We start from the raw sequence: 280421 nt of genomic DNA on the forward strand, positions 1-280421 counted from the left end.
AGTGAGAATTTAAAATCAAGGCATTGGTTGGCCGTGAGACAGTGTAGGTCATTGGGCACAGGGGTGGTGGGTGAATGGGACTTGATGTGAGTTGGGATATGGGCAGCAAATTTTGCAAGGCTTAAGTTTACAGAGAGGAATGTGTTGGGATAGATAGAACAGATTCAAGGAAGTACATCTTATTCTCTTTCCAGAAGTCACACCAAGCTATGATAATGCAAGTAGCCATCCTGTAACAACAAGTGCAAGATGTGCAGGTTAGGTGGATTGGCCATGATACAATTGGTCCTTAGTGTCCAAGGATGTGCAGGCTAGGTGGTGCTACGGGGTTATGGGGATTGGGCGAGGGAGTGGGTCTAGTTGGGGTGCTCTTTCATAGGGTTGGTGGAGGGCAGCACGGTGGCACAGTGGTTAGCACTGCTGCCTGAGCCCAGGAACCCGGGTTTGATTCCAGCCTTGGGTAACTGTGTGGAGTTTGCATGTCCTCCCCGTCTGTGTGGGTTTCCTCCAGTTTCCTCTCACAGTCCAAACATGTGTGGGTTAGGTGGGCTGGTCATGCTAAATTACCCCTTGGTGTCCAAAGATGTTTATGGGGTTATGGGGAGAGCGGGCCTAGGTAGAGTGCTCTTTCAGAGGACCCGTGCAGGCTTGGGCCAAATGACCTCCTTCTGCACTGTGGGGATTCTATGAAGGCCCTGGATCCATTACTGTTATAAAGGCTAGTAGAAATAAACTGGGCTGGTTTAGCACAGTGGGCTAAACAGCTGGCTTGTAATGCAGAACAAGGCCAGTAGCGTGGGTTCAATTCCCGTACCGGCCTCCCCGAACAGGCGTCGGAATGTGGCGACGAGAGGCTTTTCACAATAACTTCATTTAAAGCCTGCTTGTGACAATAAGTGATTATTATTATCAATGGTTTATTGACCTAGAAATTAATACAGAATAAATGAAAGTCGCAAAAAATGGTTGGCTGCATCAATCGACACAGTCTAATCTTGTTTTTTAAAATGATCCATATTGACCCACCCCAGTCTTATTAATAAAATCAGCTCCTGATTTTTAAATGTGTGCAACCAGCCTCGTTCTTAATGTCTTATCAGCTCTGCAAAGACATAGCATTTCAGACCTACATATATATATATGTATAGAGAGTGTAGCCACCTAAATTGGCCAACTCCCGATTTAAAATGGCGAATGGCAAAGGCTGATGGGAAGTCAGCCAACACAGGCAGAAACCAGCAGGTGCAGGTTTGCTGCGTATTTAACTCTGCAAAAGCCCAGACAGCATCGATACCAGCGACCATCAGCATAACAATGTAGCAGCCATCTACATACTGATGAGCAATCCCCGGGAACAATGGCAACATTTGGGACACTCAAAACTAAGCCAGACTCCCCAGCACCAGCAGGAGCCAACACAAAAGTGGTTAACGAACACCTCAAGACCGCCCGCCGATCAGGGAACCGCTCCAGTATTGGAGAAATCGAACCAAGCGATTAGAACAAAGTCCAATCACCTAGAACCAGGTACAGGGTCCACCCCGAAAGGCGGGAAGCCCCTGGGGACTATAAAAGTTAAGCCCCAAGTTCAACTCGCTCTCTTTGTCCTGCCCGGGTCATAGATTTCATAGAATTTACAGTGCAGAAGGAGGCCATTCGGCCCATCGAGTCTGCACCGGCTCTTGGAAAGAGCACCCTACCCAATCCCACACCACCCTATCCCCATAACCCAGTAACCCCACTCAACCAACGCTAAGGGCAATTTTGGACACTAAGGGCAATTTAGCATGGCCAATCCACCTAACCTGCACATCTTTGGACTGTGGGAGGAAACCGGAGCATCCGGAGGAAACCCACGCACACACGGGGAGAACGTGCAGACTCCGCACAGACAGTGACCCAGCCGGGAATCGAACCTGGGACCCTGGAGCTGTGAAGCAATTGCGCTAACCGCTATGCTACCGTGCTGGGTCACCCAGCAACGCGAACCAACCTTGACCGTGACCGGTGCAGTGACCACCGAAAGAAGTAAGTCTTAATTGAACGCTCGCTACGAGATAGGCGCTCCTAGCTACCAATCCGTACCAACTTCGAATCCCGCAGACTCAGAACGCGAACGAAAGGCCATTTGTTCCCCTGACCTGGTGGGCCAGTCCGAACTTAAGTACAGGCCTGTTAGTTGTAGAAGTAGCTTAGACGTAGAATTTGTGCATGAGTAGCGATTACTGTGTGTAATAAATGTACTTTGATTTGAATCTTACTAATCGGTGTATTGAGTTATTGATCATTATTTGGACTTGAACCTCGTGGCTGTCGAGAGCAAAGGTAATGAAACAGAGCAATTGAACCAACCGGAAAGTTAGCAACAAGAGAGACAGAGAAATATGGTTTTTTTTGTATGTTTAATTTACTGTGGGGGGGGGGGGGGGGGGGGGGAAGATCAAGGTCTGAGCCCTCCATCCCCAAGCAGAGTAGCTGCAGTTGATTGACAGCAAGCGCGCTCGCCCTGCCCACACGCTCGCGGCTCTGACGCTATACTCTCCGCCCTCCCCCCCCCCCCAAAAGTACACTACGTCATCCACAGGCGAACGCGTCCATTCCGGAGCAGGGGTGGGGGAGCGACATTTTCAAATGTCCCAATTTTCCTGCCGATTTCCTCAGCTCCGCAGACACTGCGACGTCTAAACAATAGTTGACTAGTACTTGATCATAACGGGGGTTGATTTTTGACATCCTTTTAAAAATGAATTGACGCCATTCTCTCTAACCCCCCCCTCCCCTGTCCTTCTGTCAGTGCAGTTGCAGTGGGCCGTTCCCGTCCCGGGGCTCCGATCGCTAACAATGGCGGAGAGCGGCGGAGGCAGGGCTGCATCGGGCTCCCCTGCCCGCGGGCCGGCTGCGAGAAGCCAGGCAGCCCCTGGGACCGCCGGCGCTGGGGAATATTGCAGGAAGGTGCAGGAGTGGCTGTGGCAGTATTACAGCTACGCGCAGTGGCAGAGCTGGATGATGATGATGGCGCCGCTCCCCCCCTATTGCCCCTTCCCCGGGGGAGGGAGCGGCGGGGGGCCGCGGCAGGACGAGGCCGCCGCCGCCGCCCCCCTGCCCGGCGCCTACAGCCCCTTCCCGCTTTACCCTCCCTACTTCGGGGTGGCGCAGACCCCGGGTGGCGGGCACCCTCCGCGGCAGGAGCTGACCACGGCTTCGGGGGGCGGTGTCCGGCTGACGGCCTCCAATGCCCAGCAGCAGCAGGCGGCGGGGAACGTGCACCCCAGAGGTAAGACACGGCTGTTAATGCGGCGGGAGGGGCAGGGTCTGCAAGCTCCTGGGATCCGCAGTCCCCGGGCCGGCTTCAGAAAGACTGGCTCCGGCCAAACCAGCTGGCGGAAAGGCCACACGCACTTTATATTCCATCAAAACACTTCTGCAGTCGGCGTCGTGCCCGTCCCCTCGCCGGCGGGAGGTGGATTAGAGCGTAATGGGAGCAGGAGTCGGCCCTTCGGCCCCTCAAATCTGCTGCACTATTGGGTTTGAGGTCGGCTTGTGACCCCCTCTCTTGCCTGCACATCCGCCACAACCCGTGACTCCCCTGTAAATCTGTCAAACTCAGCCTTGAGTATATTAAATAGCCCAGCCTCCACTTCCCTCAGGGGTGGCACAGTAAGAAGTCTTAACACCAGGTTAAAGTCCAACATTTCTTTGGAATCACGAGCTTTCGGAGCATAGCTCCTTCCCAGGGTGAGAGCTTTGTATTCCGAGGAAAGCTTGGATCTCTACTCCATGGAGTTCAGGAGAATGAGAGGTGATCTTATTGAAACAATCATGATTAAGATGCCGTGACTGTGTTAGGGTAGATCATAAGAATCCCTGCAGTGCAGAAGGGGCTTCAAAATAAGGGGGGCGCGATTCTCCACTCCCACGCCGGTTGGGAGAACCGCCTGGGCAGCCAACATTTCCGGGGACGCCCTCCCGCGATTCTCCCAAGCGGTGGGAACGGCCCGGTCGAGTTTCGCAGGCCGGAGAATCGCCGGAGTCACCCAAAATGCCGATTCTCCGGCACCCCCGCTATTCTGAGGCCCGGATGGGCCGAGCGACCAGGCCAAAACGGTGGGTTCCCCCCGGCGCCGTCCACACCTGGTCGCTGCAGTCGTGGGGGTAGCATGTTTCAATACGAACATCTCTCGAATGAGTATATGTTCAACATTTCTTTGTATGGCAACCCTTTATCCCAGGAAACAACCTGGTGAACCTTCTCTGAACGGTCTCCTCTGAAAGTATATCCCTCCTTAAGCAAGAGCAAAGCTACGCAGAGTTGTTGTAAGACTTTCCTGTTGTCATACTCGCCCCCCTCTTGCAATAAGACCAATGTTCTGTTTGTCTGCTGTACCTGCATTCTAACTTTTGTGATTCACAAGGATACCTAAATTTCTCTGTACCACAGCATTGTGCTGTCTCCCCATTTAAATAGTACTCTGCTTTGCTGTTCTTCCTACCAAATTGGACAACCTCACCTTTCCCTCATTATACTCTTATCTTCCAGTCCACTCGGTTAATTTATGTATATTCATTTACACACTCCTCGTTAAAGTTACCATTTTGATTTTTCATGTCTAGTTGCGCAATTCTGGTTGACCATGCTGCAGCCCATCTGGCACAGCTGTGCACTTGAATCTATTGCAGTTGAATACAATTAGCTCAACTGTTACATTGATAAAACAGCAGGAAATCAGAACTGAATAGGATCGGGAACCTGCCAAGGAAAAACTAGCCAATTCAACCGGGATCGGTTAAAACAATGGAACGAAACTTATTCACTTCCCAGCTTGTTTCTCCTGATCTTTATCTGAACTTCACAGTTGGCAATGTACAGTGGTCAGTGCAATAGCAATAAGCCACTTATTGCCTCAGGATATACCTATTTCCTGTGGTTAAACTTTGGAGCCCTCAGGGGCAAGCTGGCTTAAACTCTGCTCCGCTTTAAGCACAGATGGCTTTCCTCAGGCTGTCAGAGGACTTTAAACTAACAGGGATGGGGGCGGTGGGGGGGAAGGTTCAGTTGTAGTGAGATTTCGAAACATTGTGACACCTAGAACAGTGCAGCAATATGGGTAAAGGCAGACATAATGGGAGAGGAAGGGACAGAGTTTAACAGTAATAGAGCCTTAGCGAGTAAGGTTTATGCAGATAATAGTAAAAAAATGAAATTGAGGCTCTTCATTTCAATGTGCATAGTGTCTGCAGTAAGCTAGATGAGCTAGTGGCACAAGTTGAGAATGCTTTAGATCTAACAATTATTACGGAGACATGGTTAGTTATATGGTGATCAGGGTTGGAAATAAATATTTCAGGGTACAGCATTTCAAAAAGACAGATCGAATGGAAGAGGAGGCGGCGGATCCCTGATAGTAAAAGATGACGCAATGATATTAGTGAGAAAACGTCTTGGCTCCGAAGATCAGAATGTAGGATCAGTTCAGGTGGAAGAATAGCATGGGTCAGAAAATGCAGGTGGGCAGCACGGTAGCATTGTGGATAGCACAATTGCTTCACAGCTCCAGGGTCCCAGGTTCGATTCCGGCTTGGGTCACTGTCTGTGCGGAGTCTACACATCCTCCCCGTGTGTGCGTGGGTTTCCTCCGGGTGCTCCGGTTTCCTCCCACAGTCCAAAGATGTGCAGGTTAGGTGGATTGGCTATGATAAATTGCCCTTAGTGTCCAAAATTGCCCTTAGTGTTGGGTGGGGTTACTGGGTTATGGGGGATAGGGTGGAGGTGTTGACCTTGGGTAGGATGCTCTTTCCAAGAGCCGGTGCAGACTCGATGGGCCGAATGGCCTCCTTCTGCACTGTAAATTCTATGATAATCTATGAATATCTTACACGGCCCCTAACAATAGCTGTTCCATTGAACTGAGCATTAAACAAGAAATCAAGGCAGAAAATAAGAATTCGAGCTTGTAAGAAAAATATAATGAATTATGGGTTAAACTGGACAAGTCAAATTGGCAAAGGTGGTCTGAAAGTTGGGTTGGTAGAATGTGGCATGGTGGCATAGTGGTTAGCACTGCTGCCTCGCAGCTCCAGGGACACGGGTTCAATTTCAGCCTCGAGTACCTGTCTGTGGAGTTTGCACGTTCTCCCAATGTCTGTGTGGGTTTCCTCCAGGTGCTCCGGTTTCCTCCCACAGTCCAAAGATGTGCAGGTTAGGTGGATTGGCTGTGCTAAATTGCCCCTTGGTGTCCAAAAAAGATTAGGTGGGGTTACTGGGTTATGGAGATAGGGTGAGGCGTGGGCTTAAGTAGAGTGCTCATTCCAAGTGCCGGTACAAACTTGATGGGCTGAATGGTCTCCACCTGCACTGTAAATTCTATGAATACTTTTGTGATGATTTCCTGGAGCAGCATGTGTAACCAACTAGGGATAAAGCTATTTTGGATCTTGCCGATTTAAGGAAAACTTGATAAAGATTGAAGCATTCAAGTTTAAGGCAGCCACCCTGAAGTTGGATAATGTTTTGGTAAAGCCACAACTTAAAAACTGTGTTCACTTTGAGTTACTGGAACAAGAGAGAAACACTGGAGGTGGAAACTGCAGAGATGTGCAACTCCACAAACCTTTGGGGCAATGGTCGCTCAGACCACTAAGCCGGAAAAGACAGGTACGAGAAACAGATAACTGCTCAGCCTGCCACCACACCGATGCAGCAAATCCCCAACAAGCCAGTAATGTTTTTCACTCACTCACACTTCAAATTCTTGCATCACCTACTTAAAAGGTTTGGTTGTCAGACACCGCCAGTTTTCGGATAGCTGGAGTTGAGGTGCTGTATCTGTAGTTAGCCTGACATCAGTCATTGGGAAGGTGCTAGTATCTATTATTAAGGAAGTTTTTGTCTCCATATGTAAGGGAGGATATACTTACCTTTTCAATGATACAGTAAAGGTCCCTAAATTGAACCCTGAGATGAGAGGGTTGTCCTACGATGAGAGGGTGTGTAATTGGGTCCAATATTCTCTGAAGTTTAGAAGAATGAGAGGTGATCTTATTGAAATGTACAAGATTCTGAAGAGACCTGACAGTGTAGACATGGAGAGGTTATTTCCACAAGCTGGGCACTGTCTAAGGATGTCAGGCAATCATTTTGGACTGAGATAAAGAAACATTTCACTCAGGGTTGTGATTCTTTGGAATTCTCTATCCCAGTGGGTTGTGGGTGCTCCATTATTGAATATGTTTAAAACTGAGCTAGACAAATTGTTGCTGTCTCAGGGAATCAATGGATATAGGGAGTGGGTGGGAAAGTGGAGTTGAAACCAGAGATCAGCCATTACCATTTTGAATGGCGGAGCAGGCTCGATGGACCTTATTCTCTGCGACTGCTCATATCTCTTTATTTACATCTATCAGAAAAAGTTTATTGAGACATAAACACTGCTGTGATTGCATAATAATATGTCATGAATTACTTGGTCTAAGGTACAGCATAACTTCTTATTTACCATAAGGAATCCCCACAGGGGATCAGCTAGTTTATCAGAGAGATCACATGAATATGCTGCAACCTTTTGTATGAGTGTCTACTTAAGCATGGCCCCACTGTGTCGCTCCTTTATCAGTGAGTTCTTGGGTGTGAATGGTACTCCTTACTGATTTTATAGAATAGTTATCTATATTTCTGAAAGACCAATAGTGACTGTTGCTATGGAATTGTACAGTGGCAGATAAATGGTGTGTTATCTGCAGCACTGAAGTGATTCACGTCTATAACTTGCTGGCCGATCTCTAACCTAAAGAGTTGCAACACATCATTGCTTAATAACTTCCTCTGTCCACTAGTGTCGTATGGATGCAAAACAAAACCACGTCACAACAGATACATTTGGGTAATTACTGAACAAGTGATCATTGTCGATTTTTAAAAGTTCATCAAAGAGTGGGAATATATAAAAGCTCAAGTTTACTTTACTTTTGACATTCAACCTGAATCTATTCTATAGGCAATGATGGGCATGAGAGACTTTGTGACATATCTGTTGTTGCATTGTGGGATTCTGCAAAACGTGTATTTGGTCTTTGTCCAAATATGTGGTCCCCAAAGTAGGCCAAAGTAAATATTTTATTTGGAACAGCCAACGGGTGGATGGGATGACTGTCACCTGCAAGTTCTCCAACTTTGACATATTGTCGGTCCTTCATCTTGGAAATCCCTGCCAAACAGCACTGTGAAAGCATCTTCATCATGGACTGCAGCGGTTCCAGAAAAATACTTACTACTACTTTCTTGAGGGCCACTAGACATGGGTAACAATTCTGGCCTTACCAGCAACACCCAAATACTGAGAATTAATTCAAAACATGTTTTTGTGCTCAAATGAGCAATAATTGTTTGGAATAATTGACCACAGTTCGATGCTCTGAGGAGACCTGTTTGAATCTATAATTTGCATACATCTGTACTCTTATAAAATAGTGGACTTAACAAGCTAGCTCATGATTTGCAATTTCAACAAAACACACAAAATATTTTTGATTGCAACAATGCCGTAAATGTTGTTGGTCCTGAACGCAGATTCCTTTATCTGTGGCAGGAAAAAGTGAACTGACGCAACTATACCTAAACATTTAGCAACAACCCTTGATGTCCATTTGGAAGATGCTGCAGAAAATGTCATGTACTCCATTACCTTCAGATTGCATTCGGGCAATATTGTCTCTCTCAACTGTTTCTCATTGTAATCGCGCTAGAGTGGGAAACAAATCGTCACTCGCTGAATCAGGGTTGCTGGAACATTTAAAACGCTATGTGGAACCTGGTGCTCAGCTCTATTCCTCTGTGTCTCCAGAGGCCATCAGAGTGTACATGCGCGTACACCTGTTTATATTCAGTAGACCACAAGAAAATTAAAAGGTGGAGACCGTTCGGCTTAATTTCCCAATTCCAGTACTTGGTTGCAATTAATTAATCCAAACATTTATCACTCCTTTGAGTAAGGAAGTTTCAGTGTTTTTGAATTTTGAATTTACCTTCATCATCTCCTAATTTCACAGCTTGTTTTGAAGTAATAAACTGGGGATACCTTAGAAAATATTTTTTAATGAGGCCTTCCTTTTATCCACTTTGAGAATATCAAATTCTAATATAGTCTTCTGGATTTACACTTGGACATCAGTTTTTTCCCACTATTTAAAAGTGCTGCTGTTTATTTCGTCTTCATGGCGCTTGTCATGAAAAGTAGTATCATCTTGTCATTAGCATGTACTCCTCACACTCTGTCAAGTTTTGCGTGTTGTACTTCGTTACAAGTCCAAAAATAGGAAAAAATGTGTACATTTTGTGCTTGGGTATTCTGATTTGGAGCCAGAAATTTTTTATTTAAAAAAAAAAAAAAAAAAAAAAATTTTTTATTGGGGTTTTCACAAAATATCAACAATAGAATGAAAAAGGAACCTAATAGAATTAAATACAGAACAAAGTAAAATAACCCCCGTGCCCCCCTCCCCCTATACATAAATAATTAATTAACACCTCGAATTAACACACAGCAACCATAGCAAATATATCCACCCCCTCAGATCCCCCAGGGTAAATAAACAAAAATAAAATAGAGCCCCCCCCCCCATCCCCAGGTTGCTGCTGCTGCTGACCATTGTCTACCGTTCTGCCAGGAAGTCCAAGAACGGTTGCCACCCGCCTAAAGAACCCTTGTACCGATCCCCTTAAGGCGAATTTCACCCTCTCCAATTTAATAAACCCTGCCATATCGTTGATCCAGGATTCCTCGTTTGGGGGCATCGCATCCCTACACTGAAGAAGAATCCTTCGCCGGGCTACCAGGGACTCAAAGGCCAAAATACTGGCCTCTTTCGCCTCCTGCACTCCCTGCTCCCCTGCAACCCTAAATATTGTGAGCCCCCAGCCTGGCTTGACCCTGAATCCTACCACCCCCGATACCGTCCTCGCTACGCCCTTCCAAAATTCCTCCAGCGTGGGCATGCCCAGAACATATGGGTGTGATTTGCTGGGCTCCCTGAGCACCTAACACACCTGTCCTCTTCCCCCAAAGAACCTGCTCATCCTTGTCCCGGTCTTGTGAGCCCTGTGCACCTGTGCAGCACCTTAAACTGTATGAGGCTGAGCCTCACGCACGAAGAGGAAGAGTTCACCCTCCCTAGGGCATTTGCCCACGTCCCCTCTTCGATCCCCTCGCCCAACTCCTCCCACTTACCTTTCAACTCCACCACCGAGGCCTCCTCCTCCTCCTGCATCACCTGGTAAGTTTCCGAGATCTTCCCCACTCCAATCCCCCCCCCCCCCTCCCCCGAGAGCACCCTGTCCTGTACTGTGATTGGCAGCAGCCGCGGAAATTCCACCACTTGCCACCTGGCAAATGCCCTTACCTGTAAATATCTAAAGGTGTTCCCCGGGGGAGCCCATACTTCTCCAGTTCACCCAGGCTCGCGAACTTCCCGTCTACAAACAGATCCCCCAACCACCTTATCCCTGCCCTGTGCCACCCCGAAAACCCTCCGTCTATTTTCCCTGGGACAAACTGGTGGTTCCCCCGTATTGGGGTCCACAACGAGGCCCCAACTCCCCCCCCCCCCCCCCCCCCCCCCCCTGTGCCGCCTCCACTGCCCCCAGATTTTGAGGGTAGCCGCCACTACCGGGCTCGTGGTATACCTCATTGGAGGGAGCGGCAGCGGCGCCGTTGCCAGCGCCTCCAGACTCGTACCCTCACAAGACGCCGCCTCCAGCCTCTTCCATGCAGCCCCCTCCCCCTCCATCACCCACTTGCGCATCATCACCGCATTGGCGGCCCAGTAATACCCACAGAGGTTGGGCAGTGCCAGCTCTCCTCCCCCCCCCCCCCATCCCTACTCTGCTCCAGGAACACCCTTCTCACCCTCTGAGTCCCTCGCGCCCACACAAACCCCGTTGTGCTCCTGTTGACCCGTCTAAAGAAGGCCTTCGGGATAAATATGGGGAGGCACTGGAACAGGAACAAAAACCTTGGGAGCACCGTCATCTTAACTGACTGCACCCTACCCGCCAGGGTCAGCGGAACTCCTCCTCCATTTGCTTCCACCGGCCTCGTGAAATTAAGTCTATGCTGGGCCCCCCAGCTCCTGACCACCTGGACCCCCAAATACCTGAAGCTACTCTCTGCCCTTTTTAGTGGGAGCTCGCCAATCCCCCTCTCCTGGTCCCCTGGGCGAACCACGAACAACTCGCTCTTCCCCATGTTGAGCTTGTACCCTGAGAAATCCCCGAACTCCCTGAGGATCCTCATTACCTCCGGCATTCCCCCCCACCGGGTCCGCCACATATAGCAGCAAATCGTCCGCATAGAGCGACACCCTATGCTCCTCCCCACCCCGCACCAACCCCCTCCAGTTCCTCGACTCCCTCAGTGCCATAGCCAGGGGTTCAATCGCTAGTGCGAAGAGCAGGGGGGACAGGGGACACCCCTGCCTCGTCCCTCGATGCAACCAAAAGTACTCAGACCTCCTCTTGTTCGTGGCCACACTCGCCATTGGGACCTCGTACAACAGCCTAACCCACCTGACAAACGCCTCCCCAAACCCGAACCTCTTCAGCACCTCCCACAAGTACCCCCACTCTACCCTATCAAAGGCCTTCTCGGCGTCCATCACCACCACTATCTCCGCCTCTCCCTCCCTCGCCAGCATCATAACGTTCAGGAGCCTCCGCACATTCGTGTTCAACTGCCTCCTCTTCACAAACCCCGTCTGGTCTTCGTGGATCACCTGCGGCACACAATCTCAATTCTCGTGGCTAAGGCCTTCGCCAGCACCTTGGCATCTACATTTAACAACAAAATTGGCCTGTAAGACCCACACTGCAGGGGATCCTTGTCCTGCTTCAGGATCAAGGAGATCAGTGCCCGGGACATCGTCGGGGGCCAAGCCCCCCCCCCCCCCCCCCACCTTGCCTCATTGAAGGTCCTAACTAGCAACGGGCCCAACAGGTCCACATATTTCTTGTAGAATTCGACCGGGAAACTGTCCGGCCCCGGTCCCTTCCCCCACCTGCATGTCCCCTATCCCTTTGCCCAGCTCCTCCAGCCCAATCGCCGCCCCCAATCCCGCCACCAGTCCCTCCTCCACCTTCGGAAACCTCAATTGGTCCAGAAAGCGGCCCATCCCTCCTCCCTCCAGTGGCGGCTCGGACCAATACAATTCCTCATAAAAGTCCCTGAAGACCCCATTGATGCCAACCCCACTCCGCACCACACTCCCTCCCCTATCCTTAACTCCCCCGATCTCCCTAGCTGCGTCCCGCTTCTGAAGCTGATGCGCCAGCATCCGACTTGCCTTTTCCCCATACTCATAAATCGCCCCCTGGGCCTTCCTCCACTGCACCTCTGTCTTCCTGGTGGTCATATTCGGCCTGGAGGCTACGCCTCTTCCTCAACAGTCCCTCCTCGGGCACCTCCGCATACCTCCTGTCTTACCTCACCATCTCCCCCACCAGCCTCTCCCTCTCCTCGACTCTCTCCTCTCCTTGTGGGCCCTAATGGAGATCAGCTCTCCCTAACTACCGCCTTCAGCGCCTCCCATACCATCCCCACTCGGACCTCCCCGTTATCGTTGGCCTCCAGGTATCTCTCTATGCTTCCTCGGACCCGCTCGCTCACCTCCTCGTCCGCCAACAACCCCGCCTCCAAGCGCCACAACGGGCGCTGGTCCCTCTTCTCCCTCAGCTCTAGGGTCTACCCAATGCGGGACGTGATCCGAAATGGCTATCGCTGAGTACTCGGTATCCTCTACTCTCGCTATCAGCGCCCTAATCCGACCCAACATGCGCTGCATAAAACCCGCATCGTCCCAGTTTGGGGCATACACATTGACCAGCACCACCCTCTTGCAGGTTACCACTTACCATTACGTACCTGCCGCCGTTGTCTGTCACAATGCTCGACGCCTCGAACGACACCACTCTTTCCCACCAAGATCGCCATCCCCCGATTTTTGGCACCCAGCCCCGAATGAAACACCTGACCTACCCACCCTTTCCTCAATCCTACCTGGTCTACCAGCTTCAGGTGTGTCTCCTGGAGCATGACCACATTTGCCTTCAGCCCCTTCAGGTGCGCGAACACCCGAGCCCGCTTGACCGGCCCGTTCAGTCCCCTTACATTCCAGGTTATCAGCCGGATCAGGAGGCTACCTGCCCCCCTCCCCCACCGACTTGCCATAACTCCTCCTTGGCCAGCCACGCGCCCGCACCCCAAGCCTGGCCCGTTCCCCACGGCGGCAGACACCCCCGTCCCAATCCCCTCTACTCGCTCCAGCTCCCCCTTGACCATAGCAGCAGCAAACCCCCCCCAGCTAGGACCCCGCCTAGCTGCTTTACTCCCCCCATTGCACTCCCGCAAGTCTGCTGACCCCGGCTACTCCCGCCTCTCCTTAGACTCCTCCCATTGTGGGACATACCCTCCTCCTCCATTACCCATCCACTGGCTCTCCGCCTCCCCCCTTCCATCCCAAGCACGGGAAACAACCCTCGCTTCCCCGGCCCCGCCCCCTCCAGCCTTCAGCGTGGGAAAAAGCCCGTGCTTTCCACCTGCCCGGCCCCACCACCTCTGTCACCGCTCCTTTTACAGGCCCAGTCCCCTTACCCCCGACTCGGGCCTTCCCCGCGGGGCCCCATCACGACCTACCGGCCATCCACCCCTACTCCATTTACTTACCCCCCTCCAAGAGCCCACCCGACAAGACCCAACCAAAACAGTGCCCAACCCACCCTAACCACCCTCACCGAACGAAAAAGAAATAAGAGCAAAGAACCCCCCCTCAAAATGTAACACCCCAACAGCAATTCCCGGACACTCATCCTGACCCTCAGTTTGTGTCCAGCTTCTTGGCCAGGACAAAGGCACACGCCTCCTCGGGAGACTCAAAATAATGGTGCCGGTCCTTGTAGGTGACCCACAGTCACGCCGGCTGCAGCATGCCAAACTTCACCCCCTTTCTGTGCAGCACCGCCTTCGCCCGATTGTACCCAACTTCTTTGGGTTCTCCACCACTTTTTTTTAGTCGCCCCGCTCCTGGTCCAAGCCATACACTGTCGGGGAACTATTGCAATCTCCTTCCCACACCGGGAAACGTCGAGAAAATGTTGTTGGGGGCCCTGAAAAGAGCCCAAAGCTCCCTTTTTAGCGGGAGTTGCCGAATGTGCGACTTAGCTCTGCATAGCCGCAACCGGAAGTTGAGCCAGAAATTTAAAGCAGCAACAGTTGACCTATGGCATTGGCAGGGAGTTGGAATGACCCAGATTGTTGAGATTGAGCACTTACACGTGGAAAGTACACAAACAGGGACTTCAAAGGGAAAGTCAATGTTAAACACAACTCCACATTATCTAAATATCGACACTAGTCCACAAATCGACAGGAGAAGCATATTCAATTTCAGGGTGATGTTTCCTCTTTATAAAATTAACAGTATATCTACGCTGTCAATAATCAGCATTATTTTTGTGTCTAAAGGGCGTGAATATACTATTCCATCCCTGATGCATCGGTTCCTCGCAGAGATGGTGGATTTTCTAATCCTGTTCCTGCTAAAAGCTGTCGTGGTGCTGACTGTGATGCACATCTGTGGGATCAAGTAAGTAATGGAACTCTCACTTAAATGAAGATTTGTTTAACTGCGTCGCTTTTGGACATAAATAATTTGTTATAACACAGTAAATCATAATGGGGGTGATATCTATCGATTGAGTTGCCATGAATAAAAAGTAAACTGACAGTCAGGCAACATAAAATTGTCAGTTGCCAATGATGTACTCTATATTGGGGTCGCTGCAAATTTCTGGTGTAGTGACCGCCATAAAGTGATGTTTTGGTGTCAAAAGTTCTGATTTCAAGACAGGGTGATCTCGGGTGCATGGGTCAGGGAGGGCAAGGTGTCGGCAATACACCAGGAGATGAAAGAAGAGGGGAAAGCGCTGGTAGAAGAGTTGAAGGGTAAATGGGAGGAGGAGCTGGGGGAGGAGATCGAGGAAGGTCTGTGGGCGGATGCCCTAGGTAGGGTTAATTCCTCCTCGTGTGCCAGGCTCAGCCTGATACAATTTAAGGTGGTTCACAGAGCTCACTTCATGGGGGCGGACAGATGTGGAAGGTGCTCAGGGAGCCCGGCGAACCATGTCCATATGTTTTGGTCATGCCCGGCACTGGAGGGGTTCTGGAGAGGAGTGGCGGGAGCAATATCTCAGGTGGTGAAAGTCCGGGTCAAGCCAAGCTGGGGGCTAGCAATATTTGGAGTAGTGGATGAACCGGGAGTGCAGGAGGCGAAAGAGGCCGGTATTCTGGCCTTTGCGTCCCTGGTAGCCCGGTGAAGGATCTTGCTAATGTGGAAGGAGGCGAAGCCCCCAGCGTGGAGGCCTGGATAAACGATATGGCTGGGTTCATAACGTTGGAGAGGATAAGTTCGCCTTGAGAGGGTCTGCACAGGGGTTCTACAGGCGGTGGCAACCGTTCCTAGACTATCTCGTGGAGCGTTAGAGGAAGGTCGGTCAGCAGCAGCAGCAACCTGGGGGGGACGGGGACGGGGGACGGGGACGGGGGGGGGGGGGGGGGGGGGGGGGGGGAGCTGCCTGGGGGGGTGGATGAGCAAGAGATAACATGAAGAGTCGGGGAAACTGGCACGTACGGGAGAGAGCCAGTGTACAAAGCTGTGTAAATATACTATTTTGCCATGTATATATCTTGCTCCGCGCGATTTCTCGTTTCTTGTTTTTTGTTACGGGGGTGGGGGGCGTTATTGTTTGTAAGGGAGAAAAACTGTGTTAAAAACTTTAATAAATATATATATTTTTTTTTAAAAGTTCTGATTCAACACAAGGAAACAAATTGCTGTTGTGCGTATTCACTATTAATCTGTCCGTGTTTTTAAAAATAAATGCTTTATTAAAGTTTTTCCAATCAGCGTTTTTACATAACAAAAATAGAAATACAGATAGTAATTAAAAAATAACTAAGCATAGCCCAAAGCTTACAATAAAACTAATTACAAAACAGATTTTTTTTTTAAAAACAGAACAAGGTGGGTTTTGTCTCCATGCCCAACTCCCATTATATCAACAGTACACTCCCCCCACCCCCCCCCCCCCCCCCCCCCCCCCCGGGGCCCAGGATGCTGCTGCTGCTGACACTTACACTTACTGCTCCCCTAGAAAGTCAAGGAAAAGGTTGCCACCGGCGGGAGAACCCCATCAAGGACCCTCTCAAGGCGAACTTTATTTGTTCCAGGCTAAGGAACCCCACCGTATCGCTAACCCAGGTCTCCACACTCGGGGTTTTTGAGTCCCTCCACATTCACAAAATTCGTCTCCGGGCTACTAGGGAGGCAAAGGCCAGTACCTCGGCCTCTTTCGCTTCCTGCACTCCCGGATCCTCCGCCACCCCAAATATCGCTACTGTTGGACTCGCCTTCATCCGAGCGTCCAAAACCCTAGACACACCCTTGCAAAAACCCTTGCCAGAATCCTTGAAGCGTCGGGCATGCCCAAAACATATGGGCGTGATTCGCCGGACTCCCTGCACACCTCAGGCACCTGTCCTCCACCCCAAAAAACCTACTCATTCTTGCCGCCATTGAATGCGCCCGATGCACCAGCTTAAACTGGATTAATCCGAGCCTAGCACATGATGAGGGGGAGTTCACCCTGCCCAGGGCATCGGCCCACAGGCCCTCATCCAGCTCCTCGCCCAGCTCCTCCTCCCACTTATCCTTCAACTCCCCCACTGAGGCTTCCTCTACCTCCTGCAGCTCCTGATATATGTCCGACACCTTCCCCTCCCCTACCCAGACGCCAGGCACCACCCTATCCTGGATCCTATGTGGGGGCAGCCGCGGGAATGTCCCCACCTGTTTTCTAAGGAAGTCCCGAACCTGAATGTACCTGAACGCATTCCCCGGGGACAGGCCGAACCTCTCCTCCAGCGCATGCATGCTGGGGAAAACCCCGTCTATAAACAGGTCCCCCATCCTCCTAATACCTGCCCTATACCAGCCTTAGTACCCCCATCCACCCTACCCGGAGAAAATCTGTGGTTATTCCGTATCGGGGTCCACACCGAGGCCCCCTCCTCTCCCCTGTGTCTCCTCCACTGCCCCCAGATCCTCAGTGCCGCCGTCACCACCGGACCTGTGGTGTCTGTCCAAGTGTTGAGAAGTGCATTGCTAGCAATTTTGGCAATCTTGTTCATACATTCATTGGGTGTAAAACATGCCCAAAGAATGCAGTGTGGGGAGGCATTGTAGGCATTTTACACTTTTTCTGTTCAATAAAACTCAGTCTACCTGTAAATGTGTTTTGTTTTGTGAATCGTCTAATTTATTTTTGGGGCTCAGCAGGATTGCAGATTTGGAGTGTGTTAGAGAACCACAGCCTTATTGAGGAAGTCATTAATTCACGAAAGATGGAAATGAAATTAGAATGGGTTACACCACCAGTGTCAAATCAGTATCTTTCAAGAATACAATTTTTAAAAATCCCTTTCTACGAGTAGTGAAACTGATCACAACTGATGCCAGTGGTGCCTCGTTTGAAGGAGACCCTGACCCTTTTTTTAATACCCACCTTCAAAAAAAGAGATTAATATAGTCCACCAATGCAAGTTCGGGACAATGTGCCACCATTGATGTTTATGGGGAAAAGATTATTACAGTGCAGGAGGAGGCCTTCCGGCTCATTGTGCCTACACGGGCTCTCCAAATGAACAATTCACTCAGTGCCATTCTTCCACCTTCTCATAACCCTACAGATATTTCCTTTTCGCTTGTTTAATTCCCTTTTGAATACTTCAAGTGAACATGCCTCCGCTGCACATCCAGGCAGTGCAATCCAGTCCTGAAACCACTCACTGCATGAAAAGCATTTTCCTCAACACCTTTGCTTCCTTTACCGCTTTAAATTTGTTTTTTCTCTTTCTTAATCCTTTTAAGAGTGGAAATAATTTCTCCATATCTTCTCTGTCCAGATCCCTCATGATTTTTAGTACCGCAATCAGATCTCCTCCATCACTTTTCTAAATCCAACAGTAATAGCCCCTCCAGTCCATCATCATAACTGAAGTCCTGGGGATAGTTCCACGTCTCTGGAACCATTCTAGTGAATCTTTTCTGGACTCTCTCCAATGCCTTCACACCCTTCCTAAAATGTGGGGCCCAACTGAGGTTGAACTTGTAAAAGTCAACATAACCTTTTTTAATTCATTTAGGCCAGCCTTTATTGCCATCCCTAATTGTCATGCCATTGAGAAGATACCTTCTTGAACCGCTGCAGTCCCTTTGGTGTAGGTACATTCCGTGCTGTTAGAAAGTTTGAAGAAACAGCAAAGTATGTCCGGATGGTTGTGTGGCTTGGAGGGGATCCTCCAGGTGATGATGTTCCCATGGTGCCTGCTGCCCTTGTCCTTCTAATTGGTAGCAGTCATGGGTTTGGAAGGTGCTGTCGGAGGATCCTTGGTAAGTTCCCGCAGTGCATCTTGTAGATGGTACACACTGCTGTCACTGTACATCTGCGGTGAAGGAGTGATTGTTTGTGGATGGGGTGGCAATCGAACGGACTGCTTTGACCTATATGATGATGAGCTTCTTGAGTGTTGTTGGAGCTGCACTTATCTAGGCAAGTGGACATTATTCCATCAAACTCCTGACTTGTGCCTTGTAGATGGTGGGTTGACTTTGGGGAGTCAGGAGGTGTGTTCTCTACAGGATTCCTAGCCTCTGACCTCTTTTAACCACAGTATTTATATGACTGGTCCAGTTCAGTTTCTGCTCAATGGTAACCCCAGGATATAGATAGAGGGGGTTCAGCGATGTAATGCCATTGAATGTCAAGGTTGATGGTTAGATTCTCTCTTGTTGGAGATGGCCATTGCTTAGTTGAATGTTATTGACCCTTGTCAGTCCAAGCCTGGATATTGTCCAGGACATGGACTGCTTCAGAATCTGAGTCGCTGCAATCATTCAAAACTATAGCAAGTCTAGAGTTAATTGGGGTTCTTGCTCAAAAACAGAATTAAGCGTTATGAAGGGAACCATTTTCTACTCCGATATTTAAATTAGCTGAATTTCAGTTAAGAAATTTGGTTTTAAGAGGGACCGATGCTATTGGGCACAACAGGAACGAGGTGTAAAATAAATATCAAGGTCGTCCTACGGTTAAGTAGCACTTGGGAATGACGGGATTGCGGGTGCTGGTGAGGGCTCCACTCCTCTCCCGGGAAAGTTTTCGGGAACCCAGTGGTGGCTCGACTAAAAATATGGAGGCAATTACAGCAGCACTTTAAAGTGGGGAGAGCATCAAGGATGATACCGGTCAAGGACAACTATATGTTTGAGCCAGCTAGGGTGGATGTCAGGTTTAGGGGATGGGGAGGATAAGGGAGTGGTAGTAATGTATAATTTGTTCCTGGAGGGGCAGTTTGCGAGTTTGGGGGAGGTAGTGGAGAAGTACGGGCTCGCACAGTCGGCGTGGGTCAGGTACTTGCAAGTCTGGAATTTTGCGAGGAAGGTTTATTCGAATTTTCTGGTTGCACCACCTGCATCATTGGTGGAGAGGTGACAGTCGTTGGCCTATTTGGAGGAGGATAAAACTTTAGTTATCTATGGGGAGGCTGCTGGCAGAGGATGGGCCTTGCTGGAGGGGATTAAGGCAAAATGGGAGGAGGAGCGAGGAGTGTGGTGTGACACTTTGCGAAAGGTGAATGCCACGTTGCCATGTGCGAGGCCTGGGCTTATGTAGGTGGTGCATCGGACACACTTAATGTGGGCAAGAATGAGTCGGGTGTTTGAAGGGGTAGAAGATAAGTCCAAACGGTGGGAGGGGCCCAGTGGATCATGTGTGTATATATATATATATTCTGGGGACGTCCTAAGCTAGTGAACATTTGGGACTCTTTCTTTAGCACCATGTTGGTGATCCTGGGCAGGGAGCTGGAGCCGGGCCCCCGAGATGCCATATTGGGGTATGAGATTGCAGTATCCCACTAGTAACAGCAATAATGACCAATTTGTTTCTGCTGTTTTCTGCCTGTTAACCAATCCTTAATCCATACCGTACATTACCTCCTATCCTTGTGCTTGAACTTTGCTCTCCATTCTTCTGTCGGGGACTTTATTGAAAACGTTCTGAAAATCCAAGCGCACTATGTCCACCGATTTTCCCTTCCATCAATTCTATTAATAACTTCCTTTAAAATAACAGGTTGGCCAAACATGATTTCCTTTGAAACAGATTCCAGCATTTTCTCTACTGATGTAAGGCTAACAGGCCTGTAGATTCTTAGTTTATCTCTCCCTCCCTTCTTAAATAGTGGGGTGACGTTTGCTACCTTCCAATTTGCAGGAACTGTTCCAGAATTTTGGAAGATGATTTCCAGTGCGTCCACTATCTTCATATCTTCTCTGTTGTTTCTCTATTCCCCATGATAAATTCACCTGACCTACATTTGTCTTGGCTAAATGTTTCCTTTTTGCATACCTATAGAAACTTATGTTTTTTGCTTGTTTACATTCCTAGTCAGTGGGGACGGAAACAAAAGGCAGGAAGGGAGAGTGTGTAAAGCATGACCAGAGAAAGCAGGGCAGAGAGCAAGGAAAGTCTACATTAAACTGCATTTATTTCAATGCAAGGGGCCTGATGGGCAAAGCGGATGAACTCAGGGCATGGATGGGCACATGGGACTGGGATATTATAGCTGTGACTGAAACATGGCTAAGGGAGGGGCAGGACTGGCAGCTCAATGTTCCGGGGTACAGATGCTATAGAAAGGATAGAACAGGAGGTAAGAGAGGAGGGGGAGTGGCGTTTTTGATTAGGGAGAACATTACGGCAGTACTTAGAGGGGATATATACAAGGGTTTGCCCACTGAGTCTATATGGGTGGAACTGAAAAATAAGAAGGGAGAGATCACCTTGATAGGACTGTACTACAGGCCCCCAAATAGTCAGCGGGAAATTGAGGAGCAAATATGTAAGGAGATTACAGATAGCTGCAAGAAAAATAGGGTGGTAATAGTAGGGGACTTTAACTTTCCCAACATTGACTGGGACAGCCATAGCATTAGGGGCTTGGATGGAGGGAAATTTGTTGAGTGTATTCAGGAGGAATTTCTCATTCAGTATGTGGATGGACCGACTATGGAGGGGGCAAAACTTGACCTCGTCTTGGGAAATAAGGAAGGGCATAGACAGAAGTGTTAGTGAGGGATCACTTTGGGACAAGTGACCATAACTCCATTAGTTTTAAGATAGCTATGGAGAATGATAGGTCTGGCCCAAGAGTTAAAATTCTTAATTGGGGCAAGGCCAATTTTGATGGTATCAGACCGGAACTTTCAGAGGTAGATTGGGGGAGACTGTTGGCGGGCAAAGGGACGGCTGGTAAATGGGAGGCTTTTAAAAATATGTTAACCAGGGTGCAGGGTAAGCACATTCCCTTTAGAGTGAAGGGCAAGGTTGGTAGAAGTAGGGAACCCTGGATGACTCGAGATATTGAGACTCTGGTCAAAAAGAAGAAGGAGGCATATGACGTACATAAACAACTGGGATCAAGTGGATCCCTTGAAGAGTATAGAGATTGTCGAATTAGAGTTAAGAGGGAAATCAGGAGGGCACAAAGGGGGCATGAAATTGCTTTGGCAAATAATGCAAAGGAGAATCCAAAGAGATTCTACAGATACATAAAGGGGAAAAGAGTAACTAGGGACAGAGTAGGGCCTCTTAAGGATCAACAAGGACATCTATGTGCAGAGCCACAAGAGTTGGGTGAGATCCTGAATGAATATTTCTCATCGGTATTCACGGTGGAGAAAGGCATGGATGTTAGGAAACTAAGGGAAATAAATAGTGATGTCTTGAGAAGTGTACATATTACAGAGGAGGAGGTGCTGGAAGTCTTAAAGCGCATCAAGGTAGATAAATCCCCGGGACCTGATGAAATGTATCCCAGGATGTTGTGGGAGGCTAGGGAGGAAATTGCGGGTCCCCTAACAGAGATATTTGAATCATCGGCAGCCACAGGTGAGGGGCCTGAAGATTGGAGAGTGGCGAATGTTGTGCCCTTGTTTAAGAAGGGCAGCAGGGAAAAGCCTGGGAACTACAGACCGGTGAGCCTAACGTCTGTAGTAGGTAAGTTGCTAGAAGGTATTCTGAGAGACAGGATCTACAAGCATTTAGAGAGGCAAGGACTGATTCGGGGCAGTCAGCATGGCTTTGTGCGTGGAAAATCATGTCTCACAAATTTGATTGAGTTTTTTGAGGGGGTGACCAAGAAGGTAGATGAGGGCAGTGCAGTAGACGTTGTCTACATGGACTTTAGCAAAGCCTTTGACAAGGTACCGCATGGTAGGTTGTTGCAGAAGGTTAAAGCTCACGGGATCCAGGGTGAGGTTGCCAATTGGATTCAAAATTGGCTGGACGACAGAAGACAGAGGGTGGTTGTAGAGGGTTGTTTTTCAAACTGGAGGCCTGTGACCAGTGGTGTGCCTCAGGGATCGGTGCTGGGTCCACTGTTGTTTGTGATTTATATTAATGATTTGGATGAGAATTTAGGAGGCATGGTTAGTAAGTTTGCAGATGACACCAAGATTGGTGGCACAGTGGATAGTGAAGAAGGTTATCTAGGATTGCAACAGGATCTTGATCAATTAGGCCAGTGGGCCGACGAATGGCAGATGGAGTTTAATTTAGATAAATGTGAGGTGATGCATTTTGGCAGATCGAATCAGGCCAGGACCTACTCAGTTAATGGTATGGCGTTGGGGAGAGTTATAGAACAAAGAGATCTAGGAGTACAGGTTCATAGCTCCTTGAAGGTGGAGTCGCAGGTGGACAGGGTGGTGAAGAAGGCATTCGGCATGCTTGGTTTCATTGGTCAGAACATTGAATACAGGAGTTGGGACGTCGTGTTGAAGTTGTACAAGACATTGGTACGGCCACACTTGGAATACTGTGTGCAGTTCTGGTCACCCTATTATAGAAAGGATATTATTAAACTAGAAAGAGTGCAGAAAAGATTTACTAGGATGTTGCCGAGACTTGATGGTTTGAGTTATAAGGAGAGGCTGGATAGACTGGGACTTTTTTTCCCTGGAGCGTAGGAGGCTTAGGGGTGATCTTATAGAGGTCTATAAAATAATGAGGGGCATAGATAAGGTAGATAGTCAACATCTTTTCCCAAAGGTAGGGGAGTCTAAAACTAGAGGGCATAGGTTTAAGGTGAGAGGGGAGAGATTCAGAAGGGCCCAGAGGGGCAATTTCTTCACTCAGAGGGTAGTGAGTGTCTGGAATGGGCTGCCAGAGGTAGTTGTAGAGGCGGGTACAATTGTGTCTTTTAAAAAGCATTTAGATAGTTACATGGGTAAGATGGGTATAGAGGGTTATGGGCCAAGTGCGGGCAACTGGGACTAGCTTAATGGTAAAAACTGGGCGGCATGGACTGGTTGGGCCGAAGGGCCTGTTTCCATGCTGTAAACTTCTATGATTCTATTCCTTTCTTTATCAGTTTCTTGGTCCTCCTTTGTTGTATTCTAAAATGCTCCTAATTCTCATGTTTACTATTTTTGGCAACTTAATGGGCCTTTTCTTTTAATCTTGTATGATCCTGAACTTTCCTTATTAGCTGTCTTTGCATGTTTTGGGATTTTGTGCCTGAAGGAAGAATAATTGCTGTAAACTATGTACAGTGGACGGCATGGTGGCACAGTGGTTAGCGCTGTTGCTTGAGAGCGCCAGGGTCCCAGGTTCGATTCCCCGCTTGGGTCACTGTCTGCATGTTTTCCCTCGGTCTGCATGGGTTTCCTCCGGATACTCCGGTTTTCTCCCACAAGTCCCGAAAGATGTGCTATTAGGTAATTTGGACATTCTGAATTCTCCCTCCGTGTACCCGAACCGGTACCGGAATGTGGCGACTAGGTGCTTTTCATAGTAACTTCATTACAGTGTTAATGTAAGCCTACTTGTGACAATAATGATTACACAAAAAAGTTTTTAAAGACAATCCATTCTCTGTGTACCATCATACTTATAAATGTATTTTCCAAATCCACTTCAACAATTTGCCCCTTATACTTCATATTTTACTTTGTTCAAATTTAACTCCATGGGTTCAGAATGAACTACCTCAATTTCAAACATAATGTAAAATTCTATCAGATTATGGCCACTCATCCCTAACGGTTCTTTTATAACCAGATTATTAATTAGCCCTTTCCCTTTACATAATACTAGATCTAAAATAGCCTGTTCACTAAACAGTTCCTCAACATAGTCCAAAGTTGTGCAGGTGAATTGGCCATGCTAAATTGTCCCTTGGTGTTCAAAAAGGTTAGGTGGGGTTACTGGGTCACGGGGATAGGGTGGAGGCTTGGGCTTAAGTAGGGTGCTCTTTCCAAGGGCCAGTGCAGACTCGATGGGCTGAATGGCCTCTTTCTGCACTGTAAATTCTATGAACATACTGCTCTAGAAACCATCCCCAACACACTCCAGAAACCTATCCTCCATAACATTAGTGCTCAATAGATTTATCCAGTCCCGAGTCACCCTTGATTACTGTATTACCCATGCTCCTCTAATTTCCTGATCAATACCATGCCCTACACTACCGCTATTTGGTGGCCTATTAACAACCTGTACCAATGTTTGCTGTCCCTTGTTTCATGTCACCATTCAAACAGATTCCACATTTTGTTCTAATCTGAGATCCTCCCTTACTAATATACAGATTTGATTCCTTATCAGTGCAACACCACCTCCTTTTTATTTTTGCCTGTCCTTCCTGAATATTAAATAACCTTGTATATTCAGTTCCCATCCTGGGTTTCCATAATGCCAATCAGGTAATTTCCATTTAGCTCTATTTGTACCTTTAAATCATCTACCTTGTTGCAAGCATTCAGGTAAATTGCCCTAAACTTTGTCTTTTTGATGTTCACCTTTGCCTGCCTTCCAATTTTGCTTGCTACTTTTCTACTTCCCGGTACCAGCTTCACTACTTCCAATTTGTTACCTCTCTGATTCCCATCCACCTGATGAGCTAGATTAATCCCTCCCAGCAGCTCTTAACAAATCTCCCTGTAGGGACCTTTGTTCCAGCCTTGTTTTGGTGGTAGCCATCCAACTTGTGCAGATCCCACCTGCTCCAGAACTGGTCTCAATGCCTCCGGAATCTGATGCCCTCCCTCCACACCTATTCTTCAGCCGCATGTTCATGCGCACAATCCTCCTATTCCAATGCGCATTAGCATGTGACAATAGGAGTAATCATGACATGACTGATTTTGAGGTCTTGCTTTCTCCCTAACTCACTAAAATATGCTTACAGGACCTCATTCCGCTTCCTACCGATATCATTGGTATCATTGTGGACCATGGCTTCTGGCTGTTCACCCTCCCCCAGACTGATGTCCTGTAGCTGCTCCGTGACATCCTTTTGGGCAGAAGCTGTTAATACCTTTAATAATATAAAACAGAAAATGCTGAGAATGCTTAGCAGGTTTGCCAGCACCTGTGGAGAGAGAAACAAATTTAATGTTTCAGGTTGTGCCTTTTAAGAAATTTTCTCACATATTGGAAATGGAAGTTCTAGTAGGATTAATGTTATTTTTCCAGTGATTGGGAAGGCAAATGACAACTCTTCTCCAGCATTTCTGTTTTCACATGGTGATCAATAGAACTTGTTATACATGTGTGTGCTATCTGTGTTGTGATATGCAGGGATCTTTCCAAATTTGCCCTGAATTATATTATTGAAGAAATTGATGAAGACACCTCTCTAGAAGACCTCCAGAAAATGATGGCTGTAGCACTGATGTACAGGCTCTTGGTCTGTTTCTATGAGGTAAGAGGTTCATGAGAAATAACGTGAAATTGGGACTCGAGAGCAATGAGCTGGTATTAATGTGCTATTGGAAGTAACAGTGGGTTTGGATTGTCTGGTGACCACAATAGTCAAAAAGACTGGCAAAAGGAAAAAGCAGGTGGCGTAACTCTGCTTAAAGATGACATAAAGACAGCAGTAAGAAAGGACCTTGGCTCAAAAGATCCAGGAAGTAGAATCAATGTAGATTCTAGCATTTGCCCCAAACAGGCAATGGCCATTCTAACAAGAGATAATCTAACTATCTCCCCTTGATGTTCAATGCCATTACCATGGTTGAATCCCCCAGTTTCAACATCAAGGGGTACCATTGACCAGGAAATTAACTGAATCGGCCATATAATTATTTTGACCGCAAGAGCAGATCAAAGGATGGGAATTCTGTGGTGACTAATTCCTTGATTTGCCCAAAGCCTGTCCACCATTGACAAGTCAGGAGTGTGAACCTCCAACAACACGAGAAGCTCAACACCATCCAATACAGTCCGTTTGATTGGCAGCCCATCCACCACCACAGTGGCAGCAGTATGTACCAAATACAAGATGCAGCAATTCTGCCAGCCTCCTTCAGCAGCACCTTCCAGACCCACAGCCTCTCACCTAGAAGGACAAGGGCAGCAGATGCATGGGATCACCATCACTGGAAGTTTCTTTCCAAGCCACACACCATCCTGACTTGGAGGTACATCACTGCTCCTGGGTCAACATTCTGCAGCGTTCATCTGAACGTCGCTGTGGGTGCACCCATGCCACATGAACTACAGCAGTTCAAGAAAGCAGCTAATCACTTTCTCTCGGGCAATTGTGGGTGGATAACAAAAGCCAGTGGCACAAACATCCTGTGAAATAATTTTTTTTAAAGAAATTCGATGGGCATTTGAGAGAAATAAGTTTGCAGGATACAGGGGCAAAGTAGGTGAATGTGACTTACTAGATTGCTGTACAAAGAGCTGATATGGACAGGACAGACCAAATGGCCTCCTATGCTGTAATAACTCCGATTTCAATTCTATCTCCAGATTGTCTGCCTTTGGGGAGTTGGAGGGGCCACACCTGGCAAGTTTCTGCTTGGGTTACGAGTTGTCTCTTGCGACAGCTCAGTGCTTGTTGCTCCTAACCGGGTATTGGTGATACCAGCGCAGAATGTCAGCATCTCATCGTAAGTGACACTAGTTCCGAAGAAACATTCTGCAATTATTTTCGCTAACAGCAGCTGTGCTCTACTGCAAGGGTATGGAGTCACCACAATTCCGCTCCAGTCTCCCAGCTGCACCCTATTTGGTACAATATCACGTAACACTGAAATTTGGGGCAATTAGAAACGGAATGATTATCCTCTTGTAGCCAGCAGTCCCTCTAAGTTTGCATCCCCTTTAAATTATTTTTGCAGGATATGAGCATGTGAGATATTGTAAAAGGGCTGACTTGTGTGTGTGTGTGGCCTTTGGGAGACTTTCAGGTTTTGCAAGTACTGTAAAGAGACATCATCATGCACCAAAATAAATTTGAGAAAAGGTTCCTTATAGGAGTGGATGAATATTATATCCTCCCCCTACCACTGGATGAAGCCATTGTGTAGCTTAAATGTTAAGGAACAGAGTGCATTTCCCTGGTTGAGTTCTGAGAATCAGTTAGCTAGAAGAAGAACATAAAGGAGAAAGAAATTGATAGGTATGTTGATATGACATATTGAAGTAATATAGGAGGCTCATGTGGGAATAGGTGTGTTGCACAGAATGTCCTGTTTCCGTGCTATTTAATTTTAGCCAAGTCTGACAAAAAATACTAAACTAGGCCTTATTCCGTTATCCTGCTGTGCCTGAAGTTTTATATTTTATCCATTCCACTTGTTACAATAACCGATTAACTTGAAGAGGTGACTAGCTTTTTTTAAAACAAAAAATGAGTTAGTTTCTGAGGGGGGCACAACTTTAGGTTTTGATCCATGTGGGCTGCATATATTTACAGGGTACAATTTTTGCTATTTTATTTTTTAAACTGATTGGGTCTGAATTTTGAGCTGTGTGATGGTTGCATACAAGCACTAAAGCTCAGGTAACACAGTCCTATTAGTACATACTTTATTTGTTTGAATTTCATGAACCTGGAAGAAAAAACTGCTCTTGTGCTATCACCTCATTAGTGAATAAATCTTAAATCAAAATACCAAGATTTGTTTGCATTAGTTTTTAAAAATAAATTTAGAGTACCTGATTCTTTTTTTTCCAATTAAGGGGCAATTTAGCATGGCCAATCCACCTACCCTGCACACCTTTTTGAGTTGTGGGGGTGAGACCCATGCAGACACGGGGAGAATGTGCAAACTCCACAAGGACAGTGACCCAGGGCCAGGATCAAGCCCAGGTCCTCGGTGCCGTGTGGCAGCAGTGTTAACCATTGTGTCACTGTGCTGCCTATTTGTTTTCATTAGTGTCAGGACATATATAAATTAATTGCAACAGGGATTTAAATTATTAGCTCTGTAATATTCAACTATCTAGCCTAGAAAGAGAAGCAGCTTTTTTTTATTAATGCATTGGAATTTAAATTAAACTTGTTGAATTGGATTAACTCAGTCCATATATTTATTCATTGAATTGTGAAGTTTATAAATTCATGCTCTGAATTTCATATGATGGGGCTGCATGCACATTAGGAATCTGACAGTGGAGATGAGCGTGACTCAAAGGAGCTATCTCCATTAAAACTAATGAGGGAAAATCTCACCAGGCACACTGATGTCAGCAGCCAAATTCCTAATATGTGCTCTGAGAAAGAGCAGGAATATGTTCCCTATTGCTCATTATGTGTAAAATACGTCATTCTTTTGGATCTAAAATTGGATCATATGGTACAAGATAGTTACTAATAAATTCAAAAATGGGATCCACAAGAGAAATCTTTATCCAGAAAGTGGTTTGAATGTGAAACTTATTACCTAACGTAGGGACAAGACAAATAGCAAAGATGCATTTAAGGTGATGCTAGATAAGCACATGAGGGTGAATGGACTAGAGGGTTATGCTGATGTGGTGAGATGAAGTAGGTTGGAAGCAGGGTGATATGGAGCAAAGAAACACTGGCATAGACCAGATGGGCCGACTAACATGTTGCTGTGTTGTAAATTCTACGTAATGTATAATGAATTGGTGCGCTGATCTTGAAGAAATTCAAAAATAATTGAAATGATAAACTAATTTAAAACTGTAAAAGAAAAGAATTGTGCGGGAAGGGGGAAATCTGCTTTCAAAGGGTAATCCATATTTATTGTCTGTTTTTTGTCGTTTCCGACAGGTCATCAATACGTGCACTGATCAAGAATTTTTCAATTGCCTTCTTTTTCCCTGCCTTTGTTACATTGCTTTTCTTTCAACACAATCGCACAGCCTACGATATTGTAGCTGGGACTATTGTGATAAAGAGAAATGGAGCGCGATGAGGACACTTGCAAAAGACTTTAATATAATTTTTTCACCCTGCTCCTCAATTTGCTCATTTTCTGCATCATAAGGAAAAGAAGAGGGAAACACCTGTTGCTGTCTGGATTCCACAGTAATGGATTATCTGAAGAACTGAATTGAGAATGAACACACTTCAGTAAAGTACCTGTCAGTCTAATGCAGTACAGGAATTGACTTTGGTCTTGGAAATTAATCTGCTCCAATGCTTGGCACTATAACATTAAAATGTGGATCATGATCGACTCACCAGTTCCGCAAAACTTCAAAATTAACGTCTCAAAACCTTCAAAGGAAAGCATGGCTTCATTGTATTAATATCAACTGAAAATTGATAAAAGTGCAGAATTGACTTTGCCATTGACAGTCGCTGATCTATTTTAGTCCCTTCATCGTGATGCTTCTATTTTTTTGTGGTGTGTGTGGCTGCTTTGGAAAGTTTTGCCAAGGAAAAGAAAACAGTTTGCAGCAAGTCGATTGTTAAAACTATAACCAGCGTGTTGATAACTTCCCTCTGGAAACATAGCTGGATGGATTTGGTCCTTCAGCTAAATGTCTGGAGGGAAAACAAATTTGGAAAAAAAAATAGACTTTTATCTGATATTTTGTTTCTTTATATTTAAGGTGTCAATTGTTTTTAAAGCTAATGCCATTTCTGCACAAGTAAATCCATAAACTCAGTATTAGAGTTAATTCAGTTTGGCTCCCTAGGATTATCAAGATTTTTTTGAAAAATCACTTTCTGTTCTATATATATATACACATTATATGACTTCCATATATTATATGACTTCCATGCAAATTATTTTTTTAAAATTGATATTCTTGTATACTTGAATGATTTTTTTTTTAACTGATTGTATTTCCTTCACATAATCAGTTGCTTTTGTGACTCGATGGTCTGATCCTTGAACGTAACCACCTCAATGTAACGTAACTTGCTCAGACAACTGTGTTTACTCCACTTGCCGTTTTATACAGGGGTCGGGCTGCTGTTTTGATTTTGCTCTGGGAACTATCAATTTCAAATTTATGCTGAGCATTCTCTCACACCCAGGATACTGGGACTGGCCACCTGTAACACGAGTAGATTTCTAATCGATGTGAAGTAGCAGTCAGCAATCAGAAACTTCTTTGGAGGTCGATTAATGTTCATTAAGTGCGCCCTCCAAGTTGCCACTCCTGTTTGCCAGTTTCCAATTAATTATCTTGGGTCCTAAATGTTGTGCTTTGGGGCGTCATGGCTGGAATTTTCTGGCTGTTCTCGCTGGCGAGATATTCTGGTCCCACCAGTGGCGAACCCCTGCCGTGGTTTCCTGGCAGCAGGGGGAGGGGCATAGACCGGGAAACCTTGTTGACAGTGGCACTGGCGCCAGCCAATGGCTGGCTGCCTCCGCCGCCTCATTGCGGGGAGGAGGGGTGGGGGGGTCGCCTCATGTACTTTCCCAGCAATTATAACACTCACTTATCTACTCATGTAAAAGGCTAGTTGGAGCGTGATGTTCATGGATATACATTTAAAGAGCCTTGTAGTACATTTTATTGAAGCATTTTGATGATTTTTGAACTTTTTGTCTTGTGTTTTCCTTAATTCTACTTGGTTGAGATGCTTTGTTTCAATTCATTCAATGCAACCTTTTTTCTAAGAATGCACCATATTTGATCGATGAGAATCCTACTTATGCTTTTTGGCAGAAGAAAACGAGCAATAGAGCATTTCACTTTGCCACAGCAACAGTGTGTGGCTGGCTACCTGTTCATATCCACATACCTCTGACTATAGATGGAGGTGTCACCATGTGGTAGTAGAGTGGTGCTGCCTGTAGCTACAGTTAAAACTGTGTCATCCACTTCATGTACGCCTGCAGCCCGTGTGAACTGTAAAGCTGGCCTTGCCAATGGTATTAATGGTCAGCTGTGTCCTCCAGTTGTCATGTTAAACTATCCATGTGAAGGCAGCATTGGCATGCTAAGCAGAACCATGCATGCTCTCCAGCACTTCATTTAGCACCGCCTCCTCTTTGTCAGCGAAAGAGCAGCAGGTGTAATTGCTGCTCTGCTCCATAGGGTTGACTGCAATCATTTTACCACTTTTTTTAACCTAAAATAGTTCTGGCAAAGGTTGAAATATTTTTCAAAATTATGAAATTGATTTTTAACAGCTAACAGCCATTTTCTCCTCCTATTCGGCCATTTGGCATTAATCAGCCATATCCCTTTAAATTTGCATTATCTTGCCTCACTGCTGACTGCATGCCAGGCCTACGTTGTGTTGATGAAGCTAACTGTAGCATCGTGTGTGATCAGCACCAACGAGGCCCACTGATTGCTGCAGAGTCAGAAGTCCGATCTACCCCACTTTCTCCACCCTGTCGAAATTGAAGAGGCTGACAGATTGGGAATGTTCTTAAATTCTGACGGTGGCATAGACTTGGATCTGGGTGTTCCAACTGTTCTCCAGGAAGGCATGGTGATAAACCTTTGCAAAAATAATTTGTATACATAACAATATTAAACTCGATGGTTAATGGGCAACCTCTTACCTCCCTGGATTTTATATAATTTTTCATTTTAACTGCCCCTTGTATGAATTATTTCGTGACATTCTAGCAAGCTGTTTCAGTGACATCTATTAAAATTGTTTTGGCAAGGGAATCAAATCATAAGGAGGAATTGAATTTGGGCTTTAGGTTCTTGGTTTGCTGCAATAATGTAGTTATTTTTAAACTACCATTTCAGTCAAATGTTAAACCTAGTATTATACTACTGAAGTGACTTTATACTATGCAGTTTTATAAGATGCAAGTAGTGAAATGCTGTGCCAAGAATGTTGGAACATTTCTGCTGGAACTGTTCTAGTGCAAGCCAGCATAGAATCATTCCAAGAATACTTATTTAAAGGGTATCTTTTGAGTTGTAGTAGTATTGAAACTTCCCTTCTCACCCACTTCTGCAGGGAACAATGTGCAGGTTGCACCCACCAACAGATTGCAGACCACTTTTGTTTTGCAGCTTTGGAGTAACAAAAATCAACCTGTCCAGTGTAGTGTTTCAAACATTGCTAGTTGCCCAGTAGGATCTGTAAGCAATGTTCTGATTACTTGGGGCAAAATTAATTTCAATTTTGAAAGTGGATTTATTTTTTCCAGATGCTCTTCTCCGCAAAGCTGGAAAATTGATCATAGAAAAGGCACAGATTTGGACTCTGAAGGAGGTTAATTTTCCATCTATTAATAGTGGGTTTACTACAATGTTGTATTGCAGGATAATTGGGATGACTTTTTAAAAAAATTATCAGAACACAGATTCGCAGCTTCAATCTCTAATTTGAGTCCATGTGATTCAGATCGTTAAGAATGAAAGAAATGTACTCTGGCCTTGAGTTAGAAGTTTCAGTATATTCAGCCATCCCCTGTTTTTTAATTGGTTGAAGTGAAATAAATGGCAACTGTTCATCATGTGGGTTATATATTTGGATTATCATAGAATTTACAGTGCAGAAGGAGGCTATTCAGCCCATCGAGTATGCATCAGCCCTTGGAAAGAGCACCCTACTTAAGCCCCAGGCCGCCACCCTATCCCCCTTTATCTCAGTAACCTCACCTAACCTTTTTGGACACTAAAGGCAATTTAGAATGGCCAATCCACCTAACCTGCACATTGTTGGACTGTGGGAGGAAACCGGAGCACCTGGAGGAAACCCACGCATACATGGGGAGAACGAGCAGACCACTCAGACAGTGACCCAAGCTGGGAATCAAACCTGGGAGCCTGGAGCTGTGAAGCAACTGCTAACCACTATGCTACCTTGCTGCCCCAATTACTGGGTAACTTAGTTCTAGTGGCTGGCAACCATGGTTTTGCTCTGCTGAACTAAAATTATACGGCCTTGTGTGGTGACTTGCAGGCAGTCTATAAAGACTAGATATTGAAATCCAGATAAAGCAAAAGACAAAAGGATTTGGAAAGGATAGTAAATCCATCTTGCACCTGCTTTAGGTGACCAGATTAAAGGCTACCAGGTTAACTGAATTATTAATTTAGGAACCATGTCCTGTGACTGCTGACCAGGTGGTTTATAAAGGCCTAGAATTAATGTGGATAGTGGTGGGTCCCTGTGCTGTTTGATTCAATATGAGCACATTACACTAAGAAACGATGAGTGATTTATTTGACCTTTATTCCAATGGAGCATCTGACTGGAAAGTGAACAAGTTAATCCCGCTATTAAAATAGTGGAAGGCAAGGCAGCAAGGTGGCGCAGTGGTTAGCACTGCTGCCTCGCGGCACTGAGGAACCAGGTTTGATCCCAGCCCTGCGTCACATTCTGTAGAGTTTGCACATTCTCATTCCCACAACCCAAAGATGTGCAGGGTAGGTGGATTGGCCACGCTAAATTGCCCCTTGATTGGAAAAAATTAATTGGGTGCTCTAAATTTATAAAACTAAATAGTGGAAGGCTGTATTTTACGCTTTTTTTTAAGAAAGGTTGATGTTGCAATTTGAAAACTGGAACAACCTATATATACATATATTATATATATATATATATATATATTCACTCCCAAAATGTTTTAAGTGGTTAGATGGATCAAACACTACAGTAGTAATTTGATTTCTGCATTAGTGAGCATTACGCTTGGCCCATCAAATCTTGTTTTATCAGATCCATTTCTATTTTGTATTCTTCCACATTATTCTGATCAAAGTGAATAAAAGAAAACCCATTACTGCAATTTAAATTTGATGGTAATGATGGTCTTGCATGCGGGTAATTTTAACGGTAAGATCAAGAATATTGTCAAATGTTTAATTATTTTGTGGGAATTGAGAAGTTATTCTATGGAAAGACTATTGGCCTTGGAGATTTATCTTGGGAATGTTCAGAAAGTAGAGTTGTAATCCCTGGAATTTAGAAGTTTAAGGGATTATTTGATTGAAGTTTAAGACATCAAGGGGAAGATAGAATTGACAGAATCGTACAGGCTATTTCCACTCGTTGGGAAGTCTAGGACTAACTAGAGAGTTGGACCTTTCCAGAGTGAAATTAGGAAACTCTTCTATCTACAAAGTATGATAGAAATTTGCATTCCATGCACAATCATTCGTTAATTTTAAATGTGAGATTGATATACTTAACCAAAAGTTATTTAGAAGTTGAGGAAAAAATAGATATGTACAATGAGGTATCCATAATCTTATTGAATGGCAGAAGAGACTTGAGGGGTCAAATGGCCTTATCGTTTTCTTATGTCACTCTTTGATTTGTAATTTTAATTAAAGTTTTTATGGAACTTATTATAGAGAACGAGTGTGAATAATGATACTAAGGATTGCCAAAGATGTCCCAAACCATAATTCAGATCTGAAATCACACTTGAGCATTGAGAGTAGTTTTGGGAGAGTGGACAGGAAGAAGCTGTCTCAGGAGTGTTGATGACGATTGGACGCAGATTTATTCTTCAAGTTCTCGTACCTCAGCTGGAACAAGAATCTAACCTTGTGCTATTGGAACCAATCTGGTCCACAAGCCATCCAGTCAACGGAGATAACCAGCCTCTCCCAAGAAGCCCAAGTTGCAGTGGCAACATGCCATTGAGTGTGGAGCTTATGGATAGTGATGGTAGAGGCTTCAACATCACGGCTAAGTAGGAATTTCTCCTTGGAAGAGGGACCCTCCCTCAATATTGGGAGTCTGTTTGGACCTTCATACCAGATGTAACCTCAATTTTAGTGGCTATATGAAACATTTCTGGTTTTAGATTGACACTAAATTAGTTTATAAATGTAAGTTTAAATTAATGGAAAAACAAATTTTGGTATCATAGCTGGTTTTTAAGCACAAACTAATGTCAGGCTATGAACAAAAGGTAAGATTTCACAGGGCACTTAACAGGTTTGATTCTGCATGTCTATTCCATACTATTTTAATGTTACATGTCCCTCCATTTTGTAACTATAATAAAACCCTTCAGATGTTGCTAAAACTTGCATTCAACATTTTAAAATGATTGCAGTTTTTCTATCACGTCCCCAGATTTACTTCAATTCCACCTCCCCACACCCCTGGTGTCACAGCAATGGTAACTTGTGCTGTGGTTTGCAGTGTTGAGAGTCTTTTAAAAGCAGAATCTGCAGATTTTGATAACTTTCAAAACTGGATTTTGGAAAATTCCAATTCGAGCAGTTCACTCAAGGTCAGAGTTTGATATGGATTCATATCTATTGGACAGGAGGTCTTAGCATCACGGGAAAGAATTGTGGAGTAACAAACTTAACTGTTATAACTTTAAGTTGTAGTGTTAATGGAGTCAGTTTCATGTTTGTTTTGAGTCAAAATTTAATATTGTTTATACTAAACATGCATTAATGATTGTCTGCATCTAAGGATAATTTATATAATTGATCTACCAACTTCCAATATTCATCACTTCTAGAATATTAAATTTGGTTTCATTTTATTTGAATGTTGTCCAGTGAGTTTACTTTGATAGCAAACAAGCTGATATTTCTTTTATTTAAAATTTAGAATACCCAATTACTTTTTCCAATTGAGGGCAAATTTAGGGTGGCCAATCCACCTAACATGCACATTTTTGGGTTGTGGGGGAGAAACTCACGCAAACTCCACACAGTGACTCGGAGCCAGGATTGAACCCAGGTCTTCAGCGCAGTAGGCAGCAGTGCTAACCCAGCCAATATTTTTGCCAGTCGATTGGACCACAGCTTGTTGCACATTTATATATTCCTGTCGTCTTTGTGCTATCACTATGAAACTGGTTGCTTGGAGACAAAGGTAGATGTATGTATACATGACTCCCCTCCACCACCTGACCACGCAAGGACAATGTCTATGAGTGCTATGTAACTGGGAGGAAAGTGAGGACATTGAACTTGTGCACATGTTTGTCTAAACATTTTCCCCCTTTTAAGTGTTTCCTTTGTTTTGATGGCGGGCTTGTTGGAGGGCAGCTGTTCATGGAGCATCAAGGGTGAGTGCACCTTTTGGGGGTTTGGATGAGGTGGTGGGTAGGGAGGGAGGTTGGAGACTTTGGGCGGGGTCCACCATGCTAGCTCAGTGGGTTAGTTACTGGGAGTAAAGTGGGGTGGTTGTTTGGAGGTAGGCTTTTTGGGGGGGGGGGGGGGGGGGTTGCTGACAAGGGCGTGCTTCATGTGGCACAGTTGGAAAAGTATCGATGACGATGGGACATCCAAGGGTGGACCTGGACAGCATGACATGGGCCAGTGGTCTTTTGAGGAGATAAGATAGGTGTGGGCGGTGCGAGGGGAGGCCCTTGAATCAAACCCACATGTTTTGGGCATGTCTGAAACTGCAGGGGTTTGCGGACATAATGTCCAAGGTGCTGGGGGGGAAAACGGTGGCCCCAAGGCCAGAGGTAGTGATATTCAGGGTGTCAGAAGACAGGAGAGTCCAGGGGACGAGCGAGGCTGATATCTTGGCCTTTGTCTCCCTGATGACCCTTTTTCAGATAGAGCTGCTGAAAGCGGGGGTGTGGGTGAGTGACCTGGCAGAATTCCTGAGGCTAGAGAAGGTCAAGTTTGTCCTGGGGAGGTGTGGAGTCAGTTGATGGTTTCACTCGGAGGTGAAAGCCGTTTATTGATTTATGAGGATTGAAGAGGTCAGTAAAGGGGGAGGTGGGGTAAGGGGGTTAAAATGGGGAAGGTAGGATGTGAGAAGGGTGGGTTAATTATAATGTATGATTTTTCTTCTGCTTTTGTTTATATGAAAATTCCTTGAATAAAGTATTTTTAAAAAACTACTGCCAGGTTCTTGCTTGTAATATTCCAAGTTTCACCCTTCTCAGAGTTTGCCTTGAGGGCCTCCTGATACCCTGCAGGAACATTGTTGCCCTTTACTTTTCAAAATTATACATTTGCGCCTCCAACTTCAATGGAAATCATAGGATTGGCTATGCTAAATTGTTCCTTCATGTCCAACAATGTGCAGCTTAGGGAGAGGGTTACAGGGATAGGGCGGGTGAGTGGGCCTACATCGGCTCAGTGCAGGCTCAATGGGCATAATAGCTTCTTTCTGCACTGTATAAATAGGTGGCAACATAAGTGGACAAGGTAGTCAAGAAAGCATATGGAATGCTTGCCTTCATTGGATGGGGGCATAGAGTGTCAAAACTGGCAAATTATGCTACAGTTGGTAAGGCTGCACTTTGGAATGTTGCGCACAATTCTGATCACACTACCAGAAGGATGTGGAGGCTTTGGACAGGGTGCAGATGAGGTTTATAGGATGTTGCCTGGTCTGGAGGGCATTAGCTATGTGGAGAGGCTGAATAGACAAGGACTGTTTTCATTGGAAAGACAGAGGTTGAGGGGTGACCTGATAGAGGGGCATGGAGAAGAGTGGCTGGGCAGGCACTCTTTCCCAGGGTGGAGGGTTCAATCACCAGAGGGGCATAGGTTTAGAGGAGATGTGCAAGGCAGATTTTTTTATGTAGAGGGTGGTGAGTGCCTGGAACACAGTCATGGGATGTTGTGGAAGCAGATACATTAATGCATGGATAGGATAGGATGGGTATAGAAGGATACAGTGCAAGGAAGTGCTGAGGGTTTTGGCAAAGGTTGGTATGACCAGTACAGGCTTGGAGGGCCAAAGGGCCTGTTCCTGTGCTGTATTGTTCTTTGTTCTATGGTTCAAAGTACTAACAAAGCTCAAACTGAAATGGCAATCTGGCTCACAATGTGCCCTCAGCACTCTATGGCGTTCACAAAAGAGAAGGAAACGGATTTATCTTTCAACAACCCCAACCTACCCTGCCCCACCCACAAGGCAGTTAAAGGAGACCACTGGATCTGGTGTTAATATTTAAAGAGACAATTAATACATTTGCCTCTGGTTATGCAAATCTGTAATGCCAAAGTGTGAAATTTTGAATGACCTATCATTTTCCTGGATGAGACACCAAAACCATCTGTCCTCGAGTGGGTATAAAATATGCCATTTGCAGTACTTGAAGAACAAGGGACTTCTCCCAGTGTATCCCTTCAACTGACATTGATTAAACAATTTTCTATTTTTATTTTGTTACCATTTGTGGTATCTACATTAAAATAGTGATCACATTTTCAAACGTTTCTTAAGCCGTGAAACACCTCGGGTATGTCCTACCACAACTTACACTAGAAGGTGCAAAAAGGGACGATGTCGGACAGGGGTTATAACCATCAGGAAAGGACTTTTTCTAGCAAAGAGAAGGCAGAGATAACCTGATAGAGGCCTTTAAATTTAGAAAAGGATTTGAATAGAGTCCACGTAGTGATGTTTCCACTTGAGGAGAGTTCAAAGCTGCAAATCTTTTATACGACAGCCACGAAGATAAAACATAGGAGAATGTCTTTACACAGAAACTAGTTACAACATGGATTGGTTGAGGTGAATGGCAAAGCGCATGTGGGAGAAAAGGAATACAATGGGGTTAGATGAAGGAAGAGTGGGAGGAGGTTCAATATGGAGTATAAATACCACATTAGCTGGGTAAAATAACCAGTTTCTACACTGTAAATGCTATGCCTTTCAGAAATGTTCTTCTGAATGGGTCCACCAAAGTTTAAATCTGCAAAGTATATTGAGACTTGCAAGAATTAAAAGACTGATACAAAGTAAAGGATTTGCGCTCTGAACAAAACCAAATGATTTTACTATTTCTTCATTTTTATTGATGGCGTTTATCCCATGGTTTTGTTAATCATACAGTAATAAACATGGCTTTAATATTAAATTGTTCTCCTTATTATCCAAAGTCACCATAGTCCATTTAAACAAATATAAAAATATATAGTTAATACTTTGTACAACACTGTTTTGGTCCAAACAAAAGTGGATCACAAAAGCCAATACGCAACTTTAAAGAGTTCCCAATTTTATTTAATCAGAAAGGATGTTAAATGGATTAGGCAACTTTGAATAATGAGATTTACATAATAAAATCTTCTAATAGACAATACTGAACGAAAAACATACCGCTATAACAAAAAATAATTCAAGTTCACAGATTTGTGTTTTTGTCCAAGAATGGTAGATTGACCGAAAATCATAAGATATGTACATAATAGTTTGTAATAAAACGAAATAAGTCAAAAAAGCATAAACAGAATTTAAAAAGCACATGTTCTATGAAATGAAGACAATTCATCTGAAGTCCTCCAAGTATGATTCTTCAATCATTCTGCAGTCAAAAAACATCAGTGCACAACAGGCCATCCATTTAACATCTACACATTCACATACTTCACACATACTGTGATGAAACCTTTGCAGAATTATCAGCCCCTATTCTCACTGATGCTCTACAGTCTGTACAAACGTTTCAGTACAATTGGGTGGGTTATGAACAATATCTAGTGGTGCAGATGAAGAGGTATCAATATACAAAGCCATTCACTTTGCAGGTTGTTTGTAGGCAGACCATGCCGAGTCTTTAACTAATGACACAGCTGGGATCTCACAAAAAATATCTACAGTCCACCCATCACCAGGCAACTAAAAGCAGCGACCAATTATATGCAGGTTCAAATGGTCCTAGGTAGGTCTGATAAAGCCCAGAAGGAGGTACAATTCAATTAATGCAGGGCACCAGCTCTTTATAGAAAATACATTTTCAATAATTAGCTGTTTAAAAAAAAAAAACCAAACAGTTGTGGCAACTACTTCTTGCGTCTAACAGCAGTCTTTATCTTCCGACCAGTAACAGCTGAACGGCCACTAGATGTCGTAGAAAAAGGATTGGTGCTGCCCACCCTGTTCAAATGAAAAAAAAAAATGTTACTTATTAAATTACATAAACAATTAAATATGAGCTCAGCTTATAGAAAGAAAATCTATAATCTGTATTTCAGCATTTATTCAAGTCATACATTTGCTGCTGCTTGCTGTTGATATCCCAAAAATCTATCCATTAGTGCACTTGAAAGGTTGACTCGATAAAATAATCCAACAACTGCTTAAAACAGTCAGGGCGATAGCAGCAAATAACTACATATTTGCACCTCTTGGTTGATTCAAATGGCAAGTATTTCAAGATAAAAAAATTCACATTTAGATTTGCACTTGATTAAATCAGTTAGATAGGTTCAACAGCACAATCTCATCTCCTTTTGCTGGAGACAGCCACACAGAAAATACAGTGCCGAAGCCCTTCGGCCCAGTGAGTCTGCACCGACACACCTAATCCTATTTACCAGCACTTGGCATCATCCAGCTACTTTTTAAAGGATATGAGGCAACTTGCCTCTACCACCCTCCCAGGCAGTGCATGCCAGACCGTCACCACCCTCTGGGTAAAAATGGTTTTCCTCAAATCCCCCCTAAACCTCCTGCCCCTCACCATGAACCCGTAATCCTCTCGTGACTGACCCTTCAACTAAGGGGAACAACTGCTCCCAATCCACGCCCCTCAATCTTGTACACTTTGATCAGGTCACCCCTCAGTCTTCTCTGCTTCATCGAAAACAACCCAAGCCTATACAACCTCTCTTCATAACTTAAATGTTCCAGCCCAGGCAACATCCTGGTGAATCTCTTCTGCACCTCCTCCAGTGCAATCACATCTTTACCATAATATGGCAACCAGAATTGCACACAGTACCAAGTGTCCCATATGCCTTTTTCACCACCCTATTAACCTGTTGTCTCACCTTCAGAGATCTATGGACAAACACACCAAGGTCCCTTTGTTCCTTGGAACTTCCCAGTGTCATGCTGTTCATTGAATACTTCCTAGTCGAATTACTCCTTCCAAAGTGTACCACCTCTCATTTTTCAGGATTAAATTCTATCTGCCCATTTGACCATCCCGTCTAGATCTTCCTGTAACCCAAGGGACACAACCTCACAATTAACCACCTTGTCAATCTTTGTGTCATCCGCAAACTTACTGATGAATAATAGGGGGCCCAGTACAGATCCCTTTGGTATGGCACTGGACACTGGTGCCGGAACCCCAGTATAAATACAATTCATCAAATGTAAAATGTTGTCTAATTATTCCTAGACATCTGCTAATGCCCCATATCACTGCTTTTAAAAAAAAAAAATTTTTTTATTAAAGGTTTTCATAAAATATCAATAACAAAATGAGAAAGAAAAAAGAACCCCCCCCCCCCCCCCCCCCGAGAGCACCCTGTCGTGTACTGTGTGTGGCAGTAGCCGTGGGAATTCCACCACCTGCCGTCTGGCAAACGCCCTTACCCATATGTACCTGAAGGTGTTCCCCATGGGGAGCCCGTACTTCTCCTCCAGCTCACCCAAGCTCACGAACTTCCCGTCCACAAACAGGTCCCCGAACATTCGTATCCCTGCCCTGTGCCACCCCGAAAACCCTCCACCTGTTCTTCCTGGGGCGAACCGGTGGTTCCCCCGTAATGGGGTCCACGCCGAGGCCCCAACTTCCCCCCTATGCCACCTCCACTGCCCCCAAATTTTGAGGGCCGCCACCACCACCACCGGGCTCATGGTATACCTCCTTGGCCCCATATCACTGCTTAATGTGTGAGCAGTGACTACGACATTCCCTCTGACTGCTCAACACCCCTTACAGCAGTTCCATGGAATCACTCAAAAACAGGATATATATATTTTTAAAATAATCTTTATTGTCACAAGTAGACTTTAAATTATTATTTAATTTAGAGTACCCAATTATTATTATTTTCTTTGTCCTATTAAGGGGCAACTTAGTGTTGCCAATCCACCTAATCTGCACATCTTTGGGTTGTGGGGGTGAAACCCACGCAGACACGGGGAGAATGTGTAAACTCCACACGGACAGTGACCCACAGCCGGGATTTGAACCTGGGTCCTCAGTGCCGCAGTCCCAGTGCTAACCACTGCACCACATGCCGCCCTCAAACAGGATATATTTGATCATTCTCTTAATTAAGGGGCAACTTAGCATGGCCAATCCACTTACCCTGCACATCTTTGGGTTGTCGGAGTGAGACCCAGGCAGACATGGGAGAATGTGCAAACTCCACACAGACAGCGACGGGGGCCGGGATCAAATCCAGGTCCATGGCGCTGTGAGGCAGCAGTGTTAACCACTGAGCCACCATGCCGCCCGATTATCCACTTATGTTCATTGCACTAACTTCTATTTTAAACTATACACAATTCGTGCTCAACAAATGCCGTGGAATATTTTCTGTTAAAAGTAAATTCAAGCCAAATTTTGGTTTATTTATAGGAGTGCATTCTAGAACTTCCAATTAAGCTGGGATGAAATGTAACTTTTTCCTGATGGACGTTCTACAATGCTAGAGGTTTTCTTTTTGACAAAATCTAATCTTACCAAAACAAATATTCCAGTGAGAAAACTTGGTATTACATATAAATATTCTTACCCAACAGAGAATCCAGGTGCTGGGTTGAACTGGAAGCCACCGGGTGTGGGGCCAGGTTGCTGGGGTGCTCCCGTTGAAGGAGATCCAAATTTAAATACCTCATTTGATGAATTGGTGGCGTTGAAGATAAAACCATGACCACTGTTTCCAAATTGAAAACTGTTACCTGCAAATTACATGTCAATTTAGAAATAATCTCGGGATAGATGACATATTGACAAGATGTTTCTGGATTAATGGTGATTTCCTTGGGAGCAATTCTGCCCGTTTTTAAGAAAGGCTTTGTGGGAACAATTCAGTGTTAAACTCTGGTCACATGCCAAACTTCAAAGTAGCAGTTTTTTGGGGGGAAGTCATTTTTATCAACAATAAAAATTGACCACTTTTATGCCTCATCCTTAGCTTCGTAACAGATACTAAGTTTAATGTGTCAATTTACAAATCTTGGTCTCTATCCCTATATCTGATATCTTCTCTTGGGAGAATCCCACTTTGTTGTATCCGTCTTGCAAGTCCCTTGAAACATCTTCCAAATAAACACGTGCACATATTGGCAGCATGATCCAGAGGATGACCATCTCATGTGGCCTCTCCTGGCTCAAAGACGAGGTCAACCCCTTGCATTGCTCACCACCCAACTGTTCCCCTGTCTGGCCTGCCATCATTCACTCAGCAAACTTCACTGCATCCAGAACAACTCGACATTTAAAAATTAATTGCAATCTGCTAACATCGCTAGCATCAGAGGAGCTTGCTTTTGCTGCAACACCCTGTTATGACAATCAACTTCTGCACAGTACAGATCAAATCTCCTGAAACCTATTTCTTTGGATCCAGACAAAGAAACGTACAACCATAGAAGATATTTTAAGTGAGACTTTAAAAGCCACTTGCATACCGTCACATTACTTAATATATTTCCCAAAATTTGGGGGGGGGAAACTTTACTTACCCAGTCTGGCCTAAGGGGCTGGTTTAGCACAGTGGGCTAAACAGCTGGCTTGTAATGCAGAACAAGACAAGCAGCGCGGGTTCAATTCCCGTACCGGCCTCCCCGAACAGGCGCCGGAATGTGGCGACTCGAGGCTTTTCACAGTAACTTCATTGAAGCCTATATGTGACATTAAGCAATTATTATTATTATTAGGTGTCTCCAGACCCAAGCACTATGGTAGACTCAACTACCCTCTGAAATGCTTAGAGCAAGAGTTCAAGGGCAATTAGCTATGGGCAACAAATGCTGGCCTTGCCGGTGATGACATATTCCATGGAAGAATACATTTTTACAACTGGATATGGTCAAATTTAGAGCAGTTCACATTACTGAAATCTGGATTTACTTACTCGAGGTAGATGAAGTTGGACCAAAAGTGGGTGGCGGATTGGGTAACTGTCCTCCAAATAGAGATGGTTGACTATTGGTAGACTGTGAACCAAAGGTAGGCTGCTGACAACCAGTCGAGAATGCAAAGGTAGGAGCACCAGAGGAACCAAAAGCAGCAGGTGGCTGACTGCTGCTTTGTCCAAACAGAGGGACAGGGGTCTGCGTGCTACCAAAAGGTGGAGGATTTGTTGCAGCTGTAGAACTTGATCCAAATGCAAAGATTGGGTTTGACGATCCACCTGAAAGCAGACCAAATGAGAAGTAATGTCATTAAAAAATCTTGTAGTTACTGACTTAATTGCGAAACTTTATTTCCCCAACTATTCTCCTGCACAAATCGAAAATACACTTGGGAGATAAATTTACTTAGTCACAAGAAACAGGCGCAGTACACCATACGGCCTGGCAAGCCAGCTCTGCCCTTACATATGATCATGGTTGATCTTGGGCTTCAATTCCATCGCTCCCTGTATCCCTCAATTCCCCAAGGCCACAAATCTGTCTATCCCAGTCTTAAACGTATTCAACAATGGAGCATGCACAACCCACAGAGGTGGCAAATCCCAAAGATTCACAACCCTTTTGAGTGAAGTAATTTCTCATCTCAGTCCTAAATAAATCGGTCTCTTTTGCTTCCATGCTTCCAATTGCCCGACCAGTAGAATCAATCTCAACATCTACCCTACCACGTCCCTTCATTATTCTGTAGGTTTCAATGAGGTTGCCTCTCATTCATCTAAACTCCAGAGAATACAAGCCATACTTGCTCACCCGATCAGAGGACAACCCCCTCATCCCAGATACCAATGTGGTGAACCGTTACTGTACCAACTCCAAACCAAAGTATATCCTTCCTTAAATGTGGAGACCAAAACTGCATGCAGTATTCCAGATGTGGTCTCACCAAAACAAAAGACTTCTTTAAAAAAAACTCCAATCCCATTTGCCTTCCTATCTGCTTTCTTCAACAGCATGCAAACTTTGCAGTCGTTCTACAAGCACAAATCTCTTTAAACATCATAAACTTGCAAGTTTCACACCTTTAAAAAAAAAAAAAAATGTTTTTCTGTTCATATGACAAAAGTGAATGATTTCACACTTCCCTACGTTATTCTCCATCTTTTTGCACACTCACTTAACCAGTCTAGATCTCTTTGCAGCCTGTGTCCTCCCAAAGTTTACCTTCCCACCTAGCTTGGTGTTATCAGCAAACTTTGATACCTTACACTCTCTCCTTTCTTGAAAAACAGTCACTCTCTCCTTTCTTGAAAAACGGTATAACATTTGCCAACTTGCACTCGAGTGGGACCGTTTCTGAATACAATGAATTCTGGAAAAATCACAGCCACCATCTCTGTAGCCATCTCTTTTAGAACCTCAAGGTGTAGGCCATCATGTCTCAGGGATTTGTGAGATCTTAAGTCACTTAAGTTTCTCCAATATATTTTCTCTACCAATATTAATTTCCTTAATTTTCTCACTCTCTTTAGCCCCTAGGTTACCATCTATTTCTGGCATGGAACTGGTGTTTTCTACTGTTAAGACAGGAAGAAGTCTTACAACACCAGGTTAAAGTCCAACAGGTTTGTTTCGAATCACTAGCTTTCGGAGCACTGCTCTTTCCTCAGGTGAATGAAGAGGTGGGTTCCAGAAACTTATATATAGACAAAGTCAAAGATGCAAGACGCTACTTTGAATGAGAGTTTTTGCAGGTAATTAAGTCTTTACAGGTCCAGACGGAGCACCTGGAGAGGGGGATAATCACAGGTTAAAGGTGTGAATTGTCTCCATCCAGGACAGTTGGTAGGATTTCTCAAGTCCAGGCCAGATGGTGGGGGGTGAATGTAATGCGACATGAATCCAAGGTCCCAGTTGAGGCCGTACTCATGTGTGCGGAACTTGGCTATAAGTTTCTGCTCGGCGATTCTGCGTTGCCGCGCATCCTGAAGGCAGCCTTGGAGAACGCTTACTCGAAGATCAGAGGCTGAATGCTCTTCACTGCTGAAGTGTTCCCCGACTGGAGGGAACATTCCTGTCTGGCGATTGTTGCGCGATGTCTCTCCATCCGTTGGCGCAGCGTCTGCATGGTCTCACCAATGTACCACCCTTCGGGACATTCCTTCCTGCAGCGTATGAGGTAGACGATGTTGGCTGAGTCGCACGAGTACACATACCTGGTGGGTGGTGTCTCACGTGTAATGGTGGTACCCATATCGATGATCTGGCACATCTTGCAGAGATTGCCATGGCAGGGTTGTGTAGTGTTGTGGTTGCTGTTCTGAAGGCTGGATAGTTTGCTGCAAACAATGGTCTGTTTGAGGTTGCGAGGCTGTTTGAAGGCAAGTAGTGGGGGTGTGGGGATGACCTTGGCAAGATGTTCGTCTTCATTGATGACGTGTTGAACGCTGCGAAGATGTCGTCGTAGTTGATTCATTCCGGGGAAGTACTGGACAACGAAGGGTACTCTGTCGGTTGTGTCCTGTGTTTGTCTTCTGAGGAGGTCAGTGCGGGTTTTTTTGCTGTGGCGCGTTGGAACTGTCGATCGATGAGTCGAGCGCCATATCCCGTTCGTACGAGGGCATCTTTCAGCGTCTGTAGATGTCTATTACGCTCCTCCTCATCTGAGCAGATCCTGTGTATCCGGAGGGCTTGTCCATAGGGGATGGCTTCTTTAATGTGTTTAGGGTGGAAGTTGGAGAAGTGGAGCATCATGAGGTTATCTGTGAGCTTGCGGTAAAGTGAAGTGCTGAGGTGACCGTCCTTAATGGAGACGAGTGTGTCCAAGAATGCAAGATTCTGGAGAGTAGTCCATGGTGAGATGGAACTTATTGATGTCATCATGTGGTCGTTTCAGTGATTCTTCGTCGTGGGTCCAAAGGAAAAAAATGTCAGCGATGTATTTGGTGTATAACGTCGGTTGAAGGTCCTGTGCGATGAGGAGGTCTTGTTCAAACTTGTGCATAAAGATGTTGGCATATTGAGGTGCGAACTTGGTCCCCATGGCTGTTCAGTGTGTCTGGATGAAGAACTTGTTGTCAAAGGTGAAGACATTGTGATCCAGAATGAAGCGGATGAGTTGCAGAATTGAGTCTGGAGATTGGCAGTTCTCGGTGTTAAGTGCTGAGGCTGTTGCAGCAATGCCGTTGTCATGGGGGATGCTGGTATAGAGTGCCGAGACGTCCACTGTGACGAGGAATGTTCCTGGTTCAATTGGTCCATTAGTGCTGATTTTCTGTAAGATGTTAGTCGTATTCGGACAGAAGTTGGGCGTTCCTTGTACGATGTAGCCAGAGAGGTTCTCACACAGGGTCCCTGGACATTGCCTGATACGATAGGAAAGCCTGGTGCGTTGTCCTCGTGTATTTTTGGGAGGCAGTAGAGATCTCCAACATGGGGAGTACATGGGATGAGAGCACGCAGGGTGTTCTGAAGGACTGGATCCAAGGTCTTGATCAGTCTGTCGAGTTGGCGGGTGTGCTCCTTGGTCAGATCTGCGGGTAACTGTGGTGTTCCTGGTTGTCGGTAGACGTCTTTGCAGTTGTCCATTCTGTTCAGTATGAATGTGGCCCCTCCCTTGTCTGCTGGTTTGATGACAATGTTGCGGTTGGTCTTGAGAGCGAGGATGGTGTTGCGTTGTGCTTGGGTGACGTTCTGAGCTGTCTTGTGAATCCGACTGATGAATCACGCGAGACCATGCAGACGCTGCGACAATGGATGAACGGATATCGCTCGACAGTCACCAGGCAGGAATGTTCCCTTCCAGCCGGGGAACACTTCAGCAGTCAAAGGCATTCAGCCTCTGATCTTCGGGTAAGCGTTCTTCAAGGTGGCCTTCAGGACGAGCGACAACGCAGAATCGCTGAGCAGAAACATTTGCCAAGTTCCGCACACGAGTACGGCCTCAACCGGGACCTTGGGTTCATTTTTTTTTCTTTTTAGAAAATATTTTATTGAAGCATTTGTAATTTCCACAATTTAACATATTGACACTTCTAAAACCGCAGTCGACGCACAAAATACCCCCTAAAACAGCAAACAATAAACCACATACCCCACTTCTCCTGCCCTATCCACAATTACCCCTATACTAAATTGCCTGTCCTTATTTAACATTACCATGCCTCTAATGTTCCTCCCTCCCCCCCCACATTTTTCCCTTTCCCCCCTTACTGCTGACGTTCACTTTTTGTTAAAGAAATCGATGAACGGCTGCCAACTCCGGGCAAATCCCTGTATTGATCCTCTCAGAGCGAACTTGATTTTCTCCAGACTGAGAAACTCGATCATATCACTGACCCACACTCCTGATTTCAGGGGTTCGGACTCCCTCCATCTCAGCAAGATCTGTCTCTGGGCCACCAGGAAGTAGAAGGCCAAGATATCGGCCTCCCTTCCGCCCCCCCTTTGACCCCGGATGTTCCGACACTCCAAATATTGCTAATTCTGGACTTGGAGTTACCCTACCTTCCAGGACTTCCGACATAACCTCTGCAAATCCATGCCAGAATTCTCGCAGTTTCAGACATGCCCAAAACATATGAACATGGTTGGCCAGGCTACCCCCACACCGCCCACATATGTCGTCCACCTCCTCGAAGAACCTACTAATCCGAGCTACCGTCATGTGGGCCCTGTGGACTACCTTGAACTGAATCAAGCTAAGTCTAGCACAGGACGAGGATGCATTTACCCTTTTCAAGGCATTTTCCCCTCAGTTCAGTTTCCAGCTCCCCTCCTAGCTCCTCTTCACCTCTCTGATAGGGGCCCCTTCCCACTCTAACAATTCCCTGTACATGTCCGAAACCTTCCCACCTCCAACCCCTGTTTTTGACAACACTTTATCCTGTAGTCCCCTCAGGGGGAGGCGAGGAAAGCTTGGGACCTGTCTCCGTACAAAGTCCCGCACTTGAAGATACCGAAACCCATTCCCACCCGGCAAATCAAACTCCTCCTCTAATGTCTCCAAGGTCAGAAAGCCCTCCTGGATGAATAGATCCCCAAACCTCTCAATCCCTGCCCGCTGCCATACCTTAAAGCCCCCACCCAGCCCCCCTGGGATAAACCGGTGAGTGTCACAGATCGGTGCCCACACTGACGCCCCCTCCAGTCTCATATGCTGCCTCCATTGCCCCACACCCTCAGGGCTGCCACCACCACAGGACTTGTGGAGTACTGAGCCGGCGAGAACGGCAGGGGTGCCGTCAGTAAAGCCTCCAGACTCGTACCTTTGCAGGATGCTGCCTCCATCTGCTCCCAGACCGACCCCTCCCCACTTCCTGACCAGCGATATGTTGGCAGCCCAGTAATAGTTAATAAAGCTCGGGAGAGTCAAGTCCCCTTCCCCGCGGGCCCGTTGCAGGAGTGTCCACTTTACTCTCAGGGTTTTACCCGCCCATATAAACCTCAATATCGCCACATTCATACTTCTGAAAAAAGCCTTTGGGACAAATATTGGGAAACACTGAAAAAAGAAAAGCAGCCTCGGAAGGACCGTCATCTTCACCGTCTGAACCCTCCCCGCCAGCGTCAGTGGGAGCATGTCCCATCTACAAAAATATCTCCACATTTGATCCACTGCTTTGCCCAAATTTAACTTGGAAAGCTGCCCCCAATCCTTGGCCATTTGAATCCCCAGATACCTAAAACTCGTCCCAATCACTTTAAAAGGTAGCTCCTTCAGCCTCCTTTCCTGCCCCCATGCCTGAATGACGAACATCTAGCTTTTTCCCATATTTAACTTATAGCCTGAAAATTGCCCAAATTCTCCCAATACCGCCATGATTTTGCAACCCCCCCCCCGCCGGTCCGTGATATAAAGCAGCAAATCGTCCGCATAGAGAGAGACCTTGTGTTCCAACCCCCCCCCCCTCACTATACCCCTCCAGGTGTTCGCTGCTCTCAGAGCCATTGCGAAGGGTTCTATAGCCATGGCAAACAGTAATGGGGAGAGCGGGCATCCCTGCCTTGTTCCCCCGACAAAGACTAAAGACAAAGACTGAACTTGGTTAGTTCTTACATTTGCCACTGGGGCCTGGTACAATAGCCGGACCCACTCCACAAATCCCTGCCCAAACCCAAACCTCCCTAAGATATCCCATAGATACTTCTACTCCACTCGGTCGAAAGCCTTCTCCGCGTCCATGGCAACTACCACCTCAGCCTCGCATCCCTCCGCTGGCATCATAGTTACATTAAGAAGCCGTCTAATGTTGGATGTCAGGTGCCTGCCCTTTACAAATCCCGCCTGATCTTCTCCAATTATCTCCGGGCACAATCCTCTATTAGAGTGGCCAGGATCTTTGCCAATAATTTGGCATAGTCTTTCAAGAGGGACACTGGTCTGTACGATCCACAGCTCTCCGGATCCTTGTCACGCTTCAGGATGAGAGAAATGGATGCCGGTGATAACGTTGGGGGAAGTACTCCCAGCTCCCTGGACTCGTTGAAAGCCTTAACCAGGAGTGACCCAGTAACCCAGAGAACATTTTATAAAATTCCACTGGGAATCCATCAGGTCCCAGGGCTTTACCCGATTGCATCGCCCCCAGTCCATCTATCACCTCCCCAAGCCCAACCGGGCCCCCCAGGGCCTCCAACAGCTCCTCATTTACCTTCAGGAACTCTAGCCTCCCCAGGAATTGATTCATGCCCTCCTCCCCAACCGGGGGTTCAGACTCGTATAGCTGACTATAAAATTCCCGGAACACTTCATTCACCGCTCCCGGGTCCGTCACCGTCTTCCCCCTCATAACCATTATTTTGGGACCTTGGATTCATGTCGCACTACATTCACCCCCCACCACCTGGCCTGAGCTTGCAAAATCCTACCAACTGTCCTGGCTTGAGACAATTCACACCTCTTTAACCTGTGATTATCCCGCTCTCCAGTTGCTCCGTCTGGACCTGGAAAGACTTAATTACCCGCAAAGACTCACATTCAAAGTATTGTCTTGCATCTTTGTCTTTGCCTATATACATGTTTCTGGAACCCACCTCTTCATTCACCTGAGGAAGGAGCTGTGCTCTGAAAGCTAGTGATTCAAAACAAACCTTGACTTTAACCTGGCATTGCAAGACTTCTTACTGTGCTCACCCCAGTCCAACGCCAGCATCCCTACCATCACTGTTAAGACAGACATTAAATATCTGTTCAATATCTTTGCCAGTTACACATGATAATTTTGTCATCTCTGCTTCTATGGGACCAACGTTTATTTTAGGTACTTTCTTCCTTTCTATATACACTTATTTCTGGCTAGTCTACTCATTCTATATATTGCTGGCTAGTTTACTCTCGTTCTATATTTTGCCTTTTGGTCCTAGTGTTTAGTGATATCAAAACATTCCCAATCTGTAGAATCGCTACTGTTTGCAATATTGCAAGCCTCATATTTTAACCTAATATTATTCGTAACTTCCTGAATGAGCCACAGATGGGTCTTTCTTGCTGAGTTTTTATTTTTCAATGGAATGAACCTGTCGACCATTTAGAACTATTTCCTCAAATGTTTCCACTGTTAGTTTACCTTCATACCTTTTAGTCTATTTTATGGAATTTACAGTGCAGAAGGAGGCCATTCGGCCCATCGAGTCTGCACCGGCTCTTGGAAAGAGCACCCTACCCAAGGTCAACACCTCCACCCTATCCCCATAACCCAGTAACCCCACCCAACATTAAGGGCAATTTTGGTCACTAAGGGCAATTTATCATGGCCAATCCACCTAACCTGCACATCTTTGGAGTGTGGGAGGAAACTGGAGCACCCGGAGGAAACCCACGCACACACGGGGAGGATGTGCAAACTCCGCACAGACCCAAGCCGGAATCGAACCTGGGACCCTGGAGCTGTGAAGCAATTGTGCTATCCACAATGCTACCGTGCTGCCCATTAAAGATTTATTTACCCAAATAAATCTTAGATGGACCCCTCCCCCCATGTAACTGGCTTTGTTTATGTTTTTAATTATTGTTTATGATTGGACTATGTCACTTTCAAACTTAACACGGAATTCAATGGTAGTCTAATTTTACGATTTCCCAGTGGGTCTTTTACTACAACGTAATTAACCCTGCTTCAGTGCAGAATACAAGATCTAAGATAGCTTTGTCTCTAATAAATCTCCAGTTGGTTTTCAAAAACTATCACAAAAAGATTCTACAAACTCATCTTCTAGACCACTATCAACCCTCATATAGACTGGGACAATGTTCCACACAATTATTACATTTCCTTTGTTAAAAGTTCCATTAATGTCTTGTTTAATGCTTTGCTCAATGGTAGAACTACTGCTAGAGGGTCTATAAACTACTACCACCAGTGTTTTCTGACTCTTTCTATTCTTAATTTCCACCCACACTGATTCTACTTCATGATCTTCCGAGGCCAGATCCTTTCTCACTAATGTCCTTATGTCATCCTTCATTATCAGGGTAACTCTCTTCCTTTGGCATTCTATCTTTCAGAAATATAGTGTACACTGGAATATTTATTTCACAAACCAGATCACCGTATAACTATGCCTCTGCAATAGTGATTAGATCTGAATCATTCACCACCATCTGTGCCACTAGAACAAAGAACAGTATAACACAGGAAAAGGCCCTTTCGGCCCTCCAAGCCTGCGCCGATCATGATGATTGTCTAAATTAAAATGTTCTGCTCTTCCTGGGTCCGTATTCCTCTCTGCCCATCCTATCCATGTATTCGTCACAATGCCTCTTAAAAGTCGCTATCTTATCTGCTTCCACCACCACCCCGTCAGTATGTTACAGGTGCTCATCACCCTGTTTAAAAACGTGTCTCACACATCTCCTCTAAATTTCCCCTTAGCACCTTAAATCAATGTCCCTAAGTATTTGACTTTGCCACCCTGGGAAAAGTGTCTTGCAATCCACTGTCCATGCCACTCAATTTTGTAAACCTCTATCAGGTCACCCCTCAAACTCCGTTGTTCCAGTGAAAATAATTAATCTGAGTTTATCCAACCTTTCCTCACAGCGAATACCCTCCAGACCAGGCAACATCCTGGTAAACCTCTTCTATACCCTTTCCAAAGCCTCCACATCCATCTGGTAGTGTGACAACCAGAATTTTATGCAATATTCCAAAAGTGGCCAAACACAGCTCAGTACAGCTGCAGCAGGACTTGCCCATTTTTATTCTCGACCGATGAAGGCAAACATGCCATATGCCTCGACTACCTTACCCACCTGCGTTGCCACTTTGTGATCTGTGGACCCGTATGCCCAGATCTCTCTGCCTGTCAATACACCCAAGGGTTCTGCCATCTGTATAATTCCCACCTGTATTACTTTCCAAAATGCATTACCTCACATTTATCCTGATTAAACTCCATCTGCCATTTCTTGGCCCAAGTCTCCAATCGATCTATATCCTGCTGTATCCTCTGACAACTCTCTTTGCTATCTGCAACTCCAACAACAATCTCTGTAATTGTCCCAAACTTACTAATCAGATCAGTTACATTCTCCTCCAAATCATTTATTATATACTGCGAACAACAAAGATCCCAGCACCAGTCACTGTAGAACACCACTATTCACAGCTTTCCATTCGGAAAAGCACCCTTCCACCGCTCCGTCTTCTGTGACCGAGCCAGTTCTGTATGCATCTTGCCAGCTCACCTCTGATCCCATGTGACTTCAGTTTAGGCTTTACCGAAGTCCATGTAGTCAACATCCACTGCCCTTCCTTCACCATCGTCATTTCTTCAAAAGACTCAATCAAGTTAGTGAAACACGACCTCCCCTTCACAAAATCATGCTGCCTATCGCTAATAAGTCCATCTGTTTCCAGGTGTGAGTAAATCCTGTCCCTGTTCCCCAATAATGTCTCCACCACTGACGCAAGGCTCACCGGCCTACAATTTCCTGGATTATCACTACTACCCTTCTTAAACAAAGGAACAACATTGTCTATTCTCCAGTCCTCTGGGACCTCACCTTATAACTAGTAGCCAAGGAGGATACAAAGATTTCTGCCAAGGCTCCACCAATTTCTACCCTTGCCTCCTCAGTATTCTGAGTAGATCCCATCAGGCCCTGGGGGTTTATCTACCGTAATGCTTTTTAAGGCGCTCACACCTCCTTTTTGATATCTAGATCATCTATCTTATTGCAAATGTTTTTTACACTCAGATAAAGAAATCTTAATTTATATATTTTACTTCTATTTCCTGTAATGACTTTATTCATCAATGTAGAAGTTTTGTTAAACTTTATGTCCCAGTTTGATTGTCTTTACCTGCATTTCTATACTGCTGCCTTGATCCTTCTCTTTGGATTTCCAAATCTCCCTTCATCCGAATCCTCCCCAGATCTTTTTGTTAAGAGCCCTGTCCACCGTCCTAGTTATACAATTAACCAGGACACTGGTCCCTGCCTGGTTCAAGTGAAGCTCATCCCAACAGACTAGCTCATTCCCAAGTATGGAGGTCAGTATCCCGTGAATTGCAACCTCGTCTTCCCACACCATGCTTTCTGCCGTATTAAATTACTAACAAATGGATTTTAACTTTCCAAAAATTGGGTATAAACAAGATGTTTTCCATCTAACCGGTGGGCACTCCAACTTCTGCCAGCCATGCAAACTGGCATGAAGCACCTACTTCAACCATTAGAATTGTTTCAGGTGGTGCCCAGGGCAGAAGGCAACACTAAGAGGGATACCAAGCCACCAATAAAGAAAAGGGGGGACCACATGTAAAAAGCTATGTAAAAAAGAAACAACTTTGTAAATATCAGAAACACTTAAGTTGTTACTCTACAAAAACTGGAAATTACCAATAAAAAATATATATTTTTAAGATTGTTCCAGGTGCAAATAAATTTGATATGGTAGGTGGACAAAAGATCGCAAAATGCTGTCTTACCTATTGTAGTTATAAACTTAATAAATCTTAGAAGGAACAAGTGAATTACAGTTGGAGTTTGATTTCCTTTCTTAGTAGTTTTCAATAAATCTGGAATTGAAACTAGTCCTAGTAATGATGACCATGAACCATAACTGACTTGTAAAAATCCATCTGGTTCACTAATGTCCTTTAGGGAAGGAAGTCTGCCATCCTTTTCTGGTCTGGCCTACAGACTCACAGCAATGTGGTTGACTTCTAACTGCCCTCTGAAATGGCCGATCAAAAGGCCAACAAATGCTGGCCTTGCAGTGATGCCCACAGTCCATCAAAGAATAACATGTCCTTCAGCCCTTTAAACTTACTCATCGTTCTACCTTAAAAATTGAGTGGAGGAAGAATATGATATAAATCAGCGAGAGACTATCGTCTGTTTTTAAAAAACAAAATAAAAGGTCAGCCAAATGCTGGCCTTTGTACGCATGTGAAATATTTTTGTGTAAACCTTAAAAAAAAAGCAAACCTAGCATAGCACCTTTCAATTTTTTTCTAATTGGATTGGCTTTATTCAGCTGCTTTTATATAAAACAAAAATAACCACCATATTGCCCATTACATTTCTGCATTCTTACGGGTCTCTTAACAGATGGTGATGGGAAGACTTACCTGTTGAACTGGATGTTGTAGTTTGAGCTCCAAATGTAAACACAGATGATGTAGCAGTGTTATTGCTGGGTGCTGAGCCAAATGAGAATGGCACAACAGAGGCCCCTGCACTTGACGTACTGGCAGTTGACTTAATATCCTGGGAGCCAAATAAAAATGGCTTGGTTGCAGCAACAGTTGATTCAGAATTGCTTCCAAGATTTGCACTGCTCATAGTGGTGCTCGCCTGTCCAAATAAAAACGGTGGGTTTGTTGCAGGTGCAGAATTACCAAATATGGTGGAGGGCGTGGAACCCCCAACATTTGCTGCAGCAGATGTGGACGAACTGTTGCCAAATAAGCTGAAAGCTGGTTTTGTAACTCCTTGCTCTACCATGGAGGGGAAAGAAATAAAATTGCGATTAATTAATTGCAACTATTTCTACACAATTGTTGCCAAGCTGGTTTATGTTATTAGAACGCATCAAAAATGCACACAATGCAGTTAGAGGTTAACAGAACAAAAACACCCTCTAAAATGTATATAGAAAGAACATTTTGTAAATGCACCCAAACATACAGAATGTTTAAGCAGAAACACATGGTCACTGTAGTTATAAAAAGGTGGAGTTGCAAATACAAATCAGTTACACTTACAAACCTTTTATGTTAATGCCAGATAAATGAGGATGTTTTTAAAAAATTAAACCGGTGTTAAATCCAGTTAAGAATTTAAGTAAAAAACTGTTGAAGAATTGACACCGTTTAATGTGACCCAGTAATACTCTGCCACCAGTCAGCAAAACAAACCCTTCATGCTACAGACCACTGGGGAAATCTACAACAGTACAGACACAGTACTTACTCTTATACAAAAGATTTGATTTTAAGAAAACCCTCAAAAAGGAACAAAGTTCATAACCATTGCTTAGTGCCTGATGTACTAAGAAGGTAAAATGTTGAGAAAGAGTAAGAAAAATAACAAGGTGCCACAAAAGGACAACAGATTAAACAAGTGAAGAGAGCACTTAGTAGATTATACAGTTAACTAACGTTATTATAATTACTCAGCTCTTCCGGGAGGCTTTTCCCTGCCTGTTTGATACTCTGTAACTACAAAGCTGAAAAAGAGAAATCTTTTTTATTAACAGCTTCCATCTCACCAAGAGAACTACAGTCAGTCCATATCCAACCTGCTCTGAAAACTCTGCTCATGACAGCTGTGACAAATTCCACAACAGCAGCTGAGACGATCCATAACATATTAAAATAAGCAACATTCTAAATAAGACATCTCTCAACATTACAGAAAGATGTCAATTTGCCCCATGCACCGATGTTAATGGATCCTTCAAAAAGAAAAAAAATATCCGAGATACAAACCATTCATTATTTTTTAAAGAAATATTGTTTACAAAGGTTCCAGGGTATGGTTCAACAAGAACCAGTTAGATTTTGGCAAAGGTGCACCTTTGCCAAAATCTAACTGGTTCTTGTTGAACCATACCCTGGAACCTTTGTAAACAATATTTCTTTAAAAAATAATGAATGGATTTCAGAGAGTAAAACAGGTCTGAAGGCATTAACTCTTCCCACCTTCAGTGGCAGAGGTAATAAAAAGGAAGAAAATGTCACAGTGTTTAGAGATCAAGTAGCTACAGGGTAGTTTGGAGGAGGGACATGCAGAAGGCCATTAGACGTGGGAGCAGGGGGCCATTCGGCCCATTGAGTCTGCTTCCATTCAATGAGATCATGACTGATCAGATGTGATAATCCTCAACTCCACTTTACAGCTTTATCCCCATAATCCTGGAATTGTTTTACTGATTTAAAATCTGCCTTTCTCAGCCTTGAACATACTTAATGAGTCAGTCTCTACAGTAAATAATTCCACAGATGCATTACCCTCAGAAGAAATTTCTCCTCATGTTTAAATGGGCAATCCCTTACTCTGAAATTATGCAGTTTTCTCCATTCAATATTCAGCTGCTTTATTTTTCCTATTTCACATTTCCCTACATTATATTCCATCTATCAAATTTTTGCTCATTCACTTAACCTATCAATATCCCTCTGTAGACCGTCATCCTCACCACTTGCCTTTCCACCTATTTGTGGGTCATCCGCAAACTCGGCAATAATACATCAACTTCTCTCACCCGTCATTATTATATATTGTAATAATCGTGGCCCAGCATGGATTCATGTGACACTCCACTAGTTAGAAGTAGCCATCCTGAAAGTGCCCCTCTTACCCCATCTCCGGCTTCTTTCATTTAATCAATCCTTTATCCATGCTAACATTACCCCCAATATCATGGGCTCTTATCTTTTTAGTAGCCATTTGTGCAGTACTTTATCGAACACTTTTTGGAAATCCAAGTACATTACAACTATTGGTTCCCCTTTATCTATCCTACTCATTACCATCTCAAAGAATCCTAATAAATTTGTCAGGCATGATTAGCAGCTCAATGTCCCTTTAGCCAGACTAATCTATGGTAAAAAGAAATAATTCTAGTTTTTCACCTGATGAATTACGATCACATATCATTGAAGACTGGTAATCGTAGTATCAACTACAATGTATAAACAGAGCCCAAAAGTATGGGTTAACAAAGTGCAATGGGGGTGTATAAAATATTCACACCATCTCCACACATAGGGAAAAACCTTGTCCGGACAACTGTAGATTTGGTCTTCAGCAATACAAAAGCAGTGTGCAACCATTCAAGCCACATGGTTTTATAGGTAAAATTGTAGATTGATTAGATCGATATGAAATGAACATTAATATGTAGAAATGAGGTGATAATTGAAAGATATCATGGTATCTTGAAAGGTAAATTATGCTGAGATTCATTGGAACATTGCAGTGGGCCGAGGACAGAGGCCAGTTTGAGAGCAAATTGGAGAATCAAAATGCAAAATACTGCAGATGTTGGAAATATGAAACAGAAAATGCCGAAAATCTTGAATCTGTGATCCTTCAGTTCAGTTGAACAAGTATTATTAGCCTAAAACATCACGGTGTTCTCTTCACAGATGCCGCCTCAACTGCTCAGTATTTTCCCTTATTACTGGAACGGTAGCTTGCGGTTATGTTGCAGATGGAATGGCGTGTCGATCTACACTTGGTCTCCCCAGTGTAGAGCAGACCTCATTCAGACTGGACAGCAGACTGCTGCCTCACAGTGTCAGGGACCCAGGTTCGGTTCTGACCTCAGTTGACTGCTTATGTGTAGTTTGTATGTTCTCCCTGTGTCCACATTGGTTTTCTCCGGGTGCTCCGGTTTCCTCCCACAGTCCAAAGATGTGCAGGTTAGGTGGATTGGCCATGATAAATTGCCCATAGTGTCTAAAAAGGTTAGGTCGGGTTACTGGGATGGGGTGGGGGCGTGGACCTAGGTAAGGTACTCTTTCAGAGGGTCAATGCAGACTTGATGGGCCGAATGGCCTCCTGCTGCACTGTAGGGATTTGATGATTCTAAACATCGAATGCAGTACACTAAACAAAGCAGTGCAGTATAAGATTTTGATAATTCTACTAATTCTTAGGGCTTGTTATTGGCTTGTAACATCTATGGATTTTATTCTTTGATCACGTTTTTATTTCTGTTCATGAGACAATGGACAGTCAAAGCAGTTGGGGAAACTTTACAGGAAGGCTGCTGTTTGGGAGAAACCACACTTCATTGTTTTATGACGAAGTTGCTTGAAGGAATGCGGAATTCAGACTCCATGCTGTAATTAGGAGCTTTTTTAAAATTAGCTTTGAAGGAATGGTTAAAAGGTAGTTTGAACTTTGGATGATTAAAACCTATGCTCTGATTCAATTGATTTAACTACATTTGTAGAGAAGAATATTTGTATCAGAGGAGATTTTTCTTTCTGTTTTGACATTATGGCAAACATTTGCTCTTAATGGCTTTGGTTCTGTGGGACTTGGGTTATATTGCTTTGTTACTGTTCTGCATCTGAAGCAGGCTTGTCCAACCTTTTTTGCCGGGGGGGGGGATCTCAATTTTCTCCGACCCTCAAAATCCGATCAGCAGCAAATACGGGAAAGAAGTGGCCTGTGATTGGAGGAGCAGCCCCATGTAAAATGCTTCCATTCAAACTTTCCTCTTTGACTAGCACTTTGAAAACTGGCTCCAGGGGCCACATGGAGGGGTTCAGAAGGTTGCACGTTGGACAAGCCTGATCTAAAGGAAGTGTTATATTTATTTACACTGGAGTGTAAGAGTTCCAGATGGACATTTGGCATTACTGTCTGTAGGCAGAAAACTGGAATCTTGTTGGCAGTGTTACCATGGTTTCTGGGGTATGAATCTTCTAGATGCAGTTCAACATCACTTCAAAGGCTGAGAAGAGAAAGATATTGTCTGCGCTGGCGAAGCTCAAGGGCTCCTAGGAACCTGAGGATCTTCCATAATGTCTTCACTGTTGTGTGTTAAGTACATGTAAAATCTTACTTATTCCACTGGATTCATAAGTCTTAGTTATTCATACCTTGTTAGGTCAAGCACAACTGAGGACCTAATGTTAGAAATTATGAATTAGGACATTGAGTTTTTTTATTAGCAGGGTTTTTTAATATCTTGAAACCGTAAAATCTTACAACAATAAATCACCATTTAACCGAGTGTTAGAAGCCTCAGACAGTGAAGAGAGAGAGAGAGAGAGAAGGTAAAAGGGCAGCTATTATGGCTCCTGCACTCCTCGCATCATGAGAAGTGGAAGAGTTTTGGAGGTGATTGAGGTGTGTACCAGGGAGTCACAGAGGGAATCTTTTTTTCAGAATGCTAAAAGAAAAGGGAGGCAAAGATGTGTTGGGTGGCAGTGTCACTCTGGCAGTGCAGAAATGGTTCAGGTTGATCTTGTTGAATACAGGGACTGGTGGGGTAAAAGGCGAGAACAAGGGAAACCCTATTGCAGTTCTTGGAGGGAGAGGAAGGGAAAAAATGAAATGAAAATCGCTTGTCACAAGTAGGCTTCAAATGAAGTTACTGTGAAAAGCTCATAGTCGCCACATTCCGGCACCTGTTCGGGGAGGTTGGTACAGGAATTGAACAGTGCTGCTGGCCTGCCTTGGTCTGGTTTCAAAGCCAGCGATTTAGCCCTGTGCTAAACCAGCCCCATGAGTCTGTGAGGGTGCAACAAACTGAGTAATCAAGCAAAGAGGGCTTTGCTGACTTAGGAATTGGCACAGGATGGGAGAAGTCCCACGCCAGTGAAGCCCTCTTCGCTTGATTAGTACTGTAATGAACTACATGTGTGCCTTAAAAATGACAGCTTCACTGGTGAATTTATCTTTCCATCCGGTGTTGAAGATGTGTTGTAGCACAGGAGATGGAAATTATTGAGCCTTTTTTCTTGGTAAGTTGCCCAGGCTTCGCTGACAGTGCTGAGGATACAGGCCTTTTACACAAGTATCTTGGCCCTGTTTGGTATTTTCCATGTCTCCTTTGTTACTTGGACAAAGCTGATGGCTATCTTTCCAACACGTGTGGAGCTTCTTGTGCAGACAGGGTGCCTGTCACTGTAGACACATGCGGAGGTGTGAGATGCCCAGGCAGTTGTCAGGATCCCTTTGATCATCTTTGTTCTTGTATAAAATGATGTTCACATCCCGCATATCCTTTAGGAGAGCCTTCTCTTCAGCAGAGGTTGTGAAAGTATGACAGCGGGTACAGTTTTCCAAACCAAATAAAGCAGCTGTGAATCCATGTGAAGAAATTGAACTGCTAGAGACAATAGTAAACATCACGTGATACATGAAGGTATCAGAAGGGCACTCTACCCCATCACTAAAGTGTTGCTCCTTTGAAATCAACAGATGGGAAAGTACTTTCTGACAGGAACCAGCAAATGACATGGGGCTTTTCACAGTAACTTCATTTGAAGCCTACTCGTGACAATAAGCGATTTTCATTTCATTTTTTTCCCTTCCTCTCCCTCCAAGAACTGCAAAACGGTTTCCCTTGTTCTCGCCTTCTAGCTAGATTTAGGGTCAGGAGACAGCTGCATCCTTTCCATTTGCATTCCTTGTTGCTAGGGAGTTGATGGCCTTTTCAAGCTCAAGTAATGAGGGTTTTGCATCAAGCTCATACATGACAATTAACTGAAGATCAAACATAGGCAGAGATATAGGACCAAAGGAAAGAGTACGCCATTTGGCCCCTTGAGCCTGCTCCACCATTCAACTAGATTCATGGCTGATCTCCGACCTTAACAACATTTTCCCGCACTATCACCCTATGTCTTGATGTTTTAATATCTAGAACCCTGTCCTTTCTCTGTCTTGAACACATTCAGTGATTGAGCCACAAGTGCCCTCTGGGGTAGAAAATTCCACGGTTTCACTGCCCTCAGTGAAGGAATTCATCCTCATCTCAGTCCTCCTCCTTATTCTGAGATTGTGGCTCATGGGCATAGACCACTCATCTCACCCCTGAAGCCAGGAGCAACATCCTCACATGAGAATAGATTGAGTAATAATAATCTTTATTAGTGTCGCAAGTAGCCTTACATTAACAGTGCAATGAAGTTACTGTGAAAATCCCCTAGTCGGCACACTCAGGCGCCTGTCCGGGTACACAGAGGGAGAATTCAGCATGTCCAATTCACTTAACAAGCACATCTTTCGGTGTTTGTGGGAGGGCCCGGAGGAAAACCACGCAGACATGGGGAGAACGTGCAGACTCCACACAGTGACCCACAGACAGTGGCACTCCACCCAGCAGTTATTTGCTGGTTCCTGGCAGAAAGTAATTTCCCATCTGTTGATTTTAAAGGAGCAACACTTTAGTGATGGGGTAGAGTGCCCTTCTAATACCTTCATGTATCAAGTGATGTTTACTATTGTCCCTAACAGTTCGATTTCTTCACATGGATTAATTCAATGCTTGCTGGCACAGTTCCTTGCTGTCTTCTGTACAACTGCCATAGCTAGATTTAGGGTCAGGAGACAGGGTGCTAGCCAGGTGAGCTGCGTTTTTTGCTCGGATACCTTTGCAGATGGTTAACCACAGAGATTTACTTTTTCTATACATTTAGAGTACCCAATTCTTTTCTTTCCAATTAAGGAGCAATTTAGCGTGGCCAATTTACCTACCCGGCACATCTTTTTGGGTTGTGGGGGTGAGACCCACGCAGACACGGGGAGAATGTGTAAATTCCATACGGACAGTGTCCCAGGGCCGGGATTGAACCCGGGTCCTCGGCGCCATGAGGCAGCAGAGCTAACCACTGGGCCACCGTGCCACCCCACAGAGAATTCCATGCTTCAGCAGCATATGACTATTTTCCACCTGACAGAAGCTCCAAAATATCTAGTGCCGTTGAAGTGCCCTTAGTTTGGTATTACCATACAAGGTTGATGCACAAGTACAGATGAGGGTGACAAAAGCTCCATGATGACAGATTAAGAGATACAAGGTGTTCAGAAGTCATCTCAATTGTGTCAATCTGTTGCTGACAGCAGAACTCACTCCATGTTCATGGTGGTCATCTTCACTTTTGCTATGCCATAATATAATTGGCCTCGTGTATTGATCCAGTGTCAGCCAATCTAGTCTCTTGGAGAGCAACAATGTCTATGTTGAATTTGTGTAGCTCACGGTCCATCAATGTCATCTTACGTACATCATCTTTTGACTGCAAGCTGTGATTCATGCCAGGACAGACAGTCCTGACATTCCAGCTTCATCTTTTATTTCTTGCGTATCCCATTTACTTGTCAGGAAAATATTCTGATTCCCCAATGACTCAGAGGATGGCTGACATTGGTAGGTCAGTAACTTATTTGCTGAGGTCTGCCTAGCTTGGGAAGATATTCTTTAAAAAAAATTTTTTTTTTTTTTTTTTTTTTAAAGAGTACCCAATTCATTTTTTCCAATTAAGGGGCAATTTAGCGTGGCCAATCCACCTAGCCTGCACATCGGACCTGGGACCTCGGCGCCATGAGGCAGCAGGACTAACCCACTGCGCCACCGTGCTGCCCGCTTGGGAAAATGTTCTAACCAATAGAATGGATTCTTCCCACCAGAAACAACCCTTACCTTGCACCAATCAAGCTGGTATACCTCCCATTTTGGTCTCCTCATTGGTAACAGCAAGGATGCAGTGTTATTTCCATTTGACTTTTGGCTTCCTAGCCTGGTCAGGATTTAGGGACACGTATGCCCAGTATCTGTATCTCCCTCTTGACCTTTAGACAGAGTCCAGAGGATGGATGGGTGCTCCTATGTCTGGAGCCCATTCGGTTGCTGAAAGATGCGTGTTGTGAAGGGTACTAGGTGCTTATAGGACCTTTGCCTTTGACTCTCCCAAGCCAGATCCACTCTAGGTCTAGGTACGATTTGTGGTCAGTGGTTTTGCCACAGGGTGATGTTCCATAGAGTACAGTTGCATGATCGACTGCCACTACCTAGCCTGCTGAAAAGAGAAGCTGAGCACGCAAGCCTCTCCTGGCACTACACAATCTGTGCACCACCATGTGATACACCCCTGTAATCCTTCTGTGTGACGACACATGGCAAGTAGGCACCTGAAGGTCCTAGGTCAAACTGCAGAGGATATGGAGGAATACTTTGGTCGGCACTGATGCAATATAAAGGCCCACTGGTGCATGGACATTCTATCAGCTAGGTCACAACTGCGGGTCAAATGGTACCCCCACTGCCTTCTATGTATTCTTACCAAGTGATCGCACAGTGATAAGTCTAGTGACAAGATTGATTAAGACCCTGAAAAAGGGTGACAATGACGATTGACATCTCTATTAAAAGTGCAAGAGACAGCACTCCTGCATAAAGTCAAAATTAAGTGGGTTCAAGATCTACTTCAGAGACCTGAGTAAATACTGTATGCTACCGAAGGAGTGCAGCATTGTCTTTTCAAAGAGACAGTTAACAGAGGCTCAATGTATCCTCTCAGGTGAAAATAAAAGGCCCTATAGAGAGGTCTATGCAACATCCTGGCCAATATTTATCCCTCAGCTAATTCCTTGAGACAGGTTAGGTTGCCACTGTCACTTTTGATAGGGATTTGTCGAGAACAGGCTGTCTCCAATGTTTCCAGATTTGTAATAGCGACATTTCAAATGCAATTAATAAAGCACTTTGGGATGTCCTGGAAGGTGGTGTACAAAGCCAAATATTTTTTTTCAATTTGACATTTCTTACCTGAAGTGTTTACTGCAGCCCCAAACACACATCCTGGTTGTACAGTTTCTGTTGCTTCTGGTTTCTCAGCAGATTTAACCAAGTTGAAAGTAAATCCAGATTTGGCTTCTGGTTTTGAAGAGTCTGACAAAGATGCTGATTCTTTGGTTTGCTCTGGCTTAAAAGAAAGTTCAGACTGCGGTTGTGGATCAATGTCTTTCCTTTTACCAAATACAACTGGTGCAGAGCTTAGAGAGTCCTGTTTTTCATCTGGTTTTCCAAACATAAAAGCTGAAGTTGCCACAGGTTCCTGGTCTAATAATTTCTCAAAAACTGCATTCACAGTTGCACCATCTTTCCTTTCCTCTGCTTTGTCAAGCTGAAACTGCACTACCGAGGTTTCTTTCTTTTCCTCTGTGCCAAATTTAAAGCCACTTGGAGCATTCTTATCCTCAGCTTTAGCTGTTCCGCCAGCATCAAATTTAAAACCCCCAAATGCCATGTCATTTTTCTTATTTTGCTGACTTATATCAGAGGCACCAAACTTAGTAGTAGTTGAAGCCGGGTTGTTACCAAAGGCAGCTACTTCAAATTTAAACCCACCACTAGAGGTTTTGGAATTATCCTTTTTGTTTCCCTCTGGGATTTTTTCTGTTGAAGTAACTCCAAATTTGAACCCCTTTGTAACTTCGAATTTAAGTCCTACAAAGGCACTGGTTGATGAACCGGAATCGGACGTCCCAAATTTAAAACCACTTTGATTTCTGAATTTAAAACCTGTAGCGCCATCTTTATTTTGCAAAGAATCCACTTTGGAGGGCTGGTTGCCAACGATGAATGGTGAAGCAACAGTTGATAATACAGAAGAGCCAAGCCCTGCAAGAGGAAAGAAAATGGTAACTGAACTTTCAACGCTTGATATTATGAAGCAAACAAGGATCTAAGCTCTTGCATATATTTTCATAAAATGTATATTTTTATAAAATAGATGAGTTATGCTCACAGCGATGGAAAAGTCACTGACATCTAAACATCTTTCCCAAAGAAAATAGATGAAAGGGTAAATAAGCACCAGGAATAAATCTGTGCCCCTTCATTTTGGGCAAACGCTAGAATGCCAGCTTTGTGAACGTAACCTAAACTTATCCTCAGCTTTCCAGCAGGATTTCTCTATCAAATCAAAGCTAGTGTGAGGGGACAAAGTCCTCACCCTGTACATTTTTATAAAATATTGTTATCCTCACGGCTAGTGGGACAATGGTTAGCACTGCTGCCCCACAGCTCCAGGGTCCCGGGTCACCAGCCTCGGGTGACTGTGTGGAATTTCCTCTGGGGGCTACGGTTTCCTCCCACAGTCCAAAGATGTGCAGGTTAGGTGGACTGGCTGTGCTAAATTGCCCCTTAAGAGTCCAAAAAGTTACAATAAGAAGTCTTACAACACCAGGTTAAAGTCCAACAGGTTTGTTTCAAATCACTAACTTTCGGAGTGCAGCTCCTTCATCACTCACCTGAATGTGGAGCTGCGCTCTGAAAGCTAGGGATTTGAAACAAACCTGTTGGACTTTAACCAGTGTTGTAAAACCTCTTACTGTGCTCACCCCAGTCCAAAGCCGGCATCTCTACATCATGGCTACCATCGACTCCGAAAGGTTAGGTGGGGTTACTGGGATAGGGTGGAGGCGTAGGGTGCTCTTTCCAAGGGTCGGTGCAGACTCAATGGACCAAATGGCATCTTTCGGCACTGTAAATTCTATGTTTCTATGGCTATTCCAAAAAATGTTTTAAACTGGACAAAGACTTTATGTAAATGGATGAAGCAATGTCTGGCCAAAGGTTGTTGAAGAAAAGGAGCTTGCATGGCAACAGCACAGAAACTTGCACTTTGTTATCTCTGAAGAGACACTAATGACCCCTAATGGGCTGCAGAGACCAAATTCAGAGTGAACTATGCAAAGACCATTTACATTTCATAAGTCAGGCTGGTCAACTGAAGTCTTTTTAGTCTGCTAGGACCCACAACCTTCCTTTTAAAACTTAATGGTTGGAACACTTAACCATCTCGGGAGTCTCGGCAAGGGATGCATATTCTTTGGCAAATACAATGTGGTGCAAGGACTGTAACATGAAACTCCAGCTGGGGAAACCAGCTATTTTTCTGAGTTGTATAGCAAATTGACTTTGCCTTTTATTATCTGCCAGCAGCCTCACAGGAAAGCTCTCCCCAGATTGAATATCTGGTCCCACCGAAAAGAAGCTCTAACCAGATTGAATATCTGGCCCCAAATATGCTGCTTCTGCTGGAATTTCTGTGCCACCGCCAACAAGACTGATTCATCTCTGCGTGCCTCTCATCATGTGATGTCAACATCCGAAAAATAATGGGTTTTCTGCCTGCCATACTCCATGAAGGATTACCTCATTGGACTTTGGGACCCACATAAAACAAACATTTTTTTTAGGGTCTTTTCCCTGTAAATCTTTCTTTTCTCGGTTCCTTCTTTACGAGATAAGTGCACAGGAGGCAACTTGGTGACCCTCCTCTCGCTGTTTGTGTGCAAATAAACTATCTGAGTTCATCCCATCAGAGTTTGTTGTGGGAATATTAATAGAAAATTCGATCACACTAAAACGGAGCAGTTGGGAAATACGGCATCGCTTATAAAGGGGAAAGTAAATCAAAACGGATGGATGGCAAGAGAAATCAGGACTGTTTAAATTAACCCTCCACCTGTCCATGACACTAGCAATTCTTTTCTTTCTTTTAAAATATTTTTTTTCAACATTTCCCATCTGCAACTCCGGCAGTTCTGATTACCTCATGGGGACCCGGCTCCGAATTCCATATGCAGAACCTTGGACATGGTGCTGAAAAACGACCCCCAATATTTCTCCAACTTCGGGCTGGACCAGAATATGAATCGGCTGGGTCCCTCCCAGCTCGCAACTAACCTCCATCCCCTCAAACAGCCGGCTAATCCTTGCCTTCAACACATGCGCCCTAAACACCACTTTTAACTGAATCAACCCCAGCCACACACACACACACTAGTTCGAAGCATTGACCCTTCACAGTATTTTGCACCATAATCCTTCCTCCAGCCACATCCCCAGCTCTGGGCGGCACGGTAGCACAGTGGTTAGCACTGTCGCTTCACAGCACCTGGAACCCAGGTTCGATTCCCAGCTTGGATCACTGTCTGTGCGGAGTCCGCACGATCTCCCCGTGCTTGCACGCGTTTTCACCGGATGCTCCAGTTTTCTCCCATAAGTCCCGAAAGACATGCTTGTTAGATGAATTGGACATTCTGAATTCTCCTTCAGTGTAACCGAACAGGTGCTGGAGAGTGGCGACGGAGGGATTTTCACAGTAACTTAATTGCAGTGTTAATGTAAGTCTACTTGTGACACTAATGAAGATTATTACCTTCCATTGACTCACTGTCCTCCTCCTACACTAGATCGCTGAAACAATCACACTCTCCAACACCCCCCCCCCCCCCCAAACATCGAGGATGGCAGTGCCACCGGAAAACTCAGGGAAGCCTTTCTTGCGAAATTCTGCACCTGCATATACCTAAAGCCCCTCTCACACTGCAGCCCATACTTCACCCCCAACTCCTCCAAACTTGCAAATCTTCCCTCCAGAAACAGATCCTTCATCTCTTTTACTCCTTTCAGTTCCCATCCCTAGAACCTTGCATCCATCCTTCCAGGCTCAAACCCATGATTCCCTCTTATTTGCATCACCCTTGACCCTGTCCTCAACTTGAAGTGCTGTTGAAATTAACACTAGAAATTCTTATTTCAATAATAAATTGGGAAAGACTGGAAATCACAAATATTTGAGGTGTGGAACCCTTCTTCATATTTCAAATTCAGGCTGTACCTGCCCACTTCCACAACTGGTAACCACTACTGCATAATAAATCAAAGGACAACTTCCAATAGCAGGAGCGCACACAAGGATCCATTCTAAATCGTAGCATTTCCCCCCACCCATTAGCTACCAACTTGGAAATCTATACCTGATGTGTCATTTTACCCAGTGTAGTAAGAATAAGGTACATGAAAATAGGAATACGCTGATAGATAAGGAAAGACAGGAGTAGGCTCCTCTGCAGCATAAACTCTGACATGTGCTGCAGGATCAAATAGCCTGTTTGTGCTGTACATCCTACATAATCCCCTTCAGAAAATGTACTGCGAGGACAGCACAAGTGTTGGCGCTGCTGCCTCACAGCACCAAGACCCTGGTTCAATCCCGGCCCACTGTACGTGTGGAGCTTGCACATTCTTCCTGTGTCTGCGTGGGTCTCATCCCCACAGCCCAAAAATGTGCAGGGTGGGTGGATTCACCATGCTAAATTGCTCTTGGTAAAATTAAAAATATAAAAAAGAAAATGCACTGCATATTACAAAATCTAATAACATCTGCAAATGACCTAGCTTGTGGAACTGCTAGATGTTAGAAAGCATCTTCCATATACATGCATATAGGTAGCATCTATGATTCAATTCAGTAATCAACAATCCCATTAATACCTTTAGGTTCAATCTTGATGCCCGTTTTCTCAGTTGTACAAGCCACACATTTAGTTACATTTGATGAGTTTTGAACTAAGCAGACTTCACAATCCCAGGACTCTGCCAGCTTCTTGAATTTGTCACCAAATCCTAGAATTCCTTTTGTTGGTGCTGAAGCAGGAATGTTAGCTTTGACAGATGAAGCACCTAAGAGCAAAATTCATAAAATGAAAATAGAACAAGTATCTTGTGATGTACAAATTAATGAGGCACCATTAAATTATCATTTACAGACTATGTAATGTTAGCAGTTAATGCTTTTCAATTAAGTTTCTAACATAAATTTGGTATCAGTAAGAGTGACCACGAGCTCTTTTTTTTAAAAAAGTGCCCGTTAGGGAAGGAAACGTGCTATCCTTGCACTGTCTGGCCTACGTGATCCTAGTGCTGCACAAATATGACTGACTGCCCTGAAATAGTATATCTAGCAAATGTCAGCATTACTCATGTTCAGAGAACAAATTTGAATGAATGGGCAGATTTATTGTGCTTTACAATTCTTTATTTCACAATACTCAGTAACATTCTTTCTTCTGATAAAGTGACGACAATGGTGTTCAAACGAAGTATTACACCATGACTGCCATTCCTTTCACTTTTTTCAAAGGAAAGCAGACACTGATGCATCTGATCTTATTTTATTTCATCCCCATTAGATTGATCTAGTGTAATCATTACTTTAAAACGTCATTGAAATCTATTGCTGCAAAATCTGATGATATTAGAGATAGCGTTTGCCTCTGAATGTGCAAAATGTTTCGATCTTGGGAGACTGAATAGTGTGAATGAAATGAATTAAACAAAAACAAAATACCGTAGATGGCGGAAATCAGAAACAAAACGGAAAATGCAGGTGGGGCAGCATATGTGGCTAGGTCATAGACCTGAAATGTTAATTCTGTTTCTCTCCCCACAGATGCCTGACATGCAAAGTCTTTCTAACAACTGAATTAAAAGGTTGAACACCACATTAAAAAAAAAAGTTCCAGTGCGGCAGTGGTTAGCACTGCTGCCTCACGCGCGAGGACCCGGGTTCCATCCCTGCCCTGGGGCACTGTCCGTGTGGAGTTTGCACATTCTCCCATGTCTGTGTCACCCCCACAACCCAAAGATGTGCAGGGTAGGTGAATTGGCCATGCTAAATTGCCCCTTAATTGGAGTTTTTGTTTAAAAAAGTCCCAAACAAATGAATATCAGCAAGTAGGTCCGATGTACTCAAATGCAAATCAGCTAGCACATGTCAATCACTTTCAATCCATCGATTTAAAACACCCTGAAAATATAGTTCTTTCCAGATGTCAGATAGATCTGCACATGGCAGACTGACTTCATGAAACAGAAAATTTACAAGCACTAAACTTAGACTTGGGGTCTTCTAAAGAAAACCAAAGAAAAGAGCAACTAGTCTTGCCCTTTTCATTCTGAATGCAAAAACCAACAAAGAGAAAAGACAAATAAATCAAAGTCAAAAATTAAGTACACTTTCACTGGATACTTATTTACAAGTCAGATATATAAATAGTTATTAAGAGAGCAGCATTAACATAGAAAGATGCTACTAGCTAATAACCAGAGTGTTTAGGCTCGGGAGGCTAAATTACCGACTCCTGCTCCTCGGTCATGTGTTCTAGGGAGGAGAGGCTCTGGCTGATTTCGCAATCCAGCTCTTGGTCTGTAGCATTGTAGGTAACAGATGAGGAACATATCAGCCATGATAGAACGGCAGATCAGACTCGAGGGTTGAATGGCCTAATTCTGCTCCTATATCTTATGAACTTATAAAATGCATCAGAATTAAAGGAAATAGAAAACAAGTAAAATTGACTTTATGCTAGGGAACTGGATATAAGTTTAGACAAGATAAAATAAAAACAGAAAAATGTTAGAAACATTCAGCAGGTCCACCAGTATCTGAAGAGAGCAGAAATACTTAGCATATCAGGCAGCATCTGTGATGATAAACATAGTTTACATTTCAGGTCAATGATGATGGAGTTTTAAGTCAGTACAAGATTGTGGGAAGGGGTAGGGAGTGAAGGTCTGAGATAAGGTGAAGTACTGGAGTGAATAACCAACAGAAGATTTCATGGTTCAAAAGGCAAATGTGGCAGCAATGGGTATGGTAAAGAAACAAAGATTACGTTATGAATGCAAAATGAAGGGATAAAGAAATAAGCCAGCAGGGAAACAACAGAATAAGATGGAGGCAGAGGTTATGATCTAAGGCGTTTGAACTCAATATTGAAGCCAAAGACCGTCATGCTGAGACACAAGATGAGATGTTGTTCCTCAAGCCTTCATTGAGCTCCACTCGAATACTGTAGCAGGCAATGGACAGAAAAGTCAGATTGGGGAAAAAGGGCAAAATTAGAATGACCAGTGGCAGGAAGCCAAGGGTGATGCTTGTGAACATTCTTGCTCTGAGCAAGCACGTTAATATTTCAGGTATTGAGCCTCTGCCCAGTCTGCCCCAATTATCCTCTAGCCTTTAATTCCATTTTACATGAGACAACACTTAGTCTTGAATAGCGTAGAAAGTCATTGGACGATTAAATTTAATTAAATACAGCACGAGTAATTCTTTCCCAACCATCGGCACACTGATAAGGAGTCATCAAGTGACACCTACTTACAAATAAACTCAAAACAAAATTCAGTTCAGTTCCTGCCAGAACTGCTCATCTCCAGATCTCATCATAGCTTCAATCCATACATAACAGACACAAGAGTTGGTAGTAGAAAGTTGAAAGTAGCCACTTTCCATGTCTGGGCAATACTCCAGTCAAGGAGATCAATGGGCATCAACAGGAAAATTCTCTCGTGAATGGAATCAAACATGACAGACCCTATAGTCCAGCACCACCATGTAATATCTCTTGCCTTCTGCCCTATCAAAGATCTCTCTTTTGCTCTTTTCCACCCTCTCCCACAACTTTCACGGTTTAAATTTATTACATTAAGTTATTCTAAGTTCTGATGAATAATCAATGTTTACCTCTGTTTCTCCAGCCCCAGGTGCTGCCTGACTTGAGTATTTCCAGCATTTTCTGTAAATATGATTGTGGCTGGATAACAATCACTCCCAGTTTCAGGATGCCACTGCATGCTCCTCACATCCCAAACTTCCCTCCGTCCTAATGTCAGGAATAAGGCTTCACACAGACTATTTTGCTGCGGCTACAATTATTCAAACAGCAGGACATGGACAACATAGGCTGAAATATGCTGAAAAGTGGTTGGTCAAATTTAAGTCAAAGAACAAAGAACAATACAGCACAAGAACAGGCTCTTCAAGCCTTCCAAGCCTTTACCGGTCATGATACCAACCTTGGTCAAAACTCTCAGCACTTCCTTGTGCCGTATCTCTCGATACCCATCCTACCCATGTATTTATCAAGATGCCTTTTGAACGCCGTTAATGTATCTGCTTCCACAACCTCCCTTGGCAACGCATTCCAGGCACTCACCACCCTCTGTGTGAAAAACCTGCCTCTCACATCTCCTCTAAACTTTGTCCCCCAGATCTTAAACCTATGCCCCCTGGTGACTGACACCTCCACCCAGGGAAAGAGTACCTGCCCATCCACTCTAACCATGCCCCTCATAATCTAGTAGGCCTCTATCAGATCAGCCCTCAACCTCCGTCGTTCTAATGAAAACAGTCCGATTCTATTCAGCCTCTCTGCATAGCTAACACCCTCCAGACCAGGCAACAACATGGTAAACCTCCTCTGCACCCTCTCCAAAGCCTCCACATCCTTTGGATAGTGTGGTGACCAGAATTGAGCGCAATACTCCAAGTCAGGCAATAAACAACTGAAACAACAAAAGGCTCAACAACTTCCCTTGATCGCCATGGCAGAGTCTCCCTTCATTAATATCTGGGGCAGGGCGACATAGAACATACAGTGCAGAAGGAGGCCATTCAGCCCATCGAGTCTGCACCGACCCACTTAAGCCCTCACTTCCACCCTATCCCCATAACCCAATAACCCCTCCTAATCTCTTTGGACACTAAGGGCAATTTATCATGGCCAATCTACCTAACCTGCATGTCTTTAGACATCATAACCAAAGCATAACCACACCAGCCACATCAACAACATGGCTGCAAGAGTAGTACAGATGCAGTGTGCACCACAAGTAGCATATCTCCTGATCAATCAAATGTTTTTCACCATCTACAAGCTCAAGTCAGGAGTGTGTTGCAATATTCACCACTTAGCATAATTGGTGCAAATTACAGACTGTCCCAACCTGGATGTACTCCTTGGTGATGGGACAAAAATCATAAAATTCCATAATATCTTGGGACAGGCGCACCACTATTTCACAATGCACTCAGAATCAGCAGCAAATTAATGAGCATTTGCCAGAATTGGCCATATTGTGGGGGAGAGAAACATCACCTACCTGGCTTACTGGACTGACAAGCCACACACTTGCTGTCTTCAGCTTTGTTTTGTAAGAGGCACATGGCACAGTCCCAAACACCTTCAGGTTTCTTAAATTGATCTGCCAATACCAATCCCACAGATGTACTACTGGAAGTGTTTGACTCTCTGTTTCTTGTACTTTCAGTTACCACCGGCAAAGGTTTGATTCCAGTTCCAGGTTTTGGTGTTTCACAAGCCACACATTTTACAACTTCTGATTTATTTTGAACCAAACAGGTGTCACAGCTCCACATACCCACTGCGGATTTGAATTTGTCTCCAAAACTCATTGGAGTCTCTTTAGATGTAACTTTGTCTCTGTTTGCTGACTCATTATTAGTCTGTTTGGGAAGTGCAGATTTAGCGGTCTGACAAGTCAGACATTTACTATCTGTACTTTTGTTTTGTAGAAAGCATGTGCCACATTGCCAGGAACCTACGGCTGGTTTGAACTTGGCATCAAATCCAAAGGTGCTTGAGCTCTCAGTGGAGGAACTGTTTTTTCCAGTAGTAGATGGTAAAGATTTCACAGTAGCTGGTGTATTATCCAAGCACTTGGCTGCACATTTTGTGGACGATGATGACAAAGTGAATTCTGGGAACAGGTTAAAAAAATAAACAAAATACACAAGTTTAAGTAGTTTGTTTGTGCACACAATGTTCTCAATGTTCATGGGGTAGAAACAGACACATACTGAATGAGTACTCACTAATGCAACACAAGATTGCATACATCAGACATAGGGTAGACTGGCAAACAGCACTCCACACATCTGTCCAAGTCGAGCAGACTTGGCCGTCTGCTCGACTGAACAAATTAACAAATTTTGTACACATGCTCAATACTTGAAATGCAGCAAAATTACTCCAGGGCTTTCCAAACTCAGCGGTCCACCATGAGCCAAACTTCCTAACTTGTTGCAGAACAAATCAGGTTTGCACCACAATCTCGTCAGAAGTGCACACAAAGTATGATTAAAGCACTTCTATACAAACTAATTATAGAATTAATGGTGCTAAGATCATTTAATTTGAATAACTACTACTCAACTTGAGCAATCAAGTTGAGTAGTAGTTATACAAATCAAGGATTTGATGGTGTTCCATACAGAACCGATGCTAGCCCCTCACCGGTAACGGAATCGGTGCAGGGCCGATTTTCCTGTCATAGAAGTCCACGGATTCTCTGTTGTATAACTGACTTCCGGGTGCGGCTATGCAGAGCTAGGTCGCATATTCGGTAGCTCCCGCTTGGAATGGACTTTTGGGCTCTTTTACAGGGCCCCCACGGCATTTGTTTGACATTTCCCGGTGTGGGAAGAAGACTGTAACATTCCCCTGACAGTGTCCCCCAGGAATGTTATGTCTTTTGGTTACCAGATCCGACAGAAACAGTAAAAGATTTGTCTGTAACTGCAGGGGAGAGAGGAGCCTCTTCCAGCATGCAGGCGGGTAAGGGCAAGCTTAAAGCTGCAACCTGACTTGAGGGCCTCTAATAAAGGTGAATTCTAGCAGCAGAGGGAACAACTGTGAAAAGATCTACCAAGGCCATTGAAGAAGCGGGGACGAGGCTTCCGGTGGCGGCCATGGAGGAGTAGGTCGTGCATTCGGCAGCTCCCGTCTGGAACCTACTCTCAGACCTTTTTCAGGAGTTTTCACAGACTTTTTGGGGCAGATTGGTGAAGCGAACACTGCCAAAAGGATTCCCTCTCGAGACCTCCGGTTGCAGCTATGTGGAGCTAAGTCGCACATTCGCCGGCTCCCGCAAAAACTGACTTTTGGGCTCTTTTCAGGCCCCCCAAGGGCACTTTTTCAACGTTTCCTGGTGTGGGAAGGAGTTAATAAAAGCTCCCCGTCAGTATATGGCTTTAACTAGGAATGGGGCGACAAAAAAGGTGGTGGTGGACCAGAAGAAGGGAGGGAAGGACAAAATGGCGACGGGCGGAGACCAGGCAGCGTGGAGGCAGAGGGCGGAGGAGCAACAGGAGGGTACCCAGCGCTGCCTCAGAGAGATTAAAACGGACCTGCTAGAGCCGATGAAGGCTTCTATTGATAAGCTGCTGGAGACACAGACGGCCCAGGGGGTGGCGATCCGAGAGGCTCGACAAAAGATCTCTGACAATGAGGACGAGATCTTACGCCTGGCGGTAAAGGTGGAGGCGCAGGAGGCGCTCCACAAGAAATGACAGGAGATGTTCGAGGAGATGGAGAATCGTCGAGGCGGAAGAATCTGCGGATTCTGGGCCTCCCGGAGGGGCTGGAGGGGCCGGATGTGGGGTCCTATATGGTCACCATGTTGAACTCGCTGATGGGAGCGGGGTCCTTCCAGGGGCCCCTGGAGCTGGAAGGGGCCCATAGAGTGTTGGCGAGGAGGCCCAAGGCTAACGAGCCTCCGCGGGCGGTGCTGGTGTAGTTCCATCGGTGCGTCGATCGGGAGTGTGTGCTCAGGTGGGTCAAGAAGGAGAGGAGCAGCAGGTGGGAGAACGCGGAGGTTCGGATATATCAGGACTGGAGTGCGGAGGTGGCGAAGAGGGGGGCCGGGTACAATCGAGCGAAGGCGGTGCTGCACAGGAAGGGGGTGAAGTTTGGCATGTTGCGGCCGGCGCGACTGTGGGTTACCTACAAGGACCGGCACCATTATTTTGAGTCTCCGGAGGAGGCGTGGGCCTTTGTTCAGGCCGAGAAGCTGGACACAGACTGAGGGGCGGGATGGACGATTGGGGACTGTGGTGGATATGTTATGCCTATTTTTGGTTCGGGGGGGGGGGGGCTTTGCATTGTTTTGGGTTTCTTTTTCTGTGTTTTTCTCTTTCGGGTTGGGAAGGGTGAATGGGGCGGGTTGGGCACTGTTGTGGTTGGTGGCGGGGCCCGGTAGGTGGAGACCGCGGGCTTTTTTCCCACGCCGAAGTCTGGGGGGGTCGGGGCAAGCGAGATTGTTTCCCGCGCTTAGAACAGAGGGGGGAGGGGGAGAGCCTGTCGATGGGGAGTGGGTGTGCCACACAATGGGAGGAGTCGAAGGGGAGGCAGGAGTGGCCGGGGTCAGCAGACTTGCGGAAGTGCAATGGGGGGAGTAAACCAGCTAGGATGGGTCCTAGGATGTTCGCGCACCTGAAGGGGCTTAAGGCGGATGTGGTTATGCTCCAGGAGACACACCTGAAGGTGGCAGACCAGGTAAGACTGAGGAAAGGGTGGGTAGGTCAGGTGTTTCACTCGGGACGAGATGCCAAAAATCGAGTGGTGGCGATCTTGGTGGGAGAGTAGAGGATACCGAGTATTCGGCAATAGCCATTTCGGACCACACCGCGCATTGGGTGGACTTGAAGATGGGGGAGGAGAGGGACCAGCGCCCGCTGTGGCGCTTGGAGGTGGGGCTGTTGGCGGACGAGGAGGTGAGCGAGCGGGTCCGAGGAAGTATAGAGAGGTACTTGGAGACCAACGACAACGGGGCGGTCCGAGTGGGGATGGTATGGGAGGCACTGAAGGCGGTGGTGAGGGGAGAGCTGATCTCCATTAGGGCCCACAAGGAGCGGAGGGAGCGGGAGAGGCTGGTGAGGGTAGACAGGAGGTATGCGGAAGAGCCTGAGGAAGGATTGTTGAGGAAGAGGCGCAGCCTCCAGGCCGAATTCGACCTGGTGACCACCAGGAAGGCGGAGGTGCAGTGGAGGAAGGCCCAGGGGGCGGTCTACGAGTATGGGGAAAAGGCAAGCCGGATGCTGGCGCATCAGCTTCGGAAGCGGACGCAGCTAGGGAGATCGAGGGAGTTAAGGACAGGGGAGGGAGCGTGGTGCGGAGTGGGGTTGGCATCAATGGGGAATTCAGGGACTTCTACGAGGAATTGTACCGATCCGAGCCCCCACGGGAGGAGGGAGGGATGGGCCGTTTCCTGGACCAATTGAGGTTTCCAAAGGTGGAAGAGGGACTGGTGGCTAGATTGGGGGTCCAGATTGGGCTGGAGGAGCTGATCAAAGGGATAGGAAGCATGCAGGCGGGGAAGGCACCAGGGCCAGACGGTTTCCCGGTCGAATTCTATAAAAAATATATGGACCTGTAGGGCCCGCTGTTAGTTAGGACCTTTAATGAGGCAAGGGAGGAGGGGGCTTTACCCCCGACGATGTCCCAGGCACTGATCTCCTTGATCCTGAAGCGGGACAAGGATCCCCTGCAATGTGGGTCTTACAGACCAATTTCCTTGCTAAATGTAGATGCCAAGGTGCTGGCGAAGGTCTTAGCCACGAGGATTGAGGATTGTGTGCCGCAGATCATCCATGAAGACCAGACGGGGTTTATGATGGGGAGACAGTTGAACGTGAATGTGCGGAGGCTTTTGAACGTTATCATGATGCTGGCGAGGGCGGGGGAGGCGGAGATAGTGGTGGCGATGGACGCTGAGAAAGCCTTCGATAGGGTAGAGTGGGGGTACCTGTGGGAGGTGCTGAAGAGGTTCGGGTTTGGGGAGGGGTTTGTCAGGTGGGTTAGGCTGTTGTATGAGGTCCCGGTGGAGAGTGTGGCCACAAATAGGAGGTCCGAGTACTTTCGGTTGCACCGAGGGACGAGACAGGGATGTCCCCTGTCCCCCCTGCTCTTCGCACTGGCGATTGAACCCCTGGCTATGGCACTGAGAGAGTCGAGGAACTGGAGGGGGTTGGTGCGGGGAGGGGAGGAGCATAGGGTGTCGCTTTATGCGGACGACCTGCTGCCATGTGGCGGACCCGGTGGGAGGAATGCCGGAGGTAATGAGGATCCTTAGGGAATTCGGGGACTTTTCGGGGTACAAGCTCAATATGGGGAAGAGCGAGCTGTTTGTAGTTCAGCTAGGGGACCAGGAGAGGGGGTTTGGCTAGCTCCCACTAAAAAGGGCGGAGAGGAGCTTCAGATATTTGGGGGTCCAGGTGGCCAGGAGCTGGGGGGCCCTGCATAGGCTTAACTTTAAAAGGCTGGTGGAGCAAATGGAGGAGGAGTTCAAGAGGTGGGACGCGTTGCCGCTGTCCTTGGCGGGTAGGGTGCAGTCAATCAAAATGACAGTGCTCCCAAGGTTTTTGTTCCTGTTCCAGTGCCTCCCCGTGTTTATCCCGAAGGCTTTTTTCAGGCGGGTTAACAGGAGTATAATGGGGTTTGTGTGGGCGCGAGGGACTCGGAGGGTGAGAAGGGTGTTCCTGGAGCGGAGTAGAGATGGGGGGGGGGGGGGGGGCTGGCGCTGCCCAACCTCTGTGGGTACTACTGGGCCGCCAATGCGACGATGGTGCGCAAGTGGGTGATGGAGGGGGGAGGGGGCTGCATGGAAGAGGCTGGAGACGGCGTCCTGTGTGGTTACGTGTCTGGGGGCGCTGGCAACGGCGCCGCTGCCGCTCCCTCCAAGGAGGTATACCACGAGCCCGGTGGTGGTGGCGGCCCTCAAAATTTGGGGGCAGTGGAGGCGGCATAGGGGGGTAGTTGGGGCCTCGGCGTGGACCCCATTACGGGGGAACCGCCTGTTCGCCCCAGGAAGAACAGGTGGAGGGTTTTTGGGGTGGCACAGGGCAGGGATACGAAAGTTGGGAGACCTGTTTGTGGACGGGAAGTTCGCGAGCTTGGATGAGCTGGAGGAGAAGTACGGGCTCCCCCCGGGGGAACACCTTCAGGTACTTGCAGGTAAGGGCGTTTGCCAGACGGCAGGTAGTGGAATTCCCGCGGCTACTGCCACACACAGTACAGGCAGGGTGCTCTCGGGGGGGTGGGTGGGAGTGGGGAAGATCTCGGAAACTTACCAGGTGATGCAGGAGGAGGAGGAGGCCTCGGTGGTGGAGTTGAAAGGTAAGTGGGAGGAGGAGTTGGGAGAGGAGGTCGAAGAGGGGACGTGGGCAGATGCCCTGGAGAGGGTGAATTCTTCCTCTTTGTGCGCGAGGCTCAGCCTCATACAGTTTAAGGTGCTGCACAGGGCACACATGACCGGGACAAGTGTGAGCTGGTTCTTTGGGGGTGAGGACAGGTGCTCAGGGAGCCCAGCAAATCACACCCATATGCTCTGGGCATGTCCAGCGCTGGAGGAATTTTGGAAGGGTGTAGCGAGGACGGTGTCGAGGGTGGTAGGATCCAGGGTCAGACCGGGCTGGGGGCTCGCAATATTTGGGGTGGCAGAGGAGCCGGGAGTGCAGGAGGCAAAAGAGGCCGGAATTCTGGCCTTTGCGTCCCTGGTAGCCCGGCGAAGGATTCTCCTTCAGTGGACAGATGAGAGGCCCCAAGCGTGGAATCTTGGATCAGCGATGTGGCAGGGTTCATTAAATTGGAGAGGGTGAAATTCGCCTTGAGAGGGTCGGGTCAAGGGTTCTTTAGGCGGTGGCAGCCGTTCTTAGACTTTCTGGCAGAATGATAGACATTGGTCGATGGCAGCAGCAGCCGGGGGGGGGGGTTACTTTATTTTTGTTTATGTTATTTACACTGGAGGGTCTGAGGGGGTGTATAAACCTGTTGTGTTAAGTCGGGGTGTAAATGTTAATTTATTATTTATGTACAGGGGGGGGGGGTTTCTTTTGCTTTTTTAGATTGTGTTTTGTACTTAACCCTGTTGGGTTCTTTTTTCTTTCTCATTTTGTTATTGATATTTTATGAAAACCTTTAATAAAAAATTTTTTTAAATTAAAAATTTGTACAACTACTACTCAACTTGAGCAATCAACTTAATATTTTTCAGCTTCCCATTGCATATTAGCAGGTTACCCCTACCTGTCAATTGAAGATTGACGCCTGGTGCCAGACTTTCATGATGCTATTGAAAAATGCTCCAGTCCGCCACGAGTTAACATAATTCATCTGCTATGTGGTAGGTCCCTAGTCATTCTCCAAGTGGACCCTATAAAATGGATACCTACGAGTGGGAAACATGCCTGTTTTTAAATACTATTTTCAAAAGTACTCACCAGGCCCTTTTAAAATGTCTAAAACACTGCCTTTTTTCAGAGTTTTAGCAGGTTTGAATGGTCCATCACATTCTTCACTTTTTCTCTGCTTTGTTGGTGTTGAAATAGAAGGCGATGTGGTGCATTTCACTAAAATATTGTATGAAAGATTTTGTCAGTTGTCTGTATCAAATTGAGTCATTGGCTAATTTTAATTATATCAGGAATATGCATACCTGCATTAATGGAAGGTCTGGCCGATACAAAAATGAATGGAACTGATTTGTCAATCGGCTCACTAAATGTAAATCCAGTCTTCGTAATGGTGGGGAAGAGGAATATGAAAAAAAGAACAGAATCAACTTTTACAAGTGGTGACAACATTATATCACATCAACTATTATTACTGCCACTATACATTGCTGTACTGAATGATTTACAAATAAACTGCTCAACTTGTAGAAATAAATTGGGGGGATATATATTACATTTTTGAAGACAATTTACTCTCAAAGTGAGAACTCACAAAAATTAGTGCTCAACAAAATTACTTACAGAAACCGAAACTGGTTGCAGATTTGCCTCCATTGCTTTTATATTCGGTGTAGAAAAGGTAAAGGCAACACTGTTTGGACTGGACACCACTGCCTGCACGTGAGTAAAGAGCAATTATTTCAATACACGCCCACTGATTTCTGAGCTGTTCTCTCCCATTATTGTTACATAATGTTTTCTTACCCTGACATAGGAAAGCAGACAATTGATCTGCTGTTTGTCAATATTTTTGTAAGATACAAAACTGATCCGCCCATCCAAAAAAAGTGTTTTTGATGCCAAACATTTAGACAATATGCTTACTTTGAACTGAACATTAGCTTTCACAGGTACCTTTGAAATAAATGTGTTAAAACATTAGCTAAAGTTTTACGCTTACCCCAGCGCCGGGAAAAGAAAAAATGGCAAAAGGCACAACCAATAAACAAAGCCAAGGTCTTTCCATGAGGAGAAATTGAATCACGTTGGCTTCAAAAAGGTACAAACTTACTGTTTTGATACAGATAGGAGAAAATTGTTCTTCCAAGTTTAAAAGTACATGCAACTCTATTGCAAAGGCAACTCTACTGCAAAGGGAATTCTACAGCAGGCAATTGCACCAAAATGGCATTATGAGAAATACCCCAGAACAGAGCCATAAGGTGTACTGACATGAGGTGGATGCATCCATATCCTCTGCAAGGGGGACATACACCAAAATGAAAACAAAATTGCAACACGTAAAAGAACTATACCTTGTCAGGGAAAGATTTTGTTATTGTAGGTGTTACAGGTGACACAGCTGCGGAAGGGGAGCCAAAGTTAAAGGTAGGCAATGCAGTACTTTTAATTGGTAAAGATACTTCTGGAAGTTCTGGAACTGCGACCTGTACCTGGAAGGGGCACAACATTTGCAAGTTATAGTTCGAAAGTAAAGAATAAGTGTTATTTGGCAATGAATAAACAAATTGTATCACTCCTGCAAAAATGGCAAGTAGATATGCACCTCAAAAACATTGTGAATGTATAATGCATCAGCATACTGCATATATCAAGTGAGAAGGAATTAAGAGTAGAATTTAATTACAGGGCTCAAAGCTAAGTTGATCAGAATGCACTGCTGCTAATTCAAAGGATTTGAATAAGACATTTGTAGGCAGCAGTACCAAAATGTTTTCACATTACATTAGACATCCTACATGATTGCGACAAAGGTAAACTGCCCCTCCTGTCTGGGGCCCCTGACATTTATCACATCATCCTTCTCTAGGACCACTCTACTATCACCCAGCTGTTTCAATTGGAGCCACAGGGTGATATACAATATCTCTTGTTGCTTCTGGTGTCCTACAAGGAACTATCAACAACCTTCCCTATTTCTCATCCACATGCTGCCCCTCAGTGACATCTGAATAATGCCACTTTCCACTTATACTGACAACACCCAGTTCAACATGATCACTTCTTCACATGACCCCGCCACTTTAACTTCTCTTTAACTTGTACAGGTTGTACTGGATGATCAAAAATTTCCATCAACGACGTGGTTATGTTACAGACGTGGTTATGTTACAGGAAACGCACTTGAAACTGATAGACCAGGTGAGACTACGCAAAGGTTGGGTGGGGCAGGTGTTCCATTCGGGGCTAGATGCGAAAAACAGGGGGGTGGCTATATTAGTGGGGAAGCGGGTAATGTTTGAGGCAAAGACTATAGTGGCGGATAGCGGGGGCAGATACGTGATGGCGAGTGGCAAACTACAGGGGGAGACGGTGGTTTTGGTAAACGTATATGCCCCGAACTGGGATGATGCCAATTTTATGAGGCGTATGCTAGGACGCATCCCGGACCTAGAGGTGGGAAAGTTGGTAATGGGGGGAGATTTCAATACGGTGTTGGAACCAGGGCTGGACAGGTCGAGGTCCAGGACTGGAAGGAGGCCGGCAGCAGCCAAGGTGCTTAAAGATTTTATGGAGCAGATGGGAGGAGTAGACCCGTGGAGATTTAGCAGACCTAGGAGTAAGGAGTTTTCGTTTTTCTCCTATGTCCACAAAGTCTATTCGCGAATAGACTTTTTTGTTTTGGGAAGGGCGTTGATCCCGAAGGTGAGGGGAACGGAGTATACGGCTATAGCCATTTCGGATCACGCTCCACATTGGGTGGACTTGGAGATAGGGGAGGAAACAGAAGGGCACCCACCCTGGAGAATGGACATGGGACTAATGGCAGATGATGGGGTGTGTCTAAGGGTGAGGGGGTGCATTGAAAAGTACTTGGAACTCAATGATAATGGGGAGGTCCAGATGGGAGTGGTCTGGGAGGCGCTGAAGGCAGTGGTTAGAGGGGAGCTGATATCAATAAGGGCACATAAAGGAAAGCAGGAGAGTAGGGAACGGGAGCGGTTGCTGCAAGAACTTCTGAGGGTGGACAGGCAATGTGCGGAGGCACCGGAGGAGGGACTGTACAGGGAAAGGCAAAGGCTACACGTAGAATTTGACTTGCTGACAACGGGTACTGCAGAGGCACAGTGGAGGAAGGCACAGGGTGTGCAGTACGAATATGGGGAGAAGGCGAGCAGGTTGCTGGCCCACCAATTGAGGGAAAGGGGAGCAGCGAGGGAAATAGGGGGAGTGAGGGATGAGGAAGGAGCGATGGAGCGGGGAGCGGAGAGAGTGAATGGAGTGTTCAAGGCATTTTATAAAAAATTATACGAAGCTCAACCCCTGGATGGGAGGGAGAGAATGATGGGCTTTCTGGACCGGCTGGAATTTCCCAAGGTGGAGGAGCAGGAAAGGGTGGGACTGGGAGCACAGATTGAAACAGAGGAAGTAGTGAAAGGAATTAGGAGCATGCAGGCGGGGAAGGCTCCGGGACCGGATGGATTCCCAGTTGAATTTTACAGGAAACATGTGGACTTGCTCGCCCCGCTACTGATGAGGACCTTTAATGAGGCAAAGGAAAGGGGACAGCTGCCACCGACTATGTCTGAGGCAACGGTATCGCTTCTCCTGAAGAAGGAAAAGGACCCGCTGCAATGCGGGTCCGATAGACCTATTTCCCTCCTAAATGTAGACGTTAAGATTCTGGCCAAGGTAATGGCAATGAGGATAGAGGATTGTGTCCCGAGGGTGGTCCATGAGGACCAAACTGGGTTCGTGAAGGGGAGACAGCTGAATACGAATATACGGAGGCTGCTAGGGGTAATGATGATGCCCCCACCAGAGGGGGAAGCGGAGATAGTGGTGGCGATGGATGCCGAGAAAGCATTTGATAGAGTGGAGTGGGACTATCTGTGGGAGGTGCTGAGGAGATTTGGTTTTGGAGATGAGTATGTTGGATGGGTGCAGCTGTTGTATAGGGCCCCAGTGGCGAGTGTGGTCACGAATGGACGGGGATCTGCATACTTTCGGCTCCATAGAGGGACAAGGCAGGGATGCCAAGGCAGGGATGCCCTCTGTCCCCATTATTGTTTGCACTGGCGATTGAGCCCCTGGCAATAGCATTGAGGGGTTCCAAGAAGTGGAGGGGAGTACTTAGAGGAGGAGAAGAACACCGGGTATCTCTGTATGCGGATGATTTGTTGTTATATGTAGCGGACCCGGCGGAGGGGATGCCAGAGATAATGCGGACACTTCGGGAGTTTGGAGAATTCTCAGGATATAAACTGAACATGGGGAAAAGTGAGTTATTTGTGGTGCATCCAGGGGAGCAGAGCAGAGAAATAGAGGACTTTCCGCTGAGGAAGGTAACAAGGGACTTTCGTTACTTGGGGATCCAGATAGCCAGGAATTGGGGTACATTGCATAGGTTAAATTTAACGCGATTGGTGGAACAAATGGAGGAGGACTTCAAGAGATGGGACATGGTATCCCTGTCACTGGCAGGGAGGGTGCAGGCGGTTAAAATGGTAGTCCTCCCGAGATTCCTCTTTGTGTTTCAGTGCCTCCCGGTGGTGATCACGAAGGCTTTTTTCAAAAGGATCGAAAAGAGCATCATGAGTTTTGAGTGGGCCGGGAAGACCCCGAGAGTGAGGAAGGGATTCTTACAGCGTAGTAGGGATAGGGGGGGGCTGGCACTACCGAGCCTAAGTGAGTACTACTGGGCCGCCAATATCTCAATGGTGAGTAAGTGGATGGGAGAAGAGGAGGGAGCGGCGTGGAAGAGATTGGAGAGGGCGTCCTGTAGGGGGACTAGCCTACAAGCTATGGTGACTGCCCCATTGCCGTTCTCACCGAAGAAATACACCACAAGCCCGGTGGTGGTGGCGACTTTGAAAATTTGGGGACAGTGGAGACAGCATAGGGGAAAGACGGGAGCCTTGGTGGGGTCCCCGATAAGAAATAACCATAGGTTTGCCCCGGGGAGAATGGATGGGGGATTTGGAATATGGCAAAGAGCAGGAGTAATGCAACTGAAAGATCTGTTTGTGGATGGGAAGTTCGCAAGTCTGGGAGCGCCGACCGAGAAATATGGGTTGCCCCAAGGGAATGCATTCCGGTATATGCAACTGAGGGCTTTTGCGAGGCAACAGGTGAGGGAATTCCCGCAGCTCCCGACGCATGAGGTGCAGGACAGAGTGATCTCAAAGACATGGGTGGGGGACGGTAAGGTGTCAGATATATATATAGGGAAATGAGGGACGAGGGGGAGATTATGGTAGATGAGCTGAAAGGGAAATGGGAAGAAGAGCTGGGGGAGGAGATTGAGGAGGGGCTGTGGGCGGATGCCCCAAGTAGGGTAAACTCATCGTCCTCGTGTGCCAGGCTAAGCCTGATTCAATTTAAGGTGTTACACAGGGCGCATATGACTGGAGCACGGCTCAGTAAATTTTTTGGGGTAGAGGATAGGTGTGCGAGATGCTCGAGAAGCCCAGCGAATCACACCCACATGTTCTGGTCATGTCCGGCACTACAGGGGTTTTGGGTGGGGGTGACAAAGGTGCTTTCGAAAGTAGTGGGGGTCCAGGTCGAACCAAGTTGGGGGTTGGCTACATTTGGGGTTGCACAAGAGCCGGGAGTACAGGAGGCGAGAGAGGCCGATGTTTTGGCCTTTGCGTCCCTAGTAGCCCGGCGCAGGATACTGTTGATGTGGAAGGAAGCCAAGCCCCCGGGGGTGGAGACCTGGATAAATGACATGGCAGGGTTTATAAAGCTGGAACGGATTAAGTTCGTCCTAAGGGGATCAGCTCAAGGGTTCACCAGGCGGTGGCAACCGTTCGTCGAATACCTCACAGAAAGATAGAGGGAATGGAAAAGAAGGTAGCAGCAGCAGCCCGGGGGGGGGGGGGGGGGGGGTTGAAACCAGAAGGACTCAGGGTTGTTAATATATATGTATAATATGTATAGGTCGTTGCTATAAATAATTGTATATTGGACTGTTAAATCATATTTTTGGAGAGTGTTTATCTGAGACAAGGCAGTTGCCATTTAGTTTTAGTTTTCGTTTTTGTTATATATTACTTATTCTTTGTTTATAAAACAGGTCATTGTTATTTATACGGTTATATTATTGTGTAAAGGATACACAATGTACTGTGATGGTTGACCAAAAATTTTCAATAAAATATTTTTTTTAAAAAAAAATTTCCATCAACTAAATATCAAAACGGCCAAAGTCATTGGGCGGGATTCTCCGTTAGCCGACGCAGAAATCGAGGCATCGATCGGGTGGAAAATAGCTCCGGATGCCAAAATCGTGGCAGGCGCCGGTTTGCCGACAAATCGTGATGCTCCATCACCCTGAAAACGGCATCAATGCGACGCTGGTGCACCTACTTAATCACCATTTGCATATAGTTAGCGGGTCCATCTGCAATTTTCCACCTCCGATAGGCCAAGCTCCCGCCGGTGCGGTCCACATGTGCTCTCAAACATAGTGAACCTGGTGTGGCATCTGCTGAGAGGGAGGGAGCGTACAGCACCGCCATACTTCACTGACAGTCGTGCCGGTGACTGGGAGGTGGGGCTTCTGCCACAGGGAGCCCAGGAGGTGGGTCAGGGTGGACGTGCATGCAACACCATCACTGCAGCCGGCAAGGCAGCCCATGCAACTGTGCATGTCGCTGACAGCACGCTTTAAACCTGGTAGCCTGGGTTGTACAGGTGCCCCCCGGGGCACCCCCTGGCCTCAGCTGTATGGGCGCTCCAGCACACCCGGTCTCATCTTTTTGGCCTCAATCAGTATATGTGTGTGTGTGTGCGTGTGTGAGGGGAGTGTATTGTTTATGCGCAGCTGCAGTTTGTCAACCCTGCAAGTGTCCATTACGGACCCGACAGATCCCGCACCGTTTTTCAAGGGATTCGATGGTGTTCCACACAGGACCGATGCCAGCCCCTCACCAGTAGCGGAATCGGTGCAGGTGCAGCGCCGATTTTCCTGTCGTAGAAGTCCACGGATTGTCCGTTGGCGTCACACTTGCTCACAGAAACGGATAATCCAGCACATTGTCTACATCACAAACTTTGTCCCCTAGCCATTGGCTCCATCCCACTTCATAGAATTTACATTCAGAAGGAGGCCATTCAGCACATTGAGTCTGTACCAGCCCTTGGAAAGACCATCCTACTTAAGCCCATGCGTCTAGCCTATTCCCGTAACCCCACCTAACATTTTGGACACTATGGGACAATTTAGCATGGCCAACTCACCCAAGCTGCACATCTTTGGACTGTGGGAGGAAACCGGAGCACCCGTTGGAAACCCACGCAGACATGGGGAGAAAGTGCAAACTCCACAAAGTCACCCAAGGCCAGAGTTGAACCTGGGTCCCTGCAGCTGTGAGGCAGTAGTGCTAAACCACTGTGCCGCCCAATTGCTGATCACTATCCAAGGTTGACCATAGTTTCATATTTGACCCAAAGATGAGCTTCTGACTACACATTCAAATCAAGTCTGCCTATTTCCACTTCTATCACCTGACTGGGCTCGTAACTCAACTCACCTGCTGCAGACACCCTGATCTATGTCTTTGTTAACTATACATGGTGTCTTCCGGTGGCGGCTATGAGGGAGTAGGTCGCACATTTGGTGGCTCCCGTTTTGGTCGGACTTTTGGACCTTTTCCCCAGACTTTTTTGCGCTTTTGAGCGAGGAACTGGAAAGCAAAGTACTCGGGCACAGGACCCATACAGAATTGTGTGGACCTAAGAAGCCGGAGGGACCGTAAACAGCAGAAGAAGAGGTCGAGTAAGTGCTTCTGGAAAGGCTGGAGGACGTGAACAACAGATCTCGCCAGCAGAACGTGAGAATCGTGGGTCTCCCGGAGGGGGCAGAGGGGCTAGACGTTGCCTCATATGTGGAGGGTATGTTTCAGAAGTTGCTGGAGAACGAGGTGTTCCCGCGCCCGCCGGTGGTGGACAGGGCACACCGAGTGCAGGTGAGGCAGCCGTGACAAGGGGGTCCCCCACAAGCGATGGTGGTACGCTTTCACAGGTACCTGGACAAGGAACGGGTGCTGCAATGGGCAAAGAGCACATAAGCTGTATTTGAGACAATACCACCCTGCGTGTGTAGCAAGATTTGAGTGCGGAGGTGGCCAGGAGGGGAGGCTACAAGCAGGTGAAGGATACTGTATAAAGCAAAAAGGTGAAATTCGGGCTGCTTTTTCCAGCACGACTGAGGGTTACGTACAAGCGTCAGCACCACTATTTTGAGGAACCCGAAGAGGCGATGGACTTCGTTAAGAAGCAAGGGCTGGCTCTGAGCTGAGGACATTTGGACTCATGTTAGAGCTTTTAAGTATTTGTGGTGTCTCTCCCGTTTTGGGATGTATCTTTTTTTTTTTTGATTGTTTTTGCGTAGTTTACCTGAATGTTCCCTATTTGGGCTCTTTGCTGAGTTGGAGTTTGGCTGGGGGAAATTAATAAAGGAGTTGTTCTGCTGACGGGGATGGAAACTGGGCATGGCATCAGTGAGGAGGTCATGGGTGGAGCCAGCCAAGGGGTGGGCCAGAAGAAGCGCGATACATGGCTGGGGGGCTGGCCAAGGAAAGGGGAGGGCTGATCGGCAAGGTGGGGGGGGGGGGGGGGGCCTAACCAGGCTGATCACCTGGAATGTTAGAGGGTTAAATGTGCCAGTGAAGAGGGCGCGTGTGTTTGCGCATCTGCAGGTTCTGAAGGCGGACATAGTCTTGTTGCAGGAGACGCACATGAAAATGGCAGACCAGGTTAGGTTAAGGAAGGGCTGGGTCAGTCAGGTCTTTCATTCGGGGCTGGATTCTAAGATGAGGGGGGTTGCGATCCTGATTAATAAAAGAGTACAATTTGAGGCGGAGGGCACAGTCGTGGCTGGGGGTGGCAGGTTCGTTATGGTGAGGGGTAAGCTCGAAGGTGTGAGCGTTGTCCTGGTCAGTGTGTATGCCCCTAATTGGGACGAAGTGGATTTTATTAGGAGGATGCAAGGGAAGATCCCCGACTTGGACTCGCGCAAGTTGATGATTGGGGGGGGACTTTAATACAGTCCTGGACCCGAGCCTGGACCGGTCATGCTCAAGAACGGGCGATGGCAAAGGAACTGAGAGGGTACATGGAGCAAATGGGGGGAGCAGATCTGTGGAGATTTAGCCGGCCGACGGCGAGGGAGTTCTCATACTACTCACACGTCCACAAGGTGTATTCCTGAATTGACTACTTTGTTGAGAGTAGGGACCTGCTGGCCGGAATGGTGGGGGCAGAATATTCGGCAATTGCCATTTCGGACCATGCTCCGCACTGGGGTGACCTGCAGCTTTGTAAGGACAGCTTTCAGCGCCCACCATGGAGGGTGGAAGTTGGACTACTCGCAGATGAGGCGGTGTATGAGAGGCTGAGGAAGTGCATGCAGAATTACCTGAAGGTGAACGATACTGGAGAAGTCTTGGCAGCAGTGCTCTGGGAGGCACTGAAGGCAGCGGTGAGAGGGGAGCTGATTTCAATCCGGGCGTACAGGGACAGAGCAGATAGCGCAGAGACGGACCGACTGACGAAGGAAATTCTACGGACGGACAGGAGTAACGCGGAATCCCCGAGGCCAGAGTTACTCAGGAAACGACAGAGGCTGCAGACCGAATTTGGGGTGCTGACTACAGGCAAGGCTGTAGAGCAGCTTAGAAAGGTAAAAGGCGCGATTTATGAGCATGGGGAGAAGGCCAGTAGAATGCTTGCGCAGCAACTGAGGAAGAGGGAAGTGGCCGGGGAAATAGGGAGGGTAGTGGACGGGGAAGGTAATCTAGTGGGTGATCCAGCAGGGCTGAACAAGATCTTTAGGGACTTTTATAGGAAGCTGTACACTTCGGAACCACCCAGGGGACCGGGGGAGATGAGGCGATTCCTGGACGGACTGACCTTCCCAAGAGTGGGGAGGGGGTTGGTGGTCGGACTGGGGGCCCTGGTCAGGATCAAAGAGGTACTGGGGGGCCTGAAGGCCATGCAATCGGGTAAAGCCCCGGGGCCGGATGGGTATCCGGAGGAGTTTTACAAAACATTTGCCGGGATGGTGGGGCCGTTGCTGGTCAGGGTCTTTAACAAGGCAAGAGACAGAGGGAGTTTACCCCCGACGATGTTGCAGGCCACCATCTCGCTCATTCTGAAACAGGATAAGGACCCGGAGGTTTGTGGGTCATACAGGCCGATCTCTTTGATCAACATAGACGCCAAGTTACTGGCCAAGATTTTGGCGACCAGAATTGAGGTTTGTGTCCCAGATGTAATTGTGGAGGACCAAACCGGGTTTGCAAAGGGGAAGCAGCTGGTGGCCAACATAAGAAGGCTGCTCAACGTGATTATGATGCCCCCGGAGAGTAGGGAGGTAGAGATAGTGGTAGCCATGGATGCTGAAAAGGCTTTTGACCGGGTCGAGTGGGATTATCTGTTGGAGGTTCTAGGACGGTTCGGGGGGGGGGGGGGGTGAGAAGGAGAGAGAGTGGAGAGTGGAACATAAGGAGTCTCGTTATACACGGATGATCTACTGTTATATGTATCGGACCCAATGGTGGGGATAGACGGTATTATGGTAACCCGGAGGGAATTTGGCCGGTTCTCCGGATAGAAACTGAACATGGCTAAGAGCGAGTTGTTTGTAATTCAGGCGAGGGGGCAGGAGAGTAGGCTGAAGGGATTGCCGTTCAGGCTGGTGGGGGAGAGTTTCCGATATTTGGGGATTCAAGTGGCACGGGACTGGGGCAGGTTGCATCAGCTCCGACTGGTGGAAAGAGTGAGGAGGTCCGGAGGTGGGATGCGCTCCCGCTGTCATTGGCGAGGAGGGTGCAGACTGTTATGGTGACGATGCTCCCAAGGTTCTGGTTTGTTTTTCAGTGTCTCCCCATCTTTATCCCGGAGTCCTTCTTTAAGAGGCTGAATAAAATTATTCTTGGATTTGTATGGGCTGGGAAGTCCCCGCGGGTGAAGAGGGTGATGCTTGAAAGGAATAGAGAAGGGTGGCTGGCGTTGCCGAACTTCAGCAACTATTACTGGGCGGCCAACATAGCGATGATAAGGAAATGGATGGAGGGTGCAGGGTCGGTTTGGGAGCGGATGGAGTCTGCTTTGTGCAGGGGCACTAGTTTAACAGCCCTGGTCACGGCGCCACTGCCGCTTCCGCCGGCACAGTACTCCACCAGCCCGATAGTGGTGGCGGCTCTTCGGATCTGGGGCCAGTGGAGGAGTTATGTAGGGGAGGTAAGAGCATCGGTGTGGACCCCAATCTGCGGCAACCACCGATTTGCCCCAGGGAACATGGATGGGGCGTATCGACTGTGGAGGAGGGTGGGGATTGAGAGGATGGGGGATCTGTTCCTGGAAGGGAGCTTTTCGAGCACGAGGGCACTGGAGGACGGTATCTGGGTGGAAGCCCTGAGCAGAGTAAACACGATCGCAACATGCGCCAGGCTCAGCCTGATCCAGTTTAAGGTCATGCACCGGGCCCACATGACGGTTGCCCGGATGAGCAGATTCTTCGGGCTGGAGGACAAGTGTGCTAGATGGGCTGGAGGGCCGGCTAACCATGTACACATGGTTGTGTACACCATGTCGTGCCCTAAACTCAGGGGGTATTGGCAGGGATTAGCAGATGTCATGTCCCGGGTATTGAAAACTGGGGTGGTAATGAGCCCGGAGGTGGCAATCTTTGGGGTTTCGGAGGACCTGGGAGTCCAGGAAGAGAGAGAGAGGCCGACGTTCTGGCCTTTGCTTCCCTGGTAGCCCAGCGACGAATACTGTTAGCATGGAGGGACTCAAAGCCCCTCGAGGGCTGAGGTATGGCTATCGGACATGGCGAGCTTTCTTGGCCTAGAGGAAGTCAAGTTCGCCTTGAGAGGTTCACTACTAGGGTTTGCCCGAAGGTGGCAGCCATTTATTGACTTCTTCGCAGAGGGGTAAGTGCCAGCAAGGGGGGGGGGGCATGGGTAGCGCAGAGTAGAATAGGGGGATATTGAGGCAGGTCCGTGCGTGAACAGAACCATGGTTTGCACCATGTTTAATTTGTGTCTTCACTTTTTTTTTGTACTGTACAATGTCACCTTTTCTATATGCCTAAAATACCTCAATAAAATTGTTTGTTAAAAAAAAAACTATACACTTGGTTCCCCCTGAGGGGACTACAGGATAAGGCAATGTCAAAAACGGGGGTTGGGGAGGGCAGGGTCTCGGAGATATACAAGGAATAGATGGGGTCCCAATCGAGGAAGTGGGAGGAAAAGTTGGGAGGGGAGTTGGAAGAGGGACTATGGGAAAAGGCCTTGAAGAGAGTGAATTCATCCTCGTCGAGTGCCAGGCTTAGTGTGATCCAGTTCAAGGTGGTTCATAGGGCTCACATGACGGTGGCCCAGATGAGGTTTTTCGAGGAAGTGGAGGACAGGTGCGGACGCTGCGGGGGAAGCCTGGCAGATCATGTGCATATGTTCTGGGCATGTCTGAAGTCGAGGAGATTCTGGCAGGAATTTTTGGACGTCATGTCAGAGGTCCTGGATTGGAGGGTGACTCCGAGTCCAGAAGTGGCAATATTTGGGGTATCAGAAGACCCGGGGGCTGGGGTTTCTCGAGCTGGAAAAGATTAAGTTCGCCTTGAGAGGTTCAACTCAGGGGTTTGCTCAGAGGTGGCAGCCGTTCATCGACTTATTTAAGGAAAACTGAACGTTAGCAGAAATAGGGAGGGGGGAAAAGAGAGAAAATGGAAGGCATGGCAGTATAAAATAAGGACAGGGAATCTAATATACGGATAGTTAGGAGCTAGGGCGGGAGGGTAGTTGGATATGTTATTGTGATGTGGTTGTGTGCATCAGGCTGCTAGGTTGTTAGAATGTTCATTTGTGAAAATTACAAATGCTTCAATAAAATATTTTCTGAAAAACAAAATATAGACTTGGCTATTCTAACAGGCCTCCCATGTTCTGCCCTCTGTAAACTTGAGATAATCGAAAACTCGACCATGCCCCTTTCTCAGAACTCGCGCTTGCTGGCTCTTGATTAAACAATGCCTCAATATTAAAATTTTCATCGCCATTTTCAAATCCTCTCCCTAAATGCCCGTCTCGGTTTTATCCTTCAAGGCAATCCTCAAAAAGTAACTCTCTGACCAGGTTTTTGGACATCGGCCCTAATATCTCCTTAGGTGACTCAAAAATGCTGTTCATTAAAGCTCCCTTTAAGCACCTTGGGACATTTTACTGCATTAAATGGGCTACATAACCGTGTAATAGCTGCTGTATGTGCAGTACTGCTTAAAAGGATCAGGATTCTGCCATGTGGAGTGTGAACACGGTTGCTGTTTTGTCTGGTTCCATGGGTCTAGACCACATTCCTTTACTGTTTGTATTTTCTTTTGTTTTATCCCTCTGAGTCACTCAGCCAATATTTGATTTTCATTTTGCTGCTCTTTGCAAACATGTAAACAGAACCAGACACAAGTCCTTGAAAACTATTGATTCCCTAAAATCTAAATTGCTAAGAAATAATTAAACTTTTTACAGAATTTCTGAAGTCACTTGATTGCAAATAGGCAAGGCATGAGGGAATTCGCAATCTCAATAGATCTATACTCCAGGGATTAATAGCATTGGAATAATTCACCTAAACTTGGTTACTACCGTATAACCCACATCCAAATAATCGCTTAAACAATAGTGGGGCCCAACGAGTTGTAAAGTCCCATGTTGGCAAAAATTGATACATCAAACTAGGGTGAAAAGTAAGAGAAATCACTCAGAACCTCTTCCTCTCATGGTTTGCACTAAATTCCAACCACATTAGCTATTCCCCAACCCACTGCCTAATCTAAAGTTGCTCCTAAAAACCTAATACATACGTTTGTAAAGTAGTATGGGAAAATAAAGAAAATATACTACATAGAGCTCTTTTACTTCCTTTCACTGAGCATTAGCAGCTTGATTTGACAAATGACACTGGCTTTCACAAAATGTGAAATAATCTATGATTTTGTAATATTTTTCTCATTCTTGGAGCAATTTTAAGTGTAAAATGGTTTACGTATATTTCTGCCCTTTTGAGATTTGTGAATGACAAGATTCATTTCCACATTGCAGCTATATTAATTACACCTGAAAATTTCAACAGGAATTATAAATAGTGCCATAATAAGTACACCCTTTTTACTACCAAAGGTTTTCCCAAATATATTTATTTGAATATTCTATGGCAAATCCATTAATTTATTTATTGAATATAATTCTCTTCAATGTTTAGTAATATAACTCCTTGATTCTAGCAGACAAGCAAACACCAGGTGCTGTCACCATATCTCCCAATCTCATGAAGCACAGGAAACCAGCATCGCTGCAGCATCTGCACAAACCTCTGTCTTTGCGGGAGAGGGGGTCAGGGCCCAGGATATGGGTAATGCAAAGATTGTGACCGTGAACAAAAACAAGGGTGGCCACAACAATTCCAAAACTATCGCCGCATCGCTCTGCTGAGTACTATGGGGAAAATATTGCCCGATCAGATTGCAGATTCTAGTTCATAACTGGAAAATCTACCGCTGATATGATCTCACTTGGCAACTTCAAGAGAAATGCCATAAATAAAGTCCACAGGGCGGCATGTGGCGCAGTGGATAGCACTGGGACTGCGGCGCTGAGGACCTGGGTTCGAATCCCGGCCCTGGGTCACCGTCCTTGTGGAGTTTGCACATTCTCCCCATGTCTGCGTGGGTTTCACCCCCACAACACAAAGATGTGCAGGTTAGATGGATTGGCCACGCTAAAAAAATTGCACCTTAATTGGAATAAATAAATAAATAAAGACCACTACACATTTTGCTTTCATTAATCTCATCAAAGCATTTGACCTGTGAGTATAGGCAGTCTACTTAAACTGGAGAAAATTGCTGCGTGTTGAATCTTCTCAATGTTCCTTTCCACAGCAACGATGGACAAAATCAGCTATGTTGGGCACCACTGGAACCCTTTGAAGTCCACACAGAAGTCAAACAGGGTTCTGTTCTGACACAAAATCCTTTGGCAGTCTGCACTTTGCTGCTGTCATATGCCTTTACGTCATTTACAGAGGATGTCGACTTACATTCCAGAATTGCCAGATAGCAATTCAGCTTTGCTCGCTTGACATGCAAGACGAAGGTGCACCAACTCCTCAGAGTTGCTCTGTGCCAACAATGCTGCACGAGCATTCCAAATCAAGAAACACCTTGGTGTGGGGTAAATGGAATGGACTCTCCAACATCTGTAAACTTTGGTTTGATAGTCATGGTCCAGGATATTCAATACTGCCATTTATCAGCATTGGCAATGTGATACTGGAAGTTGTTCATATTGCCATATATCTGGACTCCACAATCACCAGCAATCTGTCTCTTGATACTGAAATCAACGCATGCATCACAAAAACTGCAGCTGCTACGTCAAAGCTGACTAAGAGGGTGGAACAACTGCACCCTGATCCAAGATCACCAAACTGCGAGTCTACCAAGCCCGTTGTCCTAGTTGCATTCCACTATAGTGGCGAGACCTAGCCAACACTCGAGGTAGCAGGAAAAGCTAAACCGTTTCAACTTTAGTTATCTCTGATGTATCCTCAGCATCTCTTGGCAGGACAAGGTCATAGGTCCTGGAGTGTTTGCACTGGCTCGCCCAAGGTCCATCAGATGGAGGATAGCTGTCTATCCAAGCTTGTTCCATATGTGAACTGGCCTCTGGGGCATAACTTCCTGGCCTTCTATTCCTCTGCTACAAGGACACCTGCAAGTGTGATAGGAAGATGGCAGAACTGACACTGACAACTGAGGCACAGTTGCTGTGACCTCTGGAGGCTGACTGTTTGGAAGAGCATTGCAAAAAGATGAGCAGAATCATAATGCTCAGCTGGCCGAGAAGAGGACCCAGAGAAAACAGAGGCAAGTGAATCATGCACCTATCAGCCCAATGTCTTTCCCGCAATAAATGCCACAGAGACAACCAGGCCGTGCTTAACATAGAGATGACCACCACAGCGCAGACCATTGCCGCACAAGACAAAAAGCTGCCGCCATTGAAAAACTGCAAGAAACAGAAAGAGTAGCACTGTAGCACAAATGGATAGCACTGTGGCTTCACAGCGCCAGGGTCCCAGGTTCGATTCTCCGCTGGGTCACTGTCTGTGCGGAGTCTGCACGTTCTCCCCATGTCTGCATGGGTTTCCTCCGGGTGCTCCGGTTTCCTCCCACAGTCCAAAGATGTGCAGGTTAGGTTGATTGGCCATGATAAATTGCCCTCAGTGACCAAAAAGGTTAGGAGGGGTTATTGGGTTACAGGGATAGGGTGGAAGTGAGGGCTTTAGTAGGTCGGTGCAGACTCGATGGGCCGAACGGCCTCCTTCTACACTGTATGTTCTAAAGGACAGGTTAAATGTGGAAGTAAAAATCGTTGCCATTCACAGGCCTCCAAAAAGGGTGAACGATTCATCACGTTAAATAATGGAATCAACCCAACATATCTTGTAACACTACTTGCAAGAAATGCTGGATAAAGTGATACATCAATAGTGTAACAGTTATTCCACAGAGTAAAGATTCATTGGTGATGATTTAAAATTTCACAATACTGAATTATCTTTTTTTATAAGTGATGAAAGCCCATTTATTTTAAAGGTGAGAACATTAAGAATGTAGTTGCATCCAGGTTCCCGAATGTGGCGACTAGGAACTTTTCACAGTAACTTCATTGAAGCCTACTTGTGACAATAAGCGATTATTATTATCCACCCCCCACACAGAACCCATTGTACACCTGAAAATGTACATACACCAATCTCTAAATCATAGATTCGCAATACTGAATTTAAGAATTAAAAGGCAATTTGCTCTAACCTCCTGTGCACCTCTGGATGAATAATGTCCTTTATCTCTCTTCATTTTTCCTCCAGCTCCCCCAGATGTGAGACCATTTGTTGCACGAGAACCGATTACTGGATATGAACAGCTACCATCACTACAGGACAAATAAAAATGTGACAAAGAAAAACAGTTTAATTAATTATACATTTTAAAACTCCCAAACTAACTCCCAACAAAATAATTCTTTACTAACTATTGCAGGTACTATACCTTTTTGTTGTTTGAATGCTAATTTCGGGTACAGGTGATTTCTCCCTTGCTTTCTGAAAATACAAAGAAATTGCCATTTAAGACATGGGTCTGATTTTTTACGAATATAATTCCTTAGACGCAAATTAGCGAACACAATTTTTTTAAACAGGCAAGTCACAAGTAAAATCCTTCAGCTTACAAATTCTGAAACTCATTTGGAGGTTAAGTACCTAAACAGTAAGAGTACCACATATCAGACTTATTGGAGGGCAGAAGGGCCTGTTCCTGTGCTGTACTTTTCTTTGTTCTTTGAATACAAAGACAAATCACTAGAAGCTGCCAAACAGAAGACGTTAAAGGATTTCAGGAGGAATAGAATTGAAGCTCGAGTTTCAGAGCTGGAGCGGCGCTGGAGACACTGTGGAGAATCCGCGAGTTGGAGAGTATGGTGGATAGCACATATAGAGAGGTGGTCACACCGCAGACTCAAGACTCCGCAGGCAGGAAGAGAATGGGTGACCACCAGACAGAGCAAGAGAGCGAGGCAGGTAGTGCAGGAATCTCCTGTGGCCATTCCCCTGCAGAACAGATATACCGTTTTGGATACTGTTGGGGGAATGGCCTCTCAGGGGAAAACAGCAACAGCCAAACGCGTGGTACCACGGTTGGTTCTGCTGCAGAGGGGAGGGGTGATAAGTGCGACAGTGCAATAGTTATAGGGGATTCAATTGTAAGGGGAATAGACAGGAGTTTCTGTGGCCGCAAACTAGACTCCAGGATGGTGTGTTGCCTCCCTGGTGCTAGGGTCAAGGATGTCTCTGAACGGGTACAAGACATTCTGGAGGGAGAGTGTGGACAGCCAGTGGTCGTGGTACACATCGGTACAAACGACATAGGTAAAAAAAGGGATGAGGTCCTATAAGCAGAATACATGGAGCTAGGAAGGAAGTTAAGAAATCGGTCCTCGAAGGTAGTGATCTCAGGATTACTACCGGTGCCACGTGCCAGTCAGAGTAGAAATGACAGGATATATAGGATGACTATGTGGCTGAAGGGATGGTGTCAGGGGGGGGGGGTTTCAGATTCCTGGGGCATTGAGACCGGTTCTGGGGAGGTGGGACCTGTACAAAGTGGACGTGTTACACCTGGGCAGGACTGGAACTGATGTCTATTTGCTAGAGCGGTTGGGGAGTGTTTAAACTAATATGGCAGGGGGATGGGAACAGATGCAGGAAGTCGGAAGGTAGCAAAACAGGGACAGAAACAAAACGCAGTAAGAGGGAAATTGTAAGGCAAAGAGGCCATAGTCAAAAATCAAAAAGGGCGACAGTACAAGGTACAGTGACCGACGGGAGCTCAGTGAATACGCCCAGTATTACGAAAAGGAATAAAACAGGAAGTAAAAACATGAATGGAAAGCGACGCGGCAGGTTGTTACATGAAGATATGGGTTCAACGACTAGGAAAATTAGGAGAAAAGTTAAGAGGAAAAATAACTTACGAGAGGTAACTGATCAAGGTGTTAAGATTCAAAACAGAGGTATAAAAGCCAACATAAGTGTACTTACTTTATCTGAATGCTGGTAGTATTCGGAATAAGGTAAATGAGTTGAAATGAAATGAAAATGAAATTCACTTATTGTCACAAGTAGACTTCGAATGAAGTTACTGTGAAAAGCCCCTAGTCGCCACATTCCGGCGCCTGTTCGGGGAGGCTGTTACGGGAATTGAACCGTGCTGCTGGCCTGCGTTGGTCTGCTTTCAAAGCCAGCGATTTAGCCCTGTGCTAAACAGCCCCTAATGATGGTGCAAATCATCGTGAATGACTATGATTTAGTGGCCATTACTGAAACATGGTTAAAGGATGGTCACGACTGGGAGTTAAATATCCACGGGTATCATACTATACAGAAGGACAGAGTGGATGCTAAGGGAGGTGGTGTAGCTGTTATTTAAGGATAACATCCGGGCAATAGTAAGGGACGACATCGGTGCTATGGAGGATAAAGTTGAATCCATTTTGGTGGAAATGAGGAATAGTAAGGCGAAAAGGTCACCGATAGGAGTAGTCTATAGGCCACCAAATAGTAACATTATGGTGGGGCAGGCAATAAACAAAGAAATAACAGATGCATGTAGAAATGGTACAGCAGTTATCATGGGGGATTTTAATCTATATGTCGATTGGATTAACAGGTCGGTCACGGCAGCCTGGAGGAGGAGTTTATAGAATGTATCCACGATAATTTCCTAGAACAGTATGTAATGGAACCTACGAGGAAACAAGCAGTCCTAGATCTGGTCCTGTGTAATGAGACAGGATTGATTAATGATCTCATAGTTAGGGATCCTCTCAGAAGGAGCGATCACAATATGGTGGAATTTAAAATACTGATGGAGGGCGAGAAGGTAAAATCAAACACTAGTGTTTTGTGCTTAAAAGAAAGGAGATTACAATGGGATGAGAGAAGAGCTTGCTACAGTAGACTGGGAGCAAAGACTTTATGGTGAAACAGTTGAGGAACAGTGGCGAACCTTCCGAGCGATTTTTCACAGTGCTCAGCAAGGTTTATATTAACAAAAAGGAAGAACGGCAGAAAGAGGGAAAATCGACTGTGGATATCCAAGGAAATAAGGGAGTATCAAATTGAAGGAAAAAGCATACAAAGTGGCAAAGATTAGTGGGAGACTAGAGGACTAGGAAATCTTTAGGAGGCAACAGAAAGCTACAAAAAAATCTATAAAGAGTACGATAGATTGAGTAAACTTGCTCAGAATATAAAAACAGATAGTAAAAGTTTCTACAAATATATAAAACATAAAAAAGGGTGGCTGAGGTAAATATTGGTCCTTTAGAGGATGAGAAGGGAGATTTAATAATGGGAGATGAGGAAATGGCCGAGGAGCAGAACAGGTTTTTTGGGTCGGTCTTCACAGTGGAAGACACAAATAACATGCCAGTGACTGATGGAAATGAGGCTATGACAGGTGAGGACCTGGAGAGGATTGTTATCACTAAGCAGGTAGTGATGGGCAAGCTAATGGGGCTAAAGGTAGACAAGTCTCCTGGCCCTGATGGAATGCATCCCAGAGTGCTAAAAGAGATGGCTAGGGAAATTGCAAATGCAGTGATAATTTACCAAAATTCACTAGACTCTGGGGGGGTCCCGGCAGATTGAAATTAGTAAATGTGATGTAGCCACCTGGGTTGGCCAACTCCCGACGTAAAATGGAGAACAGCAAAGGCTGAAGGGAAATTCAGCCAACAGATGTAGAAACTAGCAGGTGCAAGTTTACTGTATATTAAACTCTGCAAAAGCCCAGACAGCATCGATACAAGCAGCCATCTGCATAATAATGTAGCAGCCATCTACATACTAATGAGCGATCCCCAGGTCCAATTGAAACATTTGGGATAAACAAAGCCAAGCCAGACTCCCCGGCGCCAGCAGGAGCCAACACAAGAGGGTAACGGACACCTCAATCACTTGGAACCAGGTACATAGACCGCCCCGAAAGGCGGGAAGCCCCTGGGGACTATAAAGTTAAGCCCCCAAGTTCAAATCGTTCTTCTTGACCGGGTCACTCAGCAACGCGAACCAACCCTCGACAGTGACCGGTTCAGCTGCCACCGATATCCAGTAAGTCTCAAATCAACGCTCGCTACGAGATAGGCGCTCCTAGCTACCAGTCCGTACCAACTTCGAATCCCGCAGACTCAGAACCTGAACGAAAGGCCATTTGTTCCCCTGACCTGGTGGGCCAGTCCGAAGCGAAGTATAGGCCTGTTAGTTGCAGAAGTAGCTTAGAAGTAGAATTTGTGCATGAGTAGCGATTACTGTGTATAATAAATGTGCTTTGATGTGAATCTTACTAATTGGTGCATTGAGTTATTGATCATTATTTGAACTTGAACCTCGTGGCGGTATCATAAAGATACCTGGCGACTCGAGAGCAAAGGTTATAAAACAGAGCCAATTGAACCAACCAAAAGTTAGCAACATATTACTGGCGGCATCCTGACGGGACCCGATCTAGAAGTGGCTTAACCACTCCGGGAGAACCCAAAAACTTGAATTGGAGATCCAATTGGGAACAGAAAACCACAAGTGTTCAAGCAGTTCTGATCAATCCTCATAATTCGGAAGGGTGTTAAATGCATGCGTAACTAACAGGGTGATAAGGTAAACTGATAGATTATTTGTTGCAACAAAACTGTCGGGAGTTTGTATTCCGGATAATAGCGAAAGCCGTACCCGTAACTACAGCACCGCCTTAATACCCTTCTTTCCAAATTTTAAGAGAAGCATTCAGATAGGAAAGATGGCAATGCAGGCAATGCAACGCCTCATGAACCCCGAAGAATACGTGGTCGCAGCGACCAGCAGCAGTAGAGCAGGACAGTGTCCCGTATGGGATGAAGAGATCAGGAAGTACCTCAAAGGGAAAGGATGGCCCCTTTGGAGCGAATTCTGTAGCAATGAGGAAACAGGTCCAGGGAGTACAGGACATACTTGGTGGGAGAACCGGAAAGAGATTCACAAGAAGAGCTTAGGAAAAGCTCGCAAGCCGATGGCAATCGTGTCCTGCTTGGCACAATTGCGAGGCACAGAGGAGGTCGTTAGGACGCTCCGGAAAGAGATAGAAGGCATACATCGAATGAGCAAGGTCGATGTTAGTGAGGTATCATAGGGATATCATAGAATTTACAGTGCAGAAGGAGGCCATTCGGCCCATCGAGTCTGCACCGGCTCTTGGAAAGAGCACCCTACCCAAGGTCAACACCGCCACCCTATCCCCATAACCCAGCAACCCCACCCAACACTAAGGGCAATTTTGGACACTAAGGGCAATTTATCATGGCCAATCCACCTAACCTGCACATCTTTGGACTGTGGGAGGAAACCGGAGCACCCGGAGGAAACCCACGCACACACGGGGAGGATGTGCAGACTCCGCACAGACAGTGACCCAAGCTGGAATCGAACCTGGGACCCTGGAGCTGTGAAGCAATTGTGCTATCCACAAGGCTACCGTGCCGTGCTGTAGAAAGAGAGAACGTAGAGTTAAGGAGGAGGTTGGCTGAAAAAGACGGAGAGGTGGATGATGCCAAGCGGGCACACCAGTCTTTTCTGACGCACTTAAGCAGCTTCCAGTCCCAGTATGAAAAGGCCTATCAGGACACGCAACGTGCAGTCCTGGTACGAGAAGAAACCGAGAAGCAGGTAGAGGCATTGCAGAGGCAGTGTAGTGACCTGAAGGCAGCGTTAAGAGCACTCCATGCTGCCACCACGGAGCAAAGACAAAGCTCACTAGACCCCCCAAAGTGCTGGAAGCAGATTGCAGAGCTGCAATCTCTGCTTTCAGTTCAGAAAGGATTCCAGGAAACCTTTGGAGCAAAATTAGATGAGGAAGACGGCCCTGATTGGAAAGAACTGAATGAGACAGTGCAGAGATATGTTCAGGGAACATGTGCACAGGGAAAGCCCCAAAAGAGAAAAGCGTCCCAACCCCCCACAGAGCAGATAGTTCAGGCTCCAATGAACCCAGTCACCACCCACCACACAGCCACATCGGACGACACGGAATTTCTGTACACTACCCCCTTAACAGTGACCCAATTACGGGACGCGTGCGAAAAAATCACACCGTTCCTCCCCACCTCAGACCCCCACCACTTCTTTGCCAGAGTAAAGCAGTAGGTGACCATGTATGGCCTGGATGAGCGAGAGCATGTAAAGCTCACAGTTTTGAGTCTAGACCCTTCGGTCGTAGCAGCCCTTCCCGACCCACAGAATGTAGGAGGAGGCACCCTTGCAGAAAATGCATACCGCGGTCTTAGACGCGATCGGGTATAACCGGGATGATCCCATAAATGGCCTCAATAAATGCAGGCAAAAGAAAACCAAGCACCCCACAGCATTTGCTGGACGCCTGTGGATCCACTTTGCAGCAGTTTTTGGAGACATAGACCGCACCCATTTGTCCCCAGACAACATGGCCAAATGGACCCGCACCCTTATCTCCCATGCCACAGAAACAGGACAGAAAGCGTGCGCCAATTATGATCTCTCAGAGAAGGCTCATAATGAGAAATGGGTCGTAAAAAGATTGTCCCGCACCTGGGAGCAGTCTGTACAAAACAAACCCGCAGTTAAAAATCCCGAAGAAAAGCAGGCAGAAGCAGACATACAAGCAGTTAAAACACACCGGAACCCCGCATGGGTAAATGAAAGCAAGAACAGCCCCCCACCAAAGTCACGAGTGTTACAACTGTGGACAGTTGGGACACTTTGCAAGAGAATGCAATGCCCCACGAAAGCCACAGAGAGCCCAGCAGATGGGCACTCTAAGTAAGAATAAGGCAGAGCCCATACATAGTGTGAGCACCCGTTCAGATCAGACGGACCTGAACGGAACGGACTGACTGTGTTCGGGCTCCCCCAGTTGGGTCTGCGACACCCTTTGGGATAGGTCTGGACGACCGGTAGTTGCAGCAAAAATACGGGGACAGTCCATCGAGTTTCTCTGGGACACAGGAGGGTTCCGCACCACAATAAATTCCTCCACCATGTTTCAAAAGGACACGTGGCCCACTACAGCCACTATCATCCTCAGCGGCTTTACAGGCCACCCGCAGGAGGGACACATCACAGCCCCTGTACCCATTCAAATCGGCAACATCACCACCAAGCACCACATAGTGTTAGTCGATCTGCCCCACACAGCAGAACACATTCTGGGAATAGACTTTATGAATTCCCACAATCTATCCTTTGATCCAGTCAACCAATGTGTCTGGAAAATGGCAAAATCTGCTAGAGCCCCCGCAACGCTCACCATAGGGGAATACGCCAACAAAATTAGCTCAGTAGGCGAATTTGGGTTTAACCCGACTACAATTAGCATGGACAAGCAGGTTAGGGCAGTGTTACAAAAGAACAGGACAGCATTCGCGACCCACAAACACGACTGTGGCCGGATGACTGGTTCAGTACAAATCACAGAACCTGACCCTAGACCCCAAAAGCAGTATGGATTTCCCCAAGAGGCAGAGGGAGAAATCGCAAAAGTAATCAACAGCTTATTAGAGCAGGGCGTACTTAGATCAGTAGCCTCCACTAATAATGCCCCGATTTGGCCAGTGAGAAAGCCCGATGGATCATGGCGACTGACCATCGATGAACTCAACAAAACACCCCCGCAGCAGCCCCCACAGGAGCAACAAGTCCCGAGACCTTGCTCAAGCAGGGACTCAATTCCCGATACTTTACGGTTTTGGATATCAGTAATGGATTCTGGTCCATTCCATTGGCAAAGGCGTGCCAGTACAAATTTGCCTTCACCTTTAAAGCACAGCAGTACACGTGGACATGCCTGCCACAAGGCTTCCACAACTCCCCCTACATTTTCCACCGACAGCTGGCAAATGGTTTAGCCAAATTTTCTCGTCCCGAATGTCTGGTCCAGTGCGTAGAAAACCTACTAATGCAGACAGACACCAAGGAAGAGCACATCGAGCTTCTGTCCGAACTCCTGGAACTCCTCCAAGCAATTGTATGTAAAGTTAACCCCAAAAAAGCCCAGATTCTGGAAAATAAGGTGATATATTTAGGTACAATTATCACGCACGGTAAACGCGAGATCGAGCATAAAAGGATTGACTCGATTGCTAAATTGCCCCTTCCCCAGAACGTTTCAGCCCTCCGGTCGTTGTTAGGACTGGTTGGCTACTGCCGAAACCACATTGACGGTTTCGTCAGCAAGGCAGCATCCCTCTCAGACCTCCTAAAGAAAGGAGCCCCCTGGGAATGGCTTCTGCAGCATACGGATGCTGTGGACTCTTTGAAACAAGCACTCATCGCAGCCCCCACACTACAAGTTTCAGACCCGCTTTCCCCCTATGCGATAGAGGTAGCAAGCACAGACCGCACCCTTTCGGCTGTGCTCCTTCAGGAACGGCACGAACAGTTAAGGCCCGTGGCTTACGCCTCCAGAGTTTTAGATGCTGTGGAGCAGGGATTTTCAGCCTGTGAAAGGCGCCTACTCGCAGTTTTTTGGGCAGTACAGTATTTTTCTTACATTACCAGACTGAACCCCATCACAATCCTCACGGAACACACCCCCACCCAACTTTTACTGGACGGACGACTCAAGGACGGTACAGTTAGTCAGATTAGAGCAGCTAGATGGACCCTTCTTTTGCAGGGACGGGACATCACTGTTAAAAGGACAAAGACCCACACTTTTTTAGCCGACAACCTACAGTACCCCGGAACCCCCCCATGAATGTGAAATTATCTCTCCACGCCACAGCACAGGCCCCTTTATTGTTAAAACACCCCCCAGAAAGATAGGTAGTTCAACCCAGAGCCCCAAACACACAGACACGTGCGAACCCATAAGGATATATGTGGATGGATCTTCCACAATATTAGAAGGGAAGTGCATAACAGGATGAGGCATTTACATCGAGGGCGTGCAGGGACGCGCTCTAGAATAGCAATAAAACTTCCAGGATACTTAGGCGCGCAGGGAGCAGAACATGCGGCCATCGCATACATAGTGGAACACGCAGATTCCTTCCCCAGCGCAGCAGACATATATTCGGACAGCCTCTATGTCTGCAACAGCCTTACAGAATTCCTACCCCTGTGGAAAGCAAGAGGATTTGTTTCCGCAGACGGAAAACCCCTCCCTTCAGCCCCATTGCCCCATCACAGAACAGGACCTTTGGAATAGTCAAAGCTCAAAGTCACCATCGTTCCTCCACCCCCCCCGGAAATGTAAAAGCCGACGCACTGGCTAAAGCAGGTTCCAGGCACGGATATTTTTGGACACCCCCCGAAAGCGCACCAGTGAATGCAGTTCAGGTCTCGCAGACTAATATCGAGGATTTAGTGCAGGCCCAGAAGGACAGCAATCTCAGGGAGATTTTGAAAGGAAACTATCCAGCCCCCTATGATAGGTTTAGAAATGCTCTGACCACACATGACGGTGTGGTGTTAAAAGACACCCTTTATGTGGTTCCTGAACAGGACAGGAATCAACAGATTTGTTTATTCCATGACAGTCATGGACATCAGGGAATCGATCCCACTACAGCCCACCTCAGGCAGCTCTGTTGGTGGCCGAGTTTAAAGGACGATGTAACTCACTACGTTGTGAATTGCCTTATCTGTGCCCAGAACAACCCGGACAGATACGCCAAAAAGGCTCAGCTTAGTCACACCCGACCCGTTAATGGCCCCTGGACTAACCTCCAGATAGACTTTATGGGACTATTGCCCCTTGCAGGAATGGTTATAAATATGTACTCATGGTGGTAGACACGTTTACAAAATGGGTGGAAGCTTTCCAATCCAGAACGAACACAGCAAAGACCACAGCCAAGATTTTAACCCACCACATCTTTACGAGATGGGGACTCCCCCGCAGCATTGAATCCGACCAAGGCTCCCATTTTACGGGACGTGTCAAGAAGAACGTCCTCACGATATCTGGCATTACCCAAAAATTCCACATTGCATACCACCCCCAGTCGAGTGGTATCGTGGAGCGCATGAATCGGACCCTAAAATCCACCCTCAGAAAAATGGTCCAGCAAAACACCACCACTTGGGACTCAGTACTCCCCTTTGCACTGATGTTTTTGCGAAATACAGTATCAACATCCCCAGGTTACACCCTACACACTCATGACCGGACGCCCCACGAAAGGCACAGAAATTTTATTAGGATTAGATTTGACCAGCCCCGAAGTGACGGCCCTCACACACGAGAAAGCAGTAGAACAATTAGTGGCGAATGTTAAAATGGCTCAGCTAGCAGCCGCAGTGAAATTGGGCACAAGAAAGAAACAGAGAAAGGCCTGTTTCGATAAGACAGTGCATGCGACTGAGTTCAGTGTAGGACAGCAAGTCATGCTCTCCGTATACAACCCCAGCACATTCCTGTCACCAAAGTACTCGGGTCCGTACTCCATTGCGGACAAAGTAAGCCCTTCCGTCTACAAAATAAAGTACCCCAGTGGAAAGACTGCGTGGTTCCATATCAAACAGATGAAGGCATACGGAACACAGTCTAATCACGCACACCACGTCATGCTCGACGCAGCAGACCACGCCCCGCCCACAGCCAACGTAACCCTACCCTCCCCCAACACGTCCAGCCCAGCCACGAACCCAACCCCGACTCCACCCGCGAAATATACACTCCGCCCCAGAACGCCCACAGACAGCAGCAGCAGCGACAGCGACTGTGACACAGACAATAGCCACAGCACACCTCCCTACTATCCCCATGCAACAGGACCCACACCCAGCGAATCTGACCACGATTAGAGTGATCCCTTCATGATCACTTTCCTAAACCCCACCACCGACCTACAATGACGACTCCGATTCCGTCCCCATATAACTAGACACCACCTTTTGGCACCGAGATAATTCGTACAGACTCGTCCGGAATGACGAGAGCGATCCCAGGTCACACCATGCAGCCCTATCAGCCCTGATACACTCGAGAGTTTGGCATCCGGGAGAAGATGGCGACTTTGAGTCTGACACCCAAAACGAGAACCCCTTTGCGACCCTGTTCGCAACCGATAACTGAGGTGTCCAGATGATGTTTTAAAAGGAACCGCTTGGGAGAAAACGGTGTCCTTTCTGATGGAACCTGTAGCATGTTTGATGTTGTTTTTACTTATTCTGTTAAATGTTGTATGTTAGACCGGAAAAAAATTTCCACGGCCCCACAACACCACCCTTCTGACGCCCACTGGCAGTCAGAGAAACTAGTTTGGCCAGACGCTAGTCCACAGAGACTGGTCAATGTCCCAGACGCCAGTTCAGAGGAACTCGTCTGTCGACGGAAACACAGACCCCCGTTCATAACTGCCCTTCTGGTTCGAAGGAAGAACCAATACGGCAACCCCCCACGATGACTACATTTCTTGCCCGTTCTTGTCGGTTGCTCAGGCAGTGGAGAAACGGCATTGGGACCCGCCCTGCCTGGGAACCCCCCTCTGGTCAGCTACGCTCGGGAAGGGCACACAGCATTGGTCGCCGTCCTACCCGGGGACTCCATCCAACTCTTACCCGTCGCGGCCCATACGCACCTCATTTCAGCAAGTTTGGTTCAAAAAGTTTTGTTTTGTTTTCAGGTAACCCTTAGGTTGCCAACCCTCTGCTATTTACATCCTCAAACATTTGTATGGTAAACCGCACAGTCTGCGAGACAGCTCGTACTGGTTCAGTATTTATAAGTGTGTCTTGTCCTGAAATTCGGTTTTGAAAAAAAAAAAAATGAGGGACTCACACATAAGTGTCCAATTATAAAGGGAGTAATTGGCACTAAAGGACAGACAGGCTATCATACGAGATATTAAACCAAGATAGTAACAGACAGTATGCTTGATCCCACAGAACTCCAGAAGCTCCAGGACCAGAGAAGAGAAATGAAAGAGAGGAACCATGAGGACATCCTCCGCGTGACTCATCACCCTAATGGACATTTGGTTGCGCGCGAACGCGAACCCCCTGACCTCAACTCCCCCAGCCGTTAATGATTAATTTCCCCACAGTACCCAGAGCCCAGTCACAAGCGACACCACACCATCTTGGTGTGACAGGTTTATAACCTGGTGCTCCCTGTCCTACTTGATAGAATCCCTACTAGTATTGGCGATACTCTGCTGCATCGTGCAGACTATTTGTCTGAGAAACCCCGGTGTATAGGATAAGATCCCCTATTTTCGGATATGACCAGACCCCCGACCCCCACGATCTACAGTAGAGTATTCGTTTGCGATTTGATGTAAATAAAGAAATGTTCATAAGCAATTGTACGATCCAGAGCTTGACTGCCAAGCCAGAAAAATGTGTATAATACTGCTATGATTTTGTTTGTATGGTTTAGGAAGTTAGTGTGATGAAATGTTTGAGTGAGTGTAGTTTATTAAGGATAGTTAAAGGTTCCGATTTTCTTGTTTTGTAATGCATGTCCCTGTTTGAGATAGCGCCCCTCAGAATTGTCAGTTAAAGTTTTTTTCCACAGTTATGGTCAGTGTGGAGGCCGTAGGAGAGTGCTCGCCGGGTCAGGGAATGAAAAACGCAGTTATGTGATCCTTCCCGCTTCGGGTTAGGATCACAAGGAGGGACTGTAGCCACCTGGGTTGGCAGCCACCTGGGTTGGCCAACTCCCGACGTAAAATGGAGAACAGCAAAGGCTGCAGGGAAATTCAGCCAACAGAGGCAGAAACTAGCAGGTGCAAGTTTACTGTGTATTAAACTCTGCAAAAGCCCAGACAGCATCAATACAAGCAGCTATCTGCATAATAATGTAGCAGCCATCTACATACTAATGAGCGATCCCCAGGTCCAATCGAAACATTTGGGATAAACAAAGCCAAGCCAGACTCCCCGGCGCCAGCAGGAGCCAACACAAAAGAGATGAACGGACACCTCAAGACCGCCCAACGATCAGGGGACCGCCCCAGTATTGGAGAAATCGAACCAAGCGATTGGAACGAAGTCCAATCACTTGGAACAAGGTACAGGGTCCGCCCCGAAATGCGGGAAGCCCCTGGGGACTATAAAGTTAAGCCCCCAAGTTCAAATCGTTCTTCTTGACCGGGTCACTCAGCAACACGAACCAACCCTTGACAGTGACCGGTTCAGCTGCCGCCGATATCCAGCAAGTCTTAAGTCAACGCTCGCTACGAGATAACGCTCCTAGCTACCAGTCCGTACCAACTTCGAATCCCGCAGACTCAGAACCTGAATGAAAGGCCATTTGTTCCCCTGACCTGGTGGGCCAGTCCGAAGCTAAGTATAGGCCTGTTAGTTGTAGAAGTAGCTTAGAAGTAGAATTTGTGCATGAGTAGCGATTACTGTGTATAATAAATGTGCTTTGATTTGAAACTTACTAATTGGTGTATTGAGTTATTGATCATTATTTGAACTTGAACCTCGTGGCGGTATCATAAAGATACCTGGCGACTCGAGAGCAAAGGTTATAAAACAGAGCCAATTGAACCAACCAAAAGTTAGCAACATATTACTGCCGACATCCTGCGGGACCCGATCTAGAAGTGGCTTAACCACTACGGGAGAACCCAAAAACTTGAATTAAGAGATCCAATTGGGAACAGAAAACCACAAGTGTTCAAGCAGTTCTGATCAATCCTCATAATTCGGAAGTGTGTTAAATGCATGCGTAACTAACAGGGCGATAAGGTAAACTGATAGATTTTTTGTTGCAACAAAACTGTTGGAGTTTGTATTCTGGAAAATAGCGAAAGCCGTACCCGTAACTACAGCACCGCCTTATAAAACAGAGCCAATTGAACCAACCAAAAGTTAGCAACAGTGACACCACTGTTTAAAAAAGGAGGCAGGCAGAAAGCGGGTAATTATAGGCCAGTTAGCTTAACTTCGGTAGTAGGGAAGATACTCGAGTCTATCATCAAGGAAGAAATAGCGAGGCATCTGGATGGAAATTGTCCCACTGGGCAGACGCAGCATGGGTTCATAAAGGGCAGGTCGTGCCTAACTAATTTAGTGGAATGTTTTGAGGACATTACCAGTGCGGTAGATAACGGGGAGCCAATGGATGTGGTATATCTGGATTTCCAGAAAGCTTTTGACAAGGTGCCACACAAAAGGTTGCTGCATAAGATAAAGATGCATGCATTAAGGGTAAAGTAGTAGCATGGATACAAAATTGGTTAATTAATAGAAAACAAAGAGTGGGGATTAATGGATGTTTCTCTGGTTGACAATCAGTAGCTAGTGGTGTCCCTAAGGGATCAGTGTTGGGCCCACAATTGTTCACAATTTACATAGATGATTTGGAGTTGGAGACCAAGTGCAATGTGTCCAGGTTTGCAGATGACACTAAGATGAGTGGTAAAGCAAAAAGTGCAGAGGATACCGGAAGTCTGCAGAGGGATTTGGATAGGTTAAGTGAATGGGCTAGGGTCTGGCAGATGGAATACAATGTTGACAAATGTGAGGTTATCCATTTTGGTAGGAATAACAGCAAAAGGGATTATTAATTAAATGATAAAATATTAAAACATGCTGTTGTGCAGAGAGACCTGGGTGTGCTAGTGCATGAGTCGCAAAAAGTTGATTTACAGGTGCAACAGGTGATTAAGAAGGCAAATGGAGTTTTGTCCTTCATTGCTAGAGGTATGGAGTTCAAGACTAGGGAGGTTAAGCTGCAATTGTATACGGTGTTAGTGAGGCCACACCTGGAGTATTGAGTTCAGTTTTGGTCTCCTTACCTGAGAAAGGACGTACTGGCGCTGGAGGGTGTGCAGAGGAGATTAACTAGGTTAATCCCAGAGTTGAGGGGGTTGGATTAAGAGGAGAGGTTGAGTAGACTGGAACTGTACTCATTGGAATTTAGAAGGGTTCAGGGGGGGATCTTATAGAAACATATAAAATTATGAAGGGAATAGATAGGATAGATGCGGGCAGGTTGTTTCCACTGGCGGGTGAAAGCAGAACTAGGGGGCATAGCCTCAAAATAAGGGGAAGTAGATTTAGGACTGAGCTTAGGAGGAACTTCTTCACCCAAAGGGTTGTGAATCTATGGAATTCCTTGCCCAGTGAAGCAGTTGAGACTCCTTCATTAAATGTTTTTAAGATAAAGATAGATAGTTTTTTTAAGAAAAAAGGGATTAAGGGTTATGGTTCAGGCCGGAAAGTGGAGCTGATCTCATTGAATGGCGGAGCAGGCTTGAGGGGAGAGATGGCCTACTCCTGCTCCTAGTTCTTAAAAGCAGAAAAGTTATGCTAAACTTGTATCAAACCTTGGTTAACCTACATGTGTGCAGTTCTATTCAACATATTATAAAAAGGATGTCGAGGCACTGGTGAGAGTTCAAAAAAGCTTTATAAAGATGGCACCAGAACGGAGAGGCCATATCTGTCAGAAAAATGTAAACCGTTCCTCTTGAAATGAGACGGCGAAGATGTGATGTAATGCATGCCTTTAAAATTCTGAAAGATTGCCATACATTTAGACAAAAGTGATTTTCTCCTTGTGGGGTAGCGGGGAACTGGGAGCCATGAATTCAAGATGGTCACCAGGAAATCTTAAAGGGAATTTGTATGAAAATTCTTCCCAAGACAATGATATGAATGCAGAATTCGCTATCATAGACAGTAGGTGAGGTAAAGATTACAGATGTATTTAAGAGGGTTATGTTGATTAGAGTTGGGACTAGAATGAGGTGGGACAGACAAACTCAAGTGGAGCACAAACACTGCTATTAAGCAAATATAACATACAGATTACATATAGATTACATAGAACATACAGTGCAGAAGGAGGCCATTCGGCCCATCGAGTCTGCACCGACCCACATTAATCCCTCACTTCCACCTTATCCCCGCAACCCAATAACCCCTCCCAACCCTTATGGACACTACGGGTAATTTAGCATGGCCAATCCACCTAACCTGCACGTCTTTGGACTGTGGGAGGAAACCGGAGCACCCGGAGGAAACCCACGCGGACACGGGGAGAACGTGCAAACTCCGCACAGACAGTGACCCAGCGGGGAATCGAACCTGGGACCCTGGCGCTGTGAAGCCACAGTGCTAATCACTTGTGCTACCGTGCTGCCCTTGTGCTACCGTGCTGCCCTTGTGCTACCGTGCTGCCCTTGTGCTACCGTGCTGTATTTAAGAAGTACAGAGACATTTCTTACATTGTTTTGAATTTCTGTTCTGTCAATATGTCTAGTACCCTGCCCTCCAGGGGTCAGGGATGGCTTGAAAAAGATGGATCGATTTGCAGCACCAGAGACAACCACAGGTGTTTGAAGTTTCTGGACTGGAGGACCCGGTGTTTCCAGCTGAAAATAAACAGAAATAAAATTTTAAAACTTGCAATAGCAATTTTTAATTTGGCATTTTTTTTGTAACAGTGGGCTACTCAAATTAGAGCGACCGTACCTTTATTCATCGAATAATACAATGACCAATTGTATTATCTGCCTGTGGAAAATCAATCACTATCCTTTATCACATTAAATGTATAAAAACTTGAAGAAGCTAGCTAGCTTCAAAACAATGCAAAATAGCAAATAATTCCCTCAATGTAAAATTTGAGCTAGCAAATAAAAGTTTACAAATTCTTTAAAGCCCTTCTTCCCATTACCAAAGCTAGCAGGAATTGGCTCATAGCAACAAACTGCAGCACAGCGTACAGTCAATCAAACGACTTTCATCAAGCAGCAGCTGAATGTACTCACAGCTGCTGTGGCAATATTGTGCTTCTGCTACTTAAGCCTATTTGACTTCTGTATTTCTCATCGCGTGTACTTTAAGAACAATCAACATGACTTTTCAAACACGGTATTTAAACGTGAATGGATGACAAAATTTGAGGTCTGAATTTATGTCCCCAACCAGGTTTTTAGGCAGGGTTGGGGAGCTTAAATTGCAGGGATGGGATTCCCTATGGTTTCCTGCCAGCTCTAAAAACAGTGATTTTACACAGAGGGAGCCATAGCCTTTGCTTTAAGCCAGCCCTTTCCCCAATTGATTAATTTAAAGTGGCGATAGTTTAGGCTGGTGGGAGCATTAATCCTCTGTTGATAAGCCCAGAGTTAGATCTCTCTTCTCCACTCCCCCCCCCCCAAGTATTTACAGCTTGGGTTCCTTTAACTACAGTAGTAGTTCAGTTGTCACTAGCATTTTTTTTTTAAATCCTCTGCCGTCACTCAGTCCATCAGTAAACTGTTCCCACATAATGCTTCAAACTTGCCCTGATTAAGTATCTGTAAGGAGCTATTTTTAGGTTACATTTTCTAAGTTATCCCTTCAAGCGAAATGTACACATTTACCAAGTATGATCAAGGTTCCACAACAATATCCTACCTTTCTCATTTTGGATTGCCAGCCAGTCACATCTGGAGTGCTTTTCTCCGATGACTGAAACAAAGTTCACATTAAGCATGGTCAGAGTTGTGGAGGAGCAGGTATGAAATATTTGTTAAGATAAAGAGTAGAGGAAAGAAAGGGAAAGGGTAATTTTTAAATGAGTTGCATTCAAGCTATTCAAAGTGCTATCTATTCTTATTTTTAAAAATAAATTTAAAGTACCCAATTATTTTTTTTCCAATTAAGGAGCAATTTAGCGCGGCCAATCTGCCTACTCTACACATTTTTGGGCTGTGGGGGTGAGGCCCACGCAAACACTGGGAGAATGTGCAAACTCCACACGGACAGTGACCTGGGGCCAGGATCAAACCTGGGTCCTTGGCGCTGTGTGGCGCAATGCTAACCACTGCCCCACCGTGCCACCCTTCTATCTATTCTTAAAACCGTTTTAAGCAATCTAGTTTGAGAGCTACAATGCCATGAATACTTATCAGCGAGATTATATCCAACATTTCATAAGCTTTTAGCAATCATGTTAAGTGGGTCTGGTGTTCATATTGAAGTTTTTCATGTTTTTCAGCGAATCCCTGTAGTGCAGGAGGCCATTCAACCTATCGAGTCTGCACCAATCCTCCCAAAAGTGCACCCCACCTAGGCGCAATTCTCCTGCCCTTTCCCCGCAACCCCACCCAACCATTGGACACGAAGGAGCAATTTAAGCATGTCCAGTCCACCTGACCTGCACATCTTTGGTTTTTAATTATTATAAATATGTTACACACAAACACATCCCATTTATGGATAGTCTTTGTTCTCAATGCACTTAGCAATACAGGTTTGACGTTCACATAGCACTTTGCACATCCTCAGAATATCAAAAAGTGATTTAGATTCAACTAATGTTCATTATTGATCTCCTAAGAACTACAGGGGAAATTAATTTGAACAGAACAAAATACATGCCAATAACAGGATTTTGCATTTTTAATAATAAATTGACAAAAATTACAAAACATGCAGAGGACAGGTTAATTCAAAATAAAGCTGGAAATTACTTACACATTGTGTGAACATTAAAAAAGAAATTTCCAGAGAGAGTTGTTTTCACTTACCACAGGCAATGGAGATGTCACTGTGGATGGGATTCTTTTAGCATCCTGAAAGCACAAAACATAAACATTTTACAAGAAAGGCTTTTCCTTCAATAGGTCAAACATTTATTTTTGTTGTATTTATTCCTCTCAAGTCTCTTCATTGACCAAAAGATGATTGTAAGGGTTCATCCCCAACTCCAGTGCCACTCTCTGGTAGCATATGGGAGTTGACTTTTTTTTAAATATATATAATTATTTCCCTGCAAAATGCCTAACTTTCATCAGTATCCTGTAGGTTGTTTCTTTTTTTAAAGGACAAATGCAATTTACAGTTATGCTTTAATGGACCAATTAATATTTACATGTTATATATGAATACAGATGCAATCAAAATAAGTTACTTATAGATGCCGTTAAAAGCTTCAACTACAACATCAACAAATCACAACCAAATCGAGTCAGCATGGGTCAGCTGACTCTCGGAAGCACAGTGGGGGGTGGACAGTTGTTAAGCTGGAGCTTGACTTGGGGGATTAGGTTTTTAGTGTTGTTGCTTGGGGGGGGGGGGGGGCTGCTTTGCTGACAGGGGAGGAACTGTTACCAGGGGACAAATGGGGAGAGTAGACACATGGAGGTTTGCACAGCCGAGGACAAAGGTGTTTTCCTTTTTTTCACATGTCCAACAAGGTATACTCTTGCATCGACTTTTTTTGTTCTGAATACGGCACTAATACCGAAGGTGGTGGATACTGAGTACTCGGCAATTGCAGTGTTGGATCATGCCCGCACTGGGTGGATCTACAGGTTAGTGTGGAGAGAGGGCAACGCCCACTGTGGAGACTGGATGTGGGGTTGCTAGCGGATGAGGCGGTCTGTGGGCAGGTTAACAAGTCCATCCAGATCTATCTGGAAACAAATGATACGGGGAGGTCTCTGCAGCGACGGTCTGGGAAGCTTTGAACACAAGAACATAAGAATTAGGAACAGGAGTAGGCCATCTGGCCCCTCGAGCCTGCTCCGCCATTTAATGAGATCATGGCTGATCTTTGTGGACTCAGCTCCACTCTCCGGCCCGTACACCATATCCCCGAATCCCTTGATTCTTTAGAAAGGCATCTATCTTTTTCTTAAAAACGTTTAAAGAAGGAGCCTCAACTGCTTCATTGGGCAAGGAATTCCAGAGATTCACAACTCTTTGGGTGAAGAAGTTCCTCCTACACTCCGTCCTAAATCTACCTCCCTGATTTTGAGGCTATGCCCCCTAGTTCTGCTTTCCCCGACCAGTGGAAACAACCTGCCCGCATCTATCGTATCTATTCCCTTCATAATTTTATATGTCTCAATAAGATCCCCCTGCATCCTTCTAAACTCCAATGAGTACAGTCCCAGTCTACTCAACCTCTCGTCATAATCTAATCCCCTCAACTCTGGGATCAACCTAGTGAATCTCCTCTGCACTCCCTCCAGTGCCAATATGTCCTTTCTCAGGTAAGGAGACCAAAACTGAACACAATACTCCAGATGCGGCCTCACCAACACCCTATACAATTGCAGCATAACCTCACTAGTCTTGAACTCCATCCCTCTAGCAATGAAAGACAAAACTAGATTAGCCTTCTTAATCACCTGTTGCACCTGCACACCAACTTTTTGCGACTCGTGCACCAGCACACCCAGATCCCTCTGCACAGCAGCATGTTTTAACATCTTACCGTTTAAATAATAATCCATTCTGTTGTTATTCCTCCCAAAATGGATAGCCTCACACTTGGCAACATTGAATTCCATCTGCCAGACCCTAGCCCATTCACCTAACCTATCCAAATCCTTCTGCAGACTTCCGGTATCCTCTGCACTTTTTGCTTTACCACTCATCTTAGTGTTGTCTGCAAACTTTGACACATTGCACTTGGTCCCCAACTCCAAATCATCTATGTAAATTGTGAACAACTGCGGGCCCAACACTGATCCTTGAGGGACCCCACTAGTTACAGGTTGCCAACCAGAGAAACACCCATTTATCCCCACTCTCTGCTTTCTGTTAGTTAACCAATCCTCTACCCATGCTACCACTTTACCCTCAATGCCATGCATCTTTAGTTTATGCAGCAACCTTTTGTGTGGCACCTTGTCAAAAGCTTTCTGGTAATCCAGATATACCACATCCATTGGCTCCCCGTTATCTACTGCACTGGTAACGGCCTCAAAAAATTCTACCAAATTAGTCAGACACGACCTACCCTTTGTGAACCCATGCTGCGTCTGCCCAATGGGACAATTTCCCTCCAGGTGCCCCGCTATTTCCTCCTTAATGATAGATTCCAGCATTTTCCCTACAACCGAAGTTAAGCTTACCGGCCTATAATTACCCGCTTTCTGCCGACCTCCTTTTTTAAACAGTGGTGTCACGTTTGCTACTTTCCAATCCTCTGGGGCCACCCCAGAGTCTAGTGAATTTTGATAAATTATCACTAGTGCGTTTACAATTTCCCTAGCCATCTCTTTTAACACTCTGGGATGCATCCCATCAGGGCCAGGAGACGTGTCTACCTTAAGCCCCATTAGCTTGCACAATACTGTCTCCTTAGTGATTACAATCATCTCAAGGTCCTCACCTATCATATCCTTATTTCCATCAGTCACTGGCATGTTATTGTGTCCTCCACTGTGAAGACTGACCCAAAAAACCTGTTCAGCTCATCAGCCATTTCCCAGTCTCTTATTATTAAATCTCCCTTCTCATCTTCCAAAGGACCAATATTTACCTTAGCCACTCTTTTTTGTCTTATATATTTGTAGAAGCTTTTACTATCTGCTTTTATGTTCTGATCCAGTTTACTTTCATAGTCTACCTTACTCCTCTTTATGGCTTTTTTAGTAGCTTTCTGTTGTCCCCTAAACACTTCCCAGTCCCCTAGTCTCCCACTAATTTTTGCCACTTTGTATGTTTTTTCCTTCAATTTGATACTCTCCCTCACCTCATTAGATATCCACGGTCGATTTTTCCCCTTTCTACCGTCTTTCTTTTTTGTCGGTATGAACCGTTCCTGAACACTGTGAAAGATCGCTCGGAAGGTTCTCCACTGTTCCTCAACTGCTTCACCATGAAGTCTTTGCTCCCAGTCTACCTTAGCTAGTTCTTCTCTCATCCCATTGCAATTGCCTTTGTTTAAGCACAAAACACTAGTGTTTGATTTTACCTCGTCATTCTACAACTGTATTTTAAATTCCACCATATTGTGGTCGCTCCTTCCAAGAGGATCCCGAACTATGAGATCATTAATCAATCCTGCCTCATTACACAGGACCAGATCTAGGACTGCTTGTTCCCTTGTAGGTTCCATTACATACTGTTCCAGGAAATTATCCCGGGCACATTCTATAAACTCCTCCTCAAGGCTGCCTTTACCAACCTGGTTAAACCAATCGATATGCAGATTAAAATCTCCCATGATAACCGCTGTACCATTTTTACATGCATCCGTTATTTCTTTGCTTATTGCCTGCCCTATCATGCTGTTACTATTTGGTGGCCTATAAACTACTCCTATCAGTGACCTTTTCGCCTTACTATTCCTGATTTCCACCCAAATTGATTCAACCTTGTCCTCCATAGCACCAATATCATCCCTTACTATTGCCCGGATGCCATCCTTAAACAACAAAGCTACACCACCGCCCTTACCGTCCATTCTATCCTTTCGTATAGTCTGATACCCTTGGATATTTAACTCCCAGTCGTGACCATCTTTTAACTATGTTTCAGTAATGGCCACTAAATCATAGTCATTCACGATGATTTGCGCCATCAACTCATTTACCTTATTTCGTATACTACGAGCATTCAGGTAAAGTACACTTATGCTGTTTTTTATGTCTTTGTTATGAATCCTAACACCTTGATCAGTAATTTTTCGCAATTTATTTTTCCTCTAACCCTTTCTCCTAATTTTCCTCGTCTTTGAACCCATATCTCTACATAATAACCTGTCACGTAACCTACTGCCTTGATCTCCATTAACCATTATACTGTCCATAGCTTTACACTTCCCTTCCCCCCCCCCCAACTTGCTAGTTTAAAGTCCTTGTGACCAACCTATTTATCCTATTCGCTAGAACACTGGTCCCAGAATGGTTCAGGTGAAGACCGTCCCAACGGTACAGGTCCCTCCTGCCCCAGTACTGATGCCAATGCCCCATGAAATGGAATCCCTCTTTCCCGCACCACTCCTTTAGCCACGTGTTAACTTCTCTAATTTTCTCAACCCTATGCCAATTGGCACGTGGCTCGGGTAGTAATCCAGAGATTATAACCCTGGAGGACCTGCTCTTTAATTTAGTCCCTAGTGTTTGATAATCCCCAAATAGGTCCTCTTTCCTAGTCTTACCCATGTTGTTAGTCCAAACGTGAACCACAACAACTGGATCCTCCCCCTCCCTCTCCAAAATCCTTTCAAGCCGATCAGAGATGTCCCTCACCCTGGCACCGGGCAGGCAACATACGGGAATCTCGATCTGGCTTACAAAGGATGCCATCAATCCCCCTAATTATAGAATCCCCTACAACTACCACTTGTCTTTTTGCTCCCCCCTCTTGAATGGCTTCCTGTACCATGGTGCAGTGGTCAGTCAACGCATCCTCCCTACAGCCCTCTTCCTCATCCACACAGGGAGCAAGTACCTCATACCTGTTGGACAAGGTCAAGGGCTGAGGCTCCTCAACTCAGGATCCCTGCCTGCCTCCCTTGCAGTCATACCACTGTCCCTGACCACTGTCCGAATTAACAGAACTTATTCTACCGGGTGTGACTGCCTCCTGAAACAAAGCGTCCAGGTAATGTTCCCCCTCCCTGATGTGCCGCAGTGTGCGCAGCTCGGTCTCCAGCTCATCAATTCTGAGCCGAAGTTCCTCGAGCAGCCAACACTTGCTGCAGATGTGGTCACTGACGGTCTCAATGGGATCCACCAGTTCCATCATCATACAGCAACAGCACATCACCTGTCCAGCCATATTCAACCAGTTAATTAATTTAAATATATTTTTTTAAAATTTCTTTATAGAACCTCAAGGATAAACCCGAACACCAACAAAAACACAGCCACTCACCCGAACTCAGTCAATCACCTAAACTCAGGTGCACTCTGTTCCAATCAGCACTCCGTGACTAAAGGCACGCCTGCCACACCTTTTGTGCACTCACCTCTCCCAACACTGTCCCGGCTCTCTCCTCCCGCGCTTTTTAAATCTCCCGGCTCTCTCCTCCGGCGCTGTTTTCGCTGTCCCGGCTCTCTGCTCCCGCGCTATTTTCGCTGTCCCGGCTCTCTCTGCTCCCGCGCTGTTTTCGCTGTCCCAGCTCTCTCCTCCCGCGCTTTTTAAATCTCCCGGCTCTCTCCTCCGGCGCTGTTTTCACTGTCCCAACTCTCTCTGCTCCGGCGCTGTTTTCGCTGTCCCGGCTCTCTCCTCCCGCGCTGTTTAAATCTCCCGGCTCTCTCCTCTGGCGCTGTTTTCGCAGTCCCGGCTCTCTCTGCTCCCGCGCTGTTTTCGCTGTCCCGGCTCTCTCCTCCCGCGCTTTTAAAATCTCCCGGCTCTCTCCTCCGGCACTGTTTTCGCTGTCCCGGCTCTCTCTGCTCCCGCGCTGTTTTCGCTGCAGTAGTCATAGGGGAATTAATCTCGATACGGGCCCACAGAGAAAAGGTGGAACGGGCTGAAGAGGGATAGATTAGTGGAGATACTCCAGGTGGACAGGAGATACTTGGATGCCCCGGACTGTGGGAGCGGCGGAGGTTACAGGTGGAGTTTGGGCTGTTGACCACAGGGAAAGCAGTGGAACAGTTGAGGAAGGCAAGGGGGGGGGGGCGATCTAGGAGTACGGGGAAAAGGCAAGTAGAATGTTGGCGCACCAGCTCAGGAAAAGAGGTGGCCAGGGAGATAGGTAAAGTAAAGAGTAGAAACGGGAATACTGTCCTGGACCCAGCGGGTGTGAACGAGGTGTTTAAGGACGTTTATAGTAAATTATCTGAGTCGAATCCCCGGCTGGGGTGGAGGGGATGAGGCAATTTCTGGATCAGTTGAGGTTCCTGAGGGTGGAGGAGGACCTGGTGGAGGGGTTGGGAGCCCCAATTGAGATTGAGGAAATAATCAAGGGGCTGGAGGGCATGCAGTCGGGCAAGGCCCCGGGGCCGGACAGCGACCCGGGGGAATTCTATAAGAAGTTTTCAGAGATATTGAGCCCACTGCTAGTGAGGACATTTAACGAAGCAAGAGAGAAGGGAGTCCTCCCCCCAACACAGTCGCAGGCCTCAATTTCATTGATCTTGAAACGGGAGAAGGATCCGGAGCAATGCGGGTCATAAAGGCCGATTTCTCTACTGAATGTGGATGCCAAACTGCTGGCTAAGATACTGGCCACAAGGATAGAGGACTGTGTCTCGGGGGTAATAGGGGAAGACCAGACGGGATTTGTTAAGGGCAGGCAACTCAAGGCCAATGTTCGAAGGCTTCAAAATGTTATGATGCCCTCAGGAGGAGAGGAGGCAAAGGTGGTGGTAGCGATGGATACGGAGAAGGCTTTTGATCGGGTGGAGTGGAATTACCTGTGGGAGGCGCTGGGAAGGTTTGGGTTTGGTGAGGGCTTTATTGACTGGGTGCGGTTGCTCGATCAGGCACCAGTAGTGAGTGTGCGTACGAATTGGCTGAGGTCGGGGTATTTTGAACTACACCGAGGGATAAGGCAAGGGTGCCCCCTCTCCCCGTTAGAGCCATTGGCCATGGCGTTAAGAGCCTCTAGGAACTGGAAAGGGCTGCTCCGGGGGTGGGCGGAGAGAGCACCGGGTCTCGCTCTACGCAGGTGACCTGCTCTTGTACATTTCGGACCCGTTGGAGGGGATGGGGGAAGTAATGCAAACCTTGGGGAAACGTGGCAATTTTTCGGGGTATAAATTGAACATGGGGAAAAGCGAGATGTTTGCGATCCAGGCAAGATAAAAGACTGGGAGAGCTGCCGCTTATAATGGTAGGGAAGAGCTTTCGATATCTGAGAATCCAGGTAGCTCGGAAATGGGAGGGACTACACAAGTTAAACCTATCCCGGTTGGTAGAACAAATGGAAGGGGACTTTAAGAGATGGGACATGCTCCCGCTATCACTGGCGGGGAGGGTACAGAGTGTGAAAATGACAGTCCTGCCCAGATTTCTGTTTGTCTTTCAGTGCCTCCCCATCTTCATTCCTAAGTCCTTTTTCAAGCGGGTGAATAAGATCATTTCGGGCTTTGTGTGGGCAAGTAAAACCCCGCGAGTGAAGAAAGTGTTGCTGGAGCGCAGTCGGGGGGGGGGGGTTGGCGCTGCCGGACTTCTGCAATTACTACTGGGCGGCTAATATAGCCATGATCAGGAAGTGGGTAGTGGGGGAGGGGTCGGCATGGGAGCAGATGGAGCCGGCGTCATGTAAAGACACCAGTCTGGGAGCATTGGTAACGGCACCTCTGCCGTTCTCGTCGGCCCGATACGCCACAAGTCCCGTGGTAGTGGCGGCTCTGAGGGCAGTGGAGGAGATATAAGAGAGTGGAGGGAGCATAGATTCATAACAACCACAGGTTTGTACCGGGTAGGCTAGATGGCAGGTTCCCGAGTTGGCAGAGGGCAGGAATTAGAGGGATGGGGGATCTCTTTATAGATGGGAGCTTTCCCAGCTTGAAAGCTTTGGAGGATAAATTTAAATTGACAGCAGGGAATGGTTTTAGGTATTTGCAGGTGCACGACTTCCTGAGAAAACAGGTGCCAGCCTTTCCGCCACGGGGGATACAGGATTGAGTAGTCTCCAGTACCTGGGTGGGAGAGGGGAAGGTATCAGATATTTACCAGGAGCTTTCTGAGGCGGAGGAAACTCCGGTGGAGGAGCTTAAGGGCAAGTGGGAGGACAAGCTAGGAGGACAAGCTAGGAGGAGAGATAGAGGCGGGTCTATGGGCGGATGCCCTAAGCATGGTTAATACCTCCTCATCGTGCGCCATGCTTAGCCTGATGCAATTTAAGGTAGTCCACCGGGCACACATGACAGTGGTTAGGATGAGCAAGTTTTTCGGGGTAGAGGATAGGTGTGCGGGAAGCCCAGCAAATCATGTCCACATGTTTGGGCATGCCCGAAGCTTAGAGGGTTTTGGCAGAGTTTTGCTAAGGCAATGTCCACGGTGCTAAAAACACGGGTGGTGCCGAGTCCGGGGGTAGCGATCTTTGGAGTGTCGGAACATCCGGGAGTTCAGGGGGCGAAAGAGGCCGACGTCCTGGCCTTTGCCTCCCTGGTAGCCCGGAGACGGATCTTATTAATGTGGAGGGACTCAAAGCCCCGTGTAGAGACCTGGGTTAGTGACATGGCTGGGTTTCTCAGTCATGAGAAAATAAAGTTTGCCTTGAGAGGGTCAATGTTAGGGTTCTCCCAGAGGTGGCAGCCGTTCGTCGAAAAAAATTATACCTTGTTTCAAAATCACTATGCTAAAAAGTTGATGAAATTGTAATTTTAAGTCCCATTTTAGGAATAAGCAATAGAGCGGAGGTGGGGTAAGTATCTACAAATTCTAACAAACAATTGTTGGGAATCACAATGAACTCTCACAGAAAAACATCAATGTACTCTGAGTTTTAAGAAGGATTCTCACAATATCAAGGCTTATTCTCAGGCCATGACAAAATAAGCTTTAGACAAGTTTCCAAGGACCTAGCATGGCATGGAGGCAGCCTTCATCCTGCTTTTCTTTACCCAAGATGAGTCAGTACTATTGGTTTGTTCAAACTACCGTCTATCCTCATCAACATTGAAATAGATGAAGCAGTATTTGTTGCTAGCTGCATTATTTGCACCAAATCCAAAGGGCCAGAACTTGGAGCAGCAATCACAGTCAGATTACCACTTTATTCCTTTTTATTTACCTTGATCTCATGCCCAGACTTTAGACCCAGACCTGGTGAGCAATATGCAGCTACTTGGTCCCACATTCCTTCCAGTGAAGGCTTTCAGCACAGAAGTGCTCTTTTTAAAAATTTTTTTATAAAAACAGCACCAGCTACTGTAAACCAAGTAAATTTAAACGTCCCAGCCACTGAGAAGCCAGGGAGAAGTGTGTAATAAGTGGGTGAGTGACTAGGGGTGGGTATGGTGATGGTGTCAGGTGCTGTCATTTAGTTACCCAGGAGTGGTTTTAATCCTAACCGTCCCTGGGTAACTATTCTGCTAAGAGTTGAAACCACCTGAAGTCTCTGATTTTCGGTTGGTTCCCAGAACAGGATGATTACTCTTGGATGTTTCCCAGGCAAATGCTATGCTGTCCTTTTATGGGGACTTCCAGGGAGTGTCCCAGCGCATCTGCCAGGATATGACGCAGTCCCACCCGCCACAACATTTAATTAGCCCTATTCAAAAGGAACAATGTCCCTTGGGGACAGTGATGATGTTGCACTATTCACTCTCATCCTTCTTTATCTGAATGGTTGACCAAACCACATTCCTTTGTTGCCCAGCCAAATAGTATTGCTCTCAACTGAATTCACTCTCTTATCCAGTCAAAGCTAGAGAAACTGCTGTAAAGGTTTCTCTTCCAACTCCTTGCAGCCATTGTTTCCCTCACTCCTCCTTTTGATCCATTCATGGCTCCCTTTATTTCTTAACCATGATGACCTGCGACGATATATAAAATTACCATCTCTTCCAGATAAACCCTCATGAGACTCTGTTTTACCGGACATCACCATACTTAACCCATTCAGTACCTGTGTTGTCAAGACTGCTTACCCAAAATTTAGCACTGGGAAGATGAACGCCATGGTCTTCAGCCTCAGCCACAAATTCTATTCCATAGCTACCAATCCCACACCTCGCCCTGGTCACCATCTCAGGCTCAGCTAGACGGTTTGCAACTCAATGTTAAGCTTCCAATCCCATGTCCTCTCCATCACCAGGTCTGCTTATTTCCACCTTTAAAATATTACGTGGTTTTTTTCCCTGCCTTGTCCTATGTGCTTTTCATCCATGTTTTTCTTCTTCCAAACAAAGCCATTTTAACATCATCCTGGCCTTCTCCCATCTTTCGCTCTTCATAAAATGAAACTAATTCAAAGCTTATCCTAACTCTCACACATTGTCCATGCTTGTGGCCAAAGTTCGTCGTCTTGAAGTTCAAATCTCAGCCTATGCGGTTGTACCTTCAGAAGTTGGAATTCCCTCCCCAAAACTATGCCTCACTCTGCTCCTTAAAAACAAGCATCCCCATCACTGATTCCAACATCGCCTCCTTTGGTCAGTATAAATTTGCTCACCATTATATGATATGAAGCAAATAAATTCGAAAGTCAAATGAAGTGGCCATCTCTGAACAACTGGACATTGATTTACCAGTCACAAAAGTTTATAAAAAGCACTTTACTTCAATGTGATAATACTGTATAGAAATCAGTACCACATCCTCATCAAGTGCCATGGGATTAAAGACACACCGATTATCCCGACAGGTGATTATTTATTTTCAATATGTACTTTTAAATGAAAACATGAAAGATCAGAACTACAGAATTTTAATAACAGAATTTTAATAACAGTATTTGACACGCTGTTGAATCAATTTGAACCAAGAGGAAAATTATTAACGATACAGAATTGCCTGGCCAGGGGCCTTATTTGAGCATTTTCTAAGATATGGTTTAGTAGCAACAAAAATAAATATTTTGCTACTACAAACATCCACACTAACCTGGAAACACTCAAAGATGATTAATTTGTCTGTAGTGCAAGGTTTTTTTATGATAGAAACCATATCAGATAATCTGAAGACTCACCGCTAAGGGGCTTGACATCTTTTCTAAAGAGTGAAGGATGCGTCTTGCAGTGGCACTTGTCACTCCATAAGATGGTGAGCTTGCAGGTTTTGCTTTCATCTGTCTCCTTATTGGAACCTGGTGGTTATTAAGTGCAAAATTATCACAGTTTAGAACTTCGGGATTAGATGAAATTAAGTCATTTTATTTTTATTATTCGTTCATGGGACGGCATTTATTACCCTAAATGCCCTTGAAGGGGCAGTTAAGAGTTGCTGTGGATCTGGAGTCACATGTAGGCAAGACCAGGTAAGGACGGCAGATTTTCTTACCTAAAGGATGTTAGCGAACCAGATGGGTTTTACAACAATCGACAATGGTTTCATGGACACCATTAGACTTTTTTTGAAATTCCAGATATTTATTGAATTCAGATTCTACCACCTGCAGTGGCAGGATTTGAACCTGGGTCCCCAGAGCATTACTCTGGGTCTCTGGTTTACCAGTCCAGTGACATACCACTACACCACCACCTCCCCACTGTTGTGGAAATGTCAGTACAGTAGCTCACATCTTCATCTTTGGTGAGAGACTGAAGACAAAAAGGATTGAAAATTAGTGACCCAAGACAAAAAGGTCAGAAATGCTTTTGTGACATGGAATCATGGAATTATAGCACCTTTTATGATCTGCAGTAAAATGCAAATTCTTTTATGCCATTTCAAATAGGTGGAACAGTTGGGCTTCAAGTGGGTAGAAACATTAATCTTCTCACTGCTCACCTTCTATTACCGCCAAGACTGTGGACCAATGTATTTGCAATGCAAGCACTATGGCAGTGCTTTGCAAACTATTCTCCAATGTGATCCCATATTAACTAATCACCACTGTCACAAGGGTAATTAGGGAGGGGCAACAAAGGCTGCCCTTGCCAGTGATGCCCACATCCCATGAACGAATACACACAATGAAGCAGCACAGTAACATTTGGTATATTGTAGTTCACCTATAGTATATTTAATATATATCTATATATATCTATATATATATATATATCATATAGTTATTAAAATATATAAAACTTCCAAATTCTGTGGTGACAGTAGACTCAGCAAAATCATCATCCCTCAATCCTGCACACCTTGTAATGAGCTCTTCCGCCCAACATACACACCCCCTTCTCACTCACTGCAAGCCCCACTTCTCACGCTCTCCTACCTTTGCACCCACCCTCCCCACACACCTCCATCCACATTTGAGCACAGCCTACCCTCCCCTTGCTCATGCCCTCCGTCCCCAGCTTAGCCACCCAGTCACGGACTCCTCCTAAGCCATGTCACCATTCAGCCCCCCCCCCCCCCCCAACTTCACCCTCCTCCCTATCTTGTCCCGATGTGGAAGCATTGGGGTGCAGAAAAGTAGCACTCAGCACCTAAACCCCATTACCACCAAGTCTCAGCCTTCACACTTTCAGCCTTTTCTCCCCACACACAACAGCCCCACTCAATCCCCCTCTCAACCCAGTCTAGCGACATGGATCCTGCAGCAGAGTCCTCATCAGGTCGATGATCCAAAGCACACTGCTGGCTGCACATGGGGAGCAGCAGCTGTTGGGGGTGTAGCCTCTGCATCTTCTAATCATCGAAGGTCTGTCACATTGGTGGCAGATTCAACAAAGAGAAGCTCCGTGACAGCTCCCCTGGGCCAGGAAGAAGGTGAGAAAAAAGTAACATAGCAGAATTCTGACTTTTGAAAAACGGCATAAGTTTCTCATCCCTCGGAAATACAGACACATGAAGCTTGCACACCTTCCAGTGCTCGGCACAATCTTTGCAGTAATATCTGCCTTGTTCAAATATTCTGGGAGGGGAATAATTTGCAGTACATGTTAATAAAAGTTTAATAATAAAGAGCCTGTTTACTGCTCCTTCCATCTGTCGTCTCAGTATCACACTGCTCTGTACAAAAACAAGACAAGCATTTGAACCACGATGGTGCTATGTTGATTGGCAACAAACAGGTGCACTGGTCACCACAGAATCCTTTACATGAAATTTAATCCAGTCAAATTTTATATTACAGACTGACTGAGCATACAAAATGTGGAACATAGTAGCAAGCATTTACTCACCACTCAGGACCACAGAATTTGAGGGGAAAGGGAAAAGCTGTAGAGCAATTAATCCAAAGCAGTGTTTGAGTACAAATTGCTAACTTTTCCCCAATTTCTCAGCCTGCAAAGCAGACTTAACAAGTCAGGGGAAACTACACTCCTGTGGATCCAATCTTAATGCCAACATCTTCTTTTAGAACAGTACAAATAAACAAAGTTATATTACTGTCTGCACACTGCCCACTACTTCTTAGAAGCAGAGTTTCTTGCAAGAAAATGCATGAAGAGAGATAAACAGATGTACATTTCAATAGCATCTTTCATGATCTTAGGATGTCCCAAAGCAACTAACGAAGAGCTCTGGTTGCCCCTGTATTCAAATCTTCTTGCACTGGAGGTCAATATACCATTTGCCCTCCTCACTGCTTGTTGCATCTGCATGCTGGCTTTCACTGATTGATATACCAGGAGAAGGGGGAGGGGGGAAAAAGATGGGATGGGGGGGAAAGAGAAGACCCATGTGCATTCTGACCTTCACTGGCTCCTAGTTAAGCAGCATCCGTTTAAAGATTTTTTTTCAGAAATTCAAATATGCTCCGGCAGACTGCTTGGGCTCGTTGACTCAGATTTGAAAAGTTGTTTTCATACAACTTTACACAATATTACCAAATTGATTTACACACACAAATGTCATGTGGATATCAATTCAGCTGAACTTGTGTTAAAGTAGTCTGCTTGGACTCAATGGTGTGGCTAAAGAAAAAAATGTTTAACAGAAAGCAGAATTGTTATAAATTATTAGACTAGTGGATCTGTTCAGGAGAAGGAAGGGACATAGTTCAACATGCTTATTGCTGGGTCTCACAAGAACAGCAGTGGGAAGGGGGCCCTCAAGCTGCTGGGTCATTCAATTGGCTGATCGGTGGCCATAACACCACATTCTTGCATGCTTTCCTTAACTCTGGACTCCCTTGTAGATCCAAAAATAAGTCAAACTCAGCCTTGAATTTATTTGATGACCCAGCTTCCACTGCTCTGGGCCGTAATGAACTACAAAGATTAATGACTGGGTGAAGAAAGTCCTCCACATCTCCATTTTAAATGGGAGAACCCTCATTTTGAAACTGTGCCCCAAGTTCTATATTCCCCCAAAAGGTTTAACATCCTCTCAACATTGACCCTGCCAAGCCCTTCAATCAGATCATCACTCATTCTTCTGAACTCCAATGAAGCCCAACATCCTCAAAATTTCCTCATACGACAACCCCTTCATCCCAGAATTCAGTAATACTTACCAACTCAATATTTCAACCAAAGAAATAGATGATTCTAAGCAAAAACACCAAGATTTAAAAGTACAAAGAAAGAACCAAGAATGAGTTATTACCTGATACGGTGTACCCCGTGTTTGGGAAGTTCCTCCTGCTGCTGCAGCCCCACCATAAGTAGTCTTGCCAGGGTAGAAAGGAGAATCCCCAAGCTGGCTTGAATTTAGTAAAGAAGAGCTAATAAAAGACTGGAAAAAGCAAAACAATTTTAAATTTCACAATTTTACATTTTCAAGTAATGATTGTTCAAAGATTACAAAAAATTTCAATTTGGTCATTGTACTTACTGGAGACGAATTTCCAAAAGCAGACAGATTAAAAGATGGCCTTTTCAAGCTCGCAGCAGGATGCTGGGGAACGGAATGAAAGCGCTCCCCTTCAGGGGACCACAAAGGTGGTAATAAAGAAGCATTCCTTGAAGTCACCACATCTGTAACATTAAGAACAATTAAAAATAAAAACCTGATCCACAAGTACAGCTTGTCAGTAAATATTTAGCACTATTTGAAAGAAAGTCTTAAATGCCAAGCTGTACTCATTCCTAGCTGGAACATATTAAATAAGGAAGACGCCAGAGGATATCTTAATTGCACAAGCAAAATACACGATTCTCACAAACACGCTACCTTTCTCCCATTAATTCAATGAATACTGTATGTGACAATGGACCATTCCAATCAAATAATCTGCTCTATTTCAGAAAGGGCAGCAGTGCCACAATTGGCCTCAGCATCTGTGGTCTAGAAGAAAAACAAGGAAATAACCTATCTTGAAAGGAACGAGGGTACTTTTGGGCTCAGGCTTGATGCAGCCAGGAAACCAACACTCATCAGTCAAGCTCAAATGTGATGAAAAGGTGGTGTGGCTCGGTTACAGAGGGATTCTATAAGGCAACACCATGGAACAGCAAGTGAACTTGGAGATATGCATATTCTTGTCATTTCAGACATTAAAAAGGCATATCCTAGTCCATAGCTCTTTGAAGTTGCAGACGATTATCTGCATAATTCTATATTTTGTCATTGACAGCAGTTGCCGAATCAAACAATTTAATGAGTAATTTCCAAAGCCGTATGACATAAACATGACTCTCTCAACACTTTGGAAGGAATATTTATACTCATAATTAACAGAAGGAACACCACAAAGAGATATTAGTCATTGCATAGATTGACAGAATCCAACAATTCTTCAAGGCATGGGAGCATACATTAATCAATATAATTTGTGAAGGGGAAAACATTGGACAGTAAGCATAATGGGTTTACATACGGCGTGGCTATGAAACACAGAATTTAATCATATGCTTTATATCACAGAAAACCAATTGACCCACCAATGGAACTGGTTAGTCTTGCACTTATCTAGGTTGTGTTTCTAGTTTTTTTAGGGGGATAAAGCATCCCACGTCTAAAAATTGAGAGAGCTGAAGATTCTTCTCATTTTTCCACTTAATTTGTCTGGTGATCATAAAACCATTCTTAAACCTACTATAGGGAGATATTAGAAATTTGGGTTCTGAAATGGGGTCCAAAAAGTGATGCCGCCAATTTAAAAGTTTAAACAGATTGAAGAAAAATGCTGTTAGTCCAAACTCCAAGAATTACAGCCATACCTGGCTGAGTCATTAGCTTCAGACTTAAGATCGTTAGGGAATACATAATGTGATTCACCAAGGACTCATTGTGTTTCGAGACATTCCTGCATGACCAGCCGTTATCCTATTAACAGAGTCTGATGACCTAATATTATCAATGGAAAGTAATTGCATATCAATAATGTGGCTCTTGTCTTGTGTGTAAAGAATGGGCTATCAGCCAAATAACAAGAGGAATCTAAGTTTGACCACTCAGGGGAGAAGCTTTGTTTGAAGGCTGGCGGAGCTCAGAGAGAGAGAGAGAGAGAGAGAGAGGGGTAAATCCTTCTGGGAACAAAAGCAGAAACAGATGGGCAGCCAAGAATCCAAGTCAGGAAATCTTGAAGCGGAAGGCTGTGAAGAGCAGCCAGTCAGGTCATGAAGCCTGTCAGTCATGGAAACTGCCACTGAGATTTTTCAAAAAGGATTCTGAAAGAGATGCCCTAACAGAAAAATGATGTGGAGATGCCAGCGCTGGTCTGGGGTGGGCACAGTAAGAAGTCTCACAACATCAGGTTGAAGTCCAACAGGTTCATTTGAAATCACAAGCTTTCGGAGCACTGTTCCTTCATCAGGTGAAGTGACAGAAACAAAGAGTGGGCTTCCTAAATGAAAGTGTAAGCGAAATAAGAGCTGTATTTTAATGCCAAGTGTTGTTTAATGGGACCTCGTGTTAAAGTCAAGAAACTACATATAATCTGTTAATGTTAGAATTGTGAAGTTTGAGTGTTTAAATATTATTTTCTTTTAATAAAGATTTGTTTAGAAAATAACAAGATTTGTTTATATTATCACTCCTGGAACAAATCTATCTTTTACACAGTCTTAAAACTTAGAAACGTTACGTGTCTAGTTCAGTATCTTTTTTTAATTAGGGGTACCCAATTATTTTTTTCCCCAATTAAGGGGCAATTTAGCATGGCCAATCCACCTGCCCTGCACATCTTAGGGTTGTGGGGGCAGCACGGTGGCACAGTGGATAGCACTCCTGCTGCACGGCGTCGAGGTCCCAGGTTTGGATCCCGGCCCTGGGTCACTGTCCGTGTGGAGTTTGCACATTCTCCCCGTATTTGCATGGGTTTTGCCCCCACAACACAAAGATGTGCAGTGTAGGTGGATTGGCCACGCTAAATTGCCGCTTAATTGGAAAAAATGAATTGGGTACTCTAAAGTTTCTTTTTTTTTTTTTTTTTTTACATCTTTGGGTTGTGGGGGTGAAACCCACGCAGGCACGGGGAGAATGTGCAATCCCCACAGGACAGTGACCCAGGGCCAGGATTCAAAGCCGGGTCCTCAGCACCGTAGGCAGTAATGCTAACCACTGTGCCACCCGTTAGTTCAGTATCTTAATCTTGGTTGAGGGTTAACCAAGTACCCGTAACAAATCTGAGAAACACAAAAGGCAATCCAACTAGGAAAATCAATAATCATTTCTTAACCTGCTCCAGTGTAATTCCTCATTTCTGCTGTAAATGCAATTCTTCAAAGTACCACTTATTTGACTCAAATGCTTTTCCTATAATGGAATAGGCAAAATTTCATGCAATATTTCAATTATGGCCTAAACCTCATCTTAAATATGTGCACCTAAAAGCTACAGGTTTCCTCTACCCTACAGTGTAACGTCTAGTCAACAGCTATGTGATGTAAAGAACAGGAAAAATGAATTCTCAGCTTTTTGAAAGTGAAATCACAAATGCTTGCTGCAACTGCATCAAGTTATTGCAAATGAAAAATCTTTACCTTTATCAGAGGCTCGGGATGAGAAACCGCTTGTTGTGGAGATGTTATCATCTTCATGTAGAGAGCCAGAATCTTTGATTTCCTTCACCAGCGAGAATCCCGAATTGCCAATAGGAAAAGAGGAAGACGTGGAAGGCTGACAATCATGTGCTGGAGTATCTAGTGCAGCACAATTGAAGTGTGTTCGACTGAGAGCTGGTCGCAGAAGCAGCATTTCAGAGAAATTTAAAGCAGATTTGCTCGATGATGTGCCCACTGTAAAAGTGAAAAACAAGATGCAAGTATTTTATTCATGTCGCTAGTACACAAGCAGACGCACAATTGCAACGTGATTCTGTCCTTTTTTTCTCTCTTGCAGATCATGAGTTACCATTATAACACTAACTGAACATCGCTGCAAAATGGGGAGCCGAACAAAATAAACATATCGGGTTATTATATTTTTAGGAGGAACAGAAAAGAGGGAAGAAGCAAACAGAGTTGAAAACCAAAATAACTGATATTACAATACACAATAGGAGAGAAACTAATTGTAATCAGCAAACATGAATTTCAGAAAGACCAATTGACAAACCTGATAAGAGTTTGTTATGGCAACCAATATGACGGAGGGGTGAATTTCAATGTAAATGGCCCACATGGACAGATTTGATAAGATAAAGGAAACTATTGGGGAAGATTATTAAACGGCACAGAATTAGTGGAAGTGGGGGGGGGTGGTTGCAAAGTGGATTAAAACTGGTTAGAAGAGAAGAGTGGATATTAAGAGCATTCCGAGTGGTTGGAATTAGGCAACTGTACCCGATAAAGATTCTGTATTGAACCTATTTCTGTTCGCTGTTCACATCAATTTTTTCTATATTCATTTATGGATGTGGTCATTACTGGCTAGGCCAGCATTTATTTATTCCCATTCCTAATTGCCCCGAGACGGTAGTGGTGAGCTGCCTTCTTGAATCTCTGCAGTCCCCGAGATCCTACAGTGTGGGTGCACCCACAGAGCTGTTAGGGAGGGAATTCCAAGATTTTGAACCAGCAACAGTGAAGGAATGTAACATATATTTCCAAGTCAGGATGTTGAATGATATGGAGTGGAACCTCCAGGTGTTGCTAATCCCAGGTATCTGCTGCCCTTGTCCTTCTAGATAGCAGAGGTTGTGGCTTTGGATGGTGCTGCCCAAGGAACCTTGGTGAGTTCCTGCAGTGCATCTTGTAGATGATACACAATGATTTTACCATAGTTCTACAAGGGCATTGATGTCAGTGTTGTTTTCTTCTTGGTTGAAAAGGCAATGTCCTACCCCACTGGGTAACTTGTTCTCAACAAGGTGAATGTTGGTGGCGATCCTGCTCAACTCAGTCTTGACCTCAAAAGTTTGGATCTCATTTCCGTTGGTGAAGACTTCGGCAACATCTTGTTGTGGAGGATGTTGATCGATTTCTCTGGACAGCCGGCCTTTGACAGGGACTTCCATAGCACTTCCCGGAGTCAAAAGCCTTCGTCAGATCGATGAAGGCCATGTAGAGTGGTTGATGTTTCTCCTGGCATTTCTCTTGAAGTTGCCGAGTAGTAAAAAGATAGTCCGCTGCTCCACGGTTTGATCAGAAGCCACACTGGCTTTCCGGAAGGATTTCTTCAGAAACTGGTAGAAGGCGGCTAGCAAAGACTTGGGCGATGATCTTCCAAGCAATGGAGAGTAGGGAGATTCCTCGTTAGTTTCCACAGTCTGCTTTGTCTTCATTCTTGAAGATGGTGGCGATGACGGCATCTTTGAGGTCGGCAGGAATTTCTTCTGTCCACAACAGCTGATGGAGAATTCAAGGAATCTTTTCTCCTCAAGTTTGAAAATTTCCGCTAGAATCCCATCCACTCCTGTGGTTTTACATTCTTCACATGTCTAATGGAGACTTCGACCACACCTGGTGAGGGTCCAAGATCATCATTGATGGGGAGTTGGGGGAATTTCCTCAAAAATGTCCTCATCTACGATTGTATCCCTTTTTAGGAGTTCTTTGAAGTGCTCTTTCCATCGAAGGCCGATGTATTCTGTCTCTCAAGTGGGTTCTGTCTTTACTCCACACCGGTTTGAGGCCTAGCGTGTTGGTTCCATATATTGCCTTGGTGGCAACACTGAAGAAGCCCCAGATGTCGTGCTGTTGGCAAGGAGTTGCAGCTCCTTAAGCTTTCTCAGTCTACCATTGGTTCTGGATTTCCCTAGTTCTTCATTGTGCTTCCACCATGGCTTATTGATGAACTCTCCTCTTTGCCTTTCTTGTTGGTTCTGCCGTTTTGTCAGGCGTGGGAGCTTTCCCCTTCTCGTCATTGAGTACTTGGATAGCGTGGTCTTTCTCATTGAACCAGTCTTGGTGTTTCCTAGTCATGTAGCTGATGGCTTCATCACAGCTTGAGATGATGGCTGTCTTCAGCTCTTCCAGTTTTTCTCCACTCCATTAGATTGAACACTTTGGAGAAGACATTGTTGGAAGCTCACTAGCATGCATGGTTCTGAGCTGTTTCTTCATCTTCCACTGCTTCCGGTGGAGTTTGATGGACATTGAGAAGGGGGATGAGCTGATGGCCTGACCAGCAGTCATCTGCACTGGTCATCACTTTGGTGTAAGGGCATCCTTTCAGACAGAAACAAAAGCATGACTACTATCAAACCTGCTTCTTGGGAGCAATGCTTTATCAATATACAACAAAATGTACAATCATAATTAAACCAAACCATATATTCAAATTAATCAAACACAAAGGACAAGATATTAACACACAAGTAGCTTTCTCTGCTGAAAAAGTATTTGTATTCTCTATAGTTGGGCAATCTGACTGCGTGCAGCAAAATGGGCCTCATTGTAGCAAAGAAATTAAGATACTCCTCATATTTTGCTGGTGACACCTTCAAAGGGATATTTCCCTGAAGAGGGAATCTCGAGCAAAGACTTTCACTGCATCATGTTGTTCATCCTACTGACACAAGGGCCTAATCCTAATATACTCAGTCTGCAATTTACTGTTGTTTAATCACAATTCAGAAGGTTTGATAAACCACAGTCGTGGCCCTGCACTACAACATGACGATTCAAGATGGCAGTTATGAAACATTGAGTTTTGAAGGAGTTTGTTCAGCTTTTCAACCAAGCAAAGATCTAAACTCAAATAATTACTTCTTCTAAACACTTTCTTGAATAAACTAGGCTTAAAGGGTAAACCTCACAGAATTATGAACGGTGGCTATTCTGGCTGAACAAATTGGTTCCTTTGTAATATATCAGTATTAGAATTCATATAACCACATCCATAACAGTTTATTAATTCTATTAGGTTAAATCATTAAGTACATTTAGAACTAACATTTTGTTAGAACATAGCACACAGAACATTACAGTGCAGTGCAGGCCCTTCAGCCCTCGATGTTGCGCCACATCCACGATGTGAAACCACTCTAAAGCCCATTTTCTGATTTTTAAAAATCAGACACTATTCCTTTATCGTCCATATATTTATCCAATGACCATTTGAATGCCCTTAGTGTTGGCGAGTCCACTACTGTGGCATGCAGGGCATTCCACGCCCGTACTATTCTCTGAGTAAAGAACCTACCTCTGACATCTGTCTATCTAACTCCCCTCAATTTAAAGCTATGTCCCCTCGTGCTAGACATCACCATCCGAGGAAGGCTCTCACTATCCACCCTATCCAATCCTCTGATCATCTTGTATGCCTCAATTAAGTCACCTCTTAACCTTCTTCGCTCTAACGAAAACAGCCTCAAGTCCCTCAGCCTTTCCTCACAAGATCTTCCCTCCATACCAGGCAACATTCTGATAAATCTCATCTGCACCCTTTCCAATGCATCCACATCCTTCCTATAATGCGGCGACCAGAATTACACGCAATACTCTAAATGCGGCCGCAACTGAGTTTTGTACAGCTGCAACATGACCTCATGGCTCCGAAACTCAATCCCTCTACCAATAAAAGCTAACACATAGTACGCCTTCTTAACAACCCTCCTAACCTGGGTGGCAACTTTCAGGGATCTATGTACATGGACACAGAGATCTCTCTGCTCATCACACTGCCAAGAATCTTACCATTAGCCCAGTACTCTGTCTTCCTGTTATTCCTTCCAAAATGAATCACCTCTCACTTTTCTGCATTAAACTCCATTTGCCACCTCTCAGCCCAGCGCTGCAGCTTATCTATGTCCCTCTGTAACTTGTAACATCCGTCCGCACTGTCCACAACTCCGCCGACTTTAGTGTCATCTGCAAATTTACTCACCCATCCTTCTACGCCCTCCTCCAGGTTATTTATAAAAATGACAAACAGCAGTGGCCCCAAAACAGATCCTTGTGGTACACCACTAGTAACTGGACTCCAGTCTGAATATTTCCCATCAACCACCACCCTTTAGTCTTCTTCCAGCTAGCCAATTTCTGATCCAAACTGCTAAATCACCCTGAATCCCATGCCTCTGTATTTTCTGCAGTAGCCTACCGTGGGGAACCTTATCAAACGCTTTACTGAAATCCATATACACCACATCAACTGCTTTACCCTCATCCACCTGTTTGGTCACCTTCTCAGAGAACTCAATAAAGTTTGTGAGGCACGACCTACCCTTCACAAAACCGTGTTGACTATCTCTAATCAAATTATTCCTTTCCAGATGATTATATAATCCTATCTCTTATAAACCTTTCCAAGATTTTGCCCACAACAGAAGTAAGGCTCACTGGTCTATAGTTACCTGGATTGTCTCTACTCCCCTTCTTGACCAAGGGGACAACATTTGCTATCCTCCAGTCTTCTGGCACTATTCCTGTAGACAAAGATGACTTAAAGATCAAAGCCAAAGGCTCAGCAATCTCCTCCCTAGCTTCCCAGAGAATCCTAGGATAAATCCCATCCGGCCCAGGGGACTTATCTATTTTCACACTTTCCAGAATTGCTAACACCTCCTCCTTATGAACCTCAAGCCCTTCTAGTCTAGTAGCCTGAATCTCAGTATTCTCCTCGACAACATTGTCTTTTTCCTGTGTGAATACTGACGAAAAGTATTCATTTAGCCCCTCTCCTATCTCCTCGGACTCCACGCACAACTTCCCATTACTGTCCTTGACTGGCCCTACTCTTACCCTAGTCATTCTTTTATTCCTGACATATCTATAGAAAGGCTTAGGGTTATCCTTGATCCTACCTGCCAAAGACTTCTCATGTTATCGGCAATAACCCATTTAAATGTGGATAATAAGTTTTATAATTGTACAACTACCTTCTGCACTGCTGGTTGTTGGTGTTGGTTGATGTCTTCCATTATCAAATGGCGGGGTCTCATTTACAAGGACTGGATCATTTTCATGATTGTTTACCGATCCTCTTGCTTCAGCTGGTTCGGTTTTTGAAACCTTCCCAAAGTATTTCTGCAGCCATCGAGGAACTATACTCTTCACAGTGTTTGTAACTCTTCCAATGATTCCCTGTGGGCAAAGTTGATTTTAAAAATCAGATTCAACAATAACCATCAATTTTCCTTTCTCGGTTTAAAAGTTACGCTGAATTAATTACTAGGGTGCTCTGCCCAGTTTTAAATTTGTCAACAATCCCATGCAAGGTAATAGTTGAAAGACCAATTACTGAACCAACAAAGAGAATGGTGACAGCATTAACCTGAGAAAGATTAGGGTTAATGGGTGAATGAAATGGGTGATGAATTTATGCATATACACAAGTTAAGATATTCAACACATGGCTTGCCAGAATTTAACATTTGGAATAGGGTAGACCTGAAAATCTTAAAGCCTCAAGGGTCGCTGCCTTGTTACCTTTATTGCAATTCTACCACACTCAGAACAGGAGCAGCTCATAGATATACAACAAACGAGGTCATGGAACCCTAGCCCCTGTACCAGTTCTTACCTCCACCCTTGCCTCACAGCACAAACATTTTTCAATTCCAAGTATTTATTCAATTCCCGTTGAAAGTCATTACTGAATTTGCTTCTAACACACTTTCATCAGACAATGCATCCCAGATTGTAGCAACTTACTGTGCAAAAATACTCATCTCGCTTCTAGTTCTTTTGCTAATTACGTTAAGTCTGTGTACTCTCGTTACTAATCCTCCTGGTACTGGAAACAGTTCCTTTCTATTTTCTCAATTAAACCCCATCATGATTTTGAACATCTCTATTAAATCCTCCCTCGGCTAAGGAGAACAACCCACCGTCTCATCTTTCCAAATAACACAAGTTTTGCATCTTTGGTACCATTCCAGCAAACCCTCTCTCAGGTCATGATATTGTTCATAAAGTACAACGTTCAGAATTGGGTACAATTCTCCAGTTGTGGCCAAACCAATGATTTATATCTTACTTTTGTAACTTCAGGCCAGTTTATAATGATAAGCATCCCGCATGCCTTTTGTTTCAAAAATAGTCTTCAACTTGTTCTGCCACATGCAAAGAATTTTATGCATGTACCCAGGTCTTTCTGTTCTTGAGCCCCATCTAAAATTCTACCATACATTGCCTCGCCTGAAAAAAACACTTCACACCTTGCTGTGTAAAATTGCTTCTGTCTAGGCCTCATGTTTGCTGCATTTAAGTTTCACGTCATCACAGAATCCCTACAGTGCAGAGGGAGGCTATTCGGTCCATTGAGTCTGCATCAACCCTCCAAAAGAGCATCCTACCTAGGCCCCTGCCCTATTCCCATTACCCCGTAACCCCACCTAGCCTTTGGACACTAATGGATAATTTAGCATGGCCAATCCACCTAACCTGCACATCTTTGGACTGTGCAAGGAAACCAGAGCACCTGGAGAAAACCCACGCAGATACAGGGAGAAAGTGCAAACTCCACAGTCACCAGAGGTCGGAATCGTGTCTCTGTCGCTGTGAAGCACCACTGTGCCACCTATACACCCTGTATACTCAAGTCCAGGTTACTAATATATATATATCAAAAAACAATAGTCCTAATATCAATCCCTGGGGATACTCCTGTATGTTTCCCTCCAGCCTGGAAAATAACCATTAACCATTACACCGTGCTTTCTGTCTCTTACTCAATATTGTATTCGCATTCCTCCTCCTCCCTGTAGTCCACGAGATTGAATTTTGCTAATATGTCTGTTATACGGTTCTTTATGAAGTGTTCTTTGAAACGGTCCATATACAAAGGTGGAAGATGAAGGATGAAGAATGAACTCTAGGGCGGCATGCGGCGCAGTGGATAGCACTGGGACTGCGGCGCTGAGTACCCGTGTTCGAATCCCGGCCCTGGGTCACTGGAGTTTGCACATTCTCCCCATGTCTGCGTGAGTTTCACCCCCACAACACAAAGATGTGCAGGTTAGGTGGATTGGCCACGCTAAATTGCCCCTTAATTGGGGAAAAAAAAAAATTGGGTATTCTAAATTTATTTAAAGAATGCAACTCAAGGTGCAAACCATTTTATGTGAGAATTCACCTCACCTAATTAATCTCCTGGGATGTTTTGCAAACTTGCTCTCTGTTCCCCACTCCACAAGCAAGCAAATTGAAGATCATTAATCCACTCCAAATAATAGGTTAACTGCTATTGTTGGCGTGACGTGCATATTCCCAAGTATTCAGGAACCATCATATTTCTCCCCAAACAGGCGACTCGGGGCTTTTCACAGTAACTTCATTGAAGCCTACTTGTGACAATAAGCAATTATTATTATTTCAAAGTCTATTCAATGCTATCTGCACCTGCGTCTACAGACCTTAATTCAGTTCCTTGCAGGATGCTCATCTAGTTCGCTTTCAATCAACACATTTATTTAGAAGCCCATCCACGCAGTGCATTGGGGTTTGGAGGCAGCGCGGTAGAATTTATTTGAGGTTATGCACAAACAAAGAACAAACAAAGAACAAAGAAATGTACAGCACAGGAACAGGCCCTTCGGCCCTCCAAGCCCGCGCCGACCATACTGCCCGACTAAACTACAATCTTCTACACTTCCTGGGTCCGTATCCTTCTATTCCCATCCTATTCATATATTTGTCAAGATGCCCCTTAAATGTCCCTATCGTCCCTGCTTCCACTACCTACAAGTCTTCAGTTTTATACTCATTTCCTGAAGTTATGCACGGTTTGCATCAACATAATTCTTCACTTTAAAAACCTAGATTGTTGTGAAGTTCAGATACATCTAATCCCGCCATTATTCTTCTTGATCTTAACTCCTCTGTGGCTCCCAAACTTGGAAACTTGGCTTCACCAATAGGATAAAAAAGATGCTGGAGGCAATATCAACATTGGCAGTATAAACACTAGGTCAAAGTGCCCATCTGAAGTGGTCCTTCAACAGTCATACTATAAACAATTTCATGATTTGCTGATCACATTTATCCTTAGACAGGAACAACCCAATGAATTGGTGAATTGCAAGAAAACTGATATTGAAGATACAGTTAATTCTTCTATCTATACTTGTTCCCATTGGAAGAATAGAATTGTAACCTTAATTAATAATGAATAGTGTTATGCTGTTCTTTTATAGATGTCATCAAAAACTCCCAGGCATCATTCAATAGTCCATGGGAGTTTTAACTTGTGTTCAGGAACATGGTCCAATAAAAACACAAGACAAAGTGGAGTGGCACACAAAGTGCAACAAACATTTCAAGCAGCTATGAATACAAGAATCAGAGGGACCTGGGTGTTCTTGTGCATGAATCACAAAAAGTTGGTTTGCAGGCACAGCGGGTAATTAAGAAGGCAAATGGAGATGTTTTTTCGAGAGGAAATGTAAGGGGGTTTTGGGGTGGGGGAAAGAGAAGGGGTTCAATGTTAATAATGGATAGGGGCGATATGGGGTCATGGGGCACAGACCAGTAGTATGATGATGGTCGATAGGGGGGGGACCCCCAGTTAGGATAGTCACGTGGAACGTGAGGGGGTTAGGAGGTCAGGTCAGGAGGTCAAGGGTGCCTGCGCATCTTGAAACTTTGAAAGCCGATGTAGTAATGCTGCAGGAGACTCACTTGAGGATGAAGGACCAGGTGAGACTTAAAAAGGGCTGGGTTAGTCAGGTGTTTCACTCTGGATTTGACAGGGCTGGGTTAGTCAGGTGTTTCACTCTGGATTTGACAGAAGGGCTCGAGGGGTAGCGGTAATGGTCAACAAAAGAGTACACTTCCAGATAGAGACGGTGGTGGCAGATCAGGGGGGTAGATATGTGATTGTGACAGGGGCGCTGGAGGGGTGGTTAGTGGCGCTGTTAAGTGTATACGGCCCCAATTGGGACGATGTGGGATTCGCAAAGGTGGTGTTTGGGGCCATCCCCGACTTGGACACACACAAACTGATAGTGGGGGGTGCTGGAAATTGATGCAGGAGCCAAGGTTGGACATGTCACGGCCACGCTCGCTGGTCCCATGGGGGGGGGGGGGGGGGGGGGGGGGGGCATTGGCTGGGCTAATGGTGGAAATGGGAGGAGTGGACCCTTGGAAGTTTCTGCACCCGAGGGAACGGGAGTACTCGTTTTCCTCAGCAGTCCATAAGGTATACTCGCGGATCGACTTTTTCGTGGTGGGGAAGGCTTTGCTGGCTGGCGTTAGGGGGTCGGAATACTCGACAATTGCAGTGTCAGATCATGCTGCACATTGGGTGGATATGGTACTGGAGAAGGGGGTAGCGCAGAGCCAGGGGTAGAAATTAGATGTGGGACTTTTGGGGGACCAAGTGTTCTGTGACAAAATTAAAAAGGTAATTAAGGAATAGGTAGGTTTCAACTGTACGGGTGAGGTGTCGATGGCAGTTGTCTGGGAGGCTCTAACGGCGGTGGTGAGGGGTGAGGTGATTTCATTTAAGGCCAGTGTGGACAAAGAGGAGAGGTTGGAGTGACAGAGGGTAATAGATGAGATGTTGGAGGTAGATAGGAGTTCTGCAGAAGATGGGGACCCAGCGAAGCTGGAAAAGAGGAAGGAACTACAGGCAAGGTTTGACTGGCAATCTACCAGGAAGGTGGTGCGCCAACTGAGGCGAGCAAGGGGTGCAGTTTACAAACATGGAGGTTAGGTCAGCTCCGGAGGGAAGCAGCAGCAAGGGAAATTGTTCAGGTGAGGGATGGGGCAGGGAAGTTGGTGGTGGCTCCGGATCTGATTAACAAGGTTTTTAAGGAATTTTATGAGAGGTTGTACAGGTCAGAGCCACCTGGGGAGACCGTGAGATGCAGGAATTTCTAGATGGGTTGGAGTACCCGAGGTTAGGGGAGGGAGACAGGGCTACATTAGAAGGAGCGATAATGGAGCAGGAGATAAAGGATGCGATTGGGAGGATGCAGTCGGGGAAGGTGGAGGGGCCGGATGGGTTTCCAGAGGAATATTATAAAAAATTCAAGGATAAGCTGGCACCCCTGATGGTGGGGATGTTTGAAGAGGCGATAGGGAAGGGGGTGTTGCCACAAACCTTGGGGCAGGCATCGATTTCCCTGTTGCTAAAAAAAGATAAGGATCCGACAGTGTGGGTCGTTTAGGCCCATAACGCTTCTGAATGTGGACGCAAAAGTATTGGCGAAGGTACTTGTGGGTAGGCTGGAGGAGTGCCTCCGGAAGGTGCTGGGTGAAGATCAGGCAGGGTTCGTGAGAGGGAGGCAGCACTTTCCAAACGTTAGACGGGTATTGAACGTCATTATGGCACCGGCAGAGGGGAAGGAAACAGAGGTGGTTGTGGCACTGGACGCTGAGAAGGCGTTTGACCAGGTAGAACGGGGGTACTTGATGGCAGTTCTGGAACGGTTTGGGATTGGACCAAGATTTGTGAACTGGGTAAAGCTACTATACAAGGAGCCGAGGGCGAGTGTCCGCACAAACAACATCAGCTCGAGATACTTTTTTCTCCACCGTGTGACCAGGCAGGGATGTCCTATGTTCCCCGTTGTTTGCACTCGCGATTGAGCCGTTGGCCATCACATTAAGTAGTTCGGGGGTATGGAAAGGAATAGTGCGGGGGGGGGGGGGGGGATAGAGCATAGGGTGTCCTTATATGCCGATGATTTGCTGTTATACATGTCGGAACCGAGTGTGTCGATAGGAGCAATATTGGAGCTGCTTAGAGTGTTTGGGTCTTTCTCGGGGTACAAACTAAATCTAGACAAGAGTGAGTATTTTGTGGTGTCTCGGACAGGGGTGGGGGCATGGGTGGGGGGACTGACTTTAGGTATCTGGGGGTGCAGGTTGCCCGGGAGTGGGGGGGGGGGGGGCTCCGCAGGTACAACATTTCTAGTTTGGTGGGGAGAGTGAAAGCTGATCTGGCAAGGTGGGATGGTCTCCCTCTGTCACTGGCGGGTCGGGTACAGGCGGTTAAAATGAAGGTGCTGCCGCGATTTCTGTTAATTTTTCAATGCCTGTCGATTTTCCTGCCAAAGGCTTTTTTCAGAGAGATTGAGGGAAGGATTACTTCATTCATATGGGGAGGGAAGGTGGCCAGAGTTAGAAAGGTGCAGCTACAGAGGGGAAGGCAGGCAGGGGGTTTTGGGTCTTCCGAACCTGATACATTACTACTGGGCAGTAAATGTGGAGAAGGTGCGGAGCTGGGTCAGAGGGGTTGATTCCCAGTGAGTCAGAATGGAGACTATTGGGCAGCGAATGTGGAGAAGGTGCAGAGCTGGGTCAAAGGGGTTGATTTCCAGTGGGTCAGAATGGAGGAGAGTTTATGCAGGGGGTCGGGATTGAAAGCACTAGCAACAGTGCCGCTCCCGATAGCCCCGGGGAAGTACTCAGGGAGTCCGGTAATAATAGTTTCATTGAGAATTTGGAGGCAGTTTCGCCAACACTTCGGGTTGGGGGCAGGGTCAAGGGAAATGCCGATTTGGGGGAACCACAGATTTGAGACAGGGAGGTGGGATGGAAATTTTCGGAAATGGGAGAAGGGGATTAAGACACTAAAAGATTTGTTTCTTGGGGGTCGGTTTGGAGGGCTGAAGGAGCTGGAAGCGAAGTATGGGCTGGAGCAGGGGGAAATGTTTAGATACATGCAGGTTCGAGATTTTGCCAGAAAGGAGATGCAGAGATTCCCGGTGGAGACGGCCTCCACATTGCTGGAGGAGGTGCTGACGACAGGGGTACTGGAGAAGGGGGTGGTGTCAGCGGTTTACAGAGGTATTTTGGAAGAGGAGAAGGCACCACTGGAAGGGATCAAAGCAAAGTGGGAGGAAGAGTTGGGAGGGGATTTGGAAGATGGGTTCGGTGTGTGAGGTTCTCTGGAGAGTGAATGCCTCAACCTCGTGCACGAGGTTGGTACTGATACAGCTGAAGGTGGTATACAGAGCACACCTCACAAGGGCGAGAATGAGCCGATTCTTTGAAAGAGTAGATGATGTGTGTGAACGTTGCGGCGGGGGCCCGCTAATCATGTTCATATGTTTTGGTCCTGTCCAAAGCTAGAGGATTACTGGAAGGAGGTTTTTAGAGTAATTTCTAAAGTGGTGCACGCGAAACTGGACCCGGACCCCCAGGTGGCCATATCTGGGGTGTCGACCAGCCAGGGTTGGAAACGGGTGCGGAGGCAGATGTTGTAGCCTTCGGCTCGTTGATTGCCCGAAGGCGGATCCTGATGGGATGGAGAGCAACCTCTCCACCCTGTGCCCTGGCATGGCGGGGTGAGATTTGTTGGAATTCTTGACTCTTGAGAAGGTTAAGTTTGAACTGAGAGGAAGGTTGGTGGGGTTCTACAATTCATGGGCATTATTCATCATGCACTTTCAAGAACTGGATAACATCGGACATTAGGTTTTTTTTTGGGGGGGGGGGGGGGGGGGGGGGTGTTGCTGGTGACTATCGGGTGATTCCGGATTCCTTTTTGTCATTTGTTTATGTGACCATGCAGGCTAATGTTTGGGGTTTGGTGGGAGGATGGGATCGGTTATTGATATGGGGATTGACATATTTGTTACTGCTTATTGTTTGTTGGTGGGTGTAAATTTGGGAGAAAATGTGAAAAAGGAGAATAAAAAATATTTAAAGAAAAAAAAGGCGGCAAATGGAATTTTGTCCTTCATTGCTAGAGGGATGGAGTTTAAAAACAGGGAGGTTATGTTGCAGTGGTACAGGGTGCTGGTGAGGCCACACTTAGAGTACAGTACTTGAGAAAGGATGTACTGGCACTGGAGGAAGCGCAGAGGAGATTCACGAGGTTAATTCCGGAGTTGAGAGGATTTGCTTGAGGAGAGACTGAGTAGACTGGGACTATACTCATTGGAATTTAAATATTGATATACAACTGAGTATACAATGTTCCTTGTATTTAATAATGAAGCATTTCAAGCAAATATAGAATGTCTTTTAAAAAGGAGCCATTAGTTTTTCAAAAACCTAGATGACATTTTTGTAATACCCATAATATGTACAAATTTCAAGCTGAAATAAATTGCCATAGATTATAAGGATAGATATTTGAATAAGACCAATAGCACAAATTTGAAAACTAACACATAGGACCAGAAAGGCACAGGTTTGTATTCAGAATTTCACATGTAATAAATTACTGAAAGACCCCTAGTTTGAATATTCAGGTATCTTTGGCAAACAGACATTATTACAAAGACAAATATAACAAAGAGCCATTGCAAACCTCAAATTAGAATCCATGGGGCACCATACTTTGAAATCAGAGGGCAAGAAATAAATTACAGTGCCAAGACCATTTTAGTCTTAACTTAGATACAAGACAGAATCTGCTATGCTCTCATATCTGAAACAAAAAACAACGGTGCCTCTTAAACAAAAGTGTCCCCAATCTCTCCCAAAAGGTCATTGGGATAATGGTGGAACAAAATTCCACAAATATAATTTGGATTCCCTTAACTTTCCGATCTTTCTTTTCAAAAATGTTGGCCTTTTCCAGAAATATCCCAAGAGAATGAGGTTTTTCAGTCTTGACAGGTAAATCGTGAGGTGAACGTAAAAGTATATAGTAATTAGGACTTCCGGGTGCGGCGATGACTAAGTCGCACGTTTCGGCAGCTCCCGGTGGAACGGACTTTTGGGCTCTTAATAGGAGCCCCATCGGCAATTTTAACGGCAAATAACACTGTGCGGTAATCCAGAAGGGAATCCCCCCTGGACACGGATGGAAAAAAGAGAGGAAAGTAGCTGGATTGCGGTGGATCCTCAAGAGCAGCGGCCAGGAAGGCAGGCACAAAGCAAGATGGCGTCGGAAGAAGGCAGTTTAATATGGGGCCCTGACCAACAAAGAGTTCCTGCGGCGTTGCGTAGATGAACTCAAAAAGGAGATGAAGAAGGAGCTGTTGGCCCCGATACTACAAGCGATTGAGGGGCTAAAGGAGGAGCAAAAGACCCAGGAACAGGAGCTTCGGGTCGTGAAGGCAAAGGTTGCTGAGAATGAGGACGACACACAGGGCCTGGTGGTGAAAACGGAGATCCACGAGGCACAACACAAAAGGTGTGTGGAAAGGCTGGAGGTGCTGGAGAACAATGCGAGGAGGAAGAACATAAGGATTCTTGGTCTTCCCGAAGGTGCAGAAGGGGCGGACGTCGGGGCATATGTGAGCACGATGCTGCATTCGTTAATGGGATCGGAGGCCCCGACGGGTCCGCTGGAGGTGGAGGGAGCCTATCGGGTTATGGCGTGAAGACCGAGGGCTGGAGAAATTCCTCGAGCAATAGTTATGAGATTTCTCCGATACAAGGACAGAGAGATGGTCCTCAGATGGGCCAAGAAAACTCGGAACAGTAGGTGGGAGAATGCGGTGATCCGCGTGTATCAAGATTGGAGTGCGGAGGTGGCGAGAAGGAGGGCAAGCTTTAATCGGGCCAAGGCGGTTGCATAAAAGGAAGGTCAAATTTGGAATGTTGCAACCGGCAAGACTGTGGGTCACACATCTAGGGAAACACCACTGTTTCAAAACGGCAGATGAGGCGTGGACATTTATTGTCGAGGAGAAGCTGGAGTGAGCGGGCCAGAAAAAAAAGAACGTTTGGGACAAAGGGGGGGAAGAGGGGTGAATTTGTGGGATGAAGGGGGGAACAGGGGGAAGAGAAGACTTCCCAGATTGTGAAACCTGCGACCCTGTAACTTCTCTCTCTTCCCCATGTCGTGGGGGAGGGGGTGAGGGAGGATGAGGAGCTGTGGGCGCCGGCCATTGGGGGCGGGGCCAAAAGGGGAAGCGCGGGCTTTGTTCCCGCGCTATGGTAATCATGGCGGGAACAGGGAAGCAGGAAGGAGGGGGCCTCGCACAGTGTGACCCGAGGTCACGGGGGGAAGCCGAGGTCGGCCAGAGTTTGCTGACTTCTGGGAGCAACATGGGGGGTGCAATTACGCTAGCTTGGGATCTAGCGGAGGGGGGGGGGTTAACTGGGTTGCTGCTGCTGGGGAGAAGGGGGAGCTGGTATGGGAGGGGGGGGCGCCACCTGGGGGGGGATACAGCTACGTGGGAACCGGGTGAGGAGCTGGATTTAAAAAGGAAATGGCTAGTCGTCAAGGGTGGGGGGGGGGGGGTAAAGAGCCCCCCAACCCGGTTGATCACATGGAATGAGAGAGGGCTGAACGGGCCGATTAAGAGGGCACAGGTACTCGCACACCTAAAGAAACTTAAGGCAGATGTGGTTATGCTTCAGGAGACGCACCTGAAGCTGACAGACCAGGTTAGACTTCGCAAAGGATGGGTGGGGCAGGTGTTTCATTCGGGGCTGGATGCAAAAAACAAGGGGGTGGCCATACTAGTGGGGAAGCGGGTAATGTTTGAGGCAAAGACTATAGTGGCGGATAGTGGGGGCAGATACGTGATGGTGAGTGGCAAACTGCAAGGGGAGGCGGTGGTATTAGTGAACGTGTATGCCCCGAACTGGGATGATGCCAATTTTATGAGGCGTATGTTAGGACGCATCCCGGACCTAGAGGCGGGAAAGTTGGTAATGGGTGGAGACTTTAATACGGTGCTAGACCCAGGGCTGGACAGAACGAGGTCCAGGACCGGAAGGCGGCCGGCTGCAGCTAGGGTGCTTAAGGATTTTATGGTGCAGATGGGAGGAGTAGATCCCTGGAGATTTTGTAGACCTAGGAGTAAGGAGTTTTCGTTTTTCTCCTATGCACATAAAGTATTTTCACGAATAGATTTTTTTGTTTTGGGAAGGGCACTGATCCCAAAGGTGACGGGGACGGAGTACACGGCTATAGCCATCTCGGATCATGCTCCACACTGGGTGGACCTGGAGATAGGGGACGAAAAACAACAGCTTCCACCCTGGAGAATGGACATGGGATTATTGACAGATGAGGGGGTGTGTTTAAGGGTGAGGGGGTGTATTGAAAGGTACTTGGAAATTAATGATAATGGGGAGGTACAGGTGGCAGTGGTCTGGGAGGCACTGAAGGCAGTGGTTAGAGGGGAGCTGATATCTATTAGGGCACATAAAGGAAAGCAGGAGGGTAGGGAAAGGGAGCGGTTGTTGAATGAACTGCTGAGGGTGGACAGACAATACACGGAGGCTCCGGAGGAGGGACTATACAGGGAAAGGCAAAGGCTACATATAGAGTTTGACTTGTTGACTACGGGTAAGGCAGAGGCACAATGGAGGAAGGCACAGGGTGTACAGTACGAGTATGGGGAGAAGGCGAGTAGGTTGTTGGCCCAACTGAGGAAAAGGGGAGCAGTGAGGTAGATGGGGGGGGGGGGGGGTGAGAGATGAGGAGGGGGAGATGGAGCGGGGAGAGTGAATGGAGTGTTCAAGGCATTTTATGAAAGATTATATGAAGCGCAGCCCCCGAACGGGAAGGAGAGAATGATGTGCTTTCTGGATCAGCTGGAATTTCCTAAGGTGGAGGAACAGGAGAGAGTTGGGCTGGGAGCACAGATTGAGACGGAGGAAGTAGTGAAAGGGATTGGAAGCATGCAGGCGGGGAAGGCCCCGGGACCAGACGGATTCCCAGTTGAATTCTATAAGAAATATTTGGACTTGCTGGCCCTGCTACTGATGAGAACCTTTAATGAGGCGAGGGAAAGGGGGCAGCTGCCCCCGACTATGTCAGAGGCAACGATATCGCTCCTCCTAAAGGAGGAAAAAGACCCGCTGCAATGCGGGTCATACAGGCCCATTTCCCTCCTGAATGTGGATGCTAAGATCCTGGCCAAGGTAATGGCAATGAGGATAGAGGAATGTGTCCCGGGGGTGGTCCATGAGGACCAAACTGGGTTTGTGAAGGAGAGACAGCTAAATACAAATATACGGAGGCTGCTAGGGGTAATGATGATGCCCCCACCAGAGGGGGAAGCGGAGATAGTGGTGGCGATGGATGCCGAGAAAGCATTTGATAGAGTGGAGTGGGACTATCGGAGGGAGGTGCTGAGGAGATTTGGTTTTGGAGATGAGTATGTTGGATGGGTGCAGCTGTTGTATAGGGCCCCAGTGGCGAGTGTGGTCATGAATGGACGGGGATCTGCATACTTTCGGCTCCATAGAGGGACAAGGCAGGGATGCCCTCTGTCCCCATTATTGTTTGCACTGGCGATTGAGCCCCTGGCAATAGCATTGAGGGGTTCCAAGAAGTGGAGGGGAGTACTTAGAGGAGGAGAAGAACACCGGGTATTTCTGTATGCGGATGATTTGTTGTTATATGTAGCGGACCCGGCGGAGGGGATGCCAGAGATAATGCGGACACTTCGGGAGTTTGGAGAATTCTCAGGATATAAACTGAACATGGAGAAAAGTGAGTTGTTTGTGGTGCATCCAGGGGAGCAGAGCAGAGAAATAGAGGACTTTCCGCTGAGGAAGGTAACAAGGGACTTTCGTTACTTGGGGATCCAGATAGCCAAGAATTGGGGTACATTGCAAAGGTTAAATTTAACGCGATTGGTGGAACAAATGGAGGAGGTCTTCAAGAGATGGGACATGGTATCCCTGTCACTGGCAGGGAGGGTGCAGGCGGTTAAAATGGTAGTCCTCCCGAGATTCCTCTGTGTTTCAGTGCCTCCCGGTGGTGATCACAAAGGCTTTTTTCAAAAGGATCGAAAAGAGCATCATGAGTTTTGTGTGGGCCGGGAAGACCCCGAGAGTGAGGAAGGGATTCTTACAGCGTAGTAGGGATAGGGGGGGGGGCTGGCACTACCGAGCCTAAGTGAGTACTACTGGGCCGCCAATATCTCAATGGTGAGTAAGTGGATGGGAGAAGAGGAGGGAGCGGCGTCGAAGAGATTGGAGAGGGCGTCCTGTAGGGGGACTAGCCTACAAGCTATGGTGACTGCCCCATTGCCGTTCTCACCGAAGAAATACACCACAAGCCCGGTGGTGGTGGCTACATTGAGAATTTGGGGGCAGTGGAGACGGCATAGGGGAGGGACGGGAGCTTCGGTGCGGTCCCGGATAAGAAACAATCATAGGTTCGTTCCGGGGAGAATGGATGGGGGATTTGGAGCATGGCAAAGAGCTGGGGTAGTACAATTAAGAGATCTATTTGTAGATGGGACGTTTGCGAGTTTGGGAGCGCTGACGGAGAAATATGGGTTGCCCCAAGGGAATGCATTTCGGTATATGCAATTGAGGGCTTTTGTGAGGCAACAGGTGAGGGAATTCCCGCAGCTCCCGACGCAGGAAGTGCAGGATAGAGTGATCTCAGAGACATGGGTGGGGGACGGTAAGGTAGCGGACATATACAGGGAGATGAGGGACGAGGGGGAGATCATGGTAGATGAGCTGAAAGGGAAATGGGAAGAACTGGGGGAGGAGATTGAGGAGGGGCTGTGGGCAGATGCCCTACGTAGGATAAACTCATCATCCTCGTGTGCCAGGCTAAGCCTGATACAATTTAAGGTACTACACAGGGCGCATATGACTGGAGCACGGCTTAGTAAATTTTTTGGGGTAGAGGATAGGTGTGCGAGATGCTCGAGAGGCCCAGCGAATCACACCCACATGTTCTGGTCATGCCCGGCTACAGGGGTTCTGGGTGGGGGTGGCGAATGTGCTTTCGAAGGTGGTGGGGGTCCAGGTCGAACCAAGCTGGGGGTTGGCTATATTTGGGGTTGCAGAAGAGCCGGGAGTGCAGGAGGCGAGAGAGGCTGACGTGTTGGCCTTTGCGTCCCTTGTAGCCCGGTGCAGGATATTGTTAATGTGGAAGGAAGCTAAGTCCCCGGGGCTGGAGACCTGGATAAACGATATGGCAGGGTTCATAAAGTTAGAACGGATTAAGTTTGTGTTAAGGGATTCGGCTCAGGGGTTCACCAGGCGGTGGCAACCGTTCGTCGACTACCTCACAGAAAGATAGAGGGAATGGAAAAGAAGTAGATAACAGCAGCAACCCGGAGGGGGGGGGGGGGGCAAGGAATCGGACGGACTCTCAGGGATGTTATTGTACATGTATAGGTATTTGGTATATGTAATTGTATATTGGACTGTAATTTTGGAGAGTATTTATTTTGGACAAGGCAGTTGCCATTTAGTTTTGTTTTTCTTTTGTTTTTGTTTATATATATTATTTATTTGTTTAAAACTGGCCACGGCTATTTATTGCTTTATTGTTGTGTAAAAGAAACACTACGTATTGTTATGTTTGGCCAAAAAACTCGAATAAAGTATATATATTTTTAAAAGTATATAGTAAATATATGATAGCAATCCCAGAACAGCATTTCTAATTATTTGATGACAACAGAATAAGGAGGCACAGGTTCAAACTAATAATGTCAATTTAGGATAGATTCAATAAAGTTCTCAAAATGATTAACAGGTCCAATGGCCATCCAGATATGGCATTAAACAACTTCATGCTGTAAGGATGAGACTGGAAAGTCTTTGGGAAGAAATGATCCAAGGTGAAGCTCACCTGTACCGATTTTGTGAAGTCTAGCTCTTAGCCCACCACCTATGTTGATCAATGAGGATGTCACTTACTACACTGAAAAAAACTTTTACTGGTGCTGCATTTTTAACCTAACAAAAAATTAAAAAAATCACAAGGCACTTCATAAAGCAATAATGAAGCCTAAACCAAAGTAGATATTAGGAGGTTTGGTCAAAGCAGTTAAGATTTAAAACAAGGTTTGCTAAAACAGAGGAGGACAGAGATATTGAAGTAGGGGCTGGCAGATCAGGAGGAATATGCAGTTGAAGACACAGCTTTCAAAGACGAGGGGGCTACAACAAGAAGCCAGTTCAGAGGAATGGAGAACTTGAGTGGGAGAAGTTGGGGGCTTGGTGAAGTTTCTGAAACAATGAGTACGAATATATAAAGAATTGAGATAAAATTTTAAAATCTGGATGATCAGGAACCAACGTAGGTCAGCAAGGACAGGAACAATGGCAAAAGGGACAAAAGTACAGGTAGGATAAAAGAGGTCGTTCTGGAAATTTGTGACATTTACGGGGTATAAATTAGGGAGGAAGAGAGAGTATTTTGTCATGCCTCCTTCAGGTCTGGAGTGGAAAGGTTGCCGTTTAAGGTAGCAACAACTCACTTTAGGTACTTGAGGTGCAGATAACGCGGGACTGGGCATGACTCCGTAAGCTAAATTTGACGAGCCTGGTGGACAAGGTGGAGGATGATTTGGGAAGGTGGGATGGACTCCCTTTGTTTTTGGCTGGCCGGGAACAGGCAGTCAAAATTAATATTTTGCCACAGTTTCTATTTTTTTGTTCCAGTGTCTACCGGTCTCTTTGCCGAAGGCATTTTTTCGACGAGTGAATAGGCTGGTCTCATCGTTTGTGTGGGCTGGAAAGGTTGCGAGGATAAGGAAGTCATGCTCCAAAGGGGGCGGCAGTCAGGGTGCTTGGCTCTTCTGAATTTGTTGCACAATTATTGGATGGCAAACGTGGAGATGATGCGGGGCTGGATGAAGGAGACTGAGGCTTTGTGGGTGCGGATGGAGGCAGGGTCCTGTAAGGGGTCAGGGCTACGGGCGCTAGCAACAATACCGCTGCACGAGAAGGGCTTTAGGTATATGACGGTGCGGAATTCCACAGGAAACACTTTCCCGGTGGCAGAAATATTGGGGGTTGGTTTTCAGCACTATGTCGGAGGTTTTGCATAGGGAATTGAGCCAGGTCCCTAGACATATTCGGGATGTCATAGCCTTCACCTTGTTGATTGCTTGGTGGGTTTTGTCGGCGTGGAGGTCAGTCTGTCTGTCTCCACCCACCCCCCAATGCCTCGGTGTGGCTGGGGACTTGTTGGAGTTTCTGTCCTTGGAAAAGTTGAAATGTGCTCCGGAGGGGCTGACATGGGGTTCCACCAGAGACGGTGGGTCGTTCATTTTACATGGAGGACAAGAAGCAGGCTTGGGCGCATTGAAATAGAGGTGACAAAGACATGATTGAATTGCAGCAGCAGAAAAGTTAAGTTCAGATTCAATGGGGATGATGGCAAGGTTGCAATCAGTCTAGCTCGGTCAACGAACAGAATTGATGTCTAGAGATCAAGTTTGAACTGGGGACACGAGACAATGGCTTCAGCCTTGCCAACATTTAGCTGGAGGAAATTTGTAGTCTGGCAAAATAAAATAATCAACGATGGCTAGGTGTTGTCTGCAAACAACCTGAATCTTGCTGCAGATCATGTGAATGTGTCACTAGAAAGCAACATGCAGATAAGGAGGCAGCCGTGGATAGATCTCAATGAAGCATTGGTGAGTTTTTTAAAAATATATTTATTCAAATATTTCAACAAATTTTCAACAAACTCCACCCCCCCCCCACAAAAAAAAGAAACAAGAACACAACAATCAGAAATTATAGATTGGATTTCCCCCATATACAATAACCCCCCATATAACATTAAAAAATGGAAATAGGGAAGCCCCCCCCCTTCACCCAAACGCCACCTGAAAAGAACCCCCCCCCCCCCCGCCCCCTCGGGCTGCTGCTGACCTCCTCCTAACGCTCTGCGAGATAGTGTAGGAACGGTTGCCACCGCCTGGAGAACCCTTGCACAAACCCTCGCGAGGCAAACTTTATCCTCTCCAGCTTGATGAACCCTGCCATGTCATTGATCCAAGCTTCCACACTAGGGGGCTTCGCTTCTTTCTATAGTGGCAAAATCCTCCGCCGGGCTACCAGGGACGCAAAGGCCAGAATACCGGCCACTTTCGCCTCCTGCACTCCCGGCTCGTCCGATACCCCAAACAATGCCAATCCCCAGCTCGGCTTGAACCAGGTGTTCACCACCTTGGGCATAGTCCTCGCAAAACCCCTTCAGCACCGGGCACGACCAGAACATATGGACGTGATTTGCCAGGCTCCCCGAGCACCTCCCACATCTGTCCTCCACCTCAAAGAATTTACTCAACCTCGCCCCTGTCATATGCGCTCTGTGAGTAACTTTGAACTGCATTAGGCTGAGCCTGGCGCAAGAGGAGGAAGAATTAACCCTACTCAGGGCATCAGCCCACAGACCCTCATCTATCTCCTCCCCAAGCTCCTCCGCCCACTTGCCCGTTAACTCCTCCACCGAGGCCTCCTCCTCCAGCTCCTGATAAATCGCCGAAACCTTGCATTCTCCAACCCATACACCCAAAGTCACCCTGTCCTGAATCCCACGTACCAGAATTCCCTCACAAACGCCCTCACTTGCACGTACCTGAAAGCGTTTCCCGGGGGTAGCCCAAACCTCTCCTTCAGTGCCCCTAGGCTCGCAAACGTCCCATCGATGAACAGGTCCCACATTGTTCTAATCCCTGCCCGATGCCAGCTCCGAAACCCCCCATTCATCCTTCCAGGGACGGACCGATGATTCTCCCAAATCGGGGACGAAACAGAGGCACCCACCTCGCCCGTGTCGCCCCCAGATCTTCAGCGTCGCCACCACCACCGGACTCGTGGTGTACCTTGTCGGCGAGAGCGGCAGCGGTGCCGTCACCAGCACCCTCAGGCTCGTGCCCACACAGGACGCCATCTCTAGCCTCTCCCACGCCGTCTCCCTCTCCCTCCATTACCCACTTACGGATCATCGCCACATTGGTTGCCCATTAATAGCCCCCCCCCACGGTCCCTGCTACGCTCCAGAAACACCCTCTTCACCCTCGGGGTCTTATTCGCCCACACAAATCCCATGATGCTCCTGCTTACACATTTGAAAAAGGCCTTGGGGCTCATAATGGGAAGGCACTGGAACACAGAGAAACCTCGGGAGGACCGTCATTTTGACCGACTGCACCCGACCCGCTAGTGAGAGTGGCAGCATATCCCATCTTTTAAAATCCTCCTCCATCTGCTCCACCAACCGCATCAAATTGAGCTTGTGCAGGGCCCCCCCAACTCCTAGCTACTTGGATCCCTAGGTACCGAAAGCTTCTTTCCGCCCTCTTCAGCGGTAGCTCATCTATCCCCCTTCCCTGGTCCCCTGAATGCACCACAAAGAGCTCACTCTTCCCTACGTTGAGTTTATACCCCAAAAAGTCCCCAACTCCCCAAGGATCCGCATGACCTCTGCCATCTCCTCCATTGGATCCGCCACATACAACAACAGGTCGTCGGCATACAACGTCACCCGGTGTTCCTCCCCTTCCCCGCCCCCCTTGACCAGTCCCCTTCATTTCCTGGACTCCCTCAGTGCCATGGCCAACGGCTCAATTGCCAGTGCAAACAACAAGGGGGATAAGGGGCACCCCTGCCTCGTCCCCCGGTACAGCCGAAAGTACTCCGACCTCCACCGGTTCGTAGCCACACTCGCCACTGGAGCTCTATATAGCAGCCTGACCCAACTGATGAACCCCTCCCCGAACCTCCACAACACTTCCCAAAGATACTCCCACTCCACCCGATCAAAGGCCTTCTCCGCGTCCATAGCTGCCACTACCTCCGCTTCCCCCTCCACCGAGGGCATCATAATCACATTGAGGAGCCTCCGCACATTTGTGTTTAGCTGCCTACCCATCACAAATCCCGTCTGGTCCTCATGAATCACCCTCGGGACACAGTCCTCAATTCTCGTAGCCAGCCTTCCCCGCCTTCATGCTCCCCAATCCTTTAACCAGCTCCTCCAGCCCAATCGGCGCCCCCAAACCAGCCACCTCCTCCTCCACCCTCGGGAACCTCAGCTGATCTAGGAATCGTCGCATCCCCTCCTCTCCCGCTGGGACTCAGACCTGTACAGATCCCCATAGAAGTCCCTAAATACTTTGTTTATTCTCACCGTACTCCGCACCGTATTCCCCCCCTATCCTTAACTCCACCAATCTCCCTTGCTGCCTCTCTCTTACGAAGCTGATGTGGCAGCATCCGACTCACCTTCTCCCCATACTCATACATCGCCCCCTGCGCTTTCCTCCGCTGTGCTTCTGCTTTTCCCGTGGTCAACAGGTCGAATTCCGTCTGGAAGTTCCGTTGCTCCCTAAGTAGCCCCTCCTCGGGGGCCTCTGCATACCTCCTGTCCACCCTTTGAATCTCCCCCACCAACCTCTCCCTCTCCTCTCTCTTCTCCGTGGGCCCTAATGGAGATTAGCTCTCCCCTGACCACCGCCTTCAACGCCTCCCAGACTACCCCCACCTGCATCTCCCAGTTGTCGTTGGCCTCCAAATATCATTCAATACACCCCCGTACCGCCCTCATCCGCCAACAGTCCCACATCGAGGCGCCGGTCCCTCTCCTCCCCCAACTCCACCCAATGCGGGGCGTGGTCCGAGATGGCTATGGCCGAATATTCCATTCCCTCCACTTTCGGGATTAGCGCCCTACTCAAAATGAAAAAAATCAATCCGGGAGTAGGCTCTATGGACGTGGGAAAAGGAGGAAAATTCCCTGGCCAGCGGCCTGGCAAACCTCCATGGATCCACTCCCCCCATCTGGCCGCAGCCGGCCTCTTACCCGTCCTGGACCTAGAACGGTCCAGTGCTGGGTCCAGCACCGTGTTGAAGCCCCCCCCTCCCCCATTATCAAGCTTCCTACCTCCAGATCCGGAATCCGACCCAGCATGCGTTTCATAAATCCGGCATCATCCCAATTCGGGGCATATACGTTCACCAGTACCACCCCCACCCCCTGCAACCTACCACTCACCATCACATATCGACCTCCATTATCCACTACAATATTCAGTGCCTCGAACAACACCCGCTTCCCCACCAGTATTGCAACCCCTCTGTTCTTCGCATCCAGCCCTGAATGAAAGACCTGCCCTACCCATTCCTTTCTCAACCTAACCTGATCTGCCACCTTCAGATGTGTCTCCTGGAGCATAACCACGTCTGCCTTCAGTCCCTTTACGTGCGCGACCTCCCGGGCCCTCTTGACTGGCCCGTTCAGGCCCCTCACATTCCAAGTTATCAGCCAGATCGGGGGGCTACTCGACCCCCCCCCCCCTGCCGACTCGCCATCTCCTTTTCTAGGTCAGCCACGTGCCCGCGCCTCCCGCCCCACAGGCGGCGGACCCCCGCCCCGACTACCTCTCCTACTTCCAGCTCCCTTTTGGCCAATGCAGCAGCAACCCAGTTCTCCCCCTCCCCCCGCTAGATCTTCATCTAGCCATTTTGCTCCCCCCATGACACTCCCGTAAGTCAGCTGACTCCTGCTGACCCCGGCCTCTCCCGCCATTCCATCGACCCCCCAGTGTGAGTCCCCCCACTCCTTGGCAGTCAGTGTGCACGCCTCTCCAGCACCGCCCCGCCCCCATTCTTCCTTAACACGGGAAAAAGCCCGCGCTTTCCTGAGCCGGCCCCGCCCCCTCTGGCGCAGCACCTTTTTGCGGCCTTACCCCAACTCCCCATCCCCGGGCCTCCACCCCCCCATTTCCTCCGTGGGGCCCTGCCCCTCCAACACCCACACTCTCCCACATCAAATCCATTCACCCATCCCCACCCAGCACTCAAACAAAAAGAACATTCCCCAAACGCGGTAAACACAATAAACATCCCCCCACGACAAACCCTCAATTTGAGTCCAACTTTTCAGTCTGTTCCATGCCTCATCAGGATTTTCAAAATAGTGGTGCCGATCTTGTAACGTGACCCACAATTGCGCTGGCTGCAGCACCCCGAACTTCACCCCCTTCCGATGGAGCACCGCCTTAGCCCGGTTGAAACCAGCTATCTTTTTAGCCACCTCTGCACTCCAGTCCTGATAAATTTGGATCTCCGTGTTCTCCCACCTGCTGCTCCGCTCTTTTTTGGCCCACCTCAGGACACACTCTCTGTCCACAAAGCAGTGGAACCTCACCTCTGCAGCCCTTGGCGGCTCGTTGGCTTTGGGTCTCCTTACCAGGACCCGATGAGCCCCATCCAGCTCCAGGGGCCTCGGGAAAGCTCCCGTGCCCATCAGCGAATTCAGCATCGTGCTCATATATGCCCCGGCGTCGGGCCCCTCCACACCTTCAGGGAGACCCAGAATCCGAAGATTCTTCCTCCTCGACCTATTCTCCAGGTCCTCAAATTTTTCCGCCCACCTCTTGTGCAGCGCCTTGTGCGCCTCCACCTTCAACGCAAGGCCCAAGATCTCGTCCTCGTTACCGAAGCTTTTTGCCGCACCTCCCGGAACAGCACCTCTTGGGCTTCTGGGTCTCCTCAAGCTTCTCAATCGCCGCCTTCATTGGCGCCAGCATTTCTGTCTTCAGCTCCTCAAAGCAGCGTTTAAGAAACTCCTGCTGCTCCTGCTCCCACTGCTCCCACGCTGCTTGGTCTCCACCCGCTGCCATCTTGCTTTTCCTCCCTCGCACTTTCCGCTGCACCAGGATCACTTTTTTAGCCACTCCACTCCAGGTCCAATCCATATAACGTCGGGGGGACCTTGCTGTCACCTTCCCACACTGGAAGATGTAGAACAATTGCCGTTGGGGCCCCTCTGAAGAGCCCAAAAGTCCGTTCCCGGCGGGAGCTGCCGAACGTGCGACCTACCTAGGCATAGCCGCAACCGGCGAAGCATGGTGTGTTAGGTGGAAAGATATTCTGGTTGGGATCATGTTAAAAACAGTGGAACGAAGCAAGAGTAGTCCGGTAGTCACTTGGAACTTTAGAGTTCTGTGCATCCCCGATTTCCTTCAACTTAACCACTGGCTAGGCCACAAATTGATTTCCCTCCAAACTTTTCTGCCTCTCTCTCCCACGTGAGTCTTAAAACCCCTCTCTTTGACAAAGCATTTATCCATCTGAACTATTATCTCCTTGTGTGGTTGTGTTAAATTATCTGCTAACACTTCAATATTTTACAATGTTAAAAGCACCAGACAAATGCGAAAAACATAGGTCAGTGCCCGCACAAAGAATCTGCAGTGTACCAGTGCAGTCAACGTGTTAGTCTAATATCAAGGACAGCAGGAAGCATAAGGGAAAAAGTGAAAGATGAGATAGGGATGATAGGCATATAAAGTACATAATGAGGCTTGCAGTATGTGCAGCAAGAGTCACCATAATTCTTACAAATTGACTAGACATGGTTGCACACCTTACTGGTATAAGACAAAGTCCTATTACATAAATTAGATACATTTTACACATTGCTTTAATTGAATTTCTTTTCAGACATCAAAAATGTTAATATGGTTGAGTCAGCTGTAGCTCAGTTAGTAGCACTCTCACCTGAGTCACAACACACCAGTACTTGAGCATAAAAATGAAGGCTGACAGCCCAGTGCAGAACAGATGCACTGTCTGGCAGATCAGATGTTAAACCCACCTGCCCTCAAGTGGACATGAAAGATCCCATGGTACTATTTCAAACAGGAGCTATCCTCAGCCAAAATTGATCTCCCAATCAATTTCACAAAAACAGATTATCTGGCCATTGTCACATTATTGTTTATGGGAGCATGTTGTGCACAAATTAGCTGTTGGATTTCCTATACTACAATAGTGATAATACTCCAAATGTAGTGATTGCACTAGAAAGGGTGCAGATGAGAGTCACCAGGATGTAGGGACAGCACAGTGGTTAGCACTGCTGCCTCAGCACTGAGGACCCGGGTTATCCCTGCCCTGGGTCACTGTCCATGGGCAGTTTGCACATTCTCCCCGTGCCTGCATGGGTCTCACCCCCACAACCCAAAGATGTGCAGAGAGGTGGATTGGCCACAGTAAAATTGCCCCTTAATTGGAAAAAATAATTGGGTGCTCTAAATTTTTTTAAAAAGAGATTCACCAGGATGTTGCCTGGGGTGGAGTGTTTCAGCTATGAAGAGAGGCTGGTTAGGCTGGGGTTGTTTTCCTTAGAGCAGTGAAGGCTTGGGGAGGGGGGGGGAAGAGAGAAGAGACTTGACTGAGGTGTAAAAATCATGAGGGACATAGATAACGTGGATAGAGCCTTAGATGTTTACAGCATGGAAACAGGCCCTTCAGTCCAGCTTGTCCATGCCGCCCAGTTTCTATCACTAAGCTAGTCCCACTTGCCCGCAATTAGCCCATATCCCTCTCTATCCACCCTGTCCATGTAACTGTTTAACAGCCTGTTCCAGATGCTCACCAGCCTCTGTGAAGAAATTTCCCCTCTGGTCACTTTTGTATCTATCTATGCTCTTCATTATTTTATAGACCTCTATAAGCTCACCCCTAAGCTACGCTCCAGGGAAAAAAGTCCCAGCCTATCCAGCCTCTCCTTATAACTCAGGCCATCGCATCCTGGTAGCACCCTCGTAAATCTCTTCTGCACTCCTTTTGTTTAACAATATCCTTCCTATAATAGGGTGACCAGAACTGAACACAAATGTGAGGTAATGCATTTTGGAAGGTCTAATGCAGGTAGGGAATATACAGTGAATGGTAGAACCCTCAAGAGTATTGAAAGCCAAAGAGATCTAGGAGTACAGGTCCACAGGTCACTGAAAGGGGCAACACAGGTGGAGAAGGTAGTCAAGAAGGCATACGGCATGCTTGCCTTCATTGGCTGGGGCATTGAGTATAAGAATTGGCAAGTCATGTTGCAGCTGTATAGAACCTTAGTTATAGTGTTCAATTCTGGTCGCCACACTACCAGAAGGATGTGGAGGCTTTAGAGAGGGTGCAGAAGAGATTTACCAGAATGTTGCCCGGTATGGAGGGCATTAGCTATGAGGAGCGGTTGAATACACTCGGTTTGTTCTCACTGGAACGAAGGAGGTTGAGGGGCGACCTGATAGAGGTATACAAAATTATGAGGGGCATAGACAGAGTGGATAGTCAGAGGCTTTTCCCCGGGGTAGAGGGGTCAATTACTAGGGGGCATAGGTTTAAGGTGAGAGGCGCAAGGTTTAGAGTAGATGTACGAGGCAAGTCTTTTACGCAGAGGGTAGTGGGTGCCTGGAACTCGCTACCGGAGGAGGTGGTGAAAGCAGGGACGATAGTGACATTTAAGGGGCATCTTGACAAGTACATGAATAGGATGGGAATAGAGGGATACGGACCCAGGAAGTGTAGAAGATTGTAGTTTAGTCAGGCAGCATGGTCAGCACGGGCTTGGAGGGCCGAAGGGCCTGTTCCTGTGCTGTACAGTTCTTTGTTCGTTATTCCATGTGTGGTCTTACCAATCAATGCCTTGTACAACTTCAACAAGATGTTCCAACTACTGTATTCAATATTCTGACCAATAAAACCTAGCATGCTGAATGCCGTCTTCACCACCCTGTCGAGCTGCAACTCCACTTTCAAGGAGCTACGAACCAGTACTCCTAGATCTCTTTGTTCTTTAACTCCCCCCAACTCCATACCATTGCCATTGTCTTCAGGCGGTGTCCCAGAGGACTGGAGAATAGCCAATATTGTTCCTTTGTTTAAGAAGGGTAGCAAGGATAATCCAGGGAACTACAGGCCAGTGAGCCTTGCGTCAGTGTAGGGAAACTACTGGAGAATTCTTCAAGACAGGATCTACTCCCATTTGGAAGTAAGTGGACGTATTTGCAACAGGCAACACGGTTTTGTGAAGGGGGGGGGGTCGTGTCTCACTAACTTGATAAGAGATTTTTGAGGAGGTCACAAAGATGATTGATGCAGGTAGTGCAGTGGATGTTGTCTATGGATTTCAGTAAGGCCTTTGACAAGGTCCCTCATGGCAGACTGGTACAAAAGATGAAGTCACACGGGATCAGAGGTGAGCTGGTAAGATGGATACAGAACCGGCTCGGTCATGGAAGGCAGAGAATAGCAATGGAAGGGTGCTTTTCTAATTGGAGGGCTGTGACTAGTGGTGTTCCGCAGGGTTCAGTGCTAGGACCTTTGCTGTTCGTAGTATATATAAATGATTTGGAGGAAAATGTAACTGGTCTGATTAGTAAATTTGTGGACGACACAACGGTTGGTGGAATTGCGGATAGCGATGGGGACTGTCAAGAGGATACAGCCGGATTTAAATTGTTTGGAGACTTGGGCAGAGAGATGGCAGATGGAGTTTAATCCGGACAAATGTGAGGTAATGCATTTCGGAAGGGCTGATACAGGTAGGGAATATACAGTGAATGGTAGAACCCTCAAGAGTATTGGCAGTAAGAGAGATCTAGGTGTACAGGTCCATAGGTGACTGAAAGTGGCAACACACGTGGAGACGGTAGTCAAGAAGGCATACGGCATGCTTACCTTCATTTGCTGGGGCACTGAGTATAAAAATTGGCAAGTCAGGTTGCAGCTGTATGAAACCTTAGTTAGGCCACACTTGGGAGTATAATGTTCAATTCTGGTTGCCACACTACCAGAAGGATTTGGAGGCTTTAGAGAGGGTGCAGAAGATTTACCAGGATGTTGCCTGGTATGGAGGGCATTAGCTATGAGGAGAGGTTGAATAAACTTGGTTTGTTCTCACTGGAACAAAGGAGGTTGAGGGGCGACCCGATAGAGGCCCACAGAATTATGAGGGCATAGACAGAGTGGATAGTCAAAGACTTTTTCGCAGGATAGAAGGGTCAATTACTAGGGGGCATAGGTTTAAGCTGCGAGGGGCAAGGTTTAGAGGAGATGTTTGAGGCAAGATTCTTTACACAGAGGGTAGTGGGTGCCTGGAACTTGCTGCCAAAGGAGGTGGTGGAAGCAGGGACGATAGTGACATTTAAGGGGCATCTTGACAAATACATGAATAGGATGGGAAAATAGGGATACTTCGGTCGCCAAGCTAATGTCTGTATAGCATGCAAGAAACAATACTTTTCACTGCATAGCAATACATGTGACAATGATAAATCAAATCGGCTACCTCGCCCTGGATTCCATGAGATTTAACCTTTTGCAACAACCTACCATGCAGGACTTGTCAAAGGCATTGCTAAAGTCCATGTAGACAACGTCGACTGCACTGCCCTCATGATTACCCCTTCAACAAAACTCAATCAAATTCACGAGACATGACTTCACCCTTACAAAGCAATGCTGACTTTCCCTAATTAGCCCTTGCCTGTCTAAATGCCTGTAGATCCCTCAGAATACCTTCCAACAAGCTACCCACTCCAGAAGTAAGGCTCACCGGTCTTCGGTTCCCAGGCTTATGCCTACAGCCCTTCTTAAACATCGGCACAACATTTGCGACCCTCCAATCTTCAGGCACCTCTCCTGTGGCTGTCGACGATTCAAATATCTCAGATGGGGGGCCGGCAATTTCCTCCCTAGCCTCCCACAACGTCCTCAGATACATTTCATCAGGTCCCAGGATTTATCTATCTTGATCCGCTTTAATACCTCCAGCACCTCCTTCTCTGTAATATGTACACTCCTCAAGACATCACTTTTTATTTCCCCAATATCCCGACTGTTCTCTTTTTTAAAATAAATAAATTTAGAGTACCCAATTCATTTTTTCCAATTAAGGGGCAATTTAGCATGGCCAATGACATTGAAGCAATTATATGGTTATGGCTGCACACAAAGAATATAATAGCCAGAGAGATATATTGTCAAACTGTAATTAATTTTTTTTAAATTTTTATAAATTTAAAGTGTCCAATTCTTTTTCTTTCCTATTAAAGGGGCAATTTAGTGTGGTCAATCCACCTACCCAGCACATCTTTGGGTCGTGTGGGCGAAACCCACGCAAACACGACGAGAATATGCAAACTCCTCACGGAGAGTGACCCACAGCCGGGATTTCCCAGGTCCTCGGCAGCCTGAGGCAGCATGTTAACCACTGTGCCATCATGCTGCCCCTTTTGTGCCTTTCTCAACAGTAAATACCGACAAGTAGTATTCATTTAGGACCTCTCCCATCCATTGTGGATCCGTACATAGATGACCTTGTTAACCCTTCCCTCTCCCCAGTCACTATTTTGCCCTTTACGTATCTGTAAAAGCTCTTTGGATTTTCCTTTGCCTTATCTGCCAAGACAATCTCATGTCCCCTTTTTGACCTCCTGATTCCTCTCTTTACTCTACTCCGACACGTCCTACACTCTTCAAGGGATCCACTTGATCCCAGCTGCCTATGCATGTCATATGCCTCCTTCTTCCTTTTGACCATGGCCTTAATATCCAAAGTCATCCAGGGTTCCCTACTTCTACCAGCCTTACCCTTCACTCTTAGAGTAATGTGCTCACCCTGAACCCTAGTTAACACCCTTCTGAAATACTCCCACTTACCAGCTGTCCCCTTGCCTGTAAACAGGCCCCCCCCAATCAACTTTTGAAAGTTCCCACCTAAAACCATCGAAATTGTCCTGGCCGCAATTTACAATTTAAAATTTTGGGCCAGAACTATCATTCTCCATAGCTATCTTAAAACAAATGGAATTGTGGTCACTGGTCCCAAAGTGATCCCTCACTAACATTTCCTTATTCCCCAAGTGGAGGTCAAGTTTTGCCCCCTCTCTAATCGGGCCATCCACATATTGAATGCGGAATTCTTCCTGAATTCACTCGTTAAATTTCTCTCCACGCAAGCCCCTAGTGCTATGGATGTCCCAGTTGATGTTGGGAAAGTTAAAGTCCCCAACTATTACCACCCTATTTTTACAGCAGCTATCTGTAATCTCCTTGTATATTTGCTTCTCGGTTTCCCACTGACTATTTGGGGGCTTATAGTAAAGTCCTATCAAAGTGATCTCACCTTATTTTTCAGTTCTACCCATATAGACTCAGTGAACAAAGCCTTGGATATATCCTCTCTGTACTGCTTTGATGTTGTCCCTAATCAAAAACGCAACTCCCCCATCCCACCTATCTCCTGATCTATCTCTCCTATAGCACCTGTACCCAGCACCATGACAGCTTCTTACCTATATCGTTTGTGCCTATATGCACCATGACAGCTGGTTGTTCACCCTCCCCCTTTAGAATGTCCTGCAGGACCCTTGAGCCCCGGGAGGCAACATACCTTCCTGGAGTCTTGTTTGCATCCGCAGAAACGCCGGTCTACTCCCCTTAGAAACGTTTTCTCTTCATACAGGGGTCAATAACCAGGATTTATGGTGATGAGAATCTTGAACTCACTGTCTGAAAGGGTGCTAAAGGCAGGAACCCTCACAACATTAAGAAGCATTTCGTTGAGCACTTGAAACCCCATGAGCCAAGTGTTGGTAAATGGGATGAAGATAAATGATTGATGGCCAGCACGGATACAATGGGCTGATGGACCAATTTCTGTTCTGTAAAACTCTATGACTCTGTATTTCATTGGCTGTAAACTGCTTTGACATTTCTGTGACAGTATAAAGTGCAGTACAAAGACAAGTTTTTTTCCTTGTAACATCGGAGTTCAGAAAGACTCGAGGATAATTACCTTAGGCTAACATAAGCATATATTAGCGCCTATTATGTACTTCAATGCAAGGCCATTGTTCAAAATAATCTAATACAGTAAAGCAACTGCCCTAATGTTCTATGCAGAAATAACTGAAGAGCGAAAAAATCATGGAAATTCATGTAAGAGGTGTGGAAAAATTAGACAAGTCATGCAGTTTGAATATCAAAGTTTTTGCAGCGCAACGGTAGATATTGCAACAAAAAAAGGGACGGTCGCGCACATTTCAGTGCAACTAATTTCAAAACAGTTTACCGAATAAAAATTCCAAGAGCAACATACTGACCAAAATCCAGAAAGCAAAAAGCTCAAATTGGTCGCCCTATGACTCATGTTAAAACGTAGATTTAACCAGAAATGTGCGGCGACAGTACAGTTGGCTCCTCTCCACATACAGGCAAGTGTGTCAAATCTGCATGTCAAGACGCAAATGCACCTCCCCTCCCCCATGTGGAAGTAGAAACCGGTTAAAATTGAACGGGAAGACAGAAAAATCGCGGCGCCGGAAGACAAACTTTATCAAGAGGGGTGGGAGGAAATCGGTAATGGGAAACATTATGGAAAATCCCCCGGCGAAGGTACAGATCGATCAGCTCCGCGCCAAAAAAAAATCCCCATGGCGGTTAAAAGGACTGGGGAGAATAGAGGACCTGCGCCGCCCGAAAGGGGTGCAAACACGGTGAGAAAGGAGAGGGAGAGAACCCCGCTCTGACCGCCGGCCAGCAGAATGCAACCGGAGGCCTCCGGAAGCGGGTAGCAAGCCGCCGGGAAACGCACGAAGCAGCATTTATAAGCAGTAAACACAATGAAATAAAACCCCAGGGGATGTTCCATTGGGAATTACCGTCCATTCGGCTGCACCCCTCCTCCCTCCCCCCGGAGGCCTCTTTTCAGCGGGCCGGGCCCGGCTTCGATCGGGGCTCCATCTTCATCACTCGCTCAAAGCCAGCGCCTAGGCCGCGGCTCGCGCACACCGCCTCAGCCCACTCTCGCGCCACCCTCCCTCCTCCTGCACCAGCAGCTTTATGCGAGGCGAGCCGGCCAGACTGTCCAATCTTTTCCCCTTTTGAAATAAATACCTGGTTCTTCGCATAAGGTTTGCTGATGATGTGGTGTCGCTTGTTTCGGATTTTTCCTCCTCCTCCAGTCGCCGCCGCCATGTCTGAATCTGTCTGCCTGCCAGTCGCTCGCGCCGCTCTCTATCTCCTAGCAGCCGTGCCGGGGGTGGAGGGGAGGGGAAAGGGGAGGGGGTGGGGGTGGGGGGAGGGAGGGGGTTCCACGCTCTAACGTCACAAGCGGCTCTCCGCCTTCTCCTGCAATAACGTGATTCCACACAGCCGTCCGTCAGCCAGCCACCCGCTCACGCTCTGTCTCACTCTCGCGCAGGCGCCTTCCCTCCTCCGCTGGGGAGGGGGGGACGGGTATTTTTTGCCCCCGTTCAAGGCACGAACTGCGCACAAGGGACAGCGTGCGCTAGCATACGTCATCGCGTCGCCGGGCGCTGCCATTGGCTCTGCCGAACAAACGCCGCGCAAAGCATCAGGGGAGCAGAAGAGAGAGTGTGGCATGTGTTGTGTGACCTCTTTCCCCAAACCTGAGAACATCCTCTCCCCCCCCCAGCTAAAAAAATACAGCATGGATGGGGAGGAGACAATGGTGGGGGTGGCAGAGATGGGGCAGAGGTGGGATGGGGGGAAAGGCATGGGGGGGCAGAGGTGGGATGGGGGGTGAAGAGAGATGGGCTGGGGGAGAGGTGGGACAGGGGGGAAGTGGGGAGATGGGACGGGGGAAGTGGGGAGATGGGAGGGGGGAAGTGGGGAGATGGGATGGGGGGGAAGTGGGGAGATGGGACGGGGGGGGAAGTGGGGAGATGGGATGGGGGAAGGGAGATGGGATGGGGGGAAGAGATGGGATGGGGGAAGTGAGATGTGATGGGAGAAGAGAGATGGGAGGGGGAGGGGGGAGATGGGATGGGGGAAGAGAGACGGGATGGGGGGAAAGAGATCGGATGGGAGGAGAGAGATCGGATGGGGAGAGATGGGATTGGGGGTGGGGAAGGGGAAGTGGGGTGATGGGATGGGGGAAGAGAGATGGGATGGGGGAAGAGACATGGCATGGGAGAAGAGAGATGGCATGGGGGAGACAGGGGAAGTGGGGAGATGGGATGGGGGGAAGAGAGATCGGATGGGGGGAAGAGATGTGATGGGAGAAGAGAGATTTGTTGGGAGAAGAAAGATGGGATGGGGGAGAGGTGGGATGGAGGGGAGAGATGGGGGAGGTGGGATGGAGGGGAGAGATGGGGGAGGGGGAGACAGGGGAAGTGGGGAGATGGGATGGGGGGAAGTGAGATGGGATGGGGGAAGAGAGATGTGATGGGAGAAGAGAGATGGGATGGAGGAGGGGGAGACGGGAAGTGGGGAGATGGGATGGGGGAGAGATGGGATGGGGGAGACAGGGGAAGCGGGGAGATGGGATGGGGGAGACAGGGGAAGCGGGGAGATGGGATGGGGAAGAGAGATGGGATGGAGGGGAGAGATGGGATGGGGAGGGGGAGACGGGAAGTGGGGAGATGGGATGGATTGAGAGATGGGATGGGGGGTGAGACATGGGGTGGGAGATGGGATGGAGGGGGAGGGGAAGTGGGGAGATGGGATGGGGTGGAGAGATGGGATGGGGGGAGAGATGGGATGGGGAGAGAGATGGGATGGGGGAATAAGGGGCCGGGGGAGTAATAGGAATGGAGTTGGGGTGTTGTGGGGGGGATGGGGTGGGGAGGTAACAGATGGGGTGGGGGGTATTGGAGGTGGGGTGGGGGAGTACAAATTGGAGGGCAAATGGGGTGGGGAGAAACAGGGGGAGTAATGGGATGGGGAGGAGAGAGATGGGATGGGGAGGAGTGAGATGGGATGGGGGAATAACGGGCCAGGGGAGTAATGGGGTGGGGGAATAACGGGCCTGGGGAGTAATAGAAGAGAGTTGGGGGGGGGTAACGGGTGTGTGGTGCGGGAGTAATGGGGATGGAGAGGTGGAGGAGTAACAGGGATGGAGAGGTGGGGGAGTAACGGATAGGGGGTGGGGAAGTAGAAATGGTGGTGGAGGGGGGAATGGAAGGGGTGGAGGAGAAAAGGGAGAGGAATTGGGGAGGGGTTGGAGGACAAACGGTGGGAGAGGGGGGGAAACGGTGTGGGGGGAAACTGGGGGAATAATGGGGTGGGGGAATAATGGCCTTTGGGAGCAATGGGAGTGGAGTTGTGGGGGTGATGGGCTGGGGTGGTAACGGATGGGGTGGGAGGGGTGATGGGGTGGGGTGGGGGAGTAACGGGGATGGAGGGGTAACAGGGATGGTGGGGTGGAGGGGTGCGTTGGGGGGGTAATGGGGGTGGGGGAGTAACGGAGATGGGGGGTGGGGGAGTAACGGGGATGGAGAGGTGGGGGGGTAACGGGAGTGGGGTGGGGGAGTAACGGGGATGGAGGGGTGGGGGGGAGTAATGGGGATGGAGGAGTGGGGGGTAATGGGGATGGTGGGGTGGGGGGTAACAGGGATTTCATAGAATTTACAGTGCAGAAGGAGGCCATTCGGCCCATCGAGTCTGCACCAGCTCTTGGAAAGAGCAACCTACCTAAGGTCCACACCTCCACCCTATCCCCATAATCCAGCAACCCCACCCAACACTATGGGCAATTTTGGACACTAAGGGCAATTTAGCATGGCCAATCCACCTAACCTGCACATCTTTGGACTGTGGGAGGAAACCGGAGCACCCGGAGGAAACCCACGCACACACGGGGAGGATGTGCAGACTCCACACAGACAGTGATCCAAGCCGGAATCGAACCTGGGACCCTGGAGCTGTGAAGCAATTGTGCTATCCACAATGCTACCGTGCTGCCCTCCAACCCATACCCCACTGTTTCTCCTCCCCCCTCAGGGATGATGGGGTGGGGGAGTAATGGGGATGAAGGGGTGGGGGAGTAACGGGAATGTATGGGTGGGGGAGTAACGGGGATGGAGGGGTGGGTGAGTAACGGGGATGGAGGGGTGGGGGAGTGGTGGGGTAGGAGGGTAACGGGGATGATGGGGTGGGGGAGTAACGGGGATGGAGGGGTGGGGGAGTAACGGGAATGTATGGGTGGGGGAGTAACGGGGATGGAAGGGTGGGGAGTAATGAGGATGGTGGGGTAGGGGAGTAACGGATAGGTCAATGGCAGCAGCAGCTCGGGGGGGGGGTTTGCTTTATTTTTGTTTATGTTATTTACACTGGAAGGGTCTGAGGGGGTGTCTACACCTGTTGTCTTAAGTCGGGGTGTTAATGTTAATTTATTATTTAGGCACGGGGGGGGAGGGGTTTGGGGGGTTGCTTTTTTAGATTGTGTTTTGTACTTAACCCTGTTGGGTTCTTTTTTCTTTCTCATTTTGTTATTGATATTTTATGAAAACCTTTAATAAAAAATTTTTTTTTTTAAAAGGGGAGTAACGGATAGGGGCTGTGGGAGTAGAAATTGTGGTGGAGGGAGGAATGGAGGGGGTGGAGGTGAAAAGGGGGAGAGGAAACGGGGAGGTGGGTGGAGGAGAAACAGAGAGAATGGAGGACAAACGGTGGGGGAGGGGTGATGGAGGAGAAATGGTGGGGAGGGGTGATGGAGGAGAAACGGTGGGGGGGGGAGGAGAAACTGGGGGAGGGAGGGGGTGGAGGAGAAACAGTGGGGAGGAGGGGGGGGTGACAGAAATGGTGGGGGAGGGGGGCGAAGGAGAAACGGTGGGGGGGAGAAACAGTGGGGGAGGGGAAATGGTAGGGAGCTAGGGAGGAGAAAGTTGGTGGGGGGAGGGTAAACTGTGGAGACGATAAGAAATGGTGGAGCAGGAGGTATGTATAGATGATCAAAGGGATCTTAGGAGGCATGTCCACAGATCTCAAAAGACAGTAGGACAGGAAGATAAGGTGGTTAAGAAGGCCTATGGGATTCTAGCCTTTATTAACCAAAGTATTGAATATAAGAGCAGGGAGGTACTGCTGGAGCTGTATAAAACACTGGTTAGGCCACAGCTGGAGTATTGTGTTCACCACACTATAGGAAGGAAGTGACTGCTCTGGAAAGGATGCAGAGCAGATTCACTTGGTTGTTTCCGGGGCTGGAGTGGTTCAGCTATCAAAAGGCTGGTTAGACTGGGGTTGTTTTCCAGGGGGCTGAGGGGGTGAACAGTATGAGGGACATAGATAGGGTGGATAGGAAGGTACATTTTCCCTTAGTGGAGGGATCAATAACCAGGGGTCATAGATTTACGGTAATGGGCAGGAGATTTAGAGGGGCTTTGAGGAAAAACCTTTTCACCATGAGGGTGGTTGGAATTGGGAACTCACTGCCTGATAGGGTGGTAGAGACGGGAACCCTGACAACTTTTAAGTAATTAGATGAGCACTTGAAATGTCACAGCATACAATGCTATGGATCAAGTGTTGGGAAATGGGATTAGAAGAGTTAGGTGCTTGATGGCCGGCATGGACGCTATGGGCCGAAGGGCCACTTTCCATGTTGTAAAACTCTGTGACTATGAGAGGAAACGGTGGGGAGGAAGTGGAGGGGGAACAGTGTTGAGGGGGGTGGGGGTGGAGAGGGAAGGGGGTTAGGTGGAGGGGGAAGGTGGGGGGGGGTGGATGAGGAATGATGGGGGGTGGAAGTGGAGGGGATAGACAGTGGGGGATGGAGGGGAGGGGTAGAGGGAACAGTAGGGGATGGTGTGGGGTCGGGTGGAGAGGGAAGGGTGCGGGAGGAGGTGGAGGGAGAATGGTGGGGGTTGGAGAGGAGTAGGTGGAGGGGGAAGGGTGGGGTGTGGAGTGGGAAGGGTGGGGGAGGTGGAGGGGAGACTGGAAGGAGAAATGGAGGGGCAGGAGGAGGAGAGGCTGGGGAATGAGTAGAAATGGAGGGAGGTGGGGGCGGCATGTGGCACAGTGGTTAGCACTTGGTACGGATTGGTAGCTAGGAGCGCTTATCTCGTAGCGAGCGTTGAATTAAGACTTACTTCTGTCGGCGGTCACTGCACCGGTCACGGTCAATGTTGGTTTGTGTTGCTGGGTGACCCGGGCAGGATGAAGAGAGAGAGAGAGAGCGATTTGAACTTGGGGCTTAACTCTTATAGTCCCCAGGGGCTTCCCGCCTTTCGGGGCGGACTCTGTACCTGGTCCCAAGTGATTGGACTTTGTCCCAATCGCTTGGTTCGATTTCTCCAATGCTGGAGCGGTTCCCTGATCAATGGGCGGTCTTAAGGTGCTCGTTCACCTCCTTTGTCACCTTTTTCAAAACCATGAAGATACAAAAAGGGACGGTTGGGCAGCACGGTGGCACAGTGGTTAGCACTGCTGCCTCACGGCACTGAGGTCCCAGGTTTGATCCCGGCATCTGGGTCACTGTCCGTGTGGAGTTTGCACATTCTCCCCATGTCTGTATTTGTTTCACCCCCACAACCCAAAGATGTGCTGGTTAGGTGGATTGGCCACGCTAAATTGCCCCTTAATTGGAAAAGAAAAATAATTAGCTACCCTAAATTTATTTTAAAAAAGAAATGGAGGGAGGTGAAGAGAAAGAGGGAGGACAGTCGTGGTGGTGGGGTTAGGAGAATCGGGTGGGAGGGGAAAGGAGAATTGGGAGGGGGAGGAGAAAAAAAGAAGAGGTGAGCTGGGTGGAGGAGAAAGGGTGGGGGAAGGACTGGAGAAAGGGAGGAGAAATGGTTGGGAACGGGGTGGAGGAGAAAGGGTAGGGAGGGGGTGGGAAATGAGGGGAAGGGGTGATGTGTGAGGGAATTATTCGGGAGGGGAATATTGGGGAATGGGTGGGTAATATGGAGAGGGGGAGGAGAGTTTTGGGGAGGTAGGGAATATTGGGGGGGGGGCAGTGAAATTATTTGTCCGAGGGGATTATTGGCTGGAGGGGAATATTGGGCAAACAAAATATTGGCCGGGAGAATTATTCATGGAAGGGGTAATATTGGGGTGAGGGGAAGTGTAGTTATTGGGGGCTGGAAAATATTGGAAGGGGACATTGGGGAGTGGGAGGGGAGAGAGGAAATACTGGGATGTATAAGGGGGAGGGGAAATATTGGAGGATAGATATATTGGAGAGCGTGGGGAAAGTTGGTGGGATGGGTATTATTGGGAGGGGAGGGAAAATATTGGAAGAAATATTGGGCAGGGGGAAATATTGGAGGGAAGGTGAAATATTGGGAGGGGATATATTGGGGATGGGAAAGATTGGGGGGAGGAATATTGTTGGGGTAGGGGTCATCGGGGAGGGGGAGCATTGAGGGAGAGGCAAAATATTAGGCAGAAGGGAAATGTTGGAGGGGGGTGTAAATATAGGGGGAAAGGGAAATATGGGGGAAGGGAAATATTGGAAGGAGGGAGGGAAATGTGGGTCGCGAGGGGAAATATTGGGGTGGGAAATTATTGGGAGCAGAAATAAAGGGGATAATTATTGGGGGGGAGGGGCATTGTTGGGGGCTGGGAAACATTTGGGGGGTATATTGAAGGTGAGGGGAATATTGAGAGCAGAAATATTGAGAGGGTTGGGAAGAGGGAATATTGGGGGAGGGGGTAGGAAATATTGAGGGGGAGGAGAAATATTGGTCAGGGGAGGAAAAATAATTGGGGGAGGGGAGTGGGAGCAGAAATATTAGGAGAGTGGGAGGAGATATATTGGGGGAGGGGGGGGACAAGGAGGAATATTGTCAGGAGGGTTGGGCAGATATTGGGGGAGCAGAAACATTAGGGGGGAGATATAGGGGATAGGAGAAGAGATATTAGTGAGAAGACTAGAAATATTTGGGGAGGGTGAAGATAAATATTGGCATGGGGAAGGAGAAATATTGGGGGAGAGGAAGGATAGGGAAATGTTGGGGAGGAGGAGCAATATTTGAAGAGGGAGGAAATAATTTGGCGCGAGTGGGTTAAAATATGAAATATTGGTGGAAGGGGAAGAAAAGGAATTTGTGGAATGTCTACAGGATAGTTTTTTGGAGCAGCTTTTGGTAGGGCTCACTAGGGAACAAGGAATTCTGGATTTGGTGATGTGTAATGAGGCAGACCTAATTAGGTAACTCAAGGTGAAGGAACCCTTAGGGGGCCGTGACCACAATATGATAGAATTTACCCTGCAGTTTGAAAGGGAGAAGCTAAAATAAGATGTAACGGTTTTACAATTGAATAAAGGTTACTACAAAGACAGGAGGGAGGAGCTGACCAGAGTTGATTGAATGGGGAGCCTAGCAGGGAAGACAGTAGAACAGCAATGGCAGGAGTTTTGGGGGGTTATTCGGAAGGCACAGCAGAAATTGATCCGAAGGAGGAGGAAACATGTAAGAGGAGGACAAGGCATCCATGGCTGATGAGTGAAGTCAAGGACAGCACAAAGGCAAAAAAAAAGCATACACGGTGGCAAGGACTAGTGTGAAGCCAGGGGATTGGGAAGCTTTTAAAAGCGAGCGGAGGACAACTAAAAAGCATTAAGGGGCAGAAGATAAAATATGAGTGTAAGCTAGCTGGTAATATAAAAGAAGATAGCAAGAGGGTTTTTTTCAATATATTAAAGGTAAGAGAGAGATAAAAATAGACATTGGACCACTGGAAAATGTGGCTGGAGAAGTAGTAATAGGAAACAAAGAAATAGTCACTTTGCATCAGTCTTCATGGTGGAAGACACCAGTAGAATACCAGACCTTCAGGAGAATCAGGGGGCAGAGGTGAGTGTAGTGGCCATCACTAAGGAGTAGGTTCTGGGGAAACTGAAAAGTCTGAAGGTGAATAAATCACCTGGGCTGGATGGACTACACCCCAGGGTTCTAAAGGAGCTAGCTCAGGAGATTGTGGAGGCATTGATGGTGATCTTTCAGGAATCACTGGAGGTAGGGAGGGTCCCAGAGGACTGGAAAATGGCCAATGTAACACCTCTGTTGAAGAAAGGAGGAAGGCAGAAGATGGGAAATTATAGGCTGATTAGCCTGACTTTGGTCATTGATAAGATTTTAGAGTCCATTATTAAAGATGAGATTGCGGAGTACTTGGAAGTGCATGATACAATAAGACTGAATCAGCTCGGCTTAGTCAAGGGGAGATCATGTCTGACAAATCTGTTAGAGTTCTTTGAGAAGGTAACAAGGGAGTTAGACAAAGGAGAACCAGTGAATGTAATCTATTTAGATTTCCAGAAGGCCTTTGACAAGGTGCCGTATTGTAGCCATCTGGGATGGTTACTTCCAACTAGGTGCAGAGGAACTCGCAAAGACTGGTGGGTAAAATGGACAAGCCAAGAATCAGGTAGGCTCAGAGCCTGAAATGCATATTTGTCAGCAAAAGTCCAGACGGTATCGAAACTCCATCCCATTAGTATGTTAATCATGCCGATTAGCATTTGATGGCCCATCTTCCCCAAAACAAAGGACTGGTACTCAAGTAACCAGGACAGTCCCAGACAGTTCGGATCCACTCCCTGTTCAAGGGAAACGCAAACAATGGGGTCAGTGACCGCTTGGGACACGCCCAGCCATCCAGATCCCCGCCCACCTATTGGCTAAGGAATCGAACAGAGTGATCAGGGATCACCCAATTAGTAAGGCCCAAATCGAAGGACCTCCCTAAAAAGCACGAAAACCCCCTGAGTATAAGAAGAGTTCACCATATGTTCGCTCTCTTTTGGCCTTGGTACCTCGGTCATCGCCAATCGTAGCAACACCAGAAGCGAGTCCAAATTCAACGCCCGCTACCAGACAGATGAACCCAGCTGAGCAGCAGTTACTCCTTCGAACCCAAGAGATCCAGAATTGAACAGCGGCCACTGTTTCCTGACCTAAGCCGGGTGCCCACAGTTAAGTACAGGTTGTTTTAGCTGATAGGTGTAGTTAACTAGTAGTGTTTATGTTGCATGACTAATTGTATGTAAATAAAGTACCCTTGACCTTGAACTAACTAACTGGTGTTTGGCTCTTTGATCGATAGCCAGCTGAAACTTGTGGTGGTATCATTCGATACCTGGCGACTCTAAGCATTCGGACATAGATAACATAGAAAGAAAGGCAAATTCCCTGATTGCCCTAATTGGAACACAGCCACAGAAAAGACCAAGCAGTTAAAGAAACCAGCAACAGTTATTGGCAACATCTGACGGGACGCGACCCAGAAGTGACCATGTCACTCCGAGAGAACCCACAAAAGCATTTGAATTAGAATCCAAATTGGCAAAGTAAAAGAAACCACAAGCGAAACCAGTATCGATCAAACCTCCAGAATTCGGAAGTGTGTAATTTGCATGCGTACTAACAAAGGGATATAAGGTAACCTCGATAGATTTTGTTGCGTGAAACTTTCGGGAGTTGCGTAAACTGGAAAATAGCTTGAGCCGTACCCGTGTTTGCACCACCGCTTTATTCCCCCTTGTCCCAAATCCAGGTAAGAGACAGAAGTATTTGTAGGGATGGCCATGAAGGCAATGGAACGCCTTATGCATCCACAAGAGCCCGAGGTCGCAGCGACCAATAGATCAGAACAGTGTCCCGTATGGGAAGAAGAGATTAGCAAATACCTAAAGGGGAAAGGATGGCCCCTATGGTCTGAGTTTTGCGCGAATGAAGAGACAGGTTCTGGTAGCATAGGACAGACTTGGTGGGACAGCCTGACCGACATCTGTAAGAAAAGTGTGACTAAGGTTCGTAAGCCGATGGCAATCGTGTCCTGTCTGGCACAATTGCGAGGCACAGAGGCGGTCGTGAGGACGCTCCGCAAGCAGCTAGAGGAGAAGGAGAAAAGTAGAGAGGGAGATTTAAATGAAAGCGAGAAATTAAATGTACAGCTCCGGGAGCAGTTAGCAGCGAAGGACAAGGAAATGAAATGAAATGAAAATCGCTTATTGTCACAAGTAGATTTCGAATGAAGTTACTGTGAAAAGCCCCTAGTCGCCACATTCCGGCGCCTGTTCGGGGAGGCTGGTACGGGAATTGAACCGTGCTGCTGGCCTGCCTTGGTCTGCTTTAAAAGCCAGCGATTTAGCCCAGTGTGCTAATGGATGATGTCAAGAGGGCACATCAATCCTGTCTCACCCACCTTAGCAGCTTCCAAATCCAATATGATAAGGCCTACCAGGACACACATCGTGCTGTACTGGTAAGAGAAGAGACAGAGAATCAGGTACTGCAGTTAAAGAAACAGTTCGATGATCTAAAAGCAGCCCTCCGAGCACTCCACAGTTCCACCATGGAACAGAGACAGAGTTCGGTGGACCATGCCAAATGTAGGCAGCAAATTGCAAGGTTGCAATCCCTGCTATCAGTTCAAAATGGGTTTAGAGACACCTTTGGCCCACAGCTAGACCAGGAAGACGGCCCCGATTGGCAGGAATTCAGTGAAACGGCCCAACGATACGTAAGTGAGACGGAGAATCAAAATAGAGCCCCCAGGCCCCGAAAAGAAACGCACCCGCACCACCGACTGCACAGGCAGCACCCAACCCAATGAACCCCATTACCACGCAGCGCAGGGTTACCACGGAAGACCAACCCGATTTTGTGTACACCACCCCATTATCGATCACCCAGATACGAGATACCTGCGAAAAGATAGATCATTTCCACCCCACATGGGACCCACATCACTTTTTCGAGTTAGTGAAACAACAAACCCTCATCTATGGTTTAGACGAGCCGGAACAGGTTAAGCTCATAGTTATGTGCTTGGACCCCTCAGTTAGTTCAGCCCTTCCCGACCCACAAAATGTAGGAGGAGGTAGCCTCCACGAAATTAAAATGGCCATTTTAGACGCCATAGGACATAACAGAGGAGATCCGGTCGACGGACTCAACCGGTGCAGGCAGAAAAAGGGAGAGCATCCAACAGCGTTTGCTGGACGCCTTTGGATCCATTTTACTGCAGTATTTGGTGAGTTAGCCCGCGCCCATTTATCAGCAGACAATATGGCCAAATGGACCCGTACGTTAGTATCCCATGTCACCGAGGCAGGACAGAAGGCATGCGCCAGTTATGAACCCTCAGACATAGCACTCAATGAAGTGTGGGTTCTGAAATGAGTGTCCAGAGCTTGGTCCATTCAGAAAAAGACAGAGCATGAGAGAGTAGATGCCACAATGAATCCAGTAAGGGCACACCAAAACCCCGCATGGGTAAATGAAGGCAACACCCCAAGACACAGGAATGCTATAATTGCGGACAGAAAGGACATTGCGCCCGAGAATGTCAAGCCCCCCCCCCGAAGCAGCAAAGTAATCAGCACCCAAACGCCCCCCCAGAAACAATACCCGACCCATCCACAGCGTTAGCGCCCGACCAGATAATTCAGCCACGAGTGGCACCGATTGACGGTGTTCGGGCTCCCCAACTTGGGTCTGCGATACCCTTTGGGATAAGTCCGGAAGACCAGTAGTTGCAGACACAGACCCAGGACACCCCGTAGAGTTCCTTTGGGACACAGGAGGATCCCGAACCACGTTAACCTCCTCCATCATGTTCCAGAAAGAGATATGGCCCACTACGGATACCATTACCCTTAGTGGCTCTACAGATCACATCCAGCAGGGACATATCACAGCCCCTGTGGACGTACAGCTCGGTAATATTAGGACAAATCATTCGGTTGTTTTAGTAGACTTGCCCCAGGCAGCAGAACACATCCTAGGCATCAATTGCATGAGCGCACACAACCTTTCATTTGACCCAGTCAACCGATGCATATGGAAAATGGCTAGAGCAGCGCGAGCCCCCGCCACGCTCACAGTAGGAGATTATGCCCATAGAATCAGCTCAGGAGGAGAGTACTGGTTTGATTCACAAACCATTACCACAGTCAAAGCAGTTAGAGAGGTCTTGAAAAGGCATAAGATAGCATTTGCCCAGCACAAGCGCGACTGCGGAAAAATCCCAGGTGTAGTAAACATTACAGGTCCCGATCCCAAGCCCCAGAAACAGTACGACTTCCCCCAGCAAGCCGAGGGATGGATAGCCAAGGTAATTCAAAGTTTATTGAATCAAGGCGCAATTCGACCCTTTGCATCGACAAATAATGCCCCGATTTGGCCTGTAAGAAAACCCGATGGATCATGGCAACTGACCATTGACTACAGAGAATTGAACAAAGTAACTCCCCTAGCAGCCCCCACCGTTGTCACAAGTCCCGAGACCATGTTGAGACAGGGACTCCAGTCGAAATTCTTTTCGGTATTAGACATCAGTAATGGCTTTTGGTCCATACCACTGGACAAAGCATGCCAGTATAAATTTGCATTTACCTCCCAGAGTATCCAATAATTTTTTTCCAATTAAGGGGCAATTTAGCGTGCCCAATCCAACTACTCTGCACATCTTTGAGTTGTGGGGGCAAAACCCACGCAAACACGGGGAGAATGTGCAAACTCCACACGGACAGTGACCCAGAGCCGGGATCGAACCTGGGACCTCGGCGCCGTGAGGTTGCAGTGCTAACCACTGAGCCATCATGCTGCCCACTTATGGTCTAAATATTGGAGGTGGAGAGAGAAATAGTGGGACGGGAGGAGAAATAGCGGGGAGTTGAAAGTTGTTGGGGGAGGGAAAATATCGGGTAGGGAGTACTGTTGGGGGTGGGAGTAATATTGGTGATGGGGAGAAATATTAGTAGAGATATATTGGGGTGGGAGATATCATAATAAGCCCGAGTCCAAAATATTAAGCAGTATATTTTTACGTTATCTGACCGACTTATTTTCGTTCAAAAGCAGTGTTAAACTATAGTCAAGCATTTCCCAGCATGCTTCGAAGTGGGCAACTCATTAATTTCCCTTCCACAACCGCTCTCCACCCGCTCTGCTAAATACTGGGTTCCCCGCTCTCCTCCCACTCTCCTTCCACTCTGTTTAATACTGGGTTCACCACTCTCCTCCCACTCTGTTTAATACTGGGTTCACCGCCCTCCTCCCACTCTCCTCCTGCGCTGCTTAATACTGGGTTCACCGCTCTCCTCCCGCTCTGCTTAATACTGGGTTCCCCGCTCTCCTCCCACTCTCCTCCCGCTCTGCTTAATACTGGGTTCACCGCTCTCCTCCCACTCTCCTCCCGCTCTGCTTAATACTGGGTTCACCGCTCTCCTCCCGCTCTGCTTAATACTGGGTTCACCGCTCTCCTCCCACTCTCCTCCGGCTCTGCTTAATACTGGGTTCACCGCTCTCCTCCCGTTCTGCTTAATACTGGGTTCCCCGCTCTCCTTCCACTCTCCTCCCACTCTGTTTAATACTGGGTTCACCGCTCTCCTCCCACTCTGTTTAATACTGGGTTCACCGCCCTCCTCCCACTCGCCTCCCGCGCTGCTTAATACTGGGTTCACCGCTTTCCTCCCACTCTCCTCCCGCTCTGCTTAATACTGGGTTCACCGCTCTCCTCCCGCTCTGCTTAATACTGGGTTCACCGCCCTCCTCCCACTCTCCTCCTGCGCTGCTTAATACTGGGTTCACCGCTCTCCTCCCGCTCTGCTTAATACTGGGTTCCCCGCTCTCCTCCCACTCTCCTCCCGCTCTGCTTAATACTGGGTTCACCGCTCTCCTCCCACTCTCCTCCCGCTCTGCTTAATACTGGGTTCACCGCTCTCCTCCCGCTCTGCTTAATACTGGGTTCACCGCTCTCCTCCCACTCTCCTCCGGCTCTGCTTAATACTGGGTTCACCGCTCTCCTCCCGTTCTGCTTAATACTGGGTTCCCCGCTCTCCTTCCACTCTCCTCCCACTCTGTTTAATACTGGGTTCACCGCTCTCCTCCCACTCTGTTTAATACTGGGTTCACCGCCCTCCTCCCACTCTCCTCCTGCGCTGCTTAATACTGGGTTCACCGCTCTCCTCCCGCTCTGCTTAATACTGGGTTCCCCGCTCTCCTCCCACTCTCCTCCCGCTCTGCTTAATACTGGGTTCACCGCTCTCCTCCCACTCTCCTCCCGCTCTGCTTAATACTGGGTTCACCGCTCTCCTCCCGCTCTGCTTAATACTGGGTTCACCGCTCTCCTCCCACTCTCCTCCGGCTCTGCTTAATACTGGGTTCACCGCTCTCCTCCCGTTCTGCTTAATACTGGGTTCCCCGCTCTCCTTCCACTCTCCTCCCACTCTGTTTAATACTGGGTTCACCGCTCTCCTCCCACTCTGTTTAATACTGGGTTCACCGCCCTCCTCCCACTCGCCTCCCGCGCTGCTTAATACTGGGTTCACCGCTCTCCTCCCGCTCTGCTTAATACTGGGTTCCCCGCTCTCCTCCCACTCTCCTCCCGCTCTGCTTAATACTGGGTTCACTGCTTTCCTCCCACTCTCCTCCCGCTCTGCTTAATACTGGGTTCCCCGCTCTCCTCCCACTCTCCTCCCGCTCTGCTTAATACTGGGTTCACTGCTTTCCTCCCACTCTCCTCCCGCTCTGCTTAATACTGGGTTCACCGCTCTCCTCCCGCTCTGCTTAATACTGGGTTCACCGCTCTCCTCCCACTCTCCTCCGGCTCTGCTTAATACTGGGTTCACCGCTCTCCTCCCGCTCTGCATAATACTGGGTTCCCCGCTCTTCTCCCACTCTCCTCCCGCTCTGCTTAATACTGGGTTCACCGCTCTCCTCCCGCTCTGCTTAATACTGGGTTCCCCGCTCTCCTCCCACTCTCCTCCCGCTCTGCTTAATACTGGGTTCCCCGCTCTCCTCCCACTCTCCTCCCGCTCTGCTTAATACTGGGCTCACCGCTCTCCTCTCTCCCGCTCTGCTTAATACTGGGTTCACCGCTCTCCTCCCGCTCTGCTTAATACTGGGTTCCCCGCTCTCCTCCCACTCTCCTCCCACTCTGTTTAATACTGGGTTCCCCGCTCTCCTCCCACTCTGCTTAATACTGGGTTCACCGCTCTCCTCTCTCCCGCTCTGCTTAATACTGGGTTCACCGCTCTCCTCCCGCTCTGCTTAATACTGGGTTCCCCGCTCTCCTTCCACTCACCTCCCGCTCTGTTTAATACTGGGTTCCCCGCTCTCCTCCCACTCTGCTTAATACTGGGTTCACCGCTCTGCTTAATACTGGGTTCATCGCTCTCCTCCCGCTCTGCTTAATACTGGGTTCATTGCTCTCCTCCAGCTCTGTTTAATACTGTGTCACCGCTCTCCTCCCGGTCTGCTTAATACTGGGTTCACCGCTCTCCTCCCGCTCTGCTTAATACTGGGTTCACCGCTCTCCTCTCTCCCTCTCTGCTTAATACTGGGTTCATCGCTCTCCTCACGCTCTGCTTAATACTGGGTCATCGCTCTCCTCCCGCTCTGCTTTATACTGGGTTCATCGCTCTCCTCCCGCTCTGCTTAATACTGGGTTCATCGCTCTCCTCCCGCTCTGCTTAATACTGGGCTCACCGCTCTCCTCCCGCTCTGCTTAATACTGGGTTCATCGCTCTCCTCCCGCTCTGCTTAATACTGGGTTCATCGCTCTCCTCCCGCTCTGCTTAATACTGGGCTCACCGCTCTCCTCCCACTCTCCTCCCGCTCTGCTTAATACTGGGTTCACCGCTCTCCTCCCGCTCTGCTTAATACTGGGTTCACCGCTCTCCCCCGCTCTGCTTAATACTGGGTTCCCCGCTCTTCTCCCACTCTGCTTAATACTGGGTTCATCGCTCTCCTCCCACTCTCCTCCCGCTCTGCTTAATACTGGGTTCACCACTCTCCTCCTGCTCTGCTTAATACTGGGTTCACCGCTCTCCTCCCGCTCTGCTTAATACTGGGTTCCCCACTCTCCTCCCGCTCTGCTTAATACTGGGCTCACCGCTCTCCTCACGCTCTGCTTAATACTGGGTTCATCGCTCTCCTCCCGCTCTGCTTAATACTGGGTTCCCCGCTCTCCTCCCGCTCTGCTTAATACTGGGTTCATCGCTCTCCTCACGCTCTGCTTAATACTGGGTTCCCCACTCTCCTCCCGCTCTGCTTAATACTGGGTTCCCCACTCTCCTCCCGCTCTGCTTAATACTGGGTTCCCCACTCTCCTCCCGCTCTGCTTAATACTGGGTTCACCGCTCTCCTCACGCTCTGCTTAATACTGGGTTCATCGCTCTCCTCCCGCTCTGCTTAATACTGGGTTCATCGCTCTCCTCCCGCTCTGCTTAATACTGGGTTCACCGCTCTCCTCCCGCTCTGCTTAATACTGGGTTCATCGCTCTCCTCCCGCTCTGCTTAATACTGGGTTCATCGCTCTCCTCACGCTCTGCTTAATACTGGGTTCCCCACTCTCCTCCCGCTCTGCTTAATACTGGGTTCACCGCTCTCCTCCCGCTCTGCTTAATACTGGGTTCACCGCTCTCCTCCCACTCTGCTTAATACTGGGTTCACCGCTCTCCTCACGCTCTGCTTAATACTGGGCTCACCGCTCTCCTCCCACTCTCCTCCCGCTCTGCTTAATACTGGGTTCATCGCTCTCCTCCGGCTCTGCTTAATACTGGGTTCACCGCTCTCCTCCCGCTCTGCTTAATACTGGGTTCACCGCTCTCCTCCCGCTCTGCTTAATACTGGGTTCCCCACTCTCCTCCGGCTCTGCTTAATACTGGGTTCATCGCTCTCCTCCCGCTCTGCTTAATACTGGGTTCATCGCTCTCCTCCGGCTCTGCTTAATACTGGGTTCACCGCTCTCCTCCCGCTCTGCTTAATACTGGGTTCACCGCTCTCCTCCCGCTCTGCTTAATGCTGGGTTCCCCACTCTCCTCCCGCTCTGCTTAATACTGGGCTCACCGCTCTCCTCACGCTCTGCTTAATACTGGGTTCACCGCTCTCCTCACGCTCTGCTTAATACTGGGTTCACCGCTCTCCTCCCACTCTCCTCCCGCTCTGCTTAATACTGGGTTCACCGCTCTCCTCCCACTCTCCTCCCACTCTGCTTAATACTGGGTTCACCGCTCTCCTCTCCCGCTGCTTAATACTGGGCTCACCGCTCTCCTCCCACTCTCCTCCCACTCTGCTTAATACTGGGTTCACCGCTCTCCTCCCGCTCTGCTTAATGCTGGGTTCCCCACTCTCCTCCCGCTCTGCTTAATACTGGGCTCACCGCTCTCCTCACGCTCTGCTTAATACTGGGTTCCCCACTCTCCTCCCGCTCTGCTTAATACTGGGCTCACCGCTCTCCTCACGCTCTGCTTAATACTGGGTTCACCGCTCTCCTCCCACTCTCCTCCCACTCTGCTTAATACTGGGTTCACCGCTCTCCTCCCACTCTGCTTAATACTGGGCTCACCGCTCTCCTCCCGCTCTGCTTAATACTGGGTTCACCGCTCTCCTCCCACTCTCCTCCGGCTCTGCTTAATACTGGGTTCACCGCTCTCCTCCCACTCTCCTCCGGCTCTGCTTAATACTGGGTTCACCGCTCTCCTCACGCTCTGCTTAATACTGGGTTCCCCACTCTCCTCCCGCTCTGCTTAATACTGGGTTCACCGCTCTCCTCCCACTCTCCTCCCGCTCTGCTTAATACTGGGCTCACCGCTCTCCTCCCGCTCTGCTTAATACTGGGTTCACCGCTCTCCACCCACTCTCCTCCCGCTCTGCTTAATACTGGGTTCACCGCTCTCCTCCCACTCTGCTTAATACTGGGTTCACCGCTCTCCTCACGCTCTGCTTAATACTGGGTTCATCGCTCTCCTCCCACTCTGCTTAATACTGGGTTCATCGCTCTCCTCCGGCTCTGCTTAATACTGGGCTCACCGCTCTCCTCTCTCCCGCTCTGCTTAATACTGGGCTCACCGCTCTCCTCTCTCCCGCTCTGCTTAATACTGGGTTCATCGCTCTCCTCACGCTCTGCTTAATACTGGATTCATCGCTCTCCAGCCCCGCTGCTTAATACTGGGCTCACCGCTCTCCACCCGCTCTGCTTAATACTGGGTCACCGCTCTCCTCCCACTCTGTTTAATACTGGGTTCATCGCTCTCCTCCCAATCTCCTCCCGCTCTGCTTAATACTGGGTCACCGCTCTCCTCCCGCTCTGCTTAATACTGGGTTCACCGCTCTCCTCCCACTCTCCTCCGGCTCTGCTTAATACTGGGTTCACCGCTCTCCTCCCACTCTCCTCCGGCTCTGCTTAATACTGGGTCACCGCTCTCCTCCCGCTCTGCTTAATGCTGGGTTCATCGCTCTCCTCCCGCTCTGCTTAATACTGGGTTCATCGCTCTCCTCCCGCTCTGCTTAATACTGGGCTCACCGCTCTCCTCTCCCGCTGCTTAATACTGTGTCACCGCTCTCCTCCCGCTCTGCTTAATGCTGGGTTCAACGCTCTCCTCCCGCTCTGCTTAATACTGGGTTCATCGCTCTCCAGCCCCGCTGCTTAATACTGGGCTCACCGCTCTCCACCCGCTCTGCTTAATACTGGGTCACCGCTCTCCTCCCGCTCTGCTTAATACTGGGTTCACCGCTCTCCTCCCACTCTCCTCCGGCTCTGCTTAATACTGGGTCACCGCTCTCCTCCCACTCTCCTCCCGCTCTGCTTAATGCTGGGTTCATCGCTCTCCTCCCGCTCTGCTTAATACTGGGTTCATCGCTCTCCTCCCGCTCTGCTTAATACTGGGCTCACCGCTCTCCTCTCCCGCTGCTTAATACTGTGTCACCGCTCTCCTCCCGCTCTGCTTAATGCTGGGTTCAACGCTCTCCTCCCGCTCTGCTTAATACTGGGTTCATCGCTCTCCAGCCCCGCTGCTTAATACTGGGCTCACCGCTCTCCACCCGCTCTGCTTAATACTGGGTCACCGCTCTCCTCCCGCTCTGCTTAATACTGGGTTCACCGCTCTCCTCCCACTCTCCTCCGGCTCTGCTTAATACTGGGTCACCGCTCTCCTCCCGCTCTGCTTAATACTGGGCTCACCGCTCTCCTCCCGCTCTGCTTAATACTGGCTCACCGCTCTCCTCCCGCTCTGCTTAATACTGGGCTCACCGCTCTCCTCTCCCGCTGCTTAATACTGGGTTCATCGCTCTCCTCCCGCTCTGCTTAATACTGGGTTCATCGTCCTCCAGCCCCGCTGCTTAATACTGGGTTCACCGCTCTTCTCCCGCTGCTTAATATTGGGTTCCCCGCTCTCCTCTCCCGCTGCTTAATACTGGGTTCACCGCTCTCCAGCTCCGCTGCTTAATGCTGGGTTCACCGCTCGCCTCTCCTGCTGCTTAATACTGGGTTCACCGCTCGCCTCTCCTGCTTCTTAATACTGGGTTCACCGCTCTCCAGCCCCGCTGCTTAATACTGGATTCCCCGCTCTCCTCTCCCGCTGCATAATACTGGGTTCACCACTGTCCTCCCACTCGGCTTAATTCTGAATTCATGTGGCATAAACATGGGTGTCCTCCCGCATAACCCCACCGTGCCAGGTGTGCCATCATATCTCTCTGCTCAGTCGAAGTGTTTGACGGCATGCCCGGTCCAGCAGATCCTCGAATGACAGGCTGTGCCGGTACACACGAGGCCTCATGCGGCGCCTCCTTGGCACCTCCCCTTCCTCGGTCTATTGGGCGGCTCGCTCTCCACCATGAGCAACTGCCACCTGTCCCTCTGAGGCACGCTCCGCTGCTGTACGTCCGCGGCTGCACGCTTTGCTGCTGTGGCTTCTCGAGCAGTGCCAGCTCGTACAGCCGCAGGGCATCCCAGAGGGCTGTGGCGACTAGCAGGAAGGCCACCAATGCTGGTTGAATTCCAATATCCATTGTTTGCAGGGGGCGAAAGGACGACATGTTGACATGGTGCGTCCGCCCGTGCCTAACCAGGTCCATCGAGTTACAAGGTGGCCCTGGTTGACACTGTGGGCTCTGCCCCACGTGGTCCCCCCCCCCCCCCCCCCCCCCCCCCCCCCCCCCCCAACCCCATTCTCCACCCCTGGCCCCGTTGGTGGCTGGCACTGTGGAGGCCTCCGGCCCTGAAGACTGTCCCTGATGCCAGGTGTACCGTCATCTTGCACTGCCCTCACCAGTGGTACTCCCGCAACTTCAGCATCGCCAAACGGAGAATCCCACCCATGGTATATGTTTGAAACTTTCTTCTGCAAACAGCAGCTGATCTATATTAATTGTTCATTTTAAATTTGTGATTGATAGGTTTTGTTAACAAGGATATTCAGAGATATGACAAAAAGGTGAGTATATGGAGATAGGTCCCAGATCAGCAACCAATGGCAGAACAGGCTCCAGAGGGTAAATGGCCTACTCCTTGTCCTATGTTCCATAATGCTGCCTAACCTGTTGAACATAAGACCATAAGACATAGGAGCGGAAGTAAGGCCATTTGGCCCATCGAGTCCACTCCACCATTCAATCATGGCTGATTTCAACTCCATTTACCCACTCTCTCTCCATAGCCCTTAATTCCTCGAGAAATCAAGAATTTATCAACTTCTGTCTTAAAGACACTCAACGTCCTGGCCTCCACCGCCCTCTGTGACAATGAATTCCACAGACCCACCACACTCTGGCTGAAGAAATTTCTCCTCATCTCTGTTCTAAAGTGACTTCCTTTTATTCTAAGGCTGTGCCCCCGGGTCCTAGTCTCCCCTGCTAATGGAAACAACTTCCCTACGTCCACCCTATCTAAGCCATTCATTATCTTGTAAGTATCTATTAGATCTCCCCTCAACCTCCTAAGCTCCAATGAATATAATCCCAGAATCCTCAGACGTTCATCGTATGTTAGGCCTACCATTCCTGGGATCATCCGTGTGAATCTCCGCTGGACCTGCTCCAGTGCCAGTATGTCCTTCCTGAGGTGTGGGGCCCAAAATTGCTCACAGTATTCTAAATGGGGCCTAACGAATGCTTTATAAAGCTTCAGAAGTACATCCCTGCTTTATATTCCAAGCCTCTTGAGATAAATGACAACATTGCATTTGCTTTCTTAATTACGGACTCAACCTGCAAGTTTACCTTTAGAGAATCCTGGACTAGGACTCCCAAGTCCCTTTGCACTTCAGCATTATAAATTTTGTCACCGTTTAGAAAATAGTCCATGCCTCTATTCTTTTTTCCAAAGTGCAAGACCTCGCACTTGCCCACGTTGAATTTCATCAGCCATTTCTTGGACCACTCTCCTAAACTGTCTAAATCTTTCTGCAGCCTCCCCACTTCCTCCATACTACCTGCCCCTCCACCAATCTTTGTATCATCGGCAAACTTAGCCAGAATGCCCCCAGATCCCGTCATTAGTGACATGTCCTGTTTTGTTTCATACTGTCCCTTAGTGACCAGGGATGTTTAGGTTCTCAATAATAATAATCGTTATTGTCACAAGTAGGCTTACATTAACACTGCATTGAAGTTACTGTGAAAAGCCCCTAATCGCCACATTCCGGCGCCTGTTCGGGTACACAGAGGGAGAATTCAGAATGTCCAATTTACCTAGGTTGGATGGGGTTACGGGGAGTGGGCCTTAGGGTTCTCTTCTAGAGGGTCGCTGCAAACATGATGGGCCGAATGGCTTCCTTCTGCGTCGTAGGAATTCTATGGTTCTATGGTAAATGTACTTTATATCTACTAATCTTTTGTTTTAGGAGAGGAAAGACTTTTCGACTTAAAAATTATTGCACCTGGGCACTTGACTCTAGGCATTACAGCATTTGCTTCTCTTTACTGCCCATTCTTTTTTTTTCCTTTTTTTAATAAATTGAAAGTACCCAATTCTTTTTTTTCTAATTAAGGGGCAATTTAGTGAGGCCAATTCACCTACCTGGCACATCTTTGGGTTGTGGGGGTGAGACCCACGCAGGCACAGGGATAATGTGAAAACTCCACACAGTCAGTGACCCGGGGCCGGGATTGAACCGGGTCCTCAGCGCGTAAGGCAGCAGTGTTAACCACTGCGCCACCGTGCTGCCCCTTTACTGCCCATTCTTGTGTGAAATGTGGAAAAGATGTTTTGCTATCGAGTCCAACCCTTGAAATATACTCCTACATATGAATTCTAACAAAAAAGATAATCAACCAGAAATTATTTTGAGATATTAGCATAATTAAACTTCCTAGTTAAAAGTAAATTAGACAGAATTTTAATTGGTGTTTTTGAATAAAATATTCCATTGAAATACATTTTGTCCAACGTGAATATTGAAATTATGGTAAGTCAAACTTGTATCCTCTAAGTGCAGCATTGAGGCATGTAAAACTAATAGCATGTCACAATGCTACTCATCATCCATTGCGTGTGTGCAGATCCAAATTGTTTGTGATTCTGCCTTGCTGACAGTGCTGTGGCTTTGGCCAGTGGATAAGTTACAGACAATTGCTGCTATCAAAAACTCACAAAAGAGGAGTTGAGCATCTTTGTCAACAATGACTAGATTTTCCTCACCAGATTCCAAAAGTTGCCATCCTAATGCCATTCACCTAAAGCCGTTCAATTCATTTGAATTTTCAATTTCTCACCGTTTGCTTTCCTTTCCCATCCTGCAATGAGTAAATGTTAAAAGGGCCAATTTTGTTTTGAAAGGCTATTTTGTTTCTGTAACAAGGTTTAACATATTTACCATGGCAGATTCTATACACTCAGCAAACGGAACCATGGGCTGTATTCTCCGATTTTGAGGCTATGTCCCCATGCCGACGTGGGAACGGTGGCGTTTTATGACAGTAAAAATGGCGTAAAACAGCCACCGATCCTCCATTTGGCTGGGGCTAGCATCAAGGACGTGTAGAGCACCTGGCTCTAGCTGCCAATATGGCCCGGAGAATTGCCAGCTCCGTGGCCACGCATGCGGATCAGCCCTCCCCCGACAGTGGCGGCGCTGGACTGAGTCCACAGCCGTCATGCTGAGTTCCCAACGGATGAGACATGAGAGACCCACGCTGTCAAGAACTCGGCCAGTCGATGGGGCGGAGCATCGGGGGGGGGGGGCAGGCCTCAGGCAACGTCCCAAGGCCGTCGATACGTCGCACGCCGTACTCTCTGAGTACGTCGCTTTGGAGGGGGCAGCGCAGCGCGAAAGCGGCGCCGCCCCCATTTGGTCGGAAACTTTTATTCTCCAGCCGATCGCCAAACGCGATTTCGGCGACCGGAGAATCCCGCCCCATATTCTTTCTCGCTTCCAGCATCTGTGCCCCCCATTACCCCCACCCACCTGATGTTGGCAACAAAACACCTTTTCCCCAGCAACAAAACTTTGAGCTTTTGCCCTCTTAACTGCTTCTATCTTCATCACCTGCTGTGATATCGTTAAATGTTCTTTAGCTAACTCACCCACTGTTTTACCTTTCCCTGAATCCAGGAATTTGTCTTCTGAATTTTGATCTAACTTTTTCTGAATTAGTTTGGTCCTCTCACTTTATAACCATAGACTAATTCAAAAGGACTAAACCCCGATGAATCATTAAAAGCTTTCCTAATTTCAAATAATAATGTAATTCCTCTATCCCAGTTTTGCGGGAAATCCTGACTTTGTGCCCTCATCATAGCCTTTAGAGTTTGATGCCATCTCTCTAGTGCACCTTCTGATTCAGAATGATAAGCTGACAACTTTTTAAAAAATAATTTAGAGTACCCAATTCTTTTTTTTTCCAATTAAGGGGCAACTTAGCGTGGCCAATCCACCTACCCTGCACATCTTTGGGTTGTGGGGGTGAGACCACGCAGACACGGGGAGAATATGCACACTCTACACGGACAGTGACATGCGGCCGGAATCGAACCCTGATCCTCGGTGCCACGAGGCAGCAGTGCTAACCACTGCAGCACCGTGCTGCCCTAATAAGCTGACAACTTAAACTGCTTTATACCTAGGCTATTGATGACTTCCTAAAAGAATTGTGACATGCAATTTGGCCTTGGTTGACTTTATTTATTTTGGTAAACCATATTTTGTAAGGAAGTTGGATAATTCTTCTACAATCCTCTTTGCTGTGATATTCCTTAAAAGTATTGCTTCTAAGAATATAGTGGATACATCCATGAATGTCAGCAAGAACTGATTTCCACTTTTTGCCTTGGGTAGGGCCCCTGCACCATCTATTAGGACCCTAGTTAAAGGTTCATCAAATACCGCAACAGGAGTTAAAGTTTCAGGTTTAATTATTGCTTGAGGTTTCCCTATCACGTAATATGTTCAATAGAATTTGACGACATCTTTATGCAGTCCAGGCCAAGAGAAATGTTTTTTATATTTTTGACTGTTTTTTAAAAATTCTTAAATTACCAGCTACTGGAACTTCATGAACGACTTGCAAAATATCCTTACTGTACCCTGATGACATATTACTTCTCATCTGCTGGAATATGAGAAGGTCTTCAGTTCTTCATTAATACATTATTCTTAAATTGACAACACTCTGGAATACCCTCTACTTTCGGAGCTGAACAAGCTGTCTGGTGTAATTGCTTTATTTTCAGATCTTTCTGCTGTAACTCTACCAATTTCACTGAGCTAAACACTTCAGCCTCATTCTCCTTGATTTCCTCTTCCTTTTTTTATAAATGTTTTTTATTGGATTTTTGAACAAAGTATATTTACCGTTATGTATACAGGATAAGAAACATATATATATAGATATATATACACTCATATATAGAAGAGAGGGGCACACCCAAACATACCAAAGAGAAGAAAATAGTAAATAGTAAAAAAAAAACAATTAAAAAAAAATAAGATAACTGGTAGGGTATTGTGCACCAGCTCAACAGCAGCAACTGTTTGCGGGAAGGAGGAAGGGGAGGTAAATATACATTTGGGTGCCGGAGAGACAATTACAGTTGGCAATACTCAAATGGGTTTGGTGTTGTTGTTGCTTCTCCCGGACGGATTTCGCCGCCGTCTCGCGCTCACCGCCACTTCTGCCGTTCCTCCCGTCTTTCGTCTTCATTCTCCTCGTTCCCTACTCCTGGAGATGCCCTGTTCGTTATTGTATCCCGTGCCTTCCCTCTGGCTCTCATTTCCCTGCCTCCCCCCCACCTCCCTGATTCTCCTCTCTTGTTCCCTGTCTCTTCCCTCTCCCCTCCCCTCCCCCCGTCTCGTGGTTCGCCTTTCTTTCCTCGTAGGCTTAGCTGTCTCCCCCTCCCCCCTCTCCCAGTCCATCCCCCCCCCTGCCCCGGCTACCCCCCCTGATTCTTGGCTACCTGGCTATTCTTCCTCTCGTTCGTTGGCCACAAACAGGTCCCGGAACAATTGCGTGAATGGCTCCCACGTTCTGTGGAAGCCGTCGCCTGACCCTTGGATGGCGAATTTGATTTTCTCCATTTGGAGAGATTCTAAGTGGTCGGACAGCCAGTCTGCAGCTTTGGGTGGTGCTGCTGATCGCCAGCCGAACAGGATTCTACGGCGGGCGATTAGGGAGGCAGAGGCAAGGGCGTCCGCCCTCCTGCCCAGGAATAGATCTGGCTGGTCTGAAACCCCGAAGACCGGCACTTTCGGGCATGGCTCCACCCTCACCACCTTGGACATTGCCTCGAAGAAGGCTGTCCAGCACTCCACAAGTCTGGGGCAAGACCAGAACATCTGGGCGTGGTTGGCCGGGCTTCCTTAGCACCGTTCGCATCTATCCGCCACCTCTGGGAAGAACCTACTCATACGGGTTATTTTAAAATATATATATTTTTATTCAATTTTAGCAAATTTTCAACAAAATCCCCCCCCTTACAGAAAAAAGAAAATCATAAAATACACAGATCAACATCGTACACTTATATCGCAAATTCCCCCAGTGTACAAACCCCCCCATGAAACAATAATAAACACATACCCGAAACCCCTCCCCCCCTCTCCCCCCCTGGGTTGCTGCTGCTGCTGACCACCTCCTAACGTTCCGCTAGAAAGTCTAGGAACGGTTGCCACCGCTTGAAGAACCCTTGCACAGACCCTCGCAAGGCAAACTTTACCCTCTCCAATTTTATGAACCTTGCCATGTCGCTGATCCAGGCTTCTACTCTGGGGGGGCTTTGCATCCTTCCACTGTAGCTGAAATCTCCGCCGGGCTACCAGGGACGCAAAGGCCAGAATACCGGCCTCTTTCGCCTCCTGCACTCCCGGCTTGTCCGATACCCCAAATAATGCTAATCCCCAGCTCGGCTTGACCCGGGTGTTCACCACCTTAGACACAGTCCTCGCAAAGCCCCTCCAAAACCCATCCAGCGCCAGACACGCCCAGAACATATGGGCTTGGTTTGCTGGGCTCCCCGAGCACCTCACAGACCTGTCCTTTACCCCAAAAAACCTACTCAACCTCGCCCCTGTCATATGCGCTCTGTGAAGAACCTTAAATTGTATCAGGCTAAGCCTGGCGCAAGAGGAGGAAGAATTAACCCTACCCAGGGCATCAGCCCACAGACCCTTATCTATCCCCTCCCCAAGCTCCTCCTCCCATTTACCCTTTAGCTCCTCCACCGAGGTCTCTTCCTCTTCCTGCATCTCCTGATAGACCGCCGAGCCCTTGCCTTCTCCAACCCCCACCCCCCCGAGAGCACCCTATCTTGAATCTTGCGTGCTGGAAGCAGCGGAAATTCCCTCACCTGCCCGTTTCACCAATGCCCTCACCTGCATGTACCTGAAGGCGTTTAATGGTGGGGGGGTGGGGAGCAGCCCAAATTTCTTCTCCAGCGCCCCAAGGCTCGCAAGCATCCCATCTATAAACAGGTCCCCCATTCTTTTAATTCCTGCCCGATGCCAGCTCAGAAACCCCCCATCCATTCTCCCCGGGACGAACCGATGGTTCTCTCGAACTGGGGCCCAAACCGAGGCCTCGACCTCACCCCTGTGGCTCCTCCACTGCCCCCAAATTTTCAGAGTCGCCGCCACCACCGGACCCGTGGTGTACCTTGTCGGCGGGAGCGGCAGCTGTGCCATCACCAGCGCTCTCAGACCCGTGCTCACACAGGACGCCATCTCCAGCCTCTTCATACGGGTTCTTGTTAAGTGGGCTCTATGTACCACTTTTAGTTGCGTCAGGCTGAGCCTTGCGCACGTGGAGGTGGAGTTGACCCAATGCAGTGCTTCGCTCCAGAGTACCCACCCTATCTCAATCCCCAGGTCCTCCACCCATTTCTTTCTTGTTGCGTCCAGTACGGTGTCGGCCCTTTCTATCAGTCGGTCATACATGTCACTTCAGTTTCCTTTGTCTAGTATGCTTGTGTCCAGTAGTTCTTCCAGTCGTGTCTGTCATGGCGGTTGTGGGTATGTCCTTGTCTCCTTTCGTAGGAAGATTTTGAGCTCTAGATACCTTAGCTCGTTCCCCCTGGCTAGCTGGAATTTCTCTGTCAGTTCGTCCAGTGTTGCGATCCTGCCGTCCGTGTATAGGTCCCTGACTGTCAGTGTCCCTCCGTCCTGCCCCCACCTTTTGAAGGTGGCGTCAGTCAGTGCTGGTGTGAACCTATGGTTATTGCAGATGGGAGCTTTGTCTGACATTTTGGTCAGGCCAAATTGCTGCCGTAGTTGGTTCCAGGACTGGAGGGTGGCTATCACCATCGGGCTGCTGGAATGTTTTTTCGGTGCCCCTCCCCCCCCATACGAACGCCATGATTAGTTTGTACAGCGTTTGAAAAAGGCCTTGGGGATGTAGATCGGAACGGATCTAAGTAGGAAGAGGTACGTGGGCAGTACGTTCATTTTGATCGTCTGGACTCTCCCTGCAAGGGAGAGTGAGAGTGTGTGCCATCTTTGCAGGTCCTTTTTTACTTCCTCCGTAAGACTGGTGAGGTTCCATTTGTGGATCCCTTTCCAGTCGTGGGCTATTTGGATCCCCAGGTAGCGGAATTTGTGTCAGGCTTGTTTAAACGGCAGTCCCGTTAGTGCTGCCCCCCCCCCCCTATTTGTGGGTGTACTGGGAAGATCTCGCTTTTGCTCATGTTGAGTTTGTAGCCCGAGAAGGCGCCAAACTCTTTCAGGAGCTCGATGATTCCGTCCATGTTGCTCTGTGGATCCGAAATGTAGAGGAGCAGGTCATCTGCATAGAGTGAGACTCTATTCTCTCTGCCTCCCCTTCGGATCCCCCTCCAGCTTTTTGCTGCTCTGAGCGCGATTGCTAGTGGTTCGATCACTAGAGCGAACAGCAGCGGGGACAGTGGGCATCCTTGTCTAGTGCCCCTGTGCAGCTGGAAGTATCGGGAGTTGGTATTGTTGGTCCGTACGCTCGCCATGGGAGTGTTGTACAGGAGCTTTACCCAGGAGGTGAACCCTGTTCCAAGCCCGAACCGCTCCAGTACCTCTATGAGGTATTTCCATTCGACTCTGTCAAAGGCCTTTTCTACATAAAGGGAGACAATCACCTCCCCAGAGGGGGTCATTATCACGTTCAGCAGGCGCCTGATGTTCGAGGTAAGCTCTCTACCTTTGACAAAGCCCGTCTGGTCCTCTGCGACCACCTCAGGTACACAGTCTTCTAGCCTTTTGGCTAGGATTTTGGCTAGTATTTTGGCATCTGCATTCAGCAGTGAGATGGGTCTGTATAACCCACATTCCGTTGGGTCTTTGTCTTTCTTAGGTATCAGCAAGATTGAGGCCAGTGCTAGTGTGGGTGTCAGTGTGCCCCTCGCTAGCGAGTCTGAACATCTCCCGCAGGTGCGGGGCCAGTGCTGTCGCAAATGTTTTGTAGAAGTCCGTCGGGTCCCAGCACCTTCCCCGCCTGCATGGAGCTAATGCTGTCCATGATCTCTCCCAGTGCTAGTGGTGCTTCCAAGCCCCGTTTTCTGCCCTCCACCACGACTGGAATGTTCAGTCCATCAAGGGACTGTTTCATCCCGGACTCCCCCATTGGGGGCTCTGAGGTGTACAGCCCTTGGTAGAAGGATTAATTTCCTCTTCCTGAACAATCTTGTCAAAGATATTCTCAGCTAACCGAACTACAGTTTCTTCTCCCTGTCTTCTAGATTCTTCTTCATGTCTCAACTTGTGAGTCTGCAATCGTGTTACCACATAGTCTGGAAACACCTCAGGATGGTCTTTCTGCAATACCTCAGTCGATTGCATTTCCACAGTATTACAATCCCAGACCAGAACCCAATATTGGCTAGGACACGGACAGGATCCCCAATTTATTTTTTAATTTGTAAAAGTGTGAGGATAGGGTACTTCGTTCCAGAAGTCATTCCATGCAAAACTAGGGATGTGGTACATTAAAACACCCTTTATTGTTAACGCGGTGTTAAACCACCTTAACATTACAGACATAAAGCTTGCAATGACCAGTTAAACAATGCTCAAAAATAAAAAGAAACACTTTAACTTCAAACTGATACCTTCTTTATCTCCAATCAAGCAAAACACATCATAGGTCAAAAACCACTTTACAATAGAGGTAGAAAACACAGGATTATTTGCCAATAATTTGAGAGACTTCTTGAATGGTGTGCGAGTGATCCTGTCCTATTAATGCTAAATCTCTAACAGCCTTTCGTAGAAGCTGCTACTCAGTTCACAGCCAAAACCAAACTCAAACTCTGTCTGCTACAGTCCTGGCTCCTCCCATTAATAACTTTATCCCCATTACACTCAAATCCCATGACCTACTTGCTTAAGTTTATAAACAATGGGCTGGATTCTCTGCTTCATGACACATGGGGCGAAATTCTCCCCCAACGGCGGGATGTCCGCCGACTGGCGCCAAAGCCGGCGCCAATCAGACGGGCATCGCGCCGGCCCAAAGGTGCGGAATGCTCCGCATCTTTGGCGGCCTAGCCCCAACCTTGAGGGGCTAGGCCGACGCCGGAGGGATTTCCGCCCTGCCAGCTGGCGGAAATGGCGTTTGTTTCCCCGCCAGCTGGCGCGGAAATGCGGCGCATGCGCGGGAGCGTCAGCGGCCACTGTCAGTTTCCCGCGCATGCGCAGTGGGGAGAGTCTCTTCCGCCTCCGCCATGGTGGAGGCCGTGGCGGAGGCGGAAGGGAAAGAGTGCCCCCACGGCACAGGCCCGTCCGCGGATCGGTGGGCCCCGATCGCGGGCCAGGCCACCGTGGGGGCACCCCCCGGGGTCAGATCGCCCCGCGCCCCCCCCCCCCCCAGGACCCCGGAGCCCGCCCACGCCGCCTGGTCCCGCCGGTAAATACCAGGTTTGATTTACGCCGGCGGGACAGGCAATTTCTGGGCGGGACTTCGGCCCATCCGGGCCGGAGAATCCAGCGGGGGGTCCCACCAACCAGCGCGGCCGGATTCCCGCCCCCGCCCAATTTCCGGGAGCGGAGACTTCGGCGGGGGCGGGATTCACGGCGGCCAGCGGCCATTCTCCGACCCGGCGGGGGGGTCGGAGAATGACGCCCCAGAAGCGCAAATCGGATTGGGCGGAGAATTGCGTGAAATTGGAAAATCGAGGTTTGCAAAACTGTCATTTGCATGGATTTCAATATCATTAGTGGTTCGACACTTCATATTTCACCCTTCCATGATGCTCCACCCCTCTAAGGTAGAAGTCAAAAGGGCGGAAATTGGTGCAAGTATTTACAAGAGGGGCTTGGGCACTATGGCTGTTGAGGGGGAGCAAGAAGGTAAGAAAGCTCTTAAATACTTTCCAAAATTGTCAGGCTTGCTGAGGGGTGGCTGCCTGGGCCAGAGGGAGTAGCAGGAAATGGGATGGGCATGGCCAAGCTCAATCACTGGCCCACCAGGTGCTAGCACTCCTCAGTGCTCTCATCAGAAGCGCAGCCCCAGTGCAGGAGAAACAGGGAATAGCAGAGTTCACCCCAAACAAAGGACACATGACCTGTGGCGTTTGGCATCATCCCTGGCACACTGCCCCTCTCAGGGCAGAGGCCTCACCAGTGACACCAGCAGCTAACCCACCCCTCAGGACTACGAGCTCCAAGTCCTACCTGACCACCGAGTTCCTGTCCCATCAATCTGTCCCTGGTCAGGTTGTCACAACTTGTGTGTCACCCCAGGACCCACATCACACTGCAGCTAAGCTCCCAGCAGACGCACACTTCCTTTGCGCACCCCCATCTGTAGGACCCGCCCACACACAAGCCTCTAAGCATGGAAGCGATTGGTGGAACATGGTGATCTTCTCCACTGCACAACCAGGTGCCACACTGATGGCAGGATAACATATGGCCCACCCAGTGAGGAGACGCACAATAGAACCCGGTGAGGGAAACAGGACAGGGGCTACAGAGTCTATCGTTGACATGGGTTACTGCAGCCAGCGGTACCCCTGTTGAAAGGGACAGGGGGTGCGAATATAGGTCCCCACATCACAGACCAATGGACCACTCACTACTGGGGACCGGGGTGCAGTGAGTATGACAACATATTGAGAGGTCTGGCTGCGAGGTGGGGGTGAGGGGGACATGTTGATGGTGGCACAGCAGTACAACGCAGGATGACTATGTAAACTGGCGGCTTTTGATAGGCAAGGGAATACTCATCTTCCTAATATGCCTTCTCTTTACCCCTCCACCTGCAAAGAATGGATTAGAGCCAGCTACGGTCGCTATCTACCTGACTGTGGCGGCCTTTGCCGATGCACAGAGTCTGGAGGAGCCGGGCCAGCTCAGGGAGGACTCTGTAGAATGGAACCTGCCCCAGAAGAGCAGAGGCCAGCCAGTGAGGCTCAAGTGCTGACCATCCAACAGGCCGAGGAGAAGGTGTGAAGCAGGCACTACAACAAATCACGTATATACCATTGATGCCTGTCCTTCGAGGAATTGTCAGACAGCCTGCGCTGCTGAAGACTTCGGCTAACCAGCAAGAACATGTGCCACCTGTGCCAGGTGGTGGTGCACTTGGCACCATGGTGGTTTGGAGGGGGACACTCGCTCCCGGTAGCCGCCAAGGTGACGGTCATCCTGAGCTTTTATGCCTCTGGAAGTTTCCTTCAAAATCCTCGTTCCCATAACTGCTCACCCATTCCCTGTCCCTCAGCCGTTCATTCTTTCCCACTACCACAGCTCCCACTCCCCCCTTTGAGGATCCTATCCCGCATCACCACAGAGTGGCCCTGAGCTGGCAGCATCTTACAAGATAATGAATGGCTTAGATAGGGTGAATGTAGGGAAGTTGTTTCCATTAGCAGGGGAGACTAGGACCCGGGGGCACAGCCTTAGAATAAAAGGGAGTCACTTTAGAACAGAGATGAGGAGAAATTTCTTCAGCCAGAGAGTGGTGGGTCTGTGGAATTCATTGCCACAGAGGGCAGTGGAGGCCGGGACGTTGAGTGTCTTTAAGACAGAAGTTGATAAATTCTTGATTTCTCGAGGAATTAAGGGCTATGGAGAGAGAGCGGGTAAATGGAGTTGAAATCAGCCATGATTGAATGGTGGAGTGTACTCGATGGGCCGAATGGCCTTACTTCCGCTCCTATGTCTTATGGTCTTATGGTATCAGCAGAACGTCCAGGGGATGGAGGATGATGGCGACTCACTGTAAGATGAACTCTGGTGCTCCTCGCTGTTTGATAAAGTCTGACTCCTACCTTCAGGATTACCTTCCACTGTCTACCTGTGACCCCTACATGTGTGCTGGCCAAGCCTTACATCCTTTGGGGCGGTTCAGCAGATGGTAAACGGTTAGAGCTCACTCACTGGGTAAGCTGTTAGGCAAGGCGGGCTCACACCTCTGGCCCGTGCCCTACCACTTCTCTCCGAGAGTGACCAGGGGGAACGTTCATTTGTCATGCAGGCCCTGCCCCACCCATCCTCCAGCACCCCCCCCCCCCCAATCTCCCACAAACACTTCCCTCCCAACCCCACACCCTCTACACCCAGGTGCAGCCCATTCCTAACAGCTATCAGACAGAGGTTAGAGGCAGGTTGGACTGTTGGTGCAAAAGTATTTAATGGTGAGTATATACATTGCCCTGACCCCTAACTATCATCTATATGCTATACCCGGACCAACTTAAGTGTTCTCTAACTTTCTTATTTTACGTTGCCTACTGCTCCTTCTAGCTGTCATCCCAGTCATCCCAGCCAACACATCAGAAGTGTCAGTAGCCTGCTGTGTGTCTTGCCCTGTGATGCCTTTGGCAGCCGTTCTCTGGAGGCGTGAGACACCAACACAGGCCCCATCACTTCCTCCTCCTTGAGATGCTCAATGGGCCCCGGGCTACTCCATGGGACAGAGATGAGGCCAGAGTGAGCACCGGAGGCTCCAACGTCACGTGGCGCTGCCTGTCCTGGAGGCCCAACATTGTCTGAGTCATGGTCTTGATGCCCTCAATGTGGAGCACTGAGACTGGGACACGTCACTCACCAAGTGAGACATGTCCCTCAGTGCCTCGGTCATGTCCCTCACTGCCTCGGTCATGTCCCTCACTGCCTCAATCATGTCCCTCTGACACTGTGCCATGTCCCTCTATGCCTATGACATGTTCCTCTGTGACTGGCCAAGGTCAGTCAGCACCCAGCCAGTGCTTTTGATGCCCTCAGCCTTGGCCTTTTGTGACTGGGCAAAGCTCTGGAGCACTGCAGCAATGTCCATGTGGGCCCGGTACATGTCTGTCTGTGACTGGGCTCCCCTATCCTGCAACTCACCCATCGACCGTACAATGTTCCCCAAGCCTTGGACATCATATTTAATCATTTGTGTTCCCAATTAAGGGGCAATTTAGCGTGGCCAATCCACTTACTGTGCACATCTTTGGGTTGTGGGGGTGAGACCCACGCAGCCATGGGGAGAATGTGCAAACTCCACACGGACAGCGACCCGGGGCCATGATCGAACCCTGGTCTTCGGTGCTGTGAGGCAGCAGTGCTGACCACTGCACCACCGTGCCGCCCTCGCCTTGGATACCTTGACCCATGGCTCTGACCTCTTGCCACAGGCCTTCAGCAGCAGACGCAACCCATTCAGTGTTGGCCTGGGTAGCACCCCACCATTATTGGTACCATCTCCTGCTCCTGAAGGCAATTGGACTCCTCCAGCTGCAGTTGCAGACACTGGAAAGTTGCTGACACCCCCTCCTGTATATCCTGGTTCTGCATCTCTACCAGTGATGGGATCATACTTTCCAGAAGCGCCGTTGATGACTGCTGGCTTTAGTCGGCGCCCCACCTTGGGGAAGAGGGTATCCCTCCTCCACAGCGTCAAGCATTCTCTCCAGCACGCTCTCCATGAAGCATGGCCCAAGTCTCCAGGAGCTATCTTCTTGTCTGACATGAGGGTTTGTGGGGAGTGAAGTGCTTATAAGCAGCTCTAGCTTGTCAGGCTCTCCACCACTAATTCCAATCCCAGCGAATTAGACCCCAGTGAGAATGGGAATTGCTTTGAATTCACTTGGGCAGAGTGCTGGCCCACTAACATGTTCTGACTCGCTTTCCGAATAGCGTCCCCAATGAGAACCTGATTCGCATGTAATTCAGTCCCGGCGGCAACATCTCCCAAACGGAGCATTCCGGCCAATGTCTCCAATTATCTACTCCCCAGAAATCATAATATGCCATTAAGCTTCTCCTTGTAAACATAAGCATGGTTTGAAAGAATGATGATCTCACTTTTACGATATCTTAATTGCATCTACTCAGCCACAAAGTTTGATGGTCTTTCAAACCAGGATTTAAAAAACAAATGCTGCAGCAGATACATACACGCCATAACCTATAACCCAGGCTTTAAAAAATATTACTGAACTAGATAGATACAATACAATATATGTACCAATTGATTATATTCGTCACAACAGACTGTTCAACTACAGTAGGCGTCACCAACATTTGTGCCCCAGCTATATCATTTCCTAGGAGAAATTTAACCCCTGCCATAGGTAATTTCTCCACTACCTCTATAACCAGCTCACCGGTTTTTCAAACTACTTTCTAAATTTACCTTACACAACAGAATAATTTTTGTTTCCCCACGAATTCCACTTATTAATACTTTTTCCTGCAATATTCCATCTGGAGAACAAACAGCACTATCCCATAACATTAAGGGCTGATGAGCTCCTGTATCCAATTACATTTTGATATTTTTTTACAGTTCCATCCTGTACACATGGAAAGACATTTCCCTCACATATGAAATATTTAAACATTTCTCTAACCTACCTTTCAACATTCCTTTGGGTAGGTTGTGAACACATTTTATCACCTTCAACTAACACCAGCTTCTTTTCTACTTGCAGAAAATCTGTTGGTTTGTTTAATCTGCATATAGATTGGGCAAATCAACTTAGCCACAATGCCGTAGAGGAGGAATTCCTGGAGTGTATATGGGATGGTTATCTGGACCAGTCCATTGAGGAACCAACTAGAGAGCAGGCCATTCTAGCCTGGATATCTGTGTAATGAGAATGGAATCATTGGCAATCTAGTTGACCGAGACCCTTTGGGGATGAGCAACCTTAATATAATAGAATTCTTCATCAAGTTGGAGAGTGAAGTAGTTGATTCTGAGATTAGGGTCCTGAATCTGAATAAAGGAAACTATGATGGTATGAGGTGCAAGTTGGCTATAATAGACTGGGAAATGTTACTTAAAGGGATGACAGTGGAAAGGCAGTGGCAAACATTCAAGGAGCGCATGGGGGAACTGCAACAATTGTTTATTCCTGTCTGGCTCAAAAGTAAAATGGGAAAGGTGGCCAATCCATGTCTTACAAGGAAAATTAGAAATAGTATTCGATCCAAGGAAGAAACGTACAAATTGGCCAAGAAAAATAACAGATCGAGCGTCTAAACACATACGTTTGTTCTGTCTCCACAAATGAGGACATAAATCAGATACCAGAAATGTTGGTGAATGCAGGATTTAGTGAGGAAGGAACTGAAGGAGATCAATATTAGTAGAGAAATGGTGTTGTGAAAATTGATGGGATTGAAGGCAGATAGTTCCACAGGGCCTGATAATCTATATCCCAGAGGACTGAAAGAAGTGGCTCTAGAAATAGCAGATGCATTGGTGATCATCTTGCAGGATTCTACAGACTCTGGAACAATTCCTTCAGTTTGGAGGGTAGCTACAGTAACTCCACTATTTAAAAAGCGAGGTAGAGAGAAAACAAGGAATTATAGACCAGTAAGGCTGACGTCAGTAGTGGGGAAAATTCTAGAGTCCATTATCAAAGATTTTATAGCAGAGCACTTAGAAAATAGTGGCAGGTTCAGACAGAGTCAGCATGGACTTATGAAGGATAAATCATGTTTGACAAATCCACTGGAATTCTTTGAGGATATAACTAGCAAAGTTGACGAGGGGAAGCCAGTGGATGTGGTATATTTGGACATTCAGAAGGCTTTTGACAAAGTTCTGCATAAGTGATTAGTGTGTGATAGATTATTGATTTATTGATTCATTGATTTGTCATGGTTTTAGGAGCTAATTGAATGCATAGCTAAAGAGTGAATTATTAAAAATGCCTCGACTGAAAATACAGTCATTGTTCTAGCTAATGAATCAATTATTGAACTCTAGTGTCTTTGTGGAAATGTAGTCATTGTTTCAGTGAATGTTTCATATAATGAATAGACTTTTGCATTTAGCAATAAGAATGTATCAACTAGTGGGTTAGCCCTGCAGCCTCATGGCGCTGAGGTCCCAGGTTCGATCCCGGCTCTGGGTCACTGTCCGTGTGGAGTTTGCACATTCTCCCCATGTTTGCGTGGGTTTCACCCCCACAACCCAAAGATGTGCAGGTTAGGTGGACTGGCCAAGCTAAATTGCCCCTTAATTGGAAAAAATGAATTGGGTCCACTAAATTTAAAAAAAAAAGAATGTATCAACTGATTAGTTACAGTAAGGACTGTGGCCAGCGGTGGCGTGAGAAACCTATTTTCATGAGACTGCGCATGTAGACACAAACTAACTTTGATGGACACCAGTCAATCTAAAGTAATGGCCAATGTTTGATTAATAAATCATCCTCTAAGTAATAGACATCTATTTGAACGAAGCAGGAGGTCTCGGCTGAGAATTAGAAACCAATGAGAGTAAATAAAGAATTAGACCATCGATAAGGATTCCCTTAAAGTAAGACCTCGTGGCCGAGGTGTCTTTCCTGAATTCTTGACTTCCTGAATTCTTGAATCATTCTATTTGTTTATTTTAAAGTGATTTCACGGCGGCACGGTAGCACAATAGGTAGCATTGTTGCTTCACAATCCAGAGTCCCAGGTTCGATTCCCAGCTTGGGTCATTTTCTGCGTGGAGTCTGCATATTCTCCCGTGTCTGCGTGGGTTATCTCCGGGTGCCCCGGTTTCCTCCCACAAGTCCCGAAAGATGTGCTGTTAGGTAATTTGGACATTTTGAATTCTCCCCCTGTATACACGAACAGGCGCTGGAATGTGGCAACCATGGGCTTTTCACAGTAACTTCATTGCAGTGCTAATGTAAGCCTACTTGTGACAATAAAGATTATTGTAAAAAAAGAAATTGTATTGTAAAAAATTTCTTTATGCTTTTATGATTGATGATTTTCTTTGCCATGTATTTGACCAGCTTCCGTATTGTTTGATATTTTGTTTCTAAGTTTTGATTCAATTCTTATGCAAGTGTATTAAAGTGAATAATTAGTTGTATTTTGTATTTTCGACAGTCAACCGGACAATCAAGTCTTATTAGAAGAAGGTAAAACAAGAGTCTTGACAGTGTGTAAAATTAAAGTGCATGGGATTAGGGATAGTGTATTGAGATGGATAGGAAACTGGTTGGCAGACAGGAAACAAAGCATAGGATTAATGCGACTTTTTCAAATTGGTAGTCAGTGACTAGTGGGGTACCGCAGGAATCAGTGCTAGGACCGCAGCTATTCACAATATATATTAATGATTTAGATGAGGGAACAAACTGTAGTATCTCCAAATTTGCAGAAGACACCAAGTTGGATGGGAGGGTGAGCTGTGAGGAGGATGCAGAGATTCTTCAGTGTGATTTCGACAAGCTGAGTGAGTGGGCAAATGAATGGCAGACGCAATATCATTTGGAGAAATGCGAGGTTATCCACTTTGAAAGCAAAATCGAGAAGGCAGACTATTATCTGAATGGCCATAAATTAGGAGGGGGGTATGTGCAAAGAGACCTGGGTGTCCTCTTATACCAGTCACTGAAGGTAAACATGCAGGTGCAGCAGGCGGTAAAGAAGGCAAATGGTATGCGAGAATAGGAGCAAGGATGTCTTGCTGCAATTATACAGGGCCTTGGTGAGGCCACACCTGGAATATTGTGTGCAGTTTTGATCTCCTTATCTGAGGAAGGATGTTCTTGCTCGAGCAGGAGTACAGTGAAGGTTTACCAGACTGATTCCTGGGATGGTGGGACTGATGTACGAGGAGAGATTGAATCAGTTAGGATTGCATTCGCTGACATTCAGAAGAACGAGGGGGAATCTCATAGCAACCTATAAAATTCTAACAGGACTAGACAGGGTAGATGCAGGTAAGAGGTTCCCGATGGTGGATGTGTCCAGAACCAGGGGTTACAGTCTGAGGATACACGGTGGACCATTTAGGACAGACATGAGGAGAGATTTCTTCATCCAGAGAGAGTGGTTGGCCTGTTTAATTTGTTACCACAGGAAGTAATTGAGGCCAAAACATGTCATGTTTTCAAGAAGCAGTTAGATATAACACCTAGGGTGAAGGGGATCAAAGGATATTGGGGGGCGGGGGAGGAAGTGGGATTAGGCTATTGAGTTGGCTGACTAGCCATGATCATAATGAATGGTGGAGCAGGCTTGAAGGGCCAAATGGCCTCCTCCTGCTCCTATTTTCTATGTTTCTATGTTTTGCCATAAAGTCTCTGAACTTACCGCACTTTTCCTAGTCCCTATTACTGCAATAAGTCTTCCCAACTGCCAGTATTGTGACTGTGTGCCCAACCTTATTACAACAAAAACATTGAAGCTTTCTCATATCATCACCTTCTTTCTAGCCCAAGGTGAAATTTCCTTGAACTCCAGCTGTTACTTCTCTTCCTTGACTGCCTGCCTTCTTTTAACCGTCCCATTTTCTTTTTTTTAAAATAAATTTAGAGTACCCAATTCATTTTTTTCAATTAAGGGGCAATTTAGCGCATCCAATCCACCTACCTTGCACATCTTTGTGTTGTGGGGGCGAAACCCACGCAAACACGGGGAGAATGTGCAAACTCCACACGGACAGTGACCCAGAGCCGGGATCAAACCTGGGACCTCAGTGCCGTGAGGCAGCAGTGCTAACCACTGTGCCACCGTGCTGCCCAACCGTCCCTTTTTGTATCTTCATGGTTTTGAAAAAGGTGACAAAAAATGTTTCGATCCATTGACCAGCTTATAATCATCTGCTATCTCTGCTGCCTACCTAGACATTTTAACCGTATGTTCTTGCACACGGGTTCGAACAGCTGAAGAAAGTGCATATTTAAATTGTTCCAAAAGAATTATTTCTCTCAGAGCTTCATAGGTTACCTCTATTTTTAATCCACAGGTCAAAATTACTTTGTTTGACTCTCAAACTCAGTATAAATCTGCCCAGGCTGTTTACTTATATTTTGAAATATCTGTCTCTATGCCTCTAGAACTCAGAATAGCCTTTTTCTACGGCATCACATTCCCCAGATATTTCTCCTGACAGTAATGCATATACCTTGCAAGATCTACCTACCAACCACTGTAAGAGCAATGTCCAAATTTATTTTCGCCATTTAATTTGCATTGCTATCTTCTCAAATGAAATAAAGAATGCACCCACATCTCTTTCCTCAAACAATTGAAGAGCTTGTACAAATTTAAACATCTCCCCATTGTGTCCTGATATGGAAATAAGTTCTTGTCCACCTTCTAGTGTCTCTTTTTTAACTGCCAGCTTCTTAAGTTTGAATCCTAAGTCTCTCTCCTTTTTTCTTTTCTCCTGTTCTATCTTCTCTATTTCCACGTCCCTTTCCTGTCTTCTTTCTTCTCGTTCTCTTGCCTTTTTTCTCTTGTGATTAATGTAGGATTTTTTAATGTATATTGTATGATGTGATTTTGCAGTAATGTTATTAAAATAACTTAGGTTAAGGTATCCAGATTATATTTCTGCTAATGCTGTGATTAAGGGGTTAACAGCTAGGCAGGCTGTGAAGTCACTCATGGGAGGGTCCGGGTCTGTTTTAATTTCATTTTTCAGTCCTGCACTGTATCTGTTGTTTTTAGTTTCATTTTTAGAGTTTTGCTCTGGATACTGAGGAAAGGAGTTGTGTTTCTCAGCTTCTCACCCAAGGACTTTGTGAATAAATATGTAAGCATTTGTGGGTAAATCTGTTAACTGTATTAATCAGTGGCATTTGACCTATGTGTATGGATTTTGCTTAATTGAAATGTTAGAGGTAGATGGAAAAGTAAGCTCAAAGACCTTTCTCTATTTTTTAAAACTGTTTAACTGTTGAGTGAAAAGCTGTTTTATGCCTTGGATGTTAATTGGGTTAATACTGTGTCAATAATAATGTTTGTTTTAACATAAAAGATGCCTAGTTGTCAGTGGAATCACTCCTAGAGTGAAGTATCTTTTCCTCACAGTTTACAAATTGAAAAATTGCTGAGGTCTCATCCGGTTTCCTAACATAAATTGGGGTCTGGTCCATGTACTGTAACACTCGCCAGCATTTCCATTTTCCCTCTTTGAAATGCTCTGTCTCTTTCTCTTTCTTCCAGTTCATTTTTTTTTCAGTTGTAACTGAATCCTAGTGAAGTCAAGTGACTTCAGAGAGCTCATTCCCTCAGGTATCCCTTCCAAATTTAAATGCCGTTCTATTGCTTCAATTATGTCCGATTTCTGTACCTCTGAAGGTAATTCTTTAAAAAAAAATTTTTTTTTAATTTAGAGTACGCAATTGTTTGTTTTTCCAATTAAGGGGCAATTTTAGAGTGGCCAATCCACCTAACCAGCACATCTTTGAGTTGTGTAGCCACCTAAATTGGCCAGCTCCCGATTTAAAATGGCGAATGGCAAAGGCTGATGGGAAAGTCAGCTAACATAGACAGAAACCTGCAGGTGCAGGTTTGCTGTGTACTTAACTCTGCAAAAGGCCAGACAACATCAATACCAGCAACCATCAGCATAACAATGTAGCAGCCATCTACATACTGATGAGCAATCCCCGGGAACAATAAGTAACATTTGGGACACACAAAGCAAAGCCAGACTCCCCGGCGCCAGCAGGAGCCAACACAAAGGAGGTGAACGAGCACCTCAAGACCGCCCATCGATCAGGGAACCGCTCCAGTATTGGAGAAATCGAACCAAACGATTGGGACAAAGTCCAATCACTTGGGGTACAAAGTCCGCCCCGAAAGGCGGGAAGCCCCTGGGGACTATAAGAGTTAAGCCCCAAGTTCAAATCACTCTCTCTCTCTCTCGCTTCGTCCTGCCCGGGTCACCCAGCAACACAAACCAACATTGACCGTGACCGGTGCAGTGACCGCCGACAGAAGTAAGTCTTAATTCAACGCTCGCTATGAGATAGGCGCTCCTAGCTACCAATCCGTACCAACTTCGAATCCCACAGACTCAGAACCCGAACAAAAGGCCATTTGTTCCCCTGACCTGGTGGGCCAGTCCGAAGTTAAGTATAGGCCTGTTAGGTGTAGAAGTAGCTTAGATGTAGAATTTGTGCATGAGTAGCGATTACTGTGTATAATAAATATGCTCTGATTTGAATCTTACTAATCGGTGTATTGAGTTATTGATCATTTCTTGGACTTGAACCTCGTGCGGTATCATATAGATACCTGGCGACTCGAGAGCAAAGGTGATAAAACAGAGCAATTGAACCAACCGGAAAGTTAGCAACAGTTGTGGGGGTGAAACCCCTGCAGACATGGGGAGAATGTGCTAACTCCACATGGACAGTGACCCAGGGCTGGGATTCGAACCCGGATCCTCAGCGCCGCAGTCCCAGTGCCTCATGCCGCCCTCCTCTGAAGGTAATTCTAACTGTAGCCTATCCACAAATTCTGTTAACTGAGCTTTATTCACCTTTTGTAAAACACCCAATGTTATATCTTCACTCCCAGAGAAGTCTCAGCAATTGCCAAAGTCATTTTGCAGTCTCACACTTTAAAAACTCACAATTCCATCCCTGAGTTCAGTATTCTCTTCACACTCATTGCCTTTAAATTCACTAATTCCAATCAAATCGAGGAATTTTAAATCCCACATAAAACCTCCAATTTTGTTACAGCATGGCAGATGGTACATGCTGAGCTGCCAGAATGATTTTGCAATTTGTATCTTATGAAGAGGTTTTCTTACTAATTGGGATGATTTTATATTAAAGTTAAACATTTCTTAAAATGAAAAAAAATACCCTGTTAGGGTGGAGATCAACCTCTCCACCCTGTGCCCTGGCGTGGCAGGGGGACCTGCTGGAATTCTTGATTCTTGAGAAGGTCAAATTTGAATTGAGGGGAAGGATGGAGGGGTTCTACAGTTTATGGGCGTTAATCATGATGCACTTTTGAGAATTGGATTACATCGAACATTAGTGGGGGGGGGGGGGGGCTGAGAGGGTTGGGGGAAGGGGGACTGTATGTGTTAATGGTGACTATGGGCGATTCTTGGGGCGGGATTCTCCGACCCCCCGCTGGGTCGGAGAATCGCTGGGGGCTGGCGTGAATCCCGCCCCCGCCGGTTGCCGAATTCTCCGGCACTGGATATTCGGCGGGGGTAGGAATCGCGCCGCGCCGGTTGGCGGGCCCCCCCTGGAGATCCTCGGCCCGGATGGGCCGAAGTCCCGCTGCTGGAATGCCTGTCCCACCGGTGTGGATTAAACCACCTCTCTTACCGGTGGGACAAGGCAGCGCGGGCGGGTTCCAGGTTCCTGGGGGGGGGGGCGCGGGGCGATCTGGCCCCGGGGGGTGCCCCCACGGTGGCCTGGCCCGCGATCGGGGCCCACCGATCCGCGGGCGGGCCTGTGCCGTGGGGGCACTCTTTTCCTTCCGCCTTCGCCATGGTCTCCACCATGGCGGAGGCGGAAGAGACCCCCTCCACTGCGCATGCACAGGGATGCCAGCTGGCAGGGCACCAAAGGCCTTTCCCGCCAGCTGGCGGGGCGGAAATCAGTCCGGCGCGGGCCTAGCCCCTCAAGGTTAGGGCTCGGCCGCTCAAGATGCGGAGGATTCCACACCTTTGGGGAGGCGCGATGCCGGACTGATTTGCGCCGTTTTTGGTGCCGGTCGGCGGACATCGCGCCGATTGCGGAGAATTCCGCCCCTGATTCCTTTTGGCCATTTGTTTATGATAACATGTGGGTTAAAGTTTGGGAGTTTGGTGGGAGGATGGGATCGTTGTTATTGATATGGGGATTGACATTGCATTCATTACTGATTATTGTTTATTGTTGACTGTAAATTTTAGAGAAAATGTGAAAAAGAATTAAAATATTTGGTTTTAAAAATGAAAAAATAAAATTAAATTAAACAAAATAATACATTTACACAGTTAAAAGTACTTCTCAACATTTCTGCAAAGATCTTGGCTTGAAATAAACTCAGAGCGAAACCTTACTTTTGATTGACACAGTCCTTAGAGATTTTCTAATCTATAAAATTCCAGTAACTTTACCATACAATGCTCTGTTATTTAGGGTTATCTGAGGGTGACAGCAAACTGGTTGTCCAGCTCTGGTTTTGTCTACACACTGTCTTCTTTGAGATCTCACCAGCCACCAGACCCCACAGTGTTCAGTGTTTTCTCAAATCTTTTATCCCCTTTGATTTTGCCCTCTATTGTTTCCTATATACCTTCAGAAGTTCTCTTTTCCCCAGAGATGATCAACCCCTTTCTTAAAAGAAACTTTATGGCTACTATATTTCAAAAGTAAACGTGAAGTAGCCTGTCTCATCCATTTACAATCTTCCAATTGTATATGTTGCCTTTTGAAATGCAACAGCCAACTTCATACCATTTTTTTCTTTGCGGCATCTAGATTTCTATTTAATTTCTCCTGGTGTTAAGATCCTGGGCCAGACCGCAACATTTGGCAAGAAACCAGGCAAGACCCCCAAACACTTTTTAAATTGAGGAAAGGAAACTTTGCACCAGGAGTGCTACCACTGACAAATAGGGGTATGTTATATTAAAACAAACTTTATTATTAACACAGGATTAAACTACATTAACAACACAGAAAATAGCTTACAATTAGCAGTTAAACAGTTCTTTTTAAATTTTATTTATTTTACCAATTAAGGGGCAATTTAATGTGGCCAATCCACCTACCCTGCACACCTTTTTGGGCTGACACCCACGCAGAAATGTTGAGAATGTGCAAACACCACATGAACACTGACCTGTGGCCAGGATTGAACCCAGGTCCTCGGCGCCATGAGGCAACAGTGCTAGCCATTGCACCACCATGCCAACAGTTACAAAATTCTTAACAATAAATAGAAAAACACTTTAACTTCTAACTGATATCTTCTCTATCTCCAATCAAGCAAAACACATCACAGGTCAAAAGACAGTTGTGAATACAGTTAGAAAACACAGGGATACTTGCTGGACACTTTGTGGTAGTATGTATTGGGGGTCATGTGGGACTGGAAGCCCTAATGTCATTGGCTGACAGATCGCGGGTCTTGGTTGGCCGTTGACCTCTAGCTCCGCCCTGAAGGCGGAGTATAAGAAGCCGGAGTCCTCCCCTGCAGGCCAGTCTACTATTGAGCTGCGGGGGAACAGACACGCTTAATAAAGCCTCATCGACTTCACTCTATTCGTCTCACGGAGTCTTTGTGCGCTACAATTTATTAAGCGTGTCTGTTCCCCCGCAGCTCAATAGTATTTCTTGGAAAGAAGGCTTGAAGAGAGAGAGATATCCTGTCAGGAAACAGCCTGCAGATTCCTTGTGTCTGTGTAGCTACTGCTTAACCTGACAGCCTTTGGCAAAAGCTGCTGCTCAGCTCAAAGCTCCCAGCAAAAACTAAACTGCCTGCTACAGACCTGGCTCCTCCCATTAATTACATCATCTTTATCCCACTCAGATCCCCTAGCCTACTGACTCAAGTCTAAACACAGTTTCTCAAATTATCCCCAGGGAATCCCCAGTATTCATAACAAAATTCCATTAAGCCTCTTTTTGTAAAAACACAGCTAGTGATCCGGAGGGGTGGGGGGGTCACAAGTGAGGCCTCTGCCCTGAGAGGGGCAGGGAATCAGGAAGGGTTCCCAAGGCCACGGTGCAGATGTCCTTTGGTTGGGGTGAGCTCTGCTGATCCCCTGCTTCTTCTGCAATGGGGCAGCTCTTCTGATGAATGCCAATATCTCGTGAGCCCCTGATTGAGCTTTAGCCCATCCCCTTGGTGATACAGTTGGGATATGACGGTGTCCAGAAGGGCAGCCTGGGTGGGCTCCCAGGTGAGCATTTAAAGGACACACTCAGCACTCAGCAGTGTGAGCAGCCAGGAGCCTGTAAGTAGCACCAAAGGGGTGCGTTTAAAAGAAGACTGCAGTACTGGAGGTCAGAGCCAGGCTATCCACATTCCGAGGGAGACACACCGTGTCTATGGACTCAACACAAGTTGCTCTCCGCTACTGCCCCTGGCCCAGGCAGCCATCCCCCAGCAAGCCCAACAGTTTTCAACATTGTTTCAGTGTTTTATTAGCTCCCCACTCCCCCTCCGCAGCCATGACACCCAGTCCACGTTTGTAAATACTTGTAGTAATATGTGCCACGAAACCTCTGCTTGAGAGCGGCTGAGTGTCGTGGAAGGACGGAGTATGAAGTGTCCAACCCGCTGGTCAAATTTGAATGCATGCAAATTCTGGTTTTATAATCCCTGTCGGGGAGCAGCCAGGCACGAATTTAGATTTTTGCCGGATGCCCTATTCTCCGCCTGATCGCGGTTCGTGTTCCCGGCGTCGCGAGATGGAGAATCCAGCCCAATATAACAGGTGTAGTCACTTTGGCTCCAGGGCCCACACTGCCCGGGATCCTGCTCCCAGGGTCCCGTGCAAACTTCCTATTGGCCGGGTTCGCGTGCTCCCCTTTAAGAGGCTGCACTACTATATCCCTCCCCCTTAAGTCCCTAATTACAAATTACACAAAAACAATGCAATATATACACTGCAAAAGACAACAGGGGAAAGAGAGTCCATCAAAGAGTCAATCAATCTGGAGATCTTCAAATACTCCTGGACCTCCGTAGTCCGCCCACAGGCTTGGCATCCTTCGAGTAGACAAGGTGTCAATAGCCGATGACACTCCAGGAGGCACCGCCTCAATGACAAGGGAACTGGCCTCACCGCCTTCCACAGGCGCGGCTGGCTGAGTGGATTCAGTTCCCTCTGGTCAGAAACATTCACAGGAGTGTCGACAACAACAGTGGAACTAGTTTGCTCCAAATTGGGGGTTGACACGCCCCAACTGTTCAAGAGGTTGATGTGCTTTTTGACAGTCCTTTCGTTCACATTGACCATATATGACACAGGCCCTGATTAGGCCACAATCCGTCCAGCTAGCCAAGGCGGCCCTGAGGCAAAGTTATGAACCAAAACCTGGTGCCCCACCCGGAACGACCTATCACCCTTCTGCACAGCCCATTGACTTCTCTGGGCGGCTAGAAAACACAAGATCTGAACAGGTTATGGGGCGACGGCCCATGAGCAACTCAACAAATGTGACCCCCATGTTGTTGTGTGGGTTGAATTAAATGACAACAAAACATCGGCCAATCTTTGTGTTGCAGTTTGTCATACTGTTTCTGCATTGCATGCTTGAAGGTCTGAACAGCTCTCTCGGCCAAACTGTTAGACGCAGGGTGGGACAGGGGCGTCCTCGTGTGGCGTAAGCCATTGGCTTGAACAAAAATTTGGAAGTCATCACCTGTAAAAGAGGTGCCGTTGTCAGATAAAATGGACTCCGGAAATCCATGAATAGTGAACACTTGGCTCAAGGCATCCATTGTGACCAGCAAAGTCACCCATCTCCTGTAAAGACAGCCAATGGAGTGGACACCCACCAAAACTAAAAACGTTGTGCCAACGAAAGGAGCTGTGTAGTCAACATGGACCCGGGTCCATGGGCAACCTGGCCATTCCCAAGGATGGAGAGTGGCCAATGGAGGGAGGGGCTCCTGTGTTTGACAAGAGTGGCATTTTTATACCAATTCTTCAATGGTTTTATCAATGCCTGGCCACTAGACATAGCTGCATGCCAGCAGCTTCATCTTTGTCTGCTCTGGGTGGGCGCTATGCAGCTCCTGTAAGAGGGGCCCCTTGCTGGAGGTGGAAAAACTATTTATGATCCCCATAAGATCACACCATCCTTGCAAGTCAATTCATCCTGATGGGCAAAATCGGGCCTTAATTGCTCAGATTTCTCATACTGCCACCCAGTCTGCATCATGCCCATTACTTTTGATAGTATGGGTCTCTCTGGGTCCAGTTGGAGCAGTTGATGTGGTGTATATGGATTTCAGTAAAGCGTTTGATAAGGTTCCCCATGGTAGGCTCCTGCAGAAAATACGGAGGCATGGGATTCAGGGTGATTTAGCAGTTTGGATCAGAAATTGGCTCGCTGGAAGAAGACAAAGGGTGGTGGTTGATGGGAAATGTTCAGACTGGAGTCCAGTTACTAGTGTTGTACGACAAGGATTTGTTTTGGGGCCACTGCTGTTTGTCATTTTTATAAATAACCTAGAGGAGGGAGTTAAAGGATGGGTGAGTAAATTTGCAGATGACACTAAAGTCGGTGGAGTTGTGGACAGTGCGGAAGGATGTTACAAGTTACAGAGGGACATAGATAAGCGGCAGCGCTGGGCTGAGAGGTGGCAAATGGAGTTTAATGCAGAAAAGTGTGAGGTGATTCATTTTGGAAGGAATAACAGGAAGACAGAGTACTGGGCGAATGGTAAGATTCTTGGCAGTGTGGATGAGCAGAGAGATCTCGGTGTCCATGTACATAGATCCCTGAAAGTTGCCACCCAGGTTGAAAGGGTTGTTAAGAAGGTATACGGTGTGTTAGCTTTTATTGGTAGAGGGATTGAGTTTCGGAGCCATGAGGTCATGTTGCAGCTGTACAAAACTCTGGTGCGGCCGCATTTGGAATATTGCGTGCAATTCTGGTCGCCGCATTATAGGAAGGATGTCGAAGCATTGGAAAGGGTGCAGAGGAGAGTTACCAGAATGTTGCCTGGTATGGAGGGAAGATCTTATGAGGAAAGGCTGAGGGACTTGAGGCTGTTTTCGTTAGAGAGAAGAAGGTTAAGAGGTGACTTAGTTGAGGCATACAAGATGATCAGAGGATTGGATAGGGTGGACAGTGCGAGCCTTTTTCCTCGGATGGTGATGTCTAGCACGAGGAGACATAGCTTTAAATTGAGGGGAGATAGATATAGGACAGATGTCAGAGGTAGGTTCTTTACTCAGAGAGTAGTAAGGGCGTGGAATGCCCTGCCTGCAACAGTAGTTGACTCGGCAACACTAAGGGCATTCAAATGGTGATTGGATAGACATATGGACGATAAGGGAATAGTGTAGATGGGCTTTAGAGTGGTTTCACAGGTCAGCGCAACATCGAGGGCCGAAGGGCCTGTACCGCGCTGTAATGTGCTATGTTCTAGTTATGAATGTATTTGGCCACCTCAAGCAAGGTGTCTAGGACGTTCAAAGCCAATACAATCTCCTGAGGTAGTGGGGGAGGCGAGTGCTCTTCAGCAGATCAAGTCAGTCAATGCATCTACATTGGCAATCTGCATGCCTGGCGGGTGCTGGAAACCATAATTGCAGGCCAATAGCAGCAAGGCCTAATGCTGCACCCTAGTTAAGGCCATTGGCGGTATAAGTTTGTCTTCCCTCAGACGTCCCAGTAGCTGAGGGTGGCACAGTGGCGCAGTGGTTAACACTGCTGCCTCACGAGGGTCTTCCGGTTGCGGCGATGCGGAGCTAAGCCGCACATTTCGGCGGCTCCCACTAGAACGCACTTTTGGGCTCTCCAGAGGAGCCCCAACGGAACTTTTTTGACTAATTCCCGTGTGGGAAGGTAAGAGCAAGGTCCCCCTCCCGCCGTGTATGGAAACCAGAAGTGGAGCGGGGGAAAAAGGGGCTTTGGAGCAGCGGCAGAAACGAGAGGGAAAAAGCAAGATGGCGGAGTGTGAAGATCGAGCAGCAGCATGAGGGCCGGATCAGCTGGAGTTCCTCAGGCGCTGTGTGGATGTGCTTTAAAAGGAGGTGCTGGCACCAATGCTGATGGCGATCGAGGGGCTGAAGGAGACCCAGAAGGCCCAGGAGATAGAGCTCCGAGAGGTGAGGGACAAAACCACCGAGAATGAGGGCGAGATCTTGGGCCTGGCAGTGAAGATGGAGGCGCATGAGGCGCTGCACAAGAGGTGGGCCGAAAGATTCGAGGACCTGGAGAACAGGTCGAGGAGGAAGAAACCCTGGATTCTAGGTCTCCCTGAAGGGGCGGAGGGGGTCGATGTTGGGGCGTATGTAAGCACGATGCTCCATTCGCTGATGGGTGCGGAGGCCTCTCCGAGCCCCCTGGAGCTAGAAGGGGCTCACCGGGTCCTGGCGAGGAGACCCAAGGCCGGCGAGCCGCCAAGGGCGATAGTGGTGAGGTTCCATCGTTTCGCGGACAGAGAGAGTGTCCCGAGATGGGCCAAGAAAGTGCGGAGCAGTAGATGGGAGAATGCGGTGATCCGAGTCTACCAGGACTGGAGCGCGGAGGTGGCAAAGAGGAGAGCTGGCTTCAACCGGGCCAAGGCGGTGCTGCATAGGAAAAGGGTGAGATTCGGAATGCTGCAGCCAGCGCGACTGTGGGTCACATTTCTGGATTGACACCACTATTTTGAAACCTTTAGCCAAACGGAAAAATTGGACTCGAACTGAAGGATTTTTCCTTAATCTTGGAGAAACGTTCGGCACAACATCGTGGGCTGAAGGGCCTGTTCTGTACTGTATTTTCTATGTACTATGACTGTGGTTGTGGGGGAGATGTTGACTGTATACAGGGCTGTAAATATGGGTAAAGAATGTTTCATGGGTGGGACGATGGATGGGGATGGGAGAAGAGATTTGATGGGGAGACAGTGGGGAATGTGGGCGTCGGTGCTGGAGGGAGGTGAGACCCAGGGATGGGGGAATTGGGATAAGGTCGCAACAGGAGCTGCGCCTGAGGGGGTGGGGCTGCTTGGGAAAGCGCGGGCTTTTTCCCGCGTTAGGGAAGGACGGTGGGGGGGGGGGGGGTGGAGGAGCGCAAGGAGGAGGGGGGATTTCCACACGGGGGCTCAATGGGAAGGCGGGGGAAGCCGGGGTCAGCAGGAGTCAGCTGACTTACGGAAGTATTTATGGGGGGAGCGAAAGAGCTAGATCTGGATCTAGCGGAGGGCAGGGGGGGGGGGCGGAATAGGGTTGCTGCTGCATTGGCTGAGGGGGAACTTAAAACGGAAGAGGTGGTCGGGGCGGGGGTTCCCCACCTGGGGGACTGGAGGGTGCGGGAGGCGCGGGCACGGGACTGGCCTAAAATAGGAGATGGCTAGTCGGCAGGGGGTGGGGGGGGGCGGGATGGGAAGCCCCCCCATCCGGCTGATCACGTGGAATGTGAGGGGCTTAAATGGGCCGGTTAAGAGGGCCCGAGTGTTCGCGCACTTAAAAGGACTGCAGGCAGACGTGGTCATGCTTCAGGAGACACATCTGAAGGTGGCAGATCAGGTCAGGTTAAGAAAGGGATGGGTAGGACAGGTATTCCATTAGGGGTTGGATGCGAAGAATAGAGGGGTGGCAATACTGGTGGGGAAGCGGGTGTCGTTTGAGGCCAAGAATATAGTAGTGGACAATGGAGGTCGATACGTGATGGTGAGCAGTAGGTTGCAGGGGACGTAGGTGGTATTGGTAAATGTATACGCCCCGAACTGGGACGATGCTGGATTCATGAAGCGTATGTTGGGGCGTATTCTGGACCTGGAGGTAGGAAGCTTGATAATGGGTGGGGATTTCAACTCGGTGTTGGACCCAGCACTGGATCGCTCCAGATCTAGGACCGGAAAGAGGCCGGCTGCGGCCAAGGTGCTTAGGGGGTTTATGGACCAGGTGGGGGGAGTGGATCCGTGGAGATTTGCCAGGCCTTTGGCCAGAGAATTTTATTTTTTCTCCCATGTACATAAAGCCTACGCCCGGATAGATTTTTTTGTTCTGAGCAGGGCATTGATCCCGAAAGTGGAGGGAACGGAGTATTCGGCCATAGCCATTTCAGACCACGCCCCGCACTGGGTGGAACTAAAGTTGGGAGAGGAGAGAACAAAGAACAAAGAACAAAGAAATGTACAGCACAGGAACAGGCCCTTCGGCCCTCCAAGCCTGTGCCGACCATGCTGCCCGACTAAACTACAATCTTCTACACTTCCTGGGTCCATATCCTTCTATTCCCATCCTATTCATATATTTGTCAAGATGCCCCTTAAATGTCCCTATCGTCCCTGCTTCCACTACCTCCTCCGGTAGCGATTTCCAGGCACCCACTACCCTCTGCGTAAAAAACTTGCCTCGTACATCTACTCTAAACCTTGCCCCTCTCACCTTAAACCTGTGCCCCCTAGTAATTGACCCCTCTACCCTGGGGAAAAGCCTCTGACTATCCACTCTGTCTATGCCCCTCATAATTTTGTATACCTCTATCAGGTCTCCCCTCAACCTCCTTCGTTCCAGTGAGAACAAACCGAGTTTATTCAACCGCTCCTCATAGCTAATGCCCTCCATACCAGGCAACATTCTGGTAAATCTCTTCTGCACCCTCTCTAAAGCCTCCACATCCTTCTGGTAGTGTGGCAACCAGAATTGAACACTATACTCCAAGTGTGGCCTAACTAAGGTTCTATACAGCTGCAACATGACTTGCCAATTCTTATACTCAATGCCCCGGCCAATGAAGGCAAGCATGCCGTATGCCTTCTTGACTACCTTCTCCACCTGTGTTGCCCCTTTCAATGACCTGTGGACCTGTACTCCTAGATCTCTTTGACTTTCAATACTCTTGAGGGTTCTACCATTCACTGTATATTCCCTACCTGCATTAGACCTTCCAAAATGCATTACCTCACATTTGTCCGGATTAAACTCCATCTGCCATCTCTCCCCCCAAGTCTCCAGACAATCTAAGTCCTGCTGTATCCTCCGACAGTCCTCATCGCTATCCGCAATTCCACCAACCTTTGTGTCGTCTGCAAACTTACTAATCAGACCAGTTACATTTTCCTCCAAATCATTTATATATACTACAAAGAGCAAAGGTCCCAGCACTGATCCCTGTGGAACACCACTGGTCACAGCCCTCCAATTAGAAAAGCATCCCTCCATTGCTACTCTCTGCCTTCTATGGCCTAGCCAGTTCTGTATCCACCTTGCCAGCTCACTCCTGATCCCGTGTGACTTCACCTTTTGTAATAGTCTACCATGAGGGACCTTGTCAAAGGCCTTACTGAAGTCCATATAGACAACATCTACTGCCCTACCTGCATCAATCATCTTAGTGACCTCCTCGAAAAACTCTATCAAGCTAGTGAGACACGACCTCCCCTTCACAAAACCGTGCTGCCTCTCACTAATACGTCCATTTGCTTCCAAATGGAAGTAGATCCTGTCTCGAAGAATTCTCTCCAGTAATTTCCCTACCACTGAAGTAAGGCTCACCGGCCTGTAGTTCCCGGGATTATCCTTGCTACCCTTCTTAAACAGAGGAACAACATTGGCTATTCTCCAGTCCTCCGGGATATCCCCTGAAGACAGCGAGGATCCAAAGATTTCTGTCAAGGCCTCAGCAATTTCCTCTCCAGCCTCCTTCAGTATTCTGGGGTAGATCCCATCAGGCCCTGGGGACTTATCTACCTTAATATTTTTTAAGACACTCAACACCTCGTCTTATTGGATCACAATGTGACCCAGGCTATCTACACCCCCTTCTCCAGACTCAACATTTATCAATTCCTTCTCTTTGGTGAATACTGAGGCAAAGTATTCATTTAGTACCTCGCCCATTTCCTCTGGCTCCACACGTAGATTCCCTTGCCTATCCTTCAGTGGGCCAACCCTTTCCCTGGCTACCCTCTTGCTTTTTATGTACGTGTAAAAAGCCTTGGGATTTTCCTTAACCCTATTTGCCAATGACTTTTCGTGACCCCTTCTAGCCCTCCTGACTCCTTGCTTAAGTTCCTTCCTACTTTCCTTATATTCCACGCAGGCTTCGTCTGTTCCCAGCCTTTTAGCCCTGACAAATGCCTCCTGTTTCTTTTTGACGAGGCCTACAATATCACTCGTCATCCAAGGTTCCCGAAAATTGCCGTATTTATCTTTCTTCCTCACAGGAACATGCCGGTCCTGTATTCCTTTCAACTGCCACTTGAAAGCCTCCCACATGTCAGATGTTGATTTGCCCTCAAACATCCGCCCCCAATCTATGTTCTTCAGTTCCCGCCTAATATTGTTATAATTAGCCTTCCCCCAATTTAGCACATTCATCCTCGGACCACTCTTATCCTTGTCCACCAGTACTTTAAAACTTACTGAATTGTGGTCACTGTTACCGAAATGCTCCCCTACTGAAACATCTACCACCTGGCCGGGCTCATTCCCCAATACCAGGTCCAGTACCACCCCTTCCCTAGTTGGACTGTCTACATATTGTTTTAAGAAGCCCTCCTGGATGCTCCTTACAAACTCCGCCCCGTCTAAGCCCCTGGCACTAAGTGAGTCCCAGTCAATATTGGGGAAGTTGAAGTCTCCCATCACCACAACCCTGTTGTTTTTACTCTTTTCCAAAATCTGTCTACCTATCTGCTCATCTATCTCCCGCTGGCTGTTGGGAGGCCTGTAGTATACCCCCAACATTGTGACTGCACCCTTCTTATTCCTGATCTCTACCCATATAGCCTCACTGCCCTCTGAGGTGTCCTCTCGCAGTACAGCTGTGATATTCTCCCGAACAAGTAGCGCAACTCCACCTCCCCTTTTACATCCCCCTCTATCCCGCCTGAAACATCTAAATCCTGGAACGTTTAGCTGCCAATCCTGCCCTTCCCTCAACCAGGTCTCTGTAATGGCAACAACATCATAGTTCCAAGTACTAATCCAAGCTCTAAGTTCATCTGCCTTACCCGTAATGCTCCTTGCATTAAAACATATGCACTTCAGGCCACCAGTCCCGCTGTGTTCAGCAACTTCTCCCTGTCTGCTCTGCCTCAGAGCCACACTGTCCCTATTCCCTAGTTCTCCCTCAATGCTCTCACCTTCTGACCTATTGCTCCCGTGCCCACCCCCCTGCCATACTGGTTTAAAGAAGCCTCAGCGGACCAACGCCCGCTGTGGCGGTTGGATGTGGGACTGCTGGCAGATGAGGAAGTGTGCGGGAGGGTGCGGGGGTGCATTGAAAGGTATTTGGAGGCCAACGACAACGGGGAGGTGCAGGTGGGAGTAGTATGGGAGGCGCTGAAGGCGGTGGCCAGGGGAGAGTTAATCTCCATCAGGGCTCATAGGGAGAAGAGAGAGGGCAGGGAAAGGGAGAGGTTAGTGGGGGAGATTTTAAGAGTGGACAGGAGATATGCAGAGGCCCCTGAAGAGGGACTACTCAGAGAGAGGCGAAGTCTCCAGACGGAATTTGACCTGTTGACCACAGGGAAGGCAGAGGCACAGTGGAGGAAGGCACATGGGGCGATGTATGAGTATGGGGAGAAGGCGAGTCGGATGCTGGCACATCAGCTCCGTAAGAGGATGGCAGCGAGGGAGATAGGTGGAGTCAAGGATGGAAGGGGAACTACGGTGCGGAGTGCGGTGAAAATAAATGAGGCATTCAAGGCCTTCTATGAGGAGCTGTATAGATCCCAGCCCCCAGCGGGAGAAGAGGGGATGCGACGATTCTTGGATCAACTGAGGTTCCCGAGGGTGGAGGAGCAGGAGGTGGCTGGTTTGGGGGTGCCAATTGGGTTGGAGGAGCTGATTAAAGGACTGGGGAGCATGCAGGCAAGGAAGGCCCCGGGACCGGATGGGTTCCCGGTTGAGTTCTATAGGAAGTACGTAGACCTGTTAGCCCCGTTGCTGGTGAGGACTTTCAATGAGGCAAGGGAGTGGGGGACCCTGCCCCCGACAATGTCGGAGGCGATGATCTCTTTGATCCTGAAGCGGGATAAGCACCCACTGCAATGTGGGTCGTACAGGCCGATCTTGCTCCTCAACGTGGATGCTAAGTTGCTGGCAAAAGTGCTGGCTACGAGGATCGAGGACTGTGTCCCGGGGGTGATTCACGAGGACCAGACGCGATTTGTAAAGGGCAGGCAGCTAAACACCAATGTGCGGAGGCTCCTAAAAGTGATTATGATGCCATCGGTGGAGGGGGAGGCGGAGATAGTGGTAGCTATGGACGCGGAGAAGGCCTTTGACCGAGTAGAGTGGGAGTATCTCTGGGCAGTGTTGCGGAGGTTTGGGTTCGGGGGAGGGTTTATTAGCTGGGTTAGGCTCCTATATAGAGCCCAGGTGGCGAGTGTGGTTACGAATCTGCGGAGGTCGGAGTATTTTCGGCTGTATCGGGGGACGAGGCAGGGGTGCCCCCTGTCCCCCCTGCTGTTTGCATTAGCAATTGAACCTTTGGCCATGGCATTAAGGGAGTCTAGGAAATGGAGGGGGGTGGTCCGAGGGGGAGAGGAGCATCGAGTGTCGCTGTATGCAGACGACCTGTTGCTGTATGTGGCGGACCCAGTGGAGGGGATTGTGGAGGTCATGCAGATTCTAAGGGAGTTTGGGGACTTTTCGGGCTACAAGCTCAATGTAGGGAAAAGTGAGCTCTTCGTGGTGCATCCAGGGGACCAGGGAAGGGGGATAGATGACCTACCGTTGAGGAGGGCGGAAAGGAGCTTTCGGTACTTGGGGATCCAGGTAGCTAGGAGCTGGGGGGCCCTGCACAAACTTAATTTGACGCGGCTGGTGGAGCAGATGGAGGAGGACTTCAAACGATGGGACATGTTGCCACTCTCGCTAGCGGGCAGGGTACAGTCGATTAAAATGGTGGTCCTCCCGAGGTTTCTTTTTGTATTCCAGTGCCTCCCAATTGTGATTACTAAGGCCTTTTTTAAGAGGGTAGGCAGGAGCATTATGGGTTTTGTGTGGGCAAACAAGACCCCGAGGGTAAGGAGGGGGTTTCTGGAGCGTAGTAGAGATAGAGGAGGGCTGGCGTTGCCGAATCTGGGTGGCTACTACTGGGCAGCCAATATGGCGATGATCTGTAAGTGGGTGATGGAGGGAGAGGGGGCGGCGTGGAAGAGGTTGGAGATGGCGTCCTGCAAAGGAACGGGCCTGGGGGCGCTGGTGACGGCACCGCTGCCGCTCTCGGCGACAAGGTACACCACGAGTCCGGTGGTGGCGGCAACGTTAAAGATCTGGGGGCAGTGGAGACGACACAGGGGTGCAATGGGAGCCTCGGTATGGTCCCCGATCAGGGGTAACCATCGGTTTGTCCCAGGAAGGATGGACGGAGGGTTTCAGAGCTGGCATTGGGCAGGGATTAGAAGAATGGGGGACCTGTTCATTGATGGGACGTTTGCGAGCCTACGGGCGCTGGAGGAGAAGTTTGGGCTACCCCCGGGAAACGCTTTCAGGTACATGCAAGTGAGGGCGTTTGTGAGGCGACAGGTGAGGGAATTCCCATTGCTCCCGGCACAGGGGATTCAAGACAGGGTGATTTCGGGTGTATGGGTCGGAGAGGGCAAGGTGTCGGCGATATACCAGGAGATGAAAGAAGAGGGGGAGGCTTTGGTAGAGGAGCTGAAGGGTAAATGGGAGGAGGAGTTGGGGGAGGATATTGAAGAGGGTCTGTGGGCTGATGCCCTAAGTAGGGTTAATTCCTCTTCCTCGTGTGCCAGGCTTAGCCTGATACAGTTTAAGGCGATTCACAGAGCGCATATGACAGGGGCGAGGCTGAGTAGGTTCTTTGGGATGGAGGACAGATGTGGGAGGTGCTCAGAAAGCCCGGCGAACCACGTCCATATATTCTGGTCGTGCCCGGCACTGGATGGGTTCTGGAGGGGTGTTGCAAGAACTATATCTAAGGTGGTGAAAGTCCAGGTCAAGCCAAGTTGGGGGCTGGCACTATTTGGAGTGGCGGACAAGCCGGGAGTGCAGCAGGCGAAAGAGGCCGGCATTCTGGCCTTTGCGTCCCTGGTAGCCCGGCGGAGGATCTTGTTAGTGTGGAAAGATGCGAAGTCCCCCAGTGTGGAAGCCTGGATAAATGATATGGCAGGGTTTATCAAGTTGGAGAGGATAAAGTTTGCCTTGAGAGGGTCTGTGCAGGGGTTCTTCAGGCGGTGGCAACCGTTCCTAGACTATCTCGTGGAGCGTTAGATGAAGATCGGTCAGCAGCAGCAACAACCCAGGGAGGGGGGGGGGGGAGGGGGGGGGGAGGGGGGGACATCTCTTTTGGGGGGGGGGGAAGAAGGGTGGAGGAGGAAGGGGGGTTTTCCTGGGGGCACTTAACATAAATGTTCAGGAAAGTTGATATGTGCGGGAGGAATCCAATGTACAAAGTTCTGTATTATGTCGATTTGATATGTTTATGTCTTGCTAGGTGACTTTTCTTTTCTTTCTGTGGGGGGGGGGGGGGGCGGGGGTTTATATGGGTGAAAATTTTGTTGAAAAATTCTTAATAAACATATTTTTTTTAAAAACAAACAAAAGAAAACTGCTGCCTCACGGCGCCGAGAACCCTGGTTCAATCTCGGCCCCGGGTCACTGTCTGTGGGGAGTCTGCACATTCCCCCCATGTCTGCGTGGGTCTCACCGCCACAAATCGAAAAAGATGTGCAGGGTAGGTGGATTGGCCACACTAAATTGCCCCTTATTTGGAAAAACGAATTGGGTACTCTAAATGTAATAAAAGGTCCCAGTAGCAGCTTGTGTTCAGTGACTATGTCAAATCGCTGTCTGTACACATATTGGTGGAATTTCTTCTATTGCTAACTTTTAGATGGCTCTTAAATGTTGCTCGATCTGTCTTTACTTAAGTTGCTCTGTTTCTATAACCTTTGCTCTAGAGTCGCCAGGTATCTTTATGATACCACCACGAGGTTCAAGTTCAAGCGCTGATCAATAACTCAATACACCAGTTAGTACGTTTCAAACCAAAACACATTTATTATACACAGTCAATCACTACTCATGCATTAAACTCTACTTACTAGACTATCTCTATCACTAAAAGGCCTATACTTAGCTTTGGAACTGGCCCACCAGGTCAGGGGAACAAATGGCCTTTCGTTTGATTCTGAGTCTGCAGGCTTCCAAGCTGGTATAGACTGGTAGCTAGGAGCGCCTATCTCGTAGCGAGCGTTGACTGGAGACTTACTTGGTTGGTGCAGCTACTAGGCAGGTTCCGGTCAAGGTTTGTTTCGAGCTGCTGAGAGACCCTGCCAAGAAGGACGAATTGAACTTGGGGACTCTATTTTATAGTCCTTAGGGGCTTCTCGCCCTTTTGGGCGGACCCCGTACCTGGTTCCAAGTGATTGGACTAAGTTCTGATCGCTTGGATCGATTTCTCGAATACTGGAACTGTTCCCTGATCGCTGGGCGGTTCCTAAGTGTCCGTTGGCCTTCCTTTGTCTTGGCCCCTGCTGGCGCCGAGGAGTCTGGCTTGGCCTTGTATATCTTAACTGTTTCCAATTGTTCCCGGGGATTGCTCATTAATATGTAGATAGTTGTTAGTTTCAGTGCTGTCTGGGTTCCTGCAAGTTCTGATTACAGGAAACTTTGCACCTGCTTATTTTTCCTGCGTTTGACTGAATTTCCCTGCATTCTTAGCGGATCTCCATTTTAAAGTCGGGAGTGGCCAACCCAGGTAGCTACACTCATCCTTGTGATCCCTCACGCGAAGTGTGAAGGATCACATAACTGCGTCGTCTTCACTCCCTGACCCAGCGAGCACTCTTCCATGGCCTCTACACTGACCAAAGCTATGCAAGAAAATTTTAACTGACAATTCTAAGTGGCGCTATGTTACAACAGGGACATGCAGTACAACATACCTCTAACTATCTTCCATAAACTACACTCACTTAAACAGCCAATCATACTAACTTCCTAACAATACAAAAATAATAGCAGCATTCACATTTTTCTCTGGCTTGGCGGTCAAGCACAGAGTTGCACAATCTTTCAGTTGTCTTTATTCACAAATGACGCAAAACAAATTTCCTTTATTGTAGATCAAGGGGTTTGGGGGCCTGGTGAAAACCGAAAATAGGGGATTTTATCCTGTATGCCGGGGTGCAAGAGCGGTAGGCTCTACTTTGCCATTTTCTCATGCGGATAGTCTGCACGATGCTGCAGAATATCACCAATGCTAAAAGGGATTCAATTACATATGAAAGGGAGTACCACGTTATAAACCTATCACACCATGATGGTGTATTGTTACTGGGCTCTGGGTGCTACGGGGAAGTGAATCATTGACGGCTGGGGGGGGGGGGGGGGGGGGGGTTGGGGTTAGGGGGTTCGCGTTCGCGCGTAACCGAATACAAATTATAATGATAACGAAAAACACGTATGCCGTCTTCATTGTTCTCTTCTTTCTTCTCTTCTCTTCCTTTTCGTCTCTTCTCTCTTCCTGGAGCTTCTCGAATTCTGTGGATCAAGCATAGTTTCTGTTACTATCTTGTTTAATATCTTATACGTTAGCATGTCTGTCTTTTAGTGCCAATTTCCCTTCATAATTAGTCACCATGTGTGACTCCCTCATTTTTAAAAAAAACCGAATATTTGGACAAGACATCTTAGAAAATACTGCCGTACTGCGAGTCGTCTCGCAGCCTGTGTGATTTACCATCCCAGTGTTTGAGGATGTAAATAGCATAGGGAAGCAACCTTAGGGTTGCCAAAACCAAACAAAAGAACTTTGAACGTAACGAGCCCCAAAATGGGGTGCGTATGGACCGCGGCGGGTAAGGTTTGGATGGAATCCCCGGGTAGGACGGTGATCAATGCAGTATGTGCTCTACCCGAGCGTAGCTGACCAGAGGGGGGTCCTCAGGCAGGGCGGGGACCAATGCCGTTTCTCCACTGCCTGAGCAACCGGTAAGAACGGGTAAGAATGTGGTCGTCGTGGGAGCTGCCTCTCGAATTAGGAGAGCAACTATGAGCCGGGTTCTGTCGACAGACTAGTTCCTCTGAACTATTGTCTGGGACAAACGTGTTCCATTAACAATTTTCTGTCGACAAACTAGTTCCTCTGAACTATTGTCTGGGACAAACTTGTTCCATTAACAGCCGGGGGGCGTTAAAGGAGTGGTGACGTGAAAAACTTTCCGAGTTTACACACAATACTTAACGATAACACTAATCGATATTCAACAAACATGGTGCAGGTTCCATCAGAAAGGGCACCGTTTCTCCCAAGCGGTTCCTTTTAAAACATCATCTGGACACCTCAGTTATCAGTTGCAAACAGGGTCGCAAAGGGGTTCTCAGTTTGGGAATCAGACTCAATGTCATCCTCTTCTCCCGGATGCCATACTCTTGAATGGATGAGGGTTGCTAAAGCTGCATGGTGTGACTTAGGGTCCATCTCGTCGTTTCAGACGAGCCTGTACAAATTGTCACGGTGCCAAATAGTCATGCCTAATTCTGTGGAGATGGAGTCGGGGTCGTCATCGTAGGGCAGTGGTCTTTGGTGAGGTTTGTTAAGGAATGTCATCAGGAAGGGATCACTCGAATCATGTTCAGATTCGCTGGGTGTGGGGCCTGTTGCATGGGGATAGTAGGGAGGCGTGCTGTGGCTATTGTCTGTGTCACAGTCGCTGTCGCTGCTGTCTGTGGGCGTTCCGGGACTGAGTCTAGAGTTCGGGGGTGGAGTCGAGGTCGAGTCCGTGGATGGGGTGGACGTGTTGGGGGAGGGTAGGGATACGTTGGCTGTGGGCGGAGCGTGGTCTGCTGCGTCGAGCATGACGTGGTGTGTGTGGTGAGACTGCGAGCCATATGCCTTGAGCTGGTTAATATGAAACCACGCGGTCTTCCCGTTGGGGTACTTAATCTTATAAACGGAGGGGCTTACTTTGTCCGCAACGGAGTACGGACCCGAATACTTCGGTGACAGGAATGTGCTGGGGTTGTAAATGGAGAGCATGACCTGCTGTCCTACATCAAGCTCAGTCGCATGCACTGTCTTGTCGAAACAGGCCTTGCTCTGTTTCTTCCTAGTGCCTAATTTTACTGTGGCTGCTAGCTGAGCCGTTTTTACATTCTCTACTAATTGTTTCACTGCGTTCTCGTGTGTGAGGGCCATCACTTCGGGGCTGGTCAAGTCAAGTCCTAATAAAAATTCTGTGCCTTTCATGGGACGTCCGGTCATGAGAGTGTGTGGGGTGTAACCTATGGATATCAAAACAGTGTTACGCAAAAACATTAGTGCAAAAGGGAGGACTGAATCCCAAGTGGTGCTGTTTTGTTGGACCATTGTCCACCTTTTAGGATATTTTAGGATGCTTTTAGGGTCCGATTCATTCGCTCCACGATACCACTTGACTAGGGGTGGTATGCAATGTGGAATTTTTGGGTAATGCCAAATATCGTGAGGACGTTCTTCATGACACATCCCGTAAAATGGGAACCTTGGTCGGATTCAATGCTGCGGGGGAGTCCCCATCTCGTAAAGATGTGGTGGGTTAAAATCTTAGCTGTAATCTTTGCCATGTTTGTTCTAGATGGGAATGCTTCTACCCATTTCGTAAACATGTCTATAACAACTAATACATACTTGTGACCATTCCTGCAAGGGGGCAATGGTCCTATAAAATCAATCTGGAGGTTAGTCAAGGGACCATTAATGGGGTGGGTTTGGCTAAGCTGAGCTTTCTTCGCCTATCTGTCCGGATTGTTTTGGGCACAGATAAGGCAATTTTCTACATAGTGCGTGACGTCTTCCTTTAAATTGGGCCACCAACAGAGCTGCATGAGGTGGGCTGTAGTGGGGTCAATTCCCTGATGCCCATGACTATCATGGAACAAACAAATAAGCTGATACCTGTCCTGTTCAGGAACCACATAAAGGGTGTCTTTTAGGACCACACCGTCATGTGTGGTCAGTGCATTTGTCAACCTATCGTATGGGGCTGGAAATTTTCCTTTTAAAATCTCCCTGAGATTACTATCTTGCTTCTGGGCCTGCACTAAATCTTCGATATTTGTCTGTGAGACCTGAGCTGCATTCACTGGGGCGCTTTCGGGGCGGTTCCAAAAATATCCATGTCTGGAACCTGCTTTAGCCAGTGCGTCGGCTTTTACATTTCCAGGTGGGGAGGAACGGTGGTGACTTCGTACTTTAATAATACCAAATATCCTGTCCTGTGCTTTGTCCAAAATGTGTCGGATCAATGGGGCTGAAGGGAGGGGTTTTCCGTCCGCGGAAACACATCCTCTTGCTTTCCACAGGGGTAGGAATTCTGTGAGGCTGTTACAGACATAGAGGCTATCCGAGTATATGTCTGCTGGGCTGGGGAAGCAATCTGGGTGACCTATAATGTATGCCATGGCTGCTAGTTCTGCCGCCTGCGCGCCTAAGTGTCCTGGCAGTTTTAATGAGATTTCTTCCAGGGCGCATCCCTGCGCGTCTTCAACATAGATGCCGCATCCTGTAATGCGCCTCCCGTTTAATACAGTGGAAGAACCATCCACATAGGGAGGTAAGTCAACCTTTAAAAGCACTTGTCTTTGCAGGGGCAGGCCAGTCGATTTCGGCGTGAGAACAGCTGGTGAGTCAGTTTCAGCGGGAGCATTGCGGAAGGAGGTTGCTGGGAGGTAAGTCAATCTTTAAAAGCACTTGTCTTTACAGGGGCAGGCCAGTCGATTTCGGCGTGAGAACAGCTGGTGAGTCAGTTTCAGCGGGAGCATTGCGGAAGGAGGTTGCTGGGAGGTAAGTCAACCTTTAAAAGCACTTGTCTTTGCAGGGGCAGGCCTGTCGATTTCGGCGGGAGTGGAGCTGGCTGGTTAGTCAATTTCAGCAGGAGCTGAGAATTTTTCTTCTTTTTTTTTAATTAGTTTTTTAGGCGGGAACAGGAAATCGACCCGCGGACGTCTGGGAAGACCCTCACCAATAAATCCTGGTGGAGAGGAAACCCGAGACACTACACGTGTAGTGTCTCCCACCCACCCTCCTCCTCTAACCTAATAATAAAACCCATTGGTCTGAGGTAAGTACCATATTTTATTTCATTATATTATTATTTTTTATAAAAATTGAATTTAGTTGTTAGCCAGATCTTGGTAGAAAGTTAGAGGAATGGCAGGGAAGGGAGTGCAATGTTCCTCCTGCAGGATGTTTGAGGTGAGGGATGCAGTTAGTGTCCCTGCTGATTTTACCTGCAGGAAGTGCTGCCATCTCCAGCTCCTCCAAGACCGAGTTAGGGAGCTGGAGCTGGAGTTGGAAGAACTTCGGATCATTCGGGAGGCAGAAGGGGTCATAGATAGCAGCTTCAGGGAATTAGTTACACCAAAGATTGGAGATAGGTGGGTAACTGTAAGAGGGACTGGGAAAAAGCAGTCAGTGCAGGGATCCCCTGCGGTCGTTCCCCTGAGAAACAAGTATACCGCTTTGGATACTTGTGGGGGGGACGACTTACCAGGGGTAAGCCATGGGGTACGGGCCTCTGGCACGGAGTCTGTCCCTGTTGCTCAGAAGGGAAGGGGGGAGAGGAGCAGAGCATTAGTAATTGGGGACTCTATAGTCAGGGGCACAGATAGGAGATTTTGTGAGAGCGTGAGAGACTCGCGTTTGGTATGTTGCCTCCCAGGTGCAAGGGTACGTGATGTCTCGGATCGTGTTTTCCGGGTCCTTAGGGGGGAGGGGGAGCAGCCCCAAGTCGTGGTCCACATTGGCACTAACGACATAGGTAGGAAAGGGGACAAGGATGTCAGGCAGGCTTTCAGGGAGCTAGGATGGAAGCTCAGAACTAGAACAAACAGAGTTGTTATCTCTGGGTTGTTGCCCGTGCCACGTGATAGTGAGATGAGGAATAGGGAGAGAGAGCATTTAAACACGTGGCTACAGGGATGGTGCAGGCGGGAGGGATTCAGATTTTTGGATAACTGGGGCTCTTTCTGGGGAAGGTGGGACCTCTACAGACAGGATGGTCTACATCTGAACCTGAGGGGCACAAATATCCTGGGGGGGAGATTTGTTAGTGCTCTTTGGGGGGGTTTAAACTAATGCAGCAGGGGCATGGGAACCTGGATTGTAGTTTTAGGGTAAGGGAGAATGAGAGTATAAAGGTCAGGAGCACAGATTTGACGTCGCAGGAGGGGGCCAGTGTTCAGGTAGGTGGTTTGAAGTGTGTCTACTTCAATGCCAGGAGTATACGAAACAAGGTAGGGGAACTGGCAGCATGGGTTGGTACCTGGGACTTCGATGTTGTGGCCATTTCGGAGACATGGATAGAGCAGGGACAGGAATGGATGTTGCAGGTTCCGGGGTTTAGGTGTTTTAGTAAGCTCAGAGAAGGAGGCAAAAGAGGGGGAGGTGTGGCGCTGCTAGTCAAGAGCAGTATTACGGTGGCGGAGAGGATGCTAGATGGGGACTCTTCTTCCGAGGTAGTATGGGCTGAAGTTAGAAACAGGAAAGGAGAGATCACCCTGTTGGGAGTTTTTTATAGGCCTCCTAATAGTTCTAGGGATGTAGAGGAAAGGATGGCGAAGATGATTCTGGATATGAGTGAAAGTAACAGGGTAGTTATTATGGGAGACTTTAACTTTCCAAATATTGACTGGAAAAGATATAGTTCGAGTACAATAGATGGGTCGTTTTTTGTCCAGTGTGTGCAGGAGGGTTTCCTGAAACAATATGTTGACAGGCCAACAAGAGGCGAGGCCACGTTGGATTTGGTTTTGGGTAATGAACCAGGCCAGGTGTTGGATTTGGAGGTAGGAGAGCACTTTGGGGACAGTGACCACAATTCGGTGACGTTTACGTTAATGATGGAAAGGGATAAGTATACACCGCAGGGCAAGAGTTAAAGCTGGGGGAAGGGCAATTATGATGCCATTAGACGTGACTTGGGGGGGATAAGGTGGAGAAGTAGGCTGCAAGTGTTGGGCACACTGGATAAGTGGGGCTTGTTCAAGGATCAGCTACTGCGTGTTCTTGATAAGTATGTACCGGTCAGACAGGGAGGAAGGCGTCGAGCGAGGGAACCGTGGTTTACCAAGGAAGTGGAATCTCTTGTTAAGAGGAAGAAGAAGGCCTATGTGAAGATGAAGTGTGAAGTTTCGGTTGGGGCGATGGATAGTTACAAGGTAGCGAGGAAGGATCTAAAGAGAGAGCTAAGACGAGCAAGGAGGGGACATGAGAAGTATTTGGCAGGAAGGATCAAGGAAAACCCAAAAGCTTTCTATAGGTATGTCAGGAATAAGCGAAAGAGTAGGACCAGTCAAGGACAGGGATGGGAAATTGTGTGTGGAGTCTGAAGAGATAGGCGAGATACTAAATGAATATTTTTCGTCAGTATTCACTCAGGAAAAAGATAATGTTGTGGAGGAGAATGCTGAGCCCCAGGCTAATAGAATAGATGGCATTGAGGTACGTAGGGAAGAGGTGTTGGCAATTCTGGACAGGCTGAAAATAGATAAGTCCCCGGGACCTGATGGGATTTATCCTAGGATTCTCTGGGAGGCCAGGGAAGAGATTGCTGGACCTTTGGCTTTGATTTTTATGTCATCATTGGCTACAGGAATAGTGCCAGAGGACTGGAGGACAGCAAATGTGGTCCCTTTGTTCAAAAAGGGGAGCAGAGACAACCCTGGCAACTATAGACCGGTGAGCCTCACGTCTATAGTGGGTAAAGTCTTGGAGGGGATTATAAGAGACAAGATTTATAATCATCTAGATAGGAATAATATGATCAGGGATAGTCAGCATGGCTTTGTGAAGGGTAGGCCATGCCTCACAAACCTTATTGAGTTCTTTGAGAAGGTGACTGAACAGGTAGACGAGGGTAGAGCAGTTGATGTGGTGTATATGGATTTCAGCAAAGCGTTTGATAAGGTTCCCCACGGTAGGCTATTGCAAAAAATACGGAGGCTGGGGATTGAGGGTGATTTAGAGATGTGGATCAGAAATTGGCTAGCTGAAAGAAGACAGAGGGTGGTGGTTGATGGGATATGTTCAGAATGGAGTACAGTCACAAGTGGAGTACCACAAGGATCTGTTCTGGGGCCGTTGCTGTTTGTCATTTTTATCAATGACCTAGAGGAAGGCGCAGAAGGGTGGGTGAGTAAATTTGCAGACGATACTAAAGTCGGTGGTGTTGTCGATAGTGTGGAAGGATGTAGCAGGTTACAGAGGGATATAGATAAACTGCAGAGCTGGGCTGAGAGGTGGCAAATGGAGTTTAATGTAGAGAAGTGTGAGGTGATTCACTTTGGAAGGAATAACAGGAATGCGGAATATTTGGCTAATGGTAAAGTTCTTGAAAGTGTGGATGAGCAGAGGGATCTAGGTGTCCATGTACATAGATCCCTGAAAGTTGCCACCCAGGTTGATAGGGTTGTGAAGAAGGCCTATGGAGTGTTGGCCTTTATTGGTAGAGGGATTGAGTTCCGGAGTCGGGAGGTCATGTTGCAGCTGTACAGAACTCTGGTACGGCCGCATTTGGAGTATTGCGTACAGTTCTGGTCACCGCATTATAGGAAGGACGTGGAGGCTTTGGAGCGGGTGCAGAGGAGATTTACCAGGATGTTGCCTGGTATGGAGGGAAAATCTTATGAGGAAAGGCTGATGGACTTGAGGTTGTTTTCGTTGGAGAGAAGAAGGTTAAGAGGAGACTTAATAGAGGCATACAAAATGATCAGGGGGTTGGATAGGGTGGACAGTGAGAGCCTTCTCCCGCGGATGGAAATGGCTGGCACGAGGGGACATAACTTTAAACTGAGGGGTAATAGATATAGGACAGAGGTCAGAGGTAGGTTCTTTACGCAAAGAGTAGTGAGGCCGTGGAATGCCCTACCTGCTACAGTAGTGAACCCGCCAACATTGAGGGCATTTAAAAGTTTATTGGATAAACATATGGATGATAATGGCATAGTGTAGGTTAGATGGCTTTTGTTTCGGTGCAACATTGTGGGCCGAAGGGCCTGTACTGCGCTGTATTGTTCTATGTTCTATGTTCTATATATTCTCAAGGGTGCGCACATGTCTGTGTGCTGGGGGCTCTGGGATGAACTACCTATCTTTCTGGGGGGTGTTTTTGAGATAAAGGGGCCTGTGTTGTGGTGCGGTGAGATGATTTCACATTTGTGGGGGGTGCCTGGGTACTGAAGGTTGTCGGCTAGGAAAGTGTGGGTCTTGGTCCTTTTAACAGTGATGTCCCATCCCTGAAAAAGAAGGGTCCATCTGGCTGCTCTGATCTGGCTTACTGTACCGTCCTTAAGTCGGCCGTCTAGTAAAAGTTGAGTGGGGGTGTGATCTGTGAGGATTGTGATGGGGTTTAGTCTGGTGATTTATGAAAAGTATTGAGCTGCCCAGAAAACTGCGAGCAGGTGCCTTTCACAGGCCGAAAATCCCTGCTCCACAGGATCTAAAACTCTGGAGGCGTAAGCCACGGGTCTAAACAGTTTGTGCCGTTCCTGGAGGAGCACGGCCAAAAGGGTACGATCTATGCTAGCTATCTCTATAGCATAGGGGGAAAGCGGGTCTGGAACCTGCAATGAGTGCGCGCTTTAAAGCATCTACAGCATCCGTGTGCTGCGGAAGCCATTCCCAAGGGGCTCCTTTCTTTAGGAGTTCCGAGAAGGGTGCTGCTTTGGTGGCAAAACCGTCAATATGGTTTCGGCAGTAGCCAACCAGTCCTAAAAACGACCGGAGGGCGGAAACATTCTGGGGAAGGGGCAATTTGATAATCGAGTCAACTCTTTTATGCTCGATCTCGCGTTTACCATGCGTGATAATCGTTCCCAAATATACCACTTTGTTTTCCAAAATTTGGGCCTTCTTGGGGTTCACTTTACATCCAATTCGCTGTAGGAGTTCCAGGAGTTTGGACAGAAGCGCGATGTGCTCTGCCTTGGTGTCTGTCTGCAGTAATAGGTTGTCTACATACTGGACCAGACATTCGGGGCGAGAAGATTTTGATAAACCATTTGCCAGCTGTTGGTGGAAAATGGAGGGGGAGTTGGGGAATCCTTGTGGAAGGCATGTCCACGTGTACTGCTGACCTTTAAAAGTGAAGGCAAATTTGTACTGGCACGCTTTTGCCAATGGAATGGACCAGAATCCGTTACTGATGTCCAAAACCGTAAAATATCGTGAGTTGAGTCCCTGTTTGAGCATGGTCTCGGGGCTTGTGGCTACCATGGGGGCTGCTGCGGGGGTGACTTTGATGAGTTCCCGGTAATCGATGTTCAGCCGCCATGATCCATCGAGCTTTCTTACTGGCCAAATCGGGGCATTATTAATAGAGGCTACTGATCTGTGGGTTTCCTCCGGGTGCTCCGGTTTCCCCCCACAGTCCAAAGATGTGCAGGTTAGGCCATGATAAATTGCCCTTAGTGTCCAAAATTGCCCTTCGTGTTGGGTGGGGTTACTGGGTTATGGGGATAGGGTGGAGGTGTTAACCTTGGGTAGGGTGCTCTTTCCAAGAGCTGGTGCAGACTCAATGGGCCGAATGGCCTCCTTCTGCACTGTAAATTCTAATTCTATGATAAGTACCCTTGTTCTAATAAACTATCAATAATTTTTGAGATTTCTCCCTCTGCCTCTTAGGGAAATCCATATTGCTTCTGGGGTCTAGGGTCAGGTCCTGTTATTTGAACCAAACCAGCCATCCTGCCGCAGTCATGTTTATGACTGGCAAATGCGGTCCTGTTTTTCTGGAGAACTGCCCTAACCTGTTTGTCTGAGCTAATCGTGGTCGGGTCAAACCAAAAATCGCCGACTGCGCTAATCTTATTGGCATACTCACCTACCGTGAGCGTTGCGGGGGCTCTTGCTGACTTTGTCATTTTCCAGACACATTGATTTATTGGGTCAAATGACAGGTTGTGGGAGTTCATGAAATCGATGCCCAAAATGTGTTCTGCTGTGTGGGGCAGATCGACCAAAACTATGGGGTGTTTTGTTGTAATGTTGCCAATTTGAATGGGTACAAGGGCTGTGATGTGTCCCTGTTGTGAGTGGCCTGTGAAGCCGCTGAGGGTGATTGTGGCTGTAGTGGGCCACGTGTCTTTTTGGAACATGGTGGAGGAATTAATTGTGGTGCGGGACCCTCCTGTGTCCCAGAGAAATTCGATGGGCTGTCCCCGTATTTTCGCTGCAACGACTGGTCGGCCGGACCTATCCCAAAGGGTGTCGCAGACCCTGGTGGGGGAGCCCGAACGCCGTCAGTCAGTTCCGTTCATGTCTGTCTGGTCTGAATGGGTGCTTACACTATGTATGGGCTTTGTCCTGTTATTCAGAGTGCCTGCCTGCTGGGCTCTCTGTGGCTTTCGTGGGGCATTGCACTCTCGTGCAAAGTGACCTAATTGTCCACAGTTGTAACACTCCTGTGGTTTCTGTGGGGGGCTGTTCATGCCTTTGTTCACCCATGTGGGGTTCTGGTGCGCTCTAACTGCTTGGATACCTGCCCCTGCCTGCTGTTCTTCGGGTTTTCTAATTGCGGGTTTGTTGTGGACAGATTGCTCCCAGGAGCGGGACAAACTTTTTAAAACCCATTTTTCGTCTTGCCTCTGTGGCATGGGAGATGAGGGTGCGGGTCCATTTGGCCATGTTGTCTGGGGACAAATGGGCGTGGACTAAGTTTCCGAAAACGGCTGTAAAATGGATCCACAGGCGTCCAGCAAACGCTGTGGGGTGTTCTGTTTTCTCCTGCCTGCAGTTATTCAGGCCTTCTACTGGGTCACCTCTGTTATAACCGATCGCGTCTAGGATCGCCGTGTGCATCTCTGCAAGGGTGCCTCCTCCTACATTCTGTGGGTCGGGAAGGGCTGCTACAACAGAAGGGTCTAAGCTTAAAACTGTGAGCTTCACTTGCTCACGCTCATCCAGGCCGTACATGGTCGCCTGCCGCTTCACTCTAGCAAAGAAGTGGTGGGGGTCTGAGGTGGGGAGGAACGGTGTGATCTTTTCGCACGCGTCCCATAATTGGGTCATGGTTAAGGGGGTGGTGTAAAGGAATTCCGTGTCTCCGTCCAATGTGACGTGTGGTGGGTAGTTACTCGATTCATGGGTGCCTGATCTATCTGCTCTGTGGGGGGTTGGATGCTTTTCTCCTTTGGGGCTTTCCTTGCGCACATGTTCCTTGTACATATCTATGCGCGGACTCGTTCAGTTCTTGCCAATCAGGGCCGTCTTCTTCATCTAATTGGGATCCAAAGGTGCTTTGAAACCCATTTTGCACTGAAAGCAAAGACTGCAGTTCCGCAATCTGCTTCCGGCATTTTGCATGATCCACTGAGCTTTGTCTGTGCTCCGTGGTCAGCATGGAGTGCTCTTAACGCTGCTTTTAGATCGCTGCACTGCCTTTGCAATGCCTCTACCTTTTTCTCTGTCTCTTCTCTTGCCAGGACTGCACGTTGCGTGTCCTGACAGGCCTTATCGTATTGGGTTTGAAAGCTGCTCAGATGCGCTAGACAAGACTAGTGTGCCTTCTTGGCATCATCCACCTCTCCGTCCTTTGCTGCCAACTTCCTTCTCAATTCTACAATCTCTCTCTCGATCTCACTAACATCGACCTTGCTCATTCGATGTCTCTCTTCTATCTCTTTGCGGAGCGTCCGAATGACCTCCTCTGTGCCTCGCAATTGTGCCAGACAGGACACGATTGCCATCGGGTTGCGAGCTTTCCCTAAGCTCTTCTTATGGATTTCGCTCAGGTTCTCCCACCAAGTATGTCCTATACTCCCGGGGCCTGTTTCCTCATTTGAACAAAAGTCACTCCAAAGGGGCCATCCCTTCCCTTTGAGGTACCTTCTAATCTCAACTTCCCAAACGGGACACTGACCTACTCTGATGCTGGTCGCTGTGACCACGAATTCTTGAGGGTTCATGAGGCGTTCCATTGCCTTCATTGCCATTTTTCCTACCTGAATGCTCTTTTAAAATTTGGAACGAGGGATACTAAGGCGGTGCTGTAAACACGGGTACGGCGTTCGCTACTTTCCGGAATACAAACTCCCGACAGTTTTTTGCAACAAAATCTATCAGTTTCACCTTATAGCCCTGTTAGTTACGCATGCATTAACACACTTCCGAATTATGAGGATTGATCAGAACTGCTTGAACACTTGTGAATGTCTCTGTTCCCAATTGGATTTTCAATTCAAATTTTGGGTTCTCCCAGAGTGGTTAGGCCACTTCTAGGTCGGGCCCCGTCAGATGTCGGCAGTAAATGTTGCTAACTTTTGGTTGGCCCTTAAATGTTGCTCGATCTGTCTTTACTTAAGTTGCTCTGTTTCTATAACCTTTGCTCTAGAGTCACCAGGTATCTTTATGATACCCCCACGAAGTTCAAGTTCAAGTGCTGATCAATAACTCAATACACCAGTTAGTAAGTTTCAAACCAAAACACATTTATTATACACAGTCAATCACTACTCATGCATAAAACTCTACTTACTAGACTGTCTCTAACACTATAGGCCTATACTTAGCTTTGGAACTGGCCCACCAGGTCAGGGGAACAAATGGCCTTTCGTTCGATTCTGAGTCTGCAGGCTTCAACGCTGGCATAGACTGGTAGCTAGGAGCGTCTATCTCGTAGCGTGCGTTGACTGGAGACTTACTTGGTTGGTGCAGCTACTAGGCAGGTTCCGGTCAAGGTTTGTTTCGAGCTGCTGAGAGACCCTGCCAAGAAGGACGAATTGAACTTGGGGACTCTATTTTTTAGTTCCCAGGGGCTTTGCGCCCTTTTGGGCGGACCCTGTACCTGGTTCCAAGTAATTGGACTAAGTTCTGATCACTTAGATCGATTTCTCCAATACTGGAGCTGTTACCTGATCGCTGGGCGGTTCCTAAGTGTCCGTTGGCCTTCCTTTGTCTTGGCCCCTGCTGGCGCCGAGGAGTCTGGCTTGGCCTTGTTTACCTTAACTGTCTCCAATTGTTCCTGGGGATCGCTGATTAATATGTAGATGGTTGTTAGTTTCAGTGCTGTCTGGGTTCCTGCAAGTTCTGATATACAGGAAACTTTGCACCTGCTTGTTTTCCCTGCGTTTGACTGAATTTCCCTGCATTCTTAGCGGCTCTCCATTTTAAAGTCGGGAAGTGGCCAACCAGGTGGCTACACTTCACACCGTATATGACTGGGAAACCCTCTTCTTGATTTGGCCATAATTCCATTCTGCTTCTAAAAGGGTCCTCGAGGCGAAGGTGATGGGCACTCAGAACCATCTCCAATCTTGTGGGATAGCACTGCCCCTATACAGTACCACAGTGGTTGGCACAGTTGCTTCACAGCTCCAGGGTCCCAGGTTTGATTCCCGACTTGGGTCACTGTCTATGCGGAGTCTGCACGTTCTCCCCGTGTCTGCGTGGGTTTCCTCCGTGTGCTCCGGTTTCCTCCTACAGTCCAACGATGTACCGGTTAGGTGGATCGGCCATGATAAATTGCCCTTAGAGTCCAAAAAAAAAGGTTAGGTGGGGTTACTGGGTTACGGGGATAGGATGGAGGTGTGGGCTTAAGTGGGGTGCTCTTTCCAGGGGCCGATGCACCCTCGATGGGCCAAATGGCCTCCTTCTGTATTGTAAATTCTATGATTCTATACTGGCAGGGGACGCATCACATGTGAGCACGATTGGTTTCCCAGAGTTGAAGTGAACCGAAAGATTCGAGGATTCCAAGTCTTGCTTCACCACTCGAAAAACTTCCTCTTGGGACACCCTCCATTGCCATCGCTAATGATTACTTAGTAGCTGGTGTCATGGTGTCAATGTTGTGGCAAAATTTGAAATGATACTTCCGTAATAATTTACCATGCTGCGGAAGGATTTGAGCTCACTTACATTTCTGGATGCTTGGACTTTGTGTATACCCTTGACTTTCTCCTCCAGGGGATGCAATCCTGTCACATCAACACAAAATACTAGATACGTCACTCCTAAGGCCTGGAAAACACATTTTTTGTGTTTGAGACAGACCCCTGCATCCCGGAACCACCTTTTTTTTAGAAAAACAAACACACAACAATATAACCAACAAACCCCCCTGAGCACAAACCCCAGCTAACATGGCTTACGCAAACAGTGCCACCTTCCCCAGCCTCGGTTGAACCTCTCAAGGCAAATTTAATTTTCTCTCCACCATGTCGCTAACCCATACCCCCGACTTCGGGGGTTTCGATTCCCTTCAACCTAATAGGATCTATCTCCGGGCCATCGGGGAGGCAAAGTCCAGGACATCGGCCTCTCTCACCCCCTGGGCTCCCGGGTCTTTTGAACACCAAAGATCGCCACCTCTGAACTCGGCACCACCCTCACTTGTAAGACCTCTGACATGACGTCAGCAAATCCCTGCCAGAAAGCCCTCAGCCTCGGACATGTCCAAAACATATGGATTAGGTTCGCAGGACCCCCCCGCCCCTCCCGCACAGCGCTCACACTCATCCTCCACCTCCTCAAAAAATCTGCTCATCCAGGCCATAGTCATGTGTGCCCTGTGGATCACCTTAAACTGTATCACGCTGAGCTTAGCGCATGACAAGGATGCATTCACTTTCCTCAGGCCTCTTCCCATAACCCGGCCTCCAACTCCTCACCCAGCTCTTCTTCCCGCTTTCTCTTCACCTCCCCTATTAGTGGGTAGCATAGTGGTTAGCACTGTTGCTTCACAGCTCCAGCGTCGTAGGTTAGATTCCCAGCTGGGTCACTGTCTGTGTGGAGTCTGCACGTTCTCCCAGTGTCTGCGTGGGTTTCCTCCGGGTACTCCGGTTTCCTCCCACAGTCCAAAGATGTGGTGGTTTGGTGGATTGGCCATGATAAATTGCCCTTAGTGTCCAAAAACATTAGGTTAGGTTACTGGGTTACGGGAATAGGGTGGTGGCGTGGGCTTGGTTCTCTTTCCAAGAGCTGGTGCTGACTTGATGGGCCAAATGGCCTCCTTCTACACTGTAAATTATATGATATATGATTCTATTGGGGCTCCCTCCCACTCCATCGGCTCCTTATAGATTTCTGAGACCTTCCCCTCTCCTATTCCTGTTCTCGACATCACCTTATCCTGCAGTCCCCGGTGCGACAGGTGCGGGAAGGTCGTACCTACCTCCGCACAAAATCCTTCACCTACAGATACCGGAACCCGTTCCCACCTGGCAACTCAAACTCCTCCTCCAACTCATCTAAGCTCGGGAAACCCTCATCAATAAAGAGATCCCCAAATCTCTCGATCCCCGCCTGCTGCCACCTCAGAATCCTGAAACCACCTTAACCATTCCTCCAGGCTAGACATGTGCTCTTCAGGGGTGGTGCCAGTGACTAGAACGTCGTTGAGGTAGACCATCACCTTGGAAATTCCTTGTAGGAGGTTTTCCATTATAAGCCTGAAAATAGCGCAGGCTGACATGATGCCGTATGGTAGCCTCTGATGTAGCGATAGTTAGAAAGATAAAACGGATGTCCTCTCACTCCTTGAGAGGATATATTTGTGAACTAAATATATGACTGCAAAGGGAAGACAAAATAATCGAAGCTGGAATTGCAACCATGAGATGGGGAGGAAGAGAATAATCAGTATTAGCTGTCAGGGTGTGGGAAGGAGGGGCACCATGTGTTGACTGAGGTGGGGAAGGAAAAAGTGCAAGAAAGAACATGGACACGGAGGGGAGTGTTTTACATCTCATTGAAATATATACAAGTCTGATGGGCTGGACAGATTGGATACAAGGGGTTCTAGAGCAAGGGGGCCACAGTCTCAGGATATGGGGCAGGCCATTTAGGACTGAGATGAAGAGAATGGTGAACCTGTAGAATTCTTGACCACAGAAGGGTGTGGAGGCCAAGTCACTGAATATGTTTAAGAAGGAAAAAGATACATTTCCAGATTCTAAAGGCGTCTGGGGAGAGAGCGAGCTTGTGGCATTGAGACAGAGGATCAGCCATAGACATATTGAATGTTGGAGCAGGCTTGAATAGCCGAATGGCCTCCTCCTGCTCCTACTTTTTATGTTTCAGTGTAAGAAATTTGGTGATACTTTAAAAATCTCTCATCTGCAAAATCGAAAAACACTTTAATATAAGTGTATAAATACTCTGAACTAAAACAAAATTGAGGAAGAATGCTCCTGCATCCTCTGTTTGGAAAAGCACAACCAGTGTTGTGCCAACATTGGGAATTCCCCAAACAGGCTTTTATAGTCTTGTATTTTTTTCTTGCAACATGAATGAATGTTCTGAATCTCAACAGCTTAATTAGAAGGCTCACGTAGACTCTTCATTTTCATGCTTTACAGGCTAGCAAATCACTTTTGTTAGTGTTCTCGGTTGGCATGTAGGAACAAGGTCTTAAAACCACTGTTCCGCCAAACAGTCGCCATGGAAACGTAAACATTTCTGGGCACGGAATTCACTTTGAAGTCCAAATGAACATTTATCAGCTCCAGCACGCAACATTTTTTTCTAATTAGTTTAGAGTGAAATTCACTCATCACAAGTAGAGAAACTTAGCTTGGCATTCGTCCAGTCTCGTCAGACGTCAAGGATAGGAACAGATGGGTGGTGGTTGTTATTCGGTTTCATTGGTGGTCATGGGAATTGTGGTTACAAAGTCCAGGCTGCCAGGGGATATTCGACAGAGGCTCCCAAATCATAACAAAGCTTCACCATGATGACCGTAAAGCAAGGAGAAGGTAATAATTTTCACAAGAGTAAAGGACAACATTTCAAAAGGACACCTGCATTTTAAGAGTCTGTTTCTCAGATTCAGAGACATATATTTTTTAAAAATAAATTTAGAGTACCCAATTCAATTTTTCCAATTAAGAGGCAATTTAGCGTGGCCAATCCACCTACTTTGCACATCTTTGGGTTGTGGGGGTGAAACCCACGCAAACACCGGGAGAATGTGCAAAATCCACACGGACAGTGACCCAGGGCCAGGATCGAACCTGGGACCTCGGCACCGTGAGGCAGCAGTGCAAACCACTGCACCACTGTGCTGCCACTTCAAGGTCATTTATTAACATGGATATTGCTAAACTATCCTTGCAGGTGACACATTCAGCTCTATCATTTCATCTGATTTTTTTTTTCAACCGCTGGGAACTTTTCCATCACCTAGCAGGGGCTGGTTTAGCACAGTGGCCGAAAGAGCTGGCTTGTAATGCAGAATAGTGCCAGCAGCACGGGTTCAATTCCCGTACCAGCCTCCCCGAACAAGCGCCGGAATGTGGCGACTTGGGGCTTTTCACAGTAACTTCATTGAAGCCTTCTTGTGACAATAAGCAATTATTATTATTAGCTCCCAATCGATCCCATTGAGTTATAGATTTCAAGTGAGCACTTCCACGTAACTATAAGAAATTACAAGCTCCAGGTTGCAGATGGAACAGGGTCTTTTCGAACACACCACTGCTTTTGGAACATCCATCAAATGCCTATCATTGTTTACATGACCAGCTGGTGATAGTAAAAAAAACAGGAAGGAACTGGAGGCTGTTCCATGGCAGATTGCATTTGAGCCTAATTTGGCTTGCAATGCCCATTTAGTATGTTGAAAGAAGTCTTTGAGTGCTAATCCTCCAGTATCTAACATCTGTTCTAAATTTAGCAAACAATCCTAAATTCAGTTTGCTGAGTCCTTGGTTCCAATTGAGCAAATTCAGGTGCACTTGAAAAATAACTAGTCTGAAAAAGTGAACTTTCAAAGCCACAGAATCCCTTCAGTGCATTCAGCCCATCAAATCTGCACTGACCCTCTGAAAGAGCACTCTGCCTGGGCCCATTCCCCAGCCCTATCCCCATAACCCCATGCATTGATCATGGCCAATCCACCTCACCTGCACATCTGTGGACACAAAGACGCCAGCAAGAATTAGATCTGGATTTAAACAAAAAAGCCATAAAACCTAATATCCATTCACACAACAAATATAATGCTGATCATCCTTGAGAAATTCCAGCTGGAACCCTTTAAAGCAGACAAACTCTGGGCCATTTCAGGTCTATGATCTAAGCTACAGGATAGTTTCTGTGGAGGAAGAAATAGTTGTAATTCTTCAAACTTGTTAATTACTTTGTATCAGTCTTCACAGTGAAAGATGAGGGCAAAGCACAAGAGATGGGTGGGGGGGGGGGGGGACTGACTACATTCAATGCAGATAGTGAGATGATAAATGGATAAATATCCTGGTTTTAACAGTCATTGATGGATTTGACTCATGGGTTTTAAATTAATGAGGAAAATGTAAATACTTTAGGTTCAGGAAATATCTAATCGGACTGGCAAATTGTCAATATCACCCCATTAGTTAAGGATGGGAGTAACAAGGTGTTTAACAGCAATGGTAATGCATGGACATTGCAGCAACCTATTGTCATTGGATAATGAATTGATTAAGAGATAGGAGACAAATTGCCAGGATGTAGCTCATGGCGTCCTCCAGAAATCTGTACCACAACCTTAGCTTTGTACTGGATTTATAGAACATACAGTGTAGAAGGAGGCCATTCGGCCCATCGAGTCTGCACCGACCCACTTAAGCCCTCACTTCCACCCCATCCCCGTAACCCAATCACCCCTCCTAACCTTTTTGGTTACTAAGGGCAATTTATCATGGCCAATCCACCTAACCTGCACGTCTTTGGACTGTGGGAGGAAACCGGAGCACCCGGAGTGTAGTACCCTCAATAACGTCACAAGAGTGTGGAATGGTAAATGAAGGCTTTAATAAGCAGAGAACTAGCCAGTTACCAAGATGTGTGCTTACTGAGTGCCGCCTACAGGGCGCCACCTTATATACGGCAGAGGCAGAGTCCCCCAGGGTTCCAAACCCGGTCTTAAAGGGGCATCACCTACATGGTGTTCAGGGAACTGTAACCATTCATCATATTCACCCCCTGTTTAAAAAAACGCAAAGTCGGTCGGGGGTGAACTGGAATCACATGTCTATTCTTTTTGGTGGCATGATCGTCCTCATCGACCTTCTCAGCTCGGGCGGTGGTGTGGCGGACACGGACGTCTTTGGTGAGGGTACATCCGGGAGCACGGTGGTCGGAGCTTTCGTCTGGGTCGGGGTACGGGGTCGGGGGCAGGGGGAATAGCTGGGGGTGTGTGGAGGGGGGCGCTAGGGGGGGGGGTGCGGTCGGTGTCTACCTAGCGCCGACGGGGAGTGTGGAGGGGGCGCACTAGGGGGGGGGGGGCGGTTGGTGTCTACCGATGGAGTGGGGGTCCCGGGGGCGGGTATCAGTGGGGGAACCAGCGGGTGCCAGGTCCCGTGGGGAAACCACGAGGAGGGGGCGTCAGTAGTGGGGGAACCAGCGGGTGCCAGATCCCGGAGGGAAACCGTGTCTTGCCTGCCGTCAGGGTGCTCGACGTAGGCGTATCGGAGGTTTGCATGTAGCAGTCGGACCCTCTCGGCCAGGGTGTCCATTTTATGGCTCCGGAGAAGAACAGGTCCCGGAGCCGTCAGCCAAGGTGGAAGTGAGACCCTGGAGGTGAACTTCCCGGGGAAGACAAACAAGCGGTTGTGAGGGGTCTCATTCGTGGCTGTGCAGAGGAGCGACCTAATGGAGTGGAGGGCATCGGGTAGGACCTCCTGCCAGCGGATGGTTGGGTGACTTCTCGACCGTAGGGCCAGAAGGACAGCCTTCCAAACTGTCGCGTTCTCCCTCTCCACCTGGCCGTTTCCCCGCGGGTTATAACTGGTCGTTCTGCTCGAGGCGATGCCTTGCTGAGCAGATACTGACGCAACTCATGAACGATGTACCCCGGTCACTGTGGATATAAGCGGGGAAACCAAACAGGGTGAAGATGCTGGCCGAGGTCATGTCGGGACAGGGAACGGCGAATGGGAAGCGGGAGAACAAAGAACAAAGAACAAAGAAATGTACAGCACAGGAACAGGCCCTTCGGCCCTCCAAGCCCGTGCCGACCATGCTGCCCGACTAAACTACAATCTTCTACACTTCCTGGGTCCGTATCCCTCTATTCCCATCCGAACTCGATGATGGTTAGGAAGTAGCTTTTGCGGTTGGTGGACGGGAGGGTACTTTTGAGGCCCACGCTTAGTCGCTCAAAGCGCCCCGAGGCCTTTACAAGGCGAGCCTTGTCTGGCCAGTAGAAATGCGGTTTGCACTCCGCGCAGATCTGGCAAGCCCTTGTCATGGCCTTGACCTCCTTGGTGGAGTAAGGTAGGTTGTGGGACTTGATAAAGTGGGCGAGCCGGGTAACCCCCGAGTGACAGAGGTCATTGTGGATAGCCCGCAGGCGATCCTCCTGCGCGTTGGCGCACGTGCCGCGGGACAGGGCATCTGGGGGATCGTTGAGCTCCCCAGGACGATACTTAATATCGTACGTGTAGGTGGAGAGTTCGATCCTCCACCTCAAGATTTTATCATTTTTAATTTTGCCCCGTTGTGCGTTATCAAACATGAAGGCTACCGACCGTTGGTCGGTAACGAGGGTGAACCTCCTACCGGCTAGGTAGTGCCTCCAGTGCTGCACAGCCTCCACAATGGCTTGTGCCTGCTTTTCGACTGCGGAGTGGTGAGGCGGTGAGGGTCCGGGAGAAGAATGCTACTGGTCTGCCTGCCTGGTTGAGGGTAGCAGCTAGAGCGATGTCTGACGCATTGCTCTCTACCTGGAAAGGGATAGTTCCGTCCACCGCATGGCGGCCTTGATGATGTCGGCCTTGATGCGACTGAAGGCCAACCAGGCCTCAACTGTCAGGGGAAATTTTGTGGTCTTTATGAGTGCACGGGCTTTGTCCGCATACCTGGGGACCCACTGGGCGTGATGGGAGAAAAGCCCCAAGCACCGTTTGAGGGCCTTGAGGCTACAGGGGAGGGGAAGTTCCTTAAGGGGGTGGATGCGGTTCGGGTCGGGACCTCGGACCCCGTTTTCTACGATTAGCCGAGGATGGCTAGTCGGGTTGTGTGGAAAACGCATTTTTCCTTGTTGTAGGTCAGGTTGAGGATCTGGGCGGTCTGGAGGAACTTTTCAAGGTTCGCGTCATGGTCCTGCTGATCATGGCCGCAGATGGTGACATTGTCCAAGTACGGGTAAGTAGCCCGCAGGCCGTACTGGTCCACCATTTGGTCCATCGCCCTCTGGAAGACGGAGACCCCATTTGTGACGCCGAAGGGGACACTGAGGAAGTGGAAGAGCCGGCCGGTTGCTCGAAAGCAGTATAGAGGCGGTCTTTCGGTCGGATAGGGAGCTGGTGGTAGGCGGATTTGAGGTCGACAGTGGAGAATACGCGGTATTGAGCGATCCGATTGACCATCTCTGCTATGCAGGGAAGGGGATACGCATCGAGCTGCGTGAAGCGGTTTATGGTCTGTCTGTAGTCCACAACCATCCGTTTCTTTTCCCCGGACCGTACTACCACCACTTGTACTCTCCAGGAGCTGTTGCTAGCCTCGATGACCCCTTCTTCCAGTAAACGCTGGACCTCTGACTTGATTAAAGCCATATCTTGGGCATTGTACCGCCGGCTCCAGGTGGCGACAGGCTTACAGTCGAGGGTGAGGTTCGTGAATGGTGAGGGGGTGCAACTTTCAGTGCTGCAAGGCTGCATACCGTGAGGGGGGGCAAGGGTCTGCCGAACTTCAGGGTCAGGCTTCGGTGGCTGCATTGGAAATCCAGACCGAGCAGCAGGAGGGCGCAGAGATGAGGGAGGATATAGAGCTTGAAATGAGCGTATTCGGCGCCCTGGATCGTGAGATCCACAATACAATACCCCTTGATTTGGACCGAGTGGGATCCGGAGGCGAGGGCTATGGTTTGGGAAGCAGGATAGGTGCGCAAGGAGCAGCGCCTTACCGTTTCTGGGTGGCTAAAGCTCTCCGTGCTCCCGGAGTCGAAGAGGCAGGGAGTGTCGGGCCCGTTGATCTGGACCTGCATCATGGCATTCTGCAGGTGCTTTGCCCGCGATTGGTCGAGGGTGATCGCTCCCAGTTGTGGGTCGTCCGAGTCCTCAGCCGAGTCGGATTCACAAAATGGCCGCCGGCGTCGGTCGCACGTGCCGGGTCTCAAAGATGGCCACCGCCAAGATGGCCACCCCCATGACTCGCACGAGGCCGTTGACGCATCAGAAAGGGACATGTCCGGCCGGTGCGCAGCCGCGTTGCGGGGCCTGCGGGCCTGTGAGCTCGATTTTCGGGCCTGGTGAGCTTTTGGTTTCTGGGCCTTGGGCCTGGCCAGGCAGACCCTTGCGAAATGCCCCTTCTTTCCGCAGTCGCTACAGGTCACGGAACGGGCTGGGCAGCGTTAACGTGGATGCTGGCCCTGCCCACAGAAAGAGCACGATGTGCCCCCGGTCTAGGCGGGTCGCCGCGCGGCGCAGGCCCATAGCGTAGCCGAGTCTGGAGAAGTCCGAGGGGGGCTCGCAGGGTCCGCGGGGTACGTGCCTAGGTTGTGTCGGGCCACTTCCAGTGAGGTATCGAGCGTTACCGTGTCCTGAAGGTCTTTAGCTCCATTTTCGAGGATACGCTGCCTGATATAGGTCGAACGGATGCCGGACACGAATGCGTCTCGGATGTGCAGGTTCATGTGGACTTCCCCCCGTCACATCGTGATGGCTGCAGTTCCTGGTGAGCGCGGTGAGCTTTTCCACATACTCGTCTAACGATTCCCCTGAGCGCTGCCGGCGGGTAGAGAGCAGGTGCCGTGCATGTACCTCATTTATGGGTTTGACGAAACGCTTTCGCAGGATCTCGATCGCCTCGTCGTAAGTGATCACCTTCACGATCATTGCGGAGATTTTATGGCTCACCCGAGCGAGGAGTAGGCGCAGCTTGCGCAGCCCGAGGACAGGAGTTTCTGAGGATTCCAGGTAGGCCTCGAAACAGCGGAGCCAGTACTTAATAATTTCTTTGGCCTCTGGTGTCTGTGCTTCCAGGTTGAGCTTTTCTGGCTTGAGACTGGCGTCCATCCAAATGTACTCTGTTTATTAAATTGTAGTACCCTCAATAACGACACGAGAGTGTGGAATGGTAAATGAAGGCTTTAATAAGCAGAGAACTAGCCAGCTACAGAGACGTGTGCTTACCGAGTGCCGCCTACAGGGCGTCACCTTATATACGGCTCCCTGGTGGGCGGAGACAGAGTCCCCCAGGGATCCAAATCCAATCTTAAAGGGGCATCACCTACATGGTGTTAAGGGTACAGTAACCATTCATCACACAGAGGAAACCCACACAGACACGGGGAGAACGTGCAGACTCTGCACAGACAGTGACCCAGTGGGGAATTGAACCTGGGACCCTGGTGCTGTGAAGCCACTTGTGCTACCGTGCTGCCCAAATAGCATAGATGGAAATAAGAGAGCTGCTTCTCAGTCTATTGATGACACTAAGTTAGGCAGCATAATAAATGGTGTAGATACAGCAGAAAATTGGCAAGGGACAATGATAGATTAAGTGCGTGAATAAAACTGTGACAGAAATAGTTCACTGTGGGAAAGTGTAAGGTCACCCACTTCGGACCCAAGAAAGCTGGATCAAAATTCTTTCTAAATAGTGAGTGCGGAGGAACAGTTTGATTCAGCAATACAAATACAGAAATCACTGAAAGCTTGTGTACACATTCAAAAAAAAACAAGGCTATTAGAACAGGAACAGGAAGAAATGTGTCCCAGCTGTTGGTCATTCAGCTGCTGGAGCCTGTTATGCTGTTCAATTGGATCATGTGTGATCTGAATCTTAACTCCATTATACTCTCCTTGGCTATATAACCCTTACAGATTGCAGGACAGAATATCTGACACTGAGGTGCTCACCTCAGCTGGCATGCTCAGCATCTACTCCATATTGACGCAATCACTATGTTGGAAAATGTTTTTATTGCAGTTTTTCATTTTATACACTGTACAAGCTGCCAGACGCTACTGTTTGCTGGGTCTGGACGCAAGTGGCAGAGGTCGTCAGCACCGTGGTCAACACCGCGAGGACCGGCCAACAGTGCCGAAAGAACAACCTCCTCGGGGTGGCCAGGGTGAGTGGGCAGCACTGTACTCCTAGCACCAACCCCAGTTCCACGCACCCATCACCCCACCCAATCCCCTCCCCACCCCACTAGGAGGGCCACCAACCCCCCACCTGCATCACATGCCGGCACCCGAACCAGCCACCATGATTGGGTGTCCTGGCCACTGAAGCCACCAGCTATCCACCCCCTGGGCTGCATGAGTTGGACTGTCTGACACTGTGCATTTTCTGTCCACCCTCCAAGGAGAAGGCCGCACACAACCGCCGAGAGACAGAGAAGACTGGTGGCGGATCGCCAGACCTGCAGCCCCTCACCGCAGCAAAACAGAGGCCACATGACATGGTTGGAGGGCCTGAAGAAAGGGCAGTCACCTGGGCGGAGGGCAGCAGCGGGCGATGAAGTGAGACCCTGCTGAATTGCGGTTCCCCATGGCACGTATGTCAACCCCCTCAACACCACCCCCAGACCCTCCACCAGCCCCAGACACCCCTGGACCACAATGCAATCATGCGTCTTGTCCTGTGTCTTGCAGGAACTACTGGTGATGAGGCAGGCCCTTCTGGTGTCCTCCACCCCCGACCCCAGCCATAGCCACATCCCCAAGTACCGAGCAGCAATGATGATGACATCGGCACGGAGGTAAGCCATTGGCTCGCATCCCATGATACCCCGGAGCTCGGGTCCAGGGAAGACACGGACACTGTGTCACAGCTGTCTCCGACACCCTTCACCATCCCAGAGACACTCACCTTGGCCGGGCACTTTAGTGAAGAGGCTCCTGGGGCACTGTCTGGTGTGCACCACACAGCTGATCCGGTACCTCAGGAGGTAGACGGTTGGAGGGCGGGCTGACCGCAGGAACTAGCTGCCATCCAGACCGGTTTTGGGCTTCTGGGACGGACGGTCCCATTGATTGTGAAGATGCAGTCGCAGAGCCAGGGACCATATGAAGGTTGTCGGTGAGCATCCAGCACCTGCAGGTGTAGTTGGAGGAGCCCATCCGCGTGCAGGAGCAGGAGGTGGTGTTGACAGTGTGAGTCACCCAGGCCAACACCGCACGGGTGGTGTCCGCGGTGGAGGCCTTGGAGGCAAGGGTTTTGGCCATGGATCAGCATGTCCAAGGCCTGGGGAATTCTGTGCAGAGTGGCCAAGGCCCAGGACAGAACTGTCCTATCACAGGCAGCCATGTACCACGGTCACCTGGTCAATGCAGCTACGCTTCAGAGAGTGGCCCAGTCACAGCGTGATGCAGCGCAGTCCCAGACAGAGAAAGTTCACTTCCTGTGCTCCATGGCTGAGACGGCAGCAGGCCTCCAGGGCTGGCAACACCAGGTGGCGGGGGAGCCTCAGGGGTAGCTCCCATGGAGTAGCCGGGGAACCTTCAGCCTGCCTGAGAGAGGTGGAGGTGATGGGGACCATGCCAGTGATTCCTGCCAGGGAGGTGCCAGAACACCACAGTGCCTCGGACTCTCCCCACTCATGTTCTCGTTGCATCACATGGACAATGGGCAGAACAGGGCGGCACCTGGGACGCCCAAGCAGCAGCTGGGCCCATCCAGGCCCAGTCGCCCCAGAAGACGACTACCAAAGGGGAGCCAGATCACAGGGTGGGAACCGCAGCAGGCCGCCTCCACACCTGACGTACTGCCTGGGGAACCATCTAGACATAGCGTTAGGACCCGTAAAGCCAGAAAAGTAGACACCAGCTCAGCTGGCACGATGCAGGGCACAGTATAGTGTTAGGGTCGAGGACACAAACTGCATATAATTGTTCACATTAAACATCTTGGCCAGGATTCTCCCCTAGCCGGCGGGGCGGGGGGTCCCGGCGGGATGAAATGGCGTGAACCACTCCAGCGTCGGGCCGCCCCAAAGGTGCAGATTTCTCCGCACTTTTAGGGGCCAAGCACTCACCATGAGGGGCTAGGCCCATGCCAGAGTGGTTTCCGCTCCACCGGCTGGCGTGGAAGGCCTTTGGCGCCACGCCAGCCGGGGCCGAAAGGACTTCGCCGGGCGGCGGAAGTCCGCGCATGCGGGGGAGTGTCAGCGGCCGCTGATGTCATCCCCATGCATGTGCAGAGGGGGGTGTCTCTTACGCATCGGCCATCGCGGAGGCTGTGGCCGAGGCGGAGGGAAAAGAGTGCCCCCCACGGCACAGGCCCGCCTGTGAATCGGTGGGCCCCGATCGCGGGCCAGGCCACCGTGGGGGCACCCCCCAGGTCCCGCCGACTGGTGCGGCGCAATTCCCGCCCCCACCAAATATCCGGTGCCAGAGAATTTGGCAACCGGCGGGGGCGGGATTCACGCCAGCTCCCGGCGATTCTCTGACCTGGCGGGGGGTCGGAGAATCCCGCCCCTGTTCACAATATTACAACCTGCCCCGGCGCTCTGTCAGATGGGTGAGGGATGGGCTGGTCTGGGTTGGCCACAGAGGGGATGCAGGGGGGTGAGGGAGGGAATGGGTGGACATTGTGGGTGGGCTTGGCCCAGGGACCACAGTTCAACCAGCGCTCACCGCTACTGTGTCCCACCCCCCTCAAACCCTCTCCCCACTGTTCTCACCTCTGCCACCCCAGGGGACCGTGTGATGGAATGGCCAACTTGCACACAGGGATCACCCACATAGACGGTGGAAAGTGCTACCATGGGCAAGGAGTCAGACGTTGCCAAACGATGCAGAGCACCAGAGCTCATTCCAGAATGGGTTGTCATCATCCTCCGTCCCATGGGCCAGATCCACTGTTATTGCCAACCCAGGCCCCACACTCCATAGTGAGGCAAGAAGGAATCACCGAGGGGCTTGTACTTAAAAGATGATAGAGCACCAGGACCGCATCAGATTCACCCAAAGATATTGAAGTGGGATTGGAAATTGCAGAGGCACTAGCCATATTCTTCCAGTCTTCCTTTGACTCGGGAGTAGTGCCAGAGGACTGGCGGATTACAAATGTTATAGCCTTGTTCAAAAAAATTATGCAATGATAAGCCCAACAACTACAGACCGGACAGCTTAATGTCTGTGGTGGGGAAGCTTTTAGAAACGATAATTTGGGAAAAAAGTAATAGTCACTTGGGCAAATGAATGTTAATTAAGGAAAGTCAGAATGATAAAAGGAAATTGTGCATTACTAAATTATTTTTTGATGAGGTAACAAGAGAGGGTTGATGAGGGCAATGATGGTGATGTGGTGCAAATGGCATTTGATAAAATGCTGCACAAAAGACCTGTGAGCAAAGTAAGAGCTCATGGAATAAAAGGGACAGCAACGACATGGATATGAGATTAGCTGAATAACAGGAAACAAAGCAGTGGTCATGGATTTTGGGGGGCACTGGAGGAAGATTTATAGTGGAATTCCCCAGGGTTTGGTGTTAGGACACCTGCTCTTCCTGATATATATGTAAATGACCTGGACCTTGGCGTACAGGGCACAATTTCAACATTTGTGGATGATACAAAATTTGCTAGTCCTGTGAACCCGGAGGACAATAGTGTGGAATTTCAAAAGGACATTGGCAAGTTGGTGGACTGGGCAGACAAATGGCAGATGAAGTTTCATATAGAAATGTGTGAAGTGATTCATTTTGGTAGAAAGAACATGGAGAGACAGAATAAAACAAATGGTACAATTCTAAAGAGGGTGCAGGAGCAGAGGGTCCTGGGGGTCTTTGTGCCTAAATCATTGAAAGAGGCAGGACAGGTTGAGAGACATTTAATAAAGCACACAGCACTCTCAGCTTCATTAATAGGGGCATGGAGTACAAAAGCAAGGAAGTTAAGTTAAACTTGTGCAAAATACTGGTTTGGCCTCAACTAGAGTACTGCATCTAGTTCTGGGTGCCACACTTTGGCAAAGATGTGAAGGATTTAGAGAAATAAATGACTCATGGAAATGGTTCCAAGACAGAGGGGAGAAAGCGGGACTGTTCTTCCTGGAGAAGGTTGAAAGGAGATTTGATTAGGATATGGAATGCACTGCACTGCCTGAGCCTGTTGTGGAGGCAGTTTCAACTGAGGCACTCAAGAATTAATTGTATAATTAGCTGAAAAGGTCTGTGCAGGGCTAAGTATAGAGATGGGAGAATGGCAGTAGGTGAATCACTCCTTCAAAGAGCCAGCACAGACAATGGACCAAATGGCCTCCTTCTGCTCCGTAACCATTCTGTGATTCTGGATACAGTTATAGTCTTGGCAGGACAGAATCTTGAAAAAAAAAAAGTTGGGCAGCACGTTGGCTCAGTGGTAGCAGGTCCCAGGTTCGATCCCGGCTCTGGGTCACTATCCGTGTGGAGTTTGCACATTCTCCCCGTGTTTGCGTGGTTTTCGCCCTCACAACACAACACAAAGATGTGCAGGGTAGGTGGATTGGCCACGCTAAATTGTCCCTTAATTGGAAAAAATGAATTGGGTACCCTACATTTATTTTTTTTAAAGTGAGGCACAGGTTAATCCTACTTGCAGAATGTACATTAACACTCAGGCTGTTAAACTGCGCTTTTCACAAAACCAATACTCTGCATTTTCAATTTTCACTTGACAATGTTTGACTGAGATAGTCAATTTGAGAATTCAAGCGCCATGGCAGGTGATGTGGATAATATGACTTCAACAAGGTTCATAATCAGGCTCGGGGCAAAACTGCACTGTTTTCAAGTTGGGATTATATCGACAAAGACTCTTGTGGCATACTTCAAAATTCTTCCAAATAAACAAGTTACATCAGGGAGCACATAGAAAACATGCTAGCTGCATCTGAAGGGGACTTGGGAGAGAAAGATCGCTTTGATATCCAGATTCAAAGGGGAAACCTGTGAAAATACATCTCTTAATTTCAGATCTGAAGAACTGAACCTGAATCTAAAAATTGCAACGCATTTCAGTTAAAGCACAACATGTGATTCCACAGATCATTCACCTCCTTTCAACAGGCAGACAGAGAACGTTTCTTAAACCAAACGGTAAATTTTCCAACAAGCTGCTTTCCTTTTTTAAAAAAAAGGAAATCTCAAGCACTGCTGCAGGCTTTGCACAATTATCTACAGAGTATGTGAATAAGGAAAAATTCCTCTGCCACTTTGTATCTGAAGGAAGGACAGGATAAATGTGTCACAAAACATATTGGTTAAATAGAATGCATGTTGTATTATAATTAGACGAGTGAGCAGATGTGAAAGATTCTTCCTCTCGTCTTTGTTAAGATTTCTGTAGAAGAAGCACCAGTCCTTATGCTCATTGCTAACATTCTGATTTGCTGGAGATCTGGAAGGTAGCCACGTCTCCTACAGCACTACAGTGACTACACTTCAAAAGTATTTCTTTGGCTATAAAGTGCTTTGAGACGTCTAATAGTTGTGAAATCTGACATATAAATGCAAGTCTTTGTTTTATGAAGTAACAGTTCAATAAAACTGCTTGGCGTTGGCTGCAAGTACAGCTACACAATTTGCAACAGCTGTACCAAACTCAGCTTTGGCCCCTAAACAGGAGACCATTTCTTCCTTGAATACAGCATTGAAGGAAGGCCATCAGTGATACTTAGTGTATGGGAAATAGAATAATGGCTATTTACGTCCGACTGTCGTTCAAAAGTTTTGCCTGAAATTATCTTCACACCAAATTCATTCCTTCAGGTCCCATAGTAGGCAAGCTCCTGAGTTGATTTTCCTGTTTTGTTCAGTAAATGTAATATAATTGCATTGATTAAAAATGTTTGTGGTTAACCTGAAAGGGCTATTTAGTCTATTAAAAACAGCGATTCAATCCTTAATGATCTCTTCCCTTTGTTTCTGAAGAAATAAGACCTGGAGTAAGCCATTTGAACCTGCTCCACCATTCTTAAAAAGTTTTTTTTAGAGTACCCAATTCATTTTTTCCAATTAAGGGGCAATTTACCGTGGCCAATCCACCTACCCTGCACATCTTTGGGTTGTGGGGGGGAACCCACGCAAATACGGGGAGAATATGCAAACTCCACAACGACAGTGACCCAGAGCCGGGATCGAGCCTGGGACCTCGGCGCTGTGAGGCAGCAGTGCTAACCATTGAGCCACCGTGCTGCCCTTTGCTCTGCCTTTCAAAGAGACTATGGCTGATCATCTACCTCAATTTGGCTCTACCACATCCCTTAATCCTTGGGTACCCAAAAATCTGTCAATCTCTGTCTTGAATATACTCAATGACATGTATTCACAACTATCAGGGGTACAGCATTCCAAAGGTTCACAATCCTCTGAGTAAAGACATTTCTCCTCATGAAATTTCTCCTCTGAAATGGTTGACCTCTTATTCTGAGAACATGACTCCATGTTTTAGAGTCTCCAGCCAGGGAAACAATTTCTCAGCATTTACCCTGTCAAGCCCCTGAGGAATATTATGGGTGGGGTTTTCTGGCCCCGCCATGGCAGTGCCTGGTGTGAGAGATGGTACAAGCCAGCCAGACTTTCAACGGGACACTGGCGATGGGAAGGATTGGAAAACCTGGCCTGTATGTTTCAATTAGATTACCCCCCATTCCTCTAAACTCCAGGGAATGCCCTTGCTTAGGTAAAGAGACCAAAGGCACACATTGTACTCCAGGTGTGGCCTCAGCAAATGTTCTGAATAATTTTTTTTTTTAAAGTTGATGTACCAATTCTTTTTTTCCAATTAAGGGGCAATTTAGCATGGTCAATCCACCTACCCTGCACATAAGAAGAAAGAACAAAGAAAGGTACAGCACAGGAACAGGCATTTCGGCCCTCCAAGCCTGCGCCGACCATGCTGCCCGACTAAACTACAATCTTCTACACTTCCGGGGTCCATATCCCTCTATTCCCATCCTATTCATGTATTTGTCAAGACGCCCCTTAAACGTCACTATCGTCCCTGCTTCCACCACTCCCTCCGGCAGCGGGTTCCAGGCACCCACTACCCTCTGTATAAAAAAACTTGCCTTGTACATCTCCTCTAAACCTTGCCCCTCGAACCTGCAACCTATGCCCCCTCTACCTGGGAAAAAGCCTCTGACTATCCACTCTGTCTATGCCCCTCATAATTTTGTAGACCTTCATCAAGTCGCCCCTCAACCTCTGATGTTCCAGTGAGAACAGACCGAGTTTATTCTTTGGGTTGTGAGGGTGAGACCCATGCAGACACGGGGAGAATGTTGCCCTGAATAATTTTATTAGGACTTTTAAACTGTCTTTAGGATGGGGAGGGTGGGGTAGGGATTGGGGTTAGTCTGCTGACTGTGTCTGCTGTCTTTTGGTCCCCCCCCTCGTCTGACTTGGCTTGGTGGCTATCTTGGTTGGATCTTTTTGCTCTATCTTTTCAATGTCCCTTCGTTGATTTCTCTTGGTGGGAATGGTTGACTCCGGATTAAGGGATGGTGGGAGACCTCCAATCCATTTGGTCACCTTGAACGTTAGAGGTTTGAATGGCCCAGTAAAACGGTCAAGGGCGTTTGCCCATCTTAAGAGCTTAAACTCCAAAGTTGTTTACTTGCTGGAGACCCACTTGCGTATCAGGGATCAGACCAGGCTGCGCAAGGGGTGGGCCGGACATGTTTTTCATTCTGATTTCGATGGTAGGGCTAGGGGTATGCCCATTTTAGTTAACAGAAAAGTTCTGTTTTCCTCCTCTCAGATATAGCCGATCCCAGTGGTCAATATGTTATTGTTTGTGGCTCCCTGCCAAACACCCAGGTATTCATGGTCAACATTTATGCTCCCAATTGGGATGACACAAATGTTATTAACTTCCTGTTAGCCTCCCTCCCCAACCGCGACTCGTATCAGCTTATTTTAGGTGGTGACCTGAACTGTGCTTTTGGACCCTAGATTGGACCGTTTCAAACCTAAATCTCTTGCTCCATCTGGGATGGCCAGGACTTTGTCTCCTTTTATGACTCAGATAAGGGAGGGGGTTGGGATGGATCTGTGGCACGTTTTGCACCTGAACGATAGAGAATAGCCCCATATTAATTTTTACATTTTGAATAGGGTTCTCCTTCCTTCGCTGGTGGCGGCTGAGTGCTCGGCAATTGTTATTTCTGACCATGCCCTGCACTTTTTTGATTTGTTGCTAGAGTCTGGCCTCACCTAATGTCCACCCTGGAGATTGGATACTACATTGTTGAGTGATATAACATTTTGTGAACGTGTGTCCATTTTCATAGACGACTATATAAAAATCAAACAGATCCGATTTAATCTCACCTTCCACACTGTGGGAGGCTCTTAAGGCAGTCCTTTGGGGGAAATGAACTCTTACAGAGCATATATGTTGAAGACATCAAAGCTGGAGCAGCAGACACTGATGGATTCCATTCTTTAGGTGGATCACCAGTACTCGCTTGATCCTTGTTATGCCCAGACAAGATTTTAAAATATATTGGGCTGATGCAGTCTGGAAGGCCCCTGATCTCGATGGCTTTCCGATTGAATTTTACAAGATGTTCTCGGAGCAGCTTGTACCTTTATTGTAGACATGTTTAATGATTCCCTATACCAGGAGTCGTTGCCTCTGACCCTCACTCAAATCTCTATTTCCTCGCTTCTTAAGAGGGACAAAGATCCGACAGAGTGTGGCCCATACTGTCTGACCTCACTTTTGAATGTGGATGTCAAGCTGCTTGCTGGCCGAGGTGGAGCCATGCCTCCCAAGTATACTTTCGGCCAATATACGTCGCTTGTTAAGAATCATCGTTTCCCCCCCTCTCCAGTACTAGAACCTGAGGTGATAGATAATGGGCGGGATTCTCCGATCCCGCGCCGGATTGGAGAATCGCCGGCGAGCCGCACGAATCGCGCCACGCCGCCCCGACGTGGTTGGCGCGGCGCCAGTCGCGGGCCACTCTACGCGGCTGGCCCACCGATTCTCCAGCCCGGATGGGCCGAGCAGCCGTAAGAAAAGAGCCAAGTCCCGCCGGCGCCGTTCTAACCTGCTCTAGGCTGGCGGGACCTCGGCGTGTAAGGGTCGGGTGGCGGCCTTTGAGGGCGGAGGGGGGGGTCCGACCCCGGGGGGGGGGCCTCCGATATGGCCTGGCCCGCGATCGGTGCCCACCGATCAGCGGGCCGGCCTCTGTGGCTGGTGGCCTCCTTTCCTCTGCGCCGGCCCCTGTAGCCCTGCGCCATATTGTGTCGGGGCCGGCGTTGAAGGAGGCCACTGCGCATGTCCTCGTTGGCGCCTGCGCAACTGCGCATGCACGGATCCCGCGGCGCACAGTTCGCACCGGGAGCAGCAGCTGGAGCGGCGCAAACTGCTCCAGCGCCGTGCTGGCCCCCTGGAGGGGCCAGAACTAGTCGTGGGAGCGGCCCGTTCATTCCGCCGTAAAACGCGATGGCGTGGACACTCTGCCACGGGATTGGAGAATCCTGCACAGTGTCTCTTGATGAGGAAAAGGCATTTGACAGAGTGGAATGGGAGTATTTATTTTAGATTCTTGGGAGATTTGGATTTGGTCATAAATTCGCTTCCTGGATTCACCTGCTATATAATTCCCTCGGTGACAGTGTTCACACAAACGCTTTATACTCTGCTTATTTTCCCTTGAATAGGGACACTAGGCAGGTCTTCCCACTTTCTCCACTCTTGTTCGCCCTGGCAATAGAGCCGCTCTCTATAGCGTTGAGGTCCTCTAGTCAATGGAGGGGTATTAGCTTAGATGGGATGGAGCATCGGGTGTCTCTCTATGCGGATAACCTTCTTCTTTATATTACAAACCCAGCTCCTTCCATAGGTGGCATAATGAAGTTGTTTAACACCTTTGACTCCTTCTGTGGATATAAGTTGAATTTAGGCAACGATGAATGTTTCCCGGTCAACCCCCGTGGGAAGCGAGCGCAATTGGGGGCGCTACCTTTTCGTCTTTCTAATACAAGCTTCCTCTATCTGGGTGTCCGGGTGGCCCATAATTGGGCCTCACTTCACAAGCTGAATTGCACAAGCCTGATTAATAGTATTGAACCAAACCTGGAGAGGTGGAATAACCTTCCTCTATCTTTAACGGATAAGATCCAAACTATTAAAATGAAAATGCTCCAGAGAGTTTTCTTTTTCTTTCAATGTCGTCCCAGTTTTCTGCCCAAATCCTTTTTTTATCAAGGTTCACAAATTGATATCTTCTTTTATTTGGGTGGGTAAGAATCCCAGAATCCGCAGTGTTCTTCTCCAGAGGGATAGATAGGTGGGGGGCTTTGCCCACCCCAAGTTATTGTTTTATTACTGGACAGAAACATCAAAGAAATGTTGTTGTGGATCAGTGAACCCGATTCTATTTGGGGACAAATGGAGGTTCGTTCCTGCACTACTTCTACTCTTCTTGCCATAATCTCTGCACCATGCCCCTTTCCCTTGCCAGATTTTCATCTAACCCACTGGTGGTCACCTCTCTGAGGCTTTGGAAGCAGTTTAGTCAACACCTGTCTTCGCTAGCCCCTATTTGTAATAAACACCTTTTCCTACCTTCTGGTTTGGACCCAACATTTAAATCTTGGAAAATGAAGGGTCTGGAGCGTTTTGGCGACCTGTTCATGGAGGGGAGATTTGCTAGTTTTAGGGATGATGCGACCATCAATTCACACTAGACAGAGAGTTGAAGTGAACAGTGATCTTAATCAACTAGAACAGTGCCTGCCTGCGACTGCTCTGCAATGAGAGCCACTTACAGGGCAGCTGCTCTTTACACCTCCCCTCAGGGGGGCAGAGCCAGGGACAGAGCCCACAAGGGCACCAACATGATACAATCAGTGTAGTACAGTACAATGGTCCATAGGTGAAGCCCACATGTGCAACAGCGTGGTACAATGTAGTACAGTGGTGAATGGTTACTATAATACATTCACCACATTCACCCCCTGTTAAAAAATTGAAGTCCGGCGGGGGTGAAGGGCTCACAGGTTCAGTATGTCCGGCGCCCTGATCGTGCGCTGCGATCGCCGGAGCTCTGGTTTCGCAGCGGGCACGGGTGGTGAACTCATTGATGCGGGCACAGGCGTGGACTCCGGGAGCGTGTCTTCAGGAGCTTCATTCCTGTAGGTCGGCGAAGGGGGGAGGGGGTGTAGGAGGGGGTGTGGAGGCCATATAGGGGCAGGGGTGCTGTTCGGTGTAGGTTGAGGGGGGGTAGGTTGTGGTGATGGTAGGGGATCCTGCGGGTGCCAGGTCCCGGAGGGAGACCGTATCCTGTCGGCTGTGTGAAGGAGCTGGACCCTCTCGACCAGAGGGTCGGACTTATGGCTCCTTACGTGCTTGCGGAGTAGGACGGGCCCCAGTGTTGTCAGCCAGGATGGAAGCGAGACCCCGGAGGTGGATTTCCTAGGGAAAACAAACAGGCGGTCATGAGGGGTCTCATTCGTGGCTGTGCAAAGGAGTGACCTAATGGAGTGGAGCGCATCGGGGAGGACCTCCTGCCAGTGGGAAACTGGGAGATTCCTAAACTGTAGGTGCCAGGAGGACGGCCTTCTATACCGTCGCATTCTCCCTCTCCAACTCTCCGTTTCCCTGAGGGTTGTAACTGGTAGTCTTGCTCGAGGCGATGCCCATCCCGAGCAGGTACTGACGCAGTTCGTCGCTCATAAACGAGCCCCGGTCACTGTGGACGTAAGTGGGGAAACCGAACAAGGTGAAGATATTATGTAGGGCCTTATTGACGATGGCCACGGTCATGTCGGGGCAAGGGATTGCAAAGGGGAAGCGGGAAACTCGTCAACGATGTTGAGGAAATACGTGTTGCGGTTGGCAGAGGGGAGGGGCCCTTTGAAGTTGACACTGAGACGCTCAAAGGGCCGGGATGCCTTCACCAGGTGGGCCTTATCCGGTCGGTAAGGCGATGAGTGTGATCTGGAAGCGAGGGAGATTGTTTGAAGTGCAAGGGAGATTTGGAGCGAACAGCGCCTTACCGTGTCTGGGTGAACGAAGCTCTCTGTGCTCCCGGAGTCAAACAGGCAAGGCGTTTCGTGTCCATTGACCTGGACGGTCATCATGGAGTCCCGGAGGTGCTTTGGGCGCACTGGCTGAGGGTGACCGTGCCGAGTTGCGGGTAGCCGGCGTGGGCAGAGGTGGTCCCTAGATGGCGGCCCCAGTCGGTCGCACTTGTCGGGCGGCGTTGCAGATGGCAGCCAAGGTGGCGGCCCCCGTCAGTCGCACGTGTCGGGCGGCAAGGTAGATGGCGTCCAAGATGGCGGCCCCCATGAGTCACACATGGCGGGCCGCGTGGGAGATGGTGGCCAAGATGGCGGCCCCCGTGAGTCGCACGTATTGTGCGGAGTCGAAGATGGCTGCCCCCACGGACAGCACGAGGCAGATGACGCGTCCGAAGGGGGCGGAGCCGGCAAGCACGCAGCCACGCTGCGGGGCCTGCGGGCCTGTGAGTCTGAGGGTCGGGCCTGTGGTTTGGAGGACTTGGACCTGGCCAGGCAAACTTTGGCATAGTGTCCTTTCTTGCCGCAGTCGCTACAGTTCACGTTTCGAGCCGGGCAACGCTGCCTGGGGTGCTGGTGCTGGCCGCAGAAAAAGCAGGGTAGCCTCATGGGTTGGGCGGGCAGCCGCGCGGCACAGGTCTGGGGTACTCTCTGGTCGGGAGTCCACGAGGGGGTCGCGTGATCGGAAGAGAAAACGTTGAGGCTTTGGAACGCTACTTCTAGGGAGGTGGCTAGTTTTACCGTCTCTTCTAGTTCGAGGGCGCCCTTCTCGAGCAGGCGCTGTCTGACGTAGTTGGACCAGACCCCAGCCACGTAGATGTCCCCGGACGGCGAGTTCCATCTGTTGGGAGGCCTTGACGGCCTTGTAGTTGCAGCTTCGCGCTAGGACCTTGAAGTCGCGTAGGTACTCCTCCAGCGATTCCCCGGGGCGGTGGCGGCGAGGTAGGAGATGCCGCGCGTACACTCCGTTCACCGGCCTCACGTATAGGCGCTTCAGCATCGCGAGGGTGTCTGTGTACGTGGTCGCTTCCTCGAGTTGTGCAGAGATTCGATGGCTCACCCGGGCGTGGAGGAGGCTCAGCTTCTGTTCGTCGGTGACGGAGGGCTAGGAGGAGGCGACGAGGTAGGCCTCAAAACATCGGAGCCAGTGTGAAAAAATCCGTTTGGCTTCCACGGCCTGTGGGTCGAGTTCCAGTCGGTCAGGTTTGAGGGCTGCTTCCATCATGATGTTGTAGTTGATTAAATTGATGCGACCATCAATTCACACTAGACAGAGAGTTGAAGTGAACAGTGGCTTTAATCAACTAGAACAGTGCCTGCCTGCGACTGCTCTGCAATGAGAGCCGCCTACAGGGCAGCTGCTCTTTATACCTCCCCTCAAGTGGGCGGAGCCAGGGGCAGAGCCCACAAGGGCACCAACATGATACAATCAGTGTAGTACAGTACAATGGTCCATAGGTGGAGCCCACATGGGCAACAGCGTGGTACAATGTAGTACAGTGGTGAATGGTTACTATAATACATCCACCACAAGGGATTTAGCTGATAAATTTCAGCGACCCAACACGTGCTTTTTTCGGTATTTTCAAGCTCGCAATTTCTAGGATACAGCTTTTCCTTTGGTGCCAACATCTTCCTTGCTGGGCAGCACGGTGGCGCAGTGGGTTAGCCCTGCAGCCTCACAGCGCTGAGATCCCAGGTTCGATCCCGGCTCTGGGTCACTGTGCGTGTGGAGTTTGCACATTCTCCCCGTGTTTGAGTGGGTTTCGCTCCCACAACTCAAAGATGTGCAGCCTAGGTGGATTGGCCACGCTAAATTGCCCCTTAATTTGAAAAAATTAATTGGTACACTAAATTGTAAAAAAACAAACATCTTCCTTGCTGAAGAAGATTCTGTCCCTGGCTTGGCCTGGCGAGGGGTCTATGTGACCCAGATGGCAATTTTTTCTCATCAGATTATGCTAAGTGGGATAAGGGTGAAATGGGAAAGTGAATTGGGCCCTATACTTACGAGTGAGGTTTGGAGAGAGGCTCTTCACAGGGTCAACTCCACGTCCTCATGTGCTCAGCTGAGCCTAATTCAGTTTAAGGTGTTACACAGGACGCACTTATCTAGGGCAAGGGTGAGTGGGTTTTCCTCAAATATTGAGGATGGGTGTAATCGCTGTTCTCTTGGCCTGGCTAGCACACACATATGTTCTGGTCCTGCCCCAAGCTCGTAGGCTCCTGGGCTTCCTTCTTTAGTACCATGTTAGAGTACTCCATGTGGATATAGACCCATGTTCGCTGGTGGCTATATTTGGGGAGTCGGATTCGCCAGTTATTCAGTCGGGTGTAGAGGTGGATATTGTCGCCTATGCCTCACTGATAGCCCGGAGGCAAATATTGCTTGGTTGGAGGTATCTCACTCTGCCCAGTGTCTCTGTTTGGTTGGGTGACAATGTCAGTCCTACGCATGGAGAAAGTCAAATTCACCAAATTGGTTGAGCGGTTCAACCTATTTATTTCCTTCATTAAAGAGTTAGTCAATGTCAGCTGTTAGGGAGTTAGGTTAGGTTTAGTATTTAAGTTAATTATGTGTTGGTTTTTATTTTAACTTTCATTTACCTTGTGATTTTTTTTTGCATTCTTTTGCTCTTGTTTGTGTTGATTATTATGAAAAATACTCAAATAAACATATTTTTAAAAACATTTTTACTCATCCACTTATTCACTTTTAAATAAAGCTAACATACTTCCTAATTACTTTCTGCACCTGCATGTTGACTTTATGATTCATGTACAAAGACGATCATGTCCCTTCAGTATGCAAACATTTCTCAGTCTCTTTTGTCATCTGTAAAATAGGCTTTATAATTTTCACCAGAAAAATGGATAGCTTCACATTTCACCACATTTATATTTCAGCTGCCACATTCTTGTCCATTCACATAACCTGCCTATAACCTCTGCAGCCTCTGTGAAACCTCCTCGATGCTTACTTTTCCAGCTATGTATCATCATAAAACTTGGATACATTACCTTCAGACCCTTCACCTAAGTCATGAATATAGATTGAAAATAATCAATGCCCTATTAGTTACAGCCTGCCAACTGGAAAAAGACCAGTTTATTTTTCTCTGATTTCTGCCCATATAACCAATCTTCAATTAATGCTTTGCCCCAAATGCTCCAAATCATAATTTTATGGCACCTTTATAACTCAAAAACTTAACAATTCAAATACATTACATAACCAGTTCCCTCTTATCCAGCTAATCATTGCATCTTCAAAAAACTCAAGTTTTGTCAAACACTGGACAGCATGGTGGTGCAGTGGTTAGCACTGCTGCCTCACAGTGCTGAGGACCCGGGTTTGATTCCGGTTCTGGGTCACTGTCCGTGTGGAGTTTGCACATTCTCCCCATGTATGCGTGGGTCTCACCCCCACAACCCAAAGATGTGCAGGGTAGGTGAATTGGCCACGCTAAATTGCCACTTAAATGAAAAAAATTAAAAGAAAGATTTATCAAACAAGATTTCCCTTACATAAATCTGAATGGACTCTGCCTAATATTACAATTTTTAAAATGCCCTGTCACCATGACCCAGTGTTAGATTCTAATATTTTGCCAATGACTGATGTTAGGCTATCAATCCGTTTTCTCCCTTCCCTCATTCTTTGACATGTTCGCTATCTTGCAATACATGGGAAGTATTGTAAAAAAAATGTCAAAGCATCTGTTTCTATTGCCTTTCAAAAGGAAAGGACTTCCATGGGTCACTGTCCGTGTAGAGTTTGCACATTCTCCCCATGTTTGCGTGGGTTTCGCCCCCACAACCCAAAGATGTGCAGGGTAGATGGATTGCCCATGCTAAATTGCCCCTTGATTGGAAAAAATTAATTGGATACATTAAATTTATTTTTAAAAAAAGGAAAGGACTTCCAAAGACTAACTGGCCTCTGCGATATAAAGGAGTTTTGAAAGATCAAAATCAAATGCATCCACTGCATTTTCCTCTTAAAATCCAAGCGCGCAGGTTGTCAGGTTAGGGAATCTGTTATCACTTAGTTCCCTCAATTTCTCCTGTATTATATCTTTATTTACTGATTTTTTAGAATGTATAAATTTCTTATCATTTCCAGGATATTTTGTGTGAACAAAGTATTTATTTAATGTCTGAAGTTACAAATGATTCAGTTCTTTCAGCAATAAACTCACACTTTCGATTGTTATATATGTTGCTGAATTCAAGGTATTCTTTGAGATAAAAGGAAATTTGAATCATCAGGAGTGGGCGACATTCACCCTTCTAACCTGCTAAAAAGAATTGGAGATGATTACGCATTTACCATGGCTCGAGGAAAGCGGTTAAGAAAATAAATGAAACTTCACAATATTCTAGCTAAAATGTCTCAAAGTAATTCATTACTTGGGTGCATTATCGTCTTGGATAATGATTTATAATAATCTTTATTGTCACAAGTAGACTTACATTAACACTGCAGGAAGTTACTGTGAAAATCCCCTAGTCGCCACACTACGGCCCTGTTCAGGTACACAGAGGGAGAATTCCGAATTCTAACATCACGTCTTTCGGGACTTGTGGGAGGAAACCGGAGGAAACCCACGCAGACACGGGGAGAACGTGCAGACTCCGCACAGACAGTGACCCAAGCCGGGAATTGAACCTGGGACCCTGGCGCCGTGAAGCAACAGTGCTACCCACTGTGCTATCGTGCCGCCCATATTGGATTAGAGATGAAGTACTATTTTTAAATCAATGTAATGTGGATTTTAACCCCATCAGAACCGTTGCATTAATTCAAGCATTTGAATTGTAACTAGCAACTTCGCTGCAGTGTTGCTGATGGTACTCCGGACTTTGCTGTGCAATTATGATGTTTAGCTGCTAACTTGCCGTGTTATTTACTGCCGCCGCTTTTAATTTGGCAGATCCAGTTAATTGTAGTTTAGCTGTAAACTGTTGAGGTCACTCACAGAGCAACTGTATGTATGTGTAAATGTTACACTACAGGTCAGTATTTAAAAAAGGGATATTTGCATGGTTTGCAAAGTGACACATTGAAGTTCAATGCTGAGTGTGCAATGGAGGTTCACTCAGCAAATAACTTGTTATATCACTACAAAAGTAATGTCCTATAGATGCTGGATGTCTGAAATAAAATGCTGGAAACACTCGGCAGATCTGGCAGAAACAGAGTTAACATTTCAGGTCTGGGACCAGATGAACTAGAAGCAGGAATAGGCCACTCGGCCCCTCAAGGGTGTGCCACCATTCAATACAATCATGGCTGATCTGATTGTAACCTCCCACCACCCCCCCAATAACCTTCCATACCTTTATTTATCAAGAATCTATCCACCTGTGCCATAAAAAAAATCAAGGACTCTGCTTCCATCGAGGAAGAGAGTTCCAAAGACTCACGACCCTCTGAAAGAAATTCTCCTCATCTCTGTCTTAAATAGGCAACCCCTTATTTTTAAACAGTGCCCCCTAGTTCTAGATTCTCCCACAAGAGGAAACATCCTCTCCACTTCCACCCTGTCAAGACCCCTCATAATCTCATATGTTTCAATCAAGTCACTTCTTACTCTTTAAAACTCCAGCAGATACAGGCTTTGCCTACCCATCCTTCCGAAGACAACTTGCCCATCCTTGATATTAGATTAATAAACCTTTCTGAATTGCTTCTAATTATTACACCCTTCCTTAAATAAGGGTGGCACGGTGACACATTTATTAGCACTGTTGCTTCACAGCTCCAGGTTCAATTCCGGCTTGGGTTACTGTCTGTGCGGAGTCTGCACGTTCTCCCCGTGTCTTTGTGGGTTTCCTCCGGGTGCTCCAGTTTCCTCCCACAGTCCAAAGATGTGCAGGTTAGGTGGATTGGTTATGCTAAATTGCTGTTAGTGTCCAAAAAGGGTAGGTGGGGTTACAGGGATAGGGTGCTCTTTCCAAGGGCCGATGCAGACTTGATGGGCTGAAAGGCCTACTTCTTCACTGTAACAATTCTATGAATTCTATCCCTCTGCACCTCAGCTCTGCAATCTTGGGACTTCCGGTTGCGGCTATGCGGAGCTAAGTCGCACATTCGGCGGCTCCCGCAAAAACGGACTTTTGGGCTCTTTTCAGGGCCCCCGACGGCACTTTTTCGACGTTTCCCGGTGTGGGAACGGGTTAATAACAGCTCCCCGTCAGTATATGGCTTTAACTAGGAGCGGGGCGACAAAAAAGGTGGTGGTGGACCCGAAGAAGGGAGGGAAGAAGGACAAAATGGCGGCGGGCTGAGACCAGGCAACGTGGGGGGAGGAGCAACAGGAGGGTATCCAGTGCTGCCTCAGAGAGATTAAAACGGACCTGCTAGAGGTGATGAAGGCTTCTATTGATAAGCTGCTGGAGACACAGACGGCCCAGGGGGTGGTGATCCGAGAGGCTCGACAAAAGATCTCTGACAATGAGGACGAGATCTTAGGCCTGGCGATAAAGGTGGAGGCGTACGAGGTGCTCCACAAGAAATGGCAGGAACGGTTCGAGGAGATGGAGAATTGGTCGAGGCGGAAGAATCTGCGGATTCTGGGCCTCCCGGAGGGGCCGGACGTGGGGGCCTATGTGGTCACCATGTTGAACTCGCTGATGGGAGTGGGGTCCTTCCAGGGGCCCCTGGAGCTGGAAGGGGCCCATAGAGTGTTGGCGAGGAGGCCTAAGGCTAACGAGCCTCCGCGGGCGATGCTGGTGCGGTTCCATCGGTTCGTTGATCGGGAGTGTGTGCTCAGGTGGGCCAAGAAAGAGAGGAGCAGCAGGTGGGAGATCACAGAGGTTTGAATATACCAGGACTGGAGTGCGGAGGTGGCGAAGAGGAGGGCCGGGTACAATCGAGCGAAGGCGGTGCTGCACAGGAAGGGGGTGAAGTTTGGCATGTTGCAGCCGGCGCGACTGTGGGTTACCTACAAGGACCGGCATCATTATTTTGAGTCTCAGGAGGAGGCGTGGGCCTTTGTTCAGGCCGAGAAGCTGGACACAGACTGAGGGTCGGGATGGGCAATTGGGGACTGCGGTGGATATGTTATGCCTATTTTTTGTTCGGTGGGGGAGCCTTTGCATTGTTTTGGGTTTCTTTTTCTCTGTGTTTTTCTCTTTCGGGTTGGGGAGGGTGGATGGGGCGGGTTGGGCACTGTTTTGGTTGGTGGCGGGGCCTGGTAGGTGGAGAGCGCGGGATTTTTTCCCGCGCCGAAGACTGGGGTGGGTGGGGGGGAAATCGAGTTGCTGCTGCTAAGGTCAAGGAGGAGCTGGAGCGAGTGGTGGGGGGGGAGGGGGGGGTCGTGACGGGGGTATGCTGCTGTGGGGAACGGGCCAGGTGTGGGGAGCGGGCGGGTGGCTGGCCGAGGAGGGGTCATGGCTAGTCGGCGGGGGAGGGGGGGGCGGGTAGCCCCCTGATCCGGCTGATAACCTGGAATGTAAGGGGACTGAATGGGCAGGTCAAGCGGGCCCATGTGTTCGCTCATTTGAAGGGGCTGAAGGCGGATATGGTTATGCTCCAGGAGACACACGTGAAGGTGGCAGACCAGGTAAGACTGAGGAAAGGGTGGGTAGGTCAGGTGTTTCATTCGGGGCTAGATGCCAAAAATCGAGGGATGGCGATCTTGGTGGGAAAGAAGGTGTCATTTGAGGCGTCGAGCATTGTGGCAGATAATGGCGGTAGGTACATAATGGTAAGTGGTAAGTTGCAGGGAGAGAGGGTGGTACTGGTCAATGTGTGTGCTCCGAACTGGGATGGGGGGAGACTTTAACACGGTGTTGGATCCGGCACTGGATCGCTCCAGGTCTAGGACGTGTAGGAAGCCGGCGGCGGGTAGAGTGCTGAGGGGGTTTATGGACCAAATGGGAGGGGTGGACCCGTGGAGATTTGCAAGGCCGGGGGCTAGGGAATTTTCATTCTTCTCACATGTCCATAAGGCTTATTCTCGAATCGACTTTTTCATTTTGAGTAGGGCGCTGATAGCGAGAGTAGAGGATACCGAGTATTCGGCAATAGCCATTTAGGACCACACCCCGCATTGGGTGGACTTTGAGATGGGGGAGGAGAGGGACCAGTGCCCGCTGCGGCGCTTGGAGGTGGGGCTGTTGGCGGACGAGGGGGTGAGCGAGCGGGTCCGAGGAAGTATAGAGAGGTACTTGGAGACCAACGACAACGGGGAGGTCCGAGTGGGGATGGTATGGGAGGCACTGAAGGCGGTGGTGAGGGGAGAGCTGATCTCCATTAGGGCCCACAAGGAGCGGAGGGAGCGGGGGGAGAGGGAGAGGCTGGTGGGGGAGATGGTGAGGGCAGACAGGAGGTATGCGGAAGAGCCTGAGGAAGGATTGTTGAGGAAGAGGCGCAGCCTCCAGGCCGAATTCGACCTGGTGACCACCAGGAAGGCGGAGGTGCAGTGGAGGAAGGCCCAGGGGGCGGTCTACGAGTATGGGGAAAAGGCAAGCCGGATGCTGGCGCATCAGCTTCGGAAGCAGGACGCAGCTAGGGAGATCGGGGAAGTTAGGGACAGGGGAGGGAGCGTGGTGTGGAGTGGGGTTGGCATCATGGGGTCTTCAGGACTTCTACGAGGAATTGTTCCGATCCGAGCCCCCACGGGAGGAGGGAGGGATGGGCCGTTTCCTGGACCAATTTAGGTTTCCAAAGGTGGAAGAGGGACTGGTGGCGGGATTGGGGGCCCCGATTGGGCTGGAGGAGCTGACCAAAGGGATAGGGAGCATGCAGGCGGGGAAGGCACCAGGGCCGGATGGTTTCCTGGTCGAGTTCTATCAAAAATATATGGACCTGTTGGGCCCGCTGTTAGTTAGGGCCTTTAATGAGGCAAGGGAGGGGGGGGCTTTACCCCCGACGATGTCCCGGGCACTGATCTCCTTGATTCTGAAGCGGGACAAGGATCCCCTGCAATGTGGGTCTTACAGACCGATTTCCTTGCTAAATGTAGATGCCAAGGTGCTGGCGAAGGTCTTAGCCACGAGGATTGAGGATTGTGTGCCGCAGATCATCAGTGAAGACCAGACGGGGTTTGTGAAGGGGAGGCAGTTGAACGCGAATGTGCGGAGGCTTTTGAACGTTATCATGATGCCGGCGAGGGAGGGGGAGGCGGAGATAGTGGTGGCGATGGACGCTGAGAAAGCCTTGGATAGGGTAGAGTGGGGGTACCTGTGGGAGGTGCTGAAGAGGTTCAGGTTTGGGGAGCGGTTTGTCAGGTGGGTTAGGCTGTTGTATGAGGTCCCGATGGCGAGTGTGGCCACAAATAAGAGGAGGTCCAAGTACTTTTGGTTGCGCCGAGGGACGAGACAGGGGTGTCCCCTGTCCCCCCTGCTCTTCGCACTGGCGATTGAACCCCTGGCTGTGGCACTGAGAAAGTCGAGGAACTGGAGGGGGTTGGTGCGGGGTGGGGAGGAGCATAGGGTGTCGCTTTATGCGGACGACCTGCTGCTGTATGTGGCGGACCCGGTGGGAGGAACGCCAGAGGTAATGAGGATTCTTAGGGAATTCGGGCACTTTTCGGGGTACAAGCTCGATATGGGGAAGAGCGAGCTGTTCGTAGTTCAGCTAGGGGACCAGGGGTGGGGGATTGGTGAGCTCCCACTAAAAAGGGCGGAGAGGAGCTTCAGATATTTGGGGGTCCAGGTGGCCAGGAGCTGGGGGGCCCTGCATAGGCTTAACTTTACAAGGCTGGTGGAGCAAATGGAGGAGGAGTTCAAGAGGTGGGACGCGTTGCCGCTGTCCTTGGCGGGTAGGGTGCAGTCAATCAAAATGACGGTGCTCCCAAGGTTTTTGTTCCTGTTCCAGTGCCTCCCCGTGTTTATCCCGAAGGCTTTTTTCAGGCGGGTTAACAGGGGTATAATGGGGTTTGTGTGGGCGCAAGGGACTCCGAGGGTGAGAAGGGTGTTCCTGGAGCGGAGTAGAGATAGGGGGGGGTGGCGCTGCCCAACCTCTGTGGGTACTACTGGGCTGCCAATGCGATGATGGTGCGCAAGTGGGTGATGGAGGGGGAGGGGGCTGCATGGAAGAGGCTGGAGACGGCGTCCTGTGTGGGTACGAGTCTGGGGGCGCTGACAACGGCGTCGCTGCCGCTCCCTCCAAGGAGGTATACCACGAGCCCGGTGGTGGTGGCGGCCCTCAAAATTTGGGTAGGGTTCTCTTTCCAGGGGCCAGTGCAGACTCGATGGGCCGAATGGCCTCCTTCTGCACTGTAGATTCTATGATTTGCCAGATCTTTACTAACTCACTGAACCTACATGTGTCACCTTGTAGCCTCATTATGTCCTCTTCACAACTTACTTTCCTACCCATCGTTGATCATCAGAAAATTTAGCAACCATGCTGTGATGATGGATGTTAGTTTAAAAAATATTTTTGGGAATATGGGCAGAACGGTAGCACAGTGATCAGTGTTGTTGCTTCACAGCGCCAGGGTCCCAGGTTTGATTCCCGGCTTGGGTCACGGTCTGTGTGGATTTTCACAATAACTTCATTGCAGTGTTAATGTAAGCCTACTTGTGACAATATTATTCGGTAACAAACTGTGTTTTGTAAATAGTTTGGATTTAAAATTTGCATTATGAGCTGTTGAATTTCAAAGGGGAGTTTAGAAGTGACAAGGAACTCAAACAACTCACCAAGATTTCAGATGTAAACAGTGAAAGGTATATTAAATTTTATTGACCCAAAGGTGGAGATAAAATAGGAAAATGTGAATGATTTTTAAATTTTAGAAAGGTTGAGTTCAAAGAGGTGTTTGAGGAGAATGGAATGCGAGATGAAAGTGAAAAAAAGATACTTAAGAGATGTTTAGCTAAGTGTAATGGCTATGTGGGGGAAATGACCTGAGACTGTGGGCGGGATTTTCCATCCAGCGACACCGGAATTGCGAAGTGCGATTGGGCAGAGAATCGCACGTCAGCTGAAAATCGAGGCTGCCGCCAATTGCCCAACAGAATGCCATGTTCCGGTGCCTTGACAGCAGCGCGAATGCGTTCCACACTGCAAGCCGGTGTGGCCATGCAAATTGTGCAGTCGATGCTATTGGCATATCATTAACAGGTGCGACTCGGCAATTTACAGACCCCTCGTGATGCTCCGCCTCCACCAGGAGGAATTACTGACGGGAAGGTTCACTTGTGGTATTTAAAATCAGGAAACTGGCAGCGTGGCTGCTGAGGGAGAGGAAGTACGAAAAGTGTCCAACATTGCCATAGTGTGCTGATCAATGTGCCACTGACCGGGGGATGGGAGGGGGGCTTCTTCCAGGGCCGGGGGGTAGTAGTGGGGGCAACCAGGAGGTGGGTAGATGGGCATGGACCATTATTGCGGCAGCCTGTAAGGCAGCCATGCGACTGCATACGCTGCTGACTGCCCACTGTGAACTTTGAGTCAAGGGCCATATGGGTGCCACTCAGCCCATCCCCCAAGGTACCCTCCCCCCCAGGTACCCTGGTATGGGCACGCTCCCCTACAACCAGTGGCAGCTTCTTGGCTGCGGTAAGGGTGTATGGGGAGTGGAGTGCCTATATGCAGCCCCTGCTTGTCAGGTTCTCAAGGACCAATCCAGACCCCAGCAAATCACACGCTAGTGTTTGTTGGAATAGCACTGGTTCCACTGGCGCCTACGCTTGGCCATTAGGATGTCCTGAATGGCTCAGAGAACAGCACCACTTTCGTGGCCACAGATCTCACTTGATTCAGTCCCGGCATCAGCACAGTCTCTGAAACGGGGAATTCTGGTCCATATCTGTACTGGGATGTGTAAAAGCTATGAATTTGAAGCAACCATCCAGAGAAGTCGTTATTTTCAGAAAGTAATGTGTCTAAACCTCTTTTTTTAGGTTTTCACATTAGAGTGGATGTGATTGAGGAAACATGTGGTATACATTTATTAAGGGGAGAGCAGTTCTTTACCTTAAGTAGTATTACTGCATTTATATAGTTAAAAATCTATAAGGGCGTTGTTGCCAAAAAGATGATTTATTTTAGGTGTTCTGAACAAGTGGGCTTGTTTGGAGATTGTTTTGTTAGACTGGTGTAACAGTGTAACTTTAATCTTATGCGCTTATGTTTTTTTAATTATTGCTAATAAATCTTTTTGGTGTTACTGGAATTTTATTATTTTGGGGTGCGTAGCTTTTCCCCCTTGTTTTCAAAATACAATAAAAGATTTTTATGATCAGTAAGACAGAACATTCACTTTGTAGTCAGTAAATAGCTGCTGTGGTTGTAACAATACCTTCAGTCCCTTCATCCAACTCAAATTGTAAAATCTTGAGGCCCCGGCACTGATCCCTATGGCACACCACTGGTTATATCCTGCAACCAGAAAATTACCCATTTATGCATACTCACAATTTCCTGTTCACTGGCCAGATTCCTACCCAGGCTAATATGTAACCTCTGACACCATGAGATTTTATTTTCCGCAAATGTCTTCTGGGAATCGAAGTGCAGTGTATCCCCTGGTTCCCCATTATCTGCAGCACATCACTCCTTCAGAGAACTCCAATCAATTGGTTAAATATGATTTTCCTTTTACAAAACCATGTTGACTCTGCCTGATGGCCCTGAACTTTTCTAAGTTCCCTGCCATAACATCTTAAATAATAGTTTCCAACATTTTCCCTCGGACAGATGTTAAGCTAATTGGCCTGTAGTTTCCAGCTTTATGTTTCCCTCCCCTTATGAATAAAGGAGTGACATTATCTATTTTCCAATCTAATGGAACCTTCCGCATAGGGAATTTTAGAAAATTAAAATCAACGCATCAACTACCTGACTAGCCATCTTCTTTCAAGACCCTAGGATGAAATCCATCAGGACCTAGGGACTTGTCAACCTGCACTTCCAACAATTTGTTATCCCTGTTGGTTGTAAATTTGAGTTCCGCCCTCCACTCCAATTCTTGATTTGCAGCTATTTCTGGGAACTTTTCTCAGTTGCCTGCCATAACATCTCTATTAATAGCTTCCAACATTTTCCCTATGACAGATTCGAAGTTTTTAAAAAAAATTTAGAGTACCCAATTCTTTTTTCCAATTAATGGCCAATTTAGCATTGCCAATCTACCTATCCTGCGCATCTTTTTGGGTTGTGGGGATGGGACCCACGCAGGCATGGGGAGAATGTGCAAACTCCACATGGACAATGACCAGGGGCTGTGATTGAACCCGGGTCCTCGGCACCAAGAGGCAGCAGTGCTACCACTGTGCCATCCCAAATGCTAAGTTAATTGGCCTGTAGTTTTCTGCTTTCACTCTCCCTCCCTTTTTGAATAATTGGATACATTAGCTATTTTCCAATCCGATGGCCCCTTACTCGAATCGAGGGAATTTTGGAAAATTAAAACAAGCGTGTCAAATATCTCATTACCCACTTCTTTTGAGATCCCAAAATGAACTCCATAGGATCCAGGGATTTGTCAACTCACAGCTCCAACAATTTGCTAAGTACCACTTCCCTGGTGATTATGGGCGCAATTTAACGCACAAAAAAGTCCCATTTTGGGCATGTACAGCGGGGTGTTTCTTGGTGCCTGCAGTGCCGAGAACGATCCCGCTATCTAATGGAACTCTGCAATTCATTTTTGGCCTTGGTTGGGAATGCTCCCCTGAGACCACACCTACCTTATTTCCTGCACTGACGAAAGATGACTTGCAGATTGGGGTGCCATTTTTAAATGCCGCCTCGGTCTTTTGACCCCTTCCTATGCTTCACCATTGCAGCCTCCGGACCCCCCACTGCCTCAACCTACCTCATGGTCCCCTCACCCCACCTCATAAAAGCAGGACACCACCGGGCCTGATCCCTGGCATTGTCAGCCTGGCAGTCATCCAGGTGGCGGTGGCCAGATGCCCACGGGAGTGCCAGGGTACAACCCTGCCCAGTGCCTGGCACCCAAGGGTCTGTAATGGCCTCGGAGACCACCCCTGGTGCAATTATAGCAGATCCACGTTTGTAAGAACCAGTGCTAAATGACGCCACAGTGAAGTCTCCCAGGCGAGGCTGTTAGTTCCCGGGCCTTGGGAGAATCTGGTGTAGACATTTTTAAATGAGCCATTAAATATGTTAATCTGGAACTCGCCGAGCGAGGGGGTGATCCAGATTGTGATGTCTTGGATGCGTTCTGAGCATCGCAAATCTCGCAAAGGCAGCCTCGTCTTGTCGCACAGTCGGCCATTAGATCGTGCTCTGTAATTTTCCTGAGTTCCTTCTTCTCTTCCAATCCTGATTTACAGCTATTTCGTGTGGTAATATCATAACTATCAGCATTACCTTAATGTAATATCATGAATAGCCTCTAGAGTGAGCTGCAGATACAACTATATAAAGCAGTGATGCTAGACCTTAGGGGAGGAGTGTATGCAGGAGACAGTTAGTGAAGGTCATAAGAGCGGTTAGTGTGAGAAGGTTAGATTATAGTTTATGCCAGTAGTGAGATTAGCAGTAGATGAGTGTAGTTAGATATTATTGATCAATTCTGCATTCTAAAGGACAAATTGTCAAAACTCAGTTTAGTAGTGTAAATAAAATCATAACTTTGTTTAAGTAATAGCTTCACTGTGGTCTTTGTGGAACACTACACCAACAATCCTAAATAAGCAACACAAAGAACACCACATGGTAACCAAGAGTAGAAAACGTTAAAGAGTAAAGGTCCCACATGGTACCAGGATTCTATTCCTTGAAATAAACAGTAATTACATTAGTATAGAATAGCATTGTAGATTGAAAAAAGCAATCCAGAAGCTGCAACTCAGAAAAAATCTATAGTAAAGGCTGATCAGAAGATGGAAGGTCACAAGAAGCCTGACCACTTCAAGACATACAGTAAACTATGCCAGAACTGGGCTTTCTCTAAGCAACAGTTTGAGGTCTTTATTTCTGCCTCCGCGCTAGAAAATGCATCAGACCAATGTAAAATAGCCACGCAGACAAGGGGAGAAAGTGCAGAATCCACACAGTCACCCATGGCTGGAATTGAACCCAGGTCCCTGACCATGTGTCTTTATATTTCTAACGAGCTTTCTTTTGTACTCTAACTTTTCCTTCTGTATTAAACTTTTTGTCATTCTTTACTGTTCTTTATATTGGCTAATGTCCTGTCACCTGTCTTTGTGCAATTCTATACTTTGTCTTTAAGTTTGATACTGTCTTAAACTATTTTAGTTAACCATGGACTATTTTAGTTAACCAAGGATGGTGCGCCCTCTCCTTGGAATTTTTCTTTCTTGTTGGAATGTATCTATCCAGTGTGTTCTATAATATCTTTTAATGTCTGCCACTGAAATTCTATTACCTATCCTTTAACTTCATTTGCCATTTCACGTCAGCTAGATCTGCATTCATGCCCCCACAATTGCCCTTATTTTATGTTTAAAATACTAGTCCTGGACCCACTCTTCTCTCCCACAAACTTAATGTAAAATTAAATCATATTATGATCCTACGACCTCGGGCACATTCATTATGAGGTTAACAATTAATCCTATCTCGTTGCGCATTACCAGGTCTTGGGCGCATTTTAATCAATAATTTCTAAGTGTCATTTTGGGCGTGTTTGGCAAGGTGTTTCCCACCAGCTTTTTGGGGGAGATCAACACTGGTATTCACCCACATCTAGTCATTTTTTTGGGCCTTGGGGAGTTTCTCCCTGGCCTAGCCCACACTTCGAATTTTTTTCATCACTGGGGAGCTGAACACGCTGAGCCGACATGCTACTCAGAGATTGGGGCACCGTTTTGAAAGGGTCCCCCACACCCCAAGTGAGGACACCCTGCTATGGGGTCGTTGAAAGCCTCCGCCATTTTCAGTCTTGCCTTCCCCCATCTTTGGCCCCTCCTTTCAAGATCCCCAACCTTCACCCCCCCCCATTATACCCATCCTTCATACGCCTCTTTTATGGGCATGGCCCTCCTCAAGTCCTGACCCATGGCAGTGCCATCCAGGCACCATGGCAGTGCCAAGGTGCCAGAGGGAAAGCCAGGCTGCCATCTTGCCCTGACCACCCAGGATTCTCTTTTTGGTGCGGCTACACTTGGTTCACGTTTGTGTGGACCGGTACTACATGGCACCCAGTCGAGGCCTGGCTGCAGAGGCTGTTAGTTCCCAGGAGCCCAGAGAATCCGGTGCATGCATATTTAAATGAGCCTAATAGCTAAAATAGAGATTTAGCATCCCCAAATCTCTTGCGAGATTCAATGGCCTCACTGTGACAATAAGCCGGGTGCGAGAGGCCGTGAAATCGCGTCCCGAGTTTAGCCTGCTCTCGGATTTACTCCAGAACTTACTAAGAAACTATCCTCATAACATTGCATGCACACCTCATCGAGATTACCTTTGTCCATCTGATTTTTCCAGTCTGTATGTAGATTAAAATTCCCCACGATTAGTGCATTACTACCTTTCATCAGAACTGAGAGAAGTCAGACATGTTATAGATTTTGACAAGTGAAAGGGGGGGGGGGGGGGGGAATGAGGATGGGAAAATTGCCATCATCATAGACAACAGCCCTACACACTCATCGCTGGCCCGAAGAATGTAAAACTAATGTCCTTGCCTCCCAATACCACAGCCAATGAGTCAGGGGGAGATTAGGAACTTGAAAACCTGCTACTGGTTGCAGCAAATCTCTCATTTTATGGGGATCATTGATAAAATCCAGGCTACAATCCCACTATTCTCGAGGCACTATTGATGCTGAAAAAAGCATGGAAGACGGTGAAGGAACCCACAATCACAAACTGTTTCCATCAGGCTGTGTTCAAATAGGTTATGGTTACACAAGACAACGAGAACTAGGAGAAGCAGGATGATGTGAATTAACCCAATGATGAAGCACTTTTTTCTCATCTGTGGGAGGCCAGGGTGGAGATCCCGGCAGAGACAACCATGGAAGCTTAAGTTCTTTAGCCAAGGAGATTGAAGAATCTGATGCTCGCCGTTTCCCTGGCAATGCTAATATGAAGGCTGTAGGGATGCTCCACAATTTCACATTGCAGTACGCAAAAATCTAAAACATATTGGACTGCATTGGCAACACCGGACTGTATCACTCACGTCTGTAAATAGCAAACTAGCAGGAGATTATGGAGCTTTCCCGATGCTAAATCATGTCCTTTTTCAAGGCGACCCTCGGGCATTTTAAAACTAAACAAATGGAATAATACTGTGTTTTTTATTCGGCATTTGAATCTGAAAAACGAACAGTAACGAGTGTTAGAATTACTCAATATGTAATATTATAAATACGGTTTTGTGTAGACCATGTTTGTAGGTATATCAGGTTCTATAAAAGTGTATTCTTGTGGCAAATTGGGTCTCTTCAGTTTTCACAAAGATCTACTTAACCCAAATTTGAATGGCTGCCCTGGACTCAGAGGGTTTACTGTATATGGCAAAATGTTTCATTGTGAAAAACTAGAGTGGTAATGGGGCAAGAAAAGAAACAAAAGATCTGCAAAAATAGTAGGACTGCGGCCTCTGAATACAAGTGAAAAAAACAGAACTAGCAAAAAAAAAACCCCACAAAATGGGGACACAATTTATGATGTAAAATGTTTGAACTCAATGTTTAGTCCAGATGGCTGCAACGGTCTCGGTCGAAAGAGATGCTGTTCCTCAAGCTTGCCTTGAGCCT

General features: G+C 47.7%; 2 protein-coding genes across 2 annotated transcripts; one reads left to right on the plus strand and one right to left on the minus strand.

The window, feature by feature from the left end:
- The first annotated feature begins 2633 nt into the window (after positions 1-2633).
- LOC140425419 (protein FAM8A1-like) lies at positions 2634-35829 on the plus strand. The gene is made up of 5 exons (XM_072509678.1): positions 2634-3274; positions 14508-14628; positions 25748-25871; positions 26930-27069; positions 29205-35829. The coding sequence occupies exons 1-5, from the start codon at positions 2842-2844 to the stop codon at positions 29347-29349; spliced, it is 963 nt and encodes a 320-aa protein (XP_072365779.1). The 5' UTR covers positions 2634-2841; the 3' UTR covers positions 29350-35829.
- A 3206-nt stretch (positions 35830-39035) lies between these two features.
- On the minus strand, positions 39036-168348 carry nup153 (nucleoporin 153). Its single transcript, XM_072509679.1, has 22 exons — positions 168038-168348; positions 138643-138847; positions 133361-133615; positions 130269-130411; positions 130041-130169; positions 126562-126678; positions 115760-115804; positions 114645-114698; positions 113471-113617; positions 97765-97817; positions 97528-97648; positions 81992-82129; positions 81258-81350; positions 80939-81017; positions 80724-80852; positions 73808-74425; positions 69353-69541; positions 64832-65686; positions 55665-56033; positions 44087-44365; positions 42743-42908; positions 39036-40142 (listed from the first exon to the last, which is right to left on the minus strand). The coding sequence occupies exons 1-22, from the start codon at positions 168116-168118 to the stop codon at positions 40049-40051; spliced, it is 4359 nt and encodes a 1452-aa protein (XP_072365780.1). The 5' UTR covers positions 168119-168348; the 3' UTR covers positions 39036-40048.
- Positions 168349-280421: the final 112073 nt, after the last annotated feature.

The sequence above is a fragment of the Scyliorhinus torazame genome, chromosome 6 (genome assembly GCF_047496885.1).
Source record: "Scyliorhinus torazame isolate Kashiwa2021f chromosome 6, sScyTor2.1, whole genome shotgun sequence".
Classification (NCBI taxonomy): domain Eukaryota; kingdom Metazoa; phylum Chordata; class Chondrichthyes; order Carcharhiniformes; family Scyliorhinidae; genus Scyliorhinus; species Scyliorhinus torazame.

What these genes read in the sequence shown, in the direction of transcription:
- LOC140425419 (XM_072509678.1), top strand. Translation starts at nt 2,842, where the DNA reads ATGGCGGAGAGCGGCGGAGGCAGGGCTGCATCGGGCTCCCCTGCCCGC. An exon ending in GGGGAACGTGCACCCCAGAG is followed by an intron (nt 3,275 to 14,507) that starts GTAAGACACGGC and finishes TTGTGTCTAAAG; the next exon opens with GGCGTGAATATACTATTCCA. An exon ending in CAGAATGTCAGCATCTCATC is followed by an intron (nt 27,070 to 29,204) that starts GTAAGTGACACT and finishes CGTTTCCGACAG; the next exon opens with GTCATCAATACGTGCACTGA.
- nup153 (XM_072509679.1), bottom strand. Translation starts at nt 168,118, where the DNA reads ATGGCGGCGGCGACTGGAGGAGGAGGAAAAATCCGAAACAAGCGACAC. An exon ending in CTTTTGGAAATTCGTCTCCA is followed by an intron (nt 130,170 to 130,268) that starts GTAAGTACAATG and finishes TGCTTTTTCCAG; the next exon opens with TCTTTTATTAGCTCTTCTTT. An exon ending in TGACATCTCCATTGCCTGTG is followed by an intron (nt 114,699 to 115,759) that starts GTAAGTGAAAAC and finishes ACTTTGTTTCAG; the next exon opens with TCATCGGAGAAAAGCACTCC.